At 42.1% G+C, this 245219-nt stretch overlaps 12 protein-coding genes and 1 long non-coding RNA gene across 24 annotated transcripts; 7 read left to right on the top strand and 6 right to left on the bottom strand.

Annotated features, from left to right (window-relative positions):
* Positions 1-23665: 23665 nt before the first annotated feature.
* Positions 23666-108266, bottom strand: LOC143527443 (ephrin-B1-like). 2 transcript variants are annotated; one of them, XM_077022654.1, is made up of 8 exons: positions 108197-108266; positions 106764-106945; positions 80839-81081; positions 67129-68429; positions 48488-48765; positions 31982-32074; positions 29074-29190; positions 23666-27852 (listed from the first exon to the last, which is right to left on the bottom strand). In XM_077022654.1, exons 4-8 carry the CDS (start codon positions 67326-67328, stop codon positions 27473-27475), a joined length of 1068 nt encoding a protein of 355 aa, XP_076878769.1. In that variant the 5' UTR covers positions 67329-68429; positions 80839-81081; positions 106764-106945; positions 108197-108266; the 3' UTR covers positions 23666-27472. The 2 variants fall into 2 exon arrangements, with proteins under 2 accessions (XP_076878769.1, XP_076878768.1); XM_077022653.1 differs by lacking the exon at positions 108197-108266 and having other exon boundaries at positions 106764-107008.
* LOC143527444 (uncharacterized) lies at positions 86697-102711 on the top strand. 4 transcript variants are annotated; one of them, XM_077022656.1, is made up of 8 exons: positions 86697-87165; positions 98175-98262; positions 99740-99763; positions 100788-100961; positions 101102-101136; positions 101304-101355; positions 101544-101668; positions 102212-102711. In XM_077022656.1, exons 1-8 carry the CDS (start codon positions 86866-86868, stop codon positions 102470-102472), a joined length of 1059 nt encoding a protein of 352 aa, XP_076878771.1. In that variant the 5' UTR covers positions 86697-86865; the 3' UTR covers positions 102473-102711. The 4 variants fall into 4 exon arrangements, with proteins under 4 accessions (XP_076878771.1, XP_076878772.1, XP_076878770.1 ...); XM_077022657.1 differs by having other exon boundaries at positions 86698-87165; positions 101553-101674; XM_077022655.1 differs by having other exon boundaries at positions 86699-87165; positions 101544-101674.
* Positions 102851-106984, top strand: LOC143526574 (uncharacterized). Its single transcript, XM_077021047.1, has 5 exons — positions 102851-103603; positions 103719-103749; positions 104048-104154; positions 105091-105241; positions 106848-106984. Exons 1-5 carry the CDS (start codon positions 103343-103345, stop codon positions 106982-106984), a joined length of 687 nt encoding a protein of 228 aa, XP_076877162.1. The 5' UTR covers positions 102851-103342.
* Positions 107274-110029, top strand: LOC143527442 (transforming growth factor beta activator LRRC33-like). Its single transcript, XM_077022652.1, has 2 exons — positions 107274-107500; positions 107583-110029. Exons 1-2 carry the CDS (start codon positions 107414-107416, stop codon positions 109419-109421), a joined length of 1926 nt encoding a protein of 641 aa, XP_076878767.1. The 5' UTR covers positions 107274-107413; the 3' UTR covers positions 109422-110029.
* A 2908-nt stretch (positions 110030-112937) lies between these two features.
* Positions 112938-141380, top strand: LOC143526573 (uncharacterized). Its single transcript, XM_077021046.1, has 9 exons — positions 112938-113642; positions 122296-122434; positions 122524-123655; positions 123743-123873; positions 123950-124116; positions 124215-124369; positions 126183-126262; positions 126350-126412; positions 139274-141380. The coding sequence occupies exons 1-9, from the start codon at positions 113526-113528 to the stop codon at positions 140113-140115; spliced, it is 2826 nt and encodes a 941-aa protein (XP_076877161.1). The 5' UTR covers positions 112938-113525; the 3' UTR covers positions 140116-141380.
* Positions 141381-141856: 476 nt separating this feature from the next.
* LOC143527439 (gap junction alpha-3 protein-like) lies at positions 141857-145552 on the top strand. 3 transcript variants are annotated; one of them, XM_077022650.1, is made up of 2 exons: positions 141857-142187; positions 143089-145552. In XM_077022650.1, the coding sequence occupies exon 2, from the start codon at positions 143113-143115 to the stop codon at positions 144175-144177; it is 1065 nt and encodes a 354-aa protein (XP_076878765.1). In that variant the 5' UTR covers positions 141857-142187; positions 143089-143112; the 3' UTR covers positions 144178-145552. The 3 variants fall into 3 exon arrangements, with proteins under 3 accessions (XP_076878765.1, XP_076878766.1, XP_076878764.1); XM_077022651.1 differs by having other exon boundaries at positions 143078-145552; XM_077022649.1 differs by having other exon boundaries at positions 143007-145552.
* Positions 145553-145597: 45 nt separating this feature from the next.
* On the bottom strand, positions 145598-151986 carry rnf128b (ring finger protein 128b). The gene is made up of 7 exons (XM_077022648.1): positions 151483-151986; positions 148627-148871; positions 147976-148047; positions 147805-147887; positions 146928-147015; positions 146553-146694; positions 145598-146247 (listed from the first exon to the last, which is right to left on the bottom strand). The coding sequence occupies exons 1-7, from the start codon at positions 151901-151903 to the stop codon at positions 146132-146134; spliced, it is 1167 nt and encodes a 388-aa protein (XP_076878763.1). The 5' UTR covers positions 151904-151986; the 3' UTR covers positions 145598-146131.
* A 1876-nt stretch (positions 151987-153862) lies between these two features.
* Positions 153863-155183, bottom strand: LOC143527435 (vacuolar ATPase assembly integral membrane protein vma21-like). Its single transcript, XM_077022644.1, has 3 exons — positions 155007-155183; positions 154409-154518; positions 153863-154305 (listed from the first exon to the last, which is right to left on the bottom strand). The coding sequence occupies exons 1-3, from the start codon at positions 155066-155068 to the stop codon at positions 154163-154165; spliced, it is 315 nt and encodes a 104-aa protein (XP_076878759.1). The 5' UTR covers positions 155069-155183; the 3' UTR covers positions 153863-154162.
* Positions 155184-158812: 3629 nt separating this feature from the next.
* On the bottom strand, positions 158813-168548 carry LOC143527437 (uncharacterized). 2 transcript variants are annotated; one of them, XM_077022646.1, is made up of 10 exons: positions 168086-168548; positions 167986-167997; positions 167762-167889; positions 167354-167492; positions 166815-167132; positions 166285-166590; positions 165862-166046; positions 165688-165762; positions 160841-160993; positions 158813-160713 (listed from the first exon to the last, which is right to left on the bottom strand). In XM_077022646.1, the coding sequence occupies exons 1-10, from the start codon at positions 168171-168173 to the stop codon at positions 160477-160479; spliced, it is 1641 nt and encodes a 546-aa protein (XP_076878761.1). In that variant the 5' UTR covers positions 168174-168548; the 3' UTR covers positions 158813-160476. The 2 variants fall into 2 exon arrangements, with proteins under 2 accessions (XP_076878761.1, XP_076878762.1); XM_077022647.1 differs by lacking the exon at positions 167986-167997.
* Positions 168505-177333, top strand: LOC143527441 (uncharacterized). Of its 4 annotated transcripts, none has more exons than XR_013134122.1 (5): positions 168505-168833; positions 169255-169508; positions 169991-170041; positions 176520-176655; positions 177222-177333. It is a non-coding gene; the product is annotated as an uncharacterized LOC143527441 (long non-coding RNA). The 4 variants fall into 4 exon arrangements; XR_013134121.1 differs by lacking the exon at positions 177222-177333 and adding an exon at positions 169593-169628 and having other exon boundaries at positions 176520-176930; XR_013134120.1 differs by lacking the exon at positions 177222-177333 and having other exon boundaries at positions 176520-176930.
* Positions 177334-177886: 553 nt separating this feature from the next.
* Positions 177887-187244, bottom strand: LOC143527436 (LON peptidase N-terminal domain and RING finger protein 3-like). The gene is made up of 12 exons (XM_077022645.1): positions 186481-187244; positions 185759-185877; positions 183961-184083; positions 183715-183858; positions 183261-183486; positions 182918-183005; positions 182525-182639; positions 182196-182317; positions 181597-181755; positions 181303-181465; positions 181008-181157; positions 177887-179738 (listed from the first exon to the last, which is right to left on the bottom strand). Exons 1-12 carry the CDS (start codon positions 187094-187096, stop codon positions 179580-179582), a joined length of 2184 nt encoding a protein of 727 aa, XP_076878760.1. The 5' UTR covers positions 187097-187244; the 3' UTR covers positions 177887-179579.
* Positions 187245-187908: 664 nt separating this feature from the next.
* commd5 (COMM domain containing 5) lies at positions 187909-191391 on the bottom strand. Its single transcript, XM_077022643.1, has 7 exons — positions 191040-191391; positions 190697-190857; positions 190211-190239; positions 190058-190108; positions 189755-189850; positions 189376-189451; positions 187909-188121 (listed from the first exon to the last, which is right to left on the bottom strand). The coding sequence occupies exons 1-7, from the start codon at positions 191146-191148 to the stop codon at positions 188020-188022; spliced, it is 624 nt and encodes a 207-aa protein (XP_076878758.1). The 5' UTR covers positions 191149-191391; the 3' UTR covers positions 187909-188019.
* A 701-nt stretch (positions 191392-192092) lies between these two features.
* On the top strand, positions 192093-203968 carry fam199x (family with sequence similarity 199, X-linked). 2 transcript variants are annotated; one of them, XM_077022641.1, is made up of 7 exons: positions 192093-192205; positions 195481-195654; positions 197156-197375; positions 199848-200000; positions 200606-200767; positions 201257-201493; positions 201779-203968. In XM_077022641.1, the coding sequence occupies exons 2-7, from the start codon at positions 195488-195490 to the stop codon at positions 201953-201955; spliced, it is 1116 nt and encodes a 371-aa protein (XP_076878756.1). In that variant the 5' UTR covers positions 192093-192205; positions 195481-195487; the 3' UTR covers positions 201956-203968. The 2 variants fall into 2 exon arrangements, with proteins under 2 accessions (XP_076878756.1, XP_076878755.1); XM_077022640.1 differs by lacking the exon at positions 192093-192205 and adding an exon at positions 192232-192684.
* The last annotated feature ends 41251 nt before the right edge of the window (positions 203969-245219 follow it).

The following is a 245219-nucleotide window of genomic DNA, read 5'->3' as shown; positions in this document are numbered from 1 at the left end:
TGTTCAAGCATTTTAAAAAATTATAGATGCATGCAAATGACACAGTGAGGGGAAAAGGGCAGCAACCCGGTTAACATACTACACAAAGGGCAAAGGTCACAGGAGTCACGAAACAACATCAGCAGTCAAAGAATGCAGGTTACATGACGTAAGGAAAAGAAACAGTACTGTATAGGTTATATAGTGTACACCACAATTTACATTCAATTGCCCGCATTATATAATGCTGATAGTTTCTGTGCTGTACATATATTTCCTTCAATTTCACTCCAGTCACAGCTCGCGTGGGGTTTCCTTGTAGTGCAGATCTCCAAAACAGAGGCTGACGGACGTAATTGTGTGCAGACATGAAGCCGCACGCACGCCGCTGTCAGGGCTGTCGTACTGATGAACCCTCATCAGTGGCCTGTCGCCCGGCCGACGCCGTACCACATTTCATTCCCTCGTTACGGGGCTGCCTATGAAAGGCTCACTTCCCCAGCTGGCTGGGAGACAGAGCACCGGGTGATGACCCGTGGTTATCTACAGACACGCCACCTCGTGTCCTATAGGAGGGTGGGGATGATGGGGGGGGGGGGGGGGGGGGGGGGGGGGGGGTGTCCAGTATGATTTCACCCTTTCCCCAGCAGCTCCTCCCTCTTTTTTTTATTGTTAGCCTTTTCCTCCTTGCCTCTTAAGATGGAGGAGGAAACTCACAGCGGTACCGTGGCTCAGATCCAGGCCCGCTTGAGCAAGAATGGAGGATATTGTCCTTGGTCAGCAGGCAGTAGGCAGTTCCCATGAGAGGAAGGGAGATTCTGAACTTTCGCCTCACTAGCGGTTTGTGAGTGTCCGTGCGTTCGCGTGCACGCGTGGACGCGTATGCGGGTGTGTGTGTGTGAGTCCAGATCCAGACACGTCCCAGCTGGAGCGCAGAGAGAGGCGCAGAGGCTGAGCGAAGGCTGCGATGTGTCTCGTTAAGTAAGGGCGAACACAGAGAAACAGCGTGTCTGTTAAAGTAGCCCCTCTTAAATTAATTACAAACCCGGGACTTTAGCAGCTATTGAAAATATCTTGGCTCCCTCAGGCCCCTGGAGAAGCCAAGTGAGGTCACAGGACAGCTTGTTTGATATAATGTATCTTTGACAGCTCTCAGAGGATGAGATTGTTTTACGGGAAAGTGTGTCAGGGGTCAAATTATTGAATTATTAATGGATCCGCAATATAACAATTGGCCTTCCTCCACAGTAAATCCAACACGATACCAGCATCTCAAAATACAATCGAATACTGCTATTTTAAGAGATATGCCAAAGGATGAGGCACTGACATATATGCTGGTGGGTTTTTGTCCATAGTGACCTTTTTAACTTCAACTGAAGAGCATTATCAGCAGATTTTCTCTAGTCCACCAGACGATCTAAAATAGGACATGAACTTTAAAAAGAATTCACAGACCTCACAATGAAGGCTTGACATTTTGTGCTACGTTGAAGAGACTGTCATTCACCTGTCTATAGAATCAACAGAGACACTTTTATTGTTATCATAAAATCCTATAGCTGTAAACCTAAGTATGAGAGACAGTTATACCTTTATAAACTCTTAAAGGAAATACTTCTGTTTGTGCTATGCAAAAACATTAAAACTCTTTTAGTAGATATGAACGCAGCACAGTACATGCCTTATGAATGAGGTCCTTTGTTGTCTTTAGATAACTACAATGAATCTTGCCAAGCAACATGCGACACACAAAACCTGCCATGGACCTTTTTTGTCCACACGTAAACGTTTGCCAAAAAAATAGTGAAGCCTGAATTCAACATATGCTTTAGTCTCCTTGCCTTGCCTCATGCCCTGTTTCTCATGGACGACAGTATGTAAATGTATGTTTTCACAATACCGTGATGATGGATTCTTGACCTCAGCTCCCGGTGAAGTTGCACTTAGCTTGAGAAGAACCATGTAGCGACACTACCCGCCCGTATAGGTTCCCAAACATTCAGTCAAACGTATTCTATGTCCCACTGCCAGAATATACAAGTTTTAAAATTTCACAAACATACCATACAGCCCTCTTGGCTAATGGTTTCTCTGAGGACATTCAAATTAAACAAGGCTGTTAATACAGCCGTTGAAAAAACATATCCACAAGGGAACATTTGTTCTTATTCCTCGTGTTATTCTGTCATCTGCACATGCCTCATAATTCCTTCATTTTTCCTTTTCAAAAGGAAAAAAAAAAAACAGGGAAAGTAGCGATTAATGTGGACCTGTTCGGCTGCGGCCGTCCTGAAGCAGCCTTCTTTGAGCAGTGTAAACACGGCCATACATTCTAATAGCTCGGAACCACAGTTCCCTTGATGACATATTAAAACCTCTAATGGCCCAGAAGTGTTTACAGCGGCCTTGATTTCTTGGAGTTTCCGAGTTTTCAACTCACTAGAATCTTTCTAATTTTATATCAGTTGTGTAAATATGGTTGAATGAAGAAATAAATAAATAAAAGGAGATGTATTTTGCTTTTCCTGGGTTTTAATGACCGTTTTGTGCAATTATGTTTTGGAATGTGGATAACCCAATCAAATGAGACAATTGTCATAATTTAGTCCCCAGTTTTAAATAAACACATATGGCAGGATGCAGCTCTGGTTTCTCCATTGTGCTGATTGCAATTTTCTCCTTGCTCTCAATGTCATGTAATATCCTCCAACAAGAAATTTAGCACCAGCAGTTTATGAAAGTTGAATATGTGCGGGCTGGAGCGTATATCCGGCCCTGGGCTTTCGTAGCAGCTGAGGGCATTTGCAGGATTGTTCATTCACCCTGCAAGCTTCTACTGCAACCTACTGCATCTCGTTTGGTGCTGTAAAACTTGCAATTTGTGTTTTGGGCATGGTTATCCATTATAAGGAACAGAATAACAACACTGTGAGAATGCTTTTATGCCTGAGGTTTCACTGCTTACAGTATAGTTTTGTAATAATTTGACTTATTTTAAGTGTATACTGAGCAGTCAAGGTTGTAGTTTGCAATTTTCTCATGTACTGTGTGTCCTGTGTCTGTCTCGTGTCCTGTAGCTTTTTAATGCAGTGTAACAATTTGGTTTTATCACTTTTAAAATAACTGACGCCTTTTTCAACACATCATAATTTTGTCAGCACAGATGGAACTGCACCCAGGAGAAGCATCACACCAGTGTAACCTACTGCTGAGTCCCAAGCAGAGATGCCAGCGTTTCCTTCACATCGCCTGGAGCATACCAATGTTCAATTTCATCCATTCAAACACACCAGCCCCCCATCTAACCCTCATTTTCCCCACATCGAAGTGTGAAAAACAGAAGAAGCGAGTCTTCAAAGTCCAACCGCCACCACCCAGCTCCACCCCAGCTCCACCCCCCCACCCCCCCTCCCCCACGCTCTCCGGCGAGCGTGTTCAAAAGAAGCAATGGGTGTATTAACCCGTATTAAAACACAGCTCACCCTGACACCAATGAAGGAAAACACTGTTCATCCGCACCGACAGGGAGGCATACCTTTGAACTGAGATCATCAGTGGCGAGCTCAGGTTTTCACAAGAGCTCCAGAGCCCAGAGCTGTGGAGACGCTCCAGACGGCCATTTGCCTAAGCGCTCTTGGGATGTGGCTGATGATGGCACTATATAATATTACATCCTGACAGTAAATAATCCCCATCATAAAGGGTTATTAAAATATTACAAGAGCATGTCCCTGGGGCTTGTTAAAAGAGAGCGCTTATTCTCACGATGAAGATAAAAGCATTGTGTGGGTGGGGGGTGGGGGGCAGGCCTTTGCCACAAATCAATACTGTAATGTTTCTTTCAAAGACTCCATTTTGGCAGGAAGTGCAGCATCCCTGCTTAACACCTTCCTACCCCTCCTACTCCCCTTTCCTTTCATCAAGAACTCCACAATGCAAACACTCCAGCCGCTGCCAGGCCAGAGAACGCCGCCCATTGTCTGCATCCACCCATCTCGAAAGGGCATGCCATGACCTGCCTAGCGACCTGCCTAGCGACATGGCAGCATCACTGACGTCCAGGTCTGGCCAGTCGTCCAGGTCTGGCCAGTCATCCTATCCGAGCTTGCGACTACAGCGTTCAGCCTCGGCTGGGTGGCATGACGGCAGGGCCTCTTTTACACATCGGTGAAGTCGAGACTAGTCTCGAACGGGCTCTCTAGGCCCTGAGGAACATGGCGGCCCTGTGCAGCTGGCCCCTCCTCCCCTCATTGGGGTGCGGCATGGCAGATTCCTCCGAATGTAACACAAGCGTGCAGGGCCCCGAGTCTTGCATCGCCTAGCCCATAATAGGGCTGGATGTCAGGCTCCTTCCATTCCTTTTCCCCAGCAGATTTGGGGTCGGGGAGATTTATGTTAGCTGTCCACGCGCAGCCCACTATCTTGCTTGTTAAAGGGAGTCGCACTGTCACGTCGTCGACTACACGTGCGTGATTAGGTCTCAGCGGCCCAGCCTGCCGTAATGGAACTTCTCTTCCGTTCCCCCCGCCACCTGCCGCCGGCTGACGAAGGCTAGGCAAAAGAATTTCGCCCCACGCTGAGGCAGTCAGCGATGGGATTACTGAAAATGTGGGCATTAGTTCACACAGGCTCTAATGCACACTGCTCAGAGCTGCTGAGTCTTGGTATGCAGAGCTAAATCAATACTTCAGACTGAGATCCCATGTTCCTTAGGGTTGTTCCTGCCCTGACAAAAGCATTCGTAAGGTAGATAACCAGCATGCGCACGAAAAGTGATCCGATATTATATTTTGGTCTCAATCGATACCACATAACCAAAACGCTTATTCAGCAGTTCAAAGTGACATAAAAGATACAATTGCAGCATAGCAACTCTTATTTTAAAGCATGTTCAATGAAAGTTTCATGAAATGTCAATAAGCAATTCACTTAACTATTTGACAGCACATATGAATGCTGCTGAATCGATGTTATTATAGCCTGAGGGTAGCAGACGGTCGGCCATGTCTGCATGTCTGTCCCACGCCCCCACCATGCTATGGTAAACACACATTATCTGCTGTTGTTTGGATCCTGTAGCCTTCCTGTGGAGATTACGACAGGTCTGGCCAAGTGCTTATCACTGCTATGCTTTCTTATCAAAGCCCGATAAACTTTGAGGCCAGAGCAACTTTCCTTGCGAAGTGCTTGCAAGGAGAGAAGCTATTGACTTAGCTCACCCCTCACCCCCAACCCTGAACCCAAAGATAAAACAAGCTGTCAGGCTAAGTACCCACAGTTCTCTTAAACTTGATGTAATTGACTTCTGCAAGTAAATCACTCTGCTTGGCCAGCGCCCGAAAAACTTCTCTCATGGAGGTGGTTGGGGGTGAGGGGTGGGGGGAAGGGGGGGGTTTGGGGTTCACAGCTGTTTAGCTTTGGCTCAGCAGTGTGAGGATGATACTCTTGAAACACAAGCCAGTTGGAGATCATGGCAGGCAGAGAGCTTGATTTTATACAGTTCAATGGTCCGTTTAGAGCTCTGCTTTGGGACAGATGTCAAACAAAGTAGTACTCCATAGAGCCAGTTCAGGGGGTGGCAGGACAGAAAGCATGAAGCATATGTCTCCATTGGCTAACGTTTGGCAGTTAGACCATAATCAGAATCTAAGTGAGAACATGAAAACATAAGCATAACTGATTGTTTTCCATGTGGGGGTTGGTGCTATAGTACTTCAACTCTGAAAGAGACAGATGGAAATCTATTTTTTAAGATGCCATAATATTTACAGTGAACTATTCATTCGAATGCTCTTGTCTTCTTGTATATGTAACTATGATGTGCAAAGAATTTCCAAACAAGGTGCACCTGCAGAATACTGGTCATCTAACTCAGCACCCCACTGCTCCTCTTATAGTTTGCTTGTACCAGATATCAGTATCAATTCCTCTCCATATGAACAAATCACCATCAAGGTCATGGTGTCAGTATTGGGCTGTCCATAGACCGGTTCTTACTGATCACATTGCATTTATCTGAGACCAACTCTTTGCTACTGCAGCAAAAAAAGGCAATCTAGACGATTCTGGGAAATAATATTTTATCATGATATCATAACAGTCAGCATTGGGTTCCCGCTGAGGAGAGGCCGGTAGAGAGAAATCGCTGTATTTGAGTTGGCATGACCACGAGGGTCTCAAAAGGAATTGGTGTCGTCTGGAGCGAGTCTTGACTCTCAACCTCAACATCCAAACAAAACAACCTTTCCCAGTGATAAGTGACTTGAAGGGCCAAGATTAAGCACAACCCTTTGTAAAATAATCAGCCACTATTGAAAGTTTGGACTTGGGGAAAAAAATAAGTGAGGAAGCCCACACAATAAAAGATTACAACAGCGCAGAAGGACACAAGCAGACCATTGTGCAAATGACCCCTGCTGTGAAGGACAATGGCAGAAGAAATATCTGGCCTTGGTTTCAGTGCCGGAGGTGCGAGGTGCTATAAATAGTGGTGCGTGTGTGTGTGTGTGTGTATGTGTGTGTGTGTGTGTGAGAGAGAGAGAGAGAAATTGAGTTCATGAGGGAGTATCGGGAGTGCGCTTCCTCCTTCACGGCCGCTCGGGCAAAGGAAAGTATAGCGCGGTGCCGTGGCTCTCTGGGGGGGCGGGAGACCATCTTAATTATCCCCAGGTGTGATGCATTGATCTCCCCCAGCTGGGTCTCATCTCCACGCAGTGTTCTCTTGCTGTGGGGTGGCCTTCCGTCGCCTGACTGAAATAAAACAGGAAAGATAAAAAACCCTTCAGAAAACCCATCAGTGGTATGAGAACCCAGCCTAATTCAGGCCTGTGTTTGCACTGCAGTCTTCTGAAATAACTTCCTCATCTCCCGGTAACCCATCACAGAAGGCCATCCCGAGGATAATCGCGATCATAGCGAGAGGCGTTTTGCTAAACAAGCAGCAACACGACTAATAGAAAATCAATGGGCCGCATCCAAGATTAACGCATGTGGCCCAAAATCTATAGGTATTCCTGTATGCGTTCTACCACGTCTCAAGCTCTCCAAAGGGCGTGACACCCCAAGGGTCCACAGTGGGGCGGAGGGCTCAGGGAAGACAGATGGGATCGCCCTCCGGAATCATTTAACATCACTGGCCCCGCGGCCTGTTTGGCATGTGAAGTTGGCCGCTGTCGTTAGGCGGCCTGTGTGCAAGTGAACATCTGGCTTGTGTTAATCATGCTATCATGCTGTGGTGACATTGGGGAGAGGAGGCCTGCTGAGTCGAGTTTCCGTAGCCGACGAGCGGACTCGCTACTCCCACGCACGGCCCTGGCCACCACGGCCCTCACAGCGCACGCTGTGCAGGTTTCACGAAGCTATGGACGTGGACGGGGCGCAAAGGCAACGCTGAGCCATGTGAGCCGAGTGTGGAGATACCCTACCCATCATGCACTTCTGCTTAATGGATTCCTGCCAGCTACGTTCAGGACGGCTGGCGTTCAAATATCAGTCTGGACGGTGAGAAAAGGCAAAAGCCAAAGGCAATTGTTTTCCCTTAGGAATGGAGAAAAGTTGATCATCTGTGCTTACTTGCAGAGAATGTATTGGTTATGTTTCAAATTGCATGGTATGCACCGGAATGCATTGCAGTATAAAAGGGTGTGTGTCTCAAATAGACGCAGGTCCATTTTCACTAGCAAATCGAAAATCAGAAACGTGCCAGGCTGGGATATTTTTTCCTTTGCATGTTGCGCAGAATATAAAACTTCACTGCCTAGTAAACAATGGCTGCATCCATCTTCAGATATCTGTAAATGTACTAGAAGAACATGACGTTTCTTTTTAAATAACAATTTGTATGAAGTATAGAAATGATAGCTGCTTTGTTCACAGAGGGTGTGATGTCTTACTGGTGCTGTTATTCCCAGTGGTGGTTGCTGTACAGTAAAACAGAAAGCATAAACGGTCATGGTCCATAAGTCAAAGAAGAGGATAGTTTGTGCTCATTAACCGTGACTTCTATGCCATCTTTGACGGACTGAACCAGACTCAGACTTTTGATTGACAGGCACATTAATCTGGCCACAATCACCTCAAGTGTGTGCGGATTGAGGCCCTGACACACCGCCGCTCTCAACAGCCACTAGAGCTGTTTTTGGCCTTGGAAAGACTAATTCATTAAGAGGAAAAATGAAGCATTTAGTGGCGGTAGGGTCAACCGGCCCTTCCATGACCGAGACGGCTGATTTATTATGCGCTGTCAACCTGGGCAAAGACGGTAAAATGATCAGACTCGCTTAATTTGATGTGACAATTAAAAATGCGAGTCATGTTGGTGGGCAAGTTGAGTGCCTGACCGACCCCTGTAACTAAAATTAAAAAGTCTGTAAAAAAATGGTGAAACCACTCTTCTTGGCTTGTATTATCTTTTCAAATCATTCGGCTGCAGTGGGTGTGGGCACCAAATGGTTTGCGAACGTTTCCAGTGAAGGGACATGAGAGGCATGGGGCGGACTGGATATCTGGTCACTCTTGGATTACCAAATGATTTGATTGCTAAATTCAATCTTCTGTTTTGTAATTGTCACTCACGCTTGCTTTAACGGTCCACTCCAACTGTGCTAATGCAATTTGGACGGCTGCCTCCCTTGTTCTCGCGACGGGCACCCTATATAACGGCGTGCCAACACAGCTGCAACCGGGCCGACATAATAAATGCCTAATGTGAACAGCTGGACCAAGGTCCAGGACATAATGAGATGGCTTGTGAGATTCACCGCATTCGCTCCTCGCCGTCCTACGACATCGCCGACGACCTCACGAGCCTGACCCCGGCGGCACAGTTAAACTTTATAGTTGTCCGCAGTAATATCCACATAATGCCAGTAAGTAAGGATCACGATACCAATCTGACACGGTTCCTCTCACACTTGGTACGTGATCACAGCTGTGTCCAATGTGTATTTGGTGTAAGCAACAGCGGTACATTTGTTGCAGCAATATGTACTGGACAATGTACCATATCTTCTGGGATCAAACACAAAAGACATGAAGGGAGCACTGGGGGAGGAAGTCACACGCTGAAGACAGTGACAGCGGGATGCCTGTGGAAGGCACAAAGTGCTGAATTCAAACGGTTACGGTTTGATGTTGTAATTGGGGCTCTTAGGCGAGAGTGCCGGTGGAATTTCAATGCGTGGGTTGCAACAAAAATGCTTCTGTAGTTGAATACCGAGCTCCAAGACAATTAAAGCAGAATTATGTGATCTGAGGTTTCAGTAATTTAGGGAGTGGGCCCTGGACACCGGCTGCAGCCCGCAGTGGTGTTTCACCTTCGCGCAGTAGGTGGTGCAGAGAGCCCGAGGGGGGGTGTGCTGGAAGTGGAGCCTGGCAAAGAGAGCTAATTGTAGTCTGGTTTTTTTTTTTCTCCCATAGAAACTAGAAGAGAGGAACCCAATGTGTTTGCAGTCTCATAACTTTAAAATGACCCCAACAGTATCACCAAATTACTGTTTAGCTTTAATTACTGCGCATATTCTTTTACATAACCCTCGTGACCTTGGCCTACACCAGCACATTCCTAGTAAAGTCTCTAAAAGACATGTACATGCGACTTTCGCCTAAACTCGGTGTGTAACTGATGACATTATTAGTAGTCATTATTAGTACCCCAGACGTATTTTGATAGTATCTATGTACTGTAAGCTTGTACGTTCTCACATTAGTGGTGACAGTGCTGCTGAGGAGAACACAACGGGAAAGATAACATCTCTCCACATGCCTTCCTCGTTAGCTCACCCACTGCACACCGACACATTTGTTGATTTAAAGTGAAACGTAATCTACCGAGCCCAAGAGCGCCGGAGAACAACACCGTTAATGAAGCCCGTTGTTAATGAGTGGTGGCGGACTTATTCCCTTTTTCGCGAGTGTTATTTGTGGCTCACACTTCCAGAAATGTGCCAGACAGCTGTTCATACAGCCCCGTTTCGTTGTTATTACCACAGCAGCTGCTTCCTTCGCCTCCGAAGGGTGCCGAAGTTCGCTAATCCCGGTAATTAAACGATGAGAATGGTGTAGCGATGTGCCGACGCGACTGCTATTGTGCAAGAAACACTGGTGAAAGGATCACCATGAAATGGTACATATGGCTCGTGAAGAAAGAGGCACGGCGCGTCCACGCAGCTGCCCGGACGCGCGCACCGCATACCGGGGAACATGAGCGCGCCCAAACTCAATCTGCCACACCACCATTTGGGCCAAAAGATCAGGTTAAGCTCGTTAGGGGAGAAAAGAAAAAAAACTAATTTGGAGATAATACTTCTTGTACAGTCATCACTCAAGAAAGCCCCTGTTAAAAGGGGGGAAAAGGTCGCAAGTTGAGGAGATAACTGGAATACTCTTTAATGTTTTTCACAAAATGTGTTTCTCGGAAAATTAACAAATTGGTACACAACAGGCACATTTGAAAATATTAACAAACATCTAATAAAAAATGACATAAATACTGTTTGCATGTGGATATTGTCTGGTAAATATCTGAATGTTATTTGTACGATGTAATCAGGCAAAGTGAATGTCAAAGGGTTACGACAGTCTCTAATGGAGGTGCCATTTAAAGGTGTTCCACTTTAAATGGGTTCAGTAGTCATTTTGAATGCGGTACCTTACTGTTTGCCTGAGAAAATTAATATTCTTTTTGGTCTGCATATTAATGCAGTCCTAGAGATGGACACGGGAGACATGAAATGTTTCAATTTTATTAGGTAAAAGGAACTCTGCAACGATTAACAATGCAAAGAAGACAGCTTCTCAGACCCCTGCCTAACCTCCCGCATTATTATTTCGGTCATAAACTTCAGCTGGTCGAGATGAGAGTGGGCCGCCATGAAAAACCCATGAGATCACTGAACAATGGCTCTAATAAAAACAAACAATTGATGGTGTGTGTCTGCGCCGGGATGAGGTAACGATTTTATATTGTCGTCCTCTAAAATGCCAGTCGGTAAAGTTCCCGCCAGATTGGCGCAAAAAAAAAAGTGCAGTTGGCCTCTGACCCCTGGCCTTTTCTGTGCGGTTTGGAGCGGAGATGGCTTACAGCTTCATGGGACAGAGGGGGACAAAATCTTCTCAATTATAGGCTATTTTGAGGAGAGTTGTGTGCTTTTCCAGAGAGCCCACATATGGCTCTATGTAGGTACTTGTGGAACATATGAAACACATGGCACCTCTGAGTACATTTCCACAAGAGCAAGTGATTGTTTTATATCAGTAACCGATTTTGATATGTGTGACACGAGTGCTTTGCTTAAGAGAGCCGGGAAACTGCATTCCAGATGGTTAAACAGCACATTGGAAAAAAGCTCCTTAGCTTTATGAGAAACATCGAGTTGACCTTTTGGTCTGACAGTTATTTGAAATAATATGGCGTCTTCATAATCAAAGCCTTCTATGATTTGTAGCTTGCAAATGTCACTAGTTCTCTTGAGGTTCACCTGTATTTCATGATGTTTTTGAACCCAAGCAAGTACTTATCTCTTTATTGAGGAGTCCATTTTGCTACACTTTGCTATTTTTCCATGTGGAATAGCTATACCTTATCTTAACAGGTTAAGTCAGTGCTCTGGTGCAGTATTGCATTCAATCTTCTTGACAAGTTCACTAATTAGTATGAGGAACACAAACATAGATAATAGGTATGCCAAAATTGCTTTCAGATTATGGCTAATAATCATACCTTACTAGTAATAAAATCATTGGTTATAACTCCCGGGATGGCTGAGTGTTTATTTAACAAGACTAGCCAAGCTAATTTATCTCAAATTAAACATAAGTGCAACCAGCTGTCTCGCTGGATTGGCTTTAATTGAAGACAACAGGCCTGTTGTATTCTTTCATCTAGACCATTTTGTTGTGTTACAAAATAAAAATCAATCAGTAAGTAGAACAATAGCTTTGAGGTTGATTAACATTGGGAAGGATGACGAGAAATAAACTGGGGCCATATAAGAATAAGCTATAGTCTAAAGCTTGGTGTTTTGATACCTTGGTATAATTTAAAAAATGCTAGCTAGACTTTTCTATCAATACAAGTCTCTGCAGTTTATGCATTGGATGTTTTTATTCCTCTTTCTAAAAGCTTTAAACACTGTTTATAATAAAACATTTTTGAAATTGGAACAGGAAATTTTTGGGAAATCAAAATCAGACAACGGATAGAACAACGTTAGTAAATTGGCTCTAAATGGCGCATGTTTTAGAGGCTTTCCTGACCTCGGACTGAATACATTCCTCAGTATGTGCAATTTATATAATCCCTCTGCATTTTTCGTTCTTATTTTGCGGACGAGAATTTGAGAAGAAAGAATTTTGGGCTTTGGGGCGGATTCTGTGATTCGAAATGAACGCGGAACCTCGTTGGTGAGGGAAATGAAGCGAGCGAAAGATATACTTGCATAATTAAACCAAGCCGCTGCGTTTTCTCCAGTCTGACGGCCGACCTACAGCTGTTCGAATGTGGGCCGATATTAAATGACAAGGTGACTTCATGTCCAGCGGGACACCTGAGACAGGAGAGGCGGCAGGGGAGCCGGGCAATCTATTCTCCTCCGAGCTGAAGGCTCGATTAGTTGTCCACAGCAGCTCCTGCATCTCTGTCGAGGAGTCATAACCGATTAGTCCATTCTGCTGCCCAATAAGAGGACTTATAACCACGAGTTCCAGTCGTTTGTGTGTGTGCATGTGCGTGTGTGTCCATGACAAATACTGCTTTATGAAAGCATCATAAATCAGGATAAAAATCTTTCCTCTATGCACTTATTTATTGGTGTATGTATGTATAGGTTGCTATGGATGGAAAAAGAAACATGTCTATGTGCATAAATGAATAATGGTGAAAGAATACTTCTGTTGCCTTAAAGAAGAGTTTGTTCCCTGACCTTGACATAGGCCTTACAGAATTACAACTAAATGAAATTTGAAAAAGAGTTTTGATAGTTTCTGCCTTTTTCATCCAGTATCAATAATTCATATTTGTGAAAACACAGACAACACATTCCAAAAGTAGTTTCTGAAACAATACATATCTAAATTCTCATATATCCCAACAGGCCAGTCAGTTCCAGTCTTTAGCAGCCTAACCTGTCTATGAAAAGCAATGAATTATAATTATTTTTTGATGTATTTTTTACTTTTGTATTTCTGAAGACATTGGATGGGGTAAGTCGGCATTGCAGTTAAAAGCCTGTTTTAAAGGATCCACAAATGTCCACTTCCAATCTGCTGGCTTTGCTCAACCCTAATGCTCCACCCTAATGCTCCACAAATTAGTGTCCCATGTGCTGTTTTGTTTTCCCATCTTTCACTTTGCCGTTGGCTGTTTGTAGCTCTAGTGGGGCAATGCTCTTGGCTTACACAAGGCTCCAGCAAGTTTGTGGATGCTAAGCCAAACAGAATAAAATTAGCTTTGCATTTCAAATGTCTGGAGCATTTGGGCATGCCTAACACAAAAGTATTGGGCTGTTTCAAGTTAAATTGCGAATGACACATTTTTGGTGTGATTTAAATCTGTCCTCGTGCCAGAGGCTTTTATTACGCCTGCGACAGTTGTGAATGCGAGCCGCCTTCATCACTTTCAGAGAACACAGGAGTGTATAACTTCAGCACTTCAGACGATGGAATGTGATCGCCCTGTGTCAGCCCATCAAAAGGGTGCAATCAGGAGCTTAGCCTGTGTGTGGCTGTGTGTGTTTAAATCGCACTGCGGATGCCACGCTGGCTTTTGTGCACGCCACTTCCTTTACATGCATCAAGATCTCGGTCACTCTGAGGCAGAGAACAGGTGACATACTGTTACAAGAAAACAACAAACACAAAGAGGAGTGAGAGAGAGAGAGAGAGAGAGAGAGAGAGAGAGAGAGAGAGAGAGAAAGGTGTAGCATAGGGTGAAAGGGAGGGAGAGAGGGCTCAGGAAGAAAAAAGCTTTTTGAAAGGGCCAGACAATGCAAAAGGTCTCGGCTAAATACCCCAAAGAATGTGGCCTGGTGAAAATGGAGCATGGAGTATAGAAGATAGGCCTAAGTCAGTTAGCCATGCAGAGAGAGGGAAAGAGGGAGGGAGGGAGGGAGGGAGAGAGAGAGAGGGAGGGAGGGGAGGGAGAGATAGAGAGAAAGTGTAAGAGAGAGAGGGAGGGAGAGAAAGAGAGAGAGGGAGGGAGGGAGAGAGAGAGGGAGGGAGAGAGGGAGAATGAAAGAGAGAGAGAGAAGAGTCCCGGTGTCATTGTATTGGGTTTCCAATGGTTGGGGAGCGTGTAGCCGGCATTCCGCTGCTTTCTGTCAGAGTTCATGGTCCAGTGGTGCTGCTGACAGAGCAGCACAGGGCCGCCTCACATGGCGCCGTGCAGGCTACTGCACCAAATACCAACTGTGTCGTAGCCTATTGCACTCAGTGTCCTTCTGAGTCCATTTCAATGGATGGACAAAAACCTAGTCAAGCAGGACAGACTCACAGTTCCTCCTCGTGAGACTGGAAATGCTAGCCAAAGAGAAAGTGTGTGGGGGGGTAAACCTGGCAAATATTAACTCCAAACAACAATTAGGGCTTTTTTCCCCAGCCAGGGAAAATGGCGTGGGAATTAATTTAGTCATTGACCCTTGAATCTGGAGCAGTGGCGTGGCTATATTTAGCAGGCAGGATCCGTGTTCACGGGTTCATTGGTTCTGACTGAACCGCCTTGTTGACTTTCGGAAAGTGTGCTCGTTTCATTTTCCTCTGGGTGAGTTCTTGAAAAAGATGCTGAATAAGGTGTAAAGGAAGTGGAGATGTGTTCATTTCAAAAGCACTGGACACTCTATTTTGTGTTCCTTTTTTTCTCCACAGAAAATGAAAATTGAGACACCATTTATGTTTTATTGTGGAAGCTGAAAACACATACCATGAAAGCAGTTTTGCAAAGGTCAGGTCAAAACAGTTGTTGCTTTCAAAATCTTTCTCAAAATTCAACAGATCATAATAATAATGAACAAAATTTTCCCAAAGTTCTGTTTAAAAATGTGTGATGATTGCAGTTTCACTTGACATTTGCATCTTTTAAGTACTGTAGACAAATAAAATACAACAAGGTAAAACAACTGGTAGTGGTATTCATTATATTCCCTGTATGTGACTTTGCTTTTATAGGAGGTTTTAAAACAGCTGTATGACAGTTCAGACATTCAGCCAGTCCATATGGAGTTCTGCAACCCTGTACCTTGTAATGGGACAGGTGCTGAACCCCATGCACAGTCTGTTACCACGCCAACGACCTCTGGCAGGTCAGCCTGCCCGTAACTTCATGCCAACAGGAGAGTTTGACACCAATTAAAAGTCTCCAATTAACCCTATGCTGAAAAGTGACTTTAATGAGTGAAAAACCTACTCTGGGCCTGACACTAACACCGGATGTTTTCAGCACGGGCTCTTTTATAAGCAGCCAGTCCTGGTTCTGTGTTTAGACTGAACAGAGGGGTTGTTTGGATATGTAGTTAACAGTGCAGATGTGTTGTGTATGCTCACCCTGGCGTCCCAAGTTTGCCCCCTGCGATTGTATTTTCCAACATTGAGTGACTTTGAAAAGATGAATTCGGGGAGAGGCCTTTATTGACCACAAAAGCATCCTGTGTCATATTTTTAAGAGAAGCATGGCTAATACAAGTCATACCATCTGGTCACATTGCATATTCATGCTTGGTGGATCACTGATATATTTCTCTTTCTTCATGATGTGGTATATAGGCATTTCTTTAGCTGACCCAGTTTTAAACAAAAACACATGATCTTTGAAAGAACGTACACTTCATGGAAAAGCTATTTGCTTGTGATGTTCATTACGGGTGCTGGAAGTGGAAATTATCAAGTATCTGCCACAAAATATGTGATATGTCTGCACCTTTTATCATACTGAATATTCTATTAATTATCTAAACCCATAAGTATTTAAAAGCATACTTGATAAAATAAAGAAATACATTTAAACTTAATTTAAATAGACATCTGCATTTTCTTTTCAATGGTAGTTTTTTTTTCCTCTGTGACTGAAACTTTCATACATCAGCTATATAAATGACAAGCACACCACAGTCCTCGTGTAATTCTTTGATACATTATAGCATTATTTGATCTTCCATGTAAGCATTTATGAGAACTTCAAATTGTTTAATGTTTATTTCCAATAAATGAAACAACAATCATTTTTGTTCACCTGACGCAAGATATACACATTGAAACAATAGATTTATACACACATAACTCAGCACAGGCCATTAAACTGTATATACTTTTTCTTTTCCCCTAATGCAGTCCGCGTTGTAAATTGAATGGCTGACATGTTAAATAAGCGCTCACTCTTTGAGCCGGAACAAGTTCCACCTCTTCCCTTTCCAGCGTGAATATTTACATAGTCTATCATGAGCCCTACTGCCTGCTGCATAATGTTAGCTAGCTGGCTTGTGAAAAATGCCGTAGCCATGGCAACTGTGCTAACCTAAAGTGGCAAGCTAAAGTGCTTGGACCCTATGAGGAGAGAATGATCTCATGCTCGTATGAAGAGGTCCCCCCAACCCCCAACCCCGCTTCTCTAGTCGGCCGGCAAAGTCCGCCTCGTGCTAAGAGAAGACCGTAGCACCACGTTGAATCAAAAGTACGTCTGATGGAAGCTTTTCCTCTGGGCAATTTCAACAGAAATTGACAGTAGGCAAACAAGCAGTTCTACAACTTCGTGAAACCCTTTCTGGGGCCAGCGGGTGGCGTGGTGATGGACCAGCGTACTGGGGCAGAGCATGACAGAACAGAATTAAACATTTGTAAACACACAGAGCATGCAATTTCTAACTTTACTCTTTTAAAATACCCATTTAAAAAGAGTTTCGGTGATATAAAAAAGTGTATTTCCAGTAAACCATTCAGCAGTGGTTTAATGTGATACTGTAAGTTATATCTAACCTTGAATTGTTTCTTTTATTATTTACTTTTTTGTATTATTTCTACTGAAATGTTAACACAGGATGACCAAACAGCACAGAAAATGGAAGCCTATGAAATGACGTTAAAATAGCTTAAGATAATTAGGCCAAGAAATGTACACTGTTATGTAATGTATTTATTTTATTAGAATATTATACTTATTTGCAGAAGTAATTGTCATCACAACAACAATCATAAAATCATTTTGGAAATGACAAAACTAAATTAGTAAAAATCACAATAATTTGAAATAATCATTTATTATTCAGAGCAGTTACAAATTTTATTTCAATAGAATGCACATAAAAATGTAAATGTCTTTTTTGGGTAAAGGCAGCTATTTAAGAAAGGTGTTATATTTGAATAAAAGTCCATGGCATTCAGAATAAAATTATCATATGAAATTGAATTGTGCCTCTAAATGTCAACTAGATGCAAGCTGACCCCTTTACCTGCTTAAGTGCTACCTTGTGATTATGGACTGACTGCACACGCCAGCCCCTGACCAGCGACAGTTTGCACCCAGAGAATGACTCATCCACTCTAGAGAAACCAAGAACTTTTTTTTCCCCGCAGTCTGTGTTTTTTCAGCAGTTTGAGAACTGCTATACTGTTTACAGGAAACTGTGTCTGCTCCATCATACAAGAATAGTGCTGCACTGTGGACTCTACATGAAATAAACAACTTTTTTTGTTTTTTTTTTTTCTGCAGATATTGCCTTGTATTTAGGTCACACAGAAAATGGATGGTCATGACGTCTGGCAGCTCAGACTTTCTAGCTGCAACCCCATGGTGGCTCCTTTTCCTTTCGCCAGACCTGTGGACAGAATGCAGATGGTGGTCTAACCGTTACCTGCTCTGCTGGACACTGGCCAGGATCCTGATTATTCTTTTTGTCCCATCTGATTACTGGTGGCTGAATTATGCCGTAAATGTTACGCACATGCACATAAAGCAAATGGATGCCGGGAGGGAACCTTCTAATTGGGACAATTAGGTTTGAACTTAGATTATATGTCTACATTAAACATTGTATTTTACAGCTCTGTCTAAACAAAGCAAATTACACATGGTTTTTAAAGATTGTCTCGTTACACTTTATGTAAACCATTACTGCAATAAATCACAGTGAAGTCAGATGTGTCTGATCATGAAGCAAGCAAAATGTGTCTAGGGTGCATGAGAATGAGATCAACACAGACACACACACCCACTCTCTCCCTGTCACACACACACACACACACACACACACACACACACACACACACACACACACACACACACACACACACACACACAAAGTTTGAGACTTCAGGTCAAACTGTGAGGAGAAAGAGAATTCATTTTTTTTAAATGTAGTCAGAATGAAATAGTGACATATCCACAGTGGTGGACGAAGTACACCAATTATGTACTTGAGTAAAAGTACAGTTACCTTGCATTGAATATTACTCAAGTAAAAGTAAAAGTATTCACCTCAATTTTTTACTTGAGTAGAAGTACAAAAGTATCTGCCTTCAAAAATACTTAAGTATTAAAAGTAAAAGTAAAAACCTTTTTTTTCTTAGCGTCACATCAAAACCCCTAGGCCTACTCGATCAAAAGGTGAACAGGAAACAGTGCCTTATTTGCCTAGCAAACACAAAATACACAAAACTAGCCTATATTATCCTCACAACATTCATCTCCAAACTTTATCCATATTAATAATTCACACTAGAAAGGTAGACAAGTGGACAAACAGTTTAATATTCACCACCAAACAGAACAATAATTTCGAACCGGCCCCTTCAGTCCTAGCTTGGGGGACTTTTTCTGAGGTTCTACGTTGTCCACCACATGGCGGGACAGGGAAGCTAGAAGCTCTAGCACCTAGAACTAGAACTGTATGCAGCCCAACCAACTAAACTCATAATATTAAACTTGGCCGAATAATTAATATAATAATAATCAGAGTTGCCAACTCTCACGCAATGAGCGTGAGACACACGCATTGACTGTCTTTACCAGAGACCGTTTTCACTCGCACTACACTTCACATACATCCGATTTCTCACACTGAAAAAAATCTAGTTTATTTACCTCTGATCTACATCTATGATTCAATGAGTTACTAGTTCGCTGTGGCGCCAACCACTGGCGATCGATCGCGACATAATACTTAATTTGTGTCCAACAATTTACACTCGCCGCCACCCCCGCCAGCATTTTACACACATGCCGCCGCCCCGCCCCCCAACCCTGATAATAATAATTTTAATAATAATTTTAATAATTTTGCTTCGCTCATATTTACTTGCCTTCGCCTCCCTCATATGAATAAATTGTGAAGTTCGCTTCGCTTGGCCAAATTCGCATGTATGTGTCCCCGGCTTTAACGTTTGATGTGGGAGTCTCCTGTGTTAAACTGGCGCTTAGCATCTCCACAGATTGCAATTCGGGTACTAGCACATTGCTTTGGATAAAAGCATCTGTTAAATGTAGTGTACTTCAATGTGATATAATTAACCGGGGTATATAAACCTACTAATTTAATGGTGAACTTACTTCGATGTGTTTTTTCAAGTTTGACAGCGAGTTCATAAATGATGACAGCGATGTGTTCTTCGGAATGCAGAGGAGGAATACGAATAATTCTTCTTTTCGAGGAATACAAACACTTCGGCTAAATAAGGCCAGGGGTGTTGGGGGAAGACATCTGTTGCAGCCATGTCAGATCCTCAGCCATTTAGCGTACAAATCTTAATCTCTTACTGAGCGCTGATTGGTTATAGTCTGTGACATGGTACACTTTTACCTTTCGGTATTTTATTAAACGTTGATTTAAAAATGAAAAAGGAACGACATGTTTCTGTAAATGTAACGAAGTGAAAAGTACAAATTTTCGCTTTGAAATGTAGTGAAGTAAAAGTATAAAGTCTTACCAAATAAAAGTACTTGAGTAAAGTACAGATACATGGAAATGTTACTTAAGTACAGTAACGAATTACATTTACTTAGTTACTGTCCACCACTGCATATCCATGTGCTCACATGCTCACTTGCACGCACACACACACACACACACACACACACACACACACACACACACACACACACACACACACACACACACACACACACACACACACACACACTCGTCCAACACCTGTGGAGCAGCAAACAGGCCAAATCCTTTTCCCACCTCAGTTTCAAAGGCTAGACTCTTATTTTGATTGATGAGCAGCAGCTCTGCTTGGATAACTGCCACCTCAGGGGCAGGATTGTGCATGTCTTGGTCATAATACCATCAATATGTGGGCGGACCGGAGGGGGAGAGGCATGAACTCATTTGCGCACTGTATTCCAAGACCCGAGGAGAAGCTGACGCCTCGCGCTTAATTTCTTCCACCTCCGCAGATAAAAGTCTCCATTCTACGTGCGGTTTCCCCCCAGTGATTGAATTTGGGACCGTATCAATAACAATATAGCCCCACCATTACATGCTTCGGTGTACTGTTAACCACACGGGCTTTCCTTCCACAAGACTTTAAAGTTTGACAGTTTTGATTAATCTCCATGGCTCGCGAAACACTGTCGTGCAATGTGATTATTCAAAGCAGAGCTGATGGCGAAACTTTTACCCTATAAAACAATCATATCAACATGATTTGAAGACTGTCGTAAAAAACGATAAAGTTGCATTATTGATTCTATTGTGAAATATAGACCCACCCAGCCCTCTCAATAAGGTCGATGGGGAACGCATTAAGACATAGACCTCCATTTCCGAGTACACTCGGTGACTAATCGATGGTCATGTCTTATGGTGCTCTGTATTGATGGCCTGAATAACTTATAATCAGACTTGCGTTATGCTAATTCTGCTCTTCATCATCACGAGGAATTAAGGTATTAAAATGTAATTTTGCCGATTATAATACCCACTTCCATAGTGGAGAATGCATGTGTAATCACCCCCAAACCCCCCTCCCACCACACATCCCTCAACCATCTCAATTGCATCAGCAGTTTGTAGTATTGACTTCTGTTTCCGAACAAATGCAAAATCCCGGCGGCAAGGCAAAGGGAAGATTTTAATAAACCTACAACAGCTCCAGTCAGAGAGAGAGAGAGAGAGAGAGAGAGAGAGAGAGAGAGAGAGAGAGAGAGAGAGAGAGAGAGAGAGAGAGAGAGAGAGAGAGAGAGAGAGTATGGGTAGGGGTTATGGAGACCCAAAAATGAGGCTGCTTGCATGTGAGCTTGCACACAATGCATTGCACGAAATTGTTTCCAGAGTTCACATTCGGTGTTGAGCACTGCCATCAGTCCCATCAGACTCATCAGACTCATCAGTCCCATCAGACTCATCAGACTCATCAGTCCCATCAGACTCATCAGTCCCATCAGACTCATCAGACTCATCAGTCCTATCAGACTCATTAGTCCCATCAGACTCATCAGTCTCATCAGTCCCATCAGACTCATCAGTACTATCAGACTCATCAGTCTCATCAGTCCCATCAGACTCATCAGACTCATCAGACTCATCAGTCTCATCAGACCCATCAGAGTCATCAGTACTATCAGACTCATCAGTCTCATCAGTCCCATCAGACTCATCAGACCCATCAGACTCATCAGTCCCATCAGTCTCATCAGACTCATCAGTCCCATCAGACTCATCAGTCTCATCAGACTCATCAGTCTCATCAGTCCCATCAGACTCATCAGACTCATCAGTCCCATCAGTCTCATCAGTCCCATCAGTCCCATCAGACTCATCAGACTCATCAGTCCCATCACACTCATCAGTCCCATTAGTCCCCTCAGACTCATCTGTCCCATCAGTCTCATCAGTCCCATCAGATTCATCAGTCCCATCAGACTCATCAGACTCATCAGTCCCATCAGACTCATCAGTCCCATCACTCATCAGTCCCATCAGACTCATCAGTCTAATCACTCATCTGTCCCATCAGTCTCATTAGTCCCATCAGTCCCATCAGACTCATCAGTCTCATCACTCTCATCACACTCATTAGTCCCATCTGACTCATCAGACTCATCAGTGCTACCGAGCTTGTGCATAAAGGCAACGTGTGTGCTGCTGAGTTGTCCATGTAGGAGGCAATGCTTAATAAAGTTAATGAAGTTCCACGGAGCATTAAAGCCCTCAAACCAGACAGACGCATACAAGAATTTTGTCCCTGGGATATCTATGTGTAATTGTGAATAAAAGATGATTTCTATCAAATGAAAGTAAGGGATCGGGGGAAGGTAAAATGTAAAACACTAACTAACCGATTCTTCCCAAGGGAGCGCCATCATGGAGCAGTGACTCTTACATGCACACATGATCCATACAGCCTATATATATTTATAGAACCAAAACTGGACCAGAGCTGAAAGACTATTCCATTCATAGTCAAGTTACAACGGTGCACGCCAATTCATGACCAAACTGAGTTTACACCAGTGAGGGTTTCCCAGTTCCTAAAGAACAAAATACATTACTAGGGTGTAAGGCTTATACACTACCATAGCGTTATTATATCTTTTTTTCTGGGAGCATTTTTAATAGCATGAAAGCGTTAGACCTGTCAATTTATGATTATTTTTTGTTAATCATTTCATTTCATATATATAAACAAAAACAATTTTTCTTCTAAAATAATCACCAATGTAGCATCTTTAAATGTGTCTTAAAATGTTGCAAATTAGTAGCTCGATCTAAGCGTCTATCTGCTTTTATACTGGCCTCCGCATCTTAAACAGACTCAACAGGCTAGGATGCAATTACAGTTTATTTCCACCATGAATCCATTGGTGTGCAAGTAAATGCTGGCGTGGAGAAACGAGCTTTAAAAGATCACGCCGCCCCTTTTGAAGAAACGTGTGGTATTGAGCACATCTGCACTGGGCCCAGTCGAGGGCGTGTCTGCACTGGATCAGTGAGCTTTGGCTCGCGGCTCCTGGCGAGCTGCTGGATCTTCTGGATCCTGCTGGAGCTGCTGTGTGTCAGTGCTCCATCAGCATGGTGCCCAGACGGACAGCTGCGAGAAGACGTGCGCCGTTTAGTGCGTGTGTGAAAGCGCAGGAGGAGAACTACATCTGTGTCTCCGCAGCTGGTAGGACAGATCTCATAACCTTCTGAGAGTTCTCAGTGTTGCTCCAGCTCAATCTCCAGCCAATTAAAACTCCAGGCCCGAGAGCAGAGCTCCCAGAGAGCTCGAGCGAGCAGGGTAATTTACACTGTCAAGCAGAAGGAGACCACACAGTTATTGTTCATCAGTGTCTTGGAGCAAATTGTGCTTTCTCGCTGTGAACAAAAAGAAGAAAATGCAATACTCAGCTGTAGTCCACTTCCAGTTGTGATACCCAGTTCCTCTGTGACATCTGGAATTCAAGGCATGGCTTTTTATTACTGTCAACTTGCAGAAGGTTCATTAGGAGCAGGGAAGGCTGGGTAAAATGTTAAAACGCTGCGAGCTGAGGCCATGTTGTGACTAGTGTACCATGACACCTGGTGTCTTAGCTCTCCGGTATGTGGGACACGGGCCAGGTCAAAGCTGAGACATGTTACGTTTATGCTTTCCCCAAAACCGCCTTGTCTTTATGCAACACGGAGCAGGTTTTCCGATACATTCTGTGAATTCACCATAGCCATGGCATCTACACATTAAAGGTATAATTAACAGAAGGAACAGGCACAAGCAAAACTCCATGGGAAAAAATTTATTTTTTGAAATAAGCAATATCAGATTTTAGATGTTTCGTGGAACATTGTGTCCATCATTTGAATCAGTTGCAGTGGGCTATGCCAAAAAGCTGCTTTGTGCATGGCAAGATCAACATGGAAGTTTTATTAACACAGGGAACAGATTTGTGAGCATGTACACGCAACATAATACTGTATATTGAACAAAAACAGCATTTAACACTGCTGCTCATGAAGTAAAAAAAAAAACCAAAAAAACAATAATAGTCATTTTGTAAATGCAACGTCCAGTCAATAAAGCATAAAATAAAAAAGTTGCTGGATTCACCATCAGCTGGGGTCATCGATATGGTGAAGTAACACAAATGTAAAAACAGCACACACATCAACTATATTAATGGGAAAAAGTGACGGATAGTGAATTACAGTAACCACAGTTCTAACCATACTGTTCCAACATGGAGACAGCTTCAAAAATGGGAACAATTGTGAACTGCTAATAATAGGAATAGTCCAAAAAGAAATAATAGGCCAAGCCTGAGGAACCCGGTACTTCATGACATAGGAAAATCCACTTAAAGGTAGGAAACATGTTTTGTATCAGGCTTTGACTGATCATGTTTTTGTGCCAAACCAAAATACAAAATGGCTGTATGGGTTTTGGGCAATTTTAGTGAGGGTTTAAGTGAAATATATAAAATACTAGAGAGTCAGCTTTTCCTAACTTGCTCTCTTTTTTTGGATCTCGTTCCGTATTCCCTCGACGAAGCTTTTTTAGACGTGCTGGCAGACAATACAAAAGTAGTTTGAGTGAGTGATTGCTGGGTGTTAGCGACCGGCCTGATCGACACCAGACAATTAGAGTGGTACCTCTCGCAACGACCGCACACGTATCAAAGCAGTGCACACAAGAGTGATGTCAAGGTTGGCTCTGCCATATAGGTGTTATTATCAAGCACTTCTTCTTTCCCAGAAAGTGTCCTGGAGAGAGAGCTGGGTAATGAGCTAATGAAGTTCACACACCTTCAGATTTATCAGAGTCATGGGGACTGGGTGCCAAACCTCAGCATGATATAATTACTCAACCGAAATCTAGATTAATTTGACCCCATACACAGTTAAAGGCAACAGCCCTGTGATATACAGTAATGGATGCAAAAGGTGATTTATTGTTACTCAAGTGTAATGAAACGCTATCATTTTAATAAGAGTAAAAGTGTAAGTGCTGGTTAGAGATGAACGGTGGTCATCGTTCGTGGTCCTGACTTGGTTCTGAGCCAACGTTATTTTCATTTTCCACTTCCGCAATTACAACGGCAGAGCTTCAACTTAGACATCGATGGGTCAGTATCTGGGTTCAATAACAAGATGTGTGGGATGTCAACATTAAGGGACAAATGTTCAGAGGAGTGTTGCCAGCAAACAGCAGAAGATAGTGGGATACACTGAAGAGCGTCTGGCACTTGGGGCTCGGCCAGTCATTGTGCATCACCCTCTCAAAGAGTACTGAGGTTTTAGCTTTCAACTACGAAAAGCAAAAAACAAACAAAACGCAAGAATTTATACAAAATGCAATTTAAAAAGACATCTATTTACAAAATCGCCATTACAAAATTTTTATTTCAGATTGACTTCTTAAACAGGGCTCAGGTGAAATTAGGTTCTCTTAAACTTTATCCACATATTTACATGGTCTTCGTTTTAATGATTTCCTTTTTTTTGCCAGACGGTAAATAACATTGACGTGTCCCTAAATTATCTTAAGAGTAAAACATTTCAAAAGAACGGGAGCACTCAGAAAAGAGGTGATCTCCATTCTCCACAGATGCTGTCTGTATTTCACAGATTTGCGGAGGAATGATCTCTGCAGTCATCGTCACTGGGCATCCACATGTGGATTACTGCATGATAAAACTGCGTTAACTTCACTTTTCTTTACAAGCAACAAGCTTGTGATTCGTTAATGTCTTTTATCTTGTTTTGTCTTTTTTGTTTTGTTTTTTAATAAGCTCAGCGCAAGAAGCTTTCAGGACAGTGCAGGCATTCTTTTCCAATCTCTGGGCCAGACCTGATTTGAATTTATTATCATTTTCAAACAGAGCCTAACCTTCAACAATTGAAGATTATCATGATTTACCTCAAAGAAATACAAGCCAAAAGAAGAACTTTAAAGGTGGTGATGCATCAAACTATCAAAGGGAGGGAAAACGTTAGTTTAGTCGCCTAGTAACGAGACAGTCAATTCTAGGGAGGACAGGAAAAAATGTTGGCAAGGAAAACTTGAAAATACAATGTGATTTTTATCACGGTAGCCGTCAAACAGGCAAAATTAAAATGATTATGTCATAACAGTTTATGTCACAAGCACTCTGCATTTAAAGAGGTGAAAAATGGACACCGCCACCATTTGCAATTTATTTCCCTTCACATTTTCTAGGCTGTGACATTTAACTTTTGTCTGTTGGTTTTGGATCGCTACAGAGACGCTTCCTACCAACTAAACTGCACCATTTTTTTTGACTGAATATGATTATTCAGATTAAAATCTTCGCTACTACACTTTCTGACCTAACAGCCACATTTTTGTCCTAATGTAAACACAACTTTAAGCTTCCCCTTCTGACATGAAGTTTCAGGCTTGGTTTGTTGCAAGATAATTCACATTCTGATTGCCCCCATAAGCATTTGTTAGTATAGAACAGCTGTTGTCATCTTTAAACTTTTCCCCTTTAAATTTGAAACTTTAACTTAAAAAAAAAAAAAAAAAAAAAAAAGACACACTGATTTTGACTCCATCCGTCACGCTCATCCATTGCTGGACAGGTTATTAATAGCACCTATTAACACTTCCATGTTAGCCGGAGTCTGCAGCTTGTCTCCCCTCCTGTCCCCGCCGCGTGGTTAGCAGGCCACAGACGCGGCGAAAGCCACAGTTCCCACGGCCTGCCTCAACACGCCTGTAAGAGCAGCTTCTGAAAAGCAAACGGCTTAGTCATAAATACCGGACCAGGGCGCTTGACTCGGGAACACGAGAGCCTGATTGGAAATGCCACGTGTACATAAACACATCGGAGAGCATACGATTACCAGCTATATGTAGGAGGACAGTCGCACCGGTTTACTATACATGAACACGCAGAGCTGGCAGCAGTAGGGACAGAGAAGTGAAATATTCACTATAAGAGAGAATACATTTTAAAAAGCCTAAAAACGAAACTGCAAATCAATACTTGTATGGAAGGAGCAAGAATGTTTTCCATCAAAAATAGTAAGGCAAACATCATATGATTTCTGTTTAGTTTTTTTGTTTTTTTGTTAGATTTTTTTTCACCTCCTTGTGCCCTGTTACCTGAGCATTAAAAAGGCTCCATATTCCAGCGGACAGCCAGTCCGAAATAGCAAGTCAGTTTAAAGTTAAAAACAGCTTGTTCATTCTTGGGTTGTGTGTGTGCGGTCGCTGGCCGTCGTATTTCTAAAGCACTGCGCCGCAAACTGCCTTCTTTTGTTCCAGCTGTTCGTAATGTCGCACTGAGTGGCTGTATAGAGTTGCAGCCAATGCAACTTGTGTGGAAAATGAGAACGGAGAAGCCTTGGGCCCAGCGAAACGAGAAGCATTGTCTTCTCACTTTGCACCGGCTACGTCTGCGGTCCTTCGCTGATCGTTCGTGTCCCAGTCTCATTTCCGAAGCCTCTCAATGTCAGGGGAGACGGTAGTGAAAGCAGCTTCTCACAAAGAGTTCCTGCGACAGAAAAGTGACACAAAACAAACAACCGTGTTTTGTCCCCCCCCCCCCCTCCCTTTACCAGCGTCACACCTTGTAGTAGATGTTGGCCGGGCTCTGCGGGGGCATCTCCTGTACGATATAGACGGGGTGGCCGTAGTCCCCGCTAACCTTCTCGTAATGCGGGCAGTAGTTGTTCTCTGTCCGTAAGGGGATGATGATGTCGCTGGGCTCGGAGCCGGCATTGCCCGTCATCTTGGGGCTGGCGAGTGTGCTGAGGGACAGGGCGGCCGGCCGGGACTGCGAGGGCTTCCGCGAGCGCTTACGAATCTTGATCAGCAGGATGATCAGGAAGATGATGAGGATGAGGAAGACGATGCAGCCGGCGCCGATGGCCGAGAAGACGGTGATCTTGGAACCCAGGATGCCGTCAATGCTGCCGTCCTTGTTCTCCTGGTTGATGGTGTCTGCGTGAAATGATGGAACACAAGAAAATGTGTAAAAAAAAAAAGAAAAAGGAGTGAACATTTTGAGGACCAAATGCTTAAAGCTTCAGTCAAATAGGTTTCAGTACTGCACTGTATTTTTTCTGTATCGTTTATGAACTCTCAACAGTAAAAGAGGACTTCAAACAATGGCTCCTATAGCCCTTATTAAAGCTTAAAAACTAGGAAGAGATAAAAGGCATGGATCATGCATAACGCCTGTCACCTAAACACAGATAAATCTACATCTCTCCTGGCGTGAAAACCAGTGCAACAATTCCTCATCTCTCACCTTAACATTTCTGGACAGAACACTCAAAATTATAGCGCAGTTTCTAATTGTGGTGTCAGATTCAACTCTCATTTGAACTTTGAGACTCACATAAAGGATCCGTGTAAAGTCTCTTTTTATTACTTAAAAATCATCTAAAGGCTCTGCTCTACTTTATCTGATGTAGAAAGGCTTGTTACTTCAGTTTGATCCAGACTGGAGTAATGGAGTGAACTCCTCGACAGAGCTCATGCCAGAAGCTCCAGGAGACTCCAAACTGAGTCTCCAGGATGCTTCTAGGAGCCTGAAAGGGGGTCGTGATTGTGAGCAGCTTCAGATCGCGTCTGGAATGGCCTTCCTGATCTTCTGAGGTTTCCCCCAAACAACAGTTCTTCAAATACTGGCTTTAAAAAGTTTTTATTAGGAAAACATTTTTTTGCTGCCAACAATAAGTCTGCCAGCCTAAGACTGATATTTACATAAAAGGCTAAGGTGTGTTAGGTCTAAATGTGTAATGAAATTTTTATTATCATTATTATTATTATTATTGAGACAGTTGTCTTTTGTTGAAAGCACAAGCGCAAAAATGCTGAAATATGGAAAAAATTTCGATGCTCTCTGAATGAGGCAAAAGGGACTTTTTGCACATCTGATTCTGTTTTATCCCTTCGTTGGCTGGCGTCCTGGGTGGACGCAACCTCACAAAAAAAGAAAAAGAAAAAAAAGGGCCGATCTGATGACTGAAATCTGAGGAGAGAAAAAATCTGTTTTTTATACATTGAAAGTGCAGATGCCAGAAATTCCCTTCACCTCAGTCCAACCCTGCTGACTGACTTTAATGGCTGTGGATGGCTCTATCTCCACTTCTATCATTGTCGGAATGTTCCCGCTTAGAAATGAGAGGTTAGAAAGGTGGAGCAAACAGGCCGTACCGGTGTTCCCAGGTTGCTGAGGCCCGTCCTGGTCAGGGCTGACGGGGTTGGAGCTGGCATCGGGTTCAGGCATGGGGGATTCAGTCTGCTCCGGGTCTGGCACCGCCATGTTGGGGTCTGAGGGGGTGGGCAGTGGGGGTGGGGGAGAGAAACAGAACAACGGCAAAAGCCAAATAAACGTAACAACTTAATAAGCTGAAGAACAAAGCCAGACATTAACATTTCTCACAAAATCTCATTTGCAGCATTTGTTTGAGCAGAGAGCAAAATCAATAAACTATGGTTATTAAATATTTCCCTCTCTGAGCCACCTTTCTCCTTCACATTTATCTCTTGTAAAATACTTTTTTACCATGCCATACACAAGCACAGAAACTTGAAATATATGAATCCCATATATCCTCTGTATACTGTTTACTGTAGCATGCACAGCACATATGTAGTAAATCTAATACATATAATAGGATTTATCTTAAATTACCACAGCTCATATGACTAAATTGCCTCATTACCAAACACAATATCAAATATCGGTGGGATTTAATGAGAGTTTCTCTGCCCGAGGCAAAGTCTCTTAAAAAAGTCCATTGGCTCTGGGTGTCTGGGAAGCTTGTGGGCCCGTGTGAAGGCCGTCTGTGAAATGCATCACAATTACGTGGCTATCGGAAGCGCTACTTCATATCTAAACACAACACTACGCTAGAACAAACATGCAACGTGCTACTTCCTTCCTTCCTGCAGCACACGTGCGCCGGCCAAGGACACGCAGCCGAGGCCCACGTTATATACGGGCTTTTATTTTGATTTTCATTATTCATACTGTTAAAAGGTGTATTTTATATGAGGGGACAGGTAGATGGGAGAATTTGGTAGATGATAGCAGAGCTGACAGTATGGACCAGAGCCAGAACTCGCTGGTTTTACCAGCTGTGTGTGGTCGCTGCTCCTCACAGCCACGAAGTCGCTCTTCCAGGTCTTTCTGAAGCGCACGTTTCTGGCTGGTTTGAGCTGGGGAGGGGGGCTGTGGTGTGGAGAGGGGGGGGGGGGGGGGGTCGCAGGCCAGTCAAACAGTGGTAATTGTTATCCCAGCCTGATGGACCTTCAGCGAGCTATCAGATCTCCCCCCCCCCACCCCCACTGCTCTTATCTTTGTGTCCCTGGTGGGTTCGGGTGGAGAGTGTGCATGTGTGTGTGTGTGTGTGTGTGTGTGTGTGTGTGTGTGTGTGGGGAGGGGGAGCCCGTCTGCTCTTTCCATTGTGGTTTCGTTTCCTCTGGGGCAGCCTCGCACGTGGAGCAGCGGAGGTCAAGCCGAAGGGAAGTGGCTCTGCCCACGCCAGGCGGCCCCAGCTCAGGCCACCACCTCCCGGCCTGCTGGGATTCCGGTGAAGGACTGAGGACTCTTCTGCCGGGAGGCGTCTGCTTTTCCCATATTCCATTCAAACTCCCTCCTGCGAGGCGGAAACGAACACCTGGTTCCTCTTCCCCCTTTTCTGTCCCATCTCATCTCTTTCTCTCCCCTATTTATTCATAGCCCAGCCACCGCCTGGGGTTCTGGTGCTCTCCACTATCCATAATGCAAGAAGGGGTGGTGCTCAGAAACGTCTGTTATGCCCACGTTTGGCACGAACCCCTGATCCGTGCAAGCAATCACGCCAGGCTACCCCCCTCCCTCCCCGCACGAACCCCGGCACAGTGGCGCCCAGGGGCCGGCGTGGACCGGAACGCGAGACTGCAGAGCTGACGCCTATCTGCGGGGGTGACGCCGTGCCTCCAACGGCTGTGTCAGGGGAAGTAATATTTATACCAGGCCACCGCCAGCCGTGTTCCTAGCACAGCCGGGCTGTGGCCCGGGCCACTGAGGCACTGTGCAGAGGAAGCTGTGGTCCCTGTGATCCCTCCATTTACTATAATTACTCTGAGAGAGAGAGACAAGTTCTGCATACGAAACTGGGCTTGAATTATTCATGATAATAATCTGTGCGTTAGGACTCATATGTTGTCAAGAGCATGTTTGATTAAAGAGCTTCACAGTAAACAAGGCGATCATTAAAGTTGCCTTGAGGGGTTATAAATAGCGGTTTTATGTCTTAAAGCCGACATTTTTGCAAGACTGGAGTCACAAGGCTGCTTTACATATGCGATGAGGGGAACCAGCATACAGGCCCACTGTAAATTCTTACGCCTTGGGCCGACAAGACTTTATGGACGGCAGCTTGTTAAACCCGCTTCCTACACCGAGGCCGTGGCTACTCACCTGAGAAACTTCCGTTATCATTCATCCATTTTGAGGACTGTAGCTGGCTACCTCTCATGCCTTCTTGAGCACAGTTCTGTTTTGTGTGCCAGACCCTAAACACGCAATTAAGAAATCCTGGTAGGCAGATGTTCCTGCCCCTTCCCTGCTGTGTCATTTCAGCGCCAAGCCTCATGAACAAGAGGAGAATGACAAGCGTTTGTTGTAAAACTGTTTGCTGTCAAATTTTCTGAAGTGGAAGGAATCTGATTTGGACCAGAAATGTCGCTTCTAGTAGCATGTTGGCTGTGGAAAACATTACTGCCACAACACGGGAGACGCAGTTGTAGGCGCAGACCCAGACTTCTTCCATTAATTTCAATTTTATCTGAACGACTCTTTCCATAATAAATAAGCATTAAGCAAATAAGTTGAAGCATTCGACTGACGGGGGTTGACAAAACGTGGATTAAATTTGACAAATTCGGTTTTACTCGTGTTCTCATGGGCACAATGAAACAAATTAAAACTAGTTATTAAACTTTTTACAACATCACAAGTGGCACCGTACTGGCTGAATGCAAACTACTGCCTCCTACCAGAGCTGCGGTGCACAGAATGGGAAGTGTGATGATGTAACCGCAGTTCTGTGTTGGTGTGTTGGCGTTCACTCACCCTGCCCGACCTTCATGATGACCTTCATGGAGCGGCTCCTGCACACGCCTCCTTCCCGATTCTCCAGGCCTTCTAGAGATCCATTGGATGTAGCTGCGATATGGGGGAAAAGGGGGGAAACGGAGCATGAATAGCAGGAGTGGAAGCCGGATGTGAACGCACGTGCGAGTTATGTGAGAGGCGGCGTTGCGAGACACCACCAGCTGGGGGCAGGGCCCCGTCTCTCTCTTTACTGTCACTGCTTTGAAAAGCTGTTGTGAAATTATACCGGCCAACGTTAATCTCCTCCGTGACTGCGTGAGTGTGGAGCTGTTGGCCTGGAGCACTGCTTTCCCTTTCAGCGTATAATTAGGGAACTACTGGCTGTTGAGGAGACCTGAGGTATTTAGTTTAGGGGCTTGTCTGTCCTGTTAGCATCAGTTCAAATGGGTGGGGGGTGGGGCAGAGATCTGTCCCTCACGCCACATCTCACTTCGCCGGAAGCCGAACACAATTGCAGGCTTATTCTGCATCGGGGGGGGGGGGGGGGGGGGGGGGGGGGGGGGGGGGGGGGGGGGGGACACGACCTGCAGAGAAAGTGCATTAGAGCAGCCGTGTCAGGGCCGGAGACGCCGCCTTTCATAGAAGATCCTCAGATCTTCAGCCTCTGCTGTACCCCCCCCCCCCCCCCCCCCCCACTAGCTCTTTTTCATCCTCCCATTCACCCTGTCAACTTCATTTGCTTGTCAAGATGCGGCATGACATAAGGAACCATTTGGAGTGGCGGTCATCTAATTAGATCTCAGCCCGAGACTGAAAGCCTCCGTGTGCACGCAGAAGAATAGCGACCAGTGAGAGAGCGAAGTGTCGCTCAGCCAGGTAGCGTCGTCCTAGCCCCCCCCCCCCGGGGGGGGTGAGGCCGTGACACACTTGTTAACCTCGCAGTACTGTCTCATCCCAACCCCCCATCGTCAGCCAGCCAGAATCTCCACTTGGAGGTTTTAACACTCAAGGCTGTACAAAAAAAAAGCCACAAGATCATGCCAAAATGTCCTTGGCTAATCTGCTATACACTGTCATGCTCAGAGATTTTATTTTCTACCGGGGATGCTCTCCTTGCCCCCCAAACGCTGTCATCTATAAATGTCCCTCTGCCTTGACTCAGGCTCAGTATGTAGTGTGCTTTAGTTTTTGTTGAGTGGGACTAATGCACAAAGTCCTCCATTTAGCATAACCTGGTCATGATTGAGACAAAACCACATCTTCATAAAAAGCTTTGCAACAACTCCTTTTTGCAGTCGTAAAAACTCGTGAGAGTTTCATATTGTTGAGAAAAGACCTTTGTACTGTTTTTTCCAGAACAATTTTCATACCGAAAGTGACATTTTGCCCAAGATTAGATTTAATCTGTCTGCAAAATGAGACTTCAGACCACTTCTCAGCTCTGCCTGAAAACCCAACACCAATATTACACGAGATGTGGCCTCAAAAACCATTTTACAGTAGTTGGTCAAACATGTTGGATAGTCCCTCTTGGTGTGCCATGTCAAGTTCCAAATGTTTTCCTTTAAATTCTCTTTGAGGTACTTCAGTGGTCTGTAACATACATTTGTAACCAGACCTCTTTCCCTGTCACGCCTGTGCTTTTGATTTACGTTCATCATTTCTGGATGTCGTCGCGCGGCTTCACGTGTGCTGTTTTGGAAACCGGAAGCTGGGGTATTTGATGCTTCCTATATTTAAAATTGGTACCGTAATCCATGAGAGAGGGTGTGAGATGAAGGGAGAAACCTCAGGTGCTACCTGCACTCAGTCAGGTCTACTCGCAAGAGGCCAAAGCCCAAACAGGAACTTGTTTTCCATTGGTAGGCGAGACATAATTCCCCCCCCCCCCTTTCAGTTTAAAATCGGAACGCGGACCACACAAGGTCTTCTGATCCTCCGTGTGAGAAACACAAGACAGTGCCACCATCTCCGTCCCTCTCTCACATCCACTCGGACGTGGGAAGCTGACGCAGGTGTTTGTACTGTCAGTAACAGCCAACAAGGGCCGAGTGATCCTGAAGAAATAACGGAGATGTTCAGGATGTAGACCGGCGGTGGGGAGGAGGTGCCAACTTGAGACAAGGTGGATACGACTTAAGAAATTGTGTCAACTAGGACAAAAGCTTTAAAGAGTCGGAGGTGGTGGTGAGAAACCGAGGCTCACCCACACATAGCTCATGGATTATTAATGTTCCACTCGGCTCTGGAGACGCATAATAAACAGCAAATGATTCATAGTGAAGACAGTGAATTTATTCCTAGGGGTCACCTGACTGACCCAATTTTCCTCAGACAACAGAGTAAATATAGAAAAGAGGCTGGCTTGTTGGTGGGGCCTTTCTTCAATATTCCCCATTCATTCCCAATGGGGCTTTTCACTCTCCCCACTAACCAAGTCATTTGAATCAGGTAATGAAACAAAATGGAGGGGTTGAATACCTGAAACATGGGCACCCAGCTGATTTGATGACATAATGAACTACCCGAGAAAATGGGAAAAGGGCATTACGTACATACACTTAAAGGCTGGCCTAGCAAAATGCTTAAAATTCAACAAAGTCACCAGTAGGGTTGCCTGGTGTGTGACATTTAATGAAAAAACTGATGCTACTTGTTAGGAAATATCTGGAAGGAGATCTGTTACTGAAACTTTGAAAATGAACCTGATATCTAGTCATCCAATAAATACCAGAGGCAAAAATTGTAATGAAATGATTATTAGCCATGAATGGCTCAGAGTGCTAATGGAACACGCTGTTCATTTTCTAACTCCCACTTACTTCTCACATTGTACTTTTTTCTAGATTCGAGATTTCTCAGACATCCTCTCTTTAATAATACAGCAAGACATCCCTGTGTACTCACAGACAGAAGACACCAGCTGTACATCCAAGTTGCCTTGACATTTGCAGTTGTCTTGCCGGACGCAGGGAAAAAAGGGCACATTCCATTTGCACAGCATTAATTCCCCCCCACTACACATGCGCCATGCTGTTGCCGAACTCAGAGAGCCTGTCCTCAGTGAGGCTTCTAAAGGCAAACATGAAATCAACATATGGCTGCAGACAAGTGTCCATTAAGCAGAGGAAAGCTTATTTTAAACGGTAGGATCAGGAAAAGACAACTGAACAGCATGGCAAGAATTTCACACAGTTCAGCACTGTGTCCTTACTCACGCTACCCACACCAAAAAAAGTCTCAACAGTCTAAGGCACCTCACATAGAGACTTGGACGGCGAATCCTTTTGCTAGTTTTGCAACGTTAAGGGTAATGCATGACTCGCTGCTGCTGGGCTAGCTATAGGCGACCAAGGTAGCTGCGTCAGGCTGAGCAGAGCCCGTGGGTGGCAGCTCGTGCACCAGAGCAAAGCTCTTCATTAGACGCAGAGAGTCCCAGAGACATCACAGAGAAGAAACGCCCAGTCTCTCAATGGCCTTTCTGGGAACAGTGTGTCGAGAAGTCTGCAGTAATGACTTTTAACCCTATGGGTGTCTCTCTTACACTCGTCAGCTAAACTCTCTCGGGTTGACTCATTTCAAGTTTTGTGCGCTATCTGGATGCAGACTACAGCGTTATTTTTTTTTTTTATTTCCTTTTGAAAGTCTGTGGAGTTATGTTTTTCTCCTCTTTCCAGGTTTGGGAGGGTTTGGCATTAAAAGTTGTTTGAATCCGCTTAGAATGTTCTGCTAGTTCCTCGAGTTTAGCTCTGATGCAAGGGAAGGTAAACAAGGCACTGCGGCGCGCAACTAAATCTGAGTGAAATGAAGGATGTGGAATAACACGCAGACCCTGGGGAGCAAAGACTATTCATCTGTCTCAAACCATATCAGACCTCTTTTTTTCCCTCCCACTTATCTGGCAAAGGCGGAGGGGGAGAGACTAGCATTTCTCAGATCTCATGACCTTCAGTGCAGTGGTAGCATATTTCACCATACGCATACCGCTTTAACCTGGAAACGGTTCTAGGGAAAAAAAAAAGAAAGAAAGAGTGGAGTGGAGCTCTTATTATGAGCATAGTTTTCATTTCACACCCGGTAATTATTTTCGCTTCACAGTGAAATGAAGGAAATAAACTGATGTTTCGCTTCAGCCAGCAAGTCCAATAAGTCTTCAGTCTTGCAATTTTCTGAACGGGGGAGTGGTATATAAAAACATCAAAGTTTACGGAGGTTACTTTAACCTTTCAAGACAATACCGTTTTTTTTTTTCGTTTAGAGTGCCCATGCCCTGTCACCAGATATTTTGTGGAAAGCGGAAAAAAAAATCCTTCACCTCGTCACGGTCAACACTGGTGGATTAAACAACCAGGCAAAAACAAAGAGGAAAACAGCTTGGCCATCGCTGCCAGTGGAGGGCTATCCCCCTTAAGACAGATGACAGGATCCCGAGCTGGCCAAGAGAGTGTTGCTTTTGGAGACATCTGTGTTATCTTGGCTACTGTGGTGCGCTTAATATTTGGACTTCAATTGGGGCTTAATTGGCTTTGATAGCAAACACATGGGGGAGTGGTGGAGAGGCTGGTTTCCCGGCAGGGGGCTCAAGTGAACTTATGGACTTCCCTAATTTCTGCAGATAAATCAGCGCGAGCCACGCGTTCAGTGGCGGCGTCCGCCGTGCGAGGAACCGCCGCCCGCTGTTACAAGAGGGAGCGGGTGAGTCAGCACTTTTACGCACCTGCAACCACCAAGAGTCACCTCGTCCGTTGGGACTGATACAGATATTAGAAGAACAAATTTTACGAACGAGGGCCCCCTAAAGCTGTCACTCATTTCCTTTCCTAACGTGTGTGAAGGGAATATGGCTGCCAAGCACAGGAACTGCTAAAAAGAAAGAAAAAAAAAGACAGGTCTATCTCTAAAGGAGAATTATGGGGGGAAATGACCAGGCAAAGTCCATATTGCCTGACTCTCCCTAAGCAGAGAAATGTGAATAGAGACTTCAAAGTTCGGTGTATCTCTGCACAGGACTCTGCAGTGACTCTGTCAACATAGAATTAGACACAGTAGCCCATGTGTGTCAGCTGGGAACTTTATGGGCTTAAGACATATAAACACTGTGGTTTAAAAGATTGTTTAAACATCATATATTTTTATGTCTTTTACCCCTTTCCTGCCATTTAGTCATTACTTGTTATTGTTAGTGTTACATACATTATATGGCCAAAACCATGTGGATATGGGATCCTCATACCTATATGAGGACATCCCATTCCATTACCATGGGCATTAATATGGTAATATGAGTTGCCACCTGGAGGCATTTCAGCTACAACAGCCTCTATTCTGGGCCTTCCACTCCATTGTGGAGCACGTCTGTGGGAATTTGTGCCCATTTAGTCAAAAGAGCCTTTTTGTGAGGTCAGACACTGACGTTGGACGTGAAGACCTAGAACACAATCGATGTTCCAGTTCATTCCAAAGGTGTTCAGTGAGCTTGAGGTCAGAGCTGCTCAGTCTGCTGGAGTTTTTCCACACCAAACTCATCAAATCCTGTCTTTATATACTCCACTTTGTGCACAGGGTCACGGTCCTGCTAGAACAGGAAACGACCTTCCCCAAACTGTTGCCACAAAGTTGGAAGAATATAATTGGCTTAAATTGTCTTTGTATGCTGTAGTATTAACATTTCCCTTCACTGGAGCTAAGGGGCCTGGACTAAAACCCTGAAAAACTCAGATCATTATCCGTCCTCCACAAAACTTTACTGTTGGCACTATGAATTCCAGTAGGTAGCATTCTCCTGGCCACTGCCAAAACCGGATCTGTCCATCAGACTGTCAAATAGTGACGTGTGATTGATCACTCCAGGGGACGTATTTCTACCGGTCCAGAGTCCAGCATGTTTTACACAACTCCAGCCAGCACTTGGCATTGTGCATAGTAATCTTGGGCTTGTGTGCAGCTGTTCAGCCATGGAAACCCATTTCATAAAGCTCCTGACGCACAGTTCTTGTGCTGATGTTAGTTCCAGGGCCAGTCTCGAACTCTCCAGTGAGTGATGTAAGACAGGATAGGTGATTTTCACATGCTACACAATTCCGCACCTGGCCGTCCTGCTCTGTGAGCTTGAGTGGTTGTGACCGATCAGTTGTGGCTCCTATGTGCTTCTATTTCAGCACAACCATGCTTACTGTTGACCAGGACCGACCTGAAACTGACTTGTGGAAAAGGCAGCCTCTTATGACAGTGCCATGTTTAAAGTTTATAAGCCACACATTAGAGTATGACCCGCTATACTGCCAGTGTTTGTCTATGCAGACTGCATGGCTATGGGCACGATTTCACATCTGTTAGCAGCAGGTGTGTCTAAAAAACAAGAGTTGTCATTAGTCATTAGAGTTGTCTGCATACTTTTGGCCATATAGTGAATACAGTGTAGCTCCCCTTGTCACAGAACCACTAATCTGAGACAATATCAAAGGCTCCCCTGATGCATACATGCATCTATAGTGCTGACCACTGACAAAAGTGTGGTCTACCTCAGTAATAGGGATCTAAGTAGCTATAGCACGGCAGGGTACCTCAGTAATAAGGATCTAACTCTGCCATACAATCACGTCTACTGGGTACTTTATGTGACGGCGAAACAGAAAAACACAGCTGTCCTTTAAGAATTTTGTCCTGCTCCAATGAGAACGTAACCCCCATCAAAGCCATACCTGTTCCCATAATAGGGCCATTTCATAACCACAAATGCTCTCAGATTTGCAAGATCCCTTTTTAGTAAGGAACAGAAAAACAGTTTGACTCAAAACACACTTGTAATGGAAGCCTAAGGGCATTTGGTGAAAAAGATCAACAATTTCCCCCAGGCTTTCATTATAAATATGTTTTGAGTCAACGGTTTTGTTATTCCTCTCTAAGTACAGAGAAATGCATCGGAATTATTGTCCGTGGTAATCGACCACGCGCTTCAGATATGGCAGATAGAGATTAGGTTGCAAATATACTGGAGTGTTCCTTTAAGGTGGTGTGCATGTAAAAAAAAAACTGCTTACTAGGTAATTTTACAATATTATATTCCATTTTGTAAGGCATCAGCCCAGGCTGAGCAGTACTGAAATAACTCCTTATCACCTGCACATAACACTCAGCATAGATAATATTAGCATTCCTTTCCATCTAGTCCTAAATATGCGTTCATACAGAACATTTCAAATTCTGTATTCATACAGAATATTTAAAATTCCCTGTTCCTACAGCTCTTCACTTTTGGTTGTATTTGGTAGAGGCTTAAATCAAATCAAATCGCTGCAAAGTGACGACATAGTATGAATGTGGGCCAAAAACAAATTTGGTTGAATAGTGATGTGGATTTCAAGTCGTGTGAGATGCCAAGGTAGTGGTGCAGGGTGTGCCTCGTAGCTGTGAACACAGACGTGTGGTGCACAGTTAGTCCTGGAGTGCTGAGGACTCGAGAGCAAATGTAAGGACTCAACATCTCCAACCGCAGCACACGAGCAGCAGAGCACTTATTCAAGTGTTGATGCTGTTGGCAGTCATGGCGGGTTTGGCCATCGGAAAAAAAAATAGCTTATTACTCACTTTCGGGGTTTGTGCTCAGCCTTCGAGATAAACACGGCAGAAATGTGCCTCCACTTGGGTGTGGTGTACGTGAGCGGACACCTCATTGACCCAGATCAATGATGCAACATGAACTTAGGATCTAAATGCAGGATGTAACAGACTCGTCAACGCAGTCCTGGTCCTCAGGGAAGATGTTTTAGGCACTAAATCAATGGTTAGCAATGGAGATGGCCAATTAGAGACTGCAGTTTCCTTCTGGCTGAAAGGGTGAAGGGTTCTGCCGGGTCATAAAGACCGTGAAAGTCACCATCTGGTCAAACTGCTGACGATGACAAATTGAAGACAAATCATGCCCCCCATTAGACAGAAAAATAAATAAACAAATTGCTTTGTCTTGGTTAAAATCTTCAGGTAAATCTTTCTTTCTTTTGCAACTGCAATATCAACTGACATCCTCAACGCTTTTACTCCTGTATCTCACTGCCATATGTGCTATAAGGGAAGTTTTAAAGTAAAGCCAAAATCTAAGTTACCCCAGGGAGATTCAACTTCTCTTTCTCATCCACATTCAACTAAAAAATATCTGTCTAGATGGTTGGTCCACAAAGCACTTTAGTCAGTCCTCTTAAACTGAAGCCTCCAGTCAAGGTGTGAAATGGTCTATTACCATGCCGTCACCCTTTCACACATAATAAAGACAAAAAGGATGTTAAAAAGCTACAAGATCTGCGACTAACCAAGAGGTTTAAAACACACTCTTTATATTTATATTTTGTTTGTGAGTTCGTCTAGTTGACAGTGACTCACTTAAACATTTTAAAGTACTCAGTCCCACAGACCATAAAGAGTGACCGAACAGAAGTCTGACTGTTAGGTGTGAAAAACCCAGATGTGTTTTAACCCCCATAATTATACGGCTTTCAATTTTGCACTTTATGTATGTTAAAATCATTTGCGGTGCAAATGACCTTATGGGTCTGTACGTTTGGCAGGAGGGGGGAAGGGTCAGCCCGAAGTCTCGGAGAGAGGAAAACGTGGATCAAAATTCAACTGGAATATTCAGCAGACAGCCTTCGGCACAGTATTAGATAGTGTGTGTGTGCATGTGTGTAGATGAGTGTGCGCGTGTGCATGCATTAATGTGCGACTCCGAGTGCGTGCGTGCATCTTTGCGCATGCGTGTACATATGTGTGTGTGTCTGTGTGTGTGTGTGTGTGTGTGTCTGCGTGCCGGACGGCTTCTTCTTCTATTGTTGAGCTCGAGTGCAGGCGCAGTGACCTTTAGCGTAGGACCCCAGTCTGCAACTCTCCTTGTGCCAATGGCACCCAGGCAATTAACATCAACAGCAACAAAAAACAAACACACACAACGCCACGAAACAGGGGCGTTATCCTTCAAATAAATGCACACTAGACGGGGTCTTCCACTTATCCACAGCTCATGTGGAAGAAACCTATGCAATCATAAATAATCTATCCTTCTCAAACAGGCCAAACTGACACGCTTGTGTGGTATTAAGCTCAGCGCGTGCTTGTGAACCATTGATCTATTTAGTGCAGTGGCCTGTTTTTCAATGTCGTACTTTGATGAGGACAGTCACATTTCATTAAATCTACACCCTGTCAGGTCGAGTCACCCACGAGTTCCAGAGGACTCGAGGAGACCATCTGTCCTCCACAGAGACTCATTCTGCACAGCAAGAGAGGGAGAGAGCGAGAGAGTGAGTGTGAGTGTGTGTGTATGTGTGTAAGTGAGAGAGAGAGTGTGTGTGAGAGTGAGAGAGTGAGAGAGAGAGGGAGTGAGAGAGAGAGAGAGAGAGAGAGAGAGAGAGAGAGAGAGAGAGAGAGAGAGAGAGAGAGAGAGAGAAGAGTAGGCTTATTACCCCCACCTGTCTGTAGCTAGGCAGCTGAAGCATGTCAAAGTCCCGGCAGGATCTCGCCGTGGCCCTGTGAACACGCCGTGTGGATGAAGTGGCCTCCCGCTTGGACCTGCCGAGCCTTTCAGTCACGATTGCCCACACACGCAGGTGGCACGGCGGCACGGCCCTTCTCCCGGCCAGCCGGGCACCGGCACGTTGGCGGCGCACGCAGCTCCTCGCCACGCGCACTACTTCAGCCGCGTGAATTATTCATGGGACTGCTAAATTGCACACGGGTCTACTGGCCCTTTCTCTGCGTCGTGATACCATCTAATGGAATTTCGCCGCCGAACTCGCAGAAACGCAGCCCGACTGAAATGAACGGGCAGGTCGGCGCGAATGTCAACCGAAGCCGACGTGTGCCTAATGTCCTGAGTCTGAACGGCCGTACGCAGCCGGACCAAAGAAGGTCAGAAATCCTGATAAACGTAAGGAGGACCCGCTATTGAGAGGCAGTCTTGAAAAATTGCTCTGGAAATTGCTTGAGGTGGGATTTTGAAGAGGGGAGCTGGTGTAAATCCAACACGGGGGGGGGTTCCTAATAAATGAATCTGGGGTGGATCAAGATGACTGCTGCTTCTGCTGGTGGCTGGGCCACTTTCAGTCCACACGGATTCCTCTGACCCAAGATGGATGATTATCTGCTTCTTCAACATGTTCCCGTGAGAGAATGAGAGATAGACCAAGAGGAGGAGAGGAAGAAAGAAAGAAGCAAAAGGAGGTATGTGAGCAAGAGGGGGGAAAATCACTCAAACACAAACAAAGTCACAGCGATGGCACTCTTGAAGAAACACGAGAGGGGAGAGAGAAAGAGGCGGAATTTGGCCTCCGCTTGTCTCGCCCAAACCTCAGGCAGGGATAAGACCTCAAAATGGATTCTGCTGATTACATCCTTGCAAACATTAAGCTGTCCCTGCAATCAGTTACAGGGCAGGCGGATCTGAGGCTCGGCCCCGATGACGTTTGAGAATAAGGCACCGAGGCTCAGACCTGTAATCGGCCAACTTAACGCAAGTTCGTCAGTGACGTCTCCCATAGCAAGCGTAAACATGATCCTAATTTTAAAAAATGCATCTCTTTTTTCATCGGATTCAGCCATTTATTCCGTAAATCCGCAACAGTTCTAGGAAGCCCAGCCAACTGCATGGAGCACGCGGGTCTATGACCAGGCAATCAGAACCATGTGGTGTGTGTGATGCAAATCTCCCGGCTGCACGGAGGGGTTATGATACACAGATGGAAGGAGCCGAGATCACAGTCAAATGTCAGGGTATTAAAATAGACACACGGAGCCTCATGAAAGTTATTTCAAACAAAACCCAGCCTGAGCTACCAGCCGTACGCTTTGGGTTCTGTAGGATGAAGGTGAGGTGGTGGAAGAGAGGAAGACATAATGTGCTGTGAAAACCAAAACGTATCAGTGAACAACGAGCCAAACGACCATATGTGAGGGAAGGTGTAACGTTCGGAGGGGCAGCCACCTAAAGCCCTCAGCGTTCATCACCTCTGTTCGCACCGCCTTCGCTGTGTCGACAGACATTTGACTGCACTTTGGTCATTTCAAGGAAAGTTGGCTCATCTTGCCAAGACTTTACTTAACATTATATGGGCTGTGGAGCCACAAAGCCCAGAGCAGGGCTTCATTTCATCAAGGCCGTGTAATTTGTAATGTTCTGCCGAATGACTTAGAGACAACACCTATTTTCCTGTTGATTGAATCTTCAGTGTAATATGGAATGCATTTTTGCAGAGTGAGAGTATGTGTGTGTGTGTGTGTGTGTGTGTGTGTGTGTGTGTGTGTGTGTGTGTGTGTATGTGTGTGTGTGTGTGTGCGTGAGAGAGAGAGGGGTGTATGTTTTTTTTCCAGTAAACGTGCTTATTCATCTGGTCATGAAATTGAGAACACATTTAGCGCAATATTACTGAATGAGTAAATGACAAGTCCAGACAAACCCAGACTGTCATGACCGTACTTAGATAGGCCCTCACAGGGGATTTCTAAGCAGCTTCTCTGTGATAGACCAAAGCAACATTTATGTAAAAAAAAAAAAAACGTGATCTGATAAGATTCTCAAAAATTCATACCAAAGTTAGTATAAACTGTCTTGTCAGTAGGGGTTCAATGATGTACTAAATACTGATAATATAATTTATTATTAATAATAATAATAATAATAATAATAATAATAATAATAATAATATAATACTACTATTATAATACTATAATAATGAAACTATTAATATACTACTATAATACTACTACTACTGCTAATATAATATTACACCTCCTTACACTCCTTAATACAAAAGTCATAAATTAACTCAATAAAACACTAAGGAAGAGCAAAAAGTAAATAAAAGAAATGGAAAATTTTAAACAAAAAATATAATACAGTACAGTAAAATAAAAAAGTAGAAATAATTACAGTTACATATATTACGCTGATAAGTATATTATGATAACTGACATTTTCATTATCATCCCTTTCACTCTAAAATATATTCTTCTCTTATGGTATCAGTCCTGATGTCCCAGATTGAGTGTGAGGTTTAGAGGTTTACAGTCATTGCTGCTGTACAGGCAAATTTCATTGATTTGCCATTGAATGTTCAATATTAGGTTCAAGGACTCACAGGCAAATTGTGTTTAGCTACACTTTAACTAATACATGAATCTGGGCCTTGCAGGAGTGGTTTTACAAATCAAGGAATACATGTTTACTTGTTTAATGCATCATCCAGTGTTGCAGATGCAGATTCCAACAGAAACCGTGAGTAATACACTTGCACATTTAAATCATTTACTAAGGAGAATGCTTTTTTAGCTATCATGGTTGAGAACTGATTTATATCAACTAAGAATGCACTGTATTTTTTATTTTTTTTTTCCGCTCTTCTTGGCATTTGCTTGTGTTGTAACCGCGGCCAACAACAGCTATAGCATTTGCTAGGCGGAATGCTAATTCTTCCAGCAGACTCACTTGCCAAAAGAGATAGAGGTGGTAAACAAAGCTCAAGACTCAAGGCTCGAGAAGCTTCTCCAAGAGATGTTCTGCAGTGCAGTGATGCCTACAGGTGGAAGAAAGCACGACCACACAAGAACAGCCCACCAAGGGCTCTGCTGCTACCGCCAGGTTCACACACACTCCAGAAAACTCTGGAAAACTCCAGAAGAATTGATTTGACATTTACACCACAGCCAGTATTTTGGCCAGATCAGACGCAGAAGACGATTCCTTCATAACATGCAAATTAAAATGTTTAGTTTGGCAGTGCTGAAAAATAACACCTAATATCAATCTTGTTCCCCAGTGTAGGAACCTTTCGAATGGATGTCTCAAGCCTACACAGTCTGACAATTGGTTCCAAAAGAGACATACCATATGTGCAGCCTAGAATTGCCAAGAAGCACTGTGGTATGTTAAGAGCCGTAAGTTCTCACAAAGTTGGAGAAGGGAGGAGGGGCAAATTAGGTGCAAAAAACACCCATCAAAATCAAAATAAATTAGGACGAGACAAAGGCTGTGCGTGCTGCTTAGCTTCTGGTCTTTGTGGAGAAGAACCATATGGGCATGTCAGAGCATCGCCACTGAAGAAGTCAGACGGCAGGAGATGCTCGCTTCGAGCGTAGTCTGTTTTCGCCTAATGTCATCAATCATTATACACCAAGTCCCTTGCACAATGGTGGTGAATGAGACCGCTTAAGTCCCTGTTGTGTCTCTGGTAAAACGCGATTAACAATCCACGCTCACTAGTCTCCATTACGCAAGCTGAAAAACGAGAAGCCATGTACGTGAACCGGGCTGTTTGTGGTCGTGCTGGAACGGAACACGGACCATTTCGCATTTCAGCTGAATTCACAGAAATGGATTCTGCTTTTGCCAACCAGCCAAGGATTTATACCCTTATTTATGTGTTGGACTACCGCAATTATTTCCATCACAGTCCCAAAATTCATGTTTGTTTTTTCATTACTTCATACGGGTGCTGTTTAATCAAAGCCCTGCAAGCGTAACCCCCAAAAAATTCCCTATCATCATCTGAACCAAAGTGGCAACATCTATCGCCCGTCTTCGAGCTAACATGGTGAGATTTTCCTCGGAGTGCAACCAGTTTTTTCCCTCTAAAGAAACGACGGACAATGTTTAGAAAACCGTGCTTTAGAACAGCAATGTGACAGTTGCATTTACAAAACAACGATGACAAAAAAAAGATTGTCAGACATCGCAGTGCTGTTTTTTTGTGGGTTTCTTTTCCTTTTTTGTATTTGGCAGACAGTCTGTAGAACGTCCCTGAGAAATCAAAGCGTGGGGAGGACAAAGCCCTGTTTGTCACACTGAAACAACCAAATTGGAGAAGGCTTCAAGCTGCGATTGGAGTTAAGGGTTTGGCCACCGATGAAAGGCATCTAAAATGTCTCTTGGCGTATTGGAGGGCATATGGGAGGAACCCACTAGCCAGAAGAGGAAGATGTCCCAGTGGCCTAACCCAGCTTCTCCACTCCATGACAGACCAGCTCTTCGCACCCTCTGTTGGCTTCTGTCGTCATATCCCCTCATGACAAGGCGCTAAACAACATTATAAAACATAAATCAGCCCCACCTGGCAGCCGGAAAGTCATAAACGAACGCCCGTCTTCGCCTGAGAGGAAAAGGTATTGATTTCAGTCCATATCACACCGCCTCGGGGTACCAAACGAGCACGGCAGAGGCGCCTGACTCACCGTAATGAAGCCAAGAGACGAGGCACGTGTGCTCGCTAACGCGGGAAGCTACTGGACGGAAACGTCGAGGGCGCTGATTGCTCTGCTTCAACTGAGTTTGGCGAGTGAGAGCCATTAGCATACGCTAACAGGGTTGGGGGGCAGGCAAAGAGCTGGAATAAGATGAGCGGGAGCCCTAATGTGTGAGGGACGAGTGGCTGCTTCTCAAATATCGAGATGACTTTAACTGACACAGAGTAAATGAATGCCAGATGAGTCTGTGGCTGTAGGCTCCTACGGCCACAGTAGCCGCCCATGACGGACGGCTTCTGCACGCCCATGACAGACGATAAAACAACAGAAAACAATAGAGTTTTCACTACAATTTCAGAGTTCTCTTTTTTTTTCTTCACAGAGGGAAATTTTTCACAGGCGGCTGCCACGAACACAACAAATGAAATCTTCAGGGAAGATTCAAAATGCATATGGAGTCTCTCCATTCATGGCCCGTATGAAACAAAGCAGCGCGTGGGCTGTGGGGAGTAGTCGTAGCCCTCACCTGAGCGGAGTAAAACCCACTCCGCTCACACCTATCCGCACGTCTTCACGTACGTGCTTATCTGAGGCCACATTACATTCTCTCATCTGCCATTCTGTCAGTGCTTTTAACATTGACCCCTTTCTCACTTTTTTTTTTTTTCTTTTCCGGGCCTGGTGCTCTTACTCCCCCTCCACCCCACCCCTGCCTCGCAATGCATTAGTGGGAAGGGAGAGGGAGCCTTTGGTTGACAGGATGTTCAATGCGGGAGGATGGAGGAAAATAATAATAATAATAATAAAAGTGTGGTAGGCCGTGGTCCGGAGGTGCGGTGGGAGTGGCAGCTGTCTCCGTGCTTCACGCCGCCCCACCCGTGTGCCGCTACAGGAAATCAATGGCCATCCGACGGCAGCGAGAGTCCTCCCAGAGGACAGGGGAAAAAAAACGCCTCAGCGTTAAAGCCTCGGAAAGTAAAAAAATGAAAATAATAAAATCACAAGCCAGACTCCAGCACAAGCCGGGGCTGGACGCTAACACGCATGGGCGTGTGTGGGTTGGTGGGGGTGCGGTGCAATCACGGTCTTCAAATGGGTTTAATGACTTCAGCAGGGCCTGCTGCCTGCATGGGCCATCAGGCAGGTTTTTGTTGTCCAAGCCGCCAGGTTGTTGACCTGGACCTGGTGGTCTCCCTGACCGCCAAATGGCAGCAGGGCTTGAATTTAGATCAGGGGGTTATCACTGTCTGGCCCCCCGCTGGGACCCGCTGACCCCTGGAGTCCCTGAGTAAGCAGAGAGTCTGGGCAGATGGAGCTTGGAGGAACAGGGCTAATGGGGCAGGCTGCTGGACACTGGGCAGGAGGGCAGGCGAAGGTAGGCGAGAAGCTGACCTGCAGACATTCACACCATTTGGTATTTGTTTGTGTTTTTTTTCCTGAAACCCCCCCCCCCCCCCCCCCCCCCCCCCGCCCGTCTCAAGTGGCACACACAGAGGAGAATGTCATTCACCAGAACAGTGACCCTCTTCTCATATAGTCAAGAACGTGAGTAAGACGGGCTGTGTGTGTGTGTGTGTGTATGTGTGTGTGTGTGTGTGTGTGTGTGTGTGTGTGTGTGTGTGTGTGTGTGTGTGTGTGTGTGTGTGTGTGAAGAGAGAAAAAGAAAGAATGAGTTTGAGAACAAGACAGAATTAAGAACGAATCAAGAACTACCGAAAAAAAAAACATGTTAGCAAATCTTTTGCCTACATTCCTGAACGAAATCATCAGGCAAACTTGTCTTTATGTAACAGCCATTTTTACCGCCGGCATGCTCCACTTTTTCCAAGAGGAACAAATAGGTTAGGAAAACGCCTCTACTTCCTGTGTTCCCTCTCCCCTAAGCTCATTAAGGCCATGGTTGTGCTTACATGAATGCACAAGCACATCCATTATGTAAAAGATAGATGATGTGTGTCACTATCTGTGCAATGTGGGCAAAAATAACCCCCCAATCCCTCTGAATCTGCAACTTCGCCATCCCAGTAGTTTTCATCAACACTAGACAGCCGTGTGCAAAAAATATGTCAAATGTACCACTCCTCCCTTCCCCGCCAACCATACCCCCCACCACCAAAACAAAAACAGAAAAAAAAAATAAATAAATATACGCATTGCACTAACAGAAACAACACAAAGCATTGTGGTTTGGCCCACATGCAGGGCTGTCTGGGAGGAGGCCGCTCTGTAAAATCTCAGGTCTGTAAAATCTCTGGTATGTAAAATCTCTGGTATGTAAAATCTCAGGCATGCTTGACTTACACGTGATGTAGTAGTCTGCGTTCTTCTTGAACTCCAGGCCCATGTAATTGGGGCTGAACTCCTGGAACTTGATTGTGAATTTGATGTCCTTCTCGGGTTTATTGCAGGTTACCAACACGTACGGGTCCAGAACAGTACTGCAGGACTCCACCTGTTCCTTCTTTACCAGGTACAGCTTGTAGTACTCATACAGCTGGTTAGTATCTGCCTTGGGACAGATAATATCCATCTTGTCTCCAATATCTGGATAGATCACCAAGCCTTTGCCACTCTGAAACCTGGATTATGAAGAAAAAGTCAAAATGTCATGTTTAATCCCTAGAATCCCTAGAATTGAATCTAATTCAAATAGCAATCTGTCTGTAAAATACAAATCTTCTAATATTTATTAGACCAAAATATAAACATTGTGTCCAAACATTAAAGGCTTACTTAGAGGTACAGTGATAAGTCAAACATTTATCCACGTACTTTATCATTTTACAGAGTACATGAGTGTGTTCAGGGGACTTATTCACTCAGCATGACCATTGTTCATTTCTGTGTCATACTCTGTTACAGCACTTCAGGTTACAAGTATCCTTTGTTTAGTTTTTTTTATTTAATATAGTCATCAAGCAGATGGTAATGTTTCAGTTCAGTTGTTATTCTAGCGTGAACTACTAGGCTATTTGCTAATCCCACTTGTTCTCATTTGTTAATTTATCTGTAGCAGAAGGAAGAAGACGTATTTTTGAAGACTCGAAGACAGGAAGCCCAGTCTGATATTAAACAGCTGATGCTGTCTGTTTTGATTCAGAACAGACATGAAGAATCACCGTTGTGGACTTCTTATGGGTATAAAATGTCAAGTGAGTTCAGAGTCAACACAAATGATTAACTCAGAGAGGTTGATTGTTTTAACCGGGAATATCCATACAACTTTATACCAGAAGAAATAAATCCTTTAGTAATCTTGCTTAATAACAATATATATATTGATATTCTTGTTAAATGAGAAGAAAAAAATAAACAGAAAATCTGAAAGAATTTTAACCTACGTCACAATTTTTGGCTCTTCTAGCATACTTCTGAATAAAACCCAACGGACCCGTATATTGAGGTGCGTAGAACATCTCCACCTCACGATGCCCAAGCGCTCCACACTCCTGCTCCTGTGCGTTGGCGTGACTCAAGCGTGGCATGTGTGGTCAGGGTTTTCTCACACTGACCCAGATGAGCACGGGCTAACACAAATACGCCATCATGAGCTGAATATGAACAACAGGCTGTCGCCACTGACACCGCGCTGTCGTGCACTGCTGTCTGAAACGGAGAGTCAGAATTTTAATGAACTCTCAGCAAAAAAAAAAAAAAAGAGTCACCATTACAGGATTAGAGCTTTCAGCAGCGGCTGCTCTGAGCATGTGGAAATGGAGCAGGACCCTCATACAGAACGTGCTCTTTTAAGGAACAGGAATCCCACTGCAAAGTATGTGGTGAAAGAAACGGCCTATATGAGTAATATGCCATCAGGCAGGAATAACTTCTTGCAAATTTACAAATGGAAAACCGTTGGTGTACATTTATCGTCTGGTACAGAGGAACGAGGGGAACGAGGGGTCCTTTGTCCAATCCACTCCAACTATTTGCCTAGTTTTCACTCGTGAGCCCATTTATGTCCAAAAAGACAAGGCCTCAATCTTCTTCTAATTGGATTTACAAGATGCAGCAATGAGGCATAAACAAGTTGCCATGGCAACTCTGGGCTTTGTTGTCGACCACCTCACCTCCCCTGTCCTCATACAAACCCCCCCATTCCAAATCTCTTTTACCCTTGCACAAATTCACCCTTTAAATTTAACAACACACAAGTTACGTTTTTCACTCAGTAACTGGGATGGATTTAAAGGGGAATGAAAACAGACTGGGTTTCGTAAGTGCTCTTATTATAAGGAATGGGACACAGTTACTGCAGTTCGACTCATGCAACTGCTCTTAAAATTACATTTGCAGAAGCGTTCACCAAAATAGGGACAAACAAAACATCCATTTACTATTGCTAGCGTTCGAAACAAGAGAACAATCTCCTTTCTGATTAATTGATAAATCATCCCTTTGCTCCTTGAATCTGGGCTCGCTGCTCCGGCTGCCCGGGCCTTTGTTAAACGTAAAGGATAATGAGGTTCTGGCTCGGCCCGAAGGCTGGAAACACTGTCACAGATGTGAGCTAACCGGTGTAAAGGAACCAGGGCGGCAATTAGTGTTTACCCCGGTTTTTAAAAGCCTTCCATTTGGCAACAGTAATCACCGCTAGCATCCAAAATGGGGAGCTAAAGTTAACCACAGAGAGGGCACGCCACTCTGTTTCCATACCTTTCTGTAGGGGCTACATTTGTGTGGGTTAAGCTCAGTGACTTGGAGCACATGGCACACGGGGGGCGCACGTGGAATTTCTGGTGGAGGGAAGGAGCATAAAGTTAAAAATTCTCCTCAAGTTAATCACTTATCAAAGGCCTGTTAATGTCCAACTGACTGAGTAATGGTTGTTGGTATAACAAGGATGATGGGGTCGTTGTTCCTCCCTGAATAACTGCTTTATGAGTAGGAGAGAAAAGCCAAGAGAGGATCCGGGTGTGAGAAAGCTGTAAAATTTCGTAATAAACCTCTTCCCTCCACAACATCAGGCTCCCTTTAAAGCAACATTCTCTCTTGTATCTTTGTATCGGTCGCTAATATCCACGGCTAACCTAGCTGGCATTTTTTTCGGTCCCCCCTCAAGGCACTGCGGCTCATCTGAAAAGGAGGCAAGGAGGAGGTCTGCAAAAAAAAAAAAAAACTCTGTGAGAACCCCAATTCTCAGTCTGCACCTCCCCTTCAGACATTCCAAGAAAGACTATAGGCACATGATTTGGCACCCCCCCGTCCCACGCTCCGGCCCAGTCTGAAAGCACCCCTACGCTCAAGCACCACTACAAAAGCACGGCGGGGTGCTAGAACAGGCTGGGCAGCCAGACAGGGCCTGCCTCAGCCCCTCAGCCCCTCAGCCAAACTCAGTCATAACGCACTGCGTGAGCCTCTTGCGGGCTATAAGGTAAACCCGAATCCAAATTCTGTTTCGTGAGCCTTGGACAACCACTGCCAAGCCCTCCGTGCTGCTCAATGCAAAGGTTCACAGGAGGCAAATTGCGTTAAATTGATTTCTCTCAATAAAATGGAATAGCACAGATCATATTTCAATTAATCCCCCCCCCCATGTTAATTTGCCCCCAATGGCCCAGTATGGAGAGTAAGGTACTGTGTTTTCTCTTCTGTCTGTGAGGTACCAAGCGTTGTATATAAAAATGCAGCTTTTATTCATATTATCATTTTATCCACAGGCACTCATTCAATCACAGACCAAAAATGGCTTCCTAAGTTCAAGTGTGTCAAATCATGAACAAAAGCAGAAAAGATACAGATTTCACACAGTTTGTCTCCATAACTAAGGGTTTTGTTGAAGTAAAATTGCTCATCCACACTATTTCACGAGTTAACCAATTCTCCCTTTAGCCTTCTCTGAATGCCTGCCATTGTCGTTTTATGCTGAGAGTCTACATTGGACATTTATCGCAACCGTTGTCCAAGGCCAACATGCTCCTCAGAAATTCCTGAACAGTTCAGCTCTGTTCAGCTTTCCCTCATGGCATATGCGAATGGAAATGAGAACAGCATGCCCATGTCTTTGTCAATCAGTACTGCCTGGCGAAGTCTAAACAATACAGAAGAGCGTGTCCGCCATCCCCAGGCCAAGAGGACTCAGACGTTGGGGCCTGCTCTGTGGCAACCAAAGCCATTCCGCGGCCCGAAAAGCCCGATTCACAGGCCTGCTGGCTCCCGGAGGCACTCGGCATGTCACGGCAGGAGCCTCAGACAGCGCAAGCCGATGCACGGCACGGGTCCTGTGGTTTCTGCCACGACACTCCCTGAGATCTAGGATTCTCGTTCGCCGAGCTCCAGCAAAAGAGGAAAGGTGCCTCGCTCAAACACTTTCTCTTTCAGATTCTCGCTCCGAATTCAGAGATTCCACCGTTTCTCGACGGCTGAGCTAAAAACCGAGTCTGCCAAACCACACTGAAAGACAAAAAACAGACTCTGTCAGATAACATCGATTCATGGGGCGTCGGCTTATTGGCATGACACGCCCATGTCAGAGTCTGTAAGATGATTTTCAAAACGGGGAGTATTTAAATTCGTTTTAAGTGACATGTCCTAATATACTCATGCAAATCAAAGACTGTAACAACGACATGCTGTTCTCTCTCTCACACTCCTGAGTAGTCAGCAGGACTTTTAACCTAATAATTACTAAAGCTAAAAAAGATAATCACGAATAACATGTAGCAAAGCCTTTAAGACATATTTGTGTATTAGGTGCAATATCCAGTATAACCAGTATGTTTAAACAACAACTGCAATTACAATTTTTTCAGGATGGTTTCAGTGAGTCTCATTTTATGACAATGCAGAAGAAGTCAAACAACTACATGATATTTTTTGCAAATGGCAAATGGGTAACTGACAAAGGAACACACACTTTGCATGTGTGGGTGAAAGAAAGCATTGAGCTAGCTGAGTATTGGAGCTGAAATGCACTAGCAGAAGTTCCAGTTAAACCCCCCCCTCCTGTGGAAACCACACAAGTTATCAGCGAGGAATGAAGATGTCAGCGATGAACAGGCAGGGGCGAGCACGCCCACCCCACACGCATTATTCACAGCTTTGGGCGGCTTTGTGAGTGTGAACCATCACACCCTCCGCAAAACAGACAATCTGTTCGATCTCGGAAGACGGAGCGAGGCAGTGCAAATCAGATCCGGTGCGAGCGATTCGGGCTCAAACAGAATAAGACCGCACGTGCCCTTAATCATGATCTCAGGACGATCCCTGCTGCAAAGACGCAAATGGCAGACCGACTTCCAGCAGATGTGGTGGCCACCGTGCTCTCGGAGAAGGAGGGAAAGAGAGGCAGGGTGTCGCCAACGATGATGCCCAACCCACCCCCCACCGGTATCAACTGGCATGACACGGAACACTCACCAGGCCTTAAGTTTGCTCAAGATTCCCCACTGATTCTCCAGGCGTTGCAGGCTAAGGAGAAAATTATAGCTCAGAGGAGAATGTGGGTCAGGTTTGGGTGGGATTTAGGCGCAGGCTCGGGCCGGCCCGAGAAGCGGAGACACAGAGGACTCTTTCTTCTCCCCTCGCTCCACCAGCCCAAGTGGCCGCGGCCGAGCCAGCTGCCTTCCATCATGGAAGAAAACGGAGCCACAGATGGACTCTTCATGGTCTGTAAAGATCCCCGCTGCAGGCGTGGGGCTCACGGCAGCCAAGCTGGGCCGGCGCAGGCCAAGAACCACTCTGCGTCAAAAAGCCGTCGGATGCCAGAGAGCTCTTGGGGATGATGGTCCTTGACTGGATTCCCCTGGCCCCCCGAATTGGATGGCCAGGCACATTCTAATAAGAGCAATATCGCACAGCGGAGGAAGCAGGAAGGGAGAATTACTCCTCGTCCCCAGCAGATGACAGCGAGGTCTCTTCTTTTTTCCTCCTGATTGACAGGATGTTAAAAAAAAAGTGGAAGAGGTGCTACTGTATGAGAGCACCATGATGTCTGAAAAATGCAGCCTGTCATATCAAAGCCGTGGACAAAAGCACCATTACTGATGAGAATGCACTTATGTTTCTAGACATATTTTTTATGTATAGATCTCCCATCACCTTTAAGCCATCTGGCAGAAACCTCTTCGGTTACCAGCTGGAGGAAAAGCCAAACACTCAAAGCAAAGTTGCAACAAATTTTCACGAATATGTGCAGCATATACAGTGCTCCTTTTAACAGGTGCCAACATAATACCACTAACTATCAAAACCAACATACTGGAGTCATACCAAAAATGTCTGAGAACAAACGAAAGGAAGATTTAGGGGAGGGAGGGTGATAAATCTTGGGAGGGAAACCTCAGCATTGACACTTTGATTGAATCTTCTTCAAAGGCATAGCAGCCCCAAAGTTCACATCACTTTTATTGTTCATGTCTCAGAACGGGAGACAAAACCGTAGAAGATGGTGGGTGAGGGACCGTGAGCCACAATATTTATCATGTATCCCTTTGCCAAATAAGTTACAACATTTATTACACTTCTCCCACGGGCAGTAGGGCTAGGATTGATGGTGGAGGGCACCCCAGGTGTGATAACCGTGCTCGACAGGCGAAAGGAAGTCATTTGTACATTTCTGCGCATTTCTGAAGCGGCAGCCACAGAGACAAGAACAGCAAACAATCGTCCGTTATCTTCGCCCATTGTGTTCGCGTCTGTGCATTGTCCAGGATCACACTTCCTGCGCTAGCACAAAAAAGCTGACGGAGGTGCTGTGTTCTAATTCTCATCAATTAGGGAATATACACACAGCACAATTCAGCACATTTCCTTACATCCCGAAGGGCCACAAGGCCAGCTTTCTCAATAAACAAGAGTTTAGGAGTTAAGGCAAGTTAAGCAAAGCCATAAAAGTGAATCTAGGGACTGTCTAAAGAAATTACGGGCAAACATTAATTAAAGCGCTCACTCTTGATAAATGGTAAGGGACACCAAACCCTGCACGTTAAGCTGTTCTGGATCCTGACACAGACACAGTAACTGACCTCCAAGACGAAACACCAGTCCAAGACACTTTTTTTTAAATCTGCACCTAATGAATATTTAACGTCGTTGAAAACATCTGAATCCCACACTAAGCTCGTTTTAGCAACATCCCACTTTCCCAGCACCCATTTTTGCCTCTGGAATGTGATTAAACAGATCTGCTGGTGCAGTTTAATCCCCCCCACACACACCCTCCACCCCCCCCCCCCTCCACCCCCCCCACCTCACTTCACCACAGGTCTCCCACAAGCGTGTTTCAGCTAGCAATAAAGCAACATGTTTTTGGGAACACGCATGACCTCAGGGAAATTCCCGTGCGGGGAAGCGTGCACGAGCCAGGAAGAAAACGAGACACGTACGGCATCTGACGGTTACAGCGAAGCAAGAATTGATTCCTTTTCGGCAATCTGTTTGTTTTATGCTTGTCTTGCTCACACACTGGTTTTGCATGTCATCACTTGGACTTTCCACAAGTCCGCCTCTGACCACACTGAAAGTACCGGCTACTTTAGAAGTGGAATCGTGTCAATTCTGCACAGCTGTCGTTCTGCGTAAAAATGATTCAATTTTACCATTTTTCTATGTTGAAATATAAAGTAAAAAATAAAATAAAATCTAAAAGGCTTTCCACAGCAGTCCTTCTCTGCGACCTGATGGTATACACGTTAAATCTCTGATTCAAATGGAGGTAAATCTATGAAAAAACGCTTATGTAAATCTTGGACGTTAGAGAAATGAGCGTAAACGCTTGTCATTTTTACAACGCGTGGTGAATCCCTTAGATCCTCCGGCTCATGCATGCCTGCTCTAGCCTTTCATTATGATGAAGCATGTTTAATATTGCTCAGCCACATTATTCTGCAGTGAATACTTGAGATGATTGAGGGTGCTCTAAATTTAGTGAGTGATCCAGCTGTCTCGTGCGCCGATCTGTGCTCTTGTCCAATGGCAAACCCTCGTGCACAATGAACGCACGCGCAAACCGAGACAAAGCAGCACGAATACGCGGGGCATTTATGACGTGCAGCCCCACTATTTGAGGAGCTTGAGAGGCCAACTGTGAAGTCTCATCTCTCTAATGGTGAGCTTTGATTCGCCTGATTGTCTGCAACGTTGTCCACACAATAAAAGCAAAAAAAAAAAAAAAAAAAAAATGCAAATTTGCAATTCTAATCGTGCCGTCAACAAGTCCGGACAGCCAAGAAACAGCCAGCGCTCTCCTTCGGGATATCACTTGCCTGGCTAGAAAATAATGACACACAATCATTGCCATGGATACCATGCAATATCCCAAAAGGAAAGAATGGAGAGGATATTAATACACAAGCTCAGAGGACAAAATGAATTAGCGTGGAGATTAGGCTGATATGAGGTTAATGAGTCTTCCAGCTTTTCCGAGAGAGATCATATTTCCCAACAATCCTGCAGCTCCCAGCCCAACACCTGGTGCTGAGCATGTTTTAGCAGGTCCACACTCCACTTCCGGCTCAGCTCCGGCCTGAAGTGCCCCGAACGGACAACCGCACGGCTCTCTGGGGAACATTCAGTAAAATAATTAATTAATTAAGCAGATTACCCGTAAAACCGGTGACAAACTCAATTTCACTAGGTAAATGACAGGGATAAATTATATGCAAGGCCATCTGTTATATTTTCTTTTTTGTGAGCTTCTTATAGGCAAATTCAGATGACTTAAACAGTTTGGGAAATATAAATGAGGAAAAAACTGGCAATAAACATCATAAACATTCCAGTGACAAGACAGGCTTACAGCCATGGGCATCAATCATAAAGATATATGTGTCTAATATATGCTCATTCTAGAAATCATCACGTCACATCAATTTGTCTGGACATGAAATTTTAAGCGACGGCTATATGATTACACTGACCTTCTGTGTCAGGTACTTTATTTGACGCGAGTCCCTGAATGTGACAGGGCTCAGAAAGCAGCGAAATAACACAGGAACAAGGATTGGCATGGCAGCCTGCCACAGACATCTCTATATGCCTGGAGACCCCTGCTGTTACGGGGCACAGCCATGGATATGGGGCTCAAGAAAACGCACTGCAGAGGAATTTTGGAGTTTTCAGGAAAGGGATTTAACTCTGTCATGGCTTTGCTGATGGAGAAAAAGCTTCATGTCATTTTATCATCACTGGTGTACATCTTCTTTTGTACTGAAGTTGCCTTAGTGCCAGGAATTACACTGCGTCTCGTACTGCTGACAGACAGGTTGACGCGAACAAATCTAGTGAGTCTGGGCATTAAATTTTACATGTATTTTGGCCAAAGGTTTACATTACTCAACAAAGGTATTTTGAATGCTTAGCCAGAGCTTGTTTCTTTTCTAAATCTGTGTTCACTGCTGAGTGCTTGCATTTTCCCCCAGTAATGACTTATACAAAAAGCTTTCATCACCAAGAACATATCTGTGAAAACATAAATTCTCTATGAACCAATTTGTTCTTCCTCTTTGTCACAAGTCTCAGATAATGAGTATTTAATGAGTGCTTCATTCATTGGCACAGAATGCTAAATGTCTCCGGCACCCAAAAAAGCAAAAAAATTCCAATTAATCCTCAGACGAAAGATAAAGGCGGAATAAGACGTGGCCATGGAACCCAAAAAGATGTATTTGGGCAAATTTACAACAACTGAACTTTCACAGTGCAAGACGACCGTGGAGAATACAGAAAAAGACAGCGCTGGGCCAGTAAATGTAGTTTGGCACAACAAGAGTCCAACTGGCGTGTCTGGCTGAGCAGCGTTGCCGCGGTTTCATGACTGTATGAATGTTTCCGAGGAAGCTTTGCTGAATGATTCTTTTGGAAAGAGAATCATGTGTTGTTCAAGATACATTTCAAGCAATGCAGCACTATTTAATAGCAGCACATGCTGGGATCGACCGTGTGATGCTCAAGTGCGACTTGGAAGTACAAGTATCCTGTGTGCTTTTACAAGAGGGAGCATCTCTAACAGCTCCAGGTCACCATTGTTTTCACATGATGGATTCCAAACCATATTTTAGCACATTGTCTCTGGACTATGAAATAGCCTATAACAATGAATGCATGTGTAAAAATATCAGTGAGTTGACAACTGCTTTTTAAAATGTACACTATAACTAACATACAAACAAGTGAATGAATGCGTGTAATCGGCATGACTGTCATAAACCTCCGTGGCTCTGGTGCGTTTTTTCTGTTTTTCCCCACAGTAGCCCAGGGGAATCTTCCCTCTCACTGGGGTTTTTTTTCGGAAGCTGCACAGGGCTTCGGAAAAACTAGAGCCGTTGGGCTATTAGAGATGCTGTATTATCATTATTGAAGCCATCTGTAAGTTGCACTTGGCTTTAACCTTCGGCGGAGCCGGGCGCGGCTGACGCCTCCGCACCCCCACTCCTCTACTCCTCCACCCCTCCGCCCCTCCACTCCTCCGCCCCTCCGGTCCCCCGTGCCCTCCCCCATTTTGAGGGCACAGCTGGGCCCGCGTCACTGCACCCCGCCCCTGGACACGTGTCATACGGAGCTGCCCGACCAGCGAGAGAAACCCGCGTCGTGGCGCGACATGCCAGCCAGAATATTTGGCCCGCTCTTAAAGCCACGTCGCATGCCGCCCACGTCACACGGAGGATGGACGAAGGCGGCTGATTGCTTCTGAGAAATGCCCAAGTGGGTGTGAAGTAGCCCTCCGCGGCTAGCGATTTACCCACCATTTTGACTTCCCACACCACTGAGGTTTGAAGTAATCCACATGCATTATTTGGTAGTATAATTTGAGGCACCACAGTCATGGAGGAGCCTCTGCTCCTCAACAGCACCCATCTTCTGGATAGGCACTTCCAGAAGGAGTTATGGACCATACCATTCCAAACAGGCGGCTCCTCTTTTTAATATGTATAAGACAGTGCCACTCAGGAGGGCACCAGTTCTCCCTAAATGCACAAGAGATTGTACGATCAAATATTTATAACCGCAATCATAAAGGCAAAAAAGGAAAACACAGGAAAAAAAAATCAGAGAGGAACGAATGTCTGTACCAGCAATGCAGAGACTCACCCGAGGGACAGGGATCCAAAATAATCAGTCTGGGGCAGGAGACATTTTGGCAAGAGCGCCAGAAGAAATGTCTAATTTTCCCGAGTCAGAGGCCATTCAGACGAGAATCACAATAGGGCTGGGGGGCTCGAGTGTGTGTGTGTGTGTGTGTGTGTGGGGGGGGGGGGGGGGGGGGGGGTTGCTGAGTGACAGCAGTACCGATTGCCTGCGAGGAGATTAAGGCTGGAGCTCTGGCCGGGCTCACAGCAGGTGAGGCCAGGGGAAAACCCAAATATGCCAGCCAGCCAAGATGCACATCGAGGATGCCATCCTCACACGCTCCAGTGGCCTTTTACGCTGACTTTGATGTGGCCAGCGTGACGGTCTCAGAAGGGTAACAGATGGATTACTGATGATGCCAAAATAAGCCCTCGACAATCTCACTGTCCCCCTTATTGCTCCAGAATCATTCTATTCTCCTGTAGCCCCACAGTGTACGATTTACTCATTCGGGTACTTAAATAAATGTGAAACGTTTTCTCCACAAGCCCATATCTTCCTTCGTGTATTGGATTTCGTCGTGACATAAGGACTCAATGTCTCTGAGTGGTAAGTCAAGGAGGCTGTACTTGCGGTATTATCTCAACAGTGTTTCGCTGCGCATCAGAGGGGCTTCATCAGGTCTGAACTAGACAATTCAATGACCCAGATGACTGAAAAACCTTCGCAGACATAAGGGTTTAATAGCAAAACATGCAGAAAACATAAACATGGGAGGTAACGGAAAACATATGACACTAAGATGAAACAGCTTCCTCCTTACAACAAAAAAAAAAAACTGCCTCGGCTGAATATCTACTATAATAAGTTACTGACGGCAAGTCGGGAAAAGCAGCTCCCCGACCGTTTCAAATGGAGGGGAGAGGCGGGGGGGGGGGGGGGGGGGTTACCCGTGCACTGCCAAAATGGACTCACTGCAACATCTACCTCTCCCTGCGTGCTAAGGCAACCAATGACAGTGACATCTTCATAGGCCTCTCCTGAATCACACAGCGCTGATGGGCCTTGATCACATGAAAGGGCTGATCACGCAAAAAAACACAAGCTAGGTGAGCTGGATTTACATTGGATTTAACACAGCCTTAGAAACAGATTAAACTCGGAGGGTTTTTTAATATCCGACGCCACAGTTGGACTCGCAGGTTTGCGAGACGTCTCCCGATCTCTGATCCTGGACTCGCGCTTTCTCCAAACAGGCGCACACAGGAGTGTAGGGGTTTGATTGATTGCAGGCACTCATTGTACGATCTGTGTTGACTGATGCCTCTCTGTTGGGGTGGAAAAAACTGGGAAATTTGCAAGCATTTGACTCCATCAATCAAGACGGCAATCAAAATAATTTAATTAGTGTGCCTCAAATTCCCCTGGTGTATGACCCACCTCCTTCAGCCTAAAGACTAATTTAATTAAAAGACAATACCTATAGTATCATGGTAAAGTCCATGTTATATTTAGGACGTTTGGCTGCATATAGTATCCAATTGTTGGGAAAATGTGGATAAAGTATTTACAACAAAAGACTTAGAGGTTTTTGGGGAAGAACAACTCAAAGACATTAACGGCACTGGAAGTTGTTTATGAAAAGTGAAATGACAGGAAGCGAACTTGCAGACCATTTTGGCAAAGCACTCTTCAGGCTTTCAACAGTTTCGCAAAGTATGAAAATGCACACGTATCTGGCTTCAGGATCGGAAAAAAAGTGAGGGTTTCTGGATGTAGTTTAGGATTTCTTTTGAGATTTCTATAGCGTGAAAGAGGGAGTGAATATGCAGGGCCCAGTTGTGGCCTCCTATAGTGAAACGACTGAAGCAGGCGGTCACAGCTGCCACGCAGCTTGGAGTTCGGAGGCCCACTGATCCTGAGAGCCGAGCGGGGACGTTAACAGCATGACTCTTCATCCATCCCTTTCTTAACTCACCACCGCGGACTGAGCACCATTTCATGCTGGGGGTTTGCATTGAAATGACTGAACAGGAGCCTTCAAGCCCAGGCAAAATGGGTTAATGTGGGGGGGGCGGACACGCACAGAAATGTGCTACGTTTTGTGATGTCTGGTCCAAGGAGTGGTGAATCAAGGTGGGGGGGGGGGGGGGGGGGGGGGGGGGCACTGGACTGTAGAGGGTGCACGGAACAAAGGATGAGACAAGAAATCCCAATGAATCAAACTTACAGCCCCCATCTGATAGGCCCAACAGAGGATACATTCCTTAAAACAGATTAATGGAAAAATGAGTAGTTTTTCCCTATCTACCCAGGACCACTAATAGTGATAAAATCCAGGATTATGCGCTGCTATTTCCAAGCATGTCTAATGGTTTCCATTTCTTCTGTCTTTATTCAATGGATGGATTAGGACTGTTTTATAATTAATATTGAGGATTGTAAACGAGAGTCCATCTGGTGCGGTGACACACTTACCGAGGAGTCCACTCAGCAGGAATGGTATCAACTATTCAATTAGATCTGGGAGCAGAAGTGGGTTCTAATGGGTTTTGAAATGCCTGTCACATCCATCCGTTCCACGGCCCCATCCACTCGGAATCATGCCACAGCGCCATGATCTCATGACGCTCTCTCTCTCTTTTGCACATTACGCACACAACACCCCCCCCCCACACACACACACACACACACCCCACCACCCACCCACTTTTGCTCTTTCCTCCGCTCCGTTGTTCCTCTCTTTCCCTTTCTTCTTCTTCTTCTTCTTCTTCTTTGCTCTCCCTTTCTCCCCCTGCGCCTGACACATGGAAATAATCTCTGGCCTGGGAGCAGAGGGGAGAGCCCGGCGCTGTGTGTTCCCCGGGGCCCGGGGCCGAGGGCCTTCTCGGCCCACTCGCACCGGCCGCTGAGCTCTGCCAGGCCTCTAATTTGCACGTCCGCCGTTGAAGGCTGTTTCCTGCGAGCGAACGTTCTTTTTTTCTGCCGTGTGAAACGGCCTCGGGCCTCGGGCCTCATTTAAATTGCTGCCACTGTCTCGGAGGTTTGGAGCTGACATCGCGAGCGGAATTAAAAAAAACAAAACGCTAAACAAAACAAAAAAGAAGTAGCAGACAACAAAAAGGCACTCCGAGTGCATCTAGGGCCCGCAGTTACCGCCGCTGCCACTTGCATGTCTTGCCTCGCGTGGGAAGTGCTTTGTGGGGCTGAACCGGACAGCCGTCGTCTTCCGCTTTGGAGTCCGGCCTCGCCACATGGTAACGCCTGCCCTCACATCTCTAGCATTCAGCATCTATTTTCAAAACTGTTTTGTTCCGACTGTGACCGCCCGTGCCACGAGTGGTAGCAACATGAGCTGTTTTACCGCACGGGCAGGTAATGATGTTACCAGACAAATACCCCAAATTAACATTATATTTTAAGGTTTGTGAAATAATGGGATTTCAAGTGGACGTAAACCAGCTTTGCCTGTTGAGGACAAACACATGGTAATGACATCACCTCACGTAGGGTCTTCCCCGGTCTCAATGGTAACTCCTGCGTGCTGAGGTACCCAAGACGACTGTTATCACTAGAGCAGACGCAGCTGTCTGAGATAGCCCCCAATATGGAGTCTCCTTAAAGCCGAGAGGGCCAGTTGCTTCCTATAAGTGGAATAACAGTTTGCCTGCTGCACGTACAATGGCCTGCTTCACTTTACCATTTTCCCTGGTAGTCTCGAGAAGGTCCCTGCTCTTTGTAATGAGATCTGTATCAGGGGGAAACGTGATCAGAGCCATGCACGGGCTACAGGGGCGCAGGCCGAAGGACTACGGCGGAACGAAAACAGTTTCGGCGACACTTTGCGCTGCTCAACAGCTGGAACAGGTCCAGCCCATCCCGAGACTCACTGATCACGGACACATCTCGGGAGGCTTCAGGACAGCCCCTCGGCCAATCACTATAATATGTTAACTACACATCACTCGGCAACTCAGAATTTATTGAACGAGACACGACACGAGAGCAGGACGGCGAGAGCAGGCAAACGATAGGAGGACACTTTGCTGCAGAGGAAAATGAGAGTCCCTAGAACAGGGGCAGCTATTGGTATTTCTGTTTGCTGGGGTTGTTCACATTCAGGCTTGAAGAAAGACACGGAAGGAGAGTTGTCTTCAAACACGTCAGGGATGCACAAGGACCTCCAAAAAACGAAACCTACCAGCTGCAGTTTTATAAATGCTGCCTGTCTGTTTTTTTACTCCTCTTGTTGGGGGGAGAGGAGGAGATAAACCAAAACACTTATAGTCTTGGGTTAGCATAAAAAAATCTAATATCCCCCACCCCCAAAAAAAAGCTGTCTCGCATCACATTTAACTTGTCAACAGACTACAAGCTGAAAACATTGCAACTTCCAGGCTGAGGAGGACGACTTCAAACTTTTAGATGCTGCTTGTGAAGTACCTGCGGAACTCCCAAAATAACACAGTTAATTAAACTGTTAATGATATCCGTGTGGATTTAAGCTGTTTAAACTAAAACACAAAACTTTCTTTTAAGAGTACCAGTAAATGGAAGGAGACTCTAGCTTGCCCCTTCATTTAACACTTGCTAATTTTAAAGTTCCTTTGCCTCCCCTGTCAATTCAGAGACCTTGAAATATTTCCATTTATTTCAAGGTGCGGGGTTAAAATTAAATGAGCAAACTTCTGCATGTGGGAATACAGGGGTTGCCGTGTTATCTGAATAAAAATCCATAACAACAAACTGCAAGCATAGAGGAACCCAACTGGTGTGAGTATTCACTGTCGTAGCTCTCATAATTCATGGTCTATTGGGGACTGCTGTGTAAGATTGTATTGTTATTGTTCCCAGCACGGAAGGGGATGGCAGTACTAATTTATTAGCCTGAGTAGCAGTGGTCTCCAAACTAGGCAATAGGATCCAAAGCGCCGTAAATCTAGACGAGACATCAGATACTTTTCTTTATGTTATCTAGAGATACTGACCAGCCTTCGGGGCAGGACTGCCACCACAACTAACTGAGTAAAAACAATTAATTCTTTATGGACATGATACTCTACATATACTCAAACATTAACAATGGTACTGGCTGATTTATTTCAAGAGCCTGCGTGAATCATGGCTGAATACATTACATACAATTTTAATGAGACTGTGGTTTGTGTTATGGGATACTTGTAGTTATAGGTGCATTAGCACTTATGTGTAAAAAAGGATAGAAATTGATTTATGTTGCCATCTAAACATAATGTTTTCAGAGTTTCAAAGGAAAGGCAAACTATGCAAATTTCTGGTTTTGGTCCAAGGACAATTATTAATCAGAACCTCTGCTGGGCTGTGTTTCATACTAATAACAGAGACATGAAAAATGTTTATAGCAGTTTTCTGAAGTAGAGTAACCTTGCAAAAAACTACAAACTCAAGGTGTCTCATAGGATTTTGTTTGACCCATTCCAAAATATTTGTTTCTGGTGTAGTTCAAAGACCACACACTATCTTTCAGTACTAAATCCTGAAAAAGGTCAGTATTTTGTTTTTATTTGTTTTTATTATTGCATTTTAAAAATAATGGAGGTCGTAAAGTGTTAAAAATCCTTAAACAACAGCCATTTCAACTCTTCAAAGCAGAGCTAAAAAAAGATTAAATGATAAATGGATAATCTCAGTGCCAACTGCAAACACGGCAAGAAGTCGATACCCTCATCAATCACCAGCAACCTACCATCAGCTATGAGATAACACTGGTCAACATTTATTTCCAACTCATCTAAATAAATAAATAAACAAACCATGAATTCTATAATTCTGTTAATTTATGTCTAAAAGAGTTAAAGCAGGCAGTGATAAGGAAGTAGCACAACAGATGACAGTATTGCAATGTAATGCCCGTCTAAAAGACCCAACCTAACATCAACTCTGAGTCTACTTCTCAAATATATAATGTTTAAATATTGAAAAGCTCTAGACACATATTAGACAGGTTACTAAATGACCACAGGAGTTTGAAGTCCCTGTCTGTACACAGACAGCCTAAGTCAGCCTAAGTACAATACCAAAGAGTCTCTGTAAGCCACTCGTTTATACGTGCACGATCGACTCCAGGCTGTGCAGTTTTGGATCCGACATATTCGAGAACTTCTAAGCTCTCGTTTGCATGCGCAGGCTTCCCATCAGAACCCGTTACTGAATTCACGAGGAGACATACAGTTACTGAACGCTACTCATGCTACACTCATCAACAAGACAGCCTCAGACAAACAGAGCCATGCTACTGCTCTGCTAAAATGGGATTTGTGTCAAAATCCTGATCTTATCTTTTATAATACTATTATGAAAGCAGTGCTAATTTTTAAAAAAAATACTCCTTAATTGACAGTACAAATAATAATGCTAAAAAATGGATTTATAATTTACAAGCCTGAACAATCTTTCATATCCTGCCATGTATTAAAATATATATATTTAAAAGTAACATTCATAGATTTGCTTGTAAGAACTGCTGACATGCAATATTTGATATTAGTTATAGCCCACTATGAGAGAGATTTCACATTTAAAAATGATCATTTAAAAATGATTTTAATATTCTACATGCTTGATATATTCATCTTTGAGGCAGTTCACACAGGACAGGCCTTGAAACGAAATGGCAGCGTGGTCATGCAATCGGAAAAGTGTAAGTGCTCTCAGAGAAGTTTGAGAGGGCTCTGCTCGGTCACCTCTCCACCTAGTGATGATGACATAGGCCAACAATGATGCGAAATCTTCTGGGCACAAAGTCCCAGTTCAAATCGAACCATTATTAATGCGTCTGGGAGGCTCATTGACTTGCTAGGCCCATAGAGAAAGCAGGCGGCCATACAATTTAAATGAAACAACGATGCAAGACAGAACCTGACACGACACACAGTGAGAAGGCAGCTCTGAAGACGGCCAACACCACCACCAGGTACAAACAAGCTGACAAATGCAAAAATACTGAGGAGTAACATTATGTTGACCACAATAAGAAAACACAAGGGTTCCTCTTGGTCACAAAGTAGAGAGTTTCTGGCAACAACAACTAAACTGCTGAAGAAAATAATGTTCTGACTAACTTATTTCCAGCAGTAAAAATCTCAGAGCTTGAAATGACTAAAGGCAAAATTCATTGTACAGTTTGACATCATGTCAAGTAATAAAACACAGGTCTTGAATACAAAACATTTTGGTCCATTTAGAAAGGAATTCTTATATAATCATGGAAAATGATTAACTTAACAAGTATCACAAACGTCTCCATCACCACCACTACTAAATGGACTGATCAGTCATTTTACTTCCATGCATGTTTAAACCAATAAAGAGGCAAATATAACTAGTTCTAAGTGTAAAAATGCAAGAGGCAGACGCAGACGGGGGGGGGGTGGATTGGGGGTAAAATAATTATTATTATCATATTGCCATGTATATTGTCAAATGAATAAGCTTACCTATATCAAAAACACACCCATTACATACATATTCTGAGGAAAGCAAACGGTACTCTGAATAGCTTTTTGTATAAAACACAAAACATTTGTAGTTAAATTTTAAATTGCACGTACTATTTTCCCCCACGTATTTTTTACCTCCTCCGGTGCATCCATACATGAATTAGTCTGCAGCATGTATAGGCCTATAATAAAATAACCGATTTATCGAGGTCATCTATGATCAGGCCCGGGCCTTGCGCTAATAATGTAGTTAACGATAGTCTTGGGAATTGTTTCCTGAGCCACTGGTTCTGTGGGCTGAATGAATCCGTCCACACACTTGACGTGTGTTTGAAGGCACTGGTCTCGATAAACTTCTTGAACTCAAACGTGTGTGTGTGTGTGAGATGTGCTGCATGCTGGAGGAGCGCTCATATCTACACTGCCTCCAAACTTGCTCTAGTCAGAAACACTTACTTGGGATTTTGTGAGTTCCAGATGATGGTATCCAGGGACTTGGCTAACGGTGATGTGAACTTGCATACGAGCACACACATCCAGATGTAATATCTCCAGCATCCGTGTGCAGCCATCGCCACTACTGCCAATCTCAAAGTGATCAAAGGACAAATAAAGAGTTTCAATGTGGACTTGTGTGCGTTGTCAGTCAGGGGCATGAGCCACCGGTACAGGAGACATATCCCTTATCCACCCCCTACTTTTACACTTTCTTTTACTGAACGTGTCCTTGACTGAACCAAGATCAGTCTGATCTAGTGAAGTATATCCAGTGGCCAAACGTCCACGCAGGCTGAACGCGTTATTCCAATAAACCTGTGGCTCAGATTAGGAAATCCGGCTCGCCAAGTTCCCTCAATCACAGATTATGCGTCGTTTAACAGGAGATATTTGTAAACGGAAATATTGCTGGTGTGATTTTGAAAGGTGAAATAACCCCGCAGAACCGCTCGACCCACGGATCCCGATCAGAGAAACGGGATTACAAGCTGTCGCTGCAATACATCACGAATTACTGCTTTGTCCATTCGTCCAAATAATCCCTTCGTTTTACGGATCGAGGTAGTATTCCTGTGTAAATGTGTTCAGCAGCGCATCTTCGCTCCAAACTGTGTCCCAGTGTTGGCGATGCTCAGCTGGGCAGCTTCACTCTCTCACACGCCGATCGGAACCACAGCAACTTCCATCCGCCACGCAGGGGCTCCGGGGGTAAAAACAGGAGTTTTCTCCGCACCCGTCCCTCCCCGTGTTTAAAGTGGTCCCAGTCTGCGTTACTGGGAGCTCGCAGGTTGCGCCACTCCTCGCGCAGAACTGCTGCTGTAATCTGATGCTCCGGCAGCCTGGGACAACCCAGTATGTGTCCCGACCAATCATAGTCCAATATCGACATTGTCCTCACACTGGAAATACATTTAGACAAACACATAGACAATCATCTAGATATTACACATGTACTCCTCTAAACCATTAAAACAACTCATTCAGATTCCTGCTAATAATAAATGTATCAATGAAATTTTACAAATAAACCCTGTCGTTCACTACATTGCCTGGTCTGGTCTGGGCAGTGCTCACAAAGTTTTTCAGAGAAGAGCAGCTGATCAGGTTGTGGCCAGGATAACCACAGAAATGGAGTAATCCAGTACTGCATAATCCAGTACTGCATAATCCAGTGCTGCATAATCCAGTACTGCATAAGTCAGCTCTCTGGTATGTGTGTGAAGGGCTTGACACTTAGCTGATGAGTTGAATCAGACATGCTAGAACAGAGAAAACAGAGAAAACAAAGTCTGGAACAGTTCGCTCCAAATTAAAGAGTGAAATTTCAACACACCTAGAACACAAAAGACTCCCGTAGTCACGGGACAGAACATTTCAATGTATCGTGCATGTGGTCACTGACATGCATTCATGTCAAGGTACACTAATTAAACATGATATGTGTATGATAGGTTGATAGGTTTGTGTTTCTGCAGTTTGCATATGCTGTCACAAATCCTACCTAAACTGTCATGAATGTAAGTTGTTTCTTGACACTTTTCACATTTGTTCTCAAGTTACCAAAAAACAGAACCATATTTGTCCAGTTCTAATGAATCTGCCCTGGAAATATGGCCTGATAGGGCTTTTGGGAAGCTGATTTAGAAACCACGAGGCTACAGGGACACATGTAGATTAATGGTGTTCATTTAATCCTTGCAAAAGATTTATGAACATCTGATAATTTGATCAAAATGAAAATTTGAAACATTTTGTATATAGCTGCCCTCAAGGTTTCCCAGGATTTTTTCTGAACTAGTACTGAAAATAAGTATAAATGTGCTTATAGTATAAAAGTGCTTATAAATGATTTAGTCCATCATCACATTATCACAGCATGCTTTGGCTAAACATACATAAAAACTCAACAATTGGGCAAACGTAGTGAACCTTTAATGTTTTACTTATGTAAAAAAGACGTACATTTCTTTGACTGATTCGTCAGACTCACTAATGAAAAACATTTAAATGCAGATTACAATCCACAACAGGTAGCCAAAAATGCCTGTTTAAGGTTTTATTGGCTTAGCTTTAAGAGCACTACGTTTACGTGAACGGGAACTCACGTATAGCAAAAGCTTCCTCTAACCACTCTGACTCATTGTTGTAGTTTATGTGTTATGTCGCCCCCTAGAGTTTGTGTAACACCTTTTATTGTGTAAATTGATCAGTATCCTTCACAGAACAATGTAGTCTACACAGTTCACAATTAATAATGAAACAGTAGCAGCAGATTGCTTTACTGTGCATTAAACAGTGTGACTGCAAAAACATTATGTACATAAAAGAGCTAGTAATCTCCGTTCCTTGGCATTGTCTCCAGATGGCATTCATCACATTAAAAATATAACTGCCATCTTCAGATGTCAGGGATTTTTGCATTCTTAGTAAAGCCTAACCAAAAAATGGCATAATACTCTATACCAGTTAAAGTTAAACGCAGAATTCTTTATGTAACGAAGGTCTTCGGGGACCGCAAGAAGAGAGTCTGCTAATATGCTGGTGCTATTTTAACCTTGGACACTGGGGAAACATAATCTTGTGATACCTTACGAAGGCAGTGGATTTCTGTGGAGCCTTTTTGATGATTTGATGCAAGGCAGTCTCAAACATTATTAAAAATGAATACCATAAAAATGCTGATGTCTAAAAATATATACAAAGGTAACAGCAAGAAAATATCATTAAGATATTTTCTCTTCAGGTAATATAATTGACAGTGTAAAGTGAAAGACATGCTTTTATTAGTTCTGTGACCTTTCCAAGAATAAACTACAGTACTGAACATAACTGGACCAATCCGAATAAATGGTCCAGTCATCAACACTCATTAAAAATGTATGTTGGCTCAGGCAACACAGGGAGTGTTAATACTGAATATTCATTTGTTAGTCATGGTGTGCTTTGGTCTTGTGCATTATAATTTGGTCTTGTACATTATAATATAATCAGATGCGTAAACAGGACACTAGGTCTTTCGGACTGTTTCTCGGGAAGGTCTGATGCATGGAATACACTGCTGCTAGCAATAAAAACTCTGTAGTCATTCAAGCGCAAACGTTACACCAAACAGGATTATGGCCATCAGTGTTCTTGAACAGATGGGAAGGGTCAGCATGGTTAAGTCTCTCTGCATTTTCTTGCTAGACGCAGATTTCACGTCAAAAACCGAATCTCTTTTCTTCCTGTCCAACAAAACATCGCTATGCTTTGCTGCAGCATCCAAACAATTTGTGAGTTTATAAGCAGGGGACGGGGAAGGTACGGGGGCGGTGGTGGGGGGGGGTGACGCTGTTGTCCCTTCCTGTTGGGGCCTTTTGTGGGCTCAGTGTTGTCAGGGTGGCAACAGATGACCGAGAGCTTCGAGTGCCAAGAATCTGCATCAACAGGCCCCTCACCACAGGGGGAGCATGCGGTGTTGCCATGGTGATCTGCAAACACTGCCCGCAGCGAGGGCTGCCATGTCCCCCGGCGACCAGCATTGGGGGATACCCGATCCGCCGCAGACCGGGGGGGGTGGGGTTGGGGGGATGGGGGGGGGGGGGGGTGTTGGCTGCGTGCGATCCCTTCTGCAGCTGCACCACTGTGTGCCAACGTGAATCGTTGCTGCTTCCTCCGACTGAAGGCCCCTGGGACGTGGCGTCCTGGGTGGGTGAGGACGCTCTTCGGGACACAATGCACCAAATTTGCCCGGAGACATCGCCAGTGATGCAGCCAAAACGCTTTGGTGAGATCCACCCCCGTCTGGCTCCACAGCTCACGACATAGACAGGCTGCGTCATGTCTGCATTTAGAGTATAACGCGGTGGCACTAAACCAAAATCTAAAATCTAAACTCCCCCTGTACACACACACACACACGTGTGCCCACACATGTGCCTCAGTTCATGCGTGCGCGCACACACGCACACAGTGCAAATTTCAGAACAAATGTGTTCAGTTAATCCCTGTGGGCAGAATGCTACTCAAGTATCATTACAGGCAGCAGAGATGCCCTGAGGGCGGATTGATTTAGCACTCATGTCATTTGGATAGAAAGCGATAGGTTAGTTATAGCTGATGATGTGTGGTTCTTATGTAGCCATTGCTGTGTCAGCACACATATCTGGCACCTTTCACCTGGATCAAGCTGTGTGTGAAGCACTGGTCATGCAGTGCACGAGCCACTGCTGATAACAGGGCCAAGTGGGGGGTGGGGTGGGGGGGTGGGGGGTGGGGTGGGGGGAGGGGTGGGGGAGGGGAGGGGTGCATTTGAATATTGCACCTCCTTTCCATTTGAGCACGTTTGCAATTTAGCGTGCAGCACCTTATTTGCAAGAGGTTAATTTTGCATAGGCAAACTGTTCACTTCAAAGAGAGGGTTAGCAATTCATGAGTTTGCTCAGACTCTACTGACACAATCAATAGACTTTAACAGCACCATCTTCTGCTCAGTCTTCTGAATCAAACAACTGTAATGATGCATGAAGGAGCAAAGTCACTTTCAACAAGATGATATTTTAACACACACTGTGGCATAAAATGAGCTGAACATAGAACTTCCTAACTAGTCACAGTTGAAAGTTTTGAAGGAACTTTTGAAATATTTACTTCAATGTTAAATCTTGCTCTTTCATTCTCTGTAATAAAAGAGGAATTGAAGATTTGGCATTGTAGATGTCTAAAATACACAATCATGATTTGAAACTGAAGTTTAACTCTAAAAAAGTGTCAGTCCTTCTTGGTAGATTCAAATTTCCCCAAGGTCCAGATTCAGCCTTCATCTGATGTATCATAAGATTCTAATCAAGGTCTTCAGGAACATATGAAAAGGAAACAGTGATTTGCATTAGGACTAAACCCTGCAGGAGAGTTCCCCAGGAGTTCCCCAGGAGTTCTCCAGGAGTTCTCCAGGAGGGAGTTTGGTCAGCATCCTGATCTGCACTTAAAGGCACCACTTTAGATCTTGAAAAAGTGAAAGCAAATATCACTTCTAATTCCTGTGGATTTGCAGAATTCTTCAAAACTTTTGTTGATGCCTAAGCAAAATACATTGTATCACACCAACACGAAAGTTATAGTTATCTGCTTATTTCAGTTTTTTAAATTATTGACATCAGGAGTAATTTATTGTTTAATCATGTAACATTCTGGAATGGTTTATCTGTCAAGGGCAGATAACCCATTAAAGCGTCAAAGTAATCTCTGAATAGAGCTTTCTTGTTTGCAGAGAATTCTCCTAGGCCAATTTGTTACTTGACATAAGGTGTTGAACAATAGAATTCTTGTGTGACAGATGGATAGATGAATAGTTGTAGTTTCCATGCTTACCTCCTGCCATTAGAGAACTAGAAGATCCCATGCTGGCCTGAGTAGACCTTCAAAATATTTGCTTGGACGAAGGTGCATATAACTGGTTTTAAATTGTTATTATTGAAATAACACTTACAAGAGCTTTAGGTATACAATTACTATAGAACACCATATCCAAACCACATGAAAAAGTTTTCGGTTTCTCAAGTAAGATTTATAGCAGTCTCACTTGTGAAATTAAGTTTAAAAAACTACTGTCTGTGCAGACATGACATTGCTATAAAGAATGAAAGAGAATCAATCAATCAATGGAATGTGTGTTAACAATGGTTGTCGTTCCCACCAACACCATAGTTACAAAGTGGTACTTTTAAGCTAATTTAGAAATGCACATTCATAAAGCATGAATAATACCCCACAAACTCATGAAACCACGATAATCATGTTATGTCCTTTAAAGGAAGCCTGTACTAAAAAATGTTAACACTGAGTAGCAAAAGCTAGCATGGGTTAGCTTGCATGAGAACACTCTTCATTCTTGGGCTCAATGTTTCTATTATATTGCTGTTGTTTTGCTCCCCAACCCACACACACACACACACACACACACACACACATACACACACATACACACACAAACACATACATTTTTAAAGAAATGTCCACATTTTAAAATATTACACATCATTACTACACAATCTTCACCACCCCTGTGTATAATGATTTAAGGTGTCTGCAGTATACCCCTCCACCATATCTCTGCTATAGGAAGGTGTGGACTATGTTGAAAATCTATTAATGGTTCTGAGCAAAACTGTCCTTGAGTTGGAGGCTCTGGCTTCCCAAAAGGTCACGGTAGCCCTTGGCACAGAAATACTCTGTCAGACACAGTAGACCCTTCTAATCCCCCACTTGTGCGCTACAGGCAGACCGTATATTTTTGCGGCATTACACGAGGAAAACTTTGTGTCACATCACTGTATCCATGTAAGGGCAAGCAGTTGAAATAAATGGTGGGCAGAGAATAGACTGATATGGAAATGCTGAACAGCTTCTGGCCAATGGGAATAATCAGATTATAAGATGATGGAAAGTGTCTGGGTGTAGGGTATGTTAGGGTACTGTTAAGGCACTCCAGAGGTCAAGTGGCATAGGCCAGCGTTATCTGTAGAAGAGGATTAGCCTGTGGATGAAACACGCGTAATGTGTAACTCTCCTGAGCCTGAAAGGGATCAATGTCTCTTACTCATTAACAGCTCGGAACACAACGTGAAAGCAAATGAGAGATAGCCGCGGGCCGGCGAGCAAGGCCAGAGGATGGTCATGTGACGCGAACGCCGTCTCACTGGAACACCGTAGCACGAGGAAGAGTGGAAGCACCTCGGCATTTTTTGGCTAACTGGGGTACCTCTTAAAAAAAGTGTGTAAGCTAATATGACCGGAGGGCCACACCGGGTCTGGCTGCTGACATTTTGATACTTTTAATTGGTCTCACTTTTGGCCGAGTCTCTTCCTCTGCCATGACGTGATTCATGAGGGCTGTGGGAAAGTTTACTAGCCAAACAAATCATGTCAGACAGCAGTATTGGGATGGCACCACTTTATGTCTCATTATTTTCCTCCATATCAATTACTATGTCTGCCACCTTCTTGACAATGTGGGCATTAGAAAAGCCCAGAGTTACACATAGCGTGGCATTTTACTCAGAAGCAAACAAATCATTAAACCGCAATGAACAATACGAAAACCACGCATTGCGGTATCAGCTCGATACTTCTTTGCATCTCCTGCTTATGTGTTTACCAACATCATAAAGTAACGGGGTTACCGAACAGGAAGAAAGCAGCAATGCCTTGCAGACGATCCACCGTGTACGCGGACTTGCGGAAAACCCAGCCTGGCCTTACGCAAATTGTGTCAGGCCTGTTTACTGGTTTCATGTGGTTGGAGGGAATGACTGTTCCAGTCGGGTGCAGGGCATGAGGGTTTTTGCCCATATTAATGGAATTACAAGCATATGTTAGCAGAGTCTATTCTCTCCAGCAACTTGTCTGTCAAACATTAGGTCAAACACTGCTTTCAGACGGCGAGCAAAAATGGCTGATTGTGCGAGCAGTCGGCCCAGCCTTCTTCGAGCGGGCGAGAAAGAGCGCCCACAGAAAGGGGATTACGGGACGACAAAAGCCGGTGCCTTAATCCAGTTTAATTAAGGCCCGCTCGTTTCATGTGTGATTGACAGGACCTGCAGAAGTGTCTCCTTTCTCATCGCCTCTGTGCTTCTCTCTCAGTGAATGCTAATGAAACATACACTTCAGCATAAGTGCTCTGCCCCAGCCAGGGCATAATGATGGGAAGAGATGCAAGCGGTCTCTCTCTCTCTCACTCTTCCTCTCTCTCTCTCACTCTTCCTCTCTCTCTCTTTTTTTCAGATGTCTGCAGCCGTTCGCTGGAAGAGACAAAAGATGTGAATGGAGACTTCAAAGCTGCCTGTGAAAAGCTTTCTGGTTGGAAGGAGAAAGGGACGCCCGGAGCACTCTGATGTGGCTCGTCTCCCCTGTTTGTCCCTCTCCACGTCCCCGCTGTGTTTTTGTGGGCTTCTGGGGTGGCTTCAAATTAGAGATGCGTCTCTAATATAATTGGGCCAGAGTGTGTGATTCATGACTTGCTTCCTCTGGGTGTTTTTGCTTGGTGAGGAAATCAAGAGTTGTTTTTTATTGTTGGGGTTTATTTTATTTGGCTTCTTTCTAGCAGACGGGAGGCTGTGGCTGAGATAAATTCATAAGCCCACATTAAACGGCATTGAGGGAATCTTCATGGAGGAATAGGCTATTGTTGCAGATATGTTCATTGTGACTCATTTGCAATTAATGGTTTAGTAAATGTTGTTTCAAGTGGCAAAGCGCATTAAAACAAACCGGTGTCTGATTGTGGTCTGCTAAGTGGTTTATCACGGAAGTTCAGGCGTATAATGAAGGATCTCATTACCACTTGCTTCAGTGGTCCAGGGGTTTTAAAAGCTGCTGTTCTCATAGAGCTAAATGGTTCTACTCCTGCATTCTGGGATTTTTTTCCTCTGGTGGAGAAGGGCTAAGGACCTCCCGGTATTCTTTGTGGCTGCTTTCTTTAGCATGACTTGCCTCATTTACTTTCACAAGGCCCCTCAAAGTTCAATGTAATCCTTTGTCTTATGAAGTCCTTTTCAAATATCACACATGTTTCATAAAGAATATAATGCTGTCTATTAGATGCAGACAGCATTATATATGCTGCGAAAATTAACAGCATCAACAGAAGAGTTGGTATCCAGCCCCAAATGGAACGCTTATCTTATCCATGTGGGTATCTATCGGTTCACACGATCACATGGTGAATGTGTTGCTCTATATTAGTGACTCGGTGCTGGCCGCTATCATCTACAGTACATCATACATTTTAATCTGGTGTCACTTTAAGGAATAAAGAGTGGCACCATGCTGATCTTGGCCTGATCAGAGCCACCAGTGTTGTACGCTAATTTACCCCAACATTCCTCAGCGTGCGCTGTACAAAGAGCGTCCCGAGCCCGGATGGTGACATTTCCACAATCAGGAAGCATCCCCCACTGAGAGGCAGAAATGGAGAAATTCCTATAACGGTGCTCAGGGTTCCCAGTCTTAATTGGGTTTCTCGCTAGTGGCGTCTACGGGTTTGAATGGGGAGCAGCATTTTATTTGCAAGAAACGTTTTTAGAACTGTGTTGTATGTAAAGTTTACAGTTTACATTTTGAGTTCTATTGTCTGCCAATTTTTAATTACATGTTTGTAGATTCTAACATTGTAATTGGGCGGAAACAGGCCACACTGGCCTGAATAACATGAGAAAGAACAGAAATATCTGGTTAACTAAGATATAAACAAGCCTCCCTGAAAATAGTCAAAAACCTTGATTAGACTGCAGTCTGTTCCTGCAACTTGTGTTTCTAAGACTGTGGTAATAGGTAAACCAGATGCAGTAAAATTATCTCCTCGGCTTAATAGGGTTTATTTTCCTGTTTTATTCTTAATAAATATCTACAATGACCTTGAAGTAAAGGGATAAATTCAGTCACTCGTTGTGATTCATGTATTGTGGCATAAAGTTTGGTAACAGTTAACAGTTGGCTTCTAATACATTTTACAAAATACATTTTACATTCAAGTCTTATGAAATTCACTTTGCTTGGACCAGATTCAAAACATGTCCAAAGTATCATTGCGAAAGAGTGTTCAAACTTTATTGAAATCATAACTGTATTTGTTTCAAGTTGAACTTACACAGTCTAGACACAGTCTAGCATTTATGGCTTCTCAACCTTTGTGGCTATTGAACTAAATCTCATGAATAAGACCAATGAAGATTTTTCTCCCCTCAGTGTTAGAGGTGTGCTGACGAAAACTTAAAATGTTTGAAGTCCACTTGAATGTTTAATTAATGATAACTATCACAGATTCTGCCACATAGTAGCAAGCCACTGCCACACTGAAGGCTTCAATCGGTTTCTTCTTTTTATTTCCACAACATGTTTTTCTCAAGCTTCTAGGTTCTCAAAGCTTCAGTCATGTGTTTTTGTGAACGAAGGCAGAGGAGAAGCACTGTTCGAATTTCCCTTGTCATGATGAAGATGAAAAATGGGAGGCTTCCCGGCTGGGGGGCTTGCGAGTGCTGAGCAGGCGGGCGGGGCAGGACCGGGCCAGGCAGGGGGGCTGTGCGCTCCTATCTGACCTTACTTCCCCCGGCCCCTCTCCTGTCATGTCTCAGTTACCAGCCCCTAAGCCACGGGGATTAAAGTGTCACTGAGGCTGGCAGTGTTTGCGCTACTCCTCGGATGACACCGCGCTTGGAGCGGGAAGAAAGACGCACTGGCTTCGCCCGTGACAGCAAGTGTTATTAAATCTGTTTACACGGATTATTACGAAAAGCCAGTGGAAGTCTTTGGGATAAACCTGGTTATGTTGGAGAGGAAAAGTGAGAGAGTTGGCCACAGGCCGTGTTTATTTTGCCTGGAATATTCTAGAAACCGAAAGGGGAGGTGCTTGTGGCAAAGCTGTTCTAAGTATGGCAGTGTGTTTGGAAGAGATGAATTCAGCTATGTTTGATGGATTTAGTGTCTGATCTAGTTTAAGAAATGACCAGGTGTACTGCAAGTGATCCACCCTCTCTTTTGTCTAGCATACCATGATACGATGTCATTAAGTGGAGATAATGATCACGTTACATCAGTATCAGTTAGTCTAATCTCATTTGGGATTCCAGAAAGAATCCGAATCAGTGTACCGACATGCTTGAATATTTCTGCGTGTGCATGTGTGTGCGCGTCTGTCAAGCAACACCAGAGTTATTTTATCACTTCTGACCTCCACGGCCATGTTGGAAACACCACATTTCTTCTCCTCTTCATTACACTAACTTACAGGGCCATGTAAGAAGTTGTTGACCAAGTTCGAGTTAACATTTAACAAGCACTCAAGAAAACGCATTATTAGCACTGAGACATCCATTCCAAAAAGCAGGATGTGCTTGTGTAGGGTCCACAGCAGTGTCTCATTGTTTTCTTCATACCTAATATTTCCTTCCCCACTTAAACCATGCTGACGTGCTGTATATCAGGCCTGGCCCTCGTTAAGTGCCAGGAGTGCATGAAGAGAGGAGTCTCCACCGGGTGTCCCATCGCATCAAAGGCCACGCCAATTTACTCCCGCGCTCCGCACCCAGGCATAAATCTCTCTTTATCTCAGCCCCTTGAACTGCTGAATTTTCTAAATATCTGCTTTATCTTGTGCTACAGCCACTAAAAGGAGAACAAAGCTCTGTGCGGAGCATAAATAAGGCCCACGGAGAAGGCACGGTGAGATTTACTCGCTCTGGAAGGATTTGGCCTGTGTCTGCTAATACTGCAGCCCGGGCTAAACCAGGCATAAGAGGGTCCTCAGACCCATCAATACACCAGGGGGTTTGGCCTGGGTCAGAACGAGACATGGAGCAAACATTGGTTTGAGCATTTCTGGCTGACTTATGGGGGTCATATATGTCTGAGGTCCAAAGGTACAAAAGCAATATGTCTATCTGGGAGTGCAGACCTTTCTAAAGGATGTCCGTAGAATCATAAGTCAGAATGTGGTGTCGGGTCATCACTGCAGCGTTCCATTACATACATGCCTCTGTCTCCATAAAAGTGGTCTGTAACAACAACAAAAAAAACTACCAATGACCAACCAAAACATGCCACTGCTGCCTTCGAGTGTGATGCGAACACGAATGTTTCCAAAGCTTACATTAGGTGACTGTGTGCGCTGGAAACGTCTTTAACAGGACCCACTAGAACCTTGTGAAGAATTTATGAGCGCAATCTGAGCATGCTTCACGTGCATTTTGGAGCCGGGATCACAGGCGACTCTGTGGGTGACGCATTCTGGTATTTCTACCTGGCTGTTAAAACAGTCCCTGCAGAGGCATGAGAAAACAAATCGTCTGTCTATTCTAAGGAACATGTTTATTTGTCTCTGACTCCATGGCTGAACTAACAGTTTTGCCCCCAGAGCACAGTGAGCGTCCTCTTTGTCCCAGCTGTTCCTGTAGCCCCCCCAAACCCCCTACACCCCTCCCTCACCCTCTTCCCAGAGACCCTGGGTCACCACTTCCGACTCCCCCCTACGGCACTCCCCTTCTGAAGAGTTTCTGAGGCTCTGAAGGTGTGCGTGATCCATTCCATTATTGAGTTACACTCAACAAGTCTCTTCACATAGGCCAGAGCAGATTTACTTCTCAAGTGTTTCAGTCTGCTTAAAATCTTATCAAGCTTCTAATAAAAGTGTCCTGAGCAGTTATGGCTTTTCAGGCTGTCAGCAAGGCGGAGGAACCCGCAGACACAACATAACTCCCTAGCCGAGTGAAAGCTATCCAAACTAATGGGACAATATGTTAAGTTAAATGTTAATAATGGCATTACGCAACAAGCATGTGATTCCTAAGGAAGTAGCCATGGAGAATGTAATACTACTCAGAGAACAGTCACTCACCACCACTCACCACTGTTTTCACCACTGCTGTTCAATGTTATTTGCTTGAGACATTAAAAATCTTTTATAAGTTTTACATGCATGTTATATTGTCTAAAATACTTTAGTTATTACTTTAAAAAGCTATTAGCGGTGGCATTTATTTTTGGTACAGAAAGCAGCTTTTTCTTTTGCATGTAACGTGCAGAGTTTTCAAACATTTTTAAAACCCCTTCAAAATAATTGTATATACTCTATATGTGTGCCACATTTATTCAGCTAATTTTTCAGTAATACACTAAAACTGTTTACAACAGTAATGTTACTATAAACTCTATAAACTCTCTGACTTTCTGTCATAAAAAATGTATATAAAACTATGTAGCAATAGTAATTTTACTTTGAACAAGGGCATTAAAAATAGAGCTCAATGTAGACTGTGCAGCCTGAAGCTGTCTGCTGCCCTCCCTTGGTAGTCAATCACGTAACATGAGCCCGAGGAGCTCAAGACTCCGCATTTCAATGGGGGCACTTCCCCCATGCAGGGCATTGACCCTGGCCCAGGTGGGTGCTGGAGGCCCAGGAGGGCGAGAAGAGGGTCAAACAAGCGATGCCCCCCCCCAGGGTCCTGTGACCCTGCAACAAAGAGACTGGAGATGAATGGAGTGCTAACGAGTTGCACTGAGGGAGCAGATCTCCTAGAAGCACCCAGGCTTTTGTGCTCCGTTGAGAAGGAGGATACAGCACCGTCTTGACAGGCAGTTTCTGTTTAATCAGCTGAATATGAGAGAATGCCAGAGCACCATTTTCACCATCGTTTAACCGTGGTATTATTTGGTCACGTCCACATGGGAATGGCGGTCTTCTCTCTTATCTCTTAATTACCATATCGTAAATGGAGATTTAGACATTTTATGTTGCAGTTTTATATTGGTCTAAATCAAGTTGACTCTGAAGCAGCTTTACTTGCCGTCTTCAGATTCAGGTACGCTCTAGACGACTGAAGCAAGATATGGCACCCATTTATGACAGAAAATCAGAAGTCTAATTAGTGAGATTAGGCTCATTAGCAGAAATGACTTGGCCAGGTTTCCTGCTCCCCCTGTGAACTCCATTAATTTCTTGGCTGAGAGCTGCACCATTCCTCATTTTATGTTCAGACATCTGATCATTGAATGGAGCCAACGCGTCCCACAGTCTCAGACCTAATTCCTGTGAGTTGACTTCAGGTTGCTTCTCACAAAAAGCCTTTCCTCTCGCGTACAGGAATTTCGCAATGCCTATTCTGTCCAGCCAGGGGCGTTTGTGACATTGTAGGATACCTTTGAGGGCGTTGTCAGCAGGGAGCAGACAGCTGTGGAGCGTCTGAGAGAAGGTAATCGAAAGGTCATCCCTGCAGGCCACCAAACCTCCAAGATAAGCGACATCTTCACCTGGCCTTGCCAGTGTGACGAGTGTTCACAGCTGAAGCTCTTCAGGGGTTTCTTCATGATTCATTTCGGTGGCAACTGCTGCGTCCCGGTCCCATTTCGTTTCGGCAGGAAATATTGATGGGACTGCTGCTACTGAAAAAGAAAAAAAAAAACGTCTGAAAATTTTAAGAGACCGTTTCCATGGCTTGACAATATCACCATGTCAGAATAGTGTCATGGACGCAGCTGCCGGTGTTCGCCTTTAGTCTTGTTTAGAGCATGTATGTTTGATATTCATGTTAAAATGCCAATAAGATGTTTCTTTAAAATGAATTAAGTGAATGAGTAGAGTTCGGTCCTCTGTGACCTTAAGGAAAGATAGCAAAATATTAGTTACAGAAGTCATACTGTGTGTTCCACCTCATTCTGGCTTCAGAAGGCAACACTGGGTTATTCCATTTCCTCATACGCTGAAGGAGCCATTAGACAGACACCCTCATTCATCCAGGCACCATATTTGACTGAATAACATGATGTTAGAAAGTTGCATAAGAGCCCAAAGGGAAGGGGACTGACATGCTATTCCGAGAGACACGGTAGCTACCAACAAGCATAGCCAAACAGTCTTTCTTTAAAGTTAAATTATGGCTTAAAGAGGGTATGTAATAGTATGCTAATGGTATGCTTGTTTAGTTCACTTCTAGATATAGTACAGATGCACAAATGTTCAAATGATTATTTTTGCTGCATTTCAGTGTTGTGTTATTTGCTACTGTTCCAAGTCTTGTGGTAATCTTTTGCAGCATGTAATGGTGATGCTGTGTGGAATGAATCTCCTGCAACGTTTCATTAACACAAGGGTCATTTTCATCTCTTATAAAGAGATGTCCTGCAAGGATTAGTTTGCTGCATGGTTGTGAAAACATTGTAATGTGTGAAGATAATGTGCGGATAGCACATTAGCTCTGCCTATAGGCTAATGTATACTCAGTAAGCATTCTCAACTGATTTTATAATGGTAAAGCCATAAACTTGTTGTTGCATGAAAAAATGGTTCATGTTATAACAAAATTGTATGCACTCTGTTTAAATAGATAACCAAAACCTGGCACAATGAAACTCTTGTAAATTCAAGTGTGATAACCAAGTTGGAGGTGCTTAGTGATTCAATCCTACCATGATATTTCTGATGGCCTTTTACAGATGACTGACCCCGCCGTTACACTGCTGATGACACGAATGAGTACACTGGCAGCCTAAGTGGTTAATGATCACATAATGGCTGCTCATCTCCGGCTTGTTTATCATGTTTGCCATGCCTTTATCAGCCAATAGCTGATTGAAAAGATCCTTTGTCAGGTCATTGTAATGCCTCCGGGACAGCTGTGCCATGGGAATTCATCTGGGTACTTTTACTCAGACAAATGTAAAATGTAGGCTTACGGTTATCTGCCTTTTTAATTATATTTGCAATATTCACGGTTGGCTGTGCGGCATTGATTGCAACAATCAATGAATCATTCATTGTGCTCAAGAGTGCTTGAGTTTTGTGAGCTCCGATTTGAAACCTTTTTCAGTCCTCTAGCTCCATACTGAAGAGAAGGGAAAACTGGCAGCCAGAAATATGAAATAAATGACTAATGCTAATATGTTTATCAAAGAATTCAGAAAGGACCTTCAAGCACACTCCCAAGTTTAATTCCAGTCTGATCTGACCATTAATCTTCTACAAGCGACTTATTTTTCTAGGTTACACACATGCCTAACATTCTCCAGGAAATTTGGATTTGACAATTTTTATTTACACTGTGCTTTTCCTTCTTAACAGCAGAACTTTGGGTTGTGCTCCACACAGAGTTCACTTTTTTGGTGTACATTAAATCTACTTCCCTCAAAAAGACAGTGATTAATCTGGATGCCTCAAATCTCAAAACCAAATTAACAGAATGTAAAACACAGATTATTATTCTGTAACAAACATTTTTACAACTTTTACAGTGTACCATGTTCTGTGTATTCTTCATTCAAATGAGAACTGGAGTATGCCCTTCCTAACAACACAAATAGCTGGAGTTGTTGTGCAGCCTTGGTCAAACCCAAACTGGACTATCACAGCTTCCTATTAGCTGGTCTTCCTTTACCTCCTCACAAAGGCGCCAGAGCTCCACAGCTCATGCTGTTTGCATCCCTCCTGGTTCTCGGTGGTGATAAAGATCAAATGCTAATTTCTTCTTGCTTCCCAAGCTTTCAAACAAAGGTCCAGCAGGACACCACCTCAGAATCACGACTCCTAAACACACCTCCCGCCACCATCCTCAGGAGGCCAGGCAGCTAAACAGGCTTGGAAAGTCAGAATGACTCCGCAGTGGTGAACCACGTTTCTCTCTCTCTCACGTGCTCTTTGGAAACATTTCTGCTGTGTTCATAAAGGGCAGTGTGACCATTACTAATGGTAATGAGTCTCTGTCACAGATAGGTTCATTGTTTTCTAATTCATACCTTAATAATTTTTTTAAGTAACTTACAGCTTCTCCTCACTGAGGTTAAACACAGTCCAACTGGGTGATAATTTAAACTTTCAAAAGCCTCACTGTGTAGTAACATGTTTATTTAAATGGATCCCTGGAGAAAAATGTAAATGCTCTCTATCTGATTTTACTGGTTTCTGTATTTTTACAACCGGTTAGAATGTACTTAAGTAGTTGCATGGTAAGCTGTTACAAACTCAACCATGCCATTTTGTCCAACTGTTATTCAAAACATGTTTGAAATAAATATACTTTCCTGTATTTGAAAAGAATATTTACTGACAACCATACTGGAAAAAGCTCAGTGAGAAACTGATGAATATTTCTCAGTACTAAAGCTATCAGTGAGAGTGTGCTATGCATGATAATAAATAATAGGAAACAACATTTTAATAAGGTCTTAAAGGTTTTAAATAATAGCTCATCTAATCTTCAAGACTCACCTCTTAAAGATGTTCCTTGGCCAAGACTGATCAATGAATCTTTCACAGGAATCTAATCTATCTATGAATGTGTCCTTTTGGCATTACTGAATATAGTGTTTAAGCATTTATTAATTCATATGCTATGACTCTTGTCTTTTGGGTCATGAATACTTTCAAATCTTCTTTATCATTTTGGCTTGTGCTTTTGTAATTCGCTCTGGATAAGACTGCCAAAATGACAAAATGCAAATGTAAATGTACCCAACAGTCCAGTACATTATGTTCCCTTCCATCTGTTGGGTGGAATTCAGCAATGCTAATATTTCAATGATAAAAGCACACATCTGACATCAATTTAACGACATCAAATATATAACTTTTATTTTTAAAAATATATAATATAAAAATATACATTTATAATATCAACCCAGTTTATGGAAAGATTGAGCGTTTTACTCAAACTCTAATGCACATGTGGACCCATCCATTTATAACGATATTTACACAACAATTTAAGTTAAATCACCACAGAGTACTTCAGTGCTTTGATTTTAGTTTATTTTTAATACTATGTAGCCTATATATTTTTGCTGTCTTTCAGAACATCAAGTTTTAATATGGTAAACTCGTGTTTAATTTTAAACTCAGGGCCTGTTCAGATTAGCATGATCTCCGCTGAGTATTTTCAAGCCATCCTTAGACAGACATAAATTGCACAAATTGTAGGAAGCCACATTGTTTGCCGCAACACTGGAAAAGCTTGTTAAAAAGTGCAGGTTGTGCTTTTCTCATCAAATAGACTCGCTTTTAAGAGAGAGGGCCTGTCAGTTGTCACATATTAGAGGGAAGCAGTAAAGAAAACCTATAATGACATCATTAGAATGAAGCATCATTGATCCCAGGCCTGCTTAATGGAAGGGGGCCTAGCTTTCATCTCCTGCCAAACACAATTTTTTTATACCAGTTCTGAGGTCTCATTCCCCGACACCTTTATTGTTTACAGAAGGGACTTAGCAGGCCGTCCTGTTTGGTTCTCTGTCCTCTTCTCGCAGCTCCTTTGAAACATCAAACGTTTCAAGAATAGACAGGCTTGAATGGTTTTCACACCTTCCTATTCTATTCAGACATCGACAGATCTGACCTAGTTAGCTAACAGGCGACGTAAATGTACAGTTCATGATGATGATATGATGATGATGATGATGATGATATGATGTTGACGACGATGATGATTCTTATTATTATCAGTTTTATTTTCTCTCTAGTTTATTTGTTTTAGAGGTACTACTGGTTGTGAAGAATTACTTAAATGCCAACTAAAATATGTATGATATTGAGAAACTTGTTTCCATCTCTAATACATCCAAATTACGACCTTTCTCAGATGTTTTAGCAAGCTACTTTTAATAAACATAACTCAAACATGTGTGTTTTAGCTGTTTTGGCAGCAATACTTGGCAGACTTTTCATCCCTCAAGAATCAAACAAACTCAAAGGTTCTTTCATAGCTGTTCATGACCCTCATTGGTCTAAAGTGGGAATACCATATTGATTCAAGTGTTGCCAAAACATGCTTCATGACTGGTTTGATTTGGCCTCAGCTGATTTTTTTACAAACAGGTGGGGACCCAACGGCACTTGCCGCTTTCTGGTTTTAATTCACGAAATATGTGAATTTTATAAGACACAGTAGGGTGCAGGGAGCCGTCAGCGAGTTGCCGTTGAAGGGGAGAATGTGGTTAAAATAGTTATACTCGTTATGGTCCACAAGATGTCGCTAATTTCTTAATGTTGGATACTCTTGAACGATTCACTTTTGAAGAGAAGAGCACCTATTGAAAAAATAATAACATGAAACGAGTCCACATAGTTGTCTTTGGGGCAATCTAACACCCCAAATGGTGGTTTGATTAACAGAAATGCTGTTAGTTTGGTTTTACAAATAAGTGTCGTAACTTTATTTAAACTGCAAAACAAGTTCTCAACTGAAAAAGCCTTTTAATAAACTAAAGTATATTCAGGCGAGGAGCAATCTGTTATCTGTTTTAAAAAATCATACAATTAAACCAACCTTGTAGAACTTTATATATCTTCACATGTATCGTATACAAATAAAACAAACTGTGCAGGAATATGGGCTTGACTATAAACTGACTCCACACATAGCTAGGTAAATGTAATTAAAGATTAGCAGTTTTCAGAAAAATTGTAATCAGGGCTGTGATTGCTTTATACATGTAAACATGGAACCTTCTTGCAATTGCAATGAAATATTACTCATTTACATTAACTCAGCGTGCCATTTTAACGCATTGCTGTTTACTGCTGCGCATATTGCTGTGAGAAAAACAACGTCTTTTACGCACACACACCAATTCTAATGCCCCAGAGCATCCTTGTTGCCCTGGGCCTGTACATGCAGAGAAATTACCAGAGACTTCGGTGTCATTCAAATTTGATTTATATCTGAAATTGTCTACTTTTGTAGACCGTGTTTCCCCTGGGATATCACTCACAATTTACCATCAGCAGATTGTGTCACTTGTAGCTACATCCAACGCTACAAGTGACGCAATCGTTAAGTTTCATTTTCTTCTTTTGATTAGGCTACCATACAAGATTAAGAAATCCATATTAATCAGAGGGCGTTTTCACTAAACTATCATCCAGCTTCAGTGGAGAACAAAAGGAAGACTCCAGCCGCGCAATTTTAAATTCAGAATGATATCTGAATAAAACATAAGCCCCTATTTACATAAAAGGACAAAGGAGGTGGACTGGCCAATCAGCGCCGAGGTGGGCGTGCCCCAACACCTCCACTACAGGCTCGTCCCCGCACGTGTTGTGCGCTTCTCCCGAATAACGGACACACGTTATCAGCGCGCGCCTCGCACCGTGTAGGCTACTCTAATGAACGGTGGAGGATCAACACCTCCAACAGAAGCGATTATGCCCAGATAGCACCCTCTCTCTCCCTCACCAGGATGGCATGCGAAGGTTTAGACGGCAGGTTTGCTGGAATCAAGGCAGATTGTTCTCAACTTCATTATTCCTGCACGTGCAAGAAAAACTGTAACAACTGCAAGTTTTTCTTCGGATTCTTCATCGTTTCGCTCTCGTTGCATGTGATCACACTGTCATGCTTCCTTGATCTCCGGTCTGAAGTCAAACGCGAGCTCTTACGAACGAAAAGAGAACTTCACGTTGGAGCGGAAGATGAGAGTAAAGCGACTTTACAAGCAGATCCAGAGGGAAGCGCCAACGATGGGTTCTTCAGCTCCTATGTAAGCAAAGTTCTTCACAGTTCCTTTAACTCCAACTTCTCTCATTAATGTAAAGTTTGTACTCCTGGCTGGGTTGCATTGATTCTCTACTGACGCTTTATATGTTGCTGAATCGTGAGGAAGAGGATGGATTCAGTAGTGGTGTCTTGTCAAATTCCTCTTCCTCTTCCTCTGGGAGTGTGTCCTGTCACTGCCGTCCGCCGTTTGCTACTTACAATCTGGGCTCTAACATCTGTTAAACCGGGTTTTAATTGCTGTGAAAAGTGCTTATTTCACAGTATGCTTATTATTAAATGTTTTAATACTTTATAAAGTATCGTTTTTAATAATATTCAATAGTTTTCTACCTATAATATAACTCAACGATCAACAATGAGTTGTAAACCACTATTCTACCAAAATAAAAGCCATAATTTATGCAATAAGAGTCTTCAAACAGATTCGTTCACAGGTGTCAGTCTGTTATAGGAAACCTGATGGGTTCACAAGATAAATCAATTAGATAATATAATCATGTGCTGCATATTCATTTCATTATTATTCATATCCTGTTGTCTTATATGAGCGGCATTTAAACGTGGTAAAATGTTTCATTCAAAATCATTGGTCTACCAAATTTCTTGGTAAATTTACAAACCACCAGAGGGGGTCAAATACTTTCAAAGCCACCACTTGTGTCAAACTGGGATGAACTTCTCTTTATCTAAGCATTTGGCATAATTACAAATGGGATGCAAATTGTGGCGGGAATACCAAATTAATAATGAAATAACGAAAATGCAAAAATCTATGCAATGTGATTACTGATATAACAGGCATCCTCATAGTGATATTCTCAGAAGTGATGCAAGTAATACCACCCAACCAAGTATCCATGGGGTAACTCACATTTGAAATTAAAGGTAGGATGGGTTTCATATTGACCTACAGGTTTAAAAAGGTATTTTGCAAATCCAAACATGGAAATGAGAAATCTAATCTGTCAGTAGGCTGTGCCTACAATCTTGTGCCTACAATCTTGGCAAGGTGCACGGAGTGTACAATCCACTCGACTGAACATGTACGTGTATTGCTAATGATCATCTTTTAATCGTCAACCCTGTACACCAAGTAGACCCGGTAACCTTAGACACTGTCTTCTGTCTCACTTTACCTACCCTGTGTTGAAGTGCACGCTCCAATCAGCACTCTTTAAATCTGCCACTGCAGCTCACCATCAGCTGCATGTGTACAGTAATCCTGGACAGTAATTTTATGTGCTGAAGAAAGGGAAAATTGCACTCGGGGAGACCCGTCTCACTTGAATGTTAACAACTGGAGCGTGATAAAGCAAATATGCATAATAGATGGAACAGAGAGAGCAGAGCTGCACAACAGATGTTAGGCTGAATCTACAAGGGCTTGTTTCATCTGTTTGTGTAGTTGTCCTAAATTGGAAATATTTGAATCTACAACGCATAGAACTGCACGCCATATGGAAGACTCGGCGAGCAGTTGACCAGGAGGTAGCAGGTGGAAAAACATTAGCCAAATTGCTAGCAGGTGCACCGGCTTGTGGAAATTTAGCAGGTCTCGGGTGAACATCAGGAACTTGGCTGTGTGCCACCTAAATTTGATATGCGGCTATTGAGTTGCGGCATCACGCTTTGAAGGTCTGGAGATGGAATGAATCATTAGGTCCTAGACAGTTCACGCCACAGCGATGGAAGCCCCCCCACCCCAGAAGAACAGAGCACAGCATTGTACTTATGGTTCGTGTTCAACTTTTGATGAAGTGCACGTGCACGCTGCATCATTGTCTAATGATAATGGCAGATGCTTAAGATGAAAGATAAGGGCAGATTAAACATGCCTAGAACACAATCACTTGGATGGTCCTGCATGTTGATATAAAGCAGAATACTACAGTATTTGTTATACCGTGGGTGTCATTAAAAACCTTTCGAGATTTCAGTGGTATTTCATTTTCGGGCCTGCAGGTGCCAGGAAGAATGTTTAGTAATTGTGCAATTGCTCTTTCATGTTTACCACTGCACATTGTTGTACTTTCTCCACAACTGATGAGTTCAACATTTACAGTATTAGGAATAATATGAAAGCTTTTTCATATTATTTATAAATGTATTTACATATTTTTCTGTGTCGATAGTTTTTCCCCTTTATTTAAAGTCAGTTATCAGTGTATATCACTCACAAGTTGCAAATCTTACAACTGTCACAAGTTAAATTCTCATGTTGGTGGAGATGCACCCAGTGTGTCTGAGGCCTGTCAGCACGTCAACCTACTAAATTTAACACTGTTGAAAAATGAATCTTGTTCAGAGGGTAACACATGAAACTTCAGTGTCTGTGCACTGTCAGCCAGTTAGCCGGAGGATACATAAGGAACAAGGCAGAAGACGTTATGTTTTCTTCAAAATCGGAAAACTGATTTATGTTCTCAAGCTCCACCAAACATGTGTATCGTATATATTTCTGAAGAGTATTTCAGAGTGTTACTGTAGTGTATTATAGTCACAGCTGCAGTAAAGTACACAAGGAAGCACTCTGCCTGCACAGCTGATTAAGGACCTCTCTCTCTCTCTCTCTCTCTCTCTCTCTCTCTCTATCTCTATCTCTCTCTCCCTCTCTCTCTCTCGCACACACGGAGGGACAAAAGTATTACACACCTACACATTACACAATTGTGAAGTCACCCACTGATGTTGGATGAGAGAACCTGTTCTAGTTCATCCCAAAGTTCAGTGGGATTGAGGTCAGGGCTCGGTGTGGGCCAGTCAAGTCTTCCACACTCCACCCTCACTCAACCTCGCCTTTATGGACCAGGCTTTGTGCACTGGGCCATAGTCACACTAGAACTGAAAAGGGTCTTCCTCAGACTGCTGGAATTGGAAGCATTCACGTCTCTAAAATATTTTGGTATCCTGAAGCCTAGAGTTCACTTTTGAGTTCCCTTTGGAATTAAGGGACCTTGCTCAACCCCTGAAAAACAACCCCACACACCATCATCTCTCCTCCACCAAACTAAACAACCCCACACACCATCATCTCTCCTCCACCAAACTAAACAACCCCACACACCATCATCTCTCCTCCACCAAACTAAACAACCACACACCATCATCTCTCCTCCACCAAACTAAACAACCCCACACCATCATCTCTCCTCCTTCAAACTAAACAACCCCACATCATCATCTCTCCTCCACCAAACTAAACAACCACACACCATCATCTCTCCTCCACCAAACTAAACAACCCCACACCATCATCTCTCCTCCACCAAACTAAACAACCCCACACCATCATCTCTCCTCCACCAAACTAAACAACCACACACCATCATCTCTCCTCCACCAAACTAAACAACCCCACACCATCATCTCTCCTCCACCAAACTAAACAACCCCACACACCATCATCTCTCCTCCACCAAACGAAACAACCCCACACACCATCATCTCTCCTCCACCAAACTAAACAACCACACACCATCATCTCTCCTCCACCAAACTAAACAACCCCACACACCATCATCTCTCCTCCACCAAACTAAACAACCCCACACCATCATCTCTCCTCCACCAAACTAAACAACCCCACACCATCATCTCTCCTCCTTCAAACTAAACAACCCCACACCATCATCTCTCCCAAACTAAACAACCACACACCATCATCTCTCCTCCACCAAACTAAACAACCCCACACCATCATCTCTCCCAAACTAAACAACCACACACCATCATCTCTCCTCCACCAAACTAAACAACCCCACACACCATCATCTCTCCTCCACCAAACTAAACAACCCCACACACCATCATCTCTCCTCCACCAAACTAAACAACCCCACACCATCATCTCTCCTCCACCAAACTAAACAACCCCACACCATCATCTCTCCTCCACCAAACTAAACAACCACACACCATCATCTCTCCTCCACCAAACTAAACAACCCCACACCATCATCATCCCTCCACCAAAGAAACAACCCCACACCATCATCTCTCCTCCTCCAAACTAAACAACCCCACACCATCATCATCCCTCCACCAGACTAAACAACCCCACACACCATCATCTCTCCTCCACCAAACTAAACAACCACACACCATCATCTCTCCTCCACCAAACTAAACAACCCCACACCATCATCTCTCCTCCACCAAACTAAACAACCCCACACCATCATCTCTCCTCCTTCAAACTAAACAACCCCACACCATCATCTCTCCCAAACTAAACAACCACACACCATCATCTCTCCTCCACCAAACTAAACAACCCCACACACCATCATCTCTCTTCCACCAAACTAAACAACCCCACACCATCATCTCTCCTCCACCAAACTAAACAACCCCACACCATCATCTCTCCTCCACCAAACTAAACAACCCCACACACCATCATCTCTCCTCCACCAAACTAAACAACCACACACCATCATCTCTCCTCCACCAAACTAAACAACCCCACACCATCATCTCTCCTCCGTCAAACTAAACAACCCCACACCATCATCTCTCCCAAACTAAACAACCACACACCATCATCTCTCCTCCACCAAACTAAACAACCCCACACCATCATCTCTCCCAAACTAAACAACCACACACCATCATCTCTCCTCCACCAAACTAAACAACCCCACACCATCATCTCTCCTCCACCAAACTAAACAACCCCACACCATCATCATCCCTCCACCAAAGAAACAACCCCACACCATCATCATCCCTCCACCAAACTAAACAACCCCACACACCATCATCTCTCCTCCACCAAACTAAACAACCACACACCATCATCTCTCCTCCACCAAACTAAACAACCCCACACCATCATCTCTCCCAAACTAAACAACCACACACCATCATCTCTCCTCCACCAAACTAAACAACCCCACACACCATCATCTCTCTTCCACCAAACTAAACAACCCCACACCATCATCTCTCCTCCACCAAACTAAACAACCCCACACCATCATCTCTCCTCCACCAAACTAAACAACCCCACACCATCATCTCTCCTCCTTCAAACTAAACAACCACACACCATCATCTCTCCTCCACCAAACTAAACAACCCCACACCATCATCTCTCCCAAACTAAACAACCACACACCATCATCTCTCCTCCACCAAACTAAACAACCCCACACACCATCATCTCTCTTCCACCAAACTAAACAACCCCACACCATCATCTCTCCTCCACCAAACTAAACAACCCCACACCATCATCTCTCCTCCACCAAACTAAACAACCCCACACACCATCATCTCTCCTCCACCAAACTAAACAACCACACACCATCATCTCTCCTCCACCAAACTAAACAACCCCACACCATCATCTCTCCTCCTTCAAACTAAACAACCCCACACCATCATCTCTCCCAAACTAAACAACCACATACCATCATCTCTCCTCCACCAAACTAAACAACCCCACACCATCATCTCTCCCAAACTAAACAACCACACACCATCATCTCTCCCAAACTAAACAACCACACACCATCATCTCTCCTCCACCAAACTAAACAACCCCACACCATCATCTCTCCTCCACCAAACTAAACAACCACACACCATCATCTCTCCTCCACCAAACTAAACAACCCCACACCATCATCATCCCTCCACCAAAGAAACAACCCCACACCATCATCTCTCCTCCTCCAAACTAAACAACCCCACACCATCATCATCCCTCCACCAAACTAAACAACCCCACACACCATCATCATCCCTCCACCAAACTAAACAACCCCACACACCATCATCTCTCCTCCACCAAACTAAACAACCACACACCATCATCTCTCCTCCACCAAACTAAACAACCCCACACCATCATCTTTCCTCCTTCAAACTAAACAACCCCACTCCATCATCTCTCCCAAACTAAACAACCACACACCATCATCTCTCCTCCACCAAACTAAACAACCCCACACACCATCATCTCTCTTCCACCAAACTAAACAACCCCACACCATCATCTCTCCTCCACCAAACTAAACAACCCCACACCATCACCTCTCCTCCACCAAACTAAACAACCCCACACACCATCATCTCTCCTCCACCAAACTAAACAACCCCACACCATCATCTCTCCTCCACCAAACTAAACAACCCCACACCATCATCTCTCCCAAACTAAACAACCACACACCATCATCTCTCCTCCACCAAACTAAACAACCCCACACACCATCATCTCTCCTCCACCAAACTAAACAACCCCACACACCATCATCTCTTCTCCACCAAACTAAACAACCCCACACCATCATCTCTCCTCCACCAAACTAAACAACCCCACACCATCATCTCTCCTCCTCCAAACGTACCAGTTGATACAACGCCGTCAGACAGGTAATGTTCTCCTGGAATTTGCCAAACCCAGACTCCACCATCCCACTGCCAGGTAGAGAATTATGGTTCATCACTCTACACAACACGTGTGCACTGCTCCAGAGTCCAGTGGTGGTGTCTCTTTACACCACTCCATCTCACACTTGGCATCGTGCTTGGTGATGTAAGGCTTGCATGCAGCTACTTGGTCTTGCAAATCCGTGCCATGTGGCTCCCGGTGCACATCTTTTGTGTGATGATAATGCAAGAAGAGATTTAGAACTCTGCAGTTATTGACTCAGTAGGGCAATGATGTGCCAACGCACTCGGTGACTTGACTCAGTAACGTTACACTAACACGCTGAGTTGCTGTGGTTCTTAAACACTTCCACTTTTCAATAATACCACTCACAGTTAGTTTGGAGAGAAGAAAAGTCACTATCTATCTATCTATCTATCTATCTATCTATCTATCTATCTATCTATCTATCTATCTATCTATCTATCTATCTATCTATCTATCTATCTATCTATCTATCTATCTATCTATCTATCTATCTATCTATCTATCTATCTATCTATCTATCTATCTATCTATCTATCTATCTATCTATCTATCTATCTATCTATCTATCTATCTATCTATCTATCTATCTATCTATCTATCTATCTATCTATCTATCTATCTATCTATCTATCTATCTATCTATCTATCTATCTATCTATCTATCTATCTATCTATCTATCTATCTATCTATCTATCTATCTATCTATCTATCTATCTATCTATCTATCTATCTATCTATCTATCTATCTATCTATCTATCTATCTATCTATCTATCTATCTATCTATCTATCTATCTATCTATCTATCTATCTATCTATCTATCTATCTATCTATCTATCTATCTATCTATCTATCTATCTATCTATCTATTATATATATATATATATATTACAAGTGCCGAGTCCTAGCCCCCAGTGAGCAAGCCAAAGGCGACAGTGGCAAGGAAAAACTCCATATATATATATATATATATATATATATATATATATATATATATAAAATCTGTGGCATTTAGGCCAGATGGTGATGCCTTGTGATTTGAAAAACTCATGCAGCTGTAAACATTTAATGCTGGTTCTGTCCATCCCAGATGTCTCCATTAAACAATCGTGATTACAGATACCACAGTTTACATAGCTGAAGAAACAGGAGCATGCGGGCCCGAGTGGACCTGTTTCCCTCGCAGGCAGCTCCACTTTGAAGATTTTAAAACGCTCTAATTAATTGTTTCTTTTTTTTATGTGCATGCCCTAATTGTTCACATTCCAACACCTGCTAGCTCGTAGTGTGACTAAGCTTTTAATCAGGGCCACTGCCGTACCAAAAGCAGAGATCTTCAAGGGAACAAGGAATCCAGTGTTAACAGTGTGAATATGTGTCTAATGCTGAAAGTAATTTATTCCAAATGCTCTTAAAACACCACGTATGTGCAGCAGAGAGATGGTTGTTGTTTTTTTTTTCCCTCCCACCGCAAACCGGCTCCGAAAGTTGGCTGCAAGAGCAGTTTGTAAAGCCATGTGTTACTGTGTTCATTGACACTTCATTGACTTGAAGCCCCAGTGCCAACACCTGGTCGCATGCTGTGGGAACACCTGCGTGCCAAACGAACAGTGCCGCTGACTGGGTGGACATCTGGAAACGCAGAGCAGATGAGCCATCCAACCGTGTAACACTTTATCAGCCTGGAATCTCACACTCGTGCCCATCCAGATGCTTCCCCGGGCCGGCTGACGCTCCCTGCTGGTGGGATCGGGCCGAGCGAACGCCCCGGTGGGCCGATCCCCCCCCGCAGAGCCGCGTTCCGGCTTCGTATCATAAAAAGCAAAAATGACCCAGTCGGAGAAGATGGGGCCAAGCCTGCGGTGAGCGGCGCCCAGCTTTGACTACAGCGGCGAGTGACTCCGAACAAAGGGAAACTAACAGGATACTTTGGGCGAATGCTGTCAAAAGGAGGACAAGTGCGTTGATACACGCGGCTAACGCCGGGAACAAAATGAGGGGGAAAATGTAATCCACCGAAATGATTTCATCTCAACATCATTTCTGAGTGTCACAGCACTGAGCACACCAGAACGCCGCACATGTCATCAAACAAATGGCATCCTTTGAACAAATCGGTCACAGATGTTGGGAGCTGCACTCCAAATGATCTGAATTGTGTAATATTGTGCAATAATTCATGTCTGCCTCCTGCCCCGTGGGGCTTAGCAGCACTCCAAGGAGTTTGTGTATGCTAGCTGACATCAGTAACTTGAAAAAAGTTAAACCTGCTTTAGAGGCATGACCTAAACTACTCCTCTAGAACGATACTCTCGCCCTCTAGAACAATACTTGTGCCTTGTAGAATGATACTCACGCCCTCTAGAACGATACTCTTGCCCTCTATAATGATACTCTCGCTCTCTAGAATGATACTCGCACCCTCTAGAACGATACTCGTGCTGTTTTCTCCATGAACGATGGCCGTCTGTTTTCCATCAGACTTAACGCCGCGAGGCCTTTCTCGTACGGATGTGGCCAGACCTCGCTATTAGGGAGAACTCTCTTTGCAGGCCAGACGCGTGACATCTTCCCTCTGATCAGCTATCGGATCCCCGCGAGCCTCCTGTTGAAATGCACAGGGGCTGTGCGATGTTTGAAGAAGTGTGAAATATGGTGTGGATGTTCTCGAAACGAGCACAAGGGCCACAGAGTCATGTTGCACAGTCTAGACGACTTGTCCTGCTTTCCTGCCACGGGTCACCATACTTTATTCGAGCTTCCGCGCGCCATTCGAACCCGTTAGCCTTCGGCTCACGTTTGGTCCGTGTCCTGAAACGGCCGGCGTCCAAAGCCCAGTAAAAGCCTGATAGCATCTAAAGCGGAAGTAAAGGAAGATAAACAGCATGCACTTACACAGCGAGGTTTGTTTTGTCATTTGTGTCAGTTAGCTGCGACAGGATGAAAAGAGGGTTCGGTGTCATGAATATAGGTAATTTTAGGCCGGCTGCAGTGTCACACTGAGACGTCCGTTCAGCTATCAGCCCAACAGTCCTCAATTCACCCAGGGGAAAAAAGACACCTCTTTCCTGTTCACAGGGCTGAACAGGGTCTCACCACGAGAGCCTTGATACTGCTCATTTTTTTCTTAAATCAGGTAATTCATGCCAGTTTGAATAGGACGGAAACCAGAAAACCAAGAATGAATATACATCTTGGATGAGTTACAGATTTCCACCTTTTGTATTCAGAGGTGATATTCAAGGCGTTTGTGCTCCTGCGAGTGTCTGAAAGCTGGGGAAGGAGACAAAAGTATCTTGGGTTACAGGGTGAGTTACGGTAGCAATGATTTAGACAATTAAATAACTTGTTATTTTTTTCACATACTATGTCTATGTCCTTGTACTCTATAAACTCACAAACTGGCTTTGCTACTCAAAATAGCATTTGTGATATCCACTGAAATCATTTTAGGTCAGGATATATTGCACAAGAAATGGAACATTGTTGTGAAAAGCAGGTATAAAAAATTGTATGTGTGTGTGTGTGTGTGTGAGTGTGTGTGTGGGTGTGTGTGTGTGTGTGTGTGTGTGTGTGTGTGTGTGTGTGTGTGTGTGTGCGCGCACATCAAGGTCAAACCCATAGCTGAATTGATTGGAACATTTGGATTTAGTTACACCTTTGAGGATTGTCATCATCAAAGTTCAAATGCTTTTACATCAATGACCTTGCTTCAGTCATTTGTTAAAATAGTTTACGCCATTGTAAAATATTGCATGATGATAATGAAATATGATTTTCTTTATTAGTAGTATCATTATACCTTGGATGATGTTCAGATCAAATTTTAGGAGCCATTTGTATCCAGAAATCCAGACAACTGAAACATTTCTCTCAGTACTGCTAAGACATCATTCATGTATTTCCTCTGATTCTCTAGGGGCGGGAAGGTGAGAGGGCAGCTTCACGTTCATTCAAGTGTGCTTGTTCTAAAGCCAAATGTAATTGCGTGCTGTGTTCCGTGCCTGGCATGATAAACTGCAGGGAGGCCCTCCATTGTTTGGCAAAAAAGCAATGTTACGAATACACACACACATGTGCACGAGCACACATACATGCAGTGTTAAAACCACACACACACACACACACACACACATGCAGTGACATTAGAGCTGTGCAATCAGCTTGCTCCCTTTGGAGAATAGTTTCATCTGAATTTGAACATTATTAATATCGTGTCAAGATTTTTATCTCATCTTGAAACGGGATACCTACATAAAAGTATATGTTGATTAGGACTCAACTCTAGCCCTGTTTTGCTGACAGTGGTCATCGTTTTTTATACTTTTCATCTCTTGTGGACAAACTATACCTACAATTCTGCAGCAAGTATCAAGTTGCGGACTTCAGTCACTACTAATTATTTTGGGCGTGACTTATGACAGGGTCTTGGCTATATCATTACGTTTTATATAAATATAGTTGTTGCATCTTCACAAAACAAACACCACCACAAACCACTACAGTATCATGTCGGTTTGGTTCATGTACACCTCGTGATAATCGGCGTGTTATCATTTCACAGGCAGAGGCCCCACCGCAGAACCACTATTCTGTCCATCCGAGAGAAGAGAAGAGAAGCTCTCTCTGGCGAACTAAAAGAGCAGCGAAAGGTAATGATGCGCTTGCAGGATTCACATGTGATCACAACAATATTCAGACCTTAAAATGGCATTAGAAGCACTAATCCGGTGTCTTGTGTGTGAACCATTTTAGGTATATGGGTCTGGTTTGTATATTCTCCAGTATATAGGCATATAATGCAGAGATTACAACAGACCTATTGGGCTTAGGGTACTACTTCAACTTTCCATACAGCTTAGATTTCCAAAACATGATTCTGAAGTTACAGCAAGAAGTATAAAAGGTTATAAACAGATTACATAGTCATTCCTCATGCTTTACTGTTGCAGTGTACAGTAACATACATGTCATAGCTGAAACTAGCCAGGTTTCCTTCTTAAAAAGAAGAAGAAAAAGGAAAAAAAAAACGTCTATGAAAGTTTACTGGCTTAGAGATCAATGTTGATTCTCAGCACGTTGTAATATCTCAGTCAGTGATCCATATGTTCTAAGCAGCTATGTGCTTTTGATGTTTGTCCTTTGAATACATGCAAATTCAGAGTGGAGCTCATCCACTCTGATAATTGCTCACATCCCCTCCAGAGATGTGCTTCAGTGTGCCAGGATGACCAAACATCTCCCACATTCCATTGCGTGACAAGGAGCCCCGGATAAAAGTGCACCGTATGCCTTTAAAGCGGGTGAAAAAAAAAATGTACCTTGCTAAACTTTTGCTGTAAATCGGTAAAAATTCTGACTCTCTAAACAATAATTGCTCCCAGGCCCTGCACGCACCATACAGACAAAGCTTTCGGTAATCTCAGCTCCAGATCACAAAGCAGTCTGCATTTCAGACGTTTGCACTCATAACATGCACCAGATTTCAGAGAGCGTTGCTCATTAGGACAAATTCATGTGGGTGCATCAGTAAGGTGCATCCCGGCAAAATAATTAAAAACACTGACCACATGTTTAAGGGGAACTCAAACTATGAATATTTTAAGGTTACATGGCTTTTGTAGCGCTAATGACATAGTCTACATTCACCTGAAGGAGTGCACTTTGAAGGGTTTTTTTTTTTTTTTTTGTATGCAAGTGTGCAAACTTTACAAGCCAGACAAGTGTTGTAGTGATGCCCACCTCCCTGGACAACACACACATAATGCCCCCCCCTACACACACTTTCATCTACATTTCCCATCTGGGCCTAATTCAGAGGAAAGGATTTTGGCAGGATAATGTATCTCTCTAATTAACCTTTTGAGTTCCCTTGCCGGCTAATGCTTCAGGCAAATGTGTATGTGGTGTACGGGAATCCACACTTACAAGCTATAAGTGCATTGCTCAGTGTTACCTTGGCCAACACTTGTGACCTATATCATTAAAATGTAGGCCCAAATCTTCCTTAGAAGTGTGTGTGTGTGTGTGTGTGTGTGTGTGTGTGTGTGTGTGTGTGTGTGTGTGAGCGCATGTCACGTGTGTGTGTGCTTTTTTAAAATAAAATTAGTCCAACCTTTTCTGTTTCAGAATCGAATGGAAAGCGAAAAAAAAGTAATTCATTCTCTCTCTCTCTTTCTCACACACACACACACACACACACACACACACACACACAAAGTCTAGTCTTACATTACAAGTTTCACATGTTAGGATATTAAACTATCACAGCAATACTACGGTAGAATGCTTTCGAGCTGTTTCTAAGAGATCACTGAAAACATTAAAATGATTAAAAACTGGGAAGGGACATATCAGAACTTTCAGCTACAACAGCTAGAAGACCTTTCGAAAAAGCCATGTAATGTGTAGACATTACAACAATATGACCACAGAAAGCAGACAGAACTGCCCAGCGATACATGCTGCGGATTTGTGATGGGATTGAGGCTGGACCCCACCCCCATAACATGATCCCACCACCACCATTGTTAGAATGAGGATGGTGTGTCCTGTGTGGTTTGTTAAGTTTGGTTTTTACCACACATACTACACCGCCTTCAGGCCCAAAAACTACACTATAAGCTCATCGCAGCACAAACCGTACAGCTGTGTGCACATCCTGTAGGTGTAAGGATGCGTTTTTTCCTTTTCCTTATAACATTTTGCTAGAAGGCTATGGAGTTTTTCATTCTAACCCTGCTTTCTGTGACTCATTCAGGATCACAGCTGAGGTTATATATTGGATCTCAGCAATTTTATGTTTCTACTATAAATTCAATTAAATATCATCTTAATTACAAACATTTCATTTAGCATTTAATACTTTGTTTAATACATTGTAAAGAAGTGATCAACTTCATTTGAACCTTTTTACATCTAAAAGTCTAAAAGTATTTGGGGCCAGGTATTCCAGGCCAATTTTCTTGAAGAGAAATGAAAGTAACAATCCTTAATCTTTGCATACCTTGTGCACAATACTGTGAGTTAATATTCTCAGATGGTTACACAGATGCATGCTGACTGGTTAGCCAATCATTTGACGTCGACGATGACACATTTTATGTGTGATAAACTGTCACACTTTCTCCACAAATAGCCATTATGTTGTTGTACATCACTGTGTCTCTTCTCACAGGCCGAGGCAGAAAAAGGTCACAGGGCCCTCCTGGGCCCCCTGGCCCTCCGGGGCCACAGGGGCCTCCTGGTATTCCAGGAATTCCTGGTATTCCTGGCAGCAATAGTTTAGGCCCTGCAGGGCCCCCTGGACCACCAGGACCAAGGGGCCCTCCAGGGCCACAAGGGCCTACAGGTAATACATGTTTTAGCATTTATTCTTTTGGCCTGACAGACTATAGGCTACCATCCTATATTAAAATAATTACATGCATCCTAATGGTTTTGATGACCATGTCAATGTTTTTTTGGTTTGTTTGTTTGTTTATTCTTCAGGTGTTGTTGAAAAAGGCAAAGCAAGGGAGTTCCAGGTAGATGTTTAGGCAACAGATGCAATACAGAGCTGCCTGTGTCATATTATAAATTATTTCATATTATTTCTTTCCTCTAAAAGAAATGGCCAAAGTCCATCTGCTCTTGAAAATACATCCTTTAAAAACGGCTTGAGATTTCTTAAAGTCTGTTTTGTGGTTCACAGCCTGCTGTAGTCCACTTGCAAGGCCAAGAGACAACGATACTAGTGAGAGAAGGTAAGAGTAGAACTTGTTCTGAACTCTTTTCAGCTGCACCGTAGATAATACAGGTGAATTACATAAATGAAAACATAAATGCTCTATTACATAAATGAACACTCAAAAGTAATTGCTGTTTCACCAAATACGGGGAACCGCAATGTTCTCCGACTGGTATTGAGCAACTACCTTTTCCTCACACTGAGATCTTCCAGAGGGCGTGCTGAAAAACTGGAAAATGGTGTCTGTGCACCACAAAGTGTTCAAGATGCACTCTCGCTCCGGAGAGCTGGAGGTGCTCATGGATGGCATCTACTTCATCTATAGTCAGGTAGAAGTGAGTACATCCCTGGGCCTCTTCTCGCCAGCACGCACCTCTCCCACACCAGATTTACAGCTACTACCTCTCAGTCTTAAATGGGCCAGTTCCATGGAGAATGAGACGCATAAAATCTAGCATAAGGTCTATTATGTTTATATAGTCGACCATTAAATGCAATCACGTATTCTAAATCAACTCTTCAGGTTTGAGAAGTAGACTATGAAGCAGGTCCTGACTTAATCTTGATGAATGATGGTTATTCAGGGGTGTCCCAATTTGGCAAAACCCAAATCCCGAAGAAGGATCGCCTTTTGATCAAACTGCTGACAGAATGTCATAATAGGCCCAGTGAATAATAGTGAATAGTGAATAATAAAACCTTGTTTGCATGAATCATTTGTATATCAGGAAAACTGTCCGCGCTCAAAAAATGAATACAAAAAACGGAAAGGCAGCCAAAGAAAGTGCAAGCCAAGAAACAAAAATGAAACAAAACAAAAAAACACTCTTACAGCATCCTGTTCTCTTTGCCCTGTGTTCTTTGCGGACCAGATCTACTATCTCAACTTCACGGACATCGCCAGCTACGAGGTGCTGGTGGACGGCCTGCCGTTCCTGCGCTGCACCTGCAGCATCGAGACGGGCCAGCGCAAGTTCAACACGTGCTACACGGGCGGCGTGAAGGTGCTCCACGCCCACCAACGCATCTCCGTGCGCATCGTGTACGAGGACTCTCTGGTCAGCATGAGCGATCACGCCACGTTCATGGGCAGCGTCAGACTCGGAGACGCACCTACCGCTGCTCATTCTTAATTCGGGACCTTCTCAGCTTGTAAATATGGTCACCATGTGTTTTACATTCACTCTCATTTGCACTAAAAAATCTTACTATACCTAGTAGTAGGGGTTCTACATATCAGATGGATTGGGTTTAAGAAATTCATTCCGTGATGTACATACATTTTTTTCTCTGTGTGTATATATGTACATAAAATAGAAAATGCTTTTTTAATGAATTGATTCCAATACAATAAATACTTATGAATGTGTAATCTGTTTTCTTTGGATGGTCGGTTTCATCATCCGGATTGAAATTTAAGAATGTATCACAAAGATGAATGTAAAGATGCTATAGAGTTTGTAAAGATCTGAGATGTTATTACTCAACTGGGCCAAGCTACTCACAGGCAATTCCTGATTAGTCATGAAATGAAACATGGATATGGTTCCTCACGGGTTTTCCCCCCTCTCATATTTATGTTTTATTTTGAATGGTAAATTATTTGAATTTACAGCTAGTGACTGACACAAAGACTAAACAAGGTCAAACAAATCCTGTTTGCTTAAACAAACCCTTGGCTGCTCCATATATCTGACCGCTGTTATACAACTGGCCTGGTTTATTGTGTAAATGAACATTATTTGATGGAGAATATTGTAAACGTAGTTCCAGTGGTATCCTACCACATGGCTGAAAATCTTGCCAATATCTGAACTGATAGCATTTTGAATATAAGAACATATCTTGAGAGCTGTGTTTTTTGTTTGTTTGTTTGTTTAAGCATTAAACAAGTTCCTTATTTGTAGTCTATTTTTAAATTTTCATGTGAGATTCTGCTCAACCCTTTCAGATTAGTCAGTAAGAATCTTCATCAGCAGTAGTCTACCTTTACAGTAACAGCTATGTTTCACATAAGGTACTTTGGAAATCATTTTAATCAGCTTTTTTCTGTAATCTTGTTGTCATTAAGTTTAAGTTTCTTGCTAATCCAAGATGTTAGTATCATGAAAAGCAAACTGAGGATATTAAAAAACGATCTAATACTGCAGTTTGTCCAGCCGCAGCCATTAAACACTCTTGACGACGACATATTGATGTCTAACATGTGGGAGGTATGTCAGTTCACTTCTCCGTTTGACTTATTGTGGGATTGTTTGAATCACTGAAACTGTTTTGAAACTGGGACATGTTTGGTTCTGTCGTGCTCTCAACATCATTGTGTTTACTGGACGTGCTGGAAACCAAAATGACCAATGGGTGTTCACTGGGGTCTTTCAGCGAATCAAACGGGAGCTGACTGGCTGTACAAGTAAGCACCAGCACCACGACCATATGGTTGCAGTTTTCACGATAACGTAGATCACGTACAGGCCAACATTTGACATTCATTAGAGTAACAACTGATAGCAGCATATTCCTCACAGCGAAAAGTGATGAGAAACCGCAGTTAAGAGGTAGGATTTCAACCACAGATTCATGAACAGGCATAAAAAAAAATCACAATTGGGTTTTTAATAATTAGCCATTGGACAATTGTGCATTCTTTGAATCAAATAATAAAAAAACATCTCTGATGAAGCTGTTTTCTTTTGCTTTTTGCAACAAAGGAAATGTGACTATCATTCCTTGGACTAAAACTGTGCAGCATGGATCATCTTTAGCTCCACTCAACAACATTTCTGTACAAGATGGTTACTTTATGATGCACGGACAGGTACAATTATGAATCCACAGGCTAAGACTGCACTTAGCACAGCCTACCAAACAATGTATGCTTGGTCAGATAGTATATGTACTCAAATAATTCTCAAAACCCACAGTTCTATCTACATGAATGCCAAAGTAAAGCTGAAGAGCTTTAATAACTACTAAATCATCAGAATTGTCTAATGATAGCTCTATCCCAAGGGTGCGATTAGGGCAGTAATTAGTACAATCTACTTGTAATCTCACTTGGCAAAAAGAAAAACTGAGGTGAGATTCTTTGGAATGGACCTGGAAGCTAACCAGCTCAGGTCACGCGCACACGCACGTGCATTCCAGAGAAACTCGATCTTTGCTGTCAAGCACCTGAGCTTTGCAGGTGAAACTAGCTCCGCTACTTAGTTTTAAACTTAGTTTTAAAACTAAAAATTAGTTTTAAACGTTTGAATGATCTTGGTGGTGTTTTTATTTTGTATTCCAAAGTGAAGAGATCTGTTTTACTGGGTCGTCAAGAAAGCTATAGTATCGATTGAATTCAGTTCAGTTCAATAAAACGTTGATAGATTAGTGCTGTTGTGACAAGCTTTCTGAGAGGATGATCCAATCTTGCCATGTGGAGAAAGCGCAGTAGTGGGTCGGGCCAAGACATGGCTGCAGTGAAACATGGATGAGGATTATATAAAGGGGGAAACCACTGCTGAACTGACAGCCATAGTCGAGATGGACTCAAACAATGTGGGTGTTCCCAAACTGCAGTTTATTATGTTAGCTAAGAGGTGTTTGTGTGTGTGAGAGAGAGAGAGAAACAACCCACAACTGAAAAGATATTTCCTGAACCATATGCCTTAGTACCACCACATTTTGCAGGATGAATTAATTACACTATTAATACCTGTATCGAGTTTCATCTTATGAATAAACCAAATGTGAAATTCGACATTTCTAGGTCTTGTTTCTAAACCCAAATGTAGTTATGGGGTATGTGATCACACACAGAACACGCGGTGTGGACGGGAAGGGACAGAGAATAACCAGACTGTTGCACTGTCTGCAAGAAATGCCAGAAGATCACTCCGCAAACACCTGCTACACCACTGGTGAGTGGAAAACAACACATTGTACTGTTTTACTGCATGAGAAGAACCAAACAACTGTTGCAGCAGGGTATATAAACATGACGGATATATTCTATGCAGTATCACCTGTTAAACTCTGCACCCCCTTTATATAGATGCAGAATTGTTTATCTATAACGGCCAAAGATTATATGTTTAGTACCGTGCCCCATTGCCCCACTTCTAATTAGTGGCAATTAATGACAAATAAAGCAACAAACCCATTTCAGACTTTAAACAACCAAGCTATGTATCTCCAATATATATGCTCTTGACAAAACATAACAGTTAATGCTAAAAATCTAAACAAAAAGCAAAACAAGAGACCCCCCCCCGCCTTTTTCCCCCTCATTGGCTGTAAAAACATATTCAACCAGTAGAGGGCGGTAATGGCATTGTAGGTTTTGATAGATGATCGTGACAAGACCGACCAATGAAATTTTAAACTTTTTGATTTGGAAATTGAAATAAATAACTCAAGTCTTTTAACTAGACTTTTAATTCACGTTTGTGGATATTACTCAATAAAATTAGTCCTGTAAAGGATATAAACAATACGTGTTTTAGGAACTACAGTGAAATTAAATGATCCCAACAGGCATTAACAGAGAACTAGGGAGTGAACTAAAGATAACCTCCCTCCAGAGGGCAAAAATATATTTAAAGTGTATCCTGATACAAATGACAAATTATTCTTGAATGCATTTACATCAGAATGACAAAACACAGATGTCAAAAATGTATTTGATTAGGATAATTAAGGTAATTTGTAACTCCCTTACATCAAGTAAATTGAAAAACAATGAAAACATTCTTCTCTCTACAGACTAAACATTCAGTATAAGTGTATTGACTATTACTGCAGGCATCAGAATGGGTGAAGTACTGGGGGGTCCAGGATATTTTGCAGAAGCTGATGTCATCACTGTTAAAATGTTGGGCAATTCTGCTCATGCGCACACAGCGAGCAAGTTATCCAAAGGTAGTAGCACAATCTTAACTACATCTAGAGGCTGGTCTTTCTTTTACTGATAAAGATGACTAGGTAACATGTGCTGATTGTATCAGCAACTGATTAAAACACTAAGAAGGGTGGTAGAGAAAATTTTTAAATTGTCAGACCTAAAGATTGTAGGATGCTAATGTGCACTTTTAAATAACCTAGTTTACAAATATTTTAAACATTTTAAATACATTAATCCCAATTGTCACACTTAAATACAAATCCTTAATACAACTTATATCTAACACTTTATACTACAGTTAAAAACAAATGAGCATATATGAAAATTAAATGTGTTCCAGATATGCTAGTGACAGACACAAAATGCTTTAGTTTTTTTTGTGCCATTATGGGGATAAAAATTGAAAGTGATTTAAAGAACAGAAGAGTGTTTTTTCAGCAAATATACTGGATTTTGCTTTTATAGGCAGCTGAAATAAAAAAAAGGTGTAAGGAGTGATGCAACATGGAAAACAAAGGTGTCTTAATAAAGCCAAGTACCTGTAGGCTTCTGTAGTCTTTGGGGGTTTGTTTATTTGTTTGTTTGTTTCGGTGTGAGATCCTTCTTCTGATCTCATCCAAAAGGAAAAGCCAAGCTGGACTGCCAAGATGAACTGGATCTTGTAGTTCCAGATCGTTCCAAAATGGAGATTGCCATGCACACAGAATCCATACAAGCCATCCTGAGCAAAACAGACACCAAAGAACGATGCTTTCAATGAAGAACATACTGCCCAAGAACGTGGAACGCACATTGTTCAGTGCAACATTCATTTGACGTTATATGCAGGCTAGTAGCTAGTGAGCTACAACTGTATCCTCAGGAAATACAGCCGAGTTGAGATTATGCCAATGAGTGATATCTAAGTTCCATTCCACAACACTGTATAAAACAGAGCTTGTGTGTGTGTGTGTGTGTGTGTGTGTGTGTGTGTGTGTGATTCTATTTTTGAGAGGCTTACATTTTGTTAGGATCATTTAAAGGAAATAGCATAATGGCAGAATGATAAAGCTATCTGCATATAGGACGCTTGTCAGCATAGTTTCAGATGGTTTACTGGTTTGAGGGGGATGGGGGAGTTAACTATAACTATAAATGGATGGATAATGTCCAGGAATGCATAACATGCCTTGTTAGGAACACTGCATAAATGGCTGTGGATCTTACGAGCTTATTTATTATGTGCATTCTATGTGTTTTCATTCCTTACTCTGCAATGAGGGACAATTACCAGAAGGTAGGAGCTATTACGACATCTGATGTTTCTAAACATATTCAGAATGCATTAACTCCAATCTTGATATTTCTGTGTCTTATAGTACAACATGTTGGGACAGTCCTGGAGAAACAGGAATCTTACCACAGTGCCTGTAGATTTAGACCACAGGCTTAAAGCACTCGACTTATCGATAAATACAATTGAGCAATTAAATGTACTCAATCTCAGAGCCCTTGAGGAGCTGGACCTGAGTTATAACCATCTGAATTTCATATGGAAAGAAGCTTTCAAGAACCTATTCCATCTCCGCTACGTGAACCTTGCAAAGAATTCACTGGACAGCAATGTAATCAACAACAGTCAAGCTTTCCAGCACATTTATGGACTAAAGTGTTTGGACATTTCACTGAACAATCTCAATGATGACACTGTGGGTTTATATATTCATAATGCTAAAGCTCTTGAACATCTGTCTCTCAGCGGTAACAGTTTATCTAGACTTACACCAAATCTATTTGCAAACAACAAGAACCTTGTAAGTATTGATATTGAAAACAACAATATTTTTGAAGTTGATGAGGGAACATTTGAGCCCTTGAGGAAACTATCAATACTGAACATGGCCAGGAATAATTTGGTACATATTTGTGATTTTTGGCTTCATCAAGTAACCTTTCTCAATTTAAGCCAAAATTCTATAGAATTCTTTTTTACCTATCAGAATCGTGAAATATATCTCCTTGAAACTCTGGATTTAAGCTACAATAACCTTCTGTATTTTCCAGTTGTTCCCAGTAGGAATAAATTGAAGTACCTTCACCTGCAACACAATAAAATAGGTGTTTTAGGACTGGAAAACTCTATTTTAGAAGCTAAAACATTATATGCTAATATAACTCTGAATACAGAAATGCAAAATACAGATTACAGTAATGGCATGAGCCTTTCAACATTGCATTACATTGATTTGAGTGCTAACCATTTCAGAGATTTCAGTATGACTTCTTTAAGCAACCTGAGCTCTTTAAAGATATTAAATTTGAGTGATAATTGTCTCCAGAATATCAGCTGTGGTATACTGGAAAAAGACAGTCAAAGAGGATTCAGAGACCACTGCATGCCATCTTTACACCACATAAGTCTACAGAACAATCAAATTGAACACTTGCCCAGAATCTTTTTTGATTTCCTTCCAAAATTAGAAACACTTATTCTGAGTCAAAATTATGTGAAGCTATGTGTAGAAACAGCCAACCTAATCATGGACAACTGTGTATCATTCAGGGGAATACAAAATTTGAAACACTTGGATCTAGAAGAAAATGGGATCAAATATATTGCCCCAAATAGCTTTGCAAAAACATATTTAGAGTCTCTCAATCTCGCTGGAAATACAAACTTAGTTTTATCGAGAAGTTCCTTGGAAGGTTTGCAAGATAGCCTTGAATCGCTAAGTATCGCCAAAAGTAATGTGAGCACCTCACAGGTGTCGCTTCCGTGCATGTCAAAGTTAAGAATTTTAAATATTTCTTATAACCAGTTTGAAGATCTTCCAGAATCTTTCAGTTGTGCGCCAATAACACTTCTTGATGTACACAACAATAACTTCTCTTCCTTAAACTTTCTGACAAATATGACTGAACTAAATTTAATTTACATAAGCAATAATACATACAGTTGTTGCCATACAGGGTGGTTAACAACTTTAAATAAGACACGTATTGCCGACATGGACAAAACTGAATGCCAGCATGAAACTGATGATGTCATTACATTTCACTTGTTACACAACCATACCATAGAGTGTCAGTGGGAGGCCTCCTGGACAGATAAACATATTGTAAAAGCTATTATATTGTTATTAATTGTTATTGTCCTTATTAGTGCTGCATTTGTGCTGATGAAGGAAGTGTGCAATAATGGATCATCAATTGTTTAAGCTGATAATCATACAAGCTCAGTTTTTGTTACCTTTATGTCAACAGTATACAAGTGATAAAATATACATTTTTTGCAGATACCTCGTCACGTAAAGACATACGAGTGCTCAACAGTGCTCACTAATACAAAACCTGTGATAACTTAAGTGTATAATTAAACATTAAAATATGAAATGCTATACTATTCTATAAGAGCTTGTGGGTTTGTGCCACATTACCCTGTTTTCACGCCCTGACTCATGAGAATAGCTTTAGAGTGAGTCATCTACCTATGACGCTCACAAAGATAATGCATTAAACCGTGACTAAAATAGGGTGAAATGAGAAGAAAACATGCCTGTGGTTTCACAGTGATGATGGCTGCTAAATGGTTTCACGTCTTGACTTCTATTTATTTTGCTGCAGGTGCGGTTTACCTGAAACAGGTATATGCAGGAATGCAAAATTCATTAAATAGCTACTGACAAAAGATAGCTTACCCTTTTTTGTTGTCGTTTTTCTTTTGCGTGTGAGTCATAGGGTACAGTAGGAGCTACGATTGTATTTAATTATTCTGTGATCTTAAGAAGAGTCCTGTGGCTAACATCTTCACCAAATAAAGGCTGAAATCAAGTACACATTAAATGTTCCCTGTGTTGAACTTGTGAGTTTGTAGTCACTGACACAAAAAATGCACACTTGTAAGTAAATGCCAGCAATGTCATTAATAGCCTTACATCTACAAAGACTCCGGTGCCCCTTTGGAGATTTTAGAATTGTCCTTCCTTATTCAGGAAAAATGTACAATGATATGCCAGAGACATACTGCAAGTCAACAATAGAGCAAAAAGTGCACAGTGGCAATACAGATTACGCATGTTTGCCACGTCATTTAAAATCTTATTCTGACCACTGATATATTGCTTGGAAAGATTAAACGAGAAAAATGGTCTATCTGTAGCTTATTTTAAATATTTTACGGCCATTTTAACATTTAAAAAAAGAATGGGTGGTTCATGTGGGATGTTTAACAAATGATTGCAGCAGAACATATTTGAATACAACTTTCAAGGCTGAAAGTTTTTTTTCCCACCAGTCTGCGCCCCATTTTTTATTCTTACCAATTTGAAACTGAGAAAAAATCGAAACAAAATTCCAGATTATAATACTGGGAACCTAGTATATGTGGTGTCTGCGATCCCAGTAGGACAATTCAACCAAGAAGGGGTAGCAGCATTCTGTGGACTGTGGAATATGCCACTGCTAATAGGAATATGCCACTAGGAATATGCCACTGCTAAATCAGATATACCACTGCTAAATCAGATATGCCACTGCTAATAAGAATATGCCACTGCTAAGTCAGATATGCCACTGTTAATATGAATATTCCACTGCTAAGTTAGATATGCCACTGCTAATAGGAATATGCTACTCCTAATAAGAATATGCCACTGCTAAGTCAGATATGCCACTGTTAATAGGAATATTCCACTGCTAAGTCAGATATGCCACTGCTAATAGGAATATGCTGCTGTTAATAAGAATATGCCACTGTTAAATCAGATATGCTACTGCTAATAAGAATATGCCACTGCTAAATCAGATATACCACTGCTAAATCAGATATGCTACTGCTAATAAGAATATACCACTGCTAAGTCAGATATGCCACTGCTAATAGGAATATGCCACTGTTAATAGGAATATGCCACTGCTAAGTCAGATATACCACTGCTAATAGGAATATGCCACTGTTAATAGAAATATGCCACTGCAAAGTCAGATATGCCACTGTTAATAGGAATATGCCGCTGCTAATAGGAATATGCCACTGTTAATAGGAATATGCACCTGCTAAGTCAGATGTGCCACTGTTAATAGGAATATGCCACTGCTAAATCAGATATGCCACTGTTAATAGGAATGTGCACCTGCTAAGTCAGATATGCCACTGTTAATAGGAATATGCCACTGCTAAGTCAGATATTCCACTGTTAATAGGAATGTGCACCTGCTAAATCAAATATGCCACTGCTAAGTCAGATATGAGGACATATACAGGACAAGTATACATATACTTGTCCGAGTCCAAGCCCCCAGTGAGTGAGTTAAATAGCATAGGGTCATAGTAGTTATCAACATCATAAGTGCTTTCTTAGATCTGTGAGTAAAACATGTCTATGTGAAAGACAATAGCTTATACCAGTGGTTCCCAAACTTTTTCTGCCGTGCCCCCCTTTAGTAGATGAGAATATTTTTGCGCCCCCCCTACACCCCCCCCCCCCCCCCATATTGACTAGGGATGTGTTGAAAACTTACAAAAACAATAGGTTCACAACTTTGGTCAAACATGAAAAAAATAAACTGCAAGAAACCTTTTAAATGGTTCAAGAATTCTAAATATAATTTAAAATAAATAAGGAGATGAAATAAGAGAAACAGCAATACATATGCGGCTAGTTTGCAAGCGCAGACATCACGCAGAGCACAAAGCATGTAACGGCCAGAAATATGTGTAGGCCTACTGTCTCTTTAAGGGAGCGAGTTGCGTGCGCGTATGGAATATTGTTGTTTTTTTAGCTTTCTGCCGAGTCAGACCACTGCTCTTTATTTCATTTCTGTAAGTAACGCATTAAATGAGATTTGGACAACTCACCAGTTCATGTATGAACAGTGAAGTATTGCTGGAGCCCAGGTTTATTTTGGTCAACCAGCAAATAAACGGACTAAGTGGAATACCACCAGCACGAGTATTAAGGTTGAACTAACTCCGAAAAGCAAGCAATATAAGCATAGAACTAGACTGAATAGATCTGTTTTTATGGATCGGTCACATTGTCACCGATACCCGATCTAGAATTTTTTCAGATATTAATATCGGAATCGGTGCATCCCTAATTGACACATGTGCACGTTTTACTTTCAAGCTCCGCGCCCCCCCTGCAATAGCTCCGCGCCCCACCTAGGGGGCGCGCCCCCCACTTTGGGAACCACTGGCTTATACAACATCCAGTCATGTCTATTTTAACAAAGGAAAATATTATAAACTGTATGTAAAGGGTATACATTATTCACTTGCATATTACACTCGCCAGTGGCATATTCCTATTAGCAGTGGCATATTACACTCACCAGTGGCATATTACATTCACCAATGGCATATTACACCCAACAGTGACATATTACACTCAACAGTATATCAGAATCAGAAATACTGTATTGATCCCAGGGGGAAATTGCACTTATTACAGTAGCAACCTATATAGGTATGAGCACTCCCAAGAAGTAATTTACAGCAAGAAGCAATTTGCAATATGCACATCTAAAAATATAAGGGCTTACAATACAATAAAGAATAAATAAAGTAAAATATAATATAATAAATAAATTGTATTATAAAATATTACTTTACATGTGGGCGGTGTCATGTAATAATAGAGGAGTTGTCTGATAAAGTCTGATAGCCACTGGTAGGAAAGACCTCCTGTGGTATCCAACAGTCGTATATCTGACTTAGCAGTGATATATCAGACTCAACAGTGACATATTTATATTAGCAGTGACATATCAGACTCAACAGTGACATATTTATATTAGCAGTGACATATCAGACTCAACAGTGACATTTTTATATTAGCAGTGACATATCAGACTCAACAGTGACATATTTATATTAGCAGTGACATATCAGACTCAACAGTGACATATTTATATTAGCAGTGACATATCAGACTCAACAGTGACATATTTATATTAAGAGTGACATATTCCCCTCGGCAGTGGTATATTCCGCTCGGGTATATACTGAGCTGTACGTTTTCTAAAGGTACACTGCTACCTCAGGTAACGTTAGCCTTAGCATTTTAGCCTAATGTTTTTTTTCTTTCAGAAACTTTATAAAGTGGGAAAGTCCGCTAAAAATCGAATATATTCCGAATATATTAGACCGTGGCATATCCCACAGGACACCGGAAAGTGTGAGTGGCATAAAAACGTCACATGTCAGTCCGCAGCTGCTGCTAGCGCTACTGGGTTCAACACTGCCTGGTTCTGACCCAGCTAGCAGGCTGACTACACAGTTAACCAGCTCATCTAAAGACCGTTCATCCTGCAGAGTCATCATGTCTGCGGAGTGGCAATGTAAAGGAGACGTGAAAAGGTCTCTTATTTACAAACTAATCATCCTGGAAAATAGCAGAAATGTGCTGAAAGAAGAACTGAACCACTTCACAGAAAAGGTAGGGAGCTAGCTGTGTTTTAAAGGTAAGGAGCTAGCTGTGTTTTAAAGGTAAGGAGCTAGCTGTGTTTTAAAGGTAAGGAGCTAGCTGTGTTTTAAAGGTAAGGAGCTAGCTGTGTTTTAAAGGTAAGGAGCTAGCTGTGTTTTAAAGGTAAGGAGCTAGCTGTGTTTTAAAGGTAAGGAGCTAGCTGCTAGCTTTGTTTAGTGTCATAGTTTAGCATGCATAGCGCTTTGCTATATATATATATATATATATATATATATATATATATATATATATATATATATATATGAAGCCGCAATTTTTATTTTCAGAATTGATAAATATACAGTATAAAATATGAGTCATTCTTACTTCTCCAACGTGGGTTAATTATCATGAGGCTGTGTTGGTGTAAAACGGGCACATGTGGCAGGACGGTCTTTGACTACATTTCGGTAGTAGCTACTCTACTTATTCAGCTGCCGTGTTAGTTATTTGCAATTGGTGTTCAGTTTGGTTACCTTCTAGTACAGCTGGAAGTCAAGATACATGTTTCTTACTTCCCCCAGAGCACCAAGATAAGCATTATATGAAGGTTTACACGGTTGGTATCTGAAATCTTAAGGATATATAGCTTATGATCCGCATGTGTAAAAGAAAAACGTTGTACAGTCACTAACGTTGTACAGTGGACCTAATTATAATGTTAATGTTTAAACAGATCAGGTAAGTACAGTCTGATGTGCATTTACTGTCTGTGTGGGGGTATATATGTGAGCTTGGGCAGCATTCACCTATACAACCATCTCGAGTAGAGCCTTGGACTAGTTGATCACCTGGTTCAGTCCTTGGTGCTACACTACAAAAATTGTTTATAAGGCTGCACATCAGCTCCTCTCTCTCTTTAGTAATACAGGTGCATCTCAGAAAATCATCAAAAAGTTAACTTATTTCAGTAATTCAATACAACAAGTGATATATATTAATGATGGAGTTATCTATTTCGAGTGTTTTATTTAATGTTGATGATTAGCTATGGCATACAGCCAAATCGTTATCTCAGAACCTGAAACAATATTTTTATTCTAAAATGGTGTCCTGAAAAATGTGTACAGTAACCGCACTCAATACTGTACAGTCAAGCACAGTGATACTGTGGTTATTAAACCAGGTATAGGTACTTTTGGCAGTGTGGACAGGTGCCAAGTCCTGCTGGAAAATGAAATTTCCATCTCCAAAAAGCTTGTTGGCAAAGGGAAGCATGAAGTGCCCTAGGATTTAGTGGATTAGTGGATTGCTTCGCTGTCTCTTGATATAATAGTGGTCCTACACCAGCAGATGACATGGCTCCTCAAACCATCACTGGTTGTGGAAACTTCACATTAGACCTCAAGCAGCTTGGATTGAGTTCCTCTCCACTCTTCTTCCAGACTCTGGGACCTTGAGTTCCAAATGAAATTCTAAATTTACTTTCATCTGAAAACATCTTGGAACTACACCTGCTGGTTTGGGTCCACTGTGTTCTATCAAGACCAAAGTCAAATTTATTTATATAGCGCCTTTTACAACGCATGTTGTCACAAAGCAGCTTTACAATCGTATGGGGCCAGATCCCTAATGAGCAAGCCAAAGGCTACAGTGGCGAGGAAAAACTCAATCAATCAATAAATCAATCAAATTTTATTTATATAGCGCTTTTTACAACAGTTGTTGTCACAAAGCAGCTTTACAAGTGCCGAGTCCTAGCCCCCAGTGAGCAAGCCAAGGGCGACAGTGGCAAGGAAAAACTCCCTAGTTTTTTTGCATGAGGAAGAAACCTTGAGAGGAACCAAGACTCAGGGGGGGAACCCATCCTCCTCTGGCCGACACCGGTCACCATGACAACAACAACAACAATTTAGACAGAAAGAAGAGAAAGAAAATGAAAAATATGTAATAATGTCCATCATGATGTATGCATCCGGTTAGGCAGGAGGTGGCTGGCTCAGGATGGATCGCTGGTCTCCTCATCTCATTATTCCTCAAACAGGCGGGCAGCCATGTGGAGAAATGAAACAGGGAAAATTAGCTCTGTATGAGGACATATACAGGACAGGTAAAATTATAAACATTTCCGGAGTGTGGCAGCAACTCCGGCATTTAGTTAAATTATTACAGCCTAGCTAAAAAGGCAGAACCAGAAGGTAACATAGGCTTGGGGGTATTCTGAGACAATGGCATCCGTCCACTGCACTGTCAACAAACTTGAGTGACCACGAGCAGTGACAGGACGACAGCACCAGCGCCCCAGTCTACCATAAAACCCTTTGTCTATGAACCCCTGGATCTGTACTTTTATCTAAGGGGGATATTAATTATCAAACGCTAAACTAAATAAGTGGGTTTTCAACCTAGACTTAAAGATTGTGACTGTGTCGGAGTCCCGGACGCATTTAGGAAGATTATTCCAAAGCTGGGGGGCCTTACAAGAAAAGGCTCTTCCCCCTGCTGTTACCTTATTAATTTTTGGAACTAATAAAAGACCAGCACCCTGTGATCTTAGTGGGCGTGGGGGTTCGTAATAGGAAATAAGTTCCTGAAGGTACTCAGGAGCAAGCCCGTGCCATGCTTTATAAGTTAATAAAAGAATTTTAAAGTCAATACGGAATTTAACTGGGAGCCAATGCAGGGCTGATAGGACTGGACTGATATGCTGAAATTTTCTAGTTCTGGTCAGAACCCTGGCTGCGGCATTTTGAACTATTTGAAGTTTATTTAGATTCCTATTTGAACATCCTGACAGTAGTGCATTGCAGTAGTCTAATCTAGAGCTAACAAAGGCGTGCACCAATTTTTCCGCATCATCCTGTGATAATGCATTTCTTAATTTAGCAATGTTACGGAGATGTAGAAAAGCTATCCTAGTAGTATTATCTATGTATTTATCAAATGATAGGTCAGAGTCGAGTATGACGCCTAGGTTTTTGGCTACTGTGCCAGGTGTAATGGGGTAGCCTGCGAGATTAAGCATTAGATCTGGAATTTTCTGTTTTGAGGCCTTAGGGCCCAGAAGAAGAACTTCTGTTTTGTCCTCATTAAGTTGGAGGAAGTTTAGAGACATCCAGCATTTAATATCTTTTACACAGGCCTCAATTTTTCTTAAACTGAGTTTGTCATCAGGTTTGGCTGATATGTAAAGTTGAGTGTCATCTGCATAGCAGTGAAAATTGACACCATGTTTGTTTATAACTGTGCCCAATGGTAGCATATATAATGTAAATAATAGTGGTCCTAGAATGGAGCCTTGCGGGATCCCATATTTAACTTTTGTACGTTTGGATGGAATATTATTGAGCTCTACAAACTGATAGCGATTTGTTAAGTAAGAATGAAACCATGAAAGGGCTGTGCCAGAGACTCCAACCCAGCGTTCTAACCTTTCTAGCAAGATCCTATGATCAATTGTGTCGAAAGCTGCACTAAGATCAAGAAGCACTAACAGCGATACATAACCTTGATCTGAAGCAAGGAGGAGGTCATTTGTTACTTTAACTAATGCTGTTTCAGTACTGTGATGGGGCCTAAAACCAGATTGGAACTTTTCAAATATGTGATGCCTATGCAGATATAGGCATAATTGCTGGGCAACAGCTTTTTCTATGATCTTAGATATAAATGATGTGTTTGAAATGGGTCTATAATTAGATAGTACAGTAGGATCAAGATTTGGTTTCTTAATCAGAGGTTTAATAACTGCTAATTTACATGATTTGGGCATGTGACCTATTGTAATGGATGAGTTAACTATAGTTAGAAGAGGTTCAGTTACCGCTGGTAATACCTCTTTTAATAACTTTGATGGAACCGAGTCTAGTGTGCAGGTAGCACAATTTAAGGAAGAAATTATTTTCTCTAATTCTGATTGTGGGAGTGGATGAAAAGCATCAAGTTTTTCTCCCAGTATGCGATTTAAATCGATGTCAACCAAACCAGATGACATACCAGTTGTATTACTAATAAAAGGTTTTATATTTTGTCTAATATTCTCTATTTTATTATCAAAAAAATCTATAAATACATTACTAGAAAACTCCCTATGATGATGGAGATTAGGAAGAAACCTCGTGAGGACCAAGACTCAAAAGGGAACCCATCCTCCATTGGGCGGCCTGTTAGCACAAGTCCATATTTGTGGTCAAAAGGTGGTTCTATAGTTAGAGTTATGGTTCTAGTTCCCCGGCCAAGTAGTCACAGTCCCTTCAGTGCAGGTGAGCCTCAGGTAGATGTGCTAGCATCTGCACATCCTCTTGCGGCAATGGCACATGCAACCCCGGCATCAGTACATCCACCGGCAAACCAGACTATATCCTAGGTGCTTGCAAAGTGCTTGCATGCAATTGTCTTATGTAGAAGCATGCAAAAAGATAGACTAAATGACTGTGGTCACCTCTGAACCCCTTCCTTTAGTTATGCTGCTATAGATTAGCCTGCCGGAGCCACATGATAATCACTGGCACATGAGCTATGTATGTTTAAATCAATGAGACATTGCTTTCCAGCCAAGACATTGTCACAACTAGAGTGATGTCATGACACAGCTGGATGACAGCATCAACATCTCAGATTCCCAGAAGTCTCAATGTCTGGGGGCCCCCGAGCCCCTACACCTTACAAGGGGAATATTAACTGAAGGCTTGATTAAATAGATGAGTCTTAAGTCTAGATTTAAAGATTGGAACTATGTCAGAATCTCGGATTAGAGCTGGAAGGCTATTCTATAATTGAGGGGCTTTAAAGGAGAAAGCTCTGCCTTCGGCTGTAGTCTTACAAATTTTTGGAACTAAGAGAAATCCAGCATTTTGGGAGCACAAAGGGCGAGATAGGTTGTAGTTAGCAATGAGTTCATTCAGATATTGTGGGGCAAGACCATTTAATGCCTTATAGGTCAACAGAAGAATTTTAAATTCAATTCAATATTTAATCGGAAGCCAGTGTAATGCTGTGAGAGTGGGACTAATATGATCGAATTTCCTAGCCTTAGTTAGGACTCTAGCTGCAGCATTTTGTACAAGTTGTAGCTTCTTTATGGACTGTTTAGAGCACCCAATTATAAGACCATTACAGTAGTCCAATCTTGACTAGACCAAAGCATGACCAGCTTCTCTGTCTGCATCAGCTAACGAAAGTAAGTGTCTCAGCTTGGCAATATTACGTAAATGGAAAAAGGCAGCCTTAGTGACATTGCGTATATGTGTGTCAAATGAAAGATCCGAATCAATAGTGACACCTAAGCTTTTTGCGGTAGATTTAGGTGTTACTGAAAAACCATCCAGGGTAAGGGGAATATCAGCCCAATTGCTTCTAGCAGCTTTGGGCCCAAGAATCAGCACCTCAGTCTTATTGGAATTTAGTTGAAGAAAATTAGACGCCATCCAGTTTTTAATTTCCTGGATGCAGTTCTCAATTTTGAGAATAGTGGTGATATCATCCGAATTGGAAGATATATACAACTGAGTATCATCTGTGTAGCATTGGAAGTTAATACCATGCCTACTAATGATAGTGCCCAGTGGTAGCATATATAATGAGAATAATATTGGGCCCAGTACAGATCCTTGTGGGACGCTATATTTTACCTTAGAATGCTCTGAGCGTTCGTTATTTACTAGTACAAATTGGTAATGATCTGTCAGGTAGGACCTGAACCAGGAGAGTGCTTGACCTCTTATGCCAATGAGTGTCTCCAGCCTATTTAGTAGAATATTATGATCAATGGTATCAAATGCAGTATGAGAAAAGAAACGTGTCCTTTATCAGAGGAAATTAAGAGATCGTTCAGTACTTTAGCCAGTACAGTTTCAGTGCTGTGATGGGGTCTAATTCCAGGCTGAAATAACTCAGACATGTTCTGTCTGTAAGAAAGAAGAGAGTTGCGAAGAAACTACTTTCTCTAAAATTTTGGATATGAACGACAGATTAGAGATTGGCCTAGAGTTTGACAGTTCCTGGGGATTAAGACCAGGTTTTTATATGAGCTGCTTGGTGACTGCAAGTTTAAATGAAGTTGGGAATGTAACACAGGCTCAGAGAATAATTTATTATAGTAAGCAACGGTTCTACATTGCTATGCAGTAATTCTTTAAGTAGATGGGTTGGTACGGCATCTAATATGCATGTGGAGTGCTTAGCAGATTCTACCAATGAAATAAGCTCCTCACGACCAATCAGGGAGAAGAACTCTAAAAGGGCATCAGAGCTGACCAGACAGCTGTCAAGGTACATTGGCATGTTGACAGGCTCTGAGATAGCATAACTACTTTTTCCCCTAATTTTATCAATCTTACCATTAAAGAATGTCATAAAATTGTTACTGCTGCACTCTAGTGGGATTACTGAATTGATTTGTTCATGACTCCTCGTTAGGCTAGAAACAGTTTTAAATAGGTTTTAAAACTGAAGTGGTTTTATGTTTTTCTATTAAAGCCGATAAGTATGATGATTTTTCCATATGGAGGGCATGCTTATATTCAATAAGGCTGCTTTTCCATGATACTCTATACACTTCTAACTTAGAATTCCTCCATTTGCGCTCCAGGAATCGCGCAGCTCGTTTAACTCTATGCTTGTGCTTATTGTACCAAGGCGCTATTCTTCTCTCAGTGGCTCTCTTGTATTGTAATGGCGGAACCTTGTCTAAAGCTGAACGAAGAGAAGTCTTGACGTGCTCAGTAAAATTTATGCTAAAAGAGTCACATAGATTTTCAAAATGGATGTTAAAATCACCAACTATAATCACCTTATCGGCTGATAGCACTACATGAGACAGGGAGTCTGAAAACTCCTGCAAGAACTCAGAATATGAACCAGGGGGTGGTAAATAGTAATTAAGATAAACGACTGCTTTGTTTGTTGCTAAATTTGAAACTGTGAGGATGAGATGTTCAAAAGAATTAAACTTGAGGCCGGATTTTTGAGAAACTACTATATTGGAATCATATATGGTGGCGACACCACCTCCTCGACCATTTGGACGGGGGTTATGGACATATCTATAGCCAGAGGGAGAAGCTTCATTTAGGGCCATATAGTCGTCTGGCTAGGTCCAGGTTTCCGTCAAGCAAAACGCATAGATTATGATCGGTAATCATTTCATTAACATAAAGTAATGATTTGGATGACAGGGATCTAATATTTAGCAGTCCTAGTTTCAGATTTAAATTATTCTTAGAGGGAGCATAACTGAATTTAACAATGCAGCTGACCAATACCTGGTTTAATAACAACAGGATCACTGTGCTTGATTGGCCAGCAAACTCTCCTGAACTTGTCAAGAGGAAGATGAGACACCAAACCCTGCAATGCATACTGGCTGAAGGTGCTATCAAACCAACCTGGGCTTCCATACCCAGGTTCCATACTCAGCAGTGCCACAGGCTGATCGCCCCCATGCCCCGTCACATTGATGCAGTAATTCATGCAAAAGGAACATCAACCAATTATTAAGTGCATTTACTGTACATACTTTTCAGTAGGCCAACATTTCAGAATTAAAATATTTTTTAATTATGTATATATATATTCAGTTAAATAATAAACTGAAATATATATAAACGTTAAATATTTATTCAGTTGTATAATATAGAATATTATATTAAAATTTTCTGAGATATTGACTTTTGGGTTTTCATTGGCTGTAAGCCATAATCATCAACATTAGGAGAAATAAACACTTAAAATTTGTTTGTCATGAATCTATATAATATATGTGTATAACATTTTGTATTGAATTACTGAAATAAATAAACTTTTTGATGATATTCAATTTTTTTTTTGATGCACTTGTACATCCCATTATAATGGATTTATCTATCAATCAATCAATCAAATTTTATTTATATAGCGCTTTTTACAACAGTTGTTGTCACAAAGCAGCTTTACAAGTGCCGAGTCCTAGCCCCCAGTGAGCAAGCCAAAGGCGACAGTGGCAAGGAAAAACTCCCTCATCATCATGTCCTCTGCAGCAGTCCGTGTCTCCTATCGTCCACCAGCAGTGCAGGTTGCATGGTGTTTAAAGTATTGGAGAAGTTTAAGAACACAGCTGACCCAGCTCTCTGGCACCTCCAGCTGGGGCTATGATCTGGGCAGAACGTCTTATTACAGCACTCTCTATCCACTTGTGGGCAATAAAAGTACAGTTAGAAAGTAAATTCATTGCTGTATTGGTTCTGAGATCATCCACAATCAGCTTTTTCAGTACATCATGTGGGATGTGATCATTACAGATCAGTTTCTGTCTGATCAAATTTGTTTGCTACCTTGTGCCATCCACTTCACTCCTCTCTCACTCTACATATTTTGGTTATGTAAGTATTAAGTAACTTAACTGAATATACCTCAACTTATTATGCTATAAAAATTGACTCAATGAAAAATAATGAGTACAAATTACTAAAATTACCACAAGCTTACTGAAATATATTTAAATATATATAAAAAAGTATCAGTATGTTCAGCATACTATGATGGAAAAGTACTTACAAAAACCTGTCACACAGGTACCCATGAAACCTACCTGTGCTTAAGGTGTGACATTTGCCTCATATGCCTCGTGGTTATTTTAATTTGCTCAGTTAATTGTAAATAAAAGCAGACTACCAATTTTGCTGACTGCTGAAAAATGTTAATTTTGCAGACTGTTGAAGATGTTGAACAGTTTCTGAGATCCCCGTATTCGAGTCATTCACAAGATGGTAACAATCTGCTGAAGACTTTAGATTCCAAATGTAACATGATCCAGGAACTAATGGCTGTGTTTGAGGACCTAAAATCAGGTATCTAGTCAGTCTTTTCCTTGTATTCTTGTTATGTGAAGTGATGTGGAGGTTTACAGGATTAAACACTCTTCTCTTTTATTCATTAGGCCCAGATCTTCATTGCTTGAAGACTAATTTGAAACAAAGTGAAGGACTGTCACCACACAATAGGTTGCAGTTGAACTATGTCAAAAAATGTGATCCAGGAGCATTTGTTCCACAGGTTTTTAAATTTGGGCCCATGCTACACAATGTCATTCTGGCAAGATCAATTACCAAATCTGTGCAAATAGTGGCAGCAAAAATTTCCCTCCAGCAAATAATTTTGTCACTTGAAACAGAAAAGGATGAATCACCTGGTAAAACCTCGCCTGTTTGTGATACAGAAGTGGAGTCCTTTAGCCAAGATGAGTCCAAAGGCAGAGAAATGGAAGATGTCAATAACAACTTGCAAAAGAACACTATTGCAGCCAAAGCTCAAATTCAGAGAAATTATGCAAATCCCTTCGTCCCCAAAGAAATCTTTTCTGACATGAGAACTCAGAATGTGACCACCCTCCTCTTTGATCAACAGTTTGGAAATGACCTTGAAGTTCAACATCAGAAACAAACTTCCTCTCAGCTCATGCATTTTCTGAGAACAAACCGAAAGGCAGAACAAGGGCCTGAGCTCAGTCTATCTTGTGCTGTGGACAGGCCTTCAACGTTAGTGCAACAGCAGAACAGCAAAACCGAACCAAGTATGGCTGACCGGAATACATCACAGAATGCACGGAAGAGGCGGTTATCCTCTGAAATGGACGCTTGTAGGCCCATCTTCAAATTAAAAAACAACCGTGCAGGATCTGTGACCTACAGTTGTATGATTGCTACACCCTCTGAGCTGTGGGATATTGGGGATATTTCCATAGAGTTGAGAAACTTCACGCCGGAGTTGATGTCTGATGAAAGCTTGGCTTTGGCTAACTGTAATGACTCTAAGGTTTTGGATGCCTTCAGTCTAAGCATCTGTCCTTCAAAAAATGTAACTGTGGCGTCGGAAGAAGGGATGGGCCAATGTGGCCCTGACAAACTGATGAATAGGTCAGTGGATGGGGATGAGGCCTTAGTAAGAATTCCTGAATTTCAGATTAAGAAATTTGAAGAGATGCCTGTTATTGCCACCCATGTGATCACCCCTAGCAATTTCTACATACAACATCAAGACACCAACCTACAGGAACTGTCTGAAATCGTGGCGTAAGTAGCAGTTAGTCTTATTCTTTTGTGTAGCTTTTTTTCATAATGTTGATAATATTGAACTTTGTTCTGTGAACATTAAAACAGAAGGAAAAGGTGCGAGTCCTATGCTGAGAAGAACATCATCCCAGATCTTGGCACTTATGTAATGGGATGGTTTCCCGAAGAGAAGTTATGGTGTCGTGCCCAAGTAGCAAAGATTTGCGGAATAAACAAAGGTGAGATTTGAAGCATGGCGAAAATTTAACTGTTAAAGTCTACAAATTAATCTATTTTTAAAAATATTTTAAACAGGTAATCATCACTTACACAGCAGACTGGAGTCCATCAAAAATATTGAAGTGGAGGTCAGGAGAATTGACTATGGGGATTCAGCTTGCCTTTCTCTTTGGAACGTCAAGGAATTTTGTAAAGAAGTCGCTAAAATACCAGTCCAAGCTTTGCATGTCTCTCTGGCCAATGTATGTGTCATACATGTTCCTATAAGAATAAGCCTACTCATATTTGTCAAAATTGTGTTTATGCTTTTAATATGAATTTGATGTTTGTACCTTACTAGGTAAACCCAGTGAATGGAGAGAGCTGGTCTACTGATGCTCTCAGTTGGTTCAAAGACAAAGTGAACAACAGAATGCTTTATGCCAGGCTCTACCCAGAGGACTCTAAGGTTATGGTGGAGCTCTTCATGGAGAAAGGGAAGATTGGGGCCATGAGGTACATTGGATTACAGATATAAATACAGTTCTAATTGAAATTTCATAGAAGCACCAACGAAAGAGTTTTATGTATTGTGAAAAGACATTGAAGTTGACAATACTGTATAAATCAGGAAAGTGAAAACATTTACAGGAAATACTATATTTCCAAAAGTATTCGCTCACCTTCCTTGACTCACATATGAGCTTAAGTGACATCCCATTCTTAATCCATAGGGTTCAACATGATGTTGGTTCACCCTTTGCAGCTAGAACTGCGAAGGGCGTTTATGGGTATTTTTGACAATTCTTCCAAAAGCGCATTTGTGAGGTCACATACTGATGTTGGATGAGAAGGCCTGGTTCTCAGAACGCCTTTGGGATAAATTAGAGGGGAGACTATCAGGTTGAGGTCAGGACTTTGTGCAGGCCAGTCAAGTTCATCCACACCAGACTCTGCCATCCATGTCTTTATGGACCTTGCTCTTCATGTTGGAAGTGGAAGGGGCCAACTCCAAACTGTTCCCACAAAGTTGGGAGCAGCTTCTGAAAAACAACCTCACACCATAATCCCCCTCCACCAAACGTTACACTTGACACAATGCAGTCAGACAAGTACTGTTCTCCTGGCAACCACCAAACCCAGAGTTGTCCATCAGATTGCCAGATGGAGAAGCTTGATTCGTCACTCCAGAGAACGCACCTCCACTGCTCTAGAGTCCAGTGGCGGCGTGCTTTACACCACTGCATCCCATGCTTTGCATTGCACTTGGTGATGTATGGCTTGGATGCAGCTGCTCAACCATGGAAACCCATTCAATGAAGCTCTCCGTACACTGTTCTTGAGCTAATCTGAAGGCCACATGAAGTTTGGATGTCTGTAGTGATTGACTCTGCAGAAAGTTGGCGACCTCTTTGTACTACGCGCTTCAGCGTGCTCGGTCAGCCTACCACTGCGTGGCTGAGTTGCTGGCCTCCTATCACTGTTCCCCGCTGGAATTCACTGAGCTCCTGAGAGCGACCCATTCTTTCACAAATGTTTGTAAATGTTTTCTACACCTGTGGCCATGGAAGTGATTGGAACACCTGATTCCGAAAACGTGGAAGGGTGAACGAATACTTTTGGCAATATAGTGTACCTGAGGGATTGTAGCTATATTGGTTGTATGATAGAACTTGGCTGACTGCGTGTTAAACACACAAGATTATTAAGTGTTACACACGCAAGCACTATTAAGTCACTATGTGTACTTTCCCACGCACACTTGCATACCTAGACCTTTGAAAAAAGTGTGTAGTGAGCATGCATAGTGAGCATATAGGACACGATTGCTCTGATTGTCAATGTAAATTTAGTTTAGTTATGAGGATTGGCCAGTAGTTGTTACTTCTCGTCTTTAGAGAATACCTTAACTTTACAAGCTGAATGAATGTGGAGTATTAGGATCGTAAAGGATATCTAAACTGATTTGCTTGTTGACAAACTGCATACAAAGATTTTATTTTGTAATTTGTCCATCTAGTAGCAGTTTACTATATGTGGTAAAGTGCTGCCTTTTTATGGCTCTCAACAAACTCATGCTACATCTGAACTATTTAACAGGCTGTGAAACTGCAGCCAAGTGGTTGTTTGATGTGTTATTCATTCATGAACATAACTGTACTGTATCATCTGAAGTACCTCTGCTTCATACATACTTCAGCCTCATTCACACACAAGCAAAACATGTTTTCCCCCAACAGACATGAACGTTCTGGATTGCAGAACTAATTTACATTTATTCTAACAGAATATTGGATTTGGTAATTGTCTTGTTGCTTATTCACAACAGGAGAGGTGCTTCTCTGTCTCTGAGACTGGCTCAAAATGGACATGCGAAGCATAACCACATGAACATGGCACTGAAAAGAAGTGGGTACACGTTTTTACTCGTCACTAGAGGGCATCAGTCTTTCGCAGTGCATTCCAGTAAAGTTCATTGTGGTATTTGTCTTGCAGGTCATGCCCAAACGCAATCAAAAAAACAGGCACTGGAATGGGAAAAATATCTTATCGCTTGTTGCTCTCAAAACAGATGATGACACTACTCAATATACAATGAAGACATGTGGACCCAAGTGCTCAGTTTTTGATTATCTGAGCTTCTGTTTTGTTAATTGTTTGACATTCTGCTTTTTGTAAAATGTGCATTTAAATGTTTAGTTAAATTGATAAGTCTGTTAATCATTTTCAGTTTTATATTTAGATTTCAGAAGTTATGTTCAGCTGTTTCAGCTGATATTGGATAACATAGGCGTGATTTACTTTCTGTTCTGGTCATTCTAATTTGACTTACCATTGTTTTATTTTATTTATATATAATGGATGGTCCTGTGGCTCAAAGCATTTTAGCCTGTGCCTCTGCCCAAAAAAAGCCTTGTTTGACACCTACTGATTGTTAGATGATGCAGCTCATTGCTCCACTTAATGAAGATTTGTGCAATATGTAAATGATGGCCCCCTGATAACACTGAAGGTATATGCTTAACTAAAGGATCTATTGTATGAACATCCTGTTACTGACCACAGATCAGGTAAATGCTGGTCTACACGAATGCATTTACACAAAGTTAATGCACGAAGCACATGCCACAGTGCATCTGCACTGTGTTAGTGTAATACACACTGCAGGGAGTTAGCAATGAGGAAATTGAAACTGTCTTTATCAAATAAACCTATTTTCTTCCCTCAAATTGTATCTACACTCAGGCCTTAGGCATATGTTTACCTGATCGATGGCCACCTCTGTTGTGCATTCAGATAGGCAATGAAAAGTTACCCAATAATATTCCTTGTATACTTATGTACAAGAAATAAATCTATTTAGACATGCATTACGTTATTGTATTTCTGTATGAGTGTTATTATTGTAATAATTACTATTACTACAAAGAAACAAAGAATACATATTAAGGCCTAGACACAGCCTTATTGGAGACAGCCAATTGCTCAGTGTGTGTGGCATCAGAATAGATGGACTTCCTGCCATGGAGGGGGCATCATTGGATTTCTGTCTCCAAGGTTAATAACAGCTCTGTATACATTTGAAAGGTGTATTTCATTCTGGGTGCTTGAGGTTTCTGTGCAGTATCTTAGCAGCTCCCACTCTTCTGGATGGAGATCTTTGATGTTATTCCTGGGATCTGCGGAAGCCACTCACACCCAGTTTGGAGGTCATAGCCTCTAGTGTTCCATTTACCACAAGAACTACTGTTGCCTTTAACTTTCACAACTTCTCTAGCTATTTTGTCAACCCTTGGTATTTTTCAGGCTGTTTGTGTTCCTTGTTCCTGATGGTATCACGTGGGGTTGCTACATCCATCACCGTGGCTCTCTTCTGCTGTCTGTCAGTCCCTGCTGTGTGCTAGGTTGGGTAACTATTTTGTCCTTTAGTCCCAGAGGATCTTAACTTGATCATGTTTTCCCCATGTTTTTTACCCCATGTTTTCCTTGGAAGGTCCAGCACTTACATGGCATAGATGGTATCTATATACTATGCCTGCTTCTCGGTTATGATACTCCATGTAAGCTCTGCCTGCTAGCATCTTGCACCATGCTGTAATATGCTGGATCATCATCAGGGCATCTTTGTAACAGTCTGCATCTGGGATCCTGCCTGATGTGGTAGTTCCGATCTACTGATCTTGTATTCAGAGCTTGTTCCTGTGTTGACACGAGTAGTGTGTCTGCTGTCTTTCAATCCAGTCTTTTCCAGCCATTGGTAGGATTTTACCATATCGGCCACTTAGATTATTTGCTGGTATTCAAATTATTGAGGTACTCATTAATCATTTCATGACGTGGAGCCATCTTCCTGGTGTACTCCTGGATCTTTTGATGTTTCATCCTGGATGGTGGCTTGGATTCTCACTGTTCCTTGGTCCCCCTTCTTCTGCTTAGTGTATGGTGTCAGAGTGCTGGATTTGGGATGAAACCCTCCGTGCATTGTGAGGAGTTTCTTTGTCTTGATGTCATTGGCTTCTATCTCCTCCTTTGGTCAGCTGACTATGCCTGCAGGGTGTCCGATGTGTCTTGAGTGTATGTGTTGATGGGCCAGATCAACATGTTTTTCCCTTTCATGATTCATGGTTGTTACCTTCTAGTAGTACAGTCCCCTCTGTTCTAGATAACTTACTTCTCCTTGTAACCGTCCGACTGCAAATATCTAGTCCGAATGACGTTCTGATGCTGTTGCTATACACTTACCGGCCACTTTATTAGGTACATTAGGTTGGACCCTTTTGCCTTCAGAACTGCTTTAGTCCTTCATGGCATATATTCAACAAGGTACTGGAAACATTCCTTGGATAGGAATGATGGCATCAGACAGTTGCTGCAGATTTGTCTGCTGCACATCCATGATGAGATTCTCCCATTCCACCACATCCCAAATGTGCTTTATTGAATTGAGATCTGGTGACTGTGGAGGCCATTCAAGTATAGTGAACTCATTGTCGTGTTTAAGAAACCAGTCTGAGATGATTCGCGCTTTATGACATGGCACGTTATCCTGCTGTAAGTAGCCATCAGAAGATGCGTACACTGTGTTCATAAAGGGATGGACATGGTCAGCAACAATACTCAGGTCTAAACCCTAGAGATGGTTGTGTGTGAAAATCCCAGTAGATCAGCAGTTTCTGAAATACTGCCAGCACGCCTGGCACCAACAACCATGCCACGTTCAAAGTCACTTAAATCACCTTTCTTTCCCATTCTGATGCTCGGTTTGAACTGCAGCAGATCATCTTGGCCATGTCTACATGCCTAAATGCATTGAGTTGCTACCATGTGATTGGCTGATTTGACATTTGTGTTCATGAGCAGTTGGACAGGTGTACCTGATAAAGTGGCAGATGAGTGTATATCCTGGTGAGCTGAATTGGTGTCTTGCTCACTTCTGGCCAATATCTTGATTTCATCCTTGTAGAGGAGGCAGTTGATTGATTGTTGCTACATTCCATGGCTGGTGTCCTTAGCCTCTGGTGATAATTTTACTGAGGGGGTTCAGGCCTTTGCATAACAGCAGGTCATCACCTCAGTAAATCGTACAGTTGATGGGCACTCATGCAGTTGGCCTGTAGGGTTGTCTTCCACAGCCCCACTGAGGTCTTAATGAAAGCTCTTAGAACCTTCTTGATGTTATACAGCCTCAATTATTCTAGGATCCATATGTGTGGCTGTCATTCATACACTTTTTGTAGTCAATCTAGGAATTGTACAGGTTGGTATGTGGTTTTACAGAGTGAAATGTGGTTTATCCAACAGTAGCTGGTGCTTAGCTCCTCTGGTGTTCTTACCAATGCTGTTTTGGGCCCCACTCATGTCTTCTTCTTTCGGCAATTCCCATTTAGGGGTCGCCACAGCGGATCAAACTCCTCCATCTGGCCCTGTCCTGAGTGTCCTCCACTGAGACACCAGCCACTCTCATATCCTCTACCACTGCATCCATAAACCTCCTCTTAGGTCTACCTCTCCTCCTCTTACCTGGAAGTTCCATCCTCAAGACCCTCCTACCAATATACCTCTCCTCCCTCCTCTGTACATGTCCAAACCATCTCAATCTCGCTTCTCTATCTTTATCTCCAAAACATGCTACATGTGCTGATCCTCTAATAATAAACTCATTTCTGATCCTATCCTTCCTTGTCACTCCAAATGAGAATCTCAACATCTCCATCTCCCTCACCTGTCTCTTTGTCAGTGCCACTGTCTCCAGTCCATACAACATAGCAGGTCTCACTACTGTCCTATAGATCTTTCCTTTCATTCTAGCCGACACCCTTCTATCACAGATCACCCCAGACACTTTATGCCATCCACACCACCCTGCCTGCACTCTCTTCTTTACCTCTCTGTACCCTCGACCCTAAGTAGGTGAACTCTTCAACCTTCACCAAATCAACTCCTTGTAACTGGACCTGTCCACTGTCTGCCCTCTCATTCACACACATGTACTCTGTTTTACTCCTGCTCACTTTCATTCCCCTGCTCTCCAAAGCATATCTCCATCTTTCCAAGCTCACCTCCACCTGCTCCCTACTCTCACTACAGATCACAATGTCATCAGCAAACATCATAGTCAAAGGGGACTCCTGCCTAACCTTGTCCATCAGTCTGTCCATGACAATTGCGAACAGGAAGGGACTCGGGGCTGATCCCTGATGTAGTCCTACCCCAACTTTAAACCCGTCTGTCATTCCTACCGCACATCTCACTGCTGTCACACTGTTCTCATACATATCCTGCACTACCCTCACATACTTTTCTGCTACTCCTGACTTCCTCATACAATACCACAGCTCCTGTCTCGGTACTCTATCATAAGCTTTCTCTAAGTCAACAAACACACAATGTAACTCCTTCTGTCTTTCCCTATACTTCTCCATTAACACTCTCAAAGCAAATAGCATCTGTGGTGCACTTAGCTGGCATGAAACCATACTGCTGCTCACAGATCTCTACCTCTCCTCTAAGCCTAGCTTCCACTACTCTTTCCCAGATTTTCAGGCTGAGACTGATCAACTTTATTTCCCTGTAATTACTACAGCTCTGAACATCGCCCTTATTCTTGAAAATCGACACCATTATGCTTCGTCTCCACTCCTCAGGCATCTTCTGACCTTCCAAAATTCTGTTAAATAACCCAGTCAAAAACTCCACTGCTGTCTCTCCCAAACATTTCCATTCCTCCACTGCAATATCATCCGGTCCAACTGCCTTACCACACTTCATTCTCCGAATTGCAGCCCTTACTTCCTCTTTGCTCACCTGAGGCACTTCCTGATTCACAACCTCTACCTCTTCTAACCTTCTTTCCCTTTCATTCTCTTGATTCATCAGTTCCTCAAAATACTCCTTCCACCTTCCCAAGACACTCTCCTCACTATAGGTGTATAATCCAGGTTCAGAAAGTAAAAGTCCTTACCAGGATTTTGCTCAAGCTTACTAAATTTTCTGATCCAGGTAAAATGAGTGGAATCAACACAATCCAGGAAGCCTGAGCAAAATCCTGGTGAGGACTTTTACTTTCTGAACCTGGATTATACACCTCTGCTCCTCACCAGACAACACATTTCCATCTTTATCCTTTATCATCCTAACCTGCTGCACATCCTGCCCATCACGGTTTCTCTGTCTGGCCAATCTGTACAGATCCTTTTCCCCTTCCTTAGTGTCCAACTTCTCATACAGCTTGCTATATACCTTCTCTTTAGCTTCTGCCACTGCTCTCTTTGCCTTATGACACATCTCCTTGTACCTCTGTCTACTTTGTTCATCTCGCTGAAAATCCCAATTCTTTTTAGCCAACCGCTTTCAAGTACCAAGTACCTTCCTAGCCACATCCCTCGCTGCATTTGAAGTCTCATCCCAGGTATCCAGAACACCACCACCATTACCCAGTACCTGCCTCACCTCATCCCTGAATTTTACACCACAGTCCTCATCCTTTAACTTCCACCACCTGATCTTAGGTTCCGCTCTCACTCTCTTCCTCTTCTTCACCTCCAAACCCATCCTACATATCACCATCCTATGCTGTTTAGCTACACTCTCCCCTGGTAACACCTTGCAATCACTAACCTCTTTCAGGTTTCGTCTCCTACAGAGGATATAGTCGACCTGTGTGCATCTTCCCCCACTCTTATAAGTTACCCTGTGCTCTTCCTTTTTCTTAAAGTAAGTGTTAACTACAGCCATCTTTATCCTTTTAGCAAAATCTACCACCATTTGTCCTTCTGTATTCCTTTCTTTAACACCATATCTACCCAACACCACCTCATCACCACTGTTCCCTTAACCAACATGTCCATTTAAATCTGCTCCAATAACCACTCTCTCTTCTTTAGGAACCAGCAAAACAACTTCATCTAACTTTCTACAGAATTCTTCTTTCTCTTCCACATCACAACCTACCTGAGGAGCATAAGCACTCATGACATTCATCATCACCCCATCAATCTCTAACTTTACACAGATCACCCTGTCACTTCAGGCATGAAAATCTGTCACCTTTCGGCGAAATTCGCCGTTTTGAAGTTGAAAAGGGTGACCTACGTGAATCGTGTAGATCCGATGAGTTTTTTGTTTGGGGGGGGGGGGGGGGGGGGGGTCGGGAGATTATATGTATATATTTTAATTATCATATTGACTTAATAAGCAAACAGAGCACTTCCGAAATCGGCAATTTCAATGACAGTGGCCAGCAGTTTCCGCCCAGAACCTTCATATTCATAGAGGCCAAATAGCGTTTCAATCATACGAACGTTCTTCATTCATGTTATTCATTTACTGCTAAGCGGGACGAGAAGCAGGACCTAGTGCTACACCGCGGACAAGTCAGAAGAGCGTACATTTACCACTACATTTACCAGATCGTACATTTACCACTACATTTACCAGATCGTACATTTTAATTGGGTGGATTTAATTGGGTTATTAATGGTCAATCGTTTTCATATTTTGCGGTAAAACAAAGTTACTGCCGTTCGCTACAGCGTTGAACACTGTCAGATCTAGTCACAAGCTCTTGTGATAAATAGGTAGATAGATGGGCCTATTAAGTTCGCGTCAACCCGTTTAACGGTGACATAAAATAAGAATCAAGATTTTTTTCTAGTGTGTCTGTAGTTGTAACTGGTGAATCCAGGGACGTGTGAGGATCACATTCGCACCAGGGCTGAAAAGGTTGAAGATGAAGTTGTAAACTCTTGTCGTTTGAGTCTACCCTGTGCTTTAGCTCATGTTATAAAATAAAAACACGTGAACCCTGGTATTTTTACAATGATTTTCGCCGCTGATGTATTTATTGGTTCATTAAGACGTAGGCCTAATGGTTTTGACTGAGCCAATGGCGAAAGCGGCTTCGTGCGTTTACAGATTGCGTTTACATTGAATCCATTGACATGACAGTCAAAAAAATTTTTTTATGGATTTTACTATATTTTACGGAGCCCGTAAGGTGACATCATGTAAAAAATAAATAAATAACGCGTGGCCACGACTTATTAACGCGTGGGAACGAGATACTAACGTCGCCTTTCACACGCGGCAACAAAGTTTATTTTTTTCACAGCAAAGCAAGCAGATCCCAGGGATGTTCGCGAACTGACTGCCCAAGGAAGGTAAACCTGGCTTTATATAAAGTAATACTTAATTATCTTGTTCGCACGCGTTGGTAAGTCGTTCGCATGCGTTAGTAAGTCGTGGCCACGCGTTATTATATTTTTTACATGATGTCACCTTACGAGCTCCGTAATATTTGGCATCACCTGTCGCTGTATCCCCGTACACCAGCAGCCACCCCCAACCCCCCCCCCCCCCCCCCCCCCCGTCGCAGTATACTCATGACGTCACATGTCAACGCCCCCCCCCACATGTCAACGCCCCGTCGCCGTATCCCCATGACGTCACATGCCCCGCCCCCTGGTCTTCTCACCTTTTTAACCCCTGACCCATTTTCATGCCTGCACTTACTCTCTCTTTACCTCCACTACACTCTTACTAAACTCATCCTTCAGGATTACCCCTACTCCATTTCTCTTCCTGTCTACACCATGATAGAAGAGTTTGAAGCCACCACCAATGCTCCTGGCCTTGCTCTCCTTCCACTTGGTCTCCTGTTCACACAGTATATCTATCTTACTCCTCTCCGTCGCATCAGCTAGCTCTCTCCCTTTACCTGTCATAGAGCCCACATTCAACGTACCAACTCTTAACCTCCACCCTCCTGCTCTGCCTCCTCTCCTTCAGCTTCAGAACCCTCTTCCCCCCTCTCCTCCTCCTCCTTGTCCCAACAGTAGTCCAATTTCCACTAATGCCCTGTTGGACAACAGCACCAGTGGCGGTCATTGTTAACCCGGGCCTCGACCAATCCGGTATGGAATTTCTATTTTTGATCCGCATCATTTGATTTGGCGTAGTTTTTACACCGGATGCCCTTCCTGACGCAACCCTCCCTATTTATCTGGGCTTGGGACCGGTGTTCTGAAAATCTGTGCTACCCCTCGAGCTGTCCTACCTTGGGCTACTGCGCATGCGCATGCTAAGATTACGTCACTCTCAGCGCACATGGCGCACACCCGTAGCACAAAATTATAGACATATCTATCGATTCTTGCTACCATGTCAAAATGTAGTACCACAGCAGTAGCTGTACGTACGATCATGTTATAGGCTATATTACCTTATCCGAACGTGCTTCTACCATTGATACTGTATGTACGATCATTTAATAGGCTATATTACCTTATATGAACGTGCTTGTACCATTAATACTGTAGGTACGATCATTTTATAGGCTACATTACCTTATCCAAACATGCTTCTACCATTAATACTGTAGGTACGATCATATTATAGGCTATATTACCTTATCAGAACATGCTTCTACCATTAATACTGTAGGTACGATCATTTAATAGGCTACATTACCTTATCAGAACGGGTGTACAGCATTAATACTGTAGGTACGATCATATTATAGGCTATATTTACCTTATCAGAACGTGTGTACAGCATTAATACTGTAGGTACGATCATATTATAGGCTATATTTACCTTATCAGAACGTGTGTACAGCATTAATACTGTAGGTACGATCATATTATAGGCTATATTTACCTTATCAGAACGGGTGTACAGCATTAATACTGTAGGTACGATCATATTATAGGCTATATTTACCTTATCAGAACGTGTGTACAGCATTAATACTGTAGGTACGATCATTTTATAGGCCACATTACCTTATCAGAACGTGCATCCAGCATTAAAACAGTAGGTACGATCATTTTATAGGCTACATTACCTTATCAGAACGTGTGTACAGCATTAATACTGTAGGTAGGTATGATCATTTTATAGGCTATATTACCTTATCCGAACGTGCTTCTACCATTAATAAAATCACAAGTCATTATTGAAACAATGCACTGGAGCAAAACAAATTTTAATTATACATTATGATACAGTTATTGCAAATTATTCTAGAATAAAACTGTGAACATAAAAAATACTACAAAAATAACACTGCAGTTTTGGTCTCTCAGCGTTGGTCTGTTAAAATTTCTGTACTGCATCGGTAGTTGTACCATTTCTGTTATGTTCTTGTCGTCAGCATCACCTTCTAACATGGAGAAATGACAGCGCAAACGTCATGAACGTTACATGGTTATTTACTTGTATTTAAGAAAATTGCTTCAGAAATATAAAATAGCCAAACTGAACGAATGTTAAGCGTTAAGAAGTGCTCGTTTTGAGGTGAATCAACTAAAACCAGTTAGTGTAGGACACTAGAATGAACAGATGGATAAAATCGAGTACGGCGAGGCTAAAACAGACATTTGAAACCTCCACTTGTTGGAAACACTCGAGCAAATAGTAATATTTACGAGGTCTTTCTTAGGATAATCACAAAAATATTTAACAATTGTCGAAAAAACACAATAAAATGCAAAAAGATTTACATTGCAATATGATTAAATACGATAAATGGGCAAAACTCACCGTTATTCCAAGACAAAAAACAGCTGGTAGCGCAAAATTCTGGGCTACGCTGACAGTGACGTAATCTTAGCATGCGCATGCGCAGTAGCCCAAGGTAGGACAGCTCGAGGGGTAGCACAGATTTTCAGAACACCGGCATTAAAATACACTGGTGTGTGCACCCTAGCTAGGTTTGGGCCCCACTCATGTATTGAGCCATATACCTATTAATCTTGGCCATAATGGTACATGACAGGAGCTTACACTTTGTGCAGAGGCAGGTTATCGGCCAGTAGTTGGATGGAACTGTCCCTGAAAGCTGTCAGCTGAAAGCATAATTACTAAGAAACACCATGTGCCTGACCAAAACTTTCTCTTAACAAAAGGAAATATGTAAGGATGGGGAAAAACAACTTGCTTTATAGCTATATATGCTTTACAAGTTAAATGTTTCAGAATTTATATAAATGAAGACTCTAATATAGATATTCCAATTTCAAAACAATCACCAATGTACCAGCTTCCACCAGAGTACCATACAAACTTGACAGGATGTTTCATGCAATCATACAGGCTTGAACTACTGAAAAACCTGAACCACAGTACGGGTAAGGAACTGCAATAGAATTTACACAAAATTCTCATTTCCATCAGGAATCTCCATTGAAACACCCAGCATTATACATTGCGTTATATAATTATTTTTACCTTAACATTTGAAAATATTTCAAAACATGTTTTGTTGTTCATTAGATGTGGTCTGTTTGAAATTTTAAGCTGTATTCATCATGACCTGATTCCTCAAGGCCACAGAAAAAAATGTGAAATGTTCCTCCAATGATTAGTTCTGGAATTGCATGATCTGCACTTGTGGTTGCATCTCCCACAGGTTTTCACTGGAGCATGAGGGGCTGCTGTGTCTGTACCTGAGCCCACACTGGCCCCACAATGAGTGTGTCTGTACCTGAGCCCACACTGGCCCCACAGTGAGTGTGTCTGTACCTGAGCCCACACTGGCCCCACAGTAAGTGTGTCTGTACCTGAGCCCACACTGGCCCCACAGTGAGTGTGTCTGTACCTGAGCCCACACTGGCCCCACAGTAAGTGTGTCTGTACCTGAGCCCACACTGGCCCCACAGTGAGTGTGTCTGTACCTGAGCCCACACTGGCCCCACAGTAAGTGTGTCTGTACCTGAGCCCACACTGGCCCCACAGTGAGTGTGTCTGTACCTGAGCCCACACTGGCCCCACAGTAAGTGTGTCTGTACCTGAGCCCACACTGGCCCACAGTGAGTGTGTCTGTACCTGAGCCCACACTGGCCCCACAGTGAGTGTGTCTGTACCTGAGCCCACACTGGCCCCACAGTGAGTGTGTCTGTACCTGAGCCCACACTGGCCCCACAGTGAGTGTGTCTGTACCTGAGCCCACACTGGCCCCACAGTGAGGGTGTCTGTACCTTAGCCCGCACTGGCCCCACAGAGTGCAAGCCCTTCTGTTAGAATCAACACACAGCAATATTAATACATTTGCTGTAGTGTAGTTAAAGGTTAATAGTTGTATTGTACTAACCTGTTTGTCATGTGTTTCAACATTATAGTTTATATAAGTTGTTGCCAGTAGTAACATAAGTAACATACCAATAGTATATAAGGATACCAAGAATTTGAAGTCTACTGTATTATAATATGGCTCACTAGTCAAACAGGGAAAGCAACTTATAAATAGCACCTTTGTTTCATTGTGACAGCCAGTGTTGCTGTCCTCAAACTCCATCTTTGTGTTGCCCTTCCCTGTCGGAGGAGTTTGAACTGGTCACTTGAATAAGCTTGGACAGATCTCTGCCAAGGAGGTGGGCAAACAGACAACAGAGGGTGGGAACGATATGGTAACAGACACATAGTTCATGTGATTGGCAAAGGGGCAAAGCAGAACTCCTCTACAATTTTCACAATGACAAAATAAGTTGTAAATACTATCGTCAAAATGTTTGACATTTTTGCACTCACAAAGAGAATAAGATTATTACTGTGGACGTTTTTCCCCCCAAATATTTTTCCCTAAATATTCTAGATGCAAAAGATACTTTTCTTTTTCAGTATAAAATGTAATAACAACTGGTAATGAGAACACTCATTTGTGTAAAACTAAAATGCGCACTTGAAGAAAAATCTTATGGCATTGCAAACAACCTAAAGATCAGAGAAACAAACTGCCCAAACGTGTGTGCAGTTAATTCATAATAAATCTAATGTCCATGTCCTTTTTAATTCACAAGAAACGTGAAACGAGATGATATGCAAAAATGTTAGTTTTGTCCTTTAGGGCTGTCATTCAGGTCAAAGACGCCCGTCACTTCCCAGCCTGCCAGGCACAATGAATAATGATTCTGAGGCCTTTCTGTCCACACAGATTCATTCTTCTGCCTTGGGTAGGCGGAAATCGAGGCGTTTGATCTGAATTCCAGTCTTGTTGGCCTCAATAAAGGCCGCCATTGTATGTAAATGATTTATATAAGACCATATGACTTCTATGGTGCAGGGTAGAGGCTAGTGTCGAAGAAAGCATTTGCATTTTCTAAAGGGATGGTGTTCTTCAGTAAGCTGTCTAGTAAATTTTCACTCCCTTTTTCTGGATATGCTTGGGTACTACCAATACTGAAGGTAAATGTCTTTTTATATTTATTTTCCTGATAGAAGATTTGGTTGCTGTCATAAATTAGAAATTTGCTAGCCAAATATTTTTTTATCAAGCCTGAAGATCCACTTTACTGTGGCATTTGAATTTGATCTATATTCTTCCACACCTGAAGCCAAAACCTGAATTAATGGACTGGAATCACCGACTCTGTCCTCATAGTTTGTCCATTGGTTGTGGCTATGATCTCAGGTGCCTTGACGACAGCAAATCTGCTTTTTATTGAGCTGCGGAGGCCATCATGTGACCTTTCCAGAAACTTTGCCATTGGCTCTTCCTTTTGCATCAGGTGACTGCATGCGGCAGTAGGCCGTCGCTCGTGCTCTTAAACGGCGCCAATGCGAACAGAACACTTTTGTCATACTTTATTCCTCAAAGTATCCAAATGTCCAGATTGTGCCTGATGTGCACTATTTTCGGAGCCGGCACGGCCTATGCTGCTTACACCAAGGGCTGAGCTGGTAAATTATGCTTTTTGAGTTCATTATTAATGCTAATTATGCAAGGCCTTTTTAAGGAGAAATGTTTTATGCACTTAATGTAAGGGTATCATAAGTGTCACTAAACTGTCAGGTGGGCTTGCTTCCTCATTTAAAATATTGTTTACTTTACCTGCAGTTTATATAATAACGAATGTTTAGGTAAAGTCAATTTGAAATGTAAAACGTTTTGGTACATGTTTACGTTATGTATTTTCTCTTCAGACCTGGAAGTGAAAATGAATTGGGCGACTTTTTATGCCGTGGTCAGCGGTGTAAACAGGCACTCGACGGGCATCGGCCGCATCTGGCTCTCCGTCATCTTCATCTTCCGCATCCTGGTTCTGGTGGTCGCTGCTGAGAGTGCGTGGGGCGATGAGAAGTCCGGCTTCACCTGCAACACCCAGCAGCCCGGCTGTGACAGCGTGTGCTACGACCAGTTTTTCCCCATCTCGCACATCCGTCTCTGGGCCCTGCAGCTGATTCTGGTGTCCACGCCAGCTTTGCTGGTGGCCATGCATGTAGCTCACCGCCGCCATATCGACAAAAAGGTCCTGAAGATGTCAGGACGCAGCAGTGCCAAGGACTTTGAGCAATTAAAACATCAAAAGATGAAGATCACCGGTGCACTTTGGTGGACCTACACGATAAGCATAATTTTTCGCATCCTTTTAGAGGTGGCGTTCTTGTACATTTTTTACGTAATCTACCCTGGCTTTAGAATGGTGCGCCTTGTGAAGTGCGATTCGTATCCCTGCCCCAACACAGTGGACTGCTTTGTCTCTCGCCCAACGGAGAAGACCATCTTTACTGTCTTTATGCTGACAGTTTCTGGCATTTGTGTCTTGCTAAACATTGCAGAGGCTATTTATTTAATAAGCAAAGCATGTGTCCGATACTTTCAGAGACCAGAGGGGGACCCTAAAGGACCTTGGATCGCTCAAAAGCTGTCCTCCTACAAGCAAAATGAGATCAATCAGCTTATATCCGAGCATTCGTTCAAGCCCAGATTCAATGTAGCTAGGAAGAGCCCTGTGGACAAGGGAGAGAGATGTTCTGCTTTTTAGCAACTACCATCCTAGAGGACTGTGTCACTAATCCATCCGTAACGAGCTTAAAGTGGGGCCTCAATAATTCAATCCCTCATCCTCATCTTCACACATCTGTCCTGTTTGGTGTGGTCAATTTTACTGCAGCTGGATTATTGTCTTTCTTCGGCCAAGGGACAGTTACAAGATAAAAGATGCCTTGCATATGGAGGGATGCCACTGGTAAGGCCAACAGCTAGGATTATTTTCCTAGGCCTAGAACAATGGGAAAAGAGGGGTTGCCCAGGCAACAGCAGACATATCATGGCAGGTTAGGTTGTAGATTAAATCTGCTGTTCTGAAGTAAAGCCTGCATTCAGGTTTAGTATATAACGTTTTCAAGATACGAAAGATGAATGTTGGAAGGTTTTTCTTTTTTTTTCTTTTTTTTTTTTATAGGAAAAATATAGCGTGGGCCATCTGACTTTTTTAAGAAATAATGTCAATAATATTTTCATGGATAATGCCAAATGCTCCAATGCTCAACCTGAAACCCATGATGGACTCTTTAAAATTGAGATACTTGAGGTTTAATACACACACAAACACACACACACACACACACACACACACACACACACACGTGGTCAGTTATCCCTACTTACACTTACATTGTACTATTTTCCTGGAAGTTTTCACAGTTATTAGTTTTTCATTTGCTTGATTTTTGTCTCTGATCATTTTTACATCAGTGATCACTGACCAAATAGAAACCTTGAAATACTGAAAATGTAGTGCTTGTGCATATTTACTTGGGTGATGGTATACTCTTTTGTTAATTATTATTTTGCTTGCATATTTTTCAAAACAATGGTGTACCTCATTACTACCAAATCATGAGTCATATATATATAGAATTGGACAGGATTTTAAACATAATTTGAAGATGGTCTTTGCCAGCAAATGTAACAAAATAAGTAAATTTTGTTTTAACAGAAAAAACAGACTCCATTCTTAAATATTCTGTATCTTTCAAAATAAACATTGCATGTTTACATGTTTTCACATAGAAAATAAGAACTACATTTTTTAGTGTATCAACTTAAACAATAAAAGAGCCACACAATCAAAAATACTTGATTTAGGTATTTTGATACTTGCATGTTTGCAAAATAACATTTTTATTGTGGTTATTTATTGAATTGATTAGTGCTGCTTATTTGTTGTCATGATAAAACCTTGAAAATGATGAAAATAGACATTTCATTGAGCTCTCGTTGTAAATATTAAACATTCTTGTAGAGTGGTACTGAATAAAATTCAAGGACATTTAAATTGTCTTTTGAGTCTTTACACGTTACTTGCGTAACGTGACTTTTTTTAGCCCAGCATCTTCAGCATACATATTTTAATAACGTCTTATTCAGTTTATCTTGGTTGTCTTATTTGTTTTTACATTACTTCCTAAAGAGCTGCACCCTGGGCTGTGCTCACAGTTGTTTCACATTTAACAAGAAAAGAATAACAGAATAAGAAATGAGCCTCAAATTGAAATGGGCATGGAATAAATTTGAGATATAATCTACATCAAACCACAATATTGTGAAGTTCTGCCATGGATGAGATTTCCATCAGTGTCTTCAGGGCTCAAATGGCTGTGCTCTTCCAGCTCAACTCTCCCATGATAGGAAAGACCCCAACGCTATATTTAGCCTTACCCTTAGGTCACTTTGTGGGCGTCCCATTGGCTCCCTGCCCTGTCACTTCAAGTAACAAGCAAGCGCTGGGCCTGATAGTTTACATTAGAGCGTGTGCCCTTTGCCAAATTTAACCCTGGGGAGACGGAGAAGAGGGCCAGCAGAAGCCGTCTTTGGCAGCGTTTAACAGGTCGGGATCGCCGCAAGTGAACAGGCAACGCTCCCACGCCTTGGACAGGAAAAACGGAATTGATGTATCACTATCGGATCCGTGGCCACAGGCAGTCCGGAATTTCGTTCCTATTCAAGGACGTTGCCCTGACACGGGCCTGAGACTGGGGCCTGTGTGGCTGACCCACATGGATTCATGCAAATGGCTCCTCTTCCACCACTGGAGATGTATTCCTTGACAAGGTGGGTTACTTTATCTACACCACTGTCACTCAGTAGGAAAGCATGAATCAAAAAATAAACAGTGTTTACTCTGAGCTTAAACAGGATAGAAATGAACACCTAAAGGCACTTCAGGCACCATTCGGATTCAATGTGAAGTTATTTCAGGAAACTATCACAGTAATACAAAAACTGGGTTTATGTCTTGCCAGCTTTTCGAAGACGTTTACTGTGTCATTATGAGCCAGGCTATTTGTGACTTCTCATAGCACTGGCAAAAGCAAGTATGAATGATAAAGGGATGACCACTGCTGACTGAAGAGCTGAGCTGACTGACTACTTCTCATGTTTGAGATAAAGAGCCTCTATTTAAATAGAGTTCTCAAACACTTCTCTCTGTAGCACTTTCATACCTTCATCATGAGGTTGAAGGTTTGTAAAATAACTGTCAAACAAAACAAAGTAGTAATAAAAAAAATAATGAGAATTCTTTTTGTATAAGTCCTCATGAAAAATGCAGCAATATTACCAAATGTTGGGCTTTCTCTACTGGGATACTGTGAGAGGCCACCAAATTTGGCATTGAAATATATGTTTATGAAAAAAATATTGAACAGAAAAGGGAAAATCATAATTGTATAGCAACTGCCAAGCAAATTAAATTATATTGGGAAAAACATTCTCTTCAATATTGTGTAGTTACGATCTGTTATGTTTAAAACTAGCTCCCCTGGCAACATAAGGGGAAGCTTATAGACATGAATGTCTTCATAAGTACATAAGGGTTTAATGGTTTAATTGGGGTTTTAAAAAAAATTCTAATACTATAAACTCTTGCAGTCAGTTGAGGATCCAAGAGAAATTGAAGAACCCCCCATGGCCATGATGCTGTTACACACTTTAATATCCAGATAATGTGCAGGACCAGGCCAAAGCACGAGCAGCGATGGGAGACTGGAGTCTGCTGGGGAAGCTGTTGGAGAGTGCCCAGGAACACTCCACCGTGGTGGGCAAAGTGTGGCTGACCGTCCTCTTCATCTTCCGCATCCTGGTGCTGGGCACGGCTGCCGAGAAGGTGTGGGGAGACGAGCAGTCCGGCTTCACCTGCGACACCAAGCAGCCTGGCTGTCAGAACGTCTGCTACGACAAGACCTTCCCCATCTCGCACATCCGCTTCTGGGTGCTGCAGATCATTTTTGTGTCCACGCCCACGCTCATCTACCTGGGCCACATCCTGCTCCTGGTGCGTATGGAGGAGAAACAGAAGCAGAAGGAGAAGGAACTCTCCCTGCAGGGGGACACGCAGCCCCTTATTGTAAACGGCAAGACCAAGATGGCCCTGATACGTGACGAGCAAGGACACATTCGTCTCCAGGGCGACATCCTGCGCACCTACGTCTTCAACATCATCTTCAAGACCTTGTTTGAGGTGGGCTTCATTGTTGCGCAGTACTTCCTGTATGGGTTTGATCTCAAACCTCTTTACACGTGTGACCGGCCCCCTTGCCCAAATCCTGTGAACTGCTACATCTCCAGGCCAACCGAGAAGACCATTTTCATTGTCTTCATGCTGGCTGTGGCATGCCTGTCACTTCTTCTTAATCTCGTGGAAATGTATCACTTGGGCTTCACCAAGTGCCGGCAGGGCATCGCGTACAGAAAGACTGAGCTGTCATCTGCGCTGTCATCCAAGGCGCCCAGTGAAGCAACTGATTCATTTGGGCCCAGCTGTAACTATTTCCATGGGCACCAGCCATCTTATCAGCCTGCCCCAGGATACAGTGTTTCCACAGCTGCTGATCCAGACTCGTTCCTTCCATATAACAGCAAAGCCGTCTATAAGCAAAATAAGGAAAACTCTGCTGTCGAGAGGAATGGAAAAACAGAAGAATGTAACCTGAAAGCAAGCAAGATTTTGGGTTCAGCTAAATTGCCTGGAGATCAACAGAGCAGGATCGTCCGAACTGCCAAGCTGGCTAGCAAGAACAGAGTAGATGATCTGAGGATCTGATAGATCTGATTCTGCTCTTTAAGACTTTGAAATTAATTTATGACTAAAAGTCAATTTCAAGGCTTCTATGATGGGACAAAAAATCCTGTAATACGAACTTTTATTGTGTGATTTCATCCTCCAAAAGCTCTCCAATAGTTCTAGAACTTTCACATGTGCTACAGTGAACTGTAAGAGCAAGAAGCTAAGTGTAACTTTGACATTGTTCATAATTTATTCTATTGTTGTTTACATGACTATGGTATTTTTAAAGGATCTGATTAACAGAAATTCTGAAAGACCACTTTCAATTCTAATAGGCTTTTTAAGATCATTACAATAATAAATAAGCACTTTAGGGTTCATCCTACAGCATACATTTAAATTTTACCATTTTCATTCTCATTATATATATACATGTGTACAGTCTTCAAAGTTCCTGCTGCCATAACATGAACTTATATAGAACATTTGCACTTTCAGTCTTTTATAGCATACACCAAACAACCCTGAATGCACTTTGAGCTACAATACAATTTATGGAATACTCCAAAGGGGATAAAACAATATAATTTCAAGAAATGAAAATGAAGATAAAATCCATTCTTTTGTTTTATAAACGATTCACTTCAATTGGGAAAAAACTGTTTTTGGTTTTGACTAAAAGGGTACAGATGATATGAATTTAACCATATTCATTTTGATAAAACAACCTTAATAGCTCTGATTGTTGAAAGATATATAATGTTTATGTGAAAGATTGGACAATAAAGTTCAGTCTAACTTGTGTATATTCAACTCAAAAGCTAAAACTAAGGTATACTTATGTTGTCCAACCCTTTTTAGACATGATATCTTCTGTGTTTAGAGGAAGGGGCCAGTTGGCCTAAAGAGTTAAAATTAGAAGTCTTCTCAACTGTTTCTAAGTCACATACCAGCTTGTAACTCCTCTGCTGACTTTGTCTACATCAAAGATTCCCTATCCAGAGCTATAATTAGCTCCCAACTACTGTAATGGAAGCAACAAATTGCACACGGCATGCTGCCCTGCAGTGTTGTATAATCCAGGTTCATATAATCCTGGATTATACAACTCTGCTGCCCTGACACCAACAGTGTACAAAACAGAGTGCAATTTACAAGCCAGCCCACCTGGTGTGCACAATAGTTGCCATGTTTATTAAATCTACATTTTTCTAAATTCACATTGCCCCTCTTTAGACCTGCAGGAAAGGGCGTAAATGTGAGTATGATTGTAATGTGGTCATAGGCTTGTCTGAGGATATGTTCATTAAGAGGTCACCTACTTTAAATAAACAGTTTGACATATTGAGAGATTTGGCTCAGGTTTACGGCTATATTGCAAAGGGAAAAATAAACATTCAGTTCATGTGAATACATGTGTTGACCACTCTTTATAAACAATTGTGCAATATTTTTAATGTGTTTATTTTTCATAGTGTTACAGGTCAACTGATGAAGCAATATTTAATATGCATAATAACAGAGTATGATTTAATATTTGGCCACAGTTTACATACTGAATGGAGAAAATTGTCAAAGGATTTGATTTAACAATCCATAAATATGCAGCTAATCATTTGTGGATTCTTAGAATCTATTACTCTTCTGAAAAAAGAAAGTAATTACATTTGCACTGCCGTCCTGAACCAGACATTCTTAAGCAGAAAAATCAAAAACCTTTGTAGTACGTTGTTCATGTACTTTGAAGTACATATTGTTTTAAGCAAGCTGCCAAACCCATTTATCGACCAATCTTTGTTTATTGGAAGTCTTTAAATTGAAATGAATGCCACCTTTGCTGTTATGGTTGATTATTTCAATGTGTTAGCTGTAAGGACTCCAAGTTTGTGTGTCCAATACAGGCAGAGACTTTTTTTTTACCTCAAAGACTGTCTTACTTAAGATAATGCAAACAAAAAACAAAAACAAGTCCACTCGGTGTGTCTGACAGTTAATTCTGATGGCCAGAACACTGCCGTTCCTGCTCAAATGTTGGGTTCTCATAGACATGATTCTTTGTTCTCGTATCCGGGTCTTCATAAGCAGGATCCGACACCTGACTGGAATCTGATGTCATGGGGGAAAGTATCATAAGATACATCAGTGCTCACCAGTCAACATCAGCACTGTGAACTGCCACTTCTGTTTACTACATTAATAGCATAAAGGTTGCTGACCATATCAGTCAGTAAGCACAAAGATACCATACAGTCACAGTCAGTCAGTGTGAACTATGAATAAATATAATTTATGATTAAAAGGGGGTAGGTCATATGGGCCTTAGTGTATGAGAAATTCCACATGATTACGTTTTAAGATCAGTTATATATTTTTTTCTATTCTTTAAAAATAATATTTTTTGACCAATTTACCTTCAGCGGCCTGAATGTCTAAAGCCAGCCAGGTATCGGTGAGAGCGTTTGCTGTGGCCGGCAGGGACCCGGACACGGAGCTTGGATAAAACCTGCCCTCTGCTGGTGGAGAGGGGGACTCCTGGACTGCTTCAACGCCAACCTTCAGAGACAGACATTGACACTGTGTGACACACCTAAGCAATTAATTAACTTTGTATTAAAATTTCAGAATTGTGCAGTACCAGGTAAGTTATGTATGTCCTCTGGACTGCATTTACACTGATTTATATAACAAATGTTTCCGATGTTTGAATGAAGCTCTCAGTTTGAAAAATTACGCTACAAAAAAACTCCTGTAACAGCAATAAATCCACTGTGTACAACAAAACCCACCTCGCCTTTCAGAATATCATATTTACACATGGGACAGGTGTGGTGTTCCAATAACCATGGCTCAATGCAGGTCTTGTGGAAGACGTGACTTGACATGGAATAAAGACCATAGTTTAGATTGAAGTGTCAACACAGCAGTCTCCATAAAACTGGAAAATCATTGTCACACAGTATATGGTGTTATTAGTTTGTCACACAAAGTTGAGTGACTCAGCAGACCAAGGGTTCTTGGAACAATGAGAGCCTTGGTGAACCCATACTCCCCGTGAAACATCACAGGGAGCATGAGACGTCATCATGTGATCCATTACAGAAATTACAGCAATATATTTCTGTGAAGAGTTTACACTAGTCACTTCTGTCAGGAGATCTGCATTCAAAATGATTCAGCTTCACATGTTGCCAAAAAGGAAGAGAAACAGGCATAGACAATAATTAAATAATTAAAACAGGAAATGAAACAAGGGAATGGAATGGAGGGTAATGAATCAAATAAGATGACTTATACAAGAAGAGAGTATAAACGTAATGTATATATATATATATATATATATATATATATATATAAAACTCCTTATTGCCTTGTTTGATGTCTATTTTAGCACCAGATCTATTCTAAAGTGGATTTACAAAATGTCTGTTGCCAGACTGTGACAAAAAGAAACTTGCTGTACATTTTTAGTAGACAATTACTAGTCTGGAGAAGTATTAGACAGTATTGGAGTGTGTGTTGACATAACTTCAGAAGAAAATATCAAATATTTGAATGCTGATTTGACATGCGCTACATTTGATGTTGAAGCTGTAAGACTTAGACTAAGTCTGTACCCAGACAAGTATATCCTAATGTTTTACATGGGTGTTCATATTTACATACCTACAAGGTAGATTTGTTACAACATCACCCCTTTTGAAGGACTCTATGCAGACAGCACAGCTGTTTTCTTCTGTTTCAACCTCCTGTAAATAAATACAACTTTAATGTACACACTTTTTTGACAATTAATTATATATTTGATAAAGAAATAATGTCTTTGTTACACAATACCGGATCAGTTCGCTGCAGAGTCCGAACTCGTAACTTGGCAATAACTTTCTCAGCCACTTTTTTAAGTTCCCTCTGTAAACATGATTGACAAAGGACTCTTTTGTCAGCTTATCTTGCGTTTGTGTCAGGAAAACAGAACTGAATCACATTCTGATCAAAATAAAGAGGCAGGCTTAGTAACTAGCCTGATTTCACTGCAACTAACAAATAAGCATAAGTGAGAAGGTGTTCAACCTCACAATTTGCAACCAAAACAGTTCATGGGTCCCCACGCAATTTAAACCAATGACATATTTACTGCAAGAGGTATGTCTCAGCCAATGAAAGAACACCCAGCCAGTATTGTCCCAGCCAACAGTATTGTCCCAGCCAACACTATATGTGTGGTGTTATTCCTGCTAATATTGTTGATTTAACTCCAAACACTTTTCAATGTAATAGCAATTATTGTTTTCTGCGTGTGTACTGATGTTGCAATTACTATAGCTGGTATGGTAATGGAAAAAGAAATCAGGTGAGAAGATCCATTCATAATGAACGGCTCAGCCCTGATCCGGTGGCTAGACTGGGCTCTGAAACCGATCTCCTGAGTCAGCTCCAATGGAGTGCAACTGATCTTAGTGGGTCAAGTGTATCCGGTAAAAGCCTAACCTGCTGGATCCGAAGTTGCTGGTTTCTGTATAGGCGCTTAAAGACCAGGACGATGAAGTAGACCAGAATACTGGCGGTTATTCCAAAGAAGGTGAAAGACATTATATAGACCCACAAAGGACTGATTGGCCCATGTGGACCAGCCACGGTGATGTCCATGTAGACCTCTGTTCCACTCTGGAGCAGGTTGGCAATTTCTGTGCCCAGGATATTACCAATCATGATGGCCACTGTACTGCTAATTCCTGTGGGGTACAAAAGTATACAATATGTGGAGCACATGAAAGTGTCTATATTTGCTTATAGGACTCTGATTAAACAGGTACTAAATAAACAGAGAAGGGCCCAAATACATGGATTGGTGTTACAGAAGAAGGTGAAGCTTTTGGCTCTTCCCTATTCAGGCTCATTATACCAGAGGACTAATTAACAGAGAACAAACAGTGTAGCCTTGTACAACATGTATAATTTATTATGGGACGTTACCGCATTGCAAACCGTAAAATAAACCCCATGGAATATCTATAGAATTCTTTTCTTAGCTATTCAAAGGTTTCTTTAAACAAGAAAACTATGTGACAAAAAGTAGTGAAAATGTTAAAGTCTCATCATTTTTTTGCTTATAAATTAAAAACAACCTACTAGATAAAAAAAAAGTGAGCATTCATGAGAAAGTAACATATAGGCACTAAATAAATAGTAAATAAATAGCTCTGACGTGGACCATGAAGAGAAGGACGTCCTCATGTAGGACTTAATAAGGCTGATAGCTGCCTTTATTCAGCACGTTTAAATAACTGAAGCTGAATTTGTGCTGAGGACCATACATACATTCAGAGTACATGTGTATGGAATTGTCCCATCAAAAAATATAATAATACAACTACTGTTGCTACTGCTGCTAATAGATTAAACCCTTAAAACAAGTTTACAGAGTGCTTTACATGTTGAATAAAATAAGATAAAGTTAAACAAAAAGGAAAAAAAAGATATATGCTGAAAAATAATACTTTATCCCAGCACATGCAAAGATCCCCATATGGGTCTTAACCTTCGTGCTTCCTGCATATGGCAACCCACTGCTATAAGAATGAAAGGTACACTACATTAATAATTGAACTCTTCTAACATCAACTTTTTCTCAGATTTCTTATTTACCCTTCATAACAGCATTTTTAAATGTCCTCAGATGTGATGTATTACAATATCATATGAATTGTTGATGAACTCCAGCTGTGTGGAAAATTTGTGGACCATTTTGAAGGATAAAAGACATCCCTCACAACATCATAGGAGCCACTCAAGTGAAAGACTCAAAATGAAGACAAAAGAGCTTACTAACCGAGCCAGAAATCGGATCATTGAGAAATACAAATATGGGAAACATTCTGAGGTATTTTTAAAGTCCTCTGAGGCAAGTGGGATAAATCTCCTGGAATTCAGTACCATTTTGCTGAAGAAAATGATCAACCACCACTTATCCTTGCTACACAATTAGGTTACAGCTGTGCCAAGGCCAACTATGGCTCTGATTAAGTTGGTAACATTTCATCCACTGGTACAAATAAATCATAACCTGCCTTGAGTCTAAAATCTTATCTTTGTTCCAAAACCGCACTAAACCAGTCATGAGATGTGGAGTTTAGATGGTCATCAAAAACCAAAGGGACTTTATACCAGTTACATTGTATACCAGTCTGTCATTGTGCAACTGAAGCATTTCATCCACTTCAGTGTGTTAATATAGAGCAGGCTGGCACATTTTGGAAGGTATCACATCTATTGGTCTATTGATCCCTTTGGACTCAATACCGGGCACCAAAATAATTTTTAAAGCATCTTAATCCTGTGAATATTGTTACATGTGAAACAAAGAGGAAATACTTAAAATATATGTATAGTTAGTTTTTATTTGTTTTTTATACAAATGTTGTCTTGCATATTTTATTTCCCTTTCATTTTTATATAATTATGTAATTATTGGTATTTGTGAGTTGTAAGAAAATTAGATGAAATGGTGAAGTATCATTATGCACAATATGCTTGGAATTTTTTTTTTAAATCTAAAATAAGTTTTATGTTTAAGTCTGAAACCTGAAACATATATTTTATGTTTATATATTTATTTGTTAGGCCATTCATCAGCAAGAGCCATACAGTACACATGTGAACAACTCCCTTATCCAGAGCTATAATTAGCTCCCAACTGTGAGGGAAGCAACAAATTGCATAATAACTAAATATTAATCTTCAGCCAAGCTACATAAGATACTTTCTACTGATGTCTATTGCATACAATACCAATACAGGTCACTATCTCAACACTATCAGTTATTTCTGTCATAGTGTTGCCTATTAAAGCATTGAAATACCTATTTAATTGACCTTTAACAGTAAAATCTCCCAAGCAAATAATGTGACTCAGCATTCATAGAGAAGATAATGTATTACAGTACTGAGCAAAGGAACTGGACCCTGGGTGGACTGTGGGCTTTCGTAAAGCCAGAACTCTGAAGCTGTGTAACAGCTGTACAATGCATACATTGCAGCATGGGCCTAATCTGTGAGAATTACAACACAGAGCAACACGCAAGACACAGGACAAAAGACAGCAATAAGCTGGTTACATAAGAGACAGATGTAGAAGACAACTGCAAAACCACAAACCAGCTAGTGTTTCTAAATGATCAAACAAAGTTGAATAGAATATTCATGTAAATGTTTCTGCTTCTGGCTGTCAGGATTCTCTGACCTGGAATTTGTGAATGATATCATGTAAATAGCTTAGACTTGGTGTGGAAGAGCTATTCAATTTTTCAGCTAATCACAGCACTCATTTACAAAAGATCACCATACCTGCATGGGACACGGTGTGTGTCTCGTTGCCTGTCCCATCAAAGTTGTAGATTACTACTGCCGAGGCTCCTTCTTTTTGGGCGGCTTGAATTTTGTGCGCATCGCTACAGTTGCCTCTTTTGATAAGAGCTATCCAAGGCTGCTGGGTCATGGTGAATGTGATATTTGGAAAGCAGGCCAGTGGATCAGGGCTCGGAAGTGCCACCAATCCAAAGGCCCTTTGCAAGGGTGAGTTTAATCCATACATGCCACACTCACATGCACTTATTACAGATTGGTTGGTCTCCGTGTTGAAAAACCTGATCTCCACATAAGCACTCCAGATGATAAGAGAGACCCCTGAATGGAGCTGAAACTGGAAAATCCAGAAGACCAGCCAGGCCCATGTCAAACGCTGCGTTCCTCCAACTTTCTGGGTCATTTTTTTTCAGAGCAGGTAAAAACTGCCGTTCTCTGCTACACTGCGCTGTGCCTCTCTGTACCTGCCATTAATTGTAATCAGATATGTCCCTGTTGTAATCCAAGATTGCTCTACGTCACTTGGAGCTGGTCTTATCATCCTGGACCTTGAACACTGGTTAAGATAGTGTTCTTTTAAAAGGGCTGTGCCCTACCATTTCCGCATGAGTGGAAAACTATGAAAGCCCTGAAGAACAACCACCACCAAAAAAAAGCCCTCGTGACATTTATAACAGTATAAATTAAACGACATTACTGGAATATTTACAAATACAGAGGTCAAGGGTCAAGAAAACCTTCCTTTACATATCTGCTACAACCTTGACTGACCATGAGCTCCACCATGTTTTCAGCTTGAATTACCTGGTAAAAGGCCAGAGAACAGTACTATAGGTTTAGTGTGGCTAGTGATAGCTCACTGCTGAGGAAGATAAGCAGAAATACCATTGCATTTCAAAATAAAACTGATAACCAGAAGTTGACTTTACCTTTTAAGTAAAATGTGGTTTATTGTTTTTTTTTCTTTTTGTAAAATATCTGGACATATTAATGACTGATTTGCATGCATAGTTCTCAGACACTGAAATGTTGGAAACAATCATTGTTACATTTCAATAACAACCCCATGCCAGAGTATCACTGGTGGGAAACAATAAATAAATAAACAAACAAATAAAATCTTTATTTTATTTTTTATTTTTTACTTTGACTTCCGTCGATACATATAAAATACAAACAAGGCTGTGGACAAATACTGCACTAATTTCCCTCAATGTGATATTTTTATGTTATTTAATTTTGCAATTTAAACAAAATCAGACGTGTACATCAAGTCTGCATTTCTGGTAATTTTGAGAAGCCTGCTGCCGAGTCAGTTACACCACAAACCTCGTGACTGGATCATTTGTTTTTTCTGTAAAAAATAATTTGAAGTAAGTGTTACTTAAAATGAAATGTGAATGTTTTTTTTTTTTCTATATACCAATGGTTGTTTCTTATTAATTTCACCTTTGGGGCTGTTTGGGCCATTCCAAACATGTCTATCAGAGGCCTTGTAACTTTCAGTATGACAATTTGAAAATGTTTGATTTGCCTTTAAATAATCTTTTTAATAAAATATCATTACAAATGACAGTTAATAAAAAACAAAATATGTGACAGTATTCTTATAAGAATTAAATTTGGCAAATTATACCAAATAACAGATGAACAGCTAGCTTTGTTTCCCCAAGAGGTTTGTCACTAGACACAAACTGACTTCATGTGTATTGAACCCGTTTATGTAGCCTACCCTGGCCAGTTGGGGAACCACTGCTACAGGGACAACGACTCGAACAGACATGGTATTTACCTTGTCTTATCTCAGCAACCTTTACGTAAATGCAAAAATTCAATTTTCTATTAAGAAAATCATTCTTTTATTCTGCTTTATACAGACTTGAGATGTACCAAAACATTTTACGGAATTAATCTTTGCTCATTTTAATATAAATACTTAATGTACAATAATGGAACAGATCTATACAATCTCATTCAGAACAGAACATAATATTTTATGAAGTTTTGTGGTAGTTTAATTTTAGTCACTATTACGTTATATTAATAATGTAACCGTGTAGTTTTAATTTAAATTTGAGGAACTTTAGTATTCATTAATAAAAAAAATTTAGCCTAGCAAGCTAAGCTTTGAAGTATGGGTTAGCTTCTTTCTTAGCTACCAGCTAGCTAGCTTTATCTTTGCAGTCGACATCACAGCAAACAATGGGTATGACATGTTTCATTGGAGGTTAGAATAGACAAAAGTGTATTCTGAGGTGCCTATTGGGGGTGGTGTGGTTAGTTAACATGTAGGGTGGGCAGTCTTGGTATTCTTCATTTTGTTAACTAGTTAACTGCTTAGACTTTTGATTGACTAATCAAATTGTAGTGACAGGTCATTTTATTCCATATTTCAGACTTTTTGCATCTACAGCATAAAACACAGATTATCAAAAACACGAAAGGCTTGTGGGATTCTCAGAACTGACTGACATTTTACTGCACTGGTCCACATACATTTGAGCAAGTCTGTAGTACCAAAAGAAAATGCTACTAAAAATGTCCACGTATGTGGACTCAAACTCAATGCTGCCATTAACTTGCAACTTTACTCCTCCTCTCTGACATCACAGGCCGACGTGGCCTCCTTGAACAAACTCCTTTTTACTTCTGGCGGCTCAGTCTAATCATGTTTGCCCTTCCTCCTCTGTGATGAACCTTCAGTCCAGGCTACATAAACAAAAAGTGCCAGGACCACATGCACTGCCAAAACTGCTACAATAGCAGCGTAGAAATAGCTATCTGTGTTGGACATCTGAAGAGAGCCTAGAGAGAGAAAAGAGCACTGTTAATTTTCTGCGGCTCACAGAGGGCCTCTTGTACGAAGCTGTGATTAGAGACAGGATGCGTGTGCAAGTCAGATCCTTACCTTCAAAGATGTACGTCTTGGATGCAAAGTATAATCCTATCGGTACTGTCACCATTAAGATGGTAAAAAACAGCAATGTTTTAAGAGCCGACACCATGGACCCATCATTCCTAATAAACACAAACACAAATAAGAAACTACAGCTCTTGAAGATCAAATAATACTTTAAATCCTTTTAAAATCTTGAAACAAAGAGCTCAAGATTACTATAGTCTATATAGATATAGATATGAATATGTTTTTGATTTGAAAGGGTTGATGTTTTCATGGCCCCATCTTTTAAAAGTCTTCAGTAAACTTTACTGAAGTTCAGTACAGTATATTGATCAGTATATTGATCAGTGGTTCGCTGATCAGTTTGATAGTCAGGGAGTTTACGAAACAGTGACTAAACTAGTTAATAGAAAAGACATTGTATGCTGTTTGAAGAATGAGTTTTATTAGCATGTTAGTCAATAAGTGATGTTAGAAGACGTTTATATTTATTTAATAGGCCAACGACTTACGTTAACATGTTCTGTCTAATGAATGAATGAAAGTTAGCTAGATTAGCTAGGATGGACAAATTTAGATTACACACAGGGCAATAAAAACTTACCCCCTGAAATCCGGGACCGTTTCTGATGTTGGGTTTAGGGACGTTTTCACAAACCCCTCCATTTAAATTTTAATGTACGTGGATAATACAGCTGGCTATCAATACCGAAGGTGATTGTTTTCAGACAGCGAGTCCTTCCGCATGGGTCATATGATCGCGACTCTATTGCACAGACAGTGCTGCGCCCTCTAGCGGACGGAGGCGGTACTCTTGGTACCGAATGGTTCTTGCGGAACAACGATCATGTTGCAGCGGAAATGTATTGCGCTACTGCGATGTGATAGTTGATATCCAACAGCCCAGTCTTATTAGGTATATCTTAGTATAATGGAAAACAAATTTTATTAACGCAAATTATTATGAAATTTTCTGAAGCATAGAGTTACCTGAAAAGTTAAGAAGTAAATTAGGCAGTCATTCAGTTTTGGGCTATTTTAATAAAATCCAAATATAAAATGTCAGAAGCATCTTTTGCCAATCTAAGACTTATCACATTTGAAATTTGCTATGGTCATGTATGATCATGTGGATGGCTAGCATTTCGGGAAATGAGATTCTTCCTGTGTTGGTCTATATATATATAGCCTATTACCATTTGGGAGAAAAAAAAAGTCCCGTTTGCAGCAAAGTTATTTACATAACAGAAACTGATTTATATTAATTGTTTATTTATTGTTTATATGTATTGTAAATAAAGTACAAGTGGTCTAATAATGGGTAATGTATGGGTAATTTACACACAAAGATTCAAAAAATATAAATAGTTTTTAAGCAAACAAATTAAAAAACGCCAGTAGAACCGTATTTTCATTGCTCTGACTTTTAAGGGGATATATTGTAAGTCTATATAAATTATAGGTCTTATAGACTTTGGCAATTATTTCAGAAATGCATTTTTACCCTACAGAAAAGCAAAATGGTACAACTTCACTTTTTGCAAAGTCCATATAACATTTTTTCTTGTATATTAAATAAACAGGGTTATGAGTAAACATACAAATTAAGCAAGCAAAATGCATGCATAGATTTAAATGTAGTGTTGCTATCCACTTCAGAGAACGGAACTGTGAACACATGGAGAGTACTCACAAAATAAGTTTAGTCTAATCTTGTTCCTAAATCAGAGGTACACAACCCTGAAAACCCAGCTTTAAACATATAGGCTACGTGTACCAAAAAGGCGATGGTATTTTCAGGGCCATTGTTGAAATGTAAGTACTCTCTCTATGCTCTGAACAAGAAAGATGGGACAAATTAATTTTGTCAAATGTGACTGATAGGTTTTTTTTTCAGTTTTATTCTTATTATATTGCGTATTTTGGTCTAAAATGTCAGTCTTAAATGAAAAATACAGCATTAAAAATAATAATCAGAATATTTCTAAAGAGCTGTTCAACAGTTATGCGACTACTCCCCCATGTGGTAGTTGGAGGTTGTTGCGGCCTAGTACTAAATAACCCAAAGATTTTCCATGGATTTAAAAGTAAATTAATCAAAATAAAATTAGGCATATCAAAAAACTTTTTGCAAACAGTGGAAATTTCCAGACACAAATTATGACTTTGTGTCCATAGCAGGATCAATATGAGGGCATCTAGCGTTTTCTTTATTTCTCGGGAAAAATAAAGTAAAACAGGACAAAACTTTACACTGTTCAATTGTTCCAGATGATGTACACTATCACCAGCCGTATTTGCACTATGAATGAATGATGAATGAATGTTCAATTTATACAGCCCTCTAGTAATCACTAGTGTGTGTGTGTGTGTGTGTGTGTGTGTGTGTGTGTGTGTGTGTGTGTGTGTGTGTTCTAACTGCACAGTTCTAACTGTGTGTGTTTTCTAACTCCAATTTCGATTGCGGTGAAAAATCACAATTGACAAAATATGGCACATTTCACATTGCGCCTTTCAAGATACCCAAGGTTGCTTTACAATTTTAAGTCTTACACGACCAAACACACAACAGCGAGAAGCGGCAGCCAATGAAACTCCGTATTATCCATATTAGTACAATACTACACCATACTAATACTAATACAGCCCATCCCTTGGTATGCATACTTAATAAGTCAAGTCAATTCAAGTCAAATTAGACAACACTTGTTGTCACAAAGCAGCTTTACAATCGTACGGGTCCAGATCCCTAATGAGCCAAAGGCGACAGTGGCAAGGAAAAACTCCCTATGATAGCGGGGATTAGGAAGAAACCTTGGGAGGACCAACACTCAAAAGGGAACCCATCCTCCATTGGGCGGCCGTTAGCACAAGTCCGTATTTGTGGACAAAAGGTGGTTCTACAGTTATAGTTAAGGTTCTTGTTCCCCGGCCAAGTAGTCACAGTGCCTTCAGTGCAGATGGTGAGCCTCAGGTAGGAGCTAGCATCAGCACGACCTCTTGTGGCAATGGCACATCCAACCCTGGCATCAGTAAATCCACCGGCAAGCCAGACCATCTCCCAGGTGCTTGTAGGTGCTTGCATGCAATCATCTTGGGTAGAAGCATGCAAAAAGATAGACAATACAGACTGAGTATGTGGACATCCATTTAAACCACCATTGATTTAAATGTACATAGCTCACGTGCCAGTGATGAGCATGTGGCTCCGGCAGGCTAATCTATAGCAGCATAACTAAAGGGAGGGGTTCAGAGGTGACCACAGTCATGAGGGCTCACTGAGACATTGCTTTCCAGTCAAGTCATTGTCACAACTAGAGTGATGCCATGACACAGCTGGATGACAGCATCAACATTTCAGATCACCAGAAATCTCAACGTCTGGGAACCCCCGAGCCCCAAACCTTACAAGGGGAATATTAGCTGAAGGCTTGATTAAATAGGTGAGTCTTGAGTCTAGATTTAAAGATTGGAACTATGTCAGAATCTCGGATTGGAGCTGGAAGGTTATTCTATAATTGAGGGGCTTTGTTTTGTTGACGAAAGGGTAGAGAGATGTGAAGTTTTGTCAACTGTGATTTTTAACGCTGCAATCGAAATTTGTCCACCGCTTTTAACCCATCTGTGCAGTTAATACACACACCAGTGATTACTAGGGGGCTGTGGATCACACGTGCCCAGAGCGGTGGGCAGCCCTAGCCTGGCGCCCGGGGAGCAGTTGGGGTTAGGTGCCTTGTTCAAGCGCACCTCAGTCATGGCCTCAGGTCTGGGAATCGAACCCACGACCCTCCGGTCACAAGACCAGTCCCCTACCACCAGGCCATGACTGCCCCATGCAGTCATGCATTGCATTGGTCCTAACCCCAAACAAAGCGTTGCAAGGATTTAGCCTTTCAGGAAAATCTAAAGATTTCAGAATGCTTTTCACATCCTCAACCGTCTTTTTCATTAATGCTTCTCTTGTGTTCCCACATCACGGTCACACACAGATGTATTGTTTGCTCCTCCTAATGGTTGTTTGTCCCCTATGTCCATGTTCCCTTTGGTCCCTTGTCCTGTCCCTGGTTTTGTGTTGATCTCTGTTCCCATTGTTGTATCTGTCCGAGTTTGTGTACCTGTTCCTGTTATCGGTTGTTTTGTTCATTCGTGGATTTTGTGAGCTTTGTTCAATTGATGCGTTTCGTTCTTGCTTGTGTTTTGCCCTTGTCTGTTTTGTGTTACCCTGCCGTATTGTTTCTAGTTCCGTGTCTGTGAGTATGCCTGTTTACCTTTCATGTATGGACTGCCCTCCCGATATAACCCTTGCCTGTTACTACGACCGCGATTATGGAATTCCCCTTAATAAAGTGTTCGTGTCCGCGCTCCACAACACGCAATGCATTACAACACAAAATGAAACAATGACCCAGATTAAATTTCAGAATGTTATATTTTATTCTTGGTGTTTTCATATATAGCATGTATCTATATTATACACAGTATTATTACATAATCTCTTTCTTAATAATTGCTTTATTAGAGATAGGCATGGTCAAAAACGCAAGTGCAATTAACCCTACTCCTGAAAAGAGTCACTTTCTCCACATGTCTGTATGTTATCAGGAGGGTACCACTATCCAAAGTTCCTCACAATGCAAATCAAAACTTGGCCCAAAAATTATTCTTATGGAATTATGTGTGTTAATATGTAGTATAAACAGATTTAATCAAATAAACTGGCTGATCCCAATCTTTTCACCATGGCTACTGCTGGATATCAGACATTGCTATTGCTTCTCTGACTCAGGGCTCCCAGTGCTTTAACACTGGTCCCCGGGGAATGTTATTTCAAACTTGTACCTGTACAACGTATGACAATAAAACTGATTCTGATTCTGATAGAGCACTCATACAGTATACGCAAGAAACACACACATTTGTGCACATCACAAATGTTTAAGGGTTGTACCAAAATGTTAAAAGCAGATAAAAAATATTACAAGGTGCACTGTTCATGAAATGTGAGCTAAAAACCAGTCATTTTTTTGCATGTCATCTGGGAATTTTGTAGTCAAAACTAGTCATAGTAAAAATGTTGTAATAATAATGTAGTAATAATGTTGCCTGTCATTATGACCTCACAACCATAGTCAGCATTTATGCACCCTTTCCGCAAAACATTCATCCCAGCCTCGTTTTGGTCAAATAACAAGCTCATCACAGTACATTTATGTGCAAGATACTGTACCAAGGCAGTTCTACAGCGGGCCCTGGCTAACTATCTAGTTAACCCATAAAAACATTTCCATGGAACATAATCCTGCCGTGAAGAACCCCTAAAGACAGAAAAGAAAAGCAGATGTAGTGTGTGATGTTGACAGCTTTGTTGAATCCAAACAATCGGGGGGCTTTGTAGCTATTTGCACAGATATGAAGAAACAGAAACATTGAAATATTTTTAATAGTGTGGCTACGAGGTAATTAAATTTCCCTGAGTTTTGTGTGGCATAAAACCCCCCAAAAAGCAGAGAACCCTTAAGTTTTGCACTATTGAACCCTAACAACAATCTACTGCTATAAACAGACAGCTGGATACTGTTAGCAATGTATAATACACTCAAACTAGTCAAACTCAAATTACTTAGTCATCTACCCCATCCTACACAATAACAAGAATCCACAATTCAAGTGAGTGGTGTATACAGATTATTGCAATGTTTTATAATGTCTCATTAATTACTTTCCTTCTGTCATTTGATATATAAAGACAAAATGTCTAGTTTAAATATCTAGATTGAGATTTTAAAGCAAACCTGAATGTTTGCCACAACATAATCAAATCTCTAAGAAAGCCAAGCTAGATTCAACGAAACAATATGGCATGCAATTCTAGGACATGATTTCTTAAAACTGTTTGTTAAGAATGTTTTATGGTACTGCATTACCACCGCTAGACATAAAAGGCACTGAAATACTCCTCGTGTTCCATTTGTCTTATTCACCTGTTTCACATCCTAGTTTTGTCACCAAGTCTTGTTATTTTCCCTCTACCACTTCCCTTTAATACCTATGCTTTCTCATCTAGAGTCTATCAGTTAATGGTCTGGTTCTCTAAGAAAGCTGAGTTTTTCAGAGGTGTAAACACTACAGAGGTGGGAAGTGTCAGTGTTTAGAGGTAGTATACAGAAATAATCCTGGTGTTCTTCCTCATTCGTTTGCACTCCTCCCCCCCTCTTCCTCCCAATATCAAACTGAACGCAGGCCTCTGATGGCTTGAGCCAGTCGGAGTCTCCAGGAACTGAAACTGATGTCTTGCTCTCAACACCATGTTTCTTGGACAGAGATACAGACACAGAGAGCAACAATTAGTGTGGATATTCACTAAGAATGTAAGTAGTTGTGCAGATGTTTAAATACATCTGGAGAAATGCATCCTTTAAATGTGTGTAGGACACATACTTCGATCACCTCATCTTTAAATGTGTGTAGGACACATACTTCGATCATCTCATCTGCAGGATTTCTGTCCGATTCATTTCTGGCTTCATCATCTGTGCATCTCATTCTCAAAGGGGAATTCTTTTCAGCATTAGCAATAATATAAATGTTGCCCTGAAACACACACACACACACACACACACACACACACACACACACACACACACACACACACACACACACAAATAGGAAGACTGCAAAAGTTGGGTAGGACACAGCACCGATGTTAATGATCAACACTGGTTTGGTCAACCTCCTTCAACAATTGAACATGATTAAACCTAACAGGTGAACAGACAATTGGATATAGGTCATGAAAAAGAAATGTCTTACACAAAGACATATTTAATGATAAATTATATTACAGCAGAATATTTTTGACTGGCAGACCAGAATAAGGGTACGATTATCTGCATTACTGCAGAGCCTCCTGCACACATACCACCACAGAGCTCACTACTACTCACTACTACCCACTACTACGCCACAATTACATCTAAACATACCGACTCTGGTGAAACATCGATTCTAGTACTACCAGATCATAAAGCTGATTTTGACACTGCAGATAGCAGAAAACCTCTAGTCACATTGGAAAACTTGGTAGGAACATCAGAAACAGTCCTCAGATGGGTAATAGAAGGCCAGAGCTTCTTTTTCAGGACTGGCACTAATGAATCTGATGAGATGGCTGTACCATGACAACCTCTTATTCAATCTATATAAACTTTAATTAGTCCAAAGATAAGACTTCTTACTGCAGTTATGGAGACGATACATAAATATACTTGACTCTCACTTGAAGATTACAGTGATAGACGGAGGCATAACGATGCATTATTTTCTTACGTTAAGTATAGACAAAATAACTATTTTGCAGCATCTCGAAATGAGTTAACAGGCAAAATAGACAAAGTGCAAAGCCTTCTAGAATCTCAGAAATTCAGATCAAAGCTTTTGATCAGAGTGACAGGACACATGTTCCCCTGACAACGGACCACATGACCTTGTTGTTACTGGCCTCCTGATATACCCCTGCTCTACAAGGTTTTCTACAAACAAATGTTTAAATCAAAAGTGGTATAAATCACTTGCTTCGCATGCATAGCTGCTCCCCAAAGAAAAAGGGTATGAATTTTAGCTGTTTTTTCATTAACTTGAATAATATTTGTTTTAATATAAAGCTGTTCACTGTTTAACACTAATATATCATTTCATTTTTATATTTTCCCATCTACAGTGACTTGCAAAAGTATTCAACTTTCTTAAGTTATGGATTGATCCCACTAGTGCTTCATTGTACTATTCAAGTACATTTTCAAAGTCAAAATGAAATGCCAGCAGATCTTAAAAGACACTTAAAAAGTAACTGCTCCCATACGTCTTCAATCCCTTCACAGGAGTATTTGTAAGAGCCAACTTTTCCTGCAGTAACATCTTTATCTGTTGAGGTAAAATTCTACCAGCTTTGAAAATAATTTTGCAGTGATTTTCACATATTCATCCAGGCAGATTTGCTTCATGTTATTAAGGTTGGACTGAGATCTGGACTGTCTCTGTGACGGGCGGGGTGAGCAACTAAAAGGAAGCGATCACGCCAAGTCTCAGGGAAAAAGGATGGTTTAATAGAAAGTGTGCAAACCAAAAACCCGTGCAATATCTCCAAATTAAGGATATAATGACCATTGGTCAACTGGTACAAAGACAAGACATATATAGGCAAACAAACTACCCTCAGGTGAGACGGATCACGGGCTCAGCCCACCTGAGGGGCGCACACGACGTAACAAAACAACAACAATAACAGCCGCTGTGGACAGAGGCGGCCGGTAGGGGGGCGCCTCACCGTGACAGACCCCCCCACCAAGCCGCACTCCCCTCCACTGGGTGTGTGGCACACAGCGGCTGCACACAAAACATGAAGGGGCAGGAAGGCAGGGACAAGGCAGGGACACACCCCCTGCCGTCCGGGAGCTGGAACATAAAACACACAACATTAAACAGCTCACCTCCCCGGGCAGGACCCTGGACCGACCGGGCCGTTAACAACACAAAACCACGCCCCGGTCGGTCACAGGCGTGAGGGGCCCTAACCGGCCTTCAGCCGGTGAGCCCCACAGGTGTGAGGACGAGGGGCTACGGCTCCTCTCTCTTCCCTCGTGTATGTGTGTGTGTGCAGGCTACCTCTCCAAGGCGTGGCTACTTCACCTCCTGGACCTACCTCCTCCCAGAGCTGACCCCTGCCTTCTGCTAGGGGTCACCCCAGCCTCCTGGGGAGCCAACCCCTCCCGGGGCCTCTCATCGCAAGGTGGACTCCTCCACCCAACCCAGGAGCGCCAGAGACCGAGGCCCAGAGCACCCCCGACGCGGGCTAGGGAGCAGCCCCAAGGGCCTCCTGGTCACCCCGGGCAGGAGGGAGGATCTCCTTCCTCAGCAGGAGCTTTTCATACCGGAGCCCCATGGTCCCCAAACATCCGGGGGCCCCAGCCCTCTAGGGAGGGGCTCTTCATGACCGGGCTCCGGTCACCCCACAACACAAAGGGGCTCCTGCCAGGTGGAGATCCCCACAAGGTCCAGGAACACCGCCAAGGAGAAGCACCTGCACAGAACACAGAACACACACACACACACACCCAACCACACACCAACATACAACACAAACGCGCCACACCGACGCCCTCCGTGTCATACCCTGTGGCACAAGACCACAACCAGCCCCCCCCCCAAACACACATTTAAGGGGAGGAGCATGTGTGGAATTACATATAACAACGACATGTCACGAGCACGCTAGGACACAACGAACACGCAAATACTAGACAAACAGAAAATAGTGCGCAAACAGTAAACGAACGGGACCCACACGTGCGTGCTCTACATACAAACAGTGGTGACGCGCCGCTCAGAGTCGCAGTCGCTCCCCACATTAAACACACGACACACGGGGAGCGAGGCGACAGTGACGAGCGGCAACCGCGTCACACACACTAAACACTTAACATATAACAAACGAGCACGCACACTGATCTGCCGGTCCGTTCACCCGTACACACTACAACACCACCAAACAAGAGAGTTGTTCCAGGAAGACGCCCTGGTCCTCGCCGTGACCCACACACACACACACACACGCAAAACACAAAAGCACGGCGGAGCTCCTCAAACAAAACAACACGCAGACAAACACTTACAACGAGACATGACCACGAACGAAGGAGAAAGTAAAAGAGACTCGGCGGCTTCCGAAGGGTGGCTGGTCATTCTGTGATGGGCGGGATGAGCAACTAAAAGGAAGCGATCACGCCAAGTCTCAGGGAAAAAGGATGGTTTAATAGAAAGTGTGCAAACCAAAAACCCGTGCAATATCTCCAAATTAAGGATATAAGGACCAGCGGTCAACTGGTACAAAGACAAGACATATATAGGCAAACAAACGACCCTCAGGTGAGATGGATCACGGGCTCTGCCCACCTGAGGGACGCACATGACATCACAAAACAACAACAACAACAGCCGCTGTGGACAGAGGCGGCCGGTAGGGGGCCGCCTCACCGTGACAGTCTCTATGTATTTTATCTACTTGAAAGAAATGAATGAAACTTTTGAAGGATTTATATAGCACATTTCAAGATACCCAAGGTAACTTTACAATTAACACAGGAATGACGTTTTACAACCAATCACACACCCAATCAGAAGAAGCAGCTAGTTGCACACAGCGTACTCTGCACCAGAGACCTCTGACCCAGTCCCCGCTGAGGGAGAAGCAACCCCACAACATGATGTTGCCACCTTCATCAGGCAAATCCTGATGTGGTTTGATGTCATTTTTCACGACTACAATGGGAGACGGTCAAGGGGAAGACATACAGAGAAATGCATGGTGTGAGGTTGCACTGTTAGGGTGAACAGAGGCCGTTTCTCTGGACAGCAAATGCCAATATCAAAATCACTAACTGTTTATTCATTTTAGCTGAAATCTAATTTGCCACTGTAAAATCAACCGGCAGTGTGGCCATATGCAACATCACTGTATTGAGGTTGTAATGGAGCTCGGCGGGTGAACGCTCATGGGGAGACAGGTGCTACTGTGTGGGAAGGTACCTGTACCTGGAGTCAACAGGTGTGGTGCAGTGGAAACCTTTAATTGGGCCGGGCAGCACCCACACTACTCTCATCACAATCCCAATTAAAACAGTAGGTAAAACATTCAGACTGCAACCTGCTATCCACCATGTGCGGACACCTATAGCATCTCTACCTGTATTACCATTGTAGTGCGCATGTGCGTGGTGTAAGGCGCTTAAAGTGACCGTCACAAGGTGTTGATGAATGGTTGTCTATTGTCATCATTCAGACTGCAGCGAAAGAATGACAGGAGTTGAACCAGATAATTGCAATATGATTATTCAATGTTCAAATGTAGTTATTTTCAAATGAATGAAGTAGATATCTAATATAAAAAGCCAATACAGATTAGCTCCTACATTTTTTCTTTGGGAAGCATATACATGCCATACATGACTGGACCCCTCCAAATGCCTCCTTGTTAAATCTTAAATTCTCTTTCTCATTCAAGTGGTTTATGAATGAATGTGTTCTTGTGAATGGGTCCTGTATGTTCTCTTCATAAATCCTCCTTTCCTTGAACAAAACGATTAGTTTTTTTTTTTACAAATTAACAAATGAACAAAAAACTTTTCTCAGTCATGATTCTGAAGATGTTCTTATGTCTAAAAATACTGCTTGGGATAGCAATTAAAAAGCATACCAACCACTGCAGCAAAGGTTGTAGAGAACAAACTCACGGAATAAGAGGGAGTGGAATCCCTCTTAACTGAAGCTCTGCTGTTGTTAGAAGAGTCTCTGTCATGTCTGAAGTCCTGTGGACAACAGAAGCATGAACAACTAATTTAACATCTTTACACAACTTCAAAACATAACATGAAGGTAACGGGCTTAACGATCGGGGACAGCCACACCTGACTGTGTGTTGTGGCAGAGTTTGTGTGGAATGTACGGTGGTGATCTCTGAGGCCACTCAGTATGTTTGAGATGCTGCAACTGGGATATCTCTTCATGAAGAGGATGAAACCTGCCAAAGTTGCAAACATCCCTGATGGCACGCTGATGGATTTTATTACGGCTCTCCATTTAATATTCCTTTCTAAATAAACAATAAAACAAAGAGAAGATCATGCAGATTACATGCTGAACAATGATATTTTATAGATATCTCTTATAATATAAAAGACAAACAGTATATTTTTTAGTTGTTCTTCTAGAATGGTTCTGAAATATAAACATTACTGAGTGAGTAATCGAAAAAATTAAGACTGATCGATCATTTGTTCATATTTCATCCACTGACGCTGTATTATTAAATGGAAGGATTTGATTCTTACCTTTGACTGAAATAACAGTCCTGGACACCAGGTTGCCTTTCGCATCCCACAGCTCATACATGCCCTCGTCTTTCACACTGAGTGCTCTGAGGACCACGTAGGCGCCCGTGTCGTTGTGCAACAGCGAGAGGCGACTTCCATAGTGGCTCTCTCTGTCCACGACGCCACCGTCCCAGAAGACCACAGAGGGCACGGCTGGACTGGATCGTGGGGCTGGACTAAATGACAGCCGAGCCCCTGGCATCTCGCCCCAGAGCTGGACAAATAAAGACTCCCTACTGAAGAGAGTGAGATTAAATGTATGGGCTGGAGAACGGAATGAGGCAGAGAAGACAAGAGGAAAGGATGGAGACTCAGACATTAGGGTGGAGAGGTGTGAGGTGGAGGAGAAGGAGGCGGTGCCATGGAAGGGTGAGGGCGAAACGCAGGCGAGAGAGAGAGAGAGAGAGATCAGGACACAGCTTGATCTTCATGTCCTCGTGGGGTTTTCGTCTGTTAATCGCCTTTCTTCCTCTCTGCATTCCCCTTACCTCTAACAGTAAGGCTGATTCTGGACACCACTGTGCCGTTGCTGTCTTTAACGGTGTAGGTGCCTTGGTCATCGGGAAACACACTATCTATCACCCAGTAACGGTCCCTCAGATGCCCGTGGATCATACTGCCAACCTGGGACATGGCCCTTGTCCACACAACGACTGGCTCTGCCGGCAAGGGAACCGTAGGAGAAGAGGAAGTAGACTGAGGAGCAGGATGACGAGAGGAGCTCAGAAACTCCAAAACGTCTCCATGTTGTGGGATCTCCAGCTGGAACGTCTCCCCGTAATTACGGCTAAATCGCTTCAGGCAGTCTAAGAGGCAGATAAGTAGACAGGCAAAAAGACCAATAGACAAACAGAGAAATAACTCTGTGTGTGCAACTCCTAAGGGCAAGTATATTAAGGCATTCTTTGCGTTGCCAAGGCTAAGATGCTAGTTAACTTGTTATTTATTATGCCACACTTCAGTCTAACTCTTCCAAGAGTTGTCAGATACTACCATCTACAAATGTTATCTGTTTTTTAGAAGGTACCTGAGACAGTGAGGTGGACAGTCTCAAAACTGAAACCGGTGATGGGGGATTTTATGGAATACAGCCCCTGATCCTCAGAAGTCACATTTCTGATGACCAAGGTCATATTCCTCATCCACTCGTACCGTGGTTCTTTAACCTACACAACAGCCAAACAGAGTCAATAACTTGCAGCATGAGGTAGTTAGTACAGACATGTTCTGTATTATTATTAATTAGAAAATTTAGGTAAAATAAATACAGGGCCTTAGAAAAGTATTTCAGCGAAATACTAACATCTCTACTATTTAAATTCATCGCATTTATCCCAGTAATCAAGTGTACTTGAGCTCACATAAATGGGTGCACTGAATTATAAAAATGTTTATATACATATATGGGGGGAAACAACATAGCTAGTATACTCACGTTGGTGTTTTCGAGCACCACTTTCCTGGGTTCATGCCATGCCGTCTGGTGAAAAGTCACAATCCTTGATCTTGAATCGACTGCGATGTGGACATCCTGACCCACACAAGCAAACTGATGTGTGTCTCCTGGAAATAAGGTAGTGACCGTAATGATAAGCAAGACAGTGGAGATGATAGTGTTTTGTATGTTTTATTATTGCCCTACTATGCATGTGAACTTACCTGAATAATAACCTGGAATTGAAACACAGAAACAAATGATCATCTGACTAGAATTTGCTCCATGAATAGTTAAAGAATTCAGTGAGTTCTTCACACTTACTCAGACACACAGGAGAGTTCAGCAGGAGTAATAGGTACAGTAACATCCATTGGAAGGACATATTTGATGCAGAGCAAACTTTTCCCATTTGAATATGATTTTACTGCTACAAAGCAAGCATGTTTCGATCATCTGAACACAAATAGCATTACCTCTTGTTTACTATGGTAGGCTACTGAATGTAGGTCTACTGATTACTATCGACAAAGATAAAATATTAAACTCTTTTACATAATTTTGTGGATGCAGCAACGTAAACGAATACAGAATTGTTGTCCTGCACGATTAAACCTGACTTAAGTAGCTTATACCTAACAAAAACAGACGTGTGTTGTATCGCCAGTACTGTACACGTTAGGCACAAGGCGCGAGGCTCTGCGTCACTGTAAATACACCCTTCTGCGTTCTACGTCAGAAACACGGTCTCTATTCTCTTAACATAACCAAAGGAGAAGTCTTTAATGTACGTAGCCTAGTCATTATTTAACAATATTGACATACATGGGATATCGATTTTAGGTCTCTTTTATAATCTTACATCTTAATATAGCCTTTGTCAAATGGGCGGTCCTTTCGTTACACTGACGTGATGTACGTCGGTCTTTCAGTGACGGTCGAGTTTCAGTCACTTGATTTTTTTTCTGGTACGTTTCGTTAAAGTTAAGAAGGTGGTGTTTATTGGATCCGTTAGGATGGGTAGTAGTGCTTGTTCGACTTTTCACTTGTGGTTTGCTCGTGGATTTGTTGTGTAAGTGAACTTCCACCTGGGAGGAAGACCTGTGTGTGTATACGGACACTAGTGCACAGGCAGGCACCTTAGATGTAGCTATATGTGTCTTGACCCAGGCTTTGTGGGGTCGTAACAGTTAGATGTTAGTTTATTGGTTATGTTTGTTTTAAGATGTAAAATATGTGGCATTATAAGGCAGCAATGGACATAAGACACAAAACAATACTAATAATGATTTCACCTAGCAAACACAAACTAGCTGTATACAAACCTTTAACCTTTTTTTCTGGAGAAAAACTGTAAATTATCAATTAGGCCAACAAGTAAGAACCGTGTTTGTGAGCATAATAAACACAATAATCCAACAATGTCCCTTAAAAATCAGCAAAAAGTCTGTTTTTACTATATGTTTGTTTTACACGTTTTTGCTCTGTCCCAGCTTCCCACAAGTCTTGAAGACCCCAGGATGCATGGTGAAGGCATAGGGGGATAGGTTACACTAAAAACACGGCCTGTCTGGGCCGAGGAGCTGCTGCACAACAGGGTTTTATAAGTCAAGTTCTCTAGTTTTCCTGGCTCCAGCACATCTGATCCAGTTGATCGACTCATTATCAAGCCCTCCATGAGCTCGATCAGTGGGGCTACAGGGTAGTGAGGATCAAGGCCTGTATCTGAGAAGCCCTGCTCTAGAAGGTAAGGGTCTTGCCTGCAGTCACACATGGCTCTGCCCTGCTCCGCCTCCCATCATATTAGGACTATCTGTTCCTTACTTCCCAGCAATCATCTTGGACCTTTATCATCTTGGATCTTTAGGTAGGGTTCACCATAAAATATTGAAATGCTGGTTCTGTTTCCTTAACATATACAGATATTATATCTTTAATAACTTTACACTTGATCAAAGGCAAAACATTGTAGAGACAAAACTGTGTGTGTGTGTGTGTGTGTGTGTGTGTGTGTGTGTGTGTGTGTACACAAAGAAACATGACACTTTTTGAACAGAGGTCCTTCAGCAGTTATGCAGTAAGCAAAGTGCCTCTGAAGTTGTATGCAGAGGAATCGAGCAAAAACGGCTTTGCTTGCTCAGCTGATGAAGAACCTCTGTCCAAAATGTTTCTCTGCAAACCATATGCACTTCGGAACAGTTTTCATTATCTCTACATCTTTCCCTACAGTACACTGCAGTTAGTCATCTGGAATCGTGTTCGGTCATCTTCAGATTTTAGGTGAGAATTTTGCTTGCACAGCTGATGAACGACCTCTGTCCGAAACGTCCGGTTTCCCTGGAAACTTTGTGTACTATCACTATGTATCTTATGTAAGTGCACTGCGGTTACTTACCTAGAATCTTCTACAGATTTTATATATATATATATATATATATATATATATATATATATATATATATATATATATATATATATATATATATATATATAATATGTCAAGGTCATGATAGAATATGCTCAACTGAGTAAAAAGTGTTTGCATGTGAAATATTCACACATAAAGACCCGTTCTTTCGTTCTTTTGTTCTTTTGACAAATGCATCTCACTGGCTCAGACTAGACCTGCAGTGCCATCTGTTAGACAGCAGATGTCTTATGATGCTGTATAAGGAGGGGACACTAGGGCTGTGGTCCTCAGTCCTGGTGCTATGGGCCCTATACCCTGGGACTGTTATGTGCTGTGACTACACAGCAGTCATTGAGAGTGTACAGCAATTGAGAACCATGGAGTCACAGAACATGGTGTAGTTAATGTATTCATGTCTTCTATGGAGTTTATTTTACCCACATCAACCACACATCCAGGAAAAAAGCCAGTGATTAAAAAGCACAATATTTTCATGGGATTGTATAAATCCTACGTACTGCTTAAAGGCAAAAACGACCCCTCAACTCTAGCCCATGTTCCCAGAATTCTTTTTCCTCACACAGTTCTACAGTTACGTCTCGTGCCACATCCATCAATTGAAGGTGTGGTCTGCATTTGCAAACCCGTCTATTATGATTCTCAACAGGCATCTTTTCTAAAATCTGGCACTTGGCACCATGCCCAGAAGGATCTCAACAGCCAGGATGCCTCAGGCCTTCTCCGTACCCACTTCAGTTGGACAGCTAGTCATTAAAGTGTCTGTTTGTTTGGTCCTTTGTTTTTCAAACCAGTGACTAGCTCACATTTCACAGTCCTGTACATCAGGTGCTGCTTGTTGTCATGTAATGCTCCATGGTTTATACAGGGACAACGCATTTCAAAAAGAATGTTCTCACCAGTGATCCATAGGTGTGTACTGTTCAGCGTTTATTCTGACACTAAGTTCATCTCTGTTTCCTGGCAGGTTACAAGACCCTGTTAGGATCTTGGGATTTGACATCATTTAATAATTAGTACATTCATCCAAGGCCATACAAAAAATAAATTGGTAGGAATGGTTAATACACAACTAAATTCAGTTTTTACAGATCACGCTTTCATCCAATGCCACAAAGATTCTGTGGACCTACCTGTAAAAAAAATTCTCACTCTGTTGATATTTTCTCACTCTGTTAAACACAAATGCTCAGTGAGACTCCATATAACTAAATAATCAAGTCAGTCATTACTGTAACGTTGGGTGCAGGAGGCAGACACCACGACGATTACGGTGCACAATCAACATTTATTGGACACAACACGAAATAGCTTGGTGCGGAGCGCAAGTAGCACACAAACACTCACGCTGACACGTAGCTTTAGACAAAGACGAGCACAAGACACTGCGCGAACGCACATTAAATAGGTGAATAACACAAACCCTCGTGATCTCGAGACAAGGCACAGGTGCGACTACGAACACGCTCACGAACAACCCACACCCACGGAAGTACATACATGGGCATAACGACACGCAGACGACATAGTGGCACGCCCACAGGGAAGGGTCCGGAGCTGTGACCGTGACAGAACCCTCCACCAGGGGCTCGCTACTCCCGGAGCTTCCCGCGTAGCTGGAAAAGCCCCGAACCAATACCAACGGGCAGGTCCGGAGCCGCCGGGTTCACGAGCCTCCGAGAGCCGTCTCCCCCGATGGTGGGAACCGCCGCGAACAGCTCTAGAACACCCTCCCTGGGAAGACAGGGGAGAATACGTTAAACAATGGCACAGTCACAAACATGCACACAGGGACGCTGAACACAAAGGGCACAAACGGGAACAATGGATTAGGGAGAAACACTGGGACTGACAAAAACACCGGTACACAAACATTCATCATCGGAGCCAAGCTCCCCGCCTTAGGCAAAGCCTGCAGCGAAGAGAAAGCTCCAGGGACTGGGGGTGCTGCAGAAGGCGGTACACCTCTCGCCTGTTCCGCCCGTTCACCGCCAGGTGCCGCACGGCTAGCGGATGCGCTGGGTGCAGCGCGACTGGCCGACCGCTTGGGGGACGCACTTCTGGTGGACGCGCGAGGTGCAGCGCGACTACTCGCCCGCTTAGGGGCAGCACGTCTGGCGGACGCGCGAGGTGCAGCGCGACTGGTCGCCCGCTTGGTGGCAGCACTATCGGTGGGCGCGCGAGGTGCAGCTCGACCTGTTTCCCGCTTGGAGGCGGTGCGACCAGCGTGTCTCGCGGCAACTGTCCTCCCTGGTCCGCGGCTACCTCCTCCGGGAGTGCCGTAGGGGCTTGCCGCCCTATAAGCCTGCTGGCGCTCCTCCACCCTCTCTGGGAACCTCCCGTAGGAAGCCCCTCCTCTGCCAGGCCAGCCTCCCCTGGTTCCGGTATCGGGGGTGGTGTCCATTGCCGGCATCACCTCCTCGGCCACGCTCCAGTCCATGGACCGTGCGGGGGTCTCACATCGGGAGTGGTCCATGGGCTCCTCCCCACAGGACTCCCCACTCTCCAACCTGGGCGGACTGTCCGGTCCGCTCCCTCCCCCTTTGTAGACTGTCGGGAGCGAACACACTGACGGAAGGCTCTCTCCCTCACTCTCCTCGCTCTCGTCCTCGCTCACAAAGGACGATGAACCAACGGACGGAGGTGGGCTGGCGCTCCCTCTCTCCCCGTAGCACACCGTTGTCTCGGAGTGCAGAGACGGAGGGGGACTAACGTTCTCCCCCTCTCCGTAGTACACCGTCGAGTCGGAGCACACAGATGGGGGAGGACTGACGTTACCCTCCGCCTTCTCGGGGTGCTCGTAGGCATCGGAGCAGACCGATGGCGTGGGGCTGGTTTCCCTCTCCTCGTCCGACGTCAGGGGAGCCGCTGACGTGGGGGAAGGGCAGCTGGCCTCACCCTCACTCTCCTCTCCGGAGTCCTCACTCCCAAACTCATCCTCGGGGGGAGTGAGGGCAAAGGCACCTACCCCCACCATGAACGGTTCACTGGACTCCTCCTCTGGGAAGTCCAGGGGCGGTGCTCTCCTGTCCTCCGATCCGCTGCTGCCCACCGCTCTGGGTGGCCGCCCTAGGGACGCGGGAGGGTGCAACTCTCTCCATATGCGGACCGCGGATTGGCGGATACCGTCTGCCATCTCTTCGTCCTCCGTCTCTCGAGCCGCGCACAGCAAGTACGCACACATGGGGTGCTGCTGCATGGTCTGCTCGGTGACAGGGGATTCGCGACGCCGAACCGGGGAAGAGCCGTGGTGACGTCGGCTTCTCCTCTTCCCCTTTGGGGCACGGGTGGCGTATCCTGGCATACTTCTTATTCGGCTCGTCTTTCTGTAACGTTGGGTGCAGGAGGCAGACACCACGACGATTACGGTGCACAATAAACATTTATTGGACACAACACGAAATAGCTTGGTGCGGAGCCCAAGTAGCACACAAACACTCACGCTGACACGTAGCTTTAGACAAAGACGAGCACAAGACACTGCGCGAACGCACATTAAATAGGTGAATAACACAAACCCTCGTGATCTCGAGACAAGGCACAGGTGCGACTACGAACACGCTCACGAACAACCCACACCCACGGAAGTACATACATGGGCATAACGACACGCAGACGACATAGTGGCACGCCCACAGGGAAGGGTCCGGAGCTGTGACCGTGACAATTACAGAATTACTGTAGGATTCATGCACTTTAATAAAGGTTATTTCAAACACTAAACATCTTTATGCATTTTCTGTCGATTCAGAAAATATAAATTTTCAGTCCACAGAAAGCTTCTAATCATGTGAAGTTGCTACATTTGATGTTGACCTAACTAAACTTAATCAATCAATCAATCAATCAAATTTTATTTATATAGCGCTTTTTACAACAGTTGTTGTCACAAAGCAGCTTTACAAGTGCCGAGTCCTAGCCCCCAGTGAGCAAGCCAAAGGCGACAGTGACAAGGAAAAACTCCCTAGTTTTTTTGCATGAGGAAGAAACCTTAAGAGGAACCAAGACTCAGGGGGGGAACCCATCCTCCTCTGGCCGACACCGGTCACCATGACAACAACAACAATTTAGACAGAAAGAAGAGAAAGAAAAGGAAAAATATGTAATAATGTCCATCATGATGTATGCATCCGGTTAGGCAGGAGGTGGCTGGCCCAGGATGGATCGCTGGTCTCCTCATCTCATTATTCCTCAAGCAGGCGGGCAGCCATGTGGAGAAATGAAACAGGGAAAATTAGCTCTGTATGAGGACATATACAGGACAGGTGAAATTATAAACATTTCCGGAGTGTGGCAGCAACTCCGGCATTAAGTTAAATTATTACAGCCTAGCTAAAAAGGCAGAACCAGAAGGTAACATAGGCTTGGGGGCATTCTGAGACAATGGCATCCGTCCACTGCACTGTCAACAAACTTGAGTGACCACGAGCAGTGACAGGACGACAGCACCAGCGCCCCAGTCTACCATAAAACCCTTCGTCTATGAACCCCTAGAACTGTACCTTTATCTAAGGGGGATATTAATTATCAAACGCTAAACCAAATAGGTGGGTTTTCAACCTAGACTTAAAGATTGTGACTGTGTCAGCGTCCTAGACGCATTTAGGAAGATTATTCCAAAGCTGGGGGGCCTTACAAGAAAATGCTCTTCCCCCTGCTGTTACCTTGTTAATTTTTGGAACTAATAAAAGACCAGCACCCTGTGATCTTAGTGGGCGTGGGGGTTCGTAATAGGAAATAAGTTCCTGAAGGTACTCAGGAGCAAGCCCGTGCAATGCTTTATAAGTTAATAAAAGAATTTTAAAGTCAATACGGAATTTAACTGGGAGCCAATGCAGGGCTGATAGGACTGGACTGATATGCTGAAATTTTCTAGTTCTGGGGTGGGTTTCCCGAAACGTTCGTAACTCTAAGTACTTCGTAACCTCGTACTTACGAATATTCTTAAATTTACGAGTGTTTCCCGAAACTCTTCGTAATTTACGTCATTCTTAAAGTTGTTCGTAACTTTCTAAGATCGTTCATTATCGGGAAACCCACCCCTGGTCAGAACCCTGGCTGCGACTTAACAATTGTGAATGAGATTATTTTTTGGTTGCAAAATGGTCTACCATTTTATAATTTTACCATTCTATAATATTACCATTATCATAATTACCATTCTATAATTCAGGCCATATTGGTATACTACTAATGGCACGATTTATAAAAATATCTATAAAATGATCTCTAAAAATATATAGAAAAACTACTTTCACTTAATGCTGCAAGCTAAAACACTTTTTTCATATTGTTACGATTTTTACATCATGTGTCAATTGTATGTGTGTGGTCTTAGAACAGAAACACATTGAAATGAATAAATACATTGAATCTGAATTATTAATGCAGCTTACATTTTCTTTCAAGCTGTTGCTACCTAAAATAAGAGGAGGGAGTAGAACCTTCTCACAAACTTCTTCAGAGGGGCTTACATCTATAACATCTCTGAACCTCACTGGTGAAATTACATTGACATTTTAAAAGCATATAGGTACATGGTGGCTCAGAGAAGAGTGCAGCTCTGACATTTATACTTTTGGTACATCATTACTGTAATAAATCAATTCTGTAAAAGATCCGTGTTGACCGAGGGAGGGTCACCTAGACTATCTTCATGAATTGACCTGTCCTCGTGTTCCTGGACTAAACCTTCTTCATGTGGCCTTTGCCGTCATATTTTCATGATTATTTTACAGTCCTCTCATGTGGGCTCCGCCCTGCTGCAGGGGCAGTGTGTTGTTTAAAGAGTTGTCGGTAGGATTACAATTGATATAACGCAAAAATGCCTTTCATGTTCCTATTTTAATGAGTGTTGTAAATACATGATATAATAATCCTCCAATCTCATAGTCAATATGCTTGGTCTGAATAATCAGAAAGAAAGAGACAACAACATATTAATTTTATGTTCTGAAATATGCAAAAAGCAAACAACATAAAACACATGTATAATTTAAAAATGTGTTAAATATTTCAGTATCCCACTTAACATATTGCTGTATAGTTTGTGATAGGACGATGCTGCAAAATAGGCTAATTGCTCACAGAATGTCGTGTTTCACTGAAAGACACGAACATGCACGCCCATAATGCATGCATGCCTTTAACCCAACAAACAGAACATCTAGTCAATACATCTGGTATTCATTTCAGACTGTGAGATACTAGTTGGAGGAAGGGGCATTTGGTATTTATACGACGGCCTGATAGGGTGGTTACACAACTGCACCTCTGATTCGCCTTTGGCATTTGGGATTCAAATTAACAAGGGTGGCTGTGTTTTTGCAGGCTGCTGAAGGCTCAGATGCACTGACAGACTGACAGCACAGCAGTGGGCCGTGAACAGCATGGGATCAAGTCACAGTAGGACAGGACATGGGATTCCCAGCAGAGCTTTCTGTTATCTCTGACTCCTAATCAGTTGGTATGCATCTTTCTTTCTTGCTTATTGAGTCATGTTATTTTTGCGAAATATCCACATCTTGTTCACAATTAAATTGTGTGTACATATTGCAAATATTTCCAAGTATTGCTTTGTGGATTTTAACTTACACATTGATTTTATGTTAATGTTCCTTAACACCTAATATGTGTGGAATCTCCTCCTGGGACTGCTTGTACACACCAGCAATTCTTAACAATAAACTAGATAGACACTTAAACTTGCAGATGCCTCCTTTCTGGGCAAGTTATGCAATATCTCCCATAATGCATCACTCTGACCTACTTTTGTCCATGTAACATGATTTTGAAACTGGAGGGCCAGGAGCCTCCCAGTTCCCACAGCAATCGTCCACCAAGTGACCTTTCAGTTGCATAACCCAACTTGGCAAGAAATAAAAACTTGGGCTTTCGAACAAGAGAAGCTTCTGGCCCCAAAGTTTTGACGAATGATCCAATTAAAGAGAGATGGAGAAACTGAAATTCCACCAAGGCTCCTGATACCAATTTTCGATCGTACCCAGTAACCCATTACGCTTCCCTCCACAGCAGCAAGGCTGAATGAGGATGACATCCAGGGGCAAAGATTGCACCATACATATACTATACTATACTATATATATACTATGACCATAAATGTTGTTTGTTACTTCAAATAAAATGTTATAGGTAATTTGGCTAAGATCCTTTCCCAACACTCACACATATCAAGGAAAGTGCCAAAAAACAGAAGCTGTTATACTAACAAATTAGCCATGATACATGATTATAACTTAATTCTATGTTTCTCTAATTGAGTGCAATACATATTAAATACAACCAGCACAAATGCTTAAATCCATTTCAGATTTGACACAACCCCTGTATGAAAGTGGCCCCATTAAGTAAGTCCCTCCTGACACAGATCAGACCAATTAGACCCATGCAGTCTTGCTGGGTCCAGTCCTCTGAAGGTGGCGCTGTGGTGGAAGGTTTTGAAGGAATCTCCAGAAACCTCCATAAAAAAAGGCGAGACAAAGTCACAATATGTGGGTCAGTGACCTACTTCCCAGAGGTTTGCTTAGATCCTTGTTCCTCTTGTACATGTGTTTGTCCTCTGTTCATTTTTCTGCTACCTACTTCAAAAGCAAATGAATTGGCCAGAAAAATAGCTCTGCTTCAGTACCCAGAATTTTAAAATCCTAATCAGAATAGCTTAAAATTCAGTGATCATTCTTAGATTTATTTTCTTTAATTCCATTTATTTAATATACTAAGCCAAAACACAATACACAAGAAGCCTGTAACACATTGTTTTGTAAACAAAGATACATTTAGAGGCAAAGTGTCATACAGCAACTGAAATACTCCATAGTAACTTAACAACGTATATCAAAATGCCTTAAGAACAGATGTACTAGACCTTATCAGAGGTAGGTCAACTCCAAGTATTAGTGCAAGGATCAAAATAGAACTTGAGCTTGATAAATTACAACCAGTAGCTAATTAATTGTAAAAAAAAAAAAAAACAATATAATAATATGTGTTTCTAATAAACATTAATTTTAAATGTAGAAAAACAAAAACAAATACTGATGCTCATCTCTGGTGCAATACATAGTATAAATGTAATGAAAGGAGATTAAAAAACTTCACATGTATGCTGCACAGATTAACCCTAGCCCTGCAATAAACCACACAAGGGATTTAGATTACAACTACTGGACATTGCTGGCCACAAATCCAGTGCTATTGGTACAACTTTTGGAAGTGAACTTTGAAGCAGGCCATGCTGTCTGTCATACAAAGAAGAAGCTACATTTAACTACAGTTTATTTTGGATCCCCTCTGTGTTCTACTTCATTGGCATCGTGGAAGAAATGTGAGTTAAGGCACTATATACGCCTTGTTCATTTAGCGTATAGGAATTGGGACACAGGGAAAAGGTAAATAAATGAAGTTCAGATTTATATACAACATAATCAGCAAACCAATCACATTTCAGTGTAAATGGTACCTTCACAGCATCAGGTGTAGTTCTGATGAGAATATAACTTACAGATTCCTTTAAGTGTAAGATTCAAGGTCTTGTGTTTCATCTTGGTTATACACATTTTTAGAGAAAACACAGGTCGTATTTCAACAAATATCAAAATAATAATTTGAAGTTTTAAACATTCAGATTGCTTAACCTTAATCTAAATGCAGACATCACCTAATGTTTTGTTGCAATATAACAAACAAATTCACACACAGCTTCCGATTGTTCCCTTAGAAAGCAATAGAAACTTTATGGTTCTCTTTTACAGGGTAACATAGGGTATTATTGCTATAGAACAGTTATTATTGCAGTCATACACACTTACTACCATGACAATCACTTTTTTTGCAGCTCATAATTTCAATTACACATGCTTTAACATTGTTTCCTGCTCGAAGACTGAATGAAGACCATATTATCAAATTAATGACCTAGTATATCTCAATAGTCAAAATGTCATATTTCTGCACCAAACAACATTTAATTTGGGTCATGGATAAAATCAATGAATGATTTACTGTCAGATAAGCTAATTTGCAGATCTTTTTGTCTCTTATCAAGAGACTATTATTTTTTTAAATGAATTTCTAAATATCAGTATCCAAGACATACTCTTTTCCATATTGTAAACTGTGTGCCTAATTCACACCCATGTATAAATAAAAGTAACAATAAAATAGAAACAACTAATGAAAATGAATGAGAGAGATGCATGTGCATAGGACCGTCGAGTTGCGGAAGCCAGATGAAGTCTTCAGGCTGTATTCCTCTTTAAGCAAAGCCCATTTCCTCTAGACACTCTGTGTCCATAGAGAAGACGTAACGTGACGTGGTGATGAGGGTACGGTGAGGGTCAAAGGCCGTGGCGGTAAGCGTGGGGCTGGCAGTTACGGAGAGCGACTCCGTGACATCAGGGCGAGCACTCGTCTGATGCCCGTCAGCCGATCTTTCAGAGATGTCAGCGCCAACAAGGACAGCTGAGCTCGGCCCTCCAGAGGAAGCACTGCCAGAAGCCACCAGCACCAGGAAGGCCCGTTCGGACTCGCCTGTAAAAGACACAACAGTCCAACTGTCAAACCCAAACCACTGCATCTTCCTACATGTTCGTGTTCAGTCAGTAAATGGTACAGTATTTTATTACTTGTTCACACCACATGACATGCCATCCTATGAAGTTAAGTCCATGCAAAGTGCTGAAAACTCTTGAGGCTGCAAGATAATGCAAATATTCCATGCCAACACTTTGCAGACTTGATGTGCATTAAATAAGAATAATTATTTTCATTATTTGGACCTGTAATTGTAACATCTGGTAAGGACTGGGATGACGCAAGTGCAGGTAAACAATTTATTTAAATAAGAAAACGGAAATACTGAATGCAAGAAGCGAACATAGACAACCAGGAAACACACAACCACCAACACAATGATTACCATAACTAAAACTAATAATGAATATAGCGAAGTCACGAGACATGGGGATCATAAACAGGGTGCAGGAGTATGCTAGAGCATTAAACAATCAATTCTAATGATAGGAACTAACGAGGGAAAACCTAGTCTGACTACATGACACACGAAACCAATCGGAAGACATAAGAACCAATAACATGCATAGCCATAAAACATAAGACTAAGGGCAAGGAAACGAAGGACAAAACCCAAATACCCACTACAGCGAACTAACAGAGACAACCACGATAAACGAGAAGGCAAAACACGAAAGACGTACAACCACCGAGAGACCGAACGTAGAAAGGGGCATAGACGCAAGGCACTCACGAAAAACGAAACTTAGATAAAGACGGATCACCTAGCAGCACAAAGTGGGGCAGGGCAGAGCACGGAAAGGGAGAATTCACGAACACAATGACCGACACAGATGGCTGAAACAGAGGGACTAAAATACACTGGGACAGGGAACTAAACAAGACACAGGTGGGAGCACTGAAGACAGGGGCGTGACAAACACGGAAACAAGGCGAGACAAGGGAGGAGGGCGGAGTTGGGCATGACAGTAATGGAAACAATGCCTACTTATAATTGGCAGATGAGCACAAATCCAGCATTATAAACCCATACATTTCGTTTTAAATGCAAAATAAATGCTAATGGGCGCTTTAATATATTTAAATGTACTATCTTCAATGTACTTTAATCTTACAAAAAGTTTTCTGAACATATCAGGAAAACAGTAATAATGGCTTAACTATAATAATGGCATAACTATAATAACATTTTTTATTATGTATGGTAAATATAAAAACTTAAACAGGTTGTATTAGGATATTAACAGGATGTAAACCAGGTAATACCTGGGTCTCCGAGTCCTTCTGTGGCATGGACCCAAAGTGGCGTTCGATCCGCTGCCTCTGCTCAGCCTGGAGGGAGTTGACCCAGACCAGTGCCTGGTCATAGACCACATCATGGAGCACCTGTAGTTCTCTTTCACTATCCCCCGTCACCTGTAATGCAAAGAAAGGAGCAACATTTTATACAAAAAAAAAACTAAACCACAATTCTTCATTGTTTTGATCCAATCCAAACTACAACAAAGCATCAAAAGGATTACTCAAAATGTAAATATACAATGGAAGACAAGATCCTCACTTGAATGTCCTCCAAGTACTCAATGTCTGCTGTGTTATAGCCATCTCTCTGGCTATGCTGGGTTACTCTGAACCTCCTCCTCCCAATGGTGTCCACTATAGAGCAGCCATCAGCGAAGAACTCCACGTTTCGAATCTCAAGCATGCAGCCGTAATCTGCAAACCTAAAAGAGAGAGAGACGCTACGCTGTAGTCGCCAAGGGCCGCCATACATCGGGAAAGAATACTTCATATTTGAATGTCCAACGTGAACAAGCCGAGTCTTTGCGGCAACCTAAAGGCCATCCTAGTTTACCCTTTAGCGGGGTCGCTGAGACACATCCCGAACTGTCTTGTACCCGTTTCCGTGCACCTGCGGATCATGAGCCGATAACAAGGCTCGAAGATGTGCAGGGGGCACGGGACTGTGGGGAAAGCCATGGTGCACACAAATATAGGCACGTTCTTGTTTAAGCTGTAGAAGAGAGACACGTTCAGACATAGTGATAGATCAAAAAACACAATTCGCTTATTTCTTCATACAAAGCCAATGCACTGCTGTTATAGTTTTGAAAAAGTACATTTCATATTTATTAGTTAAAACTGTAGACTGTATTTTTGCCAGTATGTAAATTATAGGTTTTATTTTTTTTGAACCAATAAACATTATTATATATCTGTCTGTGTGTGTAAATATATGTATAATGCACTTTTGAAGAACTAACGCTGCCTATCGTAACGCTTAGTGAGTGTCGTGGGTGAGAGATGAGACACCGAGTGTTGTGACACAGATGACGTTTAATAAACATGAAGGTGAACAGAGAAGAAGATGAACACCAATGGGGCCATCATCACACGAAACACACGGTGAAGAAAAACAACAAAGTGTCACCTAGCAGTAATCTGGACCCTTACTTGGATAGTTCTGCAAGTTCCTCTTCATCAACCTTCTGTCTGTCCACGAGCTCTGCTGGAAGGTATTTGCTTATGATGTCCTCCGTAAGAAATGTCCTGCAGTACCGTCTCTGTGCCAAGTACTGTAGGAGAAGAAGAACACTATCTAAACATGATAACCGGTTGCCTGTCTCTTGACACTGAAATACCTCAGCACTGAAATAAACCTTACAAAACATAGAACAAAATTTGTTTTTTACGTAAGACCTGCTGTAAGACGGCTTTCTGAAGATTCTTTTGAAAAATATCTTCATGGCTAGTATTGTTCTGTAATAAAATGTGCTACCTACTTCTGAAAGGTCCTCCTTACAGAGAGGGCATGAAGGATTGTGGTCCAGACATCGCTCCAGACACTTCAGACAGAACGTATGCCCACACGGCGTGGTCACTGGCTCATAGAAGAGTCTGCATAAAGGTCATATGACACCATCCAATCTTCGACTTTCAACACATACCCATGCTCACATTTGAATCACTTTGAGCTTATGTACCAACATTTGCTGCAAATATGATTAAGAAGAGTGAGCTTTATAGAACAGCGCATTAAAGTATCCAAACTTTTGTTCTGATAAATGTAAGCACTATTCTGCAAGCATCTTGCTATGTCGTGTTGTGCTATGTCGTGTTGTGCTATGTCATGATGTGCTATGTCATGTTGTGCTATGTCCTCTGCTGTTAATTACCTCATGCAGAGTGAACACTCCAGATCAGCTGGGTCAATGAGCTCAGCCGTCACATGTCCTGCGTGCCCCACCTTGCTCTGCTCACCTCCTGACAAAACCACATGTAATAAGACCATGCCGAGTCCTCACTATGCAAGCGGAAGACTGCTGATAGTTAAACATAATTCAGTTTTAACGCACCATTACAAGGGGGTGCTTGTACCCGTAAGGGTGCGCGGGCCTGCTGTGGGCCCGTGTTATCTAAAATTATAATGATCAGTGAAGGTATTCTCATGTGATAAGTCGAGTTCAAGCTCTTTTTATGGAAGGAATATTTAGAACATCTCATTTGAGCATTTCTCACCTAGTTTATAGCGCTTACACGCACCAGCCCCACTAGCTGCTTTGCCGTCGTCCTCGGTACCATGACTGCGCTTGCGTAAACGGCCTTGGTCCGTGATGCATGCGGGTCCATCTGGGACAGATCTGCGCTTGCAACAAGCCTTTCTATTACACGAGTCCTCAATACCTGAAGAGGCTCTTGAACCGCCACTCTGAGACACACTGCTGTTGATGTAGATTTTGAAATCCTGAAGGCAAAATACAAACCCCAAAAGAAACACACATAAATACACCTTTATAGCTGGTTTATACTTACGTTCACCCAAAACTAAGAGGTCATGATTTTCTCAAGTTATAATCTTGGTTTTACAGTAGAATATCCTTATCTTGTGTGAATCCCCAACCTGCCATTTTGGGGTCAATTATGCACACACAATTTAATCTTATAGTTAAGATTGCGTACAGCTTCTCCTCACCTTGTACGACCTTTGTAACATGATGGGTCCATGCAGGCCGAAGTTGGGAGAGAGCACCCGTGTTCTTGAAGACGCCAGGGTTGTACAGTCAAGAATTTTCTTGCGCACACATTCCCTGACTGGGACGAGAAGATCGCTCAGCAGCTATAAAGAAGAGTGTATGGTTAAAGCAAGCAAACTGGCCATTGACTATGTCTATATAATTTGGATCTTTACTGAGCCATAATACAAAACTCCTCTGCTCACCTTTTGAGCCTCTATTCTGGCTGGTTCATTTTCATGGTCCAGAGTGATGGACAGCAGGTACTCCGTTAAAGCCTCCTCTTGCTTCCCCAGTGTAGAGAGGACCTGTGCTCTCCGTGTGTGTCCCTATGTGACATGGTAACAATAATGATAGCAATGCAGGTTTCTACACCAAACATTCTCACGCAAAACACAGTGAACCTAACACACAAAATAATCTTCCTGACATTCGATTGGGGGAGTGCGATATGGTACAACCGACCCCTACCTCAGGCCGTGTCCACGTGTTTATGTCTGGCTGTATATGGTCGTTTCTGTGTGTGTGTTCACCTGTGTCGTTATTCTCGTTATTGTTATGTGCTGCACTTGTGTGTTGTTGACGTTCTTTTCTGCTTGTTTAATTTGAATTATAATGAAATATTACATGTTAAACTCCGCTCTCGACTCGACACTCAGCTTCCCTCACAACATTACACAAAGACCCACCAGGATGGGACGCGTGGCAGGACGAGTAAGGAGCCATCCTCCCCCTTCTGCCCATCCCCAGGAGAGCAAACACAAGGTGGTCCGGTTTGCAGAGGAGGACCAGCTGGCTAGCTCCCCTTGGAGCTATACGCAAGTGGCTATTCGGGGGAGGTCTAGCCTCCCAGATCCATCTGGGGATGTCAGGCATTGTCCCTGGAGGGGTCCCCCCCCCCCCCCCCCCCCCCCCAGACAGCACCAAGTATGGAGGGGCATACCAGGACTAGTACAACTTCTCCTCACTCAGCCCATGTTGGAGTACGGCCCAGCCCCCCACCAAGGCCCCCTTCTTCCCTGAGGAGGGAGGTTTTGAGGGGGGGGGGGGGGGGGGGGGGTCCTGTCACACAGAGGAGGTTGAGATGGAGGAGTCCTCCAGTGCCTCCAAAGGGGAGGAGGCCAAGGCAGAACTGGAGAGGAGGTTGAGGACCTCCTAGGACATGAGTGCGCTCCTCCAAGAAGAGCTCCGCCAAGGGAGCCAGAAGCCAACAGTGGAGAAGGAGGAGAGATTTGCTTCGGAGGATGAAGAGGCCCCTGCCTTGGGGGTCCAGTGGGGCCAAGGCCAAGACCCCGTGCATTAGGGGTCTTAATGTGTGCCTTTGTCCATGTCATTGTGTTATTCATTGCACCTGTCTCGTCTTGTTATTGTTGTGCTGCACTTGTGTCTTGTTGTCATCTGTGTTTAAGTATGCGGGTCTATGATCTTTGTCAATCTTTGTTTTGGCATTGTGTGTATTGTCTTTGTGTCGCTTCTTGTTTAATGTAAATTATAACTCCATGTTAAACTCCGCTCTCGACTAGACATCCTGCTTCTAAAATAACTACAACCGTAACTGTTTTAAATCATATATAAGTTACATAAAGCATTGTTGCAACCCATTTTTAAATCAAACCAAATAGACCAAATAACTTTCAGGTGCACCGAATTAAAGTAGAAATTTGTGTTAGGTAAGAAAGGTGATTCATTGGCAAAATGAGAGATCACACTAGAGAGAAGCATGAACTCAACAAGGATCTAGTAAGATCTTGTGGCATTTAGCATTTGGTCAGCTATTTTTAGGGAGCGACTTACGTCCCAAATGATGGTATCAGCTGGACAAGCTGAATCACTTTATGAGATCTAGTCATCAATGTAGAGCTCACAATGGCTGAAATCCAACATTATTGGGGATCTAAAACTCAGCGGTTAAACTACAGCAGCAATAATCAGCCATCTCTGACAACTAAATCTACTTGGTGTACATACACCGCACCCCTTTGCCAGAGAAGGGTATTGTCTGACCTTTGCCCATAGAGGTTTCAATTTGCAAGCCATATCAGCGTCGCTGAGCGCATCCTCAAATTTCTTCAGACTGGAGTTTATCTGTGATCGGTTTGCATACAGCACATGGTCCTTCGGAGCTACGGAGAAAGTATGGAGACAAAATGGGAAAACTGGAAATGACTGAGTGACACTAGGTGTATAAGTTCTGAAGGAACTTTTCCCCCTTTTCCTTACTGATAGGACACATGCTTTATGCTCCAAAGAACACTTTTACAGTAGCATAAAAAAACTTTCTTGTAAGGTGTCATTAAATGCACATTTCTACAGTACATAAACATTATAATAATCCTACACCAGAGGGCTGCTTGTCTAGCCAGAACATTTAAATACGCCCTGGTTATGAATATGTTAATGAACATATTATATATATTCTAACCCCTGACCTACATTTTTTTTTCCAGTTTTGTTATACAACTGAGCAGTTGTATCCTTATGCAATGGTCGGTCTCGTAGCCTAGATTACATCTTATTCAACCTCCACGCCCCGTGTCCATATCTGTGAGACACTCATGATTTAATCTGAAAGCTGAAATCGCGATGAAGCTCACTCACAACTGTTCAGTTAGTGACATCCGTGCACTAGTGATACATTAATATTTTACATAACTTTCTCCATTTACAATAACACACTTATATAACCTGTTTCTCAGCCACTCTTACCATGTGAAATCCCAACGTACCTATAAGTACTGCCTGGTTGTATTTCCCTAAGGCATCTTCCAGTCTCCTCTCGGCGTACAGTCCATTCCCCTCACGCCTCAGCCTCACGGCGCTCACTTGAGACGGAAACCACTTCACTAACAGGTTACTAAGAACCACATTAACTCTGTATTTGTGCGGTTCTGTCTCTTTTGAGTGGTCTTTGCAGACTTTACAGCCAAGTCTCTCTCTTTCCAGGCACTTCTTACAGAAACAGTGTCCACAGAGCAAGGTGACGGGTTCGTAGAGGAACCCGAAACATATCCCACAGGCGAACGTGTCATGTCCGCTGCGCGCAGGTCTCTCCGCCTCGTGATGGTCGCTCTCGGTGCCGGAGAGACACTGGAGAAGGTTCTCCAGCTGGACCGGGCGAAGACGGTAGAACTCCGAGGCTTTCTGGTAGGTTTCAAACGCTTCGCTCAACTTGCCGTCAAACGCCAGAGCGTCGGCCCGTTTGAGCAGCAGCTCCTGCTGAAGAACCGGGTCACTGAAGCGTAATATCTGGTGTTCGTATTTGCCCTCGGAAAGCTGAAAGTTTGTGGACCGGACTGCCTGCGCGGTGAGATCCAGCACGCTGTACACACTCTTACTTCCCATGACGCGCGCCTACAATATTTCACCCTTATTTGTAATTAATAAGGCTGCCATAAAACACTCCATTTCTTCCGTCCCGTCTTTTTTCTCAGATCAAGACTTCCAAATAACTATAGCTCAGCAATACTAATATGAGTAGGAAAAAAGTGTTACATAAAAGTGATCATGTGACCAAAGCCAGCTGCTCCTATTGGATAGGTTACTCAAACTGTTACAAAACAATTCAGTTGTAACAGTGTCTGGGCTGGGTATTATTTCTGTCACCTCACATGGTCCTCTGCTGAATTCTGGAGGAACAACGCAAATATTAACGATCTGAGACAGACCACATGAATATAATTACTGCGTTCATACTACCCATAAATTCGACATCATGTAGTTCTCAATTCACAAACAAATATTCCTTCTGTCCCTAAATAATTCAAAAAATATAATCTCATATATATATATATATATATATATATATATATATATATATATATAGTGTGTGTGTGTGTGCATCATATCATATGAACTCAGTCCTTGTTTCAGTGTTTTGTAATGAGTCTGACAACTTTCCTCACAGGTTTTTTTTTTTAAAGTGTAATCAGGCCATGTCTGCCACCCAGTCAGGTATTCTTTAGTAGAGAACAAGCAGTACACCACTTAACTAAATTTAGCTGAAATTTCTCCAGTGAGCATGAATTTCATTCACTACTATAAAAAATATAACATGCTTCAGCAAACATAGTATCAGAGTCATGGTATTACTTTATCTGTCTGTGTGCATTGCTTGTCTAAGGGCTATCAATCAATTAATCAGACATTAGGCAAGGTTAAGTTCCAATAGTGACTTTAATTACATAAACTGCTGCATCTTCCACTACATACGTCTTACTGAATACAAAAAGTTATGTTCAGTCTGACAGGAACGTAAAGATAATATGTCAGTCCTGGATCTTCAGAATACTTCTCTTCTCCAAATCATTCATCTCTTTTAGAATAAGTGCAACGTTGTATCGCAGCTCTTGGAACTTGGATAGAGGAACCTACGAAACGGACAATAAATTCTTATTAATGGTTGACAAAAAACATTTGTGTTGATAGAAGCCTCATCAAGGGTGTGATCAAAGGTGAATTACAGGAGTTCCTAACCATGTAAACAGAAACCTTTAGCCCTGTATCATTTAGTTTCATGTAACATACCTGTTAGCTGAATATTAAGAGCCATATATGTTAAAAAGAGATGGGCTTGTTGACCAAAACATTAGTTGGTCTCTGTTGCTGTATGGGATTGGTGACATAACTGAAGCTATCAGACTTTTCATTGCTTTGCTTTCATTGCTTTCTACATGAACAATGGAAATTCTCAGAGCAACTGAGTTTTCCCTTAACCTACAGTGTTGCTTGAAAGTTTGTGAAGCACACAAACATGATCATTGTTTTCTTATAAAATAAAATAAACTTATGAAATGAACATTCAAATTTCAATTTGTAAAGCAGACCTTCCAAATAGAGACACAGAAAAAGATACATATTTATTATTTATTCAACAAAAGCAATTTCTCACTCAAAATATTAAAAAATTCCCAAATGCAAAAGTATGTGAACTCTTAGCAACTTGTGGCACCTCCTTTTGCAGCCATTACTTCAACCAAACATATTGGAGACTCATGGTAAAACAGCAGAAAAATATTCAGTTCACAACGTTCAAGGAGTTCAAGAACCTTATTTCAGCCTTTTACTTTATTACAGACCCCAAATGCCTGCTCCAACTGTTCCTTGTGGAAGATCTTAGTAACAGTTTAACTAGTGTCCATCTTTTATGTTATGACAAGAGCACAAGGGTCAAGAGAGGTTGTGAGAAACAGTAGTTAGTAGTTTTAATCATGCACTGTAACAGCATATGCCCTAAAGATGAACAAAGAGGGAAAAAAGATCCAAAATCTAGATATAAAACCTGGTACACACCATGGTAAGCATGATAGCACCATGAACACACAAATGTCATCATATTCTACTTAGGATACCACATTTGTCCTAGATTATGATTTGCCCTAAATGTAACTTCAATTAAGCACCTTTTACATATTTGGTCAGCTACACAAAAAAACATCATTCTATTTGAACCAATTCAACAACAAAACAAAGTTGGTAGTTGGAATGTCTCCACAGATGAAACAATTGTAATTGACAGGAAAAGGGGGTTCATTATAGAGATGTTTTATTACAGGGGTAATAACCATTTATTACCATGGGGTAATTTTCAGTATAAATATTAAATGTTTTATAATTGTAATTACCTCAAAGCGATGTACATTCCCATCAGAAAGTTTCATCTGCATTAGAATAGAGGGCTGCAAAGCTCGGGATAAAGAGCTGAAAAACAACAATGGTTTTTAATCAAGGGTTTGTTTTGTCAGTGATCAATATCTCAATGCACACTACACTTAAATCAGTAAGTAAAGGCTTAATAAGGTATCTACTGAATGATGATAACATCAAATCAAATCAAATATATTTGTGTAGCGCTTTTAACATGTTGCTGCTCAGTGGTGCATTTACACAATTCTTCAAAATAACAATTTAGTCTTTAGGTGATTCATTCAACCCCACAAAACACTCCCCAAAATGTTACGGCTGTCATGACTACAGCCTTGTTTAATCACATGACTATTATACCTTGTTGAAATGGCAACATCCACCCTCCATCTGAACTCCTCTAAGCTGGGTAATCTTGGGCCCTGATGTTTGACAACAGCATCTAGTGCTGACCGTCTAGGAAAGGAAAAGGAATAGGATGTAAGATGCACAAACCTAGATGTTTTGTTTAACAAATGTTTGGTCAAATACAGAGGCCAGTAAGTAACAAAAATAATAGAACCTTTATTGTACGAGTTAAAAACAGTGATAGCGTGTCTAGCCTGAAAATACAATAGCTGAAAAGCAATTACTAGCCACCTTACTTCTTAGTATTATACATACCTATTTCCAAAGACTACATTGGCAAAGTCTGCAATGAACTCCTCAGAAATTCTGAAACTCAAAAAATTTAAATTCAGTCCGTACTGCAATAGTGTTATTTCAACGACCTAAAACATTACTCAAATGAATCTGAAAAATCTTAGATCATCTTACCTAAGTCCACGAAGATCTTCTTTGAAACCCTGAAGAAAATTAATGGTGGTATTTAATATTTCATTCAAGGTGTTTTCTTGACAGTACATGTGTCTGAGACAAGTAGACTTGTTACGTTCTCCACTGACAAACTTTCATAACCAAATTCATCTGGCAGCTTTGGCATTGTTTTGTACCATCTTATTACCAATGAACATTAACAAAAATACTTTGTTTATTAAATGTATAGTTAAATTATTGTGGTATTACAGCTCTAAGAACATTCCTTTTCTAGTATTTGTTGAGATGTTATTTTTCTTTTTTTAGGAATGTACCTCTTTCACATTTTCGTGAGGCTAAACTTAACTGTGTTAACATGATAGCAATGTGAAAACATAACTGTGAAAACATAAAAAGAACATCTTGCATATGCTTCCCTGTTACAAAAAGTCAACTGTGGAAACACAATACATGTTGTAAAATATATTCAGACAGACTTGAACGTACCTCTTGTTTTAATGACGATGTCGGGAGTCGCAGAGCTTCTTTAAGAAGTTCATACATGCCTGACACAAGGTGGCTGAACGTTTCTTCTGAAAGGTGGCTGTGCTGGGCAGTGTCGGCCATGGCCCCACTGCAGTCCTCTCCCTCCATGGCGCTTACCACCACTGTGTATTATTGGAAACACAAAACACGAACTTTTCTGAACCAGATTTAATTACTGCCAACATTATCAACAAATAATAGAATATAAAACACGAAGAGACTACATGCAAATATCGTATCAGGCTGTGCACTCGGAGAGTGGGTTTGCTGTATAGTTTATTGTTATCCTAGCTACCCAACACACCTTTAAGGATTTTTCTAAAAAGCTCTTTGTCCAAATCCTTCAAATGTTTCGACATCATTTGGACTTCTGTGGGGACTGTTGCTCCAAAGAACCCAACAGTGTCCGCCATCGTGCTGCCTACAGTCTTAATGTCATCAGGATTAATCTTTACAAGGAGGATCTGGGCAAACGCGCAAAGGACAGCATATTGACTCAACACTTTTGTAATCCCGAAATCTTGCAATAAATCCACAAATCAGTTAACAGTCGTGTTTTGTGCTACGTTTTAGCGAACCACAGACAAAATCTAAAGAAGTATTTTGTAGTTATGATGGGTGTAGTTCCGCCTAAAGTCACGTGATCCGTGAACTGGGGGTGATGGGAAACAGCAAACAAGCGAATTCGAGTAACGCAGATTCACTAATCCTGTTAACTATCACTCCAGGGACACTAACATTTAATAGGATTTAGATCAGATGATATACGCAACTGCTTTCTTTGTTCGTAAACTGCATTTTTGTAGTCCAAGTGCCTCTCCATAATTGCGAGACTTTTATTTTGAAGCACCGTATCTCTATGCATGCTTAAACGCATCATCGTTGCGTAAAGATATATATATATATATATATATATATATATATATATATATATATATATATATATATATATATATATATATATATATATATATATGTGATAGAAAATGAATTTGGAAGTTGTATTTAAACCATTTCACTGGACATTTCATATATATATATATATATATATATATATATATATATATATATATATATATATATATATATATATATATATATATATATATATATATATATATATATATATATATGATGAGTGAATGTGGTGAAAAGTTTTGGTGAAAAGTGATTTTAAATTAATATATATGTATATATATAATTCAATAAAAAATACAATACAATACAAATACAATTACGATCGCATAAGTCGTGTACAACATTCGGTGTTTCGTAGCTTTGCGGGAATCTGCGTCAATTCGTCGATCTATATCGTGGTTCCTTTAATATCTTTCATGTATATGATATATAGATCGCATGCCAGTCTTACACGAACGCTCTTCCGGTAACGCTGCCAGGTAGCCAGGAAGTTGCGTATGCGGGGGTTTTGTCACGGAGGATATGGAGTTCGCGCACTGAACACATAAACAGGTACGTTATCTACGGTCAGGGTTACAGTTACCCAGAGTTATAACACATTCACCCTCGCTAGAAACGTAATCCAGCTAGGTGGGTTTAAATGTAAAATACGAGACGACGTTAATTAGCTAGCTAACCCAGTGTCTTGGCTAATCTAGCTAGCTAGGCTAATTTACTCGGCGTTGGTAGCCACGTTAGCTAGCTAGCTGGCGACGGTAACTACTAGCTTCAAGCTAGCTACATTATCAACAAAGGAAACCGATCGGTAGGAACGCTAACTGAAGCTAACTAACGCTAACTGAAGCTAACTAACGCTAACTGAAGCTAACTAACGCTAATGGAAGCTAACTAACGCTAACGGAAGCTAACTAACTGAAGCTAAGCCCATTTAAGTCATCACCATTGTCGTTTCGGTTACCTGACTTTACTTATTGATGATTTATGGCCTACAAATCAATATGGAGAAACTGCTGGGATGTTTATCTAACTAGGTAGGTTTGGTGCTGGCGTTATCTACCATCTACCATTCTTACTCACTAGCTACGCGGACATATTTAACTCGTAGATGTCCACTTGGCCCACAGTAAGGACACATTTATAGCTGGTTAGCAGCGCTGTGTCGACTGTAGCGACTAGCTAATGTACTGGAGGATTCATGGTGCGGTAATGTAAACATGGATATATACTCCTACCAGAATAACAGACTATACTTTTACCTTGTTTTGAAGACATTCAGTGAATTTAACCAACATTCACGTAGTGAATGACTTCTTAAAATACTGAAATAGAATATTTCTATATATAAACATACATTTCCAGTTAACATTAAGACCAATTCCACAGGCTATATTGCAACAGATGTGCTTTTTCATATTGCATAAAACTGCAATCAAACCATTAAAAGCAAATTTCACATTAGTCCTTTGACATTTAGGTAAATCAAGATTCATGAGAAAATGATCAGTCGTTTATTTCATTTTAAGATACTAAAATGTCTTGTTAGATTTATTCATTTTTGTCCTGTGATACCAAAGTGATATCATGTTATAATCTAATAGTTGGTGCATAAACACTGACTTTTATTTTTCATCAGTTGATTCAGAGATGTAAGTTTTATGTTTAAGTTCAGAAAGTGCCTATTTCAATGCTGCATTTATCACTGTTTTGTCTTTTTTTATTTGAAGACATACTAATTGTTGGACCGAACTGTTAGACTAAAATCCCATAAGTAGCAGTGTAGCAAGGAGGTTTCCCACTTCACCCAATAAAAAATAGCTGTGACATTAATATCATGGCACCAACAACAGTTGTGTTTTCATTTAGTGCAGGACAGTATGTCTGAGCAACCTTACAACGTGGATATTTAAGACCTAAAACCATCCCCGGCCCCCACCCTTAAAAACAGTTCAAAATCTGAACTAATGAAGGCCTTGGAGACAGAATGAATGTGTTTGGTAAACGGTCATCTGGCAGATATTAATGTGATTAATTAACTATCAATATGTGGGAATTTTCACCCCACATGGTTCCTCTGCAGTGACTGTGGAGCAAGTGTATAAGAGTGTAGTGCAGCGGTCAGCAGAACAAAGTCTCACCCACAGGAAAAAACTCTAAACATTGTATAACCCAAACTTGTACAAAGTTATTAGGACACACTATTGGACATATTAGTCTGTGTTAAACACTTTCTAGGATTAAATGGTGGCCAAAGTAATCGTCCTGTTAGCCTGTCATTCTGCAGCGTCCTCCGAGGCAGTGAATCACCAAGGTTACAATTCTGCTATGAGACACTTTCCCCCGATGCCAACAAGTAAAAACAGGGCATTAATAATAAAAGAAAACATTACATGCCCTGTCTCAGACTCTGCTTAATATTGGGACCGCCAGCAAGCTATGGAGTTGCCATTGATTAGTTGGCATTCTTAGTAGTTAATGATAGTTTTCCTGCACAGCACCTTGCTAGCAACAGTCAAGTAAAGAAGATGCAACTTTATAGGCTAGATAGTTTTCCAAGAAATTAAAACCTTATAAAAAGGAATCATCAAAAGGCAAAACCACAATTAAAACAGTGTCGATTTCATGTAGTGCACAAAAACATTTTATAAAGATTATCTACTGGTTATTTTGAAGTTTGTGGTGTGTACCAGTTAGAAAGGGTTCGAGTTGTAAATCACACAGGAGCCATAGAAACCTCAAATCATCCCAGCGTCAACTGTATAAAGAAGTGGGGTGACGGTGGGTGAAAAGCCACTGTGTTTGATGCCCTTTAGTGTCTGGTTGCAGTACAATGGTTTAGCCATTCCCATTTCCATGTAACTGAACAGCTGAAATGATATAGAATTTGTTAATATATCAAATTACACATCTAATATTTTTTGGCAGTGTTCTGTAGATTTACACAATATGATTTTTTTGACTGTGCGAATAACTTTGATTACTCGCTTTGGCATTTCAAATCAAAGTCTTGTTTTATATATCTTGTGTTATAGTGTTATATAAACACTAATATAATGTCTTTATTGTTCTAACAGGCAGTCATGGTTAAGGTCTTTACAGTTGTTCCAGTAGTTAAGTGGCTAGCTGCTAGCATTAACTTTCCTAATGTTAGCAAAGTAGCTAGGCTAGCTAGCTAGCATGTTGAAATTATGCTGAAGAATTTCATGTAAGGTTATATGTTTATATTGCTAGTTAGCTGAATGTCAGATATTTTGCTGATACTTTTAATTATTAAGAAATGCAGTTGCAGAACGTAGTCAATGACAATGAATGAACATGTTTATTTATTTTATTTGGTTGTGTAATATCAAATCAAATATATTTGTATAGCGCTTTTCACTAAAATACTACTAATACTAAAATATGAGAGTGCATTCTTTTATGTTTGATTTGCACAAGGCATACACTAACAATATGGGGTTGTGGTTTGGATATTACTGTCCAATAATAATCCTTTGGCTGGCTTGGAAAAAAAACATTGGATTCATCAAAGATGTGGCATCCATTCATATAGTCTGACCCCAGGCCCCCACCCTTAAATCACCCCAGGCTCTAAACAATAGTTTCAAACTACATCAAGAATGGATGTAATGGTGGATATAACTGGGAAATCTCAAGTGCTTCACAGTTTTTATACTATTAATAGATTACGTTCACATTCTTAGTTTGCATATATGATCAGGCAGTGGTTCAGTTTGTTTGCATATATGATCAGGCAGTGGTTCAGTTTGTTTTCTCTGTACCCGTGTATCATTGTTTCCAGGTAATGTCATTCTTTGCCTGTTATTCAGGTTCCAAATGTCTGAAGACCTTCATGAGAAGTTCCTCACTCCTGAGGAGCCGTTCCCTTTGCTGTCGCAGAGGGGAAACCTCAGTGAAGATGGAACGCTGGATGTTAGTGACTTTGGCTGTCAGCTGTCGTCTTGTCACAGGACAGACCCTCTACGCCGGTTTCACAGCAACAGGTATGGCACTATGTGTTTTTGTTTACTTCATTACTAAGGATTGCTTTTACCATATGATTTTAGCAGGTCCTAACCTCAAGAGAGCAACATATTGTGAAGATTTGAGGAATACTGCATATAGTGTTCATGAGTTTATTGATCAGTGTATCAGCTCTTGAAATGACATCACACCCTGTGCAAACAGATAAACAGAAGTTTCTATACTGTTACGGCCTGTCTAGGCGTGATGACCGTAACGGGTGTGGGTGAACAGCAGCGTGAATGTTAGTGATGATGGGACTACAAAACTGGGTGGTTTAAGGTGTATTTTACAGAAATTGTATTTACAAAGACGTGTGTGTGTGTGTGTGTGTGTGTAACTGGTCTCACCTTCAGGAGTGGCCCATGCCAATATAACAAACAGAACTATAAAATAAACGAAACGCTAATTACTCTAACAGAAAACAAACACTCAGTACTACACTAACTCCCTAACAAAAACCACACAAACAAACCCAAACCCCAAAACAAAATGGCAGCCACACCCTACTTACCAGAACACCAACAACACATAGAATATTCACAAAAGGTGAATATTCATTAAAATATGTTAAATCATTAAAATCATTTAGAATTGTGTTCTTTCTTAAAAGTTGTTATGGAAATAAAGATTTGTTGTTTCTTAATGAAAAATATAGGCTATTTAACACTCAAGCAGTGAACTCTAAAATAGGCAGGATTGTGAAATTGTTAGGAAAGAGTTGGATTTTATTTTGAAGGTTCATAAGTAAGTACAATAAGAAAGTAGGGGTCTATGATCTGACAAATTTTTAATGAATTTTTAAAACAATTTGATTAAGATCAAATTCATGGCTACACAGTCAGATATTTGTTGGGCATTGATTAACACTTAACAAATCTGTTCATCTACCTTATCTGAGGGACCTGTGGAGTGTGTTTCACTCAGGTTGTGTAATTCCACTCATCTTTATCTCACAAAAAAGTCGTTGCTGGTTGCCTTTTTTGCATTTTTAGAGCCTCATTAGGAGACCATAAGCTGCTAGGAAAACATGCATGGATGAGTTTCTCCAGGTCTGGTTTCAACAGTTTAGAAACTGATGTGACGATTAAAACTGAGATCAGAGTTTATTGGTATGCCAAGGTAATACGTTAACTCTAGTCATGGGCAGCTAGTCTATGCTTCTCACTGCTGTTCCCAAAGATGATAATGTCTTTTATCTTTGAGGTGTTGTTTGGGGAGAGAGCCAAGAGTGTTGACTGCATAGGTGTGGTAAGAGAGGCCAGTGTCCTGTAAGACTTGGCCAAGAGGAAGTACATTTAAATCAGATTGAGTTAAATCAGAGTTGAGCTGAGCTGTGATGTTTGGATACAGATGTTCCACAGATGTTCCTCAGATATGACGTTGCACAGAACCAAGAATGTTCTGAAGTCTGAACTGCTTGGTGAAGCTCGTGAAACGTCCATCATTCTGCACTCATCCATTTGCTCTCTTGTCTTTTAGATGGAATCTGACATCTTGTGGCACCAGTGTGGCAAGCTCAGAATGTAGTGAGGAGCTGTTTTCCTCAGTGTCTGTGGGGGACCAAGATGACTGCTACTCCCTCCTGGATGAGCAGGAGCTCACCTCCTTTGACCTGTTCCCAGAGGGCAGCGTCTGCAGTGATGTGTCTTCATCCATCAGCACATACTGGGACTGGTCAGACAGTGAATTTGATTGGCAGGTAAGATTCAGTAAAACGACTTGTTTGCTTATGTTTATCATCACATGATATGAATACCTGGGTTCGGGAGATGGTTGCCTAGGTAGCACTTTGCTTGCTCCTATAAATCCTGAAACCCTGTCCCATGTATAAGTTATGTTATGACCCCATCTAGGCTGTGAGTTCATAGTAGCGTTACAAGATACATATAAACCCACACTAAAATAAAAACCCACGTCTAACTACACTACAGGACAAGACTATAACATAAAATACAATTCTACACTCCCTAACAAGAAAACAGCTGATAATCCCAATCCCAGACAAACAGGCAACACTCCCAACATTCTACATGAATATACACAGACCAGATTCTAATGCACACAGAGCTCACAACTACAAACTGCCTCCACAAAGAACATGCTCAAATCTGCTTGGTGAAAAGCATAGCAAAATCATCAGCCTCACAAAGCTAAAGCAGCCAAAGGTGAGGTAAGAGAGACCTCTCGACCTCCTGCAGCAGGGATCCTTGTAAGCCAGAGCAATCCGTTGAGGCAGGGCGGAGTCAGTAACGAGGCACACAGACTCAAAGCCCGATCCGGCCCTCAGCAATCAGGAGCACACCGCTGCTTTTGACTGAGCACCATCACAGTGTTCAATAACGTTCTCCAAACCTCCTTCCACAGCCTGAAGCAGGCACAAATGTTCTGGCAGCAGTTTGAGTTAGTTTCCCATCTTTCTGACAGAACTCGCACATGCTCAGCAAAATGCGACAACATCCCCACACAAATCTGGCCAAAAAATAAAAACCCTTTCCAAATTCTACATGCCCAAATTTCATGACCACAGGTATTAATGACTCACTCTTAAAAAGAACATGTTTACTTCATCTTACAATCTTGCAAGTGTAGATCCTCACATTTTATCTCGTCAAGATATGGTCTTATAAGGTTGTGCAGTTATGTCAGAGGAACTAAAAACTTCCAAAATGGGCATCAAGTCCCTTTCTCTACCAAGATCATTACCAAGGTTAAAATTAGTGTAGAAGACCCACAGGAGGTTTCGCTGTTTAATGGAAAAATGCCCTTGCAGATAAAGAGCTAAGCAGTTCCAGTATTGCCTCAGATCATCATAAGCACAGCAACGCTGTCACATCCGATAGGACCCAACCCTCTAAAAGAAACAGCTGTTATACACATGATGGTGTAGCACCAGGAACTCGGGGATGGTGACACTCGCGTTAGGCTGAGTTCTGGGATTGTCTCATTATCCAGCATTATGTTTCACCTTATAACGGTCAGTTCACATAATGAGGTAAAATCAATAACGGTAAATGTAGGCAGCCACTCCTTCATGTGACCTCCTACAGCTGAGCCTCAGACTTGATCACAAAAAATAAAACCATGTGAGAAAAATGCAGTCATCCATTACAGTTGGAACGCCATTTGGAATGTTACTCTTCCCCCGTCCATCGCTTCCACAGCACTAGTCGTAAAGCCCGTCCCCATATTCCTGTTGTCTCGGCAGGACCGGTTTTCTTTGTGTCAGTAAACACCGTGGTGATTAGCTACCACGGTGTAGCTTCTGGTGTGAAGCTTCAGTTGGAAGCGTCATCTCAATCGTCTTCCTCGTGTTGTTTTGCCTTTCCTCGCTTCTCTGCCAAAATATGCCCACACAGCACTTTGCTGTTTCGGACTAAGACAAATGCTCACATGCTTACAAATGCTCTGAACTCATCGGCCATTTTTGCATAACAAGCCACTGCGCTTTCGGTGCATTGAAACATATGTGACTGAAAGGTAAGCACAAACTGGCAAGCACTACGGTTCGGTATCAGTAGTATTTATGCTGGGGAAAACGGTACCAAAATGCTCATTAATCACGTGTATTGATAAATTGATTGTTAAAAACTAGTCAGGTCTTTTATATGCATCTTTTCATTTTACAAAAAAGTAACACTGTCTTCTCCCAGTCATGGTCTTTTTATTGTTAGAACAACTTCTTCTAACCATGTCTCTGAGAGCTCCATCTAGTGGCAGGAATGGTACATTGCTTAACCAAAAGTTAAGAAGTTGTTTGAGATTTAGAAACGTGGCGCTATCTGATGCTGATTACAACTTTCTCAAACCTTCCCATGAGCACTGGCATCTCTACGACCTTTTCAAATACCATAGGAGTGTTTGGATGGAAAAATTATATCATATTTAATCTGAAGTGATTTACATTCATAGCTAATTCAGTTCTTAGCTTTACCTTCAAAATGTTTGCAAGCCCAAATGCATCAGTAATTTCATTTTACATTGTAAAGAATGCAATTGGTTTTTCCAGTCCTAGTGTTCTATCAATAAGTCATATTGTTAGAAGCTATGTGTTTAAATATATAAAAAGTAAGTATTTATTTCTAAATTAACTCCATTGCTTGGTTAGGGCACATGCTGGCCATACAATAGTACAAGTGGATTTAATTTTACACTTTTTAAAATGTGTTTTCAGTTGCCAGGAAGTGACATCGCCAGTGGGAGTGATGTGCTCTCTGACATCATACCCAGTGTACCAAGTTCACCCTGCCTTGTTTCAAAACGAAAGACCAAATCTCATGGCAACCTGGATGAACTGCCCTGGAGTTCCATGACTAATGATGAACAGGTATGGCCTCTACCTTATGAGCAGCTTTATTTCTTTATTGTAAGCAGTATTATATTAATAATATGACCTCAGTATAGTTTAATGACCAGTTATCAGTTACATAGCATTCGTCAATGTCATTTCACATTTGCTAATTACAACCTTTTTAAATTAAATTATACAAAATTATGAGATTAGTTTACTGACGGTGAGTGTAAAAGAAATCTTAGTCTCACTAGTATTTACCATAAATAAGTACCAGTAACTGAATTCAGTTTAAGAGTGTGTTCTGACTTTTTAGGGTGTTCAAATGTTTAGTTTGATTAAAACTGCTCTGATTGCTCTGTCAGTGCGGTACATTGGAGTCCACTCCCTTTTGAACTGCAGTTCACACCAGAGAAGTGGAACGAGACTGCCTGAGCAGGCGGTCCCTGTCCAGTTCTAAAATAATAATTTAAAGTACGAACAAAATACTCAATTCTAAAGAGCATCAGTACCTAGAAAACGACACGTTAAGCCTTTTACATAATGTGTATTGAAATCAAAATATTCAGAATCTGCATTTACCTTTCCAAGCAATATTACAGCTTTATCCAAATGTAAAGGTTTTCTTATTTGCGCTCCAGGTGGAGTATATCGAGTACCTCAGCCGGAAAGTGAGTACAGAGATGGGTCTCCGGGAGCAGCTCGACATCATTAAAATAATCGACCCGAGTGCTCATGTATCTCCGACAGACAGTGAATTTATCATTGAGCTGAACTGCCTTACAGATGAAAAGCTCAAACAGGTAAGGGGCACTGCTGTCTTGGTTAATTCTACTAAACATATTGAGCTAAATCGTAAGCATGTACTGTACTGAAATGGAAAATCGCGTCGAAAGAGTCCACTGTTGTACAGTGTAAAAATGCTTCACAGATGTCAGTACCCGTTACTTCATAGTAGTTTAGTTCAGTCAGACTGGTGTGGAGCTTCCAGCTGTTGGTGTTCCAGCTGTTTTAACCCTTTAATTGCTGTTTGATATTAGTTGTACTCTGCTGCTGTTTAGACAAAGTTGCAGTGTTTTTTATTAATGCACACGTAAAGAAACTAGTGCGTAAAACGGGTAAGAACCAAACTGGAGATTAAGAAACTTTCTAATTTTCAGAAATTTGAAATGGATATATTTTGTATATGGTGTATAGTAACTGCGCTCTTTAGCATAATGTGGGAAAGTGTGTGCGAAGGTCAGAGGTAAACATGTGGGCGTGCCCATCTCTCCCCGCCCCCCGCCGGCCAGGTGAGGAGCTACATCCGTGAGCACGGCCCTCGGCAGCGTCCCGTTAGCACGCGGGACGGCTGGAAGCGGAGCGTGGCCAGCAGCGCTAGCGGCAGCGCGGTCAGCAGCTGCCACGGCAGCATGGTGAGCAGCGGCAGCAGCAGCGCCGGCTCCTCCACCTCCAACTCCACCAGCATCAGCCGCGCCCACAGCGACGGCAACCTGGCCTCTGCCGCCGAGCGCATCCGAGACTCCAAGGTGGGTCCCGTTTGTAGCGCCTACGTGCCCGGTTTCTCACTCATGCATCAAGTGTTGGACCGCACTGGATTCACTGTAGGAAATAAATTTTAGTCCTGCCCTAGGCTTAATCTGGGGCTTAGAAACGGGGCATGAATTTTTCTTTTTGTTTCTTTTCACGTCATTTAAGCTGAAATGACCGTGTCCCAAAATGTCAAATGCGGAGCGAAGATTCGGCGTGTTTCTGAACTCTCGGTTTGCTGCACTTTGTTTTGACGGTGCTTATCGAACTATTTTTTTTGGCAGAAACGCTCCAAGCAGCGGAAACTTCAGCAGAAGGCACTGCGTAAGAGACAGCTGAAGGAACAACGCCAGGCCCGCAAGGAGCGGCTGAGCGGCCTGTTCGTTAACGAAGAGGTCCTGTCACTCAAAGTCACAGAGGAAGAGGAGGACCGCGCCGACGACGTTGATGTCTTGATGTGACAAGAGTGAATTAATCAGTGCTCCCTCTAAGCCTTGATTCGCTGTCACACTGTGTCCATCATCTTTTATTAGTTTAAGAGTGAAAGAAAGTCTTAATGGGTGTGAAACGTGTATTAACATTCAGAATCCCTAACAAATGCGAACCGATCGGCGAGTCAATTGGCGAACTCCCTCCATATGGCAATAAGGTGTAGTTTTTAAATGGACAGGAAAGTTGTTAAGGAGCAGCCCAAGTTCATGTTCAAATCTCTCCATTATCAGCATTCTCTACATTTTCCTATTAATCAAGATCAACATATGGAGTAGTCTTGAATTCCTGAATGTTCAGTGACAACATTTTGGATACATGAATATGTTTGAGACACCAGGCATAGAGGGAACACTGAAAACCAAATGCATAAAAAGTCATTGCCTTTATTGTAAATTAATGAGTCAATGATTCAAAATTTCACAAGATTTTATTATATTTTCCATTGTTACCTTGCTTGTAGTATAAAGTAGGCAGGGTTTAGTACTAATATCAAGAGAAGTTTGGGTTATTGGGTTCATTGTTTTCCCCCAGAAGAATATGTTTCAAGTGAAGAAATACTTACTGATGTAAGTATGATATGTATAATCAGACTTTGTCTTAATTGTTAAGTAGTGGTGACCGACTACTAAAAATTAAAATTCATCATTTGTGATGTTCTTGTGACTTAATTTCTCAAACAACACTAGGTCGAAATTGGAATTAAATGTGTTAAAGCATTTAAAGAACCACCAAAATTGGACACCCTGCTCCTGTCTTTAAACCTAATCTTCTCAGTGCGTGTGGAGCCTCCACCACCCAGGTTCCTTAGATTTGGGGGGGGGGGTGTTTTTGTTTTTTGTTTGTATTTTGAGTAGTGTAGTACAGTGCATGTGTACTGTTTTCACATTCTTTGCTTTCGTGCTTTAGATTACACTAAGTGCATTGGTGACATTTATAGATCAGATGAGTATGTTAAATTCCCGTCATTTGAGTTTATGCTGCTTTTCTCAGTATACCCTGTACATTTTTACAGAGAGAACCTTTCATATCTCTTGTGCTTTCAAAGCCAGTTTTTGTTTGTGCAAATGTCATTACTTCCTAAATGAAATCACTCTTGAAATTTTGTACTTGACATCATCAACTAGTAATTGCCTTGAGAGCTCTCTAAATATACGAATAGAATCAAAATCAGAGAGATTTCTGTAAATATTGTACCTACTCTAAAAAAAGTTTTGTGAGGGCAAAACCTAAACTATATAAACATGTAATTTTTCTGAAATTGTGTGGAGTTAATGCTATAGTGTTTTATAAAGCTTTGTGTCAAAGGTATCATAAAATCTTATCATTTCCCATGGTGATGCTCCCGCTTACAGTTGTGTGGTTACAGCAAGCAGCTTTAAAAAAAAGAGAAAAAAAAAACTCACTTCAGTGTTCTTCAGTATCATTGTCTTAACTGTAAAGTATTAATTAGAGTACTCAGATAATATGCAACATCTGACAGTCAAATGCATAACATACAAATCTGCATGTACAGTTTAAAAAAAAATCAAATGGTTATTTTTTCCCATTCAAAATTTAGAAAAATCTTTTATTAATATTTCATACTTCATTGTTCTTATACCCTGAATGAGAGCTGGAACTAATATTGATCATTGTTAGCTTAACATCTTTAATATCCTCACTATTACAAAGGCAGGATGGATCTGGTGGTCCTCCTCAGGTTTCATAGATTTTGTTGAAATCTGCAGTGCAATCTGTTGTGAGCAGGAGTGCATGCATTGCAGAAGAAACAATGTGTAGTGCACTGTTTTATCATAATGTAATTGCTAAATATATCAGACGTTAAAAGAATTATGAAAATTAAAAAACTAAAATGAAATAGTGTGTTCATTCACCCACTGTATGAAAAAGTCGAGTTGTATTTCTGAAAGTTTAACGTGCGATTGAGCATTGAAATATTGTTGCAGGTGCGACGACAACTCAAATAAACACTGGAAGAGTTATTAGTCTCATGCAGTTTCCATGAAATTAGTCAAGACAATTTGAAGATGTAAATATTTTCCATTGTGGTTCAGTATTAATACATAGGAAATAGGCCTAAGATTGCTTATATTTTTCTGCAGTTCACTGCTTATAGTTTGGCTTTTAAAAAAACAACTAACCACTACATCAACATCTGTTTATGCTGCTTCATTTAAGTGAGTCCTGTTTGCTCAGCGCTGTCTGGCAGGCCATGCTGGTCACAGCTCATGCTTTACTCAGATGGACAGACCTGACACAGCATCAGTACCTGGGTCAGTCTCTGGCTCGGTTTACCTTTCCAGGTGATGGCAAGGCTGAGTCAAATCAGTCACTGCTGGTGGTGCAAATATACATGCAATCTGAAAGCCCAGTGAGAAGTGGTCTCATACTCTTTATTTTGACTTTGTTTCCCTATTTCATACCCTTTTCGTAAGGTCTAGTTATGTGAAATTAGTGAAATTAGTTTCACTATTTGTGTCTGTTGTGACCATATTGTCAGTGTAACTAGAGAAGCTTTTGCTGAAGAAACTTGATCATTAATTTATTCTGACAGCACTGTTGTTAATCCTCTTTTAGATTGCTGCACAACTCTGTCCGTATGACCTTTAGATCACATACTGAGATCCTCCAAGTTTGACATTGGGTCCTCCCTGTATATGTTATGACCGTTACGTAATCCACTGAGATCCTCCAGGTATGTGGTATGACCTTTAGGTAATCCACTGAGATCAGGTATATGGTAGGACCTTTAGGTAATCCACTGAGATCCTCCAGGTATATGGTATGACCTTTATGTAATCCACTGAGATCCTCCAGGTATATGGTATGACCTTTAGGTAATCCACTGAGATCCTCCAGGTACCGTCAGGGCCCTCTACGCCCTCTCAGAGGGCCTAAAATATTATTAAAACATAAATATATATAATTTATCCTATTTTTTATCTACTTACAGTTTGACAATCGACATCTAAACAACAGAAATATAAGCAAATCAATTATTCAACCGTGTCCAGGGCTGGACTGGGACAAAAAATCGGCCCTGGCATTTTTGGTTTAGACCGGCCCCTCTTAATTAGCGGAGTACAACTGACTTGTAATTTATGTATGTGGGGTATAACATGAAAAAAGAAACAATAAATAAATTACTGGTTAAAGTCATTGGATTCAATCTTAGCATTATTATATCACAATCACTTTTATGATTTTATTGAAATCATCTCTAATATGTATTTTCTGAATTTCTCTGATACAACAGTTCAATTTTAATTCTTCAGGATAAAGGTGTTCCCTCCTTTAAACAGCAATAACATGTATTTGTATCTGGCTACAAACAAAGCTGCTTTATGAATTCATGCAATGCAAACATGTCTTAAAAGCATTTGACACCGTTTTACTCTTATTCAGTGTGGGCATATCTTTTTTTTAAACTTACTGTAGTCATGCTTAAATTGCAAAGCTTTTATTTATCATTTATAAGTTTTAAAAATCTGTAATTTTACTTGTTTGAGTGCTTTTTAAACATGTTGAACCACAGCATAGAGGCTACAAATTCAAACTACTATGCAGCGTTTCAACACACCTTTAACCTAAATATCTAAATTGCTATGATAGCCTAAAATGGACACTTGCTGCTCATCCAACACTTCTCAGTCTTGACCATTTGCTATTTTATCAGAATAAGGGCGCGTGGCTGCCAGATATTGGGAAGTATGCAAATACCAATGAATATTGATACTAATCAATCGCCATTGCTCATCATTCTCATGTAATAAAGTCCCTGTGTTATCCTAACGTTACTACCTGCTTACGTACTACACTTTCCCTCTCAGTCTGTCCCTCGGTTTCTCTTTCACAAGACTGCATCTCTGGCTGCTGCTCTCCCTGTCTGCTGCTGCTGTCTTCACCTACAGAGGACGCGGAGGCTACAGCAGCGAACATGTCTGTGATTTTTACACATTTTGTAGCATCTACACTACCGTTCAAAAGTTTGGGATCACTTAGAAATGTTCTTATTTTTGAAAGAAAAGCAGTTTTTTTTTTTCAATTTAGCTAACATTAAATGCATAAAAAATACACTCTATACATTATTAATGTGGTAAATGACAATTCTAGCTGTAAACATCTGGTTTTTAATGCAATATCTACATGTATGGAGACCAATTTCCAACAACCATCACTCCAGTGTTCTAATGGTACATTGTGTTTGCTAACTCTGTAAGGAGGCTATTGGATATTTAGAAAACCCTTGAAAACCTTTCAAGTAGGTTAGCACAGCTGAAAACTGAAAAGTTTTGCTGATTAGAGAAGCTATAAAACTGACCTTCCTTTGAGCTAGTTGAGAATCTGGAGCATTACAATTGTTGGTTCGATTAAACTCACAAAATGGCCAGAAAAAAACAACTTTCAATTGAAACTCGACAGTCTATTCTTGACAGGCTCTAACCAGAGTAGAAGGAGAAGTGGAAGGCCCCGCTGCACAACTGAGCAAGAAGACAAGTACATTAGAGTCTCCAGTTTGAGAAATCGACGCTTCACAGGTCCTCAACTGGCAGCTTCATTAAATAGTACCCGCAAAACGCCAGTGTCAACGTCTACAGTGAAGAGGCGACTCCGGGATGCTGGCCTTCAGGGCAGAGTGGCAAAGAAAAAGCCATATCGGGCTAATAAAAGAAAAAGATTAATATGGGCAAAAGAACACAGACATTGGACAGAGGAAGATTGGAAAAAAGTGTTATGGACAGATGAATCAAAGTTTGAGGTGTTTGGATCACACAGACGAACATTTGTGAGACGCAGAACAACTGAAAAGATGCTGGAAGAGTGCCTGACACCATCTGTCAAACATGGTGGAGGTAATGTGATGGTCTGGGGTTGCTTTGGTGCTGGTAAAGTGGGAGATTTGAACAAGGTAAAAGGGATTTTGAATAAGGAAGGCTATCACTCCATTTTGCAACACCATGCCATACCCTGTGGACAGCGCTTGATTGGAGCCAATTTCATCCTGCAACAGGACAATGACCCAAAGCACACCTCCAAATTATGCACAAACTATTTAGAGAAGAAGCAGGCAGCTGGTGTTTTATCGGTAATGGAGTGGCCAGCGCAGTCACCAGATCTCAACCCCATTGAGCTGTTGTGGGAGCAGCTTGACCGAATGGTACGAAAAAAGTGCCCATTAACCCAATCAAACTTGTGGGAGCGGCTTCTGGAAGCATGGGGTGAAATTTCTCCAGATTACCTCAGCAAATTATCAGCTAGAATGCCAAAGGTCTGCAATGCTGTAATTGCTGCTAAGGGAGCATTCTTTGACGAAAGCAAAGTTTAAAGTAGAAAATTATTTCAAATAAAAAAAACACTATTTCTACCTTGTCAATGTCTGGACTATATTTCTATTCATTTTGCAACTCATTTGATTTTGACTCATTCTGAGGACTGTCGGCCCACCGGGCAAATGCCCGGTACACCAAATTACCAGTCCAGCCCTGGCACACTTTGAAGAAAAACATGAGATGTGGGGATATAGCACAGAATTACCTGCTGCAGGTGCGCATGGATTTTAGGTGAAACTCAAAATTTGCCAGAGGGCAGATGTAAAGAAGGAGGAAACCCTGAGTGTCTCTCCCTCCTCCTTCAGCTGAAGCAAACACATCATCAGGAACTCATGAGCGTCCTGTGGAAGACAGTACATCAGAAACAAAGAAGGTTTTGTGCAGTTCCTGCAGGCTACTGCATGTGGTTCTGATGTGTTTTGAATGGCTCAGAGGGTTGTTTGAACCTGTTGGTAGTCCTCTCCAAACGCAGGGCATCTGACTGAAATACAGGCATTCAGGGCTCTCAGGAGCTTCTTCTTCTGTAAAGAGCTACGACTAGTGAGCCTGTCTTGCTGCAAATCTGCAAAACATCTACGCACGGTAACAGGGAGACCAATGTGGTTTATTTCTCTCTGCATCACAACACCTCCCTAAGCACTCATATTTGAACAGTTCATTTAGACACGTCATCTGTTCCTGATCTGGTACCTGAGCATCTGGCAGCTGGATGGATCCGTCCAGCTGGAGCACTGAGCTCTGATGGGGCTCCAGAAGCAGGAGAGACTCAGTAGACACTGCAGAGTGGAGTTCTGGAGGCGTGAAGGGGAACTGCAGGTGTTCACAATACACACCTTGACTAGCTAGACAGGTATTTTAAAATGAAATGACATGTGAAATGTGCACACATTTCATTTCATTTTAAAATACCTGGCTAGCTAGTCAAGGTGTGTATTGTGAACACCTGCAGTCCCCCTTCCCCTAATAGTTTTAGTAAACTATTCAGTAATGTGTAGTGTCTCCACCAAATTCCTCATGGATTTTCGTGATTGAATATGGTATATTACAAGTGTGCTATATATGCACATCAATGCATAATACACAAAATGTAGCTGGGCAAATTATAGTGTGTGTTGTTTACGGTGGTGAACAGGATTCTTCAAGTCACCAGATTTAATCCATCACCATATCCAATCACGAAAATTAATGAGGAATTTGGTGGACATTAAAATACCTGTGTAGTTTACTAAAAGACCTGTCTAGCTTGTCAAAGTGTGTATTGTGAACACCTGCAGCTCCCCTTCCCGCCTCCAGAGGTCCTCCTCCCCTCAATTTTAGGGTTGCAAAGGTTTCTCCACAACTGTTTCCATTTTTTTACTAAATGCCCTGTCTGTATATACTCTTCCTTGATTATCTTCACCTTGCAAAGTATTGCCATTTCTCTGTGTTTGTATGCTGAGCATTATTCTCTAGCCTGTTTTCCTGTGTATATCACAAGACATATGGATCCCAATATGTCTTGTGATTCTGACTCGTGATTGCCACGTTCAGTGGGTGTAAGCAGGAAAATGCAGAGTACGAAAACTCTTTTAAGGTAAAAAAGAAAGTAACATCAACTGACATAGCACAAAAACACACTTGCCTATACCCTTTATTCGTTATGTTAAAGATGCTTCGTTCAAACTCCCTCTGCTTATGGTGTCTGCATTTGGGTCGTCAATTTGAAAACCTGATGTGTGTGACAAAATGACAAATATGTTGCAAATACTAAATAAATGTTTGGCGCCACTTACTACTAAAGTAACTACTTAAAGCTAGTTATTATAGTATTATGTTACTTTATAACACACTTGGATGAAGGTGTCTTTTTTGACCCATGTGTGTAAATTCCATGTACTAATATAAACATTTTATCTTTGGGTTTTTCATAAAGTATTAAAGTAAAAATGAATATAATGATGAGCAGATGGGCAGCATGGTGGTGTGGTGGTTAGCACTGTCGCCTCACAGCAGGGCAGCCTAGGTTTGATTCTCAGTCTGGGCCGCTCTGTGTGGAGTTTGCATGTTCTCCCTGTGCCTGTGTGGGTTTACTTGGGGTACTCCCCCCGTTGCCCCCAACTAGTGTATTAAGTGGTTTGGATAATAGATGGATGGATAATGGTCAGCAGTAATCAAAAACAAGATATCTAATGAATGCTTGGAATATTCAGTCATAAAATGGATAGATTTCAAAAGACAGAACATAGAAAAGCCCTGCCAGCATTAAATAATGAAGAAGTCCACAGCTTTCAAACACACACACCAATAACGGAGAGATTACAACCTTCACACAAAAATAACCCACATTATCCCATACTAAGTGTGTGCATACTTTCTGACAATGCACACTTTGAAGAAAAACATGTTAAGACCAGCTGATTTACAAGAAGGAGATGTGGGTATATAGCACAGAATAACCTGCTGCAAGTGCGCATGGATTTGAGGTGAAACTCAAAATTTGCCAGAGGGCAGTGTTGTGATTTTCATCTTAATCCCTTCATAGTTTGTTTACATTACAGTATTGAATCAACAGCTTATCATAATTTATATATTGACAAGTCATAAAGTATTAATCAAATCTCTAATATTAATCGCTATATGTTTTGCTTACATTATATTAAGGATCAAGTTGCTTGTTAGTAAGAATGTCGGTGTAAGCGCTTGTGTGGCACTTCCAATACTCTATGCGTTTGCAGTAGGTTAAAAATGGAATGTGTGTAAGAGAAGGCCCACTGTGACCTTATGTGGTGAGGCCAGGTAGTAAGACCTCGCTTCCAGAATAGTGACAGCTGTAGGAACGTGCAGCTCCTATGTTTAGAGGAAAGCATACATAATGGTGAAGAGAGCAGACAGCTTCAGAGCTGAACATGGGGTGACATGATTAGGTAATGTGAGCTCTCCAGAGATCTCTGTAAATAAAGGGTTAAAAGACAAGACTGGTAATGTTTTCTTTTGCAATCAACGAACACGCTGCGCTAAGGTAAGAAAAGGTTAAAGCGCAACATTTTTGGTGACCCCGACGTGATTGCAAAATAGTTTTGGAACTTTTTTTCTTTCATCTAATGACTGACAGTTTGACCGTGCCGGCACAACAATAGTGGTAAAGCAGAACCTGTTAAAACAAATCTGCAAAATTTGAATTGCAACTAAATTGTGGTGAACTGACAGTACTTGGATGATTCTAAATTAAATCCAGTCTTGTCTAAAAAGGTAAAAGTATAAGTATACTATGGAAAAAAGGTTTTTAGTCCCTAAGGTAATTTATAGGGTTCGAGTCCCTACCGGCAAAATGAAAGCTAACAAGTTTTTGTGTAATAATGAAAACTAACAAGTTTTTATTTAAGGTTTATTCCGTGGTGTGGCGGCCGATCCGTTCTTTTGACGAGAGGAACGAGACATACGCAAGTTCGAGTCTTGCTAGCTAGGTATTGATATTAACCTTTGGATCCGAGGAGTCCATTTAATTTTATTTCGATAAAGCAAAAAGCCGGATAATGCACCTGAATTGATTGAGGATGGTAAAACCTCGCGGTGTCAGAATGGAACTCTCGTTCTATATTTAGAACTTCCGGGTGAGTATCTGTTTTTATCAACGTATGCAACTTGTGAGAAAATGCAAGTATTATAAACAGTTTTAAGTAGAATATAATGTTAGTTTTAAGGGTATGGAATACCTTAGTGGAACAGATGAATGTGACTAGTAAAGTGATTTATACTATTGAAGAATATCATAAGCAGTGTGATATTTGAAGGGCTGGCTGTTATGTGACAGTATGGGTGACCAACACAGAACCGTGTGTCCTCAGATGCAATTAATTTTAAAACATTAGAGTCTCGTATGTTATATGTGACTCCTCCCTCATTGGTATTTAATTTATTCAGGTTTCCCCTTTGGTATGGTCCCACATATATTTAGTATCAGCTGTACCTTGTGTCTTTGGCGATTACGTTGAGTATTCATTTGCATAGTAAGTAAGGCTTTGCTGTGGGTCATTTTGTATAATTAAACCTATTGCATCTGTTTCTGTTCCATGCATTGTTTGCATATTGTATATAAGTTCTCCTTGTGTCTGGTTGGTAAAGCTTAGTGATCGTGCGTGGATATTTTCTCGTCCTGAGATTAAATTTCTCAATTTCGCACCCTCCCCTAGTCTCAGACTATACTTTGTGGGTTCATATATTGTCATTGTTTGAGTGTTGAATACGTTTCAGGCCAACCCTTAGTCTAAGACTACACTTTAGGGATCATAAATCAAGTCCGTGTCAGTCAAGTTCGTGTGTCGTTTATTGTGTTGAATAAGTTGGGTTCGCTATGCTGACAGTCTTTTTTATACTTTAAATGGTTGCTGGGTTTGTCCTGTTAATGACAGTTGTTTCTATGTATCCCATATACAATGGTTACAATATTCAAAGGCTCTACAGCAGGGGTCGGCAACCTATGGCACGCGGGCCACCGTTGGCACGCCGAGGCATAATCAGTGGCACGCGACACGCTGGACCAGCATCGGGAAAAAAAATTAATAAAAAATAGAGCACGATCCTCCAATCGAAATCGCTCCTCAACGCTCTGCTCGGCGGAGGCGCTTATACATGGCGATCGATCGCGATATAATACTTAATTTGTGTCTATTTACACCTCCCCTCCGCTACCAATTTACACTCGCCACATATATATGATGTAGAAATGATGCAATACCTGCAATAAAGGAAAAAAACATTAAAGTGCCGTTCCAGAAAAATAAGTAAGAAGTATTTTAAACTTTGATTTAAAAATGTCTAAAGTCATGGCTCTTCTAATGTTTTTATTCAGCTACTTTTGTGTAAGAGCGGCATATACTTCTGTTTAAAGAGCTTCTCCGTGCAGTTTCCGCCTTCTTTTGGCAGATCTGTTAAGATGATTGGCTGCAGTAAAAAATGATTGACAGTTAACTCTGGCTGATAATTGGCTCAATAAAAATTGATTGGCAACGAAAGTCTAGTATCTGATTGGCTGCAGTTGAAAATGATTGACACATGCTCCGCCCTTTACCCACGCCCACCGGGGCTCCGACCTGCAGCATTACCCTTCTCCCTCCTGCTGGAGGTCTGCAGCCAGGTACTCTTGTCACGGACTGACACCGCCGACGTAACAGGCGGCCGCCATATTGGATGGGTCTCCCTTGCGCTCCAACTACATTTATTTGTACTGAGAAAGGAGTATAATATAACTATAATAATCATAACTCTGGGAATCTTTACCCGATTTTCAGTTTGGTTTGTTACAAACAGCAGAGATGGAGTTATGACACAGGACGCTGTTACACATTACATACACATTAAATACGCGCTTTCATGCTGAAAGTTTATCTGAAATATTATCCTCTTTAACACACAGACATATGATATGCCATAGTAATAATCAGGGATGCCAACTCTAGTTCGCTCGGGTCCCACCGGCTGACGATCGATCGATCGCGATATAATACTTAATTTGTGTCCATTTTATACACCCCCCCCCCCCAAACAACTTACGTTCAATTTATTTTATATTTTATTGAATAAATTTGTATTGTTCATTTGAAACACACACACACGTATTATATACACATATATGGGGCTGAGGATCTAAAACCCTTGAAAAAAAAAAAAAATTGCAAAATTTCTTGCATGTGCTGGCACTCTGTATCTCCAGGGTAGGTCCAGCCTTAAATTGTGAAATACAGAGACAACAAATGACAGGGGCATGAAATTATGGTTCTCGATTCTGAATTGGGTTTCTGCTATGTGCTCCCCGTTTCGTCGTAACGTAAATACTTTACGCAAAATTATGGCCATAATATTGTTAATAATGACGTGAATAACGTTAATTATAAATATCTTATTTTCCGTCTTCATGTTCCTTGCAAGACAAACCAACATCATTTTGTCCGGTGTAAAGGACGATCTAAACGAGGTGGCAATGTTGCCTGCCGTGTTGAATACACGCTCCGATGGAGTGCTCGTTGTGCAAACGGTCATATATTTTCTGGCAATGTTTGACAGAAGAGGGAATCCATTTTGATTTTTCCACCACCGTTGCAAGTGGATCCGAATGCGAATTGAGGGCTTTCTCCTGCAAATACGTCGCAAGTTCAGTGTCCGCACCGGGCTAAAAGCCACATACATCTACTAAACTGAATACATTTAACTAAACTGATCAGTTTCTGAACGGTTCCTGTAGCATTTCATGTGCGACAGTGTTGTGTCGAATTCCGACTTGCCACGTTATTCCGCGCATAAATACGATACAGATAATATTGTCGATTTATATTTCTATGCATAAATAAGTCTGTGTTTTCTGTAGCCTGATTTTCTAGTTTGTATGCGTTTACCCCGTGTTTGGTTTAAAGTGTTCGTTCGGTGTCTTAGTTTAATTCTTAGTATCGTCATGCCTGTTTATTTGTCAAACCTGGATGGCTCGCCCGTTATGACCCCTGCCTGTTTGAACGACTTTGATCATGGAATTCCTCTTAATAAATCTCGCTCTCCTCACTGTGCGTTCACGACGAGAGCGACACGGCGACCGGAAGTCATTAATTTTCAATGAGAGTGAGCGACACCCAGCGGCGCGACGCGAAGTGAGCGATTCAAGCGACACGAACAAGTTGAGCTTGGCTCAACTTTATGCAAATGAGCAGTGACGCGCGGCGGCGACTACCAATCAGAAAGTATGTTTGCACCCTCCTCCGAAACCGCACCTCTGACTTTGGTTCCTACTGATTATTTGTTCTGATTGCAAAATGGAGGAGAGATTAATAGTGGCTGTCTCTGGATGTCCCGTACTTTACGATGTTTATTTTTGGAGGGAATACTGTTCATTTGTTAAAAAACATCTGCAATAAATTAGCGTGCGTATACCCTATTATTGGTTATGATTTTTTAAATTCCTGTTTGATCTTCGGGTCTGGGGTAAAAAGTAAAAAAAATACATAAACATTTTAGGTTTATATACTATATGTGTTTTATACACACACTATGTTTTATACACGCACTCCTTTATAATCGTGTGTCCTGTAATCAATAGATTAAAATAAGGCAGATGCTATTTGCACCCGGGTATATGCAGCAGTATGTGTTATTTGCAGTGTTGCGAATAACGCCGTTAAAAATAACGGCGTTAGGTAACGTCGTCATTTTGTCAGTAACGGGATAATATAATTAGTTACTTTTCCTGTCGTTACAACGCCGTTTACGTTACTGGTCATTAAAAGCGGTGCGTTACTATATATTGATATACTAATGCGAGCGGACCGCTGCCCAGGCTAGTGAGGAGTAACAGATCTCGATAGGTCACAGTTCTCGGTGTAACACCTGTTTAACTTAACAAGTCAGTAAGCGTTTGGCTAAGGCAGCGTTATGATAGCCAATCAGAGCCAGTGTTTTTACACACGCGCCGAAGCACGCAAGTGAAACGACACAAACGGAGAAGAGGCCGAAATGGCGTCAGGTGCAAGCCGAAGAAAACTAGAACTTTCAAGGTGATATCAGTGGCGCAAAAAGGGGGCATGCAGCTTATGCGACGCATAGGGGCGCTGCACTAGAGGGGGCGCCAAATCGATGCCTGAAAATTATTTCTAGTTGGCATTTGTAAGAGTTGTTTGTTCATATATGATAATACACATCAAAAACAGAAGCACAGCACTAGGCGCCCATTCTCTCCTTCCCCTCTATCCTCCTGTCACTTCCTCCTAAACACACGCGCACAGGCATGTTTTTTTTACTCCTTTCAAAGGTACGTTTCAAAGTACGAAAGTTTGTCTCATTTCGCGCATGCGCAGGATTTGTGCCGTACTCCTGTTCAGTTTTTTCCCGTCGTGCCGCACCTGCAGGGTGTTCAAGATGGAGGGACAGAAAAAAAGCTCTCCGGGGCACAAAACAGAAAACGGAAGAGGGAGAGAGAAAAAGATGTTGTAGGGATGAAACAAAGCTTCTCAAAGTGGTTGACAGACAGCAGGTAGGTCAGGCTTGTAAACATTAAGGTTAGCTTTAGCTAAAAGGAAAGGTGCTTTATTACAAAATATAACGGATCATAACAAGTAAGTAGATGATGTAAGGGCATTTGTGATTTACTGTCCGTTACTCTCAGTCAGAACACTCTGACATATAGTTCACTCCCTGTGGCATGTCAACAGCTGATACAACTGTTACTAATAATAGTTACTATTTGGGTTAGTATTTTTTCTCTAAATCGGCTTTCAAATCCACTTTTCGTGCTTGTGCTGGAAAAAAAAAACTCGGTGCCGAAATTAAAAATCAACCAATCAGAATATTTCACACCATCGTTTCTAGGTAAAACAGAGAAAGGAATTCATTTTATTGATTGTATGATCTCTAATTTGCCAAACATGTATTTTTGTCTGTTTTATTGAATGTTTGGGTTAACAAATAAATCAGATGTTACTCAGTAGGCTACTTGAGTAATTTTTTTACCAAACACTTTTTTACTCTTACTCAAGTAACTATTTGGATGACTACTTTTTACTTTTACTTAAGTTATATTATTCTAAAGTAACAGTACTTTTACTTGAGTATGATTTTTGACTACTCTACCCACCTCTTGCCTGAGGAAATTGGGCTTTAGGGCCCCCTTCTGTAAGGTTCAGATGATCATTTTTCACTGTGTCCTTTTTTGGGAAAACTAGTGCAGGGAAACATGGCAAGCCAGTCACCATAGAGGAGAATGTGGAACAGAGAGGTGCAGATGATGATGATGAGGTGGTACGGAGAGGTGCAGATGAGGGAGAGGAGCAGAGAAGTCCAGATGATGATGAGGAGGAGGAGGAGGAGGAGGTGGAACAGAGAGGTGCAGATGAGGGAGAGGAGCAGAGAGCTGCAGAGGAGAGGGCTGGGACAAGGCCTTACTCAAAAGATCCATCTGAATGGCCTTCACCACATGAAATGAGTGACTCATTTAGGCAGTACATGGTTGAGAATGGCCCACAGAAATGTTCTGATGGACCATATCCACGATCAGATAAGAGTAAAAGGCGTTTTTCCAAAGCATACTGTTTTCGTTTACTGTCTAATGGAGAGAAAGTGGAACGGGATTGGTTACTGTATTCCAAACGTACTAACAGAGTCTATTGTTTTGCATGTAAGCTTTTTGGTGAAGCTAAAGTTACTGATACATGCCTCGTGGTGGGGTATAATAACTGGCGGTGTCTTTCAAAAACACTGAAGCACCATGAAACCAGTGGTTCTCACATAAATGCTTATCTGATGTGGAAAGAACTGGCATCTCGCTTACACCTAGGTAAAACTATTGATAGCGAATTACAGAGAGCCATAGCTGCTGAAAAGGCACACTGGAGAAGTGTGCTGACTCGAGTTATTGACTGCATACTCTTCCTTGCAGAGAGAAACTTGCCACTGAGGGGAAAAAATGCACAGTTAGGAAATCCTAAAAATGGAAATTTTCTGGGAATCCTTGAGCTCATTGCACGATATGATGTCACACTGGCAGAGCATCTTAGAAAAGCTGCCTCCAAAAAAACCACTGGATATCTCTCATGGTGCACTCAAAATTAATTTTTAGATTCAATATCAGAATGCGTTTTGGGTAAAATTTCTGCACAGATCAAAGCCTCCAAGTATTTTGCAGTGGAACTGGACTGCACACCTGATATTTCAAAGCAAGAGCAGGCCTCAGTTATCATTCGATATATTCATACAGATGAGAAGAAGGAGGTTACTATTGCTGAGTCTTTTGTGGGGTTCACTGCTGTGAAGGACACAACTGGGAAAGGCCTCACAGACACACTGACAGGTGTGCTGGATAGACTGGGGTTGGAGATGGCTAATTGTAGGGGGCAAAGTTATGACAATGGCTCTAATATGAGGGGAATAAAGAAGGGTGTCCAAGCTTTAATACAACAGAGATGTCCAGAGGCTCTGTTTATTCCCTGCTGTAGCCACAGCCTGAACCTGTTGTTATGTGATGCAGCCTCATCCAACAGAGAGTGTCTAACCTTCTTTGGCACTCTTCAAAGATTGTACACTATCTTTTCATCTTCTGTGAAGAGGTGGGATATTCTGACTGAGTTTGTTGACATCACACTGAAGCCTCTGAGTGACACCCGTTGGGAAGCAAAGCTAGACTCTGTCAAAGCTGTACGTTTCCAGTTGGGGGGTATTCTAGATGCTCTACAAAAGCTTGAAGAAGTGGCAGGAGACAGCAAAATTGTCTCAGAGGCAAAGTCACTATCTCATGAGCTTGTTAGTATGGTGTTCCTTGTGTGCCTCATAGTTTGGCATGACTTATTATCAGAAATAAACTTTGCAAGCAAGGCACTACAAACAGCAGATGTGTCAATGGACACAGCCATTAAGTTAATTGAGTCTCTGAAAGAATTTTTGCTCAAGTATAGAGAAGAGGGCTTTCAGAAGTCCCTTGACATTGCATGCAGGATAGCCAGTGAAATGGATGCTACTCCAGAATTCAAAAAGAGATATTTTAGGAAGCAAAAGAGGTTCCCAGATGACAATTCATGCACTGGTCATCATGAAAAGGAACCCAAAAGGTACTTTAAGTGCATGGTTTTCAATATCATTGTTGACACAATCCTGCAAGAGCTGTCTGAGAGGTTTTCCAATTTTCAGCTTGTGTCTGAGAAATTTAAATTCATTACTAAAATGGAGCACATGACAAAAGCTGAGCTGGAGGAATCAGTGACCACATATGCCCTGACTACCTGTGATGTTTCAAGAGATATCATTCAAGAAATATACCCAGCAAGCCGTCTACTGAAGGGTTACAATGCTCTAGAGAAGTTAAATTTCCTCATAAAGGAGAATCTTGATTTGGTGTTTCCAAATTTGACAGTAGCCCTTAGAGTATTCCTGACCATGCCTCTGACCGTTGCATCTGCCGAGAGATCCTTTAGCAAGCTGAAGCTTATCAAAACATACCTTCGTTCAAGTATGAGCAATGACCGCTTGACCCATTTAGCAGTGATCTCAATTGAAAACAATGTGGCGCGGTCTATTTCATTTGAAAGTATTCTTGACAAATGTGCAAGTGCAAAAGCACGAAATGTAACAATTTAGTAAAAACTCTTGTTAAAAATCTTACACAGATTCGAGGATATTGTTCAGATATGCTGTTACATATTATTTAGACTGTTTTTTGTTTGTGATGTTTGAGATGCTCACCTGCTGTGAGTAAGAGAATAAAAGTGTACAATATATGTCTTGTATTTTATAAGTGCATGAATAAGTGAGATCTGGACACATGGGGGGGGGGGGGGGGGGGGGGGGGGGCGATAGTATGTTTGCATACACCTCAGAAAGTGTGTAGTTTCACCCCTGGGCGATATAAACATTATTTAAGAAAATACTTGAAGTTCCTGAATGTCTACCAGACTGGGTATTTGTGTTAAGTTTACTTCTGTTGTAAACAAACCAGTTGTCTCAGGTTGAGAGAATTTAATTTAATTTCATAGATGTAAATGCACTTTATATAGTGTAACTGTTTACTTTTGCTTTTTTTTCCAAAGATTTTGGGATTTTAAAGGATTTTATCCTGCACTGGTCTGTGGATGTGCAATAAATATCAAAAGTTAAACAATTTTCTGATCTACTCATTTCAACTGACTGTGAAAACTGCTTTAAAAAAACTTAATTGGCATATAACCTTTTTTCAACTGTAATGCAAATAGTTACTTTCCCTGGTAACGAGTTACTTTTATTATAGAGTAATTCAGTTACTAACTCAGTTACTTTTTTGAACAAGTAGTGAGTAACTATAACTAATTACTTTTTTAAAGTAACGTTCCCAACACTGGTTATTTGCACCCAAGTATATACAGCAGTGTGTGCTATTTGCACCCGGGTGTACATAGCAGTGTGTGCTATTTGCACCCGGGTATATGCAGCAGTGTGTGCTATTTGCACCCGGCTATACGTAGCAGTGTGTACTATTTGCACCCAACATTTTGATTTATCAAAGATTAGTACTATTCTTTTGTGTTTTGTGACAAAACACATTTTACTTACAAATTATTTTACAAGAAGTGAAGATACTTTTATTTGGGGTTATGGGGTGGACCTCAGTTTGAATTTTGTTTTTCACTTGTGAGTCTTTTTCTTTACCATGCTTAGAATTTAAATAGCAATTTAATTATCCTAACTCGCTTACCGCTAATGGCAGTAATCACATGCTAAATACTACATATAATATACACTGCCAGTGATAAATAATATTAAAACAAAATGTAACAAGTTAATATCTGTCTGTAGCACCCTGATATGTACACCACATTGTATGTGTCACGTTACGGTCCCCGACCCCTCCCTTTGGGCCTGTGTTTACGTCGTCTGCATCAGTGGATCTTGTTGTGATTTTGGGTTTTTTGCTTAGCAATTAACATGCTTTGTTTATTCTTTTAACATAATACATAAGCGAAATGTAACCACTGTTTAAAAGAAGTGAAGTATAATCATTGTTTAATGTAGAAGTAAAATGTAACCACTGTCTAAGATGTGTCCGAGGTATGAACCTCAGGGAGAGGATGTGAGCAGACCACACTGTAGAGTGAGATCTAAAAAGCAGAAGGCGTAGGCCTGATTGTGCCGACGTTGGGGAAATATGAATTTACAGCATCTTCATTAATGGTGGCCTCTTGCCAGCCTATCAGTCCATAGACAGGAACCATATGTCCATGTTGGGATTGCAGAGAAGAAAGAGAAGTATTGTATGCTTGAAGAACAACACCATGTAAGGTATAGAAGAAGATCTAAGCGTTTGGGGGCGGAGAAATCATATATAAAGACGGCATGCTCAAACACTTGTGGGGTCTCTCTGATGTAAAATGTTATAATGTGAGATCCCCAGAGATATCTCTGTTTTAATAAAGGCCTTTTTGTTATTGCTATAATTTTGGTATGGTGGTTCCTGCTATCTCCTTCCCATCAAACAAACACACTGGGCTAAGGTGGTAGGTAGAAGTTTAAAGCCCTCAACAATCTCCGTGGGTGTAGTTGCGTCCTGTGATAATTCGTCTCACCTGTGTCTCTTCATCACGTGGGGTTTATGTAGTTTGTCTATTTAATGTGTGTTCGCGCAGTGTCTTGTGCTCGTCGTTGTTTGAGTCTACGTGTCTCTATATGTCTGAGTGTTAAACGTGCGCTGTCTGCGCTATATGTGTAAAGACGAATAAAGTAACGTCTGTAGCGAACAGGATTCTGTGTCTCGTCCTTCACCCAGTCACCAGCGTTACAGTATGATGTATACAAATATTCTTCCTGCCAGTACATTATCAGCCTCTTTAATTTTATTTAATTTCACAGAATGCAGAAGACAGATTTGACTTTTTAATTCATTTTTTTCTGGATGGTTTGTACATTTTTTAAATAAATAAATTGGGGTTTTTATTATTTACATCATGTTTAAATAAATTTTAATTTTGTGCATTGGATGGTAGCCCTCTTCACTCCATAATCTCAGTGCTCTCTGGAATTCCTCACAACTGTCGAAGGAGTCTCCTTCACAAATGTTCTTTAGCTTTTCTTCCTTCTTGGGAGAAAACACAAATATTAGCTTATATAAAATAGTCATTACATTATAAGTCTGGCATATTGACTCTGTCATGCAAAAACCTTAATTCAAAAGGACAACTGTACATCTTTTGTTATACACGTTCATGTCCTTTGTGTGTACTGAAACAACACAAAAATAGAGAACAAAAAGACAAAATTATATAATTTTACACAAAACTCAAAAAATAGACTGGACAAAATTGTTTTTGTAATATAGCAATGCGACTGTCACGTAGGGCTACGCCCCCCTCTCTAGCTGTCACTTCGGGTTGCTGCTCCTCCTGTCTGTGTTGTTCCCGCGTGTCTGTCTCCATGGTTTCCCCTCGTCTGACACGCCCGTGTCATCAGTGTCTTCACCTGTGTGTCTAGTTTAGTTCTGTGTATGTATAGTCCCAGTGTTTCACATATCGGTTATCGGTCGTTTTGTTCTATTTGGTTAGTTTGTGCTCTTGTTATTCATGCTCTTTGTTCAGTGTTCTACGCTTCCTGGTCTGTGAGTTCTACTCGTTTCGTTGGTCAGTCGTCTGTGTTTTCTGTAGCCTGATTTTCTAGTTTGTATGCGTTTACCCCGTGTTTGGTTTAAAGTGTTCGTTCGGTGTCTTAGTTTAATTCTTAGTATCGTCATGCCTGTTTATTTGTCAAACCTGGATGGCTCGCCCGTTATGACCCCTGCCTGTTTGAACGACTTTGATCATGGAATTCCTCTTAATAAATCTCGCTCTCCTCAACGTTTGTGTCCGCCTCCAAGCTCTGTAGCGCCAGCTACGTTTAGTGTTGCCACCTGTCCCGGTTTTCACGTCGCTGTCCCGGTTTGTCCCGGTTTTCCTTCTTTTTAATATTCGGCAAAAAAAAAAAATCATTTAACGTCCCGGTTTTCACTAGGTTAGTTCAAACGACTATTTAGACTGTTTCTGCACACTTGAAATCTGTCTTTTTTCTCGCTGTGTCCATTTTACACCCCCCACCCGGTAACACTTTACGTTCGCCATGCTCCTATTAGCTCAAAAATATATCAGTGTTCAGTCAACAGTGTTCGTTGGATAATAATTCTCACACTATTTCTTAAATATATATCTTAAAATGTAAAGTTAAATTGAGTGATGGACCTTTATACATAACTATTAACCAAATTCTGCTTACCATTTCCTACTGTCTCTGTTTCCCAGCGGTTCCTTTGAAATTTTATGGAAGTAACAAACCATTTGATTAGATGAAGTAATGGATGCCAAAATATATGGTTTCCTTTGTTTGTAAATTGACATTAAAGTTGAAAGTGGGCTTAAAGGGTGCATGGGCTTAATGGGTACACTTACCCTACAGGCTGTGGACATCTGAACTGGTTTGGGAGAAAATTAGCCCTGATTTACACATTCTATTTAGCAACAACCTGAATTGTAATTAGCCCTGTACTATATATTTAAAATGTAACTGAGGAGCTAGGAATTCTCAAAGGAACTTGAACTTACGCTCACCAGTAGTCCGTCTGCGGTCCAATTGATTATTGCTTGAAACATATTGAATCAATCATCAAAAACGTCAACTGTCGTTTAAAACAGCAGCCGCTCCTTTTATAGTCACTTTAATTGTGACGTCACCAGTGTTGTTATTAACGTCTCTGGTTACTAAGTAACGCGTTACTAACAATAACAATGTGTGAGTGTGTGTGTGTGGATGTGTGTGTGCGTGCGTGCGTGAGTGAGTGAGTTTGCGTGCGTGTGTGTGTGCTGCTGTCTGCTGCTGCGGTATCAGTCTGCTGCAGGCCCGTGTACTGTGAGTGTCATGAGCTCTTGAGCTCTGCTAGTGTTGTCACCTCCCTGTTTCACAGATCTCCACTGACTGCCAGCTTCAGCACCACGGCGCTGTCCACTCGGCACACTGTCCTCCATTTTGTCCTCCAAATTTGCATGAGCATTACAGTTTTTTTCATCTGTTTACACACTAAATCTTTTCTTCTCACATATTTTTCTAAACATGCCTTTCAAACACCATAACCCCACACCAAATCTGCAAAACCATACACTAACTCTCAGTGTCTGACTCAGTTTTCAATTTCCAAACACACATTTTGCAAAACTCTACACACAAGTTTCTACCTAACACACAAAGATCAAACAGGAAGTTACTTGATCAAAATGCCACGCTAAATCACCAGTGTACCAGTCATTTCTTTATTGAACACCAACGAATCATTGGCTACGTATAGGCCTATAAATAGGTCAAATGTCAAGATGTCTGCTTTAAACCATGAATCCACGCGATCCAGCACCACATAGTCAACGATGCAACTGTTTTCCATAACATGGACACAGTAAGCTTGTCCACTGTCCATCGTGTCCTGCAGAATAATCACTTACATATGAAGCAGCTATACAGGGTCCCATTTGAAAGGAACAGCATCAGAGTGAAGAACCTGCCTCATGACTTTGTGGATGTATGTATGCACTCTTTTTTCACACGCTCACATACGTGCACGCTCACACACACACTTTTTCACACACTCACATACGTGCACGCTCACACACGCACTTTTTTCACACACTCTCATACATGCACGCTCACAGACGCACTCTTTTTTCACATGCTCACATACGTGCACGATCACACACACTTTTGTTTCACATGCTCACATATGTGCACGCTCACATGCACTCTTTTTTCCCACACGCACTCTTTTTTTCCACACATGCTCACATACGTGCACACTCACACACGCACTCTTTTTTTCACACACTCACATACATGCACGCTCACACACGCACTCTTTTTTCACATGCTCACATACGTGCACGCTCACATGCACTCTTTTTTCCCACACGCACTCTTTTTTCACACTCTCATAAGTGCACGCTCACACACTCACACTTTTTTCACACGCTCACATACGTGCACGTTCACACACGCACCCTTTTTTCACACACTCTCATACGTGCACGCTCACACACGCACTCTTTTTTCACATGCTCACATACGTGCACACTCACACTCTTTTTTCACACACTCTCATACGTGCACGCTCACACACTCACACTTTTTCACATGCTCACATACGTGCACGCTCACACACACTTTTTTTTCACATGCCCACATACGTCCTTTTACTTTTCTTTTGAATAATGAAGCACCTATATATATATAAAATAAAAGCAAAAAATAAAAAACACAACCAGCTCGAATGACCACAGCAAAGTAAAGCAGAGTGTGCATTGATCATGCCAGGATTCTCAGTGTTTCTCAGAAAGTGTGCACACACGTGTGTGTGAAAAAAAGAGTGCGTGTGTGAGCGTGCACACACGCACTTTTTTTTGCACACGTTCACATACGTGCACGCTCACACACGCACTCTTTTTTCACATGCTCACGTACGTGCACGCTCACACACGCACTCTTTTTCACACACTCACATACGTGCACGCTCACACACACTTTTTTCACATGCTCACATACGTGCACGCTCACACACACTTTTTTCACATGCTCACATACGTGCACGCTCACATGCACTCTTTTTTCCCACACGCACTCTTTTTTCACACACTCTCATACGTGCACACTCACACACTCACACTTTTTTCACACGCTCACATACGTGCACGCTCACACACGCACTCTTTTTTTCACACACTCTCATACGTGCACGGTCACACACGCACTCTTTTTTCACATGCTCACATACGTGCACGCTCACACACTTTTTTTTTCACATGCTCACATACGTCCTTTTACTTTTCTTTTGAATAATGAAGCACCTGAGTTTTTGGTCACGAGGGGAGATGTTATATGACAGATAGTTTGGGGAAAGGTAAGAGGGGAGCTTGGTAAAACACTTTTTGACCACGCTTTATGTTTCTCAATTTCATTATATGCAGTTGTTAAGAATTATGGATCATGGACTAATTCAACTAAACATTTCACTTGTACAATAAGTTTTTTTTATGGCCCACCTCCACCCCCCCATCTTTGGAGGACAACTTTGTTTTTATGTACAGTTCAAATTACATTTATAAAAATTATAACAATATGCAAAGTGATAATTATTGGGGTTAGGTGGACCAAGAAAAGAGGGGGAGGGAAAGAATAAAAAGGGAAAAGACAGAAGGGCAGGGAATATATACATATATATAATAAAAGCAAAAAATAAAAAACACAACCAGCTTGAATGACCACAGCAAAGTAAAGCAGAGTGTGCATTGATCATGCCAGGATTCTCAGTGTTTCTCAGAAAGTGTGCTCTCATACACTTTTTTCACACGCTCACATACGTGCACGCTCACACACGCACTCTTTTTTCACATGCTCACATACGTGCACGCTCACACACTTTTTTCACATGCTCACATATGTGCACACTCACATGCACTCTTTTTTCCCACACGCACTCTTTTTTCACACACTCTCATAAGTGCACGCTCACACACTCACACTTTTTTCACACACTCTCATACGTGCACGCTCACACACTCACACTTTTTTCACATGCTCACATACGTGCACGCTCACACACACTTTTTTTTCACATGCTTACATATGTGCACGCTCACATGCACTCTTTTTTCCCACACGCACTCTTTTTTCCCACACGCTCACATACGTGCACGCTCACACACGCACTCTTTTCACATGCTCACATACGTGCACGCTCACACACTTTTTTTTCACATGCTCACATATGTCCACGCTCACATGCACTCTTTTTTCCCCACACATGCCCACATACGTGCACACTCACACACGCACTCTTTTTTCACACACTTACATACGTGCACGCTCACACACGCACTCTTTTTTCACATGCTCACATACGTGCACGCTCACACACACTTTTTTCACATGCTCACATATGTGCACGCTCACATGCACTCTTTTTTCCCACACGCACTCTTTTTTCACACACTCTCATAAGTGCACGCTCACACACTCACACTTTTTTCACACACTCTCATACGTGCACGCTCACACACTCACACTTTTTTCACATGCTCACATACGTGCACGCTCACACACACTTTTTTTTCACATGCTTACATATGTGCACGCTCACATGCACTCTTTTTTCCCACACGCACTCTTTTTTCCCACACGCTCACATACGTGCACGCTCACACACGCACTCTTTTCACATGCTCACATACGTGCACGCTCACACACTTTTTTTCACATGCTCACATACGTCCTTTTACTTTTCTTTTGAATAATGAAGCACCTGAGTTTTTGGTCATGAGGGGAGATGTTATATGACAGATAGTTTGGGGAAAGGTAAGAGGGGAGCTTGGTAAAACACTTTTTGACCACGCTTTATGTTTCTCAATTTCATTATATGCAGTTGTTAAGAATTATGGATCATGGACTAATTCAACTAAACATTTCACTTGTACAATAAGTTTTTTTTATGGCCCACCTCCACCCCCCCATCTTTGGAGGACAACTTTGTTTTTATGTACAGTTCAAATTACATTTATAAAAATTATAACAATATGCAAAGTGATAATTATTGGGGTTAGGTGGACCAAGAAAAGAGGGGGAGGGAAAGAATAAAAAGGGAAAAGACAGAAGGGCAGGGAATATATACATATATATAATAAAAGCAAAAAATAAAAAACACAACCAGCTTGAATGACCACAGCAAAGTAAAGCAGAGTGTGCATTGATCATGCCAGGATTCTCAGTGTTTCTCAGAAAGTGTGCTCTCATACACTTTTTTCACACGCTCACATACGTGCACGCTCACACACGCACTCTTTTTTCACATGCTCACATACGTGCACGCTCACACACTTTTTTCACATGCTCACATATGTGCACACTCACATGCACTCTTTTTTCCCCACACGCACTCTTTTTTCACACACTCTCATAAGTGCACGCTCACACACTCACACTTTTTTCACACACTCTCATACGTGCACGCTCACACACTCACACTTTTTTCACATGCTCACATACGTGCACGCTCACACACACTTTTTTTCACATGCTTACATATGTGCACGCTCACATGCACTCTTTTTTCCCACACGCACTCTTTTTTCCCACACGCTCACATACGTGCACGCTCACACATGCACTCTTTTCACATGCTCACATACGTGCACGCTCACACACTTTTTTTTCACATGCTCACATATGTCCACGCTCACATGCACTCTTTTTTCCCCACACATGCCCACATACGTGCACACTCACACACGCACTCTTTTTTCACACACTTACATACGTGCACGCTCACACACGCACTTTTTTTTCACATGCTCACATACGTGCACGCTCACACACACTTTTTTCACATGCTCACATATGTGCACGCTCACATGCACTCTTTTTTCCCACACGCACTCTTTTTTCACACACTCTCATAAGTGCACGCTCACACACTCACACTTTTTTCACACACTCTCATACGTGCACGCTCACACACTCACACTTTTTTCACATGCTCACATACGTGCACGCTCACACACACTTTTTTTTCACATGCTTACATATGTGCACGCTCACATGCACTCTTTTTTCCCACACGCACTCTTTTTTCCCACACGCTCACATACGTGCACGCTCACACACGCACTCTTTTCACATGCTCACATACGTGCACGCTCACACACTTTTTTTTCACATGCTCACATATGTCCACGCTCACATGCACTCTTTTTTCCCACACATGCCCACATACGTGCACACTCACACATGCACTCTTTTTTCACACACTCACATACGTGCACGCTCACACACGCACTCTTTTTTCACATGCTCACATACGTGCACGCTCACACACACTTTTTTCACATGCTCACATATGTGCACGCTCACATGCACTCTTTTTTCCCACACGCACTCTTTTTTCACACACTCTCATAAGTGCACGCTCACACACGCACTCTTTTCACATGCTCACATACGTGCACGCTCACACACTTTTTTTTCACATGCTCACATATGTCCACGCTCACATGCACTCTTTTTTCCCACACATGCCCACATACGTGCACACTCACACACGCACTCTTTTTTCACACACTTACATACGTGGACGCTCACACACTCACACTTTTTTCACACGCTCACATACGTGCACGTTCACACACGCACCCTTTTTTCACACACTCTCATACGTGCACGGTCACACACGCACTCTTTTTTCACATGCTCACATACGTGCACACTCACACTCTTTTTTCACACACTCTCATACGTGCACGCTCACACACTCACACTTTTTTTTCACATGCCCACATACGTCCTTTTACTTTTCTTTTGAATAATGAAGCACCTATATATATATATAAAATAAAAGCAAAAAATAAAAAACACAACCAGCTCGAATGACCACAGCAAAGTAAAGCAGAGTGTGCATTGATCATGCCAGGATTCTCAGTGTTTCTCAGAAAGTGTGCACACACGTGTGTGTGAAAAAAAGAGTGCGTGTGTGAGCGTGCACACACGCACTTTTTTTGCACACGTTCACATACGTGCACGCTCACACACGCACCCTTTTTTCGCACACGCTCACATACGTGCACGCTCTCACACTTTTCACACGCTCACATACGTGCTTGCTCACACACGCACTCTTTTTTCACATGCTCACGTACGTGCACGCTCACACACGCACTCTTTTTCACACACTCACATACGTGCACGCTCACACACACTTTTTTCACATGCTCACATACGTGCACGCTCACACACACTTTTTTCACATGCTCACATACGTGCACGCTCACATGCACTCTTTTTTCCCACACGCACTCTTTTTTCCCACACGCTCACATACGTGCACGCTCACACACGCACTCTTTTCACATGCTCACATACGTGCACGCTCACACACTTTTTTTTCACATGCTCACATATGTCCACGCTCACATGCACTCTTTTTTCCCCACACATGCCCACATACGTGCACACTCACACACGCACTCTTTTTTCACACACTTACATACGTGCACGCTCACACACGCACTCTTTTTTCACATGCTCACATACGTGCACGCTCACACACACTTTTTTCACATGCTCACATATGTGCACGCTCACATGCACTCTTTTTTCCCACACGCACTCTTTTTTCACACACTCTCATAAGTGCACGCTCACACACTCACACTTTTTTCACACACTCTCATACGTGCACGCTCACACACTCACACTTTTTTCACATGCTCACATACGTGCACGCTCACACACACTTTTTTTTCACATGCTTACATATGTGCACGCTCACATGCACTCTTTTTTCCCACACGCACTCTTTTTTCCCACACGCTCACATACGTGCACGCTCACACACGCACTCTTTTCACATGCTCACATACGTGCACGCTCACACACTTTTTTTCACATGCTCACATACGTCCTTTTACTTTTCTTTTGAATAATGAAGCACCTGAGTTTTTGGTCATGAGGGGAGATGTTATATGACAGATAGTTTGGGGAAAGGTAAGAGGGGAGCTTGGTAAAACACTTTTTGACCACGCTTTATGTTTCTCAATTTCATTATATGCAGTTGTTAAGAATTATGGATCATGGACTAATTCAACTAAACATTTCACTTGTACAATAAGTTTTTTTTATGGCCCACCTCCACCCCCCCATCTTTGGAGGACAACTTTGTTTTTATGTACAGTTCAAATTACATTTATAAAAATTATAACAATATGCAAAGTGATAATTATTGGGGTTAGGTGGACCAAGAAAAGAGGGGGAGGGAAAGAATAAAAAGGGAAAAGACAGAAGGGCAGGGAATATATACATATATATAATAAAAGCAAAAAATAAAAAACACAACCAGCTTGAATGACCACAGCAAAGTAAAGCAGAGTGTGCATTGATCATGCCAGGATTCTCAGTGTTTCTCAGAAAGTGTGCTCTCATACACTTTTTTCACACGCTCACATACGTGCACGCTCACACACGCACTCTTTTTTCACATGCTCACATACGTGCACGCTCACACACTTTTTTCACATGCTCACATATGTGCACACTCACATGCACTCTTTTTTCCCCACACGCACTCTTTTTTCACACACTCTCATAAGTGCACGCTCACACACTCACACTTTTTTCACACACTCTCATACGTGCACGCTCACACACTCACACTTTTTTCACATGCTCACATACGTGCACGCTCACACACACTTTTTTTTCACATGCTTACATATGTGCACGCTCACATGCACTCTTTTTTCCCACATGCACTCTTTTTTCCCACACGCTCACATACGTGCACGCTCACACATGCACTCTTTTCACATGCTCACATACGTGCACGCTCACACACTTTTTTTTCACATGCTCACATATGTCCACGCTCACATGCACTCTTTTTTCCCCACACATGCCCACATACGTGCACACTCACACACGCACTCTTTTTTCACACACTTACATACGTGCACGCTCACACACGCACTTTTTTTTCACATGCTCACATACGTGCACGCTCACACACACTTTTTTCACATGCTCACATATGTGCACGCTCACATGCACTCTTTTTTCCCACACGCACTCTTTTTTCACACACTCTCATAAGTGCACGCTCACACACTCACACTTTTTTCACACACTCTCATACGTGCACGCTCACACACTCACACTTTTTTCACATGCTCACATACGTGCACGCTCACACACACTTTTTTTTCACATGCTTACATATGTGCACGCTCACATGCACTCTTTTTTCCCACACGCACTCTTTTTTCCCACACGCTCACATACGTGCACGCTCACACACGCACTCTTTTCACATGCTCACATACGTGCACGCTCACACACTTTTTTTTCACATGCTCACATATGTCCACGCTCACATGCACTCTTTTTTCCCACACATGCCCACATACGTGCACACTCACACATGCACTCTTTTTTCACACACTCACATACGTGCACGCTCACACACGCACTCTTTTTTCACATGCTCACATACGTGCACGCTCACACACACTTTTTTCACATGCTCACATATGTGCACGCTCACATGCACTCTTTTTTCCCACACGCACTCTTTTTTCACACACTCTCATAAGTGCACGCTCACACACGCACTCTTTTCACATGCTCACATACGTGCACGCTCACACACTTTTTTTTCACATGCTCACATATGTCCACGCTCACATGCACTCTTTTTTCCCACACATGCCCACATACGTGCACACTCACACACGCACTCTTTTTTCACACACTTACATACGTGGACGCTCACACACTCACACTTTTTTCACACGCTCACATACGTGCACGTTCACACACGCACCCTTTTTTCACACACTCTCATACGTGCACGGTCACACACGCACTCTTTTTTCACATGCTCACATACGTGCACACTCACACTCTTTTTTCACACACTCTCATACGTGCACGCTCACACACTCACACTTTTTTCACATGCTCACATACGTGCACGCTCACACTCTTTTTTCACACACTCTCATACGTGCACGCTCACACACTCACACTTTTTTTTCACATGCCCACATACGTCCTTTTACTTTTCTTTTGAATAATGAAGCACCTATATATATATATAAAATAAAAGCAAAAAATAAAAAACACAACCAGCTCGAATGACCACAGCAAAGTAAAGCAGAGTGTGCATTGATCATGCCAGGATTCTCAGTGTTTCTCAGAAAGTGTGCACACACGTGTGTGTGAAAAAAAGAGTGCGTGTGTGAGCGTGCACACACGCACTTTTTTTGCACACGTTCACATACGTGCACGCTCACACACGCACCCTTTTTTCGCACACGCTCACATACGTGCACGCTCTCACACTTTTCACACGCTCACATACGTGCTTGCTCACACACGCACTCTTTTTTCACATGCTCACGTACGTGCACGCTCACACACGCACTCTTTTTCACACACTCACATACGTGCACGCTCACACACACTTTTTTCACATGCTCACATACGTGCACGCTCACACACACTTTTTTCACATGCTCACATACGTGCACGCTCACATGCACTCTTTTTTCCCACACGCACTCTTTTTTCACACACTCTCATACGTGCACACTCACACACTCACACTTTTTTCACATGCTTACATATGTGCACGCTCACATGCACTCTTTTTTCCCACACGCACTCTTTTTTCCCACACGCTCACATACGTGCACGCTCACACACGCACTCTTTTCACATGCTCACATACGTGCACGCTCACACACTTTTTTTTCACATGCTCACATATGTCCACGCTCACATGCACTCTTTTTTCCCCACACATGCCCACATACGTGCACACTCACACACGCACTCTTTTTTCACACACTTACATACGTGCACGCTCACACACGCACTCTTTTTTCACATGCTCACATACGTGCACGCTCACACACACTTTTTTCACATGCTCACATATGTGCACGCTCACATGCACTCTTTTTTCCCACACGCACTCTTTTTTCACACACTCTCATAAGTGCACGCTCACACACTCACACTTTTTTCACACACTCTCATACGTGCACGCTCACACACTCACACTTTTTTCACATGCTCACATACGTGCACGCTCACACACTTTTTTTTCACATGCTTACATATGTGCACGCTCACATGCACTCTTTTTTCCCACACGCACTCTTTTTTCCCACACGCTCACATACGTGCACGCTCACACACGCACTCTTTTCACATGCTCACATACGTGCACGCTCACACACTTTTTTTCACATGCTCACATACGTCCTTTTACTTTTCTTTTGAATAATGAAGCACCTGAGTTTTTGGTCATGAGGGGAGATGTTATATGACAGATAGTTTGGGGAAAGGTAAGAGGGGAGCTTGGTAAAACACTTTTTGACCACGCTTTATGTTTCTCAATTTCATTATATGCAGTTGTTAAGAATTATGGATCATGGACTAATTCAACTAAACATTTCACTTGTACAATAAGTTTTTTTTATGGCCCACCTCCACCCCCCCATCTTTGGAGGACAACTTTGTTTTTATGTACAGTTCAAATTACATTTATAAAAATTATAACAATATGCAAAGTGATAATTATTGGGGTTAGGTGGACCAAGAAAAGAGGGGGAGGGAAAGAATAAAAAGGGAAAAGACAGAAGGGCAGGGAATATATACATATATATAATAAAAGCAAAAAATAAAAAACACAACCAGCTTGAATGACCACAGCAAAGTAAAGCAGAGTGTGCATTGATCATGCCAGGATTCTCAGTGTTTCTCAGAAAGTGTGCTCTCATACACTTTTTTCACACGCTCACATACGTGCACGCTCACACACGCACTCTTTTTTCACATGCTCACATACGTGCACGCTCACACACTTTTTTCACATGCTCACATATGTGCACACTCACATGCACTCTTTTTTCCCCACACGCACTCTTTTTTCACACACTCTCATAAGTGCACGCTCACACACTCACACTTTTTTCACACACTCTCATACGTGCACGCTCACACACTCACACTTTTTTCACATGCTCACATACGTGCACGCTCACACACACTTTTTTTTCACATGCTTACATATGTGCACGCTCACATGCACTCTTTTTTCCCACATGCACTCTTTTTTCCCACACGCTCACATACGTGCACGCTCACACATGCACTCTTTTCACATGCTCACATACGTGCACGCTCACACACTTTTTTTTCACATGCTCACATATGTCCACGCTCACATGCACTCTTTTTTCCCCACACATGCCCACATACGTGCACACTCACACACGCACTCTTTTTTCACACACTTACATACGTGCACGCTCACACACGCACTTTTTTTTCACATGCTCACATACGTGCACGCTCACACACACTTTTTTCACATGCTCACATATGTGCACGCTCACATGCACTCTTTTTTCCCACACGCACTCTTTTTTCACACACTCTCATAAGTGCACGCTCACACACTCACACTTTTTTCACACACTCTCATACGTGCACGCTCACACACTCACACTTTTTTCACATGCTCACATACGTGCACGCTCACACACACTTTTTTTTCACATGCTTACATATGTGCACGCTCACATGCACTCTTTTTTCCCACACGCACTCTTTTTTCCCACACGCTCACATACGTGCACGCTCACACACGCACTCTTTTCACATGCTCACATACGTGCACGCTCACACACTTTTTTTTCACATGCTCACATATGTCCACGCTCACATGCACTCTTTTTTCCCACACATGCCCACATACGTGCACACTCACACATGCACTCTTTTTTCACACACTCACATACGTGCACGCTCACACACGCACTCTTTTTTCACATGCTCACATACGTGCACGCTCACACACACTTTTTTCACATGCTCACATATGTGCACGCTCACATGCACTCTTTTTTCCCACACGCACTCTTTTTTCACACACTCTCATAAGTGCACGCTCACACACGCACTCTTTTCACATGCTCACATACGTGCACGCTCACACACTTTTTTTTCACATGCTCACATATGTCCACGCTCACATGCACTCTTTTTTCCCACACATGCCCACATACGTGCACACTCACACACGCACTCTTTTTTCACACACTTACATACGTGGACGCTCACACACTCACACTTTTTTCACACGCTCACATACGTGCACGTTCACACACGCACCCTTTTTTCACACACTCTCATACGTGCACGGTCACACACGCACTCTTTTTTCACATGCTCACATACGTGCACACTCACACTCTTTTTTCACACACTCTCATACGTGCACGCTCACACACTCACACTTTTTTCACATGCTCACATACGTGCACGCTCACACTCTTTTTTCACACACTCTCATACGTGCACGCTCACACACTCACACTTTTTTTTCACATGCCCACATACGTCCTTTTACTTTTCTTTTGAATAATGAAGCACCTATATATATATATAAAATAAAAGCAAAAAATAAAAAACACAACCAGCTCGAATGACCACAGCAAAGTAAAGCAGAGTGTGCATTGATCATGCCAGGATTCTCAGTGTTTCTCAGAAAGTGTGCACACACGTGTGTGTGAAAAAAAGAGTGCGTGTGTGAGCGTGCACACACGCACTTTTTTTGCACACGTTCACATACGTGCACGCTCACACACGCACCCTTTTTTCGCACACGCTCACATACGTGCACGCTCTCACACTTTTCACACGCTCACATACGTGCTTGCTCACACACGCACTCTTTTTTCACATGCTCACGTACGTGCACGCTCACACACGCACTCTTTTTCACACACTCACATACGTGCACGCTCACACACACTTTTTTCACATGCTCACATACGTGCACGCTCACACACACTTTTTTCACATGCTCACATACGTGCACGCTCACATGCACTCTTTTTTCCCACACGCACTCTTTTTTCACACACTCTCATACGTGCACACTCACACACTCACACTTTTTTCACACGCTCACATACGTGCACGCTCACACACGCACTCTTTTTTTCACACACTCTCATACGTGCACGGTCACACACGCACTTTTTTCACATGCTCACATACGTGCACGCTCACACACTTTTTTTTTCACATGCTCACATACGTCCTTTTACTTTTCTTTTGAATAATGAAGCACCTGAGTTTTTGGTCACGAGGGGAGATGTTATATGACAGATAGTTTGGGGAAAGGTAAGAGGGGAGCTTGGTAAAACACTTTTTGACCACGCTTTATGTTTCTCAATTTCATTATATGCAGTTGTTAAGAATTATGGATCATGGACTAATTCAACTAAACATTTCACTTGTACAATAAGTTTTTTTTATGGCCCACCTCCACCCCCCCATCTTTGGAGGACAACTTTGTTTTTATGTACAGTTCAAATTACATTTATAAAAATTATAACAATATGCAAAGTGATAATTATTGGGGTTAGGTGGACCAAGAAAAGAGGGGGAGAGAAAGAATAAAAAGGGAAAAGACAGAAGGGCAGGGAATATATACATAAATATAATAAAAGCAAAAAATAAAAAACACAACCAGCTTGAATGACCACAGCAAAGTAAAGCAGAGTGTGCATTGATCATGCCAGGATTCTCAGTGTTTCTCAGAAAGTGTGCTCTCATACACTTTTTTCACACGCTCACATACGTGCACGCTCACACACGCACTTTTTTCACATGCTCACATACGTGCACGCTCACACACTTTTTTCACATGCTCACATATGTGCACACTCACATGCACTCTTTTTTCCCACACGCACTCTTTTTTCACACACTCTCATAAGTGCACGCTTACACACTCACACTTTTTTCACATGCTCACATACGTGCACGCTCACACACACTTTTTTTTCACATGCTTACATATGTGCACGCTCACATGCACTCTTTTTTCCCACACGCACTCTTTTTTCCCACACGCTCACATACGTGCACGCTCACACACGCACTCTTTTCACATGCTCACATACGTGCACGCTCACACACTTTTTTTTCACATGCTCACATATGTCCACGCTCACATGCACTCTTTTTCCCCACACATGCCCACATACGTGCACACTCACACATGCACTCTTTTTTCACACACTCACATACGTGCACGCTCACACACACACTCTTTTTTCACATGCTCACATACGTGCACGCTCACACACTTTTTTCACATGCTCACATATGTGCACGCTCACATGCACTCTTTTTTCCCACACGCACTCTTTTTTCACACACTCTCATAAGTGCACGCTCACACACTCACACTTTTTTCACACACTCACATACGTGCACGCTCACACACTTTTTTTTCACATGCTCACATATGTCCACGCTCACATGCACTCTTTTTTTCCACACGCACTCTTTTTTTTCCACACATGCTCACATACGTGCACACTCACACACGCACTCTTTTTTCACACACTCACATACGTGCACGCTCACACACGCACTCTTTTTTCACATGCTCACATACGTGCACGCTCACACACACTTTTTTCACATGCTCACATATGTGCACGCTCACATGCACTCTTTTTTCCCACACGCACTCTTTTTTCACACACTCTCATACGTGCACGCTCACACACTCACACTTTTTTCACATGCTCACATACGTGCACGCTCACACACACTTTTTTTTCACATGCTCACATACGTCCTTTTACTTTTCTTTTCAATAATGAAGCACCTGAGTTTTTGGTCACGAGGGGAGATGTTATATGACAGTTTGGGGAAAGGTAAGAGGGGAGCTTGGTAAAACACTTTTTGACCACTCTTTATGTTTCTCAATTTCATTATATGCAGTTTGTTAAGAATTATGGATCATGGACTAATTCAACTAAACATTTCACTTGTACAATAAGTTTTTTTTATGGCCCACCTCCACCCCCCCATCTTTGGAGGACAACTTTGTTTTTATGTACAGTTCAAATTACATTTATAAAAATTATAACAATATGCAAAGTGATAATTATTGGGGTTAGGTGGACCAAGAAAAGAGGGGGAGAGAAAGAATAAAAAGGGAAAAGACAGAAGGGCAGGGAATATATACACACATATATATATATATATAATAAAAGCAAAAAATAAAAAACACAACCAGCTCGGATGACCACAGCAAAGTAAAGCAGAGTGTGCATTGATCATGCCAGGATTCTCAGTGTTTCTCAGAAATTGTGCTCTCATACACTTTTTTCACACGCTCACATACGTGCACGCTCACACACGCACTTTTTTTGCACACGTTCACATACGTGCACGCACACATACGCACCCTTTTTTTGCACACGCTCACATACGTGCACGCTCTCATACACTTTTTTCACACGCTCACATACGTGCACGCTCACACACGCACTCTTTTTTCACATGCTCACATACGTGCACGCTCACACACACTTTTTTTCACATGCTCACATATGTGCACGCTCACATGCACTTTTTTCCCACACGCACTTTTTTTCACACATGCTCACATACGTGCACGCTCACACACGCACTCTTTTTTCACACACTCACATACGTGCACGCTCACACACACTCTTTTTTCACATGCTCACATACGTGCACGCTCACACACACTTTTTTCACATGCTCACATACGTGCACGCTCACACACGCACTCTTTTTTCACATGCTCACATACGTGCACGCTCACACACTTTTTTTTCACATGCTCACATATGTCCACGCTCACATGCACTCTTTTTTTCCACACGCACTCTTTTTTTCCACACATGCTCACATACGTGCACACTCACACACGCACTCTTTTTTCACACACTCACATACGTGCACGCTCACACACGCACTCTTTTTTCACATGCTCACATACGTGCACGCTCACACACACTTTTTTCACATGCTCACATATGTGCACGCTCACATGCACTCTTTTTTCCCACACGCACTCTTTTTTCACACACTCTCATACGTGCACGCTCACACACTCACACTTTTTTCACATGCTCACATACGTGCACGCTCACACACACTTTTTTTTCACATGCTCACATATGTCCTTTTACTTTTCTTTTCAATAATGAAGCACCTGAGTTTTTGGTCACGAGGGGAGATGTTATATGACAGTTTGGGGAAAGGTAAGAGGGGAGCTTGGTAAAACACTTTTTGACCACTCTTTATGTTTCTCAATTTCATTATATGCAGTTTGTTAAGAATTATGGATCATGGACTAATTCAACTAAACATTTCACTTGTACAATACGTTTTTTTTATGGCCCACCTCCACCCCCCCATCTTTGGAGGACAACTTTGTTTTTATGTACAGTTCAAATTACATTTATAAAAATTATAACAATATGCAAAGTGATAATTATTGGGGTTAGGTGGACCAAGAAAAGAGGGGGAGAGAAAGAATAAAAAGGGAAAAGACAGAAGGGCAGGGAATATATACACACACATATATATATATATATAATAAAAGCAAAAAATAAAAAACACAACCAGCTCGGATGACCACAGCAAAGTAAAGCAGAGTGTGCATTGATCATGCCAGGATTCTCAGTGTTTCTCAGAAAGTGTGCTCTCATACACTTTTTTCACACGCTCACATACGTGCACGCTCACACACGCACTTTTTTTGCACACGTTCACATACGTGCACGCACACATACGCACCCTTTTTTTGCACACGCTCACATACGTGCACGCTCTCATACACTTTTTTCACACGCTCACATACGTGCACGCTCACACACGCACTCTTTTTTCACATGCTCACATACGTGCACGCTCACACACACTTTTTTTCACATGCTCACATACGTGCACGCTCACATGCACTCTTTTTTCCCACACGCACTCTTTTTTCACACACTCTCATACGTGCACACTCACACACTCACACTTTTTTCACACGCTCACATACGTGCACGCTCACACACGCACTCTTTTTTTCACACACTCTCATACGTGCACGGTCACACACGCACTTTTTTCACATGCTCACATACGTGCACGCTCACACACTTTTTTTTTCACATGCTCACATACGTCCTTTTACTTTTCTTTTGAATAATGAAGCACCTGAGTTTTTGGTCACGAGGGGAGATGTTATATGACAGATAGTTTGGGGAAAGGTAAGAGGGGAGCTTGGTAAAACACTTTTTGACCACGCTTTATGTTTCTCAATTTCATTATATGCAGTTGTTAAGAATTATGGATCATGGACTAATTCAACTAAACATTTCACTTGTACAATAAGTTTTTTTTATGGCCCACCTCCACCCCCCCATCTTTGGAGGACAACTTTGTTTTTATGTACAGTTCAAATTACATTTATAAAAATTATAACAATATGCAAAGTGATAATTATTGGGGTTAGGTGGACCAAGAAAAGAGGGGGAGAGAAAGAATAAAAAGGGAAAAGACAGAAGGGCAGGGAATATATACATAAATATAATAAAAGCAAAAAATAAAAAACACAACCAGCTTGAATGACCACAGCAAAGTAAAGCAGAGTGTGCATTGATCATGCCAGGATTCTCAGTGTTTCTCAGAAAGTGTGCTCTCATACACTTTTTTCACACGCTCACATACGTGCACGCTCACACACGCACTTTTTTCACATGCTCACATACGTGCACGCTCACACACTTTTTTCACATGCTCACATATGTGCACACTCACATGCACTCTTTTTTCCCACACGCACTCTTTTTTCACACACTCTCATAAGTGCACGCTTACACACTCACACTTTTTTCACATGCTCACATACGTGCACGCTCACACACACTTTTTTTTCACATGCTTACATATGTGCACGCTCACATGCACTCTTTTTTCCCACACGCACTCTTTTTTCCCACACGCTCACATACGTGCACGCTCACACACGCACTCTTTTCACATGCTCACATACGTGCACGCTCACACACTTTTTTTTCACATGCTCACATATGTCCACGCTCACATGCACTCTTTTTCCCCACACATGCCCACATACGTGCACACTCACACATGCACTCTTTTTTCACACACTCACATACGTGCACGCTCACACACACACTCTTTTTTCACATGCTCACATACGTGCACGCTCACACACTTTTTTCACATGCTCACATATGTGCACGCTCACATGCACTCTTTTTTCCCACACGCACTCTTTTTTCACACACTCTCATAAGTGCACGCTCACACACTCACACTTTTTTCACACACTCACATACGTGCACGCTCACACACTTTTTTTCACATGCTCACATATGTCCACGCTCACATGCACTCTTTTTTTCCACACGCACTCTTTTTTTTCCACACATGCTCACATACGTGCACACTCACACACGCACTCTTTTTTCACACACTCACATACGTGCACGCTCACACACGCACTCTTTTTTCACATGCTCACATACGTGCACGCTCACACACACTTTTTTCACATGCTCACATATGTGCACGCTCACATGCACTCTTTTTTCCCACACGCACTCTTTTTTCACACACTCTCATACGTGCACGCTCACACACTCACACTTTTTTCACATGCTCACATACGTGCACGCTCACACACACTTTTTTTTCACATGCTCACATACGTCCTTTTACTTTTCTTTTCAATAATGAAGCACCTGAGTTTTTGGTCACGAGGGGAGATGTTATATGACAGTTTGGGGAAAGGTAAGAGGGGAGCTTGGTAAAACACTTTTTGACCACTCTTTATGTTTCTCAATTTCATTATATGCAGTTTGTTAAGAATTATGGATCATGGACTAATTCAACTAAACATTTCACTTGTACAATAAGTTTTTTTTATGGCCCACCTCCACCCCCCCATCTTTGGAGGACAACTTTGTTTTTATGTACAGTTCAAATTACATTTATAAAAATTATAACAATATGCAAAGTGATAATTATTGGGGTTAGGTGGACCAAGAAAAGAGGGGGAGAGAAAGAATAAAAAGGGAAAAGACAGAAGGGCAGGGAATATATACACACATATATATATATATATATAATAAAAGCAAAAAATAAAAAACACAACCAGCTCGGATGACCACAGCAAAGTAAAGCAGAGTGTGCATTGATCATGCCAGGATTCTCAGTGTTTCTCAGAAATTGTGCTCTCATACACTTTTTTCACACGCTCACATACGTGCACGCTCACACACGCACTTTTTTTGCACACGTTCACATACGTGCACGCACACATACGCACCCTTTTTTTGCACACGCTCACATACGTGCACGCTCTCATACACTTTTTTCACACGCTCACATACGTGCACGCTCACACACGCACTCTTTTTTCACATGCTCACATACGTGCACGCTCACACACACTTTTTTTCACATGCTCACATATGTGCACGCTCACATGCACTTTTTTCCCACACGCACTTTTTTTCACACATGCTCACATACGTGCACGCTCACACACGCACTCTTTTTTCACACACTCACATACGTGCACGCTCACACACACTCTTTTTTCACATGCTCACATACGTGCACGCTCACACACACTTTTTTCACATGCTCACATACGTGCACGCTCACACACGCACTCTTTTTTCACATGCTCACATACGTGCACGCTCACACACTTTTTTTTCACATGCTCACATATGTCCACGCTCACATGCACTCTTTTTTCCCACACGCACTCTTTTTTTCCACACATGCCCACATACGTGCACACTCACACACGCACTCTTTTTTCACACACTCACATACGTGCACGCTCACACACGCACTCTTTTTTCACATGCTCACATACGTGCACGCTCACACACACTTTTTTCACATGCTCACATATGTGCACGCTCACATGCACTCTTTTTCCCCACACGCACTCTTTTTTCACACACTCTCATAAGTGCACACTCACACACTCACACTTTTTTCACACACTCTCATACGTGCACGCTCACACACTCACACTTTTTTCACATGCTCACATACGTGCACGCTCACACACTTTTTTTTCACATGCTCACATACGTCCTTTTACTTTTCTTTTGAATAATGAAGCACCTGAGTTTTTGGTCACGAGGGGAGATGTTATATGACAGATAGTTTGGGGAAAGGTAAGAGGGGAGCTTGGTAAAACACTTTTTGACCACTCTTTATGTTTCTCAATTTCATTATATGCAGTTTGTTAAGAATTATGGATCATGGACTAATTCAACTAAACATTTCACTTGTACAATAAGTTTTTTTTATGGCCCACCTCCACCCCCCCATCTTTGGAGGACAACTTTGTTTTTATGTACAGTTCAAATTACATTTATAAAAATTATAACAATATGCAAAGTGATAATTATTGGGGTTAGGTGGACCAAGAAAAGAGGGGGAGAGAAAGAATAAAAAGGGAAAAGACAGAAGGGCAGGGAATATATACATATATATAATAAAAGCAAAAAATAAAAAACACAACCAGCTTGAATGACCACAGCAAAGTAAAGCAGAGTGTGCATTGATCATGCCAGGATTCTCAGTGTTTCTCAGAAAGTGTGCTCTCATACACTTTTTTCACACGCTCACATACGTGCACGCTCACACACGCACTCTTTTTTCACATGCTCACATACGTGCACGCTCACACACTTTTTTCACATGCTCACATATGTGCACACTCACATGCACTCTTTTTTCCCACACGCACTCTTTTTTCACACACTCTCATAAGTGCACGCTCACACACTCACACTTTTTTCACACACTCTCATACGTGCACGCTCACACACTCACACTTTTTTCACATGCTCACATACGTGCATGCTCACACACACTTTTTTTTCACATGCTTACATATGTGCACGCTCACATGCACTCTTTTTTCCCACACGCACTCTTTTTTCCCACACGCTCACATACGTGCACGCTCACACACGCACTCTTTTCACATGCTCACATACGTGCACGCTCACACACTTTTTTTTCACATGCTCACATATGTCCACGCTCACATGCACTCTTTTTTCCCACACATGCCCACATACGTGCACACTCACACATGCACTCTTTTTTCACACACTCACATACGTGCACGCTCACACACACACTCTTTTTTCACATGCTCACATACGTGCACGCTCACACACTTTTTTCACATGCTCACATATGTGCACGCTCACATGCACTCTTTTTTCCCACACGCACTCTTTTTTCACACACTCTCATAAGTGCACGCTCACACACTCACACTTTTTTCACACACTCTCATACGTGCACGCTCACACACTCACACTTTTTTCACATGCTCACATACGTGCACGCTCACACACACTTTTTTTTCACATGCTTACATATGTGCACGCTCACATGCACTCTTTTTTCCCACACGCACTCTTTTTTCCCACACGCTCACATACGTGCACGCTCACACACGCACTCTTTTCACATGCTCACATACGTGCACGCTCACACACTTTTTTTTCACATGCTCACATATGTCCACGCTCACATGCACTCTTTTTTCCCACACATGCCCACATACGTGCACACTCACACATGCACTCTTTTTTCACACACTCACATACGTGCACGCTCACACACGCACTCTTTTTTCACATGCTCACATACGTGCACGCTCACACACACTTTTTTCACATGCTCACATATGTGCACGCTCACATGCACTCTTTTTTCCCACACGCACTCTTTTTTCACACACTCTCATAAGTGCACGCTCACACACTCACACTTTTTTCACACACTCTCATACGTGCACGCTCACACACTCACACTTTTTTCACATGCTCACATACGTGCACGCTCACACACACTTTTTTTTCACATGCTCACATATGTCCTTTTACTTTTCTTTTCAATAATGAAGCACCTGAGATTTGGTCACGAGGGGAGATGTTATATGACAGATAGTTTGGGGAAAGGTAAGAGGGGAGCTTGGTAAAACACTTTTTGACCACTCTTTATGTTTCTCAATTTCATTATATGCAGTTTGTTAAGAATTATGGATCATGGACTAATTCAACTAAACATTTCACTTGTACAATAAGTTTTTTTTATGGCCCACCTCCACCCCCCCATCTTTGGAGGACAACTTTGTTTTTATGTACAGTTCAAATTACATTTATAAAAATTATAACAATATGCAAAGTGATAATTATTGGGGTTACGTGGACCAAGAAAAGGGGGAGAGAAAGAATAAAAAGGGAAAAGACAGAAGGGCAGGGCATATATACATATATATAATAAAAGCAAAAAATAAAAAACACAACCAGCTTGAATGACCACAGCAAAGTAAAGCAGAGTGTGCATTGATCATGCCAGGATTCTCAGTGTTTCTCAGAAAGTGTGCTCTCATACACTTTTTTCACACGCTCACATACGTGCACGCTCACACACGCACTTTTTTCACATGCTCACATACGTGCACGCTCACATACACTTTTTTTCACATGCTCACATATGTGCACGCTCACATGCACTCTTTTTTCCCACATGCACTCTTTTTTTTCACACATGCTCACATACGTGCACGCTCACACACGCACTCTTTTTTTACACACTCACATACGTGCACGCTCACACACACTCTTTTTTCACATGCTCACATACGTGCACGCTCACACACACTTTTTTCACATGCTCACATACGTGCACGCTCACACACGCACTCTTTTTTCACATGCTCACATACGTGCACGCTCACACACTTTTTTTTCACATGCTCACATATGTCCACGCTCACATGCACTCTTTTTTTCCACACGCACTCTTTTTTTCCACACATGCTCACATACGTGCACACTCACACACGCACTCTTTTTTCACACACTCACATACGTGCACGCTCACACACGCACTCTTTTTTCACATGCTCACATACGTGCACGCTCACACACACTTTTTTCACATGCTCACATATGTGCACGCTCAC

This window comes from Brachyhypopomus gauderio, chromosome 11 (assembly GCF_052324685.1).
Source record: "Brachyhypopomus gauderio isolate BG-103 chromosome 11, BGAUD_0.2, whole genome shotgun sequence".
In the NCBI taxonomy this organism is placed as follows: Eukaryota; Metazoa; Chordata; class Actinopteri; order Gymnotiformes; family Hypopomidae; genus Brachyhypopomus; species Brachyhypopomus gauderio.
Note: the sequence above shows the minus strand (reverse complement) of the source record. Positions and strands in the feature narration are given on the sequence as shown.

Bases quoted from the DNA above. Each gene is read 5' to 3' on its own strand.
- LOC143527443 (XM_077022654.1), bottom strand. From the start codon at position 67,328: ATGCCCCTGACTGACAACGCACACAAGTCCACATTGAAACTCTTTATT. The intron at 29,191-31,981 runs GTGAGTGAACGC...CCACCCCCTCAG, and splicing joins CATCATGAAGGTCGGGCAGG to ACCCCAACATGGCGGTGCCA. The intron at 27,853-29,073 runs GTACGGCCTGTT...CATTTCACGCAG, and splicing joins TCAGCAACCTGGGAACACCG to ACACCATCAACCAGGAGAAC.
- LOC143527444 (XM_077022655.1), top strand. From the start codon at position 86,866: ATGGCATGCGAAGGTTTAGACGGCAGGTTTGCTGGAATCAAGGCAGAT. The intron at 98,263-99,739 runs GTAATGATGCGC...TTTCTGTTTCAG, and splicing joins AACTAAAAGAGCAGCGAAAG to AATCGAATGGAAAGCGAAAA. The intron at 101,137-101,303 runs GTAGATGTTTAG...TGTGGTTCACAG, and splicing joins GCAAAGCAAGGGAGTTCCAG to CCTGCTGTAGTCCACTTGCA.
- LOC143526574 (XM_077021047.1), top strand. From the start codon at position 103,343: ATGTTTCACATAAGGTACTTTGGAAATCATTTTAATCAGCTTTTTTCT. The intron at 104,155-105,090 runs GTACAATTATGA...CGACATTTCTAG, and splicing joins ACTTTATGATGCACGGACAG to GTCTTGTTTCTAAACCCAAA. The intron at 105,242-106,847 runs GTGAGTGGAAAA...CTCATCCAAAAG, and splicing joins AAACACCTGCTACACCACTG to GAAAAGCCAAGCTGGACTGC.
- LOC143527442 (XM_077022652.1), top strand. From the start codon at position 107,414: ATGGCTGTGGATCTTACGAGCTTATTTATTATGTGCATTCTATGTGTT. The intron at 107,501-107,582 runs GTAGGAGCTATT...TGTGTCTTATAG, and splicing joins TGAGGGACAATTACCAGAAG to TACAACATGTTGGGACAGTC.
- LOC143526573 (XM_077021046.1), top strand. From the start codon at position 113,526: ATGTCTGCGGAGTGGCAATGTAAAGGAGACGTGAAAAGGTCTCTTATT. The intron at 113,643-122,295 runs GTAGGGAGCTAG...TTAATTTTGCAG, and splicing joins TGAACCACTTCACAGAAAAG to ACTGTTGAAGATGTTGAACA. The intron at 126,413-139,273 runs GCTCTCAAAACA...TTTTCTCTTCAG, and splicing joins AAAATATCTTATCGCTTGTT to ACCTGGAAGTGAAAATGAAT.
- LOC143527439 (XM_077022650.1), top strand. From the start codon at position 143,113: ATGGGAGACTGGAGTCTGCTGGGGAAGCTGTTGGAGAGTGCCCAGGAA.
- rnf128b (XM_077022648.1), bottom strand. From the start codon at position 151,903: ATGACCCAGAAAGTTGGAGGAACGCAGCGTTTGACATGGGCCTGGCTG. The intron at 148,048-148,626 runs GTTAGGCTTTTA...TCATGTTTACAG, and splicing joins AGCAACTTCGGATCCAGCAG to AGGGAACTTAAAAAAGTGGC. The intron at 146,248-146,552 runs GTAAATTGGTCA...CCATGACATCAG, and splicing joins AGACATTCAGGCCGCTGAAG to ATTCCAGTCAGGTGTCGGAT.
- LOC143527435 (XM_077022644.1), bottom strand. From the start codon at position 155,068: ATGGAGGGGTTTGTGAAAACGTCCCTAAACCCAACATCAGAAACGGTC. The intron at 154,519-155,006 runs GTAAGTTTTTAT...TGTGTTTATTAG, and splicing joins ACGGTCCCGGATTTCAGGGG to GAATGATGGGTCCATGGTGT. The intron at 154,306-154,408 runs GTAAGGATCTGA...TTCTCTCTCTAG, and splicing joins CAAGACGTACATCTTTGAAG to GCTCTCTTCAGATGTCCAAC.
- LOC143527437 (XM_077022646.1), bottom strand. From the start codon at position 168,173: ATGGGAAAAGTTTGCTCTGCATCAAATATGTCCTTCCAATGGATGTTA. The intron at 167,493-167,761 runs GTGAGTATACTA...GCTGTTGTGTAG, and splicing joins TGGTGCTCGAAAACACCAAC to GTTAAAGAACCACGGTACGA. The intron at 166,591-166,814 runs GTAAGGGGAATG...TCCGTTCTCCAG, and splicing joins AATCAGCCTTACTGTTAGAG to CCCATACATTTAATCTCACT.
- LOC143527436 (XM_077022645.1), bottom strand. From the start codon at position 187,096: ATGGGAAGTAAGAGTGTGTACAGCGTGCTGGATCTCACCGCGCAGGCA. The intron at 183,859-183,960 runs GTGAGCAGAGGA...TCTTCTTTATAG, and splicing joins CCAGAATAGAGGCTCAAAAG to CTGCTGAGCGATCTTCTCGT. The intron at 182,318-182,524 runs GTAGGTAGCACA...CTTCTCCTACAG, and splicing joins GTAAGGAGGACCTTTCAGAA to TACTTGGCACAGAGACGGTA.
- commd5 (XM_077022643.1), bottom strand. From the start codon at position 191,148: ATGGCGGACACTGTTGGGTTCTTTGGAGCAACAGTCCCCACAGAAGTC. The intron at 190,240-190,696 runs GTACGTTCAAGT...AATTTTCTTCAG, and splicing joins CATCGTCATTAAAACAAGAG to GGTTTCAAAGAAGATCTTCG. The intron at 189,851-190,057 runs GTATGTATAATA...TTCCTTTCCTAG, and splicing joins AATGTAGTCTTTGGAAATAG to ACGGTCAGCACTAGATGCTG.
- fam199x (XM_077022640.1), top strand. From the start codon at position 192,635: ATGGCCTACAAATCAATATGGAGAAACTGCTGGGATGTTTATCTAACT. The intron at 192,685-195,480 runs GTAGGTTTGGTG...CCTGTTATTCAG, and splicing joins TGGGATGTTTATCTAACTAG to GTTCCAAATGTCTGAAGACC. The intron at 200,768-201,256 runs GTAAGGGGCACT...CCCGCCGGCCAG, and splicing joins CAGATGAAAAGCTCAAACAG to GTGAGGAGCTACATCCGTGA.